This window comes from Pomacea canaliculata, linkage group LG8, assembly GCF_003073045.1.
Source record: "Pomacea canaliculata isolate SZHN2017 linkage group LG8, ASM307304v1, whole genome shotgun sequence".
Lineage (NCBI taxonomy): Eukaryota > Metazoa > Mollusca > Gastropoda > Architaenioglossa > Ampullariidae > Pomacea > Pomacea canaliculata.
Genome location: NC_037597.1, coordinates 22973810 through 23218222, shown reverse-complemented (window position 1 = coordinate 23218222; position 244413 = coordinate 22973810). Strand labels below are relative to the sequence as shown.

The 244413-nt window shown below is 41.4% G+C and overlaps 11 protein-coding genes and 1 long non-coding RNA gene across 17 annotated transcripts in view; 5 read left to right on the top strand and 7 right to left on the bottom strand.

Moving 5' to 3' along the window:
- Window positions 1-8471: 8471 nt before the first annotated feature.
- LOC112570446 lies at window positions 8472-69147 on the bottom strand. The gene is made up of 13 exons (XM_025248865.1): window positions 68690-69147; window positions 26925-26996; window positions 24503-24577; window positions 22202-22276; window positions 17769-17858; window positions 17006-17074; window positions 15725-15793; window positions 15324-15398; window positions 14262-14713; window positions 14008-14229; window positions 13584-13731; window positions 12717-12963; window positions 8472-10767 (listed from the first exon to the last, which is right to left on the bottom strand). The coding sequence occupies exons 1-13, from the start codon at window positions 68905-68907 to the stop codon at window positions 9082-9084; spliced, it is 3498 nt and encodes a 1165-aa protein (XP_025104650.1). The 5' UTR covers window positions 68908-69147; the 3' UTR covers window positions 8472-9081.
- A 4978-nt stretch (window positions 69148-74125) lies between these two features.
- LOC112569939 lies at window positions 74126-93080 on the top strand. Its single transcript, XM_025248044.1, has 22 exons — window positions 74126-74321; window positions 74887-74995; window positions 78742-78854; window positions 79473-79596; window positions 80295-80361; window positions 80811-80910; window positions 82000-82097; window positions 82547-82685; window positions 83142-83213; window positions 83593-83745; window positions 84074-84230; window positions 84546-84641; window positions 85148-85227; window positions 85942-86025; window positions 86228-86353; window positions 87338-87424; window positions 87703-87866; window positions 88314-88434; window positions 88966-89109; window positions 89203-89337; window positions 89479-89662; window positions 89824-93080. Exons 1-22 carry the CDS (start codon window positions 74193-74195, stop codon window positions 90048-90050), a joined length of 2709 nt encoding a protein of 902 aa, XP_025103829.1. The 5' UTR covers window positions 74126-74192; the 3' UTR covers window positions 90051-93080.
- A 606-nt stretch (window positions 93081-93686) lies between these two features.
- Window positions 93687-96651, bottom strand: LOC112570445 (RRP15-like protein). Its single transcript, XM_025248863.1, is given in 6 exon segments — window positions 93687-93857; window positions 94412-94491; window positions 94493-94562; window positions 94805-94890; window positions 95790-96131; window positions 96534-96651. Coding segments are annotated over 6 exon segments (774 nt in total). The 5' UTR covers window positions 96576-96651; the 3' UTR covers window positions 93687-93703.
- A 12-nt stretch (window positions 96652-96663) lies between these two features.
- Window positions 96664-136170, top strand: LOC112569938 (ATP-dependent RNA helicase TDRD9-like). Its single transcript, XM_025248043.1, is given in 40 exon segments — window positions 96664-96684; window positions 113090-113291; window positions 113471-113552; window positions 113962-114151; window positions 115109-115330; window positions 115493-115615; window positions 115906-115986; window positions 116194-116352; window positions 116571-116674; window positions 117082-117140; window positions 117921-117978; window positions 118100-118184; window positions 118523-118580; window positions 120331-120435; window positions 120839-120936; window positions 121169-121300; window positions 121928-122090; window positions 122186-122249; window positions 122507-122570; window positions 122744-122845; window positions 123570-123698; window positions 123854-123961; window positions 125799-125811; window positions 125814-125901; window positions 126296-126382; window positions 126738-126857; window positions 127511-127619; window positions 127835-127939; window positions 128743-128889; window positions 129220-129309; window positions 129952-130074; window positions 130443-130577; window positions 131558-131698; window positions 132975-133045; window positions 133270-133476; window positions 133622-133763; window positions 134067-134185; window positions 134377-134443; window positions 134680-134849; window positions 135557-136170. Coding segments are annotated over 39 exon segments (4302 nt in total). The 5' UTR covers window positions 96664-96684; window positions 113090-113242; the 3' UTR covers window positions 135690-136170.
- Window positions 97839-106341, bottom strand: LOC112569941. The gene is given in 5 exon segments (XM_025248049.1): window positions 97839-98461; window positions 99022-101608; window positions 102411-103730; window positions 103733-104201; window positions 105475-106341. Coding segments are annotated over 2 exon segments (741 nt in total). The 5' UTR covers window positions 104132-104201; window positions 105475-106341; the 3' UTR covers window positions 97839-98461; window positions 99022-101608; window positions 102411-103388.
- A 344-nt stretch (window positions 136171-136514) lies between the features above and the next one.
- On the top strand, window positions 136515-143370 carry LOC112569940 (blastula protease 10-like). 3 transcript variants are annotated; one of them, XM_025248046.1, is made up of 12 exons: window positions 136525-137453; window positions 137722-137776; window positions 137863-138033; window positions 138501-138606; window positions 139199-139337; window positions 139935-140004; window positions 140206-140406; window positions 140568-140697; window positions 141467-141586; window positions 141813-141910; window positions 142311-142435; window positions 142762-143370. In XM_025248046.1, exons 3-12 carry the CDS (start codon window positions 137974-137976, stop codon window positions 142889-142891), a joined length of 1179 nt encoding a protein of 392 aa, XP_025103831.1. In that variant the 5' UTR covers window positions 136525-137453; window positions 137722-137776; window positions 137863-137973; the 3' UTR covers window positions 142892-143370. The 3 variants fall into 3 exon arrangements, with proteins under 3 accessions (XP_025103832.1, XP_025103830.1, XP_025103831.1); XM_025248045.1 differs by lacking the exon at window positions 137722-137776 and having other exon boundaries at window positions 136523-137453; XM_025248047.1 differs by lacking the exons at window positions 137722-137776; window positions 142311-142435 and having other exon boundaries at window positions 136515-137453.
- Window positions 143371-146457: 3087 nt separating this feature from the next.
- Window positions 146458-156329, top strand: LOC112571212. 3 transcript variants are annotated; one of them, XM_025250065.1, is made up of 7 exons: window positions 146458-146746; window positions 147167-147535; window positions 149206-149691; window positions 150851-151400; window positions 151948-152203; window positions 153228-153353; window positions 155101-156329. In XM_025250065.1, exons 2-7 carry the CDS (start codon window positions 147528-147530, stop codon window positions 155319-155321), a joined length of 1647 nt encoding a protein of 548 aa, XP_025105850.1. In that variant the 5' UTR covers window positions 146458-146746; window positions 147167-147527; the 3' UTR covers window positions 155322-156329. The 3 variants fall into 3 exon arrangements, with proteins under 3 accessions (XP_025105850.1, XP_025105852.1, XP_025105851.1); XM_025250067.1 differs by lacking the exon at window positions 147167-147535 and having other exon boundaries at window positions 155101-156328; XM_025250066.1 differs by lacking the exon at window positions 146458-146746 and having other exon boundaries at window positions 147051-147341; window positions 155101-156328.
- A 4589-nt stretch (window positions 156330-160918) lies between these two features.
- On the bottom strand, window positions 160919-163741 carry LOC112571214. The gene is made up of 2 exons (XR_003100775.1): window positions 163592-163741; window positions 160919-162854 (listed from the first exon to the last, which is right to left on the bottom strand). It is a non-coding gene; the product is annotated as an uncharacterized LOC112571214 (long non-coding RNA).
- A 156-nt stretch (window positions 163742-163897) lies between these two features.
- Window positions 163898-168214, top strand: LOC112571213 (putative D-tyrosyl-tRNA(Tyr) deacylase 2). Its single transcript, XM_025250069.1, has 4 exons — window positions 163898-163939; window positions 164315-164494; window positions 164730-164799; window positions 165741-168214. Exons 2-4 carry the CDS (start codon window positions 164318-164320, stop codon window positions 166064-166066), a joined length of 573 nt encoding a protein of 190 aa, XP_025105854.1. The 5' UTR covers window positions 163898-163939; window positions 164315-164317; the 3' UTR covers window positions 166067-168214.
- A 325-nt stretch (window positions 168215-168539) lies between these two features.
- Window positions 168540-173786, bottom strand: LOC112571210 (target of Nesh-SH3-like). Of its 2 annotated transcripts, none has more exons than XM_025250063.1 (2): window positions 173053-173786; window positions 168540-170419 (listed from the first exon to the last, which is right to left on the bottom strand). In XM_025250063.1, exon 2 carries the CDS (start codon window positions 170390-170392, stop codon window positions 168587-168589), a length of 1806 nt encoding a protein of 601 aa, XP_025105848.1. In that variant the 5' UTR covers window positions 170393-170419; window positions 173053-173786; the 3' UTR covers window positions 168540-168586. The 2 variants fall into 2 exon arrangements, with proteins under 2 accessions (XP_025105848.1, XP_025105849.1); XM_025250064.1 differs by lacking the exon at window positions 173053-173786 and adding an exon at window positions 172926-173022.
- Window positions 173787-173924: 138 nt separating this feature from the next.
- On the bottom strand, window positions 173925-236275 carry LOC112570444. The gene is made up of 13 exons (XM_025248862.1): window positions 236204-236275; window positions 229843-229899; window positions 229227-229289; window positions 228478-228662; window positions 227282-227480; window positions 219592-219674; window positions 206340-206533; window positions 183895-184073; window positions 178310-178358; window positions 176235-176431; window positions 175521-175683; window positions 175071-175162; window positions 173925-174951 (listed from the first exon to the last, which is right to left on the bottom strand). The coding sequence occupies exons 1-13, from the start codon at window positions 236273-236275 to the stop codon at window positions 174829-174831; spliced, it is 1656 nt and encodes a 551-aa protein (XP_025104647.1). The 3' UTR covers window positions 173925-174828.
- Window positions 236276-239191: 2916 nt separating this feature from the next.
- LOC112571209 (multidrug resistance-associated protein 7-like) overlaps window positions 239192-244413 on the bottom strand; it is a 15627-nt gene continuing 10405 nt past the window's right edge. Inside the window, 3 exon segments of the mRNA XM_025250062.1 lie at window positions 239192-243269; window positions 243517-243767; window positions 244081-244324. Coding sequence (XP_025105847.1) covers window positions 243522-243767; window positions 244081-244324 — 490 coding nt within the window. The 3' untranslated portion in view covers window positions 239192-243269; window positions 243517-243521.

The window sequence follows — 244413 nt, the reverse complement described above, 5'->3', positions numbered from 1 at the left end:
AAACTTTCTGAAGTAGAAATTCTTCGTTTTTTTTGGGACCTACATAAGGTAAAACTTTGATACCCTTAACGAACTCTCTGCACGAAGCCTAATGACGACAGGAGTGTGGCCTCAGTGGCCGCGTTGTCTGTGACCCTGGCATTCCGACTGCTGTGACCCGCCCGCAGTGTGGCTGCAGGACCTTCCTCCCCACCATCCCTACTTTCTTCGTGACTGCGTGCCACTCACATCTTCAACCCATCACGTGCCTGCGGACCTGCAGGAACTGCCAGTCAGCATGGTGCCGCTCCCTCGACCTGCTTGCTCGCCCACCAGCAGCTTCAGGAGCCTGGAGACAACACCCTCCTCACCTCTTCCCCCATCTCTCTCTCTCACACACAAGTACAAACTTTCGCCGTCTCAGTATGTTCACAGATTTTTTCTCCTCCACACCCCTTTCTGCTGTAATGCAACTTCGTGGTCGCTCAGGTTTTGGGGGTAGGGTCACCGCACGTCGCCCGCAGCGCAGACAACCAAATGGCATACCCTGGCCTTTGCATGGCAGCCACGTTACCAGAAGCTTCGTTGGCAGAAACGACCCCGTCACTGGATGCTCGGCACTGGTGACATTATTTTTTTTTTGCCTCCAGGAACTTCCCCTTTCTTCAAGAAAGTCATGCCATTTGGCCTCATTGGAGGGTTCTCGCTGCCGGAAGGAATTTAGAAAAAGACGAAAGGAACAATTTCTCGTTGTACGCCGACGCTACAGAATGTGGATAATCACGATTCGCCTCCAGGGCGCGGAAGATTTTTTACCCTTATTTTTTTTTCTCAAAGAAGTAAGAAGTCCCTTCCCCCCATATCATTAAAAGAAAACAGTTGAGAACAATCTGGCCTGGATGGAATATTTATTTTATTTACATAAGATTGATTACAGTTCATTAGTATCTTTTGACCACTCGCATCCACACGGGCGATAACTGAAAGATCTGAGTAGTCTTTTGACACCAAGGGGGCAGCAGAAAGAGAAAAGACTATGGTTAAAAAAATTGCAGGCAACAGACTTGCAGTGTATTGAAATAAACAACAACAACAACACAATAAAACAAAACAATACAGTGTTTTACTACAAATCACCGCGTTAACGAAGTACTGGGAGAACAATGTTGAAGGGGTGAGATGAACATCTCATAATTTTTGTAATTACAACAACATAACAAAGGCGTAAAAACTTTGCTTCAACTGTTTCTCCCTTTTCAAACATAGCTGCTTGAAAATTTCCTCGACCCTAGAGTGTGTAAATGGTTTGAAAACAAAAGGACGGGTGGACGGCAAAGAACAAGGTGAGAACACAGCCATACATTTCACGATCACGAACTTTCCAGGAGACTCATGGCAGACTAATCTTTTATATCAGACTAATCTTTTATACAATACCTCTTTGAAATTATAAGCCAGCATTTAAATAGTTAATCCACGATAGTACATAGCATGTCGATCTCGAACATTCGAAATGCCAAAACAAACGGTGTCCACACCTGTCTCGAGTGTTTGAGAGGCCATGTACGATCCACAGTGTCAAACAATTGGGATCCAAGCATTTTGCTCAGAAATGAGAATTCGCGGATTAATGGACCACGGCTTAATAAACCTACACTGTACTCCTTAACTTCTATTAAAAGTCGATTTGAGACTAATTCGTTATGTAGGAAGACAGAAAAGTAGACCGTGACTCCAGTGTTTTTATCACTAAGACAACATTAAAGTCGGCGCTCCTTGCCTGTACCGGAAGTCAGTAGCCATTTGCCATGGCGGTTATAGACCTTAGTGCTCAATACGCGGTTGGTGGAAGTCTGTGGGGGATGCTACTGTCACCAAGGTTTCTGGCTGGGGGATAAGGGACGGGGTGAGTGACGGGACTCACTATAGTTGCTTGCGACCATTGAAATCGCCAGAAAGTTGCTCTAGGCGTCTATTACCTCAATTGTGAGGTTTTGGGAGTCCTGGGAGACAGACATTATTTTCTCCTGTCAGTTGAGAGAGAATGTGTGTGCGCACGTTGAACGTATTCATATGGACAGGGGATTGATTGATTATGTGAGTGAGAACTAACCAATAATGGAAATATTTTCTGCTGGATTTCCTGATGGCCATCTGTCGGGAACTTCTCTTTGAATATTTACAATTTCTAAAAGGTACTCCCACAGCCATTGTCTTGCACAGAAGGCACATTTTGACAGCACTAAGAAAATATACGAGGTTAAAACACCTGCAGTGTGTTATATAATAATATGAAATGCAGCAGATCTTATTATGGATAACAGGAGTCATCAAGTGTAGGCCGTATACGTTCAGCCAGAACCCTGTGAACATTGTCTGTCTTACTTTTTCTAATGTCTTGTAGCCTATAACTGCCTGTCACACCAGTCTTCTTATTTCGAGCTTGTAATAGGGGTTGCGGGGGTGTTGTCTAGAAACGGGTATTCTAGAGTGACGTCATGGTTTATGAGGTTGGGGAGGGGGATTGATGTCCAGCTCTCGTCTGAAGACACACATCTAGTTAAAGACCTCGTCTGAAGACATATTTCTGCCAGGATGTGGCCCATCTTTTACAAGGCTGGTTGTCTATTCATAGTGCAAAATCACCGTTAGGTGAAAGCCCTCACTTTCCTGTTACATAAATCAAGCAGTCGGGTCACCAGGGAGAGAGCGAACTGTAGTTGCTTCTGGGAAGTGTTAAGAAAGAGAGTACCCCCATAGTCAAGTACAAGAAAGGATAGAAAAATAACGCTAGAGGATAGTGGAAACCTAATAATAGTGTATATAGATAGAAGGAGAGAGAACGAACACTTATTTTTTTTGTTAAAATCTTTTTCAGTCTTCATTCCTCAAAAAAAAAAACAAAAACAAAAACAACAAAAAACAACAAAATTCAGATGACATCTTCACTACATTTTATGCTTTTTCCATGTCTAACTGCCAGCATCTAACTTTAATTGTTACTATAGGTGTAGTAATAAATCTTACATTATCCTGACAATTTAGAGTTTCGTAATCCTAGAGTTTAATAGTCTTCGCATATTTGCTTTATCTTGGAGCGTAGTCGTGTAGATCGTCAAAACGTTTTTGACTAACAACGCGCCACGTAGCACCTCCACCTCAAGATATCATTCAAACGAATGGACATAAGTAAGTGGTTTGACCCCTGGCAAGCAATAAAGTTGACACGGGAATAAAAAAAATCCAAACATCTTTTTTCTAGTTCTAGCTTTCTGGACACTTCTATAATCGAATAAAAGAAGAGGGAAACATCGTACCTCTTACGATGGAGGCAGGTGGGGGCTGGTGTAGAGGACAACTTATTATGGGTCGACCAGGACTGGGATAGAAAATCCTGCTACAGGTCAGACGGATGCCAGTCCAGAGAAGGAAGATTATGTGCGAGATATTGTCATGGAGGTAAAATTTATGTCAAGCCTGTATTTTCCCTACGAACGCGGTGGTCCCGTTGCTGCTCTTCCCTACCGTTCGCCGCCGCCAGCAAACACCCAGAAAAGAATACCCCGTTAGGGGCATGACAGAGTGTACAAAATCAACCTGTTAAGGGATTGAATGGGTCTGAAAAAACAGCATTATATTCTAAGGGCCTGACGGAGTATCAACATAACAAGAGCTACCAAGAAAAAGGGACACTCCGCGTTTCGTGCTGTGGGCAAAAACATTGGTTCCCACCTTCAGGATTTACTTTGTCCTTTATACCTTCTTTCCTCAGTCCCTCCACTTCGCTTCTTTAAATCCATTTATCTGCATGAACGCCATCGCTGTTTGGTTTGTGACATGCTTTTATCGTCCGCACTTTCCCTGTCCTCCTCAAGACCTGTCCCCCGACTTCCCCAGTCCTGAAATATTTTTCCAGATGAAAGAACACCAGCGCCCTCTTCCGGGCGCGAAACAGGGGAAAGTAATTTTGGTCGCCGGGTCCTCCCTGTGCAAGATGGAGGCGATATGTTCGTCCACGTCGCGGTATTATTCCCGCTCGAGCTTGGAGGCGCGGTCCTGAGGGATGTGTCACATTATCGAGATTAATCTTCTCTTGTCAGACTGGAGTCTGGCCACAGGCTTCTCGCAATGGCTTACGGCTTGTGAAGCCGGAGAAAATGGCTGTTTGAATTCGCGATTATATGATGTATGTGTGTGTGTGGGTTGGGATGGCGAGGGTGAGAGAATATGACATATATCTGTTACATACTGCGCTCCAGTGTGAGTCAGGGGTGTGAAAACGACTATATATATATACCTAAGACGACTGCCTTACATTACTTGGGGTTGGATGTAAGTTCACACGTGTAAAAAATACAGGTACACATGTACACCTGGTTACAGGAATGATGTATACGTACTTAAAGCGAAACACTTATTCCACATTTAATCACTGGACTTTCCTTTGGTATTTACTTACCTGTGGGGGTTGTCACTATTTGAGTTTCCTCTGCAGCAGTCATTCATGTCTCTAGCGTATCTATTGAACTCTGCAGAGGTGACTGCTTCAGAAGTAACAAGAGGAAGGAACTACTTTAAATGCAAGTAAATAATAACTACAGTAGAGGCAAGTGATGACTGTTGTAGATGTACCTAAACAGCGACAGCCCGCACAGGTAAGTAAATACCGAAGTGAAGTCCAATGACGAGACATTTCAGTAGGATGTGCACCCTACGGCTTCCCAGGGAAATGAAATGCTGAGAGAGAGAGAAGGCGGGGAAGGTGGTGGTGTGTTACTGTCCAAGGGAGGATGCAAGAGCAGAAGCTGAAGTTTCCTGTAGCTGTCTAGACGCAGGAGGAAGGCACTCGTTGGTCCAGCGGTAGTCGCCACAGAGTAGGTTTGAGGAACAGCGAAGCTGAGGGATGCCTGGAGATGGTCAGGTAGTATTTCTGTTTAAGGTGGACTGATGCTTGTAACCCTTTTAGACCAGACTTCAAGTGTTTGCCTTTGACATAGGAATAGTAGATATTTCCAACAACAACAATAAGAACAACAACGGGTTTTCAGTGAGATTTCCATCTGACTGTTTACACTGTTCTCTGACAATGATATTTTCTCGCTCTTACTCCGCAAATGGCCTGCTGCAACAAAACAAAACAAAACAAAACAAAACATTTGGCTCTTGTCTTCTGTTGTCGTCAATGCAGCAACACGGGGACGACAATGTTGCTGCAGCAGGAGCAGCAACGATTATGTTGCTCCTCGCATTGAATCTTGTGGACTAACCAAAGCTTATTCGCGGATGAACATTGCTCGCGTTCGCACTTTTTCTCGCGCGATTTCTTATCTCGCAGACAACCTATTCATGAGGGCTTAAACAGACAGCCCTCAATTTCACCCCTTTCCTCCCAATATTATCCGCGAATGCTGCTAGACGAACGGAGCATCGAGAAAGGGCGAGAACCAATGCACATTGTTTGTGTCGTCATAGGGGAAACAATTTTCCCCCATTGTCCAGGAGATAGACCAGGGGCAGAGCAGTCTACAAAAAAAAAAAAAAAAAAAAAAAGGGATTCCAAATTCCCCAAAGTCCAATTCAACAGTTTTAACATTCTTGTCTAACTCGCTGTCATGTTTGGTAGATTTTTTGTTTACACAACAGCCGTGGAAGAGATGAAGCCAGTAAAAGCTGTGTGGATCAAAATGGAGTCCGATATGTGTGTGAGTGTCCCCTGTAAGGTTACTACAGTCTGAAGCCTGTCCAACACTAAATGGTGTCACCCGGGATGGGGAAACTCTTGAAAGTCGTGTGGGAACCATGGTCCCTATCAGTCGCATCATTGTCAGGCGCTTAGCTACTTGCAGGCTGGCACCGGGCTTGACAAATCTGCTGATGGCACGAAGCACAACAGTCGCACGGTGTATCATAGGATCACGTGACCCCAATAAATCAAGCAACGGTCTTCCTGACATCATTGTGGTGGCACATTTACGCTGCTTGGAGTGAGTAGGGTAGGGTCTTGGAGAGAAGTCGCTTATGAACTGCATCGTGAGAACCCACAAAACAGCTTTTCATTTCATTTATTGAGCCACAGGCAGGAATATTGGAAGAAAAGGATGCGAACCCACTTTTCATACTACATAGCACGTGCTGGGTGGAGAATCACACACACAAACACGACCAGACCGTCAACGCACGTTACAAAAACAAACCTAACCAAAAAAACAAAAAACAAAAACAAAAACAAACAAAAAAACAAACAAACAAACAAAAACAACAAACAAACAAAAAAAAAACAAAAACAAAAAAAAAAAACAAAAACAAAAACAAAAACAACAAAAAACAAAACAAAAAAAAAAAAAACCAAACCAAAACAAAAAACAAAAACAAAACTCCCAAATGCTGACGCTATATTGAGACAAGACCATTTTGACTCCCTTGACAACCTATCAACTGCCAGGCACACGATGGAGTGCTGTGATAGAGAGATGGCCGTAAAAGGACATTTGATCCCTCCAATTTTCAGTGGGGACCACAGGTCGCGCATTTTAACCAAGAAAATGTGATTTCGCGCCATTACTTTGTTTCCCCTTGGGGGCAAGGCCATCCACCACCATTGCACACGGAGTTAATATAAACAACCTGAGAGACGAAGCACCGGTCCCCTACACATCTTCAAATCACTATAGCAACGCCATTACATGAATCAGAATAATAAGCAAATGCGTCTTTGTCGAAACGGAATATTATTCCATGCTACAGCGCACGTGTCTAGGTGCCCATGTGCTTGAAATGTTTCTTGATGCTTCTGTGATGCAGAAGAGACAATCGTGTCAGAACAATATGCAACCCGCAAAACAATTTGTCATTAAAAAATGTAAAGTGAATACACTTACAGGTTGGCAATCAGGGTAGGTGTTAAAGGCTAACCCAAGCTCAAAAGTATTTATAAATGAGTGGGTTTCATTCATTAAAAGATTCTTTCCCTCCACTTCCGCCTCAGTCTGAGAGAAGCATTGTGTTTCGTTCAGGAAATACAAGTCACCTGCAAAGATGTCACAAGTATCGGGTAGCTGACTGAGCAACGCCCCAATCATTAATATAATTATGCTCAAAGTCCTGGCTGCAACCTTTAGTATCCGAACTTTTGGTCCATCCACGTGTTCTTTTGTAAAGTAATTAAAAAAAAAATTCACTAGAACATTTTTTTTAAGGACCTAAGAACAGTTTGTGTTAGCTAGCAACATTGCACTTGATTTCCTGTTCGACTCGGGTCATCCTTTAACTGCGGACCGCTGGAACACAGGACTGCGCGCGCACCGGCCCAAAGTTCCAGCGCGAGGAACGCTGGTCTGGTCGCACCCTAGACGAAACCGTACAAAACGCAATGAGCCCTTGTCAGGGAAACGGGCTTAAAGCCTGCCAAGTACTCATAAATTAACGGGGCCTGCCGACAGTTCTTTCAGGTTGTGATTCGCTGTGATTGGCAAGTGTGCTAATGGTTCTCATTTCCGGCACTATGCTCCGATATCCGGTCTGAGTATAGCGAGGGGTGCGCTGGGGGGTGAGGGACATTGTGGGAGAGTGAAGGAAGGGGTAGGTAAGTGTAACGAGGAGAAGAAGCTGAGAACGCATCAGTGAGAAGTTAACAAAATATTCAACGTGTAAATGAAAGCAAACCCTGAGATCGGACAGGTGGGGAAGTTGTTGGAATGGTGGTGGTAGTGCTGGGGGCGGGGCGACAGATGGAGGGTCCCCACCGACTTAAGCTGAGATCAGGGTTTAAATGTTCTCTATAAGCCTACACTTGTTCGTTCAAGAGAAGAAGCGAGAGAGAGAGATAAAGAAAGGAGAGAGGAGATATATATATCTTCAGTATCAACAGAGATCTTAGAATAATATCAACAACATAGTGAAGCAGGTGGGACACAAGGATAATTTGAGGCACGTCGGTCTTGGCGTGAACTTGGTTCAGACAAAGCCTGTGGTCTGACCAGAGATAAAACATTTCTGCGTGTTTCCAATGTTGACACCTGGTAAGCCCCCCACGGTAGGAGTGGGGCTGGGGAGGGGAATCTCCTGTCCGGAATGTAGTTGCACCACACGAAAGTCCGTCTGGATGACACGTGACCTACCGATGACGTCACTGGGGTCGACGCTCTCGTGTTTTCAGTTAAAAGAAAAGAATAAATGCAGAACAAAACTTAATAAAGGGGTGGTGGAGGGGAGATACTGAGGAAAGGGAAGAAAGGAGGAAGTGGGATCAGGAATGCAAGATGAACAGTTGGAAACGGAACCGGATGAAGTGGGTAAAGGGAGGCAACAGGAACTGGTGGATATGACATGAAAGCTGCACTGTGAAGGGCGGAGTGGGACAGTGACAGTGGTCTGCGAGTGTGGTGAGGGCTGCTCACTCGTGCGCATGCCTGCGTGTGTGTGTGTGTACGTGTGATGAGTAGTAACTTTTGGGACTGGCAGAGCTGTGTGTGTGTGTGAATGAAAGAGTATGTGTTAGGGGAATTGATGTGTGCTTGTGTGTGTTGGGTAGTGTTTATGTGACTGGCATGTGTGTGTGTGACAGAGAGAAATGTAATGGGGACAGATTTGACCGTATGTGTGTTTGGGACTGGCAGGTGTGTATGTCTGTTTGTACCAGCGTGCATGAATAGCTCTTGCCATCCATGGTCGCAACAGCACCATCGTATTGAAAAAAAAACAAACAAAACAAGCGTTCGACCTCAGCAACCCTCAACCCTCAACCATCTATGCATCCTTCAGCACTGACAATGGGGTTCTTCTTTCATCAGGGCGGACTACAGCAATTGTGGAGGTGAGAAAGTGGAGCTACACGCATGCGCAGATGAGAATTATCCACTTGTAATGCTGGGACCACAAGAAGAGTCACCGACAGCAACACACACACACTTACAGAACTTACATTACAGAGCCTTCGTCACAGTGTCGCTTTCGAAAAAAGCTCAGACCTCTCAATACCGTTTTTTTTTTAAAGTCGGGTAGGTTAGTAGGGGATGAGAAGAACTGGAGAGACCCAAGACCTCCGAAGGGTAAGTAGTATTCAATGTTCGTGTCCCTGGTGAGCCCCTGGGATCCGCACTGACCCTACAGTAGCGACTGTTTGACCTTACTCTCATCGTCCAAGTAGTCTTCATCGGTGCCGGACGAGCAGTTGTCGTCTTGCAAGATGGTGGAGCCGTGCGTGATGCGCACCAGCTGGTAGTGGGGCAAGGGGCGGGTGGGGCTGTCGCCGTCGGAGGCCAGGCGCTGACGAGCGGCCGCCGTGACGTCACTACTACGAGTGCGGATGCGCGCACAGGCCAAGGAGGGGCTGCCTACCCGCTCGCCGCAACCGCTCTCCATGGACGTCTTGCGGGAGGTGGCCACCGCCCGGGCAGTTCCCGGCCACTCCCCCTCCTGCCCAGAGCCGAAGCTGTCCATCCGCGTCCAGGAGGAGTCGCTGATGTAGGAGGTCTCAGTGTTGCTGCTGATGCTGGTGTCCAGTGACGGCTGCTTGTCCAGCAAGTATCGGGAGGAGCGGCGCCGGCCTTCGCGACCAAGATCTCGGTCCTTGGCGGCGGCGGCGGCTGCGGCAGCAGGGGGGTACAGCACAACGTACTCGCTGGCGCTCCGCACGCGGCCCAGCGGTTTGCCGTCGAAAAGATCGCGGAGCGAGTCACGTGCCTCGAGCACGCGCTCCTCGTGTGTGCCGCTGCCGCCATCATCAGACACCTGGCTCGACTCCGGTACAACGCTGAGCCTCCGCTCCTTGCCAGCGCCGTGCTTGACACCGCCGCCTCCGCTATTGGGCGTCTCCGGTGCCGAGCTGCTGCCGTTGAGCGCCGCTCCGCCTCCTCCTCCGCCACCGCCACCGCTCGCCGCAGCAGAAACTGCCGCCGCCGCCGCCTGAGACACCAGCGAGGAGGCGGCCTGAAGAAAGCCCAGCCGCTTGAACGCCTCGCGCGGTGACTGGCGCGGCGAGGCGTGCGGCGTGCCTTGTGGGGAGTGCTTTGGTGTGTTGCCGTTGAGGGAGCAGCGCGAACTCTTGGTGCTGACGTGCGACAGGAAGGTGAGATCCGAGTGGTGGTGCGGCACGCTCTGCAGCACCAGACCGTTGTGGCGCGAGGTGGTGACGGACTTGCGGGTCAGGGTGCCCTTGTACTGGTTGGCGCGCTGCGTGCACACCCCGTAGCGGCCCAACAGGATGAAGACGTCCTTGCGGAACTGCTTGGTGAGGATGACGTAGAGAAACGGGTTGGCACAGGAGTTGAGCGGGTAAAAGAAGACCAACAGGATCTTAGAGTTGCTGATGTCGATCATGGGGAAGCCGAAGGAAGCGGTGAGCCCGAAGAAGGCGATGGGCGCCCAGCAGATAAAGTTGGTCAACACCAGGATTGACATCCTCTTGGCGATGGTGGCGTCGTTGCTGCGAGCCATGGTGTCGCTGGCCCGCACCTTCATGAACATGCTGATGTAGCAGCCGCAGATGACGGTGAAGGCCAGGCCGTTGAGCAGGAGGATGGCGACGATGTAGAGCTTGTCCCAGATGTCCTTGGCCTCCATGGGCAAGCACATGCTGACGGCCCCGTACCCCGAAACACCCACCAAGGGTAGAAGCGCCATGGTGCTGGCGTACAGCCACCCCGTGAGCATCAGCCCCCAGGCCTGCTTGATGCGGAGTCGCTTGGTCAGGTGGATGGCGTAGCTGATGGCGTACCAGCGCTCCACCGTGATGACCATCAGCACAAACACCGATAACTCGCTGGAGAAGACCGTCAGGAACCCAGCCACCTGCATAATAACAACAACAACATCAACATAGAGAACATGGCGACGACCTGTACAGTAGGCATACGGCAAGAGCCCGACTAGAAGTGGCTGGGTGCATGGACGTGCTAGCCTAGCAATCAACTAAAAGGCTTACTATTTAATTAGAACTTTTAGTAGATTGCTAAGCATGGTCCTCTTTTACAGACACAGCCCACAGGGCAAAATGAGGACAGCGAGGAGAAGCATCTTGTTTCCGAAGTTGTAAAACGATGTCCAGACCCCGAGGACACTACTTCATGTTTCTGTATCCTTGGGTACTTTTGTCACCACTTTATGACTCCAAAGATAAAACATCTGTGGGATCTGAACACCGGTTTAAAATTTTGGAAACAAGATGCTTGTCCTTGAGTTTCCCCCATGATGCCCCAGGGCAACGGCTTACCCTGGCTACCGTCCCTGATGAGCTGCCATCACTAGTCCATACTGTTAGGAGCTGATGTTTGATACGTTAACTATAAAGTTGCACAGTCAAATGTAGTTAGTTTATTCTGTCATTGTAAAATAAAGTATAATTACACAGACAGGTCTCCTAGTGTGAATAATAAACAGGTATACTTCACCTAGAATAAACAATATAATAAACAAAAACGTATATAGACTGTTTGAGCAGTGGTTCTCTTTTTTTTTCCCTTTTTATAACTGCAGACAGCAAGAAATATTATCCTCAACTACCCTACGAGTTTTAAAAATCTCCAAGGATAGAAGTATTGAAGTATTTTTACCCATATTTTCAGTAGAAAAGAATGTAATAATGAGCTGCTTCTGTCAAATGTTTCATTGTGAACCATTTTGGTTCGATCTCTTGTTCTTATTTCTTCTTCAGCAATCTTCACAGCTTCATCAGATCCTCCTTCGACAGTTCTTCTGGAATTTCCGAAGCTTAATCAACCCCTCATTCCACAGTTCTTCTTCAGACCAAATCAGCTCCTCCACATCGGTCTCGTCCACTTCTAGCTCCAGTTCTTGTGGTAATTGTACATTCTTGTTGCTCACTTCAAACGTTTTATCTTTTGTCAAATCCAAGAAAATTGGAACAAACTGCATGCTCACTCCTGTCCCCACAAGCTCTCTGCCTTCATATTTCTTCTACATCTGTCTCCCCTAAGCAATATTCTGGAGTGGATAGTAAATATTATTGGACTTCCAGAAATCTCTCGGTGTATTATCTGCATCTAGAGCTCCATTGAGTTGTCAGAAATAGCGTGTAAATGTGTAAATAATACGCCTTGAACATTGCACTCTCTCCCTGATCCATAGGTTGTCATAATGACGAAGTGTTATGGGGAAGGTGGATAATTTTTACATTATCGTTAAAATCACCAAGGAGGGTGGCCTGGGGTATTAACCAAAATAAGTAGGATCTTGAAACAATTTTGGATTTTTAACATTTTTTTTTTAGGTAAAGTGGATTTTGCATAAAGCGAGAATTGTCTGTACATTATATACAAAGTGTGTTTAGCCTAACTCTGAAAATTTGGAACAGATGACCAGACTGAGGTCCCTAGAAACTGTGAAACTAAGTCAGTAAAAACATAATTTCAGATTGAATAATAAATATGTTTCTCTTGAATAATGAAAGGGTGGTTACTAGAAGTCTTTCGATGTATTATGTAACACGACGAACATACGGCGATGATTCTGGGGAGAAAGAGAGGAACAGCACCATGACAAGAAAGAAAGATGGGGAAGGCTGGGTTATAGGGCAGAAAGATTGTGACTAGAGGGCAGGAATGTTGGGGCCAGAGAAGGCTGGAAAGATGTGACAAGAGAAATTAGGAAGGTTAAGGAAAGAAGGTAGGATGGCTGGAACATGAAAGCAGAGGAAAGTTTGACAAGAGGACAGGATGACAAGAGAGTAGTGTGGCGTGGGACCACAGGGTCCAGGAGGCCGTTGGCGGGGCTGTGGGTACCTGACATCCCCCATCGTTCTGCCAGCTGACGGCGTGTGTGAAGTACTCTCCCAGCGAGTGCACGTCGATGGAGGCCAACAGCAGCAGGTACAACCCCATCAGCAGGTCGGCGAAGGACAAGTTGCACATCAGGAACTTGGGCACCGTCATCTTGCCCCGGCCCGTCACCAGCACCACGATGACCACCATGTTGCCGCACAGCGCCGCCAGCAGCACGAACCACACCACGACCCGCAGCCACTCGTACCTGCAAGCAAGGGAGAGAGAGAGAGAAATAGAGAATTGCGAGTGACAAGACACCAATCAGAAGATAGTTTATGACAAAAGTAGTCCACGTCACCGAAATAGCAATGGTAAAACGTGTTAGACTTAAACCCCATCGACTCGATTCCCTGACCCGCTCTACCTCATCACGTTACCACCACATCACTTTACCGTTTTCGTCAAGATGATTTTATCTCGATACCCGTCATCCATCAAGCCGTTCCATTAGGCCTACCCCTACTTCTACTACCCCTAAACAGTTTACTTCCTCTAGTCTAAACCATTCATCCCTCCCCCCTGGTCCACTAATACCTAGTCAGCTGGTGATGTTAGCAACCCATTTCCTCCGCCACCCCCTTCATCTCACCATCTCCCCTTATCTCCTCATCGCGTTAATTTCCTCTTCTCCCGTCCTTCCAGCCAGTCATCGTCCAGCCACCCCAACCCTCATCATCAGTCCTCAACCCCCATCACAGACCACAGTGCATCTCACACCCACCCCTCCACACAAATCACTCCGATCTCTCCAACCCTCGGTCACAACCCATAACTTAACCCCACCCCACCACACACACACTCCTCGTCCCACAGTTTTCGTTTTACCCCATGACATCCTCGCAAGGGTTGAAGGCGTTGGGCTGCGGGGTGCAGATGACGTTGGCGTAGTTCTTGCGGACGGTGAAGGTGGAGCAGGTGTCGTGCTCGACCGTGACGTTAGTGGCCTCCCCCCACCACTCGTCGTTGTGGCCGCCTGACAACATGAGATGGTGGGGTGGTGTGTGAAATTCTTCATGTTAGATAACTAGGTCAAGCTGAAACATTCTGAATTACTCATTACATACGTTTTTTTCATCACACACTCAATCACGCAGTAATAAGAACTTCTGTTGACAGCTAAACACCTACATTTGTCTCTGCATATATTATATAGGCATGCTGTCAACAAGACAAACTACACACAGATGCAGACACACAAGCATACACACACACCACAATCACACACTCACACTCACACACACACACACACCTGTACTGCTGTGCTGTGCATACTGTGGAAACAGCATGAAGTTACCCTCAGGCCCGCCCACCCCGTCCCGAGCAGGCGCATGCGTAGTGGGTTTTCCCATACGAGAAGTGGCGGAACCCGTTGCTAGGCACCCCGCTGCGACTGTGTCCCAGCCACGGAGTCGAACCCGACGATTGGGTTGGATCGCGGCGTGCTGTGCAGCTGCCCTCCGTGGTCCTCGATGTTCTCGTCCTCGAACTCATCATCCCTGCTGCTGCGGCGGCGCCGACGACGCAGCGACACCGCGGGGTGGAAGTCGTGGAACCCCCCTAAGCCGCCGCCGCCGTCGTCTGGAGGTGAGGAGGGAGACAGGTGTGGAGCTGGGGAGGAGGTGACGCACAGGTGCTGCAGCATCATCTTCTGGCGCCGGGCCTCGTGCTCCAGGTATTCCAGAGGGTTCTGCTTCTCCGGGTGCTGGAAGGCGCAGCAGTGGTGCGGGTAGGTCAGTCGCGCCACGTCGATGCGCGAGAACTTGAAGACGGAGGGGAACTGCTTGAGGCTGGGAGTATCCTCCACATTCAGTTCGCTGATGTTGCTCAGACCCTCCGTCGGCAGGTAGGAGATGCGCGTCTTCGACAGGTTCCTAGAAACAGTGAGCCACTCGCTTGACCACCGGAAAAAAATGATACTTATACTCGCAGCCGCTCGTGCACGCGCACATACAGACCTACACGAATAAGAACCCACTGGTGATGACATTTACAAGTGTAATTTATAAATAAATGTTATACTTGGTAAATAATCGCTCTTTTCTTCTCATTCTTGGTCATAACCAGGCAACGATTCCATGATTTTATTTGTGGGGTGGGGATGAAGGCATGAAAAAAATTTAATTAGTTTTTCTTAGGTTTTCTTCAAATTCTTGCACCGTTTGTGAAAAGTGTACCGTCCTTTCTGTCAATGAGTGCTAAAATAGCAATCCTCGTGTTTGCACCACATGGCAAATTATCTTTCTTTCCCAGCACCACTCCGTCGATCGAGTTGGGAGTACAGGTAATTAGAAAGCTTGGAGAAATTTTAATTGTAGAATTAAATACCAGCAGGTGAATTTTCCAATCACAAGAGGGCAGTATGGTGGCGGTGGTGTTGTATGGTGGTGGTGGTGGTGATGTGTGTGTGTGAAGGGTCAAGCTCCCCCATAAGAAGGGTTAGGGTTATGGGGAGGTCTGTCTATGACACAACTACTGTTGTGTGGTTGACTATAGTCTCTCTCATCCAGGGACACTGCATCTCAAGAAGCAATGACACCGACAGAGACAAACGAAAGAAGAACTCACAGACTGTTGAGGTCCGCGATGCCGCTGAAGGCGTTTTCTCCAAGGACCTGCAGGTTTGGGTTGTTTTGGAAATCACTGCAAACAGACCAGAAACACGTGACAGCGGGTCTGGAAAGTCACAAGACCTTTTTCACAACCTTGTCCTGACATTTTTTTTTGGACAAAGTTTAAAAAAGACGATCCTTCATCCTTCAAACAGAAATTTCAAAATTATTAGCCGGTCCGATCGCAAAACTAGCAAACGGAAAATTCCTTTGTTCAAGAAATGTAATTGTCAAGGATATTGAGCAAATGTCGAGGGAACTTCTCTAACTTATGAAACATGTAACTTATGTTTCGTTGTATCAATTACTTGAAAATTACTTGTAAATCACGCAAATGTTTTATGATAAAATACTCACAGGTTAAAGATCTGAGATCCCTTAAACGCGTAGTCTTCAATTTCCTCTATCATGGTGTACTCCAACCGTCTGCGAGAATAAAATAATTTTCTGTAAAGGTTTATGGTAGTGCCAGATATTTGTTTCTAATGATTGTGTAAGCCTCAGTGCAAGAAATAGTGTCCCAAACTGGGTAAATACTCTCCGTCATGTTCTCGATACCCGCCTACAAAACATCTCCCACACACACAAAGAGGTCAACAAAACCGTGACGTCACGTTTGTAAACAGATAACGGTTAATTCACGTATGGTTCCCATTTAGATGAAACCCCAACAATGTAAACATATTCATGGACACGTCCTGACGTCTGTGTTGTTGTCTTTCTCCTGTGCGTGGCGATTGATGGCTGTAATAATGATGACGACAACTAAGATAATAACGACGACGGTGTTTTTAATTATTTAAAGTCTCTAAGATCTTATCGGCAGTTACTGCTTTTGGTCATCTTTATTTATGAAAGTTTTTCAAAGCCTTCTAAATTGTTGTTGTTTTGTTTTTGTTGTTGGCTACGCAATTACCAGAAGAGGAAGCGTAACTCACAGAATCACGTAAACATTCCTCCCCTGCACACGCGCGCGCACACACACACAGCCGTCAGACTTGCCGTTCATTTACTCCGTCTCTCAAATCCTATTTTTCACCCGACAAAAGTCTGTAGCAGCTTTTTGTTGTAATCAAAGCAGACTTCATGAAATTTTTTGGTGAACTTTAAATTACTGCCACCCACGTGACCTCGCACGAGTCTTCCCGTCATCCTCATTAGCTTTCCTTGCTGCATCCTTCTTCCCCGTCCCACTCCACCCCACTATTCGCCCCTTGATGTCAATACATCAAAGCATCAGCGAGTAAACAAAGTTGCATTATGTAAGATCTGCATTCATTTTTTTTTTTGCACTAGAGCTTCGCACACGCAGTTAGAAAAATATGTGAGTCTTTATCGTCGTCATTATTATTATTATTATTGGACATAAAACAGAGGCAGCAGGTCAAGCCCATCGTCAGACAGACAGACCATTAGCTCCACTCCAATAATCTTTCGGCGAGGAGACGTCAAAAGTCAGTAGAGCTATTGAATGCTCTCCCTTGGTCCTCGCTCTCTTTCTCTCTCTTTAATGGGAGATTTTCTGACTTGGTGAAAGATTGGAGTGAGGCTTACGGCTGAAAAAGAAGGTTACACTGAGAAATAGAGAAGGAAAACAAACTAAGAGTTCTTCATTGTCAACAAATGCCGTGGACTTACAGCAGCCATGTCCGGATGTTTCTGAAGGAGCCTTTCGGGATGCGTTTGATCTTGTTGATCGTCAGGTCACTGCCAGAGAGAGACAATTTGAGTCAGTCAGCAAAGGTGAAAGGTCGACACTGTCTATATAATACACACACGGAACAGCAACGCTAGGAACAATGGTATCAGATGAGAGGGACAGACAAACAGTCACACAGAAACACATACATAAATAGACATGCACGCACATATAAAAACACACACACTCAAACACATGCAACACACACACACAGACACAGTTATAGAGACAAAACACAGACACACCCAGATACGCAGACAAAAAGAAAGACTCATTGAGACACACACATAGAGACAGACACACATGTATATAGTCACACATGTTACTCAGAGTGATAAGACCATATATATATATGAGATATAAATCTATCTTTGAAAACGACCAACTTTAATGGCGTCCAGATTAACATGTGAGGTATGTTTATGCGCATGCGCGTGCACACCCAGATGCAACGACCACACTATTTTTTTCCCGAAATATTCCATTACTTAAAAGATGTCTCAGAACTTGACTGATGGAAAGAAAAATGGCAATCTATCAATCGAATGGCTTGAAGGGTTGACATGCTTCATCCAAAAGTCACGCAATTCATTTACTTTTATGCCGCAGAGAAAAATTATTAATAATAATAACTTATAAAAGCGTTTTCCAAAATTTTGCTCAGACTGCTTTATATAATATATTAAATAAATGTCTCCTTACATCTCATACATGCTCTGATTGTGTGACGGCGACATGGTGCTGAACGTGCTGAAGTCCGGGACAGTGGTCAGCCCGCTCTTCCAGATTCTCCTGAAAACATGTCCACCACAAGTGTTTATCATAACCGTGCTTTAACCACAAAAACTAAAGTGCGAATTACATGTCTTTAAAGGACTAGTGGGGTGCAACAGTTTTTCTAATGATTGGCCGAAACGGTCAAAATAATGACGTCACGATTTTAGACAGGTACGACTAATTAACATATCGCCCCAGTCTTTCATTGGCTGAGGCTTTGACAATGTAAACATGTTTATGTGGTGAGTGAGTGAGTGAGTCCTGACGTCCATCTTGTTGATGTCTTTCTGTGTTTGGTGACATATATCTCGAGACGGAAGAGTTCAACCAGTGCTTAACCACTTTTTTTCCCTCGGAGGTCAACTGACTTCAAATTTTATGGATACACGGTAATGACAGGTATGGGGAGGTCCAGACAGGGTAACAACAATGCTCTGTAGCCCGTGGTTAAAGGTAATGGCAGCAACGGATCAACTGTCAACTGAGCGTCCGTTGGTGGCGCATGCGTGGTGCCAGAGCACAAGCTGGCAGAAGAGTGTCATGGAGACGGCCGAGCCTCGTCTGGAACTGACTGCCTATCTGCATGGATGACGAGGATAAGTGCTAGTGTAACAGCGTCAGATTCAGTCCACCCTGCGCGTCACTTCCGGCATGATCCGATGAAGTGAAGGGCGTAGATGCTGCGATTAGATACACAGCACAACAACAGCATAACAAAAGAGTTAATAAATGTGGGCCATGGACCTTGTCTCCCAGACCAGCATTATTGCCAGCCATTTATTCGATACCAAAGCGCGTTTCTAAATGGAATTCAAAGGAGGGGAAATTACTCCAGCTTTTTTATAATGATGAGATGTTATTTGTTGAAACAGTCATATATTACTACTTTGTTTTATTTCTTTTATAAATTAAAAGTCAGAGATTGTTCGGGTAAAGAAAGGGCGATGAAAATATTGACATCAATTGCTTGCCGTTTTGCTGTTCTTTTCTTTTCTTTAAGAAAGTTCGATATAAGCAAATGTTTAAGTGCTCGTTTGACTATTTGAGGTCACTGTCGGCTCATTGATGTCTTTGTATCGGTGAAGGACTTCGTTAGGTTCAGCCAGACACAAATGTACTCATAGATGCGCTTCTCTCTGATCAATATTTTATAATACGATTTGAGGACGCGCGCACACACACACACACAGACAAGCATACTTGTGCTGGCCATAGTTTGCACACAGATAGCTACCCCGATACAGGAGGCCATAACTCTGAGCACGGTCAACTATGAAAGCTGTCCAGACTAATAAACAGCTCTGTTCAGGCGTGGGGATTAATTTACAATTAGCCATTTTGCATGTAAAGCGTCACGTGCAGCCTTATAACAATCGGCAATGGAACGGTCCACAGCGGCTTCTTCAAGAGACAAAGGTTCCCGGATGACGGATGTTTTGCTGCACTGTTATACGGCCATCCTCACGGCGGGACCCTCCTCCTCCCCCTCTTCCTCCTCTTCCTCCTCCTCCTCGCATGGGCAGGTAATATCGACCACTGATTGCGCTGGATGGTCTCCCCTGCAGGGCCCAGGTCTCCGGCTTTCGTTGGGCTTTGTCACTCGCTCCCTTTGAAACGTGAGGCTGTTGTTATCGTTATTACTTCATTATGTCGCTCGTCTAAATATAGATAAATCTCTTTATAATTGCGCAGACGATTGTCATTTTTGTTGACATTCGGTGGGGTGTAGTAAAGCTCCGTCAGAGCATAATATATTGGCTCTCATTTTCTTTAACGAATGGTTGTTCCGCAGTGCGAATCAGCAGGGAATAGATTGGTGGAACAGGAGGTAAAGAAGGGTTGATAAAAAAGAGAGCAAGCGAACGAACAAAACGAATAAACAAACGAGAGAGAGCTAAAATCAATTTACCTGTCTATACATTTCTAACAAAATGTTCATACATTTAGTCCCTAGGATTACTTCTGATTTTTAGAAAAAAAAAACAACAACAACTCAATGAGCAGCAATGATGCCTGGTAGAAGGTATTGGAATACAAGTCATATATATATATATAAAATATTACTGTAACAATGGCTTACACTACAGTGTAAGGCAGAGAAAATGCAAAGAAAAATAAACATATTAAGCCAGAAAATGATTACCCGAGAACAGTGCCTTTCTGTAGCCTAATGTATTGCGTATTGTAGCATAGAACATTAATATCACCAATCTATAGAGTGGGTCTAAATTATCTGAAAATAACTCCGACTGGTCAGACGTTGTAGTGCCTTGTTTGGTGTGAATTCCCCTTTTGTTGGTCCATATTGGAAAGGACCAGTCATCATCTTCACCGGCTGGGCACATCTTGGTGCAAACTTTTCTGAACACATTGCCTAAACAGCAAATTAGGGGCGGCCGTTCAAGGGTTGCTGGATTAGTCCTCCATGGCATTCACGACATCTGAAGGTGTTGGAGCTAATTGCTGTTTGTAGCCCTGTTTGAACAGCCACACTAAGCAGCTTACGAGTCCAAAGAGTTTGTTTCCTAAAAATACAAAAGGCAAACGAAGTGACTTTGTTGCACTGCACCCGATGTACCCACCCAGGACTTCAGTGAGACAACCCAATGGAAGCGATCGAAGAACTTCAGACTAGGCTTTCAAGTAATATTCATGTCCAGCTTCTCAAGGTGTCTAGAATTCTGTAAGCTGTGTTTAGTATTCTAGCAGGCATGGCGGCTGGTTAAATGTTTGGTTTGAAAAAAAGACTGATAAGCAATCTAATTCTAAAAGTCGAAAAATCCGTGTAAATGTCAGAACAATATCAGCAGTGAACAGCTCAAATTCCTGTTTGAACACGCGTTTCTGTCGACCGAATGGTGTTGATAAAACTGAGTGGTACAGACCATTCTGTGGAACAGAAATCTAGAAGATACAGGTCAGAGGAGGCTGTGGAGAAATGGCAAAAGAAGTGAAAGTAGTGCCTGGGGATCAGAACTCTACAGACAAATGTAACATTCCCTTCCCCCCGGTCATTGTTAAAATATTGCGGTAGAATTGTGTCTGCTCCACTAGGAGTTCTCCTCCGATTTCTCTCTGTAGAAAGGTGGCCAGAAGGGATATTTTAAACTTCTATTGTTCGGGAAAGTTACATATTATGGTGCGACCCCCCCCCACGACTTGGAAGTTGAAGCGCTGTCCAATAATTTTGGTCGGAAGCTAGACCAATCTCTCGATGATTTAGCAAAACATTTTTACTACTTAGAAATTGTTCTCAGACTTTTTTTTTCCAAAAACTTGGAACATAATTTTGTGTAGTCTCTTGTGTCTTTTGTAATTCTGATGTTATGTAAATCCTAGACAAAGAAAAAGTATTTACATTTATGTCTTTGACATGTCTACCTCCGAAGAAACATTATGTCTGGATAACGACTCAATGTAAGTTATTTTACTTCGTATTTCAACATTTTATATAAGCATAGATAAGTACATGTCGTTAAAACATTGAGGTAGAATTTTATCTGTTCCAATGAATGTTTCTGTTTATGTCACTCCCTTTAAATCCATGCACAATCATGACCTCTGAAGTCTTGACCTCTTTGTGTGTATGGCGATGATGTTATCTCTGTGAATGATGTTTGTAGGTGTTATGTTTATACAGATGATGTTTGTATGCATTATCTCTGTACATGAGGATGTTTGTAAGCGTTTCCTCGAGAAGGAAATTTCACTCAGATTTTGGAAAATAGAATCTTGCCCTAAGCTTTGCCCCAGTAGACCTTTTAGAAGCATCAGTAGGGACATGGACTTAACAAGACCCCACTAGACCTGTGAGAAGTATTTTGTACCGACTGAACCTGCTTAGCACTCGCTGCCAGATTGTTTTTGTGTTTTACCAAAGTTGTTCATATTCCTAGCCTTTCAGACACCACGTGGAGAAGGCTGTCAGGCGGATTGCTGGTCACGGAAGCAGAAGTCAAAAGTCGCTGTAGGTGCGGCGATGGGGTAGTGGTGGTAATATTAAATCTTCCATTTAAAGGCATGGTCTTTCATCTCCATGCATCATCAGAAAAACGATGAGAACGACGAAAAAGATCAGGCTGTGATGGATCTTTCTTTTTGTCTCTCTGTGCTTATATCCACTGGTCTGAATGTAATTAAATGCACGTTTATAGATTTGTGGTTTTGAAATTTCTTTTTCATGTTTGCGTGTCTGTGTGTATATGCAAGCGCGCGTACAAAATAGCAAGTTCACAAATGCGAAGGAATTAGTAAAAGCATAGACCGGTGGGGCAGTGAACATTTTCAAACGTTGGTAAGAAAAAGATTGCAGAAAAAACAGGGATAACAAGCGGCCAAGCGCCCTCTAGTGCACATACAGCGTGTGAAGGTTCTGGAAGGTGCCAAGAACTCCAGGTCCGATGGTCGTCAGCAGCACGCAGTCTATGATCACGCTGAAAACAGATTAAAAAAGTATAATTGGGATGTAAATATTTCGCTTGACTTCTATCTGCAAAGTGTGTCTACATATCTATGCATTTATGGTGTGTGCGTGCACGCGCGAGCTTGCATTCTCTTCTACGCAAATTTCTACAAAAATCACTGAAATATTTTCAAAGCACTAAATTACAATGCTGACTACTTGGCATGAACTTTGTCCTAGTAACCGAGCTGTTCTTCATCACAGAAATCTACTACATCATCCTGCACGTGGGTCAGACAAGGAGTTCTGCTGTTTCTGCTGCTATTGTTTAGTCAAAGTCGGTACACAGCCAGCAGGACAGCTCTTCACAAAGTTTCGCTGCTTCACCAGGCAAGTCTCCATGTCGATGAGCAGGAAGACAAAACTTGTGCAAGACACTGCAAGCCATCATGTCATGCCCACGAAAAGTGCACGAACTTGTTCGCTGCTCCTTCACGTTCAGCGAGATCTCGCTGCGAGACACCGAATGGCTTTTTCAGGGGACGACTACTCTGTTTTTTCTTCCCCTCTTCTCTCCCCTCCTTCGCCGCATTGGAGGATGCACTCCATTTTTATCCTGTAACCTGTTCACGGAGACTTGTCGAAGATTTAAACACTTCCGACCGTTCACGACCACTCTGCGTCAGTAGGGCAGACGTTATAGCGATCAATGAGTCGCGAGAGACAGAGACAGAGAGAGAGAGAGAAAAGACAGATGGAAAGACAGAAAAAAGAGAGAGGTCGTATATGCATTGTTCATTACATTCGTTTGCCATAATCATACGCATAATAAATTGTTTAAGCTATTGATGCTTATGCAAGGTATTGCAGCACATCTCCATCTCCAGAGAAAATAAAATAATTCAAATCACCGAAACATAATCTGATGATACTAAGGGTGTATGGAAAAACCTGGTCTGACCACGACAAATAATCTATATTAAGAACAGAGCATATGAATAAAAAAAACTGTATAAACAAGGTAACCCTCTCCCCTGCTTTCTATTATGATTGACAAGGTCTTATCTGCTTTCTCTTAGGATATGTCAGGGTGTATATCTATGGATAAGATAGATACTGGAGGTCACTAAGACCACGAATCAGCGTTAATTCATCTGCTTTGATATTGTAGTCCTATTTGCACAGTACTAAAAGTGTTTTGAAAAGAATCATCGCAACAATAATTTATGAAAATATGGCAGTAGGGTAATTTCGTGCATTACCGGATAGCTATCTCAGTATCGTCCTTGTGTCTTTAATAAGTTCAGATATTTCGTTCATACGTCTCTGTCTCTGCAAAACCTTCAAAGCATCAAACAATCCCGCGGACAATAAACTTGTTTCGAGATTTTACGAGGATTACAAGGAGGAGAGAAGGAGGAGAGAAGGGGAGGAGAGAAGGACAGCTCGGTCTAGGCCGATGCGTAACATCCTTTCGTTATGGACTTCATTGCGTAATCTTCTGTCAAGACGAATAGCGTTGGCACATCCGGGTCAGGCGGGGTCACTTCCTTGAATACAACTGTTCACGAAACAGCAAGCAGTCAGCGACGTGATTTGCGAGTTTCCAGCTCGTCGTCGCTTCGTCTCGTTGATGATGATGTCGTCATTGGCAAAAAATTCTTGTTTAGCCATTCTGTGACTTCATTGCTTTACATTTTTGTTTCCTTCAGTTATTCTACCCATCCCACACCCGACGCATGCGCAAACATATGCAGGAAATCACACGTCAACGAACACACAGCCACGTCTGGACGTACACCTATGGTGGCGCGCGTGCATGTTCATATATATATATATGTAAATACCGGTAAAGATAGTTTTGATCATAAGACATGAGGATGGTAACCATGTCCACTTGGACCCATGGCCGTGTCACCACGTGGTGTCACTGAAAGAGTTGGGAAAAGCTGCTCCGGAACTGGTTGCAGCACAATTAACATGCAACATGATATTCTCTTATTCCCCCAGCGAGTATAACAACATCTTTTTTTAAACAACACAGAATTAACTTTGCTTGGCTTTCGAAAGAAACTCCGGAAAAATCATGAAGAGAAAATATTTTACTCGGAAGCCTGTGCTCAGCTTCAGAGATTCTGATTAAGATAAAGAATGAATTGTTGTTTTCATTAACAAACATAAAAAACTATCTGATGCTGAATTGCTTCGTCTGTAGTTTTGTTTTTAAACATCTATACTAGTAATAAAGCCAACTTACAGAATGCGTAGCTGTCGGAGTTCTCTGAAGGCACCCTCCTTTATCTCTCTCAGCAGACTGGAGTTTTTAATGTCTCTGTCAGAAAAAGAAATCATGAAAGTCTAAGGCACTCTGAGGAAGCCCTGGAATGTTCCGAGTCTCATGGCGGCCGTTTTATAGATGGATTCCCAGCGAGGGATGTGGCAACTGTCCAGGTCCATAAGGAGGAAGTCACTGTCCTGGGGAACATGGGGAACCCGAGGACAAGCGGATTGCCTCCATGGTTTCAAAGCAGCAGCCGTATACTAGCTTTACCCCCGAGGTTGTAGTCACAGGGGCAAAGATGCTGAAGGGACTAGCACGAAGCGTGTTTATGAAACGAGGAGAGTATTTTGTGCGTGTGTAAGTGTGGATAAATTTTTCTCACAATCGGATATGTTAGAACCAACGGTTTGTAAAAAAAAAATTCTAATCTCAACTCCCTCTACCCTCCTCCCCACCACCAGAAAGCAGACGCTGACTTCCAGGCAACATTTTTCCTCCATCAGTCAATCCGTCGCGTCGTATGACGTCAGGATGCCATTCATCGTCCAGTCAACAGACCGTCCTGTGACGTCACAGGCACCGTCATGGGCCAGCGACGCAACAAAGGGACATAATCAAACACATTTTTTTCACTCGAGACTTGGGCGACGAGCGGACTCGTCGTTTGATCACGCGTTGGGTTAATTTCCCTTGAGCGGATTCTTCAGACTATTTCACCATCCTTAGCTCGAGTTCGTGAAGACGTAAAAGTTCCTGATTTCTGTGTGGGATTCAAAATTCAACGGCTGATTTCAACCAGACTAAAGTGCGTTTATTTCTAACATGATATGAATTCTCTAAAACTAAGTTGATAGCAACAACCGTTGCAACTTACAGAATGCAGGTTTTCAAATAGCGACATCTAGAGGCTGTATATTATTTTTTACTTAAAGGCCTAGTGGGAGTAAATTTTGTTTCTATTATCTGAGTAGAACTTAGTACAAGTACAAATATTGTTTCTCCTAATCCGTGTCAATAACCATATCCTCTCAACTCGAGAAACATGTTTACAACAATTCAGATTTTGTAATGTGGACCAGAATAAGGAGAAACCGTATCATGCACTGAGATTTAGTCAGTCATCATCAGAAACAAAACAGACTCCAAGAAATTAGTTTTAGTTTTGTTTTACGAATGACGTAAGAATTGTACATGATGGCAGGCACTGTGCGGCATAGATTAGCGATTAGTAGGAATATTTGGTAGGTTTTACTTTCTTGTTGTGAATACAAAATTTTATGAGAATAAAGTTCTTTTGTGGGTGTGTTCTTTACTGGACAAATAAGTATGCAGATGCAAGGGCCGGAGGATTATAATGTCAAATTAATGTTCGAAAATACTTATTAATTCATTTAGAGCCGCCTGCTCGAAATTTAATGGTAGTGTGGATTGAGCAACTGAATATAGCAACCACACCGCGATTCACAATGTATCTTGTGTCTAGTACTTCAATGCTGTTGTCTCTACAAACATTTTAAAACTTCTGCCTCGATTGAACCACTTTTGCTCAGATTTTAGGAATCGTAGCTTACAATGAATTAAACTTGTTCACTTTAAAAGTGTTTTTTTCTCTCTTTTTTATTTTGGCTTTCGGGTTTGCTTTAACAACGAGCGCCAGAATCTTGAAGCACAAGTGGGCTGAGAAATCTCATTCAAATCCGAGGCTAGGCGAGAGTCAGGGTCGGGAAGGGTGCAAGCAATTTCACAGCCGGGAAAGAACCGAATGCGTAGCGGACAGGGGAAGTAATTCCCCCAAAAGCTGGCCCGAGCGGACAGGGGGGAAATAACTCGTGCATCGGGCTCCCGCTGGCGCTCGGCGTTTACAGTGACGACGACACTTTTATGTGGCTTTTGTGGCATAATCTACATCAAACGTCCATTTGTGACTTCGATTGGGGCGCAGGTTAGGAGTCAGCAAACAAACATCTGGCCTCGTTCTAGAGTTGTTTTTCTTTTTTTCTTTTTTTTTTTGTGGACTTGGTGGCGGCTTCTGATGAGTCTGATGCTGACAATGTCGTAATGGCAGCAAAGAGTCTCTTGTGTCATTCAAAATCGGTTTGGTTAGTTTGGGGGTCAGAATAGGGAGAAAAATGTGGAAAAAAGCAGCCATCAAGGGACAGTCTTCGGTTACACAATTTTTTTAAAAGAGTTTTATAGATCGTCAGGTCGGTTCAAAGAGTTGTCTTTGTAGGTTTGTAGGTCTTTGTAGGTCATTTTCAAGATATAACCCATTATAATTTATGTAAAATGTCGAGTTAGACTTTTATACAGCTTAAAAGAAGTAATTGAACATTCGTTTAACACCTTTTTGATATCAGATTTTGGGGATTAATCAATCAAGGTGAAGACATCTACTTACAGTTCTAGTAGGTTTGGATACATCGCAAAAGCATGGGAAGGTATTGTTGTCAGCCTGGTCCCACTGAGGTTTCTGAAAAACAAGCAAAGCAAATGAAAAGAGAATTAAAGACAAGGGTACGTAAAAGAAATCAGCAAGCTGTCCACAGCAACTAATTCACAACCTGAAATAATCCAGAACTCAGGTGCTCCCTCCGCTCTCTGAACACGCTGCACCACTCCCACATGCTCTTCCCTGGCAACCAGTCCCAACAAGAACAAGCTCTCAGCTCTCTGCTACAGATTCTTTTAATATTGATATAAAGTGGACTATGAAATTCTTGTCGGAGTCAATACAGAGGAGACTCGCAGAATGTAAGGGAACACGTGCAGAAGACAAACACGCGCACGCACGCGCCCCAACGCCATCATAATCCAACCATGGACACATCCTCTGCTGATTCTCTTCGATAGTTAATGACAAATAAAAACACAGTTATTATTCTTTATCATATATTGTAACTGTTTCTATAGCTGAAAACATCGTGGGTAGACTGTTTCCAACGAATATCTCTGATACATCTGATACGTTGACTCTTCAAGTATTTGGCTTCAAAAGAAAGTGTGAAACTTTGTGAGAATCAGTAGTGAACAAGGCTCGCTCTCTTTGGAACAGGACAATTATTTCGTTTCCAGGAAGTGTGTATTTTAAAGTTTTCTGTTTTAAAAATACCGGTCGGATTATGGCTGCACCCTCTTTTAAAATAGTTTTTTCCACATTTTTTGTTGTATAGAACTTTCATAAGAAACATGGGGACTGTAACGGTGATTTGTGTAACATTTCAATTACATTTTGGAGAAATTTTTATCTTAATGTTTCTGTAAACGAATCATGAGGAAAGTTGTAATTTGTTTCTCCAGGAAAAATGTTTTGGAGTGAAAGCCACCTAGCCATTAGACAATATTTCTACTCCACAGCCCACAGGTCCTGTAAAGTGGACATGAAATACTCCATAAAAAGCCGCCAAGGGATGCGACATGACACGGAATTGAAATAAGGAGAAAAATCAATCATTTGCTTAGAAAATGTCTACAACGACTACCAAAGTTAGCTCAAATACGTTTATGTATATATATTTATATAAAATCCCAAGGCTCCCTCGACATCCGCGTGCTACAGCTGTTGTGTCCATAAAGATTTGTTTATACCAGCCTAAAACAGAAACAAACCGTTAAACTTTACAAATTAAAAAAACATTCAACTTTAACCAGAAAAAAAACTGGTAATAAAATGTGTGCCGGCAAGTTTTATCGCACTTGTTGAATTTCTACGACTATAAATTCCACAGAACCTACAAGCTCATGTCAAAACTTTCAATTTTGCCATGTATTTGTGTGTTTTTTTTTTTAAAAAGGAGCACACAAATTTGGTTATAAAAGTAAATTAACTTTCGGTTTTGTTACAGCATCAAGCCAGAAAGTTAACGAGCAATATTCTCGGAAGTAGCTGTGTGCATGAAACCGTTTCTTATTTTTTGGCCCCAATGCTAGGGGTCCTTCTGTTAGTGGAAGCCCCTGAGATACTCAGAAAAAAAAAGAGGTGGGGATATTTGCAGCTGCTTTGTGAAAGGGAGCCTATAACTGAAGCAGAAATCGAACCAAAAAGATTTTTTTTTTTTGTAAACTGGAGAATTCTTACAAGTGAAAAGGCCTCCGTTCCCACAGTTTAGTTGACGCGGGGAGAAACCGGATGTGAACAAAATGAATCAATCAAGCATGTGAGGATTCATGTCTGGAATTGTCTGAAACATATAAAGACCGTTGTAAGGCGGAGTCTCCGCGCGGTCTAATTGCTGGGTGTTGTTATGATGCCTGTTAGCATCTCATTAGGCGCCACAAATATCCGGATCGCGGTCGCGTGCACGCCGGCACGACTGCGCATGCGCAGTCCACATGCGGAGTTGACGAAGCACGTGCTATGCTTGGGGACTCTGTTACGAACACCGTAACATGCAGAAACAGGGTAAATGGAATGGTAACATGGAGAGTAAATATTTATAAAGCAATGAAAGTGGCATTGATGAACTTTTCTAAAAGGATAAGAATGTAAAAATAAGAATTTGGATGATCACGTGATTTAAGGAAGTCGATCTCAGGTTTTTGACTGTCATAAAACCGATTTCGTTGATCGGCTTAGCAAAAGATAATAAAGATTTCGTCAATACTATCATCCAAAATAATTTTAGTGCATTCGCTTATCAGTCTTGCTGGAATTTATATTCCTTTTTTGTAACAACGGTCTGTAGATTCAAAGGATTAATTGATAAAATTGTGTCCACGAATTAAATCCAGCGTCTCAAATACATAATATTTGCTTCCAGAAAAGACAGACGAAATAAGGCTGACAGATATCAAACGTGAGGTTTCCTGGTTACAGACGGTTTCACTTTGAACCACGAACGATCGTACAGCGCTGTCGTCAGTGAGTCCTGCTGTCCTACCTCGTCCTCATCCCCCACCAACCCTTCCAAAAGAAACCTTTGTGTGTGAGAGATTCACAGGGTCAAAATAGAGCTCGGGACCTTTTTTCGAGTCTGGAGACAGTTTTCTGTGAGAGGAGGAGCGACACAAAAGCCTGCCATTGCCGAAAATGCACGAGCGGGCACGAAGCCAACATCGGGAATGATCTCACCGACACGGGAGGCGCCGGGGCATGTTGGGGGGGCATCAACTTATCACAATGAATCGCCCGTGCAAGCTAATGGTGAGCCAGGTTCACGCGCATTTGCACGTCGTGAATGTGGGCGGTCATCAGCTTCGCATTACATCATCGATTTTCTTCTTTCTTTTTTTCTGTTTGGTCAGCCACAGTAGGAAAGCTCCAAGACTATCCTCGATAACAGCGAGGCCAGCAATAAGTCTTCACTTTCTGTCACTTGACGGGTGGTTGTCTGGCAGCCGATCGTGTATCTGTACCTATGAAGACTATCTCTGGAGTGTTTGGAACCCACTGAGGACCATTTCTGGACCCTCATGTGAGAACATTGTGTGAGCACCGATGAAAAAAAAAAGAGAATGCGAGAGCAAGGAAGCAAAATGTACTAGAACGGCCAGAAAATTGAAAATAATACATTAGGGAAGTGGTCATCCTCTTACTTTTTCGATCTTTAGGGAGTGAGGGTTGAAGAACTTACTTTTCTCGGAGCCAGCATGTTCTTTTTTTTTGTGTTGTAAAGCGGTACCCGTTTCCTCGCTGCCTTACCTTTTCCAATCCTCTGTGGGGTCAGGTACCCATACCCGACAACTGTGTCGACTATTTCCCCCATTGAATAATAATAATCAAACTCAAAAATAATAATCAAATAATAATAATAATCAAACTGTAAACATAAATCGAACGTGCAATGGAATGGTAACCACAGTCAAAGCAACAAGAAGTTTATGCAATTCCAACTAAAACATTTGCCTGTAAATATTTACAAATGAATGAATGTCTCAGGTGCCCTATCCTCTAACTGAGAGTTATTCCTTCACATAAATTATAAGACCACCTCACCCTAAGAGTTCCTCAACCACCATTCCCACCCATATCACTTTCACGTGTCGTTTCCTGTCAGATGCGAGAACTACCCGAGAGAAACATAAGCAGCGACGTCATACAGCAACTGCTCTGACGTCAGCACATTTCCCAGGGTGCATCGACCTCTGACCTGTGAGACGGGGTACGACATCCACCCTGCAAACTGACCTCGCGAAACACTCAGCGCAAAGAGAACACTTTGTTGACACCATGTACCTCTATCAACACACCACGTGATAGTCTGACCACGGAAGTGGAACGTAACGAGCTTAAACACGATTTTTCTACGAGAAGCTGAACCGGCTCAATGTCGTAAACACTGTCGGAAAAGACCAAAAAAAAAAAAAAAAAAAACTCTTCACGAACAGTTTTCGAATGCAATTTATGTTGTTTCTGTACTTTCGACGAAAGCAAATTAAAATGAAAGAAAAAATAATCACAAGTCATCAAGGCTTCGATAAGCTGCCGGAGTTAAGAACGTGATCACGACGTAGGCTAACGTCCTGCAGCACGAGGTACCACGTGGCACACTTGTGGATCCCGTTTCGTTGCGTGTTGCAGGCTTTTGAAAAGCTCACGCGCCGCTGTGTTAGGCCCTCGCATCCAATTTTGCGCGCGATCCTTGGCTGTAAATTGAATTCCTGTCGTTAGCCGAGGCAGGGGGAGAGGACGGGAGGCCACCTCCTTGCCTCTTGGCATGGCGCTGCAGTTGTTTTGAGACTGAGGCGCTGCGCTTTATGAGAACTCTTAATGGAAACGATGGATTCATAACGTTTTACATCCATTCTACTGCGTGGTGGGATTACAAAATATTAGCGGAAATTGCAAACTTTTAGTTTAAAAAAAGAGTGCTTTGTTGGTAATTGATGAGAGGAGGTCAGACGGGCAACAAGGTTTCGCAAAATGTGTAAATGTATGCTACAGAAGAAAGGTAATATGGCACACACTCTCACACAAACAAATGCACTCAAGCCCGCGAGCAAGAAGTGTATGAGAGAGTGAAAAAGGTTGAGTGAGAGAAAGAGAGAGATGTATCTAAAGAAAGACACAAGTGCGTTCATTATCTTAATTTCAGCCGCCATTTTTGTCCGGGGAAGAAATAAGATTTAGTACTATCGGTTGCAACACAATCCTATAACCAGACGTGTGTTTCCCAATACTTAACCTCTTGAACCCACATCCTTGAGTCTGCCGTTAATTGAACATCTCACTTTAGAAATATACTTCAGATTCTGCGGGTCCTGCATTCATTTTTTTTTTTTTTTATTTATTTTTTTTTTGCATCTGCACAGGGGTGGTCTACCAAGGTAAGTTTGGTCGCAGGAAATCAATTGTGGAGGTACCTAGCTACATTTGTCCACTTGCTCAAAGAGAGTAACAAGTGGCTTAGCCTCTGCTCCACAGCAATTTGTGTGCAATCATGCGTGAAGCACACGTGCCTCCCTCCCAGTACACTTTCCCCACAACACAGTCGTGAAGGGAGGGACAGGTCGTGCTTTTTACTGCCTTGCAGGGAAGGTCAATCTTTTGAACTCTTTCTTCGTAGTTAGGGTACCAAGGTCTTCCAGTCGGAGGTTAGAACTATCTAGCAAAATAGAAACGAACTGGAGGGAAGTTAAAAAAAATTCATGGAGGATGATGGTGATAATACTGATGCTGCTGAAGATGAAGATCATCGTTGTAAGGTTGTTAGATATTGCAAGGTCCATACTCTCCTGATCGACAAGTAAAACACAACTCTACAATCATAATTTTTTTTAATAACAAATAAATAATAAGGATTAAAGGTAGCCATGATGGAGAAGTGCATGTTAGAGCAACGATCATAGCACGAATGTAAATTGATGTTGACAAAGCTAGAAAAATGTTCGGACTTAATGAATTATTTGAATAATTAAATCGTAAATTTAAAAAAAGTAGGCTTCAGATGTTGTTTTGCACGCGTGCTGTGCCATAATAATACAAACGCCCACGTTGCCGGTCACGTGACGCTGAGTGACCAACGATTCGACGGTGGAGAACACGTGACAGCTATGGCGGGAACAATGCCTCAGAATTGCTGAGTAAGATGATGCCGGTGTCTGTGGCGTGAATAACTGGATAACAAGTTTATTCGCTCGATTAACTGCGAGCCAGGAAACTTAAAAAAAAAAAAAAAAAAAAAAAAAAAGAAGAAAGGGAAGGGCGGGTTGACTGGAAAAAAGGAGAAACAAGACTGGATGCGTCAGTGGACGGTGATTCTGAAAGAAATACAAACCTGAGCTTTCCGTTTCATTTGTTGAACGTGGCATTGCATGCCAGCATCGTGCGAGTAGAAAAAGTCCGATCAAGAAAATGTAGTAGCTCCACAGAGAGTGATTTAAAACAGGATTGCCCACTCACAATTAAAGTTCCAAGTGTCCTACGATGATAAGCAAGACCAAAGAAAGGAAACAACAATGGCCCCCACCTCAACAAAAAAGAAAAGAAAAGAAAAGAAAATCTAGAGATGAACACGAATGCAAGGCATATAGGGAGAGAGAGAGGAGAGGGAGTGAGAGAAAGACAAACCGAGAGAAAAAGAGAGATGTAACGAAAAAGAAAACATGAGAGAGTACAGGTGACTTTGAATACATGTCTACAACGGCTTTATGCTCCAGGTAAAACATTCTTGCTTGACAATGACACAAAATAAAATAGAACAAGTATGAGAATACTATCTCAGGTATTCTACCTGCCGACGGCTTGCCACATTGCCACATTGCCACATTGTCACCGCGGCAAAGGTTGCCGAGACAAAAGCATCGCCTTTTAATCAGTTTCTTAGCACAGTCTTTCTTCCTGACAAAATGGAGCCAGAGCTGCAGTATTTTGCTGCAATCCATTAGCCACATCTGCTTCTGTTTTCCTTTTGGAGTTTCGTGCTTTCCAGAAGGGACAACCTCTACAGTCATTATCGATACTCAGGTGTGCATTTGCATTCAGATTTTTCAGTTACCGCGCAGAACAGACAGGAGAAGGCTTTCACACTGTCTTAACTGAAGATAAACAGTCAATTCAAATGTTTTAGTATGTCGGTAGCTCTTCAGAAAAATACAGATACGATAAGGAGAACTGATATTTTATTCATTTGTTAAATGGAATGATTGCTGGATTTCGGGGTGTGTTTTGGTAAGAGGGTGGGCAATGATCAATATTTTTACCTGTGTGACGTTTGATGGACGTGTTGGAGTCAAAAACCTCTCCAAGCACCAGCAGATGGATGAGCTGGCCAGAAAGCCAGCCAACAAACCACCCACTCCCCCGCCTACTTCTGGCATCGTCTGCAAAAACCTCAGCCAGATCGTGAGTTTCCATCAAATGCCAACGATAGGTTGCTCAATCAGCAAACCGAATTTTGTGAAGCCAGGTCATGACCTCTTTCCAAAACCCACGCGAAATTTCGATGTACAAAAGCTTGCATCTTGCTTTTTTTTTTTTTCGCTTTTATCGTGACCATAATGTAATATTTCCCCTTAAAAAGCATTTAATTCAAGGAATACCCTGTATTCTTGATTCATTGTGTTAAATCAGTCACAAATCAAACAAGCGCAAGGTTTTGGGTTTCTTGTAATTAATGAACATATTTGAAAATGTTTACGTTTTGAGAGGAAGGATATCTTAAAAATGTAGCCTACGCGTTTGAAAATAATTCTCTTTGGGTTAGCCTTTCATGTTGTAAGTTTCTTCTCTCTTTCTCTTTCCTCTGCAGGTCAGAAAGTTCGGAGCAAGTTATCAGCTCGCGAACTAGTTAACACCTGCATCCGCACGCGCACTCAAGCTCGTGACCACCCTGCGATGATTTAACCCAGGATTCCTTTCCTCCTCCGATGTTGCCTAGCGAGACAACAGCGAGGTTCCAGAAGCGATGGCAACCGGCATCCGGCGATTTTTTCTGGAGACCTGACACATCCCACAGAACAGCCAGGCGCCGGTGGAGTGTCTTATCAAAAAGACGAGGAATCGGAATTATGGATACTTAACCTTCCTCCACGGGATCCGATAAAGTTGGGGTGGCTTGTTGGCTGGCCGTGCGGCAGCTTGTTCATGAGGGTCTGCGTCAGCTTGCTGGGAGGAGACTTAGGAGAGAGACGAAGTGCCTCATTGTGATAGATCGTCTTCATTTTGGTTCTGGCCACTTTTTAAATTTTTTTTTTTTTTTTTGTTGCTAGCCGCTGATTGTCGAAAGTTCTTTTGGGTGCGAAATCCTGGTATCGAGGTTAAAAGATCCAATGCCGACAGTTCCTAAACGTCTCTGTCTCACTGCGCATGCGTGCTCGCGTGCATTTCTGCGGCAGCACGTGATGACGTGTGCGCGTGACTGCCACCGCCCGTCACTCCTTCGCTGCGGAGCGAGGTAATGGCGGTACAAAGAACGCTGGCATTGTCTTTTAATTAAGAAAAAATCGATTCCTGTTGTTAAGAACAACTGGATGAGCATCAACAATCAAATTAAAACAAAACCGGAAAATACAAAGAATGGGAGAAATGACACAAACAAAACAATTCAAAGCAAATCAAAGGCAAATACAAAAGCCAAGAGAGAGAAAGAAAAGAAAACACCTCATATCAGCAACAATAAAAAAGATCAGAAACAGAATGAAACAAAACCCAACTAAGTAAACTAATACCACCATATCAAAACAAACAAAACAAAGCGAAACAACAAAAATAACAACATCCACAACCAAACAAGCCAGAGTGAAACAAAATGTCGGAAATTCGAGTGACCATGAAACGTTCTCTCATTTCGAGGATGGGAGTAGGGAGGATGGGCACAGTACTGCACTTTTTGTAAATATTGAACTGTTTTGCTTTTCACAAAGAAATCGAACAAAAGTAAGTTAAAAAATAAGATGTGACAATTCCCCTTCTGCAAAAAAAAAAACAAAAAAACAAAAACAACAAAAAAACAACAACAAACAAACAAACAAAAAAAAAAAAAACAAAAAGAAGAAAAACCAACCAAACAAAAAAAAAAAAACCAAAAACAAAAAACAAGAGAAACCAAACAAACAAAAAAAGCGAAAACAAAACAAAGACAAAAAAAAAACAAAAAAAACAACCCAAATAAACTGTATCGCAGCTGCTCCTGAAATTCTATTCCATTATTTCATTCTCTCTCTCCTTGCTCTCGATTCATTTCCTGAAAAACCTCTCCTTACAACTCCCCCTACCCCTTGCAGCCCCTTCGTCAACTTGTCTAGTCTTCTCTGTCAGCCCCATTCTCAAACTCTCCATCCTCATTTATCCTTTTGTCTCACCTCGCCGTCTCTCTTTACTTTCGTCCAACACTTTTTTTTTTTTTGCGTTTAGCGGTTATTGCCCTCTTCAGTTTGACTGATTCCTACTCAGGCTCGGAGGAGGGAGCGGGAGGTGTAGGAATGTTCTGATTTCGAGGACGATGGCTTGAGCCAAAGATCGTTGCCTGCAAGAAGGGTCAGATGAGTCCAAGGAAGACTGAGTTCTGACAATGAAGTTTTTCTCTCTGCAGCCACTAAAGTAGCGAATTTTGGTGAAAATTCTTTGAGCCCAATGTCTGATGCGGAGGAACAGCAACAAACCCACAAGTCCACCCACAGAAAATCTTTCTGTATAAAAGTGGGCGGCATCGTATTTTTCTCAATCCTTGGAGACCATTGATGGAAAACTGTGGTACCATCCACTTTTTGTCTTACGGTTCTGTGTGAAACAACTCGCAGTTGGCATCGTCCTGGATCCGAGACTTTTTTTTTCGCACTGATCTCTGCGACCCATCTCACATTGGTTTTTGTAATTTGTCTTTTAATTGTGTTCAATAAAAATGCACCTTAACCGGTAATTGGCTTTGTCGAAGCTGCTACAGCGGAGTGGTAAAGTGAGTGGTTTATGGTTCAAATATCGCAGATTCTGTCTTTCTGTGGATTTTTATTTTGTAATACACGGCTTTTTGTCTCTCTCTCTCTGTGAACATATGTTATCTGGACATCTATGATTAGGATAGCTTTGGGACTTGGAATCGGCCTAAAATTACGATCAGAGTTAAGGTTTTTGTGTAGGTTTTTATTTTTGAACAGAATGACAACCACGCAGACAAAACGATCGAAGTCAAGGTTTCTTAATTAAGTTGACAATTGCTTGCAACTGTTCACGCATGCGTAGAAGAGGTTAATCCTCTAAGACAGCCCAAAAGAAAGTCGAGTCCCGGACTTTGGCCATCGTATCGCTTCACTCCCTTGATCCCACCCAAAGCCACGTGGCATTGAAGTGGTGCGACCTGTCCGCTCTTACGTGAAGCAGCTTCAGATTGTAGCTGGGGGAATCCCAGGGAAATGGAGTTGTGCTCGTAGAATGCATGAGTACAAATGCATTTTAAATTGGCCATTCTCGAGTACTTTCTGATATATCTTGAAATGGTTTTCTCTTCACGATTTCTTAAGGACAGTAGATTGTGGCCAGACGTTCAATGCAACTTTTTCGTGCGGGAAATTGCAACAGCTCTCAGATATCCGAGGTTTGTGCTTTTCAAAAATATATGGGTCAAATGTGAGCGATGTGTGGGAAAGGTGAGGAAACTGGAGGCAAGGACCTGGGCAAGGTGTGAGCTTACTGCTGGCAGAGAGTTTTAATCAGAGTAAAGACGGGGCTTGACTGCTCTCTAAAGAAACCCATGTCCAGCTTTGCTCACCCTCCCCTTCAGGTGAGCTCACAAGGCCAGGATTCTCATGAAGCCATCTCCAAGCATGTCCAAGGAAGAAAATCTCATTGATGTGTCGGAGAACTAGAGACGAAGTCGATGATTTTTTTTTCTCCCCGAAGCTGTTTACTTGACCTCTGTCTCACCGGTTCTGAGGTGTGTCAGGGAATAAAACTTTGTGACGATTCTGAGCATGATACTTTGTACTAAGAAAGCCCAAAAGGTCTTTTGCAAAATCCTGACATCCAACAACATTGTTATTTCTTAATCGCGTTTCACATTCTTGCACCAAGCCACCAGAGTCAGTTTTTCACAACGGTTTTCTCAACTGAACCAATGCTGTCTTGAGCATATTCCGGACAGGGGCAGAAGGTGAAAGGAAGCTTGATCCAATGAGATAGTTTTCAGCGTGACGGTAGACATGGAGAATTTAGTGTACAATAAAAAGGGAAATTGCGTCAGACGAAGTGGCCGCCGTCCATGTTTAATTTGCAATCAGAGACTTAGTGGCGAGAGTTTTATGGCCGCGTGTGCACAGCATAATGGTGAGTCGAGGCGTGGCGAGAGGTTATTCAGCAAACACGCGACTGGCTCCATGTACTCAACGTCCTGCTGATCCTCACGCCTGATATTTAGCTCCCTAAACATGGAAGCAGCTCGACTTCCGGCTATCCGTCCATCGTCTTGCGCATGCGCTAACCTTCCTCTGCTCGTCTTTTACACCTTTCCGTTCATTCCCACTCACACAGGAGTGTGATCTCTGGGAAGACTCTAATTTTAACTGATGAAAAACAAACAAAAGTATTTCAGTCACCCAGATCATTAAAGGCAGTTCACACGACTTCCGCCCAAGTCTCGTCTGTTCAGTCTGCTCGTCGCCACTCCTCTCTTCTTCAGTGGGATCGTACCTGATAATTTTCTAGTCACGCGTTCATCCAAGTAATACATTTGTCCCCACACAAGATGCCCCGCAAAAAAGAGAATTGCATGTTGAGGAAAGAAGAAAAAGCAAATTCAATTTTCGAAGCAATACCTTAAATCAACTGCTACTACACGTAACCACCCCGTTAAGTGGCCCGCAGCACCAGCGCCCTAAACTAGTTTTATTTCCCAACAACGGGTTACTGAGTAAAGATTGTGTGATGCAATAGCTGCTCCTTCCAGAAGGACGCACACACGCATGCAAGGGCATGAACCCTCATGTTCGCGATTCCCATTCTCTACTGATTAGAAAGACATAATTATAAGACTTCCGCCGACTCGAAAACGACGGAGGAATTATTGTGGAGAGCATGGGTGAGCTACCTCTGGTGCCAGAAATGTCTTGGACCTTTTAGGAGTTGCTCGAGATGGCGATAGCGAGGAGCTGATACAGACCACCTGCTTTGTCGTCAATCTTACTCACAATCTGTCTCACAAATTAGTGTGGAAACACACAAGGCGGCACTTCAGCCGACATCTTCATCTGCTGATAGCAATGTCAACACATGAGGTCTCCTTTCATTTCCTCTTCCACCCCCTTTCCACAACCATTGCCATGAGACGTTTGGCGAAGTAGGGGGTGGATAAGCGGGTGGGTGGGCAGGTGGACACAGTGGGAGGAGGGTGCTGTGAAAAACGTTTGCTAACAGCCGTGTGAATACCTTGATAGCCTAATATCAACACATTGTTCATTACTGGCGGCTTACGACATTTCTAAAGCAAGCCTTCAACTTTACTTTCGCATTTTTATTTTTCGTGCTTTATCGTTCTCTCTTTCATAGCCTTTTCCTTTATATTACGGTGATGAAGCTGGGTAAATGAGGGACTAGGTGACAAATAAAAACGAATGTAGGTCTCTCTCTCTCTCACACATACAACTGAAGCATTTTTTGTGTGTGATGTTTTAATCCTCACTGTGAGAGAAGCTTGACTATCTCCCTTATCAGATCGGAAATGAGTATCTTAAAAAAAGAAGAAATAAAAGCCCTTATCCGACTTTCAAGTCTAACAGTTTGTCGGAAGGCAAGTTCGAATGTGTTGGCCATAAGAATCAATGGTCCCATTTGCCCTTTCCGGTTCATTAATTCACTCTTTGAAGACCCTTGTTAGGAAATTTTGTTTTGATGGCCTGCTACATTACTAGACTGGACATTTAAAAAAAAGAAAGCAAGGAAAGTTTTGTTTTGAAAGGTCATAGAAAAACTGTTTGACTAGAATCCATTACTACAAAAAATAATACTAATAATAAATAAAATAAATAAATAAATAAAAATTTCAAGAACGTACACCAGTAACCAGTAACTTTATAATATTCGTTAGCAGTGTCAATAAAAACATGGAGCTCCTGAAACGCAAACTTTAAAACCTATGCAACTAATCCCACCCAAACTTAAAACTAAGGTTAATACCAGTGCTATTCCAAAATTCAAGAATATAAATTAGTGTGCAGTATGTTTAGATGAGTGCAAACAGATCACGAATAGGAGAGCACTTCCTCCTTGGGAGCCAGGATTTATCAGTAGGAGCGGTGAAGTCGAGCAATGACTCAAGGACCCCCAGTTTCCGGTCGATGGCAATTCTTTCTCAGAGGCACACCCTGTGGTCGACAACACCTGCCTGCTTGCTGAGGCCACAAGGGCTTTTTTTTTCCTTTCTTCTCTTTGTAAAAGTACCAACTCTTCGCAACTTTTGATGGAACACTGGAGTATTTTTGTCAAGCCTTACTTCTGGCGTCTCCTTGATGAGCAAGAATCTTGGAAGCCCACTTTGCTGCAGGGTTTTGCTTCTTTGATGCTGTTCTTTCGGGGTTTCTTTTTGGGCCGGTTTTTTTGTGTTTTCCTAGGTTTTTTGGTGAGTGAGGAAAACTTAGTAGAAAAAGTATATAAGCAGACGTATGAAAAAAGACGAGATCTTATTGGCTGAAAAGGTGATTAGGGTTCATGGTGGTGGTGGAGAGGGGAGGGAAATCGACCAAAATTCCCTACAGGATAAAATCGTTGTGATGCCCTGGAGACCCTAGGAACCGGAGGGCTGAGGTGTGCTAGGGGATTCCGTACTGGCCTGATGTTTACGAAACACACGGTCTGTTAGCTGGTTCATGCTGGTGTGTTTATCTAGAGCTCAGCCTGCTGCACAGTCTTGTGCATGGATACCACTCGTCCAACCTCTGTTCCGTCTGCCGGTGAGTTCAACAGTCTCATTGAACGTGGGAGGCAGAACACCGACAAATTTATCAACACTGGGCTCTGCATATTTCTCCTACTCTTTATGGTAGAGCTGGAACACCAGAAGCGGGAGTTTTCAACACGAAAACATTATGAACTAGACCTACACACTTAAAAAATTCCAGAAGATTCTTTCAATCCCTTTATTGCCATCATCCATCACTGATTCACTATGTTCCACGTCAGAAAAAAAATATTTGAAACGACTAAAGTATTGAGAATGTCAAATGAACAAAAAGAGAGGAGGGGAAGATTTCTAAGATTTTGTTGGTTTTTTTTTCTGCTTTGCCTATAATTTAAAAATCTCATGGTCGAGAGGAGAGAAAGATCTTGAGTCACTTGAGCGCCGAAATTGCATTTAAACGAGTGGTAACGGAAAACCTCGGGTCTGTGCCAGAAAGAGTTTATTTACCCAAAGAACGTCAGACGTGTTCCACGTGCAATATACAAACCGATTGAATGAAGAAGACATCCACCCAGGCTTGTTGCAAACACGACCCAGGTCAAAGACTCATTTTCTTCAATTTCATTTTTGTTGTTTTAACTTTCTTTTCGCGATGTCTGGGAGACTCTTAAGATGATGTACAAACACACTCGCCGTGTGGTAATACCAGACGGAGGACGTGGAATGGAGTTACGGGTGCTGCAGGGAGTCTGTTGATGGCATGACCTAAGTATGACCCAAGAGGAGATGAAAAAGGATGCTTGTAGGTGAAGAACTTGTGCTGCTGAGTTTATTGTACTTGTTTTATTTCTGTAGTGTCACTTCAAGAAAAATAATAAATATTTATAAGGAATTTATTTACAGAGTGCACGCGCACACTCAGCCATGTACCCCACTCATAAAGGATGACGAGTATTCTACTTCCCAGGTACGAACAATATGAAAAAATAGGATGCTGAACACCGCCATATAAAACATATTAGGTTACCATTGTGGGATAAGATTTGTGATAAAAATGGATATAGTATTCTAAATAGTGTTCTATAAAAGCGATTGCATTGCAATTAAAAAACCAAAGTAAACTGTAGAACAACAACAAAGTGTTCAAACTACTATCTCAAGGCATCAACGATGTGGACAACATCCAGCTAGTGAAGGATGTACCACTTGTAGAAATCGATGTGTACCACTTCTACACAGTCAATGAAGCAAGAAGACAGCCCACAGATAAATCCGAAACTCTCTCAAAGGAAAAATAAAAACGAGAGGAACGAAGCAGGGGAGGACAGGCAGGGATTTCCTCTAGGAAATTGGAGGAATTGAGTTTTTCAATAGAAACCAGAAGAGAAGGTACGCGAATCTGCCTAACTTGCAAATGTTTGTTTGTCCTGAATTGCTTCGCGAGTATTGTCAACAAAAAGATGCAAATGACAAAGAAAAAAAAAACATGGGGAAGAAAACTATCCTGTTGTAAAGACTCAAAACTGATTATAGTTTTAGTCAGGTGTTCAGTCTTTGAATCAACGACGATAGGTCACAGCGGTCTCTGACAAGAACATTGATGGTGATGACGACATCGATGATGATAGTACTAGGTGAAATCACGAATTAAAACAAATTCACACAACATACGCACTCAGTGCTCGGGTCAAGGGTCAGTTCCAAGGATATTAATTGCTATTAATACTGCTTATACGAGGGTGGACTGATAAGTTCCACACCCACTGTAATCTTTACACATCTAGATAAAAACCAGATTTTTAAAGAACAGGTTTCCAAAACAAATGGAACTTTGCCGGACATGTTTTGAAGTGTTTGTTCATTTTTTAAAGGAAATTATGTGGCTGTCAAAATAAATCACGTAAGTATATTTATTTTATTTATTATTTTTTACATTTATTACCCGCTCATACGTTTACTTCAAAAATTCGACATGGTTTTGATGACCTATAAAAGTCAGGAAAAGAAGAAAAACTCGATTTCATCGAGAACGAATAAAAATTTAAAATCATTACAGCATGTTTTCAATTTTATTTTTAAACGAGGAGACAAATTTCTGTGTCACACTAAAAACTGATGTTGAGGATTATCTTTTTGACTAAACAAATTTTCCAGAAAGATCTTCAAAGAGGTCCTTAATAAAATTGGTTCAATTTTTGCCAACATGCACAAATGTACATTTTTTTTATTGGCGGCAGTAAAAATGAGAATAATTTGAATGGTACAGGTAACCAACCAATGAAACGGAGGATTGCACTTTGGAAAGATAACGAAGTAAAAACCAAACAAAAACAAAAACATCAAGGAACAGGAAGGATCATTGTCAATTAAAAGCTAATAAATTCTGCGGAAAAGAGGAAAATAAATTTGTGATGACCGTGAAATACAAACTGCGGATCAAATGAACTTTCAAACAGACCTGCCTGTTAGACACGTGGTGCAGAAACCTATCATCAAGACAGACACAAACAACTTATCATCTCCATCAATTGCTTTGATACAAAGTGCAATAACAGGAATGTCTACTCATGTAAATGTGTCAGCTTCTTTGGAGGTTAAGAAAATTGCTCGTTGGAGTAGACGGTCCTATTTTTAATGATGTTGTTATCAGCATCTGCTTCCTTGACTGGGAAGGACAAAGAGAAGGGATTGGACCGTTTGTGACCCAGTTGATGTGGTGCCAAACAACGCCGCCTGTAACATCTGCGTGTTAGAAGGCCCTGAGGTGTGTGTTGGGGGGATGGATGAGGAGGGTAACTGTGGCGAGGACACTCTGAGAACTGGTCGCCACAAATAGGTCGAGCATCCTAGCTTTAGAACAGATGAAGCCTGTTTAAACAAGGAAAAGTAAGGAATTTAGTCCTTTTTGCGCTAGAAAGGACATAGGTATGGCCCATTCAAAAAGCAAAAAAAAAAAAAAAAAAAAAAATCAAAACAAAACAAAACAAAAAAAACCACGCGCACACACACAAAAAAACGAGTGAATCTCGGATAAGGCGCTAATGTCGAGATTTCCTGAATCACGTGACCCGAGCCAGCAGTCCATTGAAAGTGCAAGTTCGTGATCCATCCATGTTGAATAACAAAATTACAGACGAGACCTGAGCGAGAAATGGCCGGCCTCGACATGGCTCAGCGGTGACATCACTCCTCTCAGTGACGTTTGTCTCAATGACGGATCGTTGCGTGATGTCACAACACAAAGCTCACATGTTCTGTGTTGTGACCTTACAGCATCTCAGAGTAAGGTTAATACAAAGAAAGTGGTCTACAAATCCAAACAATTTTAAAATGAGTTTGCTGCTGGATTCACGAAATAAAAAAAAAATTGTAAAGAATTTGGAATTATATCTTTATTATGCTTTTCCAGTTTAGAAAGTCTACAGTGGAATATTTATTTATATACCTAAGTAATTGTTTTGAAGGTGTTGTTTGTATTTTTAGCTCGCTTGTATATGTATATTCGTGTGCTATTGAAAGTAATACTGTATGATCATTGTTATTTGCTCACCTTCTATGTGGCAATGGTCCTCAATCAATCAAAGTTAAATAAATAAAATTTTCTCTCAGACAAAAGCAGCATTACACCTTAAATGGGTGTCATCTTCGATAATTATGGAAATGATATTTTTGTGTTGTGTAACCAATGTAGTTCATTTTGCCATTATTTTAGTTGCATTTTCTTTAATGTCTAATCTGATTAAGAGCACGCTTGCCTAAAAAGGTGATAATGCGTTGTGCAAGCCTTGATGATGATGATGATAATTTTTTTTTTACATATAGCAGATTTTTTTTTTTTTTTGCAAAACACAAAATACTTCGAAACATGCACGGATGAAGAGGATTGTTCTTCCTGAAGTTCCTCGAAACAATACGAGAAGTAAATGGAGTTGTGCTTGAGGACAGATGCAAACAGAGCTGTCAGGAAGTCTTCACACTTCCGTAAGACTGTGCCACTCCGAAAGAAAAAAGTAATTTCATTTTTCACAGGTAAAACAGCAAAAATGTCCTACTTGTTCTTTTACAAAGAGTGACACTAACTGATAATGCGTTTCAAAATCCTGCTAGTAGACTCCCAACAGCACTTCCTAAGGCAGACAAAAAGTTCTCAGTCACAAGAGCTGTGCAATGTCAGGACCCGGATGACTGAGCCATTTCCCACCATCGAGTAGATACGCCGTTCAAATTTATTTGTTTTGCTTTCAGCGGTAATGGGATGCGAATCCCCGTCCATGGCATTACTGTGTCAGTTTTAAACGGGTCGTCAGATGAAGGAATGTATGATTCACACTAAAAGATCAACTGGCCCCGGGGCACTGCAAACTCTTCCTTTCATCGGAATCTCGTGCATTTGTCGCAATCAGTTGTCTTTCATAAGCCTCGCTTTCGGTGAGATGCTTTACAGGCAGTAAGGTGAACACAGTGCGAGTGAACAAGCGTGACCCGGATGTAGCTTTCTGAAGGAATGTTTGGATGGTAAGCCATCATCTGGCAGGACAAAAACCTTTAATAATAATAATAATAATAATAATAATAATAATAATAATAATAATAATAATAATAATGCCCATTTCTTTATTTTATTTTGTGTGAAAAGGAAAATTTGTACAAATTTGGACAGTAGATGAACATTTTCGAATTTTAATTTTTTTTCCTTTTAAAAGTAAATTATCTTTAAGTAAACAGCATCTAAGTCCATAAACTTTAGAAAGATATCGTTTTCATTTTCCACAATTTCTACGAGCAGCTTTCTTTACCCTCTTTGTTTGTTTCATCTCTCTCTCTCCCTCCTTTCCTGCCAGAGAGTTCTTTACAAATTATTTTCAACCATTTGCTGTCAGACCACCTGTCTTTTTGTCTGTCTGTGCCTCATCCAATTAAGTTTCTCTGTGACTGTCTTTGTCAGCATCTTTCGCAGCCGTTAGAAATGTCGTTCCACATCCATGCGCCATCTTATTGGTTGATTGCGTGCGTGAAAGATGGAAGGACAAAGGCAAACGGAAAGCTCCTGGCTCTCTCGCTTCATCATTCACCGGAAGTGGCGACGCTTGTTGAGAAGTAGCTGCGAAAACTATCGCACTCTTTGGATTCTCAGCGGAGCTCGAACTCCTGCCCTGGCACTGCCACCGAGGTGCAGCGACGCCTGGCACTGATCCATTACACAGACCCCCAGCTTCGGGCTTTTGCTTCCTTCCGGTCTGCAGTCAATAGAAGGCACTGTGCACTCTCTTCGATGATTTGATTTCGCACGGAGGAAAATGGGAGGCACCGAAGCAATATTTGTATATTCGGTGTGACATCTGTCAGTGGGTACAGTGGCTTCTGTCGAATAAAGAAAGTGGAAATTAAGGTGAAATGCTTGCAAGCCAACTGCTTGGCGTGTGTAGATGTTGGTCCTGTCTCTGAAGTTTTGAACCCTCATCAATCTTCATTATGATTGCATTTGCAAAGTGGATTTTTTAATATCCGCATTTGATCAGCAAGCGACATCTTAAGCTTTTAATTAACCACTGAAACTCATAGCAATTCGATTCAGAATTCCTGAATTAATCTTTGCTTGTTTGTGTTTATTAATTTTGACTGAAGAAGGGTACTTTAATCTGACATCTATTTCTTAAGTCTGACTTAAGTATGGTACGTTAAACTGACATTTAATTCTTAAGTGTGACTTAAGTATCTAACTCCAGGCATTTGATTCTGGATTTCCACTCTGAAAAAAACTTCCTTAAGTTTGAGTTTTCTTCTTAATTCTGTCCTTTGCTTCAAAAGTACAGCATTTGTTTAAGTCTGACATTTTCTTCTAAAATCCGACATATTTTCTAAAGTCTGCTTTGTTTGATTCCTGTTGGATTACAGTGTCTTCTGTGTGGAGGCCGCCATTCGGCTCATCAGGGGCGAAAAGTTCACCAAGACTTAACACCGCTTACTTAGCTGGAGAGAGACAATCGTCGTCTAAGACTTTGACAAAGTCTAGGAAATAAGGGTCGCAGTCTTCGACAGGGGAGACAAAAAGAGTCATCCCCATTCATTTTCCCGGAAATTGCCTCAGACGTCTTGTGTTGGACTTTTAGCCACCGACTGTGTCAGTATATTAGAATCCCAGGCTACTGGGCTCTATGGTTCGTGAATCCACATTATTGTTTTCTTTGTGGTTCAGGCAGACCGTCTGAACACCACGTACACAGGTCACGTGATTGGTTTTCGGAATGTGCGCATGCAGTCAGGAGAAGCATCTCAGACTATTATGTCCTCGAAGGTTGGACGTCCTTGTCATTGTCATTTGTAAAAATAATCAACAGACTGGACGATGGTCGCATGTCATCGTGGAAATCACTTAGGGATGACTTGCACTGATTTAATTACATTTCGTCAGAAAAATAGTTCCTTTCCTCTTGGAAGCGTTTTTACAGAAATTAAAAATGAACGACAATAAAAACAATTGCTCTTTAAGAGTCTTTTGTTCAACGGCTAACTTTTTGAAACCCATTTAAAGTGGAAATGAAGGTTCCCGATATTTTTTGGGTGATTTTAACTCGAAGTTTTCGGAAGACAAAAACCATTTTTTTTGTGGGTTGTGTAGCTACCACCAATACTTTATAAAATTCAGGTTGTATCAACTGTGGTTATAGCTTTAGTATCCAATTTGCCCTTGTGGAAATAAAAATAGTTTGTCTGTCTGTCTTTCTTTTTCTCTCTCTCTCTCTCTCTCACAAATATACACACACATGCATGTAGGTCTCTCGTGACATTGAGAAAGCCTTTGTCACTTGCGCGATCATGTGCATGCACACTCATTATCATTATTACTGTGCACTCTCGTTATCATCATCAAACATTGTGCGCGGTCATAATCATCATCAAACACCGAGTGCGCCAAATATTATCATCATCAAACACTGTGCACTTTCTTCTATATTCATATTTTCGCAACAAGAAGGACACAGCGTTGTCTGTTGCCCCAAAAGGTGCATTTATCTACGAATTTAATATAAAGAATTTAATATAAATTATCACGTGTAATACGTGGTTACATCTCACAATAAAAACCTACAAGGAGATCACCCAACAGCCTCGATATCAGTTCTGGATCCCATGTATGAACTGGAGGGAGGGGAGGACACGAAGTTCAACATCATCAAATTTTCTATCCTCTTGGACTTTAAAAGGTCGTGCCGAGTCCCTGTTGTCGTTTGGGATCTCGTTCGTGGCCTGGTGCGTTTTGTATCGTCCCAGACTTCAACCATTATCCCATGTAATTCATTATTCCCCAATGGGATTAATCTATGTTTTTCTTTTTTTATAAAAAAAATCTCCAAGCAGAGTCCGAGAATTAAGGTCAGGTCTTCAAAGTCCAAGACTTCGCCAATAATGTCAACACAGTACAGGTCCCACGTTCCGGTGTATGATTACAGACCGAGGGCTTTGCGTACAATCTTTCTGATTGTGCTATTATCCTCCATTCTCTGTCACATTTTTGTTGTTTTCCTCGATTGCCCCGTTCGTGGGCTGGTCGACAGCACGAGTTGCTTGCCCAGCATGTGCACGCCAGGTGGCGCCAAGGGACGACATAATACAATGAAAGCCAAAAATGGAAAACTGCTGTTTTTCTGGCTCAGGAGGCGGACCGTGGAAATGTATCGGGGTAGCGGGTAGGGGGAGAGAGAGAGCGACACAGTTGATGTAATCTGCTGTCATTTTCATTTCCATTTACTCAAGCAACCACTGATTGAACGCAAAAAAATCTCGCAAAAAACCACGAGAAGCAAACAAGAAAATAGTCGATTACAATGTTGTAAAACTGATATATGTTGATTATACTTGACACTTGGCGTGTTCTGTTATTAAAATAATAATAATAAAACAACAGAAAAATGAAGGCACGTGTATATGTGGAGAGAGAGAGAGCGAGCTGCTGATTAGTAATTCTCCAACAATATTTTCCAGTATTGTTTTACCTCTGATAGTCTTTGATGTCATCTACCATGACTGACGCTCACCCTGTATTTTATTAATAATATTATTAGTTGCTGTCTGAGGAGTGGATCTTGGACCACTGATTTAATTTATTGTCTGACGAACAGATGAGTTATTGGTCTGTTAATAACATCTCTTGTTTTGAGTGGACGATTGTTTAGAGAGATATTTATGATGCTTTTATTACTGACGAGGTCAGGTGGCAGACAATTTCCGCGAGGATCAATAAAGTATTGTCATTGGGATTTGAAGACTACAAACTATAAACGAACTTCTCTAGTATTATTCTTTTTTTTTATTTATTTAAATGGATAACTCGTGTATTTTCCAACCTTATGCTCTTATTATAATGAAGTCTGTAGCTTGACCCAACCCCCTTTTTATTTGAGAGATAGATTATGTAAGAGATGAAGATGGGCACATATTTCACACCCTCCCCACCAAAAAAATAAAAAAATAATAAATAAATAAACATAGCCGCGACCTCTCTGCCCAAAAGAATTCTCCCAGAGGCAGACTTTCGCGTCATCTGAGTGGAGAAGGAGGGAATGGCAAGTAAAGGAGGGAGGGAGAGACAGAGGCATGTCGCGGTCAGTCGGGTAGATAACGGCAGTCTTCACTCTGCATCCTCGTTTGTCAGAGAGAGACTCGACAGGACAAGTTAATCAGCTTTAAATAGTCAGAACACTTCAAAGCGCCGAGCGTCACGGCGGCCAATGACTGAGGGCGCAATCGATGGATGGAAGGACTGCGTACGTCACATGCGCCAGGACGTGAGAAGATGTATGGCGCACAAAATGGACATCTGGTAACGAGAAAAGAAAGACAGAAAAAAAGAAAATTGTAATAACTAAAAAATTAACGATGCTGGAATAGTGTGCCTAGAAACAAACACACAAACAGGAGATTATGAACTCGCTAACCCAGGCGCGCACACAGCCAAACACATACGCACACGTAATGGGCCTGGAACACATACCACTCATCACTCACACCTCTACGCATGATCAGGCACAGACATGGTTTGTTACTCGTGTGCGACCTCAGGGTGTCGGGGTACGGCCGGGAGATGCAGGGTGGGGGGACAGGACATTGGAATCCTGGAATTCTGGAACTATACGTAACATGGCTGGCAGTCGGGTGGAGGAGGGTCGGGTAAAGTGTTGTGGGATTGGGAAATCGTCACAGTCGCAATGTTTAGTTTTGCTAATGGGACCAAAACACTTCCATAAATCAATGGATCCCGGTCTGGGACCAATCGCCAGCGTCGACCCGTGACGTCAGAGGCGAGATTGGCACAGACAGACCGAGGTCCCGGAGGAGAAGGCAGTTCGGACGAAAGAAGACACCGTCGGGAGGCGTCAAGCGGAACCACTGGCAAAATCACATGAAACCTTCATAGTTTGTCACACCCATGTCTCGATCTGGTGCACACGACCATCACAAAATACAGTTTCAAACGGTTGTAGAAATGGAATAACGAAATCGCAGGAGTACAAACACACTGAGAGACCATTTTTCTCTCCCTGTTATAATGATGCGATAAGCCGCAGTTAACGAAGTCTTTTTCGTCAGTTAACTACAAAGGTCTGAAGGAAGTTTGCTTTTGTAGCCATGTGATGAAAGGTAGAAGCTTTGCCAGCAATTTGCAGAGCTTGGATAGCGCCCTGTAATTAATGGCCGCTGAAAGTATTTCTTCCTTCGACGATACAAAAGTTTGAAGAAGTTTGGAGAGTAGGTGCGTGCGTGCGTACGTGCCTCTGTGTGTGTGTGTCTGAGTGTTACTATGTGTGTGTGTGTTACTATATGTGTGTGTGTGTGTGTGCCTGCCTATGTGTGTGTTGCACAATTCAAACCCAACAGAAAAAAGCGGACGCGGCTGCCTGGAGTGTTTTGTAAATAATCGTAACTGAGCAAACAATAGGAGAAGCAGCTCTTCCAGAATAGAACTTTCGATCTGAAGGTCTGCTGATGCGGGTTGTGAGCTTGTATCAGCCAAATTTTAACTTGCCCTAAGCAGGAACTAGAAGAAAACCCGTCTGCTATTGCCTCCCACCCTACTCTACCCCTTCCGAAAATTCTGTCGCACATTGCAAGACTACCAGAGACGACGAGGACGAGCTTGTCTGCTTTATTCCAAATCTCATTATCCCTCAGTTTCTTCCCGTATTTGTACTCGGTTTTCATTTGCTAGAGTAAATTAAAACAAAAAGCCTCAAGATATTTTTCTTTTGAATAAATTCCGGACATCAATCCTTGTTTTTTTCCCTTTCTCTATTCTGTATTCTTGCACAGGGTACATGCACGCACACTGTTCTAGCCAGAGTGCACGCATACATACACACTCGCGCCCACGCATAGACAAACGCAAAATTACACAAATACCCACACATGCAATCTCTCTTTCTCTCCTCCCTCCATCCATCCACACACAAACAGCTGGTCAACAAATCAATAGCTGCTATTCAATAATTACAAAACACCTTTGTGCACTCCCAATAAACCGTCTTCGTCGCGTTCAAGGGTTTTAAGTACGAACGACAGAGATTTTTTTTTTTTTTTTTTACTTGGCCACTCCTCTAATAAACGACCTGTCTTCCCTCTCGTTGTGTTGAGCAGGTTTTGATGTTTACTTCTTGTGGTGCGCCGGAGAGTTTGGCAAGAGATGTATCAACCAGAAAAAGTAATTCGCTGAAGCTCTCTTTGTCACAAACAAGGAAAAGGTCTTCCGTCGATCAGCCTTCGTTCATCGTTCCTTCTTAAATTATTGATTAAAAACACAATTTTAGTTTTGTTCCATGGAGGGAAAACAAATTAGCATGGCTTACTTAACAGCCTTTAACGGGGCGACCAAAACCTTCGTGTCATGCAAGCGTTTCGAGGTTTTGTGTTGGCAACGACAGCCAGACATGAAGCAACACGAATGACAAAATATTCACTTATTGACAGCCTTTTGCATAAATATTTTGCAACGATATTATAAGCACGAGAAGCAAAGATTTATGTATTTATTCAGGCAGCTCAAGAGGACGTTAAAGACTTTCTTCTTCCGGAAATATCTCTTGCACTGACTCCATTGAAGTTGCAAGCTGTCCACACTGGATGTCCATAGGTAATATGTGTGTATGCGTGAGAGAGAGAGAGAGAGAAAGAGAGAATGAGAGAGAAACAGACTATTAAATTTACAAAAGTCTTCCCCATCAGCTTCTTTTATCTGTATTATTTAAAGTAATATAAAGGAGAGACCATAGCCACATGCTGTGATTCCACCCTACACAGAAAATATTATTATTAGTAGTATGAAGAGCTTTATTTACAATATGGAGGGCTTATGTCTTTCTTCAAGACGTATTTTCGTCACAATAGCTAATTACCATGTTATGTGATATCATTATCTGATTGTGGGATATCATGATATCATTATCTGAAGTCCATCCTAAATGCGGGCAGAACTCGATTCCTTTCCCCCGTAGAAATAAAACTTCGTGGTCTCCATCAGACCCTTCCTTTTCTAAGAATGTGTTTTGAATTTCTTTCCTTTGCAGGATAAAAAGTTACTGCAGGACCCACTGGAGGCGGCCGGAGAGATAATGCTCCATTATAAGTAGCGGCACGAAACTCATTTGCTATTACTCCACACGGAGCAGATACAAATGGCGCTGGATTTTGGCAGAAACCGACGAAACATCTCAAGCAATATTCATTCGAAAGAATTAAGGCTAGACGGGAATTGAAAACTTTATATATATTCTTTGCAATTGTGAAATCTTGAGACATTTTCTGTCTCCACTCTTAAAAAAAAAACAAAAAACAAAAACAAAAACAAAAAACAAAAAACAAACAAAAAAACTTTTTATTGTGATTCTTAAAGATAACTCTTCCACCTCGCCTTTTTCTCCTTTTTCTGCGATGTTACTCAGGTGAGCATGCAGGAGCAGAGTTAGTCATCGGATAGAGCAGATAGAGGTTCCTCTGAGCAAATGGCACCTATCCACTCCGTAAAATTTGATAGAGGATAGAGGAATATTGAGTTTTTAAAATATTTTATTTCTTCTTCTTCTTAACCCTGTTTGACCCTCCCATGTAACATAAGGCCGCAACCACACTTCTCCAGCCGATCCGGTCCTGAGTGTCCCTCTTCAGTTGGGTCCATGTCATCCCGGCTATCTGCGTCTCGCCATGGACAAAGTCCTCCACGTCTGTCTCGGTCTCCCAACCCTGCCCCTCCCCTGTGGGTTCCAGTCCAGAGCTTGTCTCGTTAAATTGTCGGCCGCCTTTCGCAGGGTTTGACCGATTCAACCCCACTTCCGCTTTTTGATGTCATGGCTGACAGGTTTCTGGTTGGTTCTCTCCATCAGGTCTGTATTGGAGATCTTCTCGGGTCATCTGATATTGAGGACATGGCGCAGACATCTGTTGACAAATGTCCGAGTCCTGCTAATGTTTGTCACAGTGTCTCGGATAAAGGACTGACTTTACATTTGAAGATGAAAATTTTGTTGTGCAGTTTATTTTCTTTAGCGTGTCTGATTTATTACTTTCTGTGGCGATAGACAGGACAGTTTTTTTTTAAGTCATCCTTTGTCATCTCAAGTTGAAATTTTATGCAAAATAATTTATGGACGAGGAAGTGGTGGAGCTCTTTATCTCCATCTTAGCTGGCGACTGTGGTACTTTTTCTATCAGCCTGCTCGCTCTCTGATTTATCCGAGCACCATTATCCTTAAATCTTCAATGATGTTATTCTTTAAGGGGATCTCGTCGCTACCAGCCCTCCTAACATCCGGGCATGTCGATGAGGATTACGAGCGGTACAGGCATGCGCAGTCCAGAAGGAAAGAGAGAGGGGGGGGACGAGAGGGTGATGGAAACATGCAGGGGTGCAGCGACAGGATGTGACGCAGACTTCACCACTGCACGTGCGTGTTGAGACATACGCGTCATCGCATAACAGACTCGATGACCTCTGTGGCACGTGACACTGTGTGCCGGGTGCGTGATGGCTGAACGTTGTCGTGTCTGCGGTGTGTCATTGCCCCTCCAATGTGGACGTCCAGCCTCCAGTGTTGGGAGGCAATTACTCGCGGGGTCCAGCAGATTTTACCACTTTCCCCTTTTACTCTGTTCCGTGGGTGGTCTGCGCCTGGCAATATGCCTCGTCACAGCGACATGCGCAGTGCTTTTTGTAGGCGAGCCTTCCGGCCGCGGAGTGGCGCTGGTGGTCGAGAAGGGTTAGAAATGCGTGCCACGTGTGGCCGACACACAAACATGAGACAGCCATATATTACACACACAATGCACATGTCCACACAGTCGCACATGCATGCGAACGCACTCACACGCGGACTCATACATACACTGCTCAATCTCATACTATACACAAATCGTACACACAGGCACACAGTTCTGTATGCACACGCACGCACACTTATATGCAAGCAAATGAAACGACCAGGTTTAGTATTTCACACATATAGATCACATGAACACACAGTCGGACACACACGCATACACAGACGTGTACACAGAGGCACGCACGCTGCTATGCCATGCTTTCTTGATCATGTCAGTTCGTACGAAGACATTTTAGTCCAGACAGGTCAAGTAGGTAACAAGGTAGAACTTGGAGTAGAGGAAGTGGGCCAGGCAGAGAGAGAGATGAGAGAGAGAGACAGAGAGAAGGGACAAAGAAAAGTAGTAGATTGCAGCAGAAAATAATATGCACAGAGAAAAAGAGTAAGCAAAAGAGAAAGAGAAGGAAAAACACAGATGGAGTGACTGAGAAAGTGTGAAAGAGTTCTGTTTTAAACTTGACTGATCAGCCTGTTGTCTTCATGCATAATGCCTAATACCTGAAAATGTCAAGGTGAAAACAAACTTTTAGGAACAGATACAAAGAAGCATTTAAAACTGAGCCTTCTCCGTCTTCTTTCTCTCGATATTTTATTTATGAAACAAACTCCGGCAACCATCAGCTTCGTACAACATCTTTGGAAATATAAAGACAGAAAATATGATACTGGAGTTGTTCGCAAGATAGTTTGTCACTTGCATACGCATATTATGTATAATATATACAAGAAACATAGATGAAAGAAAAACTAGGGACGTACAAATGATCGACACCTTCATCCGACGATCAATATGTCTGCAGACTCGACCTACCCCAGACCTCCAGCAAAACCTCCGCGAGTAGCAGACGTTAGCAAAGTTCTTGCCTCGCACTTCGGCCATCTTGAACACTCCCCTGGTGATGTCTGAGATCACGACAACGGCCCTGGTCAACGTATAAGGATGAATACAAATGCATCGGAGGGAAATTATCATGTTTTGAGGTTGCCTGAGTGCAGCCTTCGCTCCTATGTATAAACCTGTAAACCTATTTTAAAAAAAAAACCCAAACCGAAATAATTTTTGCTTTTTCCCTTTCATTTTTTTCTTTTGAACTTTATTTATTCTCCTTCTAGATTAATCTGTTTGAATTTTATGCCAATACAAATTTACGAGAAAAGGCAACAAAAATATTTTTTCCTTTTTTTGAAAAAAGTAAACGAGCGATCATTTGCGAAAAAAATGTAGAAATGCAAAGAACGGGTTCTTGAAGATTGATTTTTCATAAAATTATTGTCTGGCAGTGGACAGCCTTTTGGATACTGAGTGTCCTTTGTGTATTATATTTAAATGGTTAATCATGACACATTACTGCCGAATTTATAGCATGCAATAATTAAATATATGCGTTAGTTCTGTTGCTATCCCCAGTAGCATAAATCCAATTTCTACCTTTATCAGAGTTTCCGAAAAAGAAAATAAAAATGAAGACAGAATGAAAGAGGAATAAATGGAGAAAATAGAAAAGAAAGACAAAAAGGCAGACAAACTAAAAAAGACAGAATGAATGAGAAATAATATGACAAAAATAGAGACAAAAGAAAGACAAACAGGCAGACAAACTGAAAAATAAAAAAGAGAGCATTAAAAAAATAGGAATAAAACAGAAAGGGACGAATGAGAAAAACAAGAAAAAGCCAAAGGTAAAAGGAATGAAAGAAAATTAAATAATTAAAGAAAGAATAAAAATGGAAGTTGGGGGTGTGAGGTATGGCAGACCAAAGAAAGAAAGACTGAGATGAGAGAAATAACAACTGTTTTAAAATTTCGGTGTCTTGAGGAGATAAACTACCCAATGTCAGAGGTCTGCTGGTGAACGCGAGGCTTGGGGAAAAACACAGTCGACATTTTAATCAAAATCCTCCATCCATCTAGTCAGAATCAGATGACAAGGCTGTCCTATCGCCATGATGTAGTTGTCTCCCAGAGAGATAGAGAGCTCTAGAGAGGAGGAGGAGGAGGAGGAGGAGACACTGGGGGAGGGAGTGTGCAACATTGTACACGTGTGAAGCAGCTTTGTTTCTTCAATAAGATTCAGCATCAAGAAACCACATTTCTCATCCAGCAACACCCGAGTGAACCCTTTGAGGTTTATCGAGAAAGATAAAGACCGCAGGGCTCCGAGCAGGGCCTGAGGCTGTAGTAGAGGCGGTTGTCAACCTCAGTCTACAGGCTCCTCGGACATCTTCAGGACGTCTTCAAGCTGCAGATGTTGATCCTTCTCTCATTTCATTCTTCATGACCAGCCTTCGGAAGACCGTCCACCCTCAAAGTGCTTCGTGAAAGACTCACCATCGTCATGCCTTGCCTTGACCTCATGTCAACTCGACCGTTAATTAACGACGGTAATTATCATCTGTGACGATGAACTCAAATATTGGATGGACTATGACCCGCATGGAGATATACACGTGCAGCTCTACATCCTGGTATTTAGAGTACCCGGCTGTAGTTCCACTACTATGGTCAGTGACTAGAAGACTCTCTTTACCCAGCCAGCGGCTGCTGGACATAAATAGGTACTTGATTAAATCACGGGAGGTAACAGTGGCGGAAGGAGATGGTTGGGTCTTCCCTGCCCTAGACACGGTAAACCATTAACCTTTGACCCTGTAATTTAACGCTTCGTCTTTGTCTTTACTTTACTACCTGTAATAGTAAAGAGATGTAGAGCCAGCATTGCAGTAAGTGTAGGATCTGGGTTTCATGACTAATTCAATGTACACGAATGAAACTTATTGTCAACTTGCAAGATATAAAAATACTCATAAACCTCAATCAGCTTTCCACAAAGTGCGAGATCTTAGGCCCCGGCTGTAGCTACACACAATAGGAACTTATTAGTCTGGAACCTTCTCCATCCCTGGACCTGATCGATGACAACCACAGACATCTAAAGACACGCTTGGCGCTCAAAAGACAGCTTTAAAAAGCGGGAAGTCTGATAACTAAATCTGTGTTTTGTTTGCTGGATGTTGTTTCTGCAGGAAATTATCTCGCTGTCCTCGCTCCACCATGTTTGAAATTATTACCGTTATCTTTCCTGCTCCGCTGTTTATTCTTAGATACATGCACTCGCCCCATGGTGGGCGAAGCCAATCAATGTTGTTCCATCGTATTTTCGGTCGCAGCCATTCGGTTTCCTTGGAATACGATGGGCAAGGAAGCCAATGACAAACATTGTGCCATATGGCTGTCGGAGATATTGAGTTTCCTCCCAACATGTTGGTTGTCACATAATGTTCTCACATTCAGGGGAGATTTCATAACATTGCAATTACTATTATTTAAAAGCTCTCGTAGAATGTTTGTCGGCTAAGATTTTGTAAACAAGAAAGACAAGATTTACAGCTTGCTTTTAAGGCGAGTGCAATTCCAGAGGTCTCAAGTGAGGCGAGTTAAGCGGACCCCGCGCGTCGGCAGCCGACGATTAGTCCCACGAGGGTCGGAGGATGGATCGCGTCCGGTGCACCCGGGACCTCGAGGGTCCAGCAGACGGGGCAGCTTGATGTTGTCCTGTTTGATGACGTGCCCTCGACTTTCCAGTTGCCTTCCACCGCCGCCGGTACTGTCTTGCTCGCCTGGTGCCATCAGCCGCAACAGCAGCAGCTGCAGGAAGAAGGATGTCGGCAAACATCGGAGAGATCCTGGAGGGAGACAAAGTCTTAAATAATCCAGGTTCCCTTCTCCCGAAGCGAATGTCACATCGTCGCCGACATCAGAATCGATGTTCCAGGGAATTTTGAGGAAAACATCATTTTGGATGCAAGGCGCTTTCTCCTCTCCCACACCCGACCGGCGAGCTATCCATCCATCCACCACACACCCTCAACTCCAAGCTTCACAGTTCTATACTCAAATCCCACAAACGACAAAGAAAAGTTTTGTTTTTCGAAGCTCACCAGTTTTCCCAGGGCTTATTGAACACTTGCTTTCAAACCTGAGAACGAGTGAATTTTGCTAGACATACCACTCACGAGATCGGCACCGGGTAGATGAAAGCGAAATTTATAGAAGAAAATAAGTTTATTGTTCTGCCCTGGCTTGACTCCGTGCCTCAAATATCCCCAACCACTTACACAAATTACTTTTTAAAAAATGTAAAAGAAAACTGTCGAGTGAGAGAAGAGGTGGTGCGGACAGACTGAGATTTTTGCGGTTCCTGGGACTCAAACTGTAAGGCGGGTGTCCAAGCGAGCAGTTTACATGTCCTAGTCACGTCCCCAACCTCTAAAAAGTCTGGCTCCGGCAGCTGGGTATTGTTAGAAAGATTACAGAGAGAAGGTAAGTACAGTGCCTTTTCTATGTCATCCAGTACAGTCATCGTCTTTTTGCTGCACAATAAGTACGACAGTAAAGAACTTTCTATACTTTGCTCACCTAACAAACATAAAAAACATTTTCAAATCACAGATAGGTTAATATGAAAAGACATGAAGTGGCAGTTCCCAGAAAAATACTCTTAAAGGGAGTAACTACATCTCTAATATCATTCGCAAAATTTTTGTTAACTTTAAGAGCTTGTTCGCTAGGTTAGACTTTACAAATTTGTAATATTAGTTAACAATAGGAAACTAATTGACCATTAGCTCTACTCTGGAGGAGATGTCCCATGAGAGACGATTGTAATTCAAGGAAGAGCGCTTTCAGTAGTAATACAAGAGTTAAGAGTTCCTCCGTCAAGCAAGACAGTTTAGGACGCACGTGCATGATCCCGGGTGGTTTGTACCCATGTACCTAGGAAAATGAGTCAACGTCGTCACTTCTGTTGATTCCACAATGTTGTGGTTGTCACCTGCCCCGGCCGTTATTAACTCGGTCTTTCACGAGGCGTCTGCGTCGTCCTTCGGTGACCCCAGCCTGCACCGGCAACATCCGGCGCGTGAGGAGGATGCTGTCAGCCCTGTGTGTGTCTTCATTTCCCCCTTCACCCTTTCCCACCCGTGTGATGTCCCCTCGAGGCTTTCGCTCGTTGTTTGTAAGCGCCGCTGGGAGGTCACGCGTCATCCGAGCAAGTGTATCAGTGCGCCGACGCCTCGAGACCCTGAAAAGGAAGTTCGACCCCGTCTCTAATTACCCGTGTCTAATTACCCGTGCCCTACTACAAGCAGAGTTCACTTTTGTAAAAACCAACATTCACAGGACACTCAGGGCCAATCATAACCTTCTGCTGCGCTTGAAGACAGAATAGCGACAATCATCGGATGGAAGTGAAGGACGCTCACGGTTCAGATTCCTTCTTTCTTCTTTATAATATGAGGCTGATGGCAGATTAAGGGAGTAAAACGATATTTAAAAATATATTTATTTATGGATGTGATTGATTTCATTGGATTGTTTGATTGAAGGCACAAGGCTGGACACTAGAGTGTTTTCAATTTTGATTCTTTCCTCCACTAGAAGGTCGAAAATTTTGTTTTAATATTTTTATGTCTTTTTCGTTTAACCTTCCCCCTTCTCAGACCGTGTTTATCCTTTCACACTTTGTGTTTGGTGTAAGCTTCAAATGTATTTTGAGTCGACGGTAAGATGAATACATCGTATTTGGTTTGTTCTGTCTTAAGGTCTTCGTCCAGGAAACTAATAAAACCTGGACTGTCAAAAATGCAATAGATTGATTCATGTTTAAAAAAATGTACATGTCATGAATTAGTGTGCTTTAGTGGCCACTGCTTGTGTTCAACAAAAGAATGACAAAACATCAAGAACAGATAGCAGTAAGGTCTGGCATCATAGCGAGAAGGAAAGTAAGACGAGTTTTTGTTTGTTTGTTGACCGCAGTGCACACCATTAAAGACGCTCACTGCAGGTGTTAATGTATGTCCTAACGACAACAACGACAAGGTTGGCGACGAGGAACATATTTGTTTATCTCTGAAAGAAACCACGGAGGTCACATCAACACAATGACAGAAATGAGACTCACATATATCCTCAATCGGAACCAGCGAGCAGGGGGCAAACGCAGCAAGGAAATTGGTTCTTAGAGCGGACAGAGTAAACACTTGCAGGGAAATGAAGAGAATTAATCCAGTAAATGAAAACACCAGAATCCGAGATGACACAGATATGTCTTTACAGACCGCTACTCCACATAAAAGGAAACAACCTGGTGCAGAAAAAAAAAAATCAGTCTGGAATGGGCGGCGCGACAAAGGGCTCAGATGGACAGATCAAAATCGAGGAAAATGAACAAGAAACGACAAAAAAGAAATAAAAAAATAAACGCCTACAACAGCTCTACCCTTCCATATTCTCGAGTATGTCCACAGTTATCTATCGGTCTGCTTGTTTCTGAATCTTGTCAGTCTAGTTTATCTGGATGGATTTCCATTGCCTGTCTTGTTTACTGGCTTGGTTTAGTTTGTTTGCTTTCTTATCAAATTTGTCTTTAAATGTTTCTTTGTAAGGAAAGTGAAAACAGAACCTGATAAAAAGAAGAAAACCTTTCCTTGGCGTTTAACGAAAAATTCTAACCCATGTAACATTACATCAACACCCACTCAAAATAATGTAAACCAAACAAACAGAAAACAAAAGACAAAACAACCCGTCAAACAGAAGAAACACCCGATGGATAAAAACACTTGAAAGAACGGCTTTAGCATCTGCTCTCCTCGGCTTAGCTCTCGATCCTGATCACTTGGGTGTGATGGACAGTCGTGGAGAAAAAATGTGATGTAGGTCTTGTTGTTTCTTTGCCATGTCTCGTCCTCGCCGGCTGCTCACATGTTAGCTTGGGGAGGGGGAGATCGAAGTACAACCGACATAAACTGATCATCGTGTTCACATTTCAGTAGTGGGGTGGAGTGTAGAGTAGATGAAACATTCAATTGTATGATTCGCTTCTCGAGGTATTTTTTTTTTTATTGGCGGAGGGAATAAAGAGGGTTGGTAGAATTACCGAAGGCTTGAAACTCGTGGGACTTAACTCGGTCAATCAGGACGGATGACTGGTTGCGTTGATTTCCCCTTTCCCTAAGTTTTTGAAACTCTGGAATTGCACGAACATTGCACTGTATTCATCTCTTCTTTAATAATGATAATAATGTTTGTGTGATGCAATACACTGTAGTGTAAAATATGCAAGTCTTACAATCCCTTCATTTATAAAATCCGATCTGATATTTGAGATCCCTGCGTCCACGTCTGGATTTTTGTCATAACGCGACATATCCCATTACAAGAAGCTTTCCTGACCTTTGACCTTTGTCGAGTCTCCAGTGTCTTATTTTGTCTTTTTGTTGTTTTTTTAATATTCAAGAAGTGTCATCAATTTCATTTTCTATTTCTGCCTTTCCATTGGTTCCCACGGGTAAAGAGACGGGTGGATATCTGTATGCAGCAGATTAGAATGGATCTTGTCACTGCTCACAGCCGCGCATCCCTCTAAGGGCTTAATTTTATTCGTTTTCCAACTCTGATCAAAGAGACGATGATGGGTGGTGGACTAGGCTGTGGACTCTGACGATCGGCCATCGTGAGTATCAAATTATCATCATGATTAATGTCATAGTTTGTAATTACCTTTAGTTCCCACGGACAAGATCGCCGACAGTTGATCTTTTGGTGACTTTCTCCTTGCTGCACTGTTTATTGGTCACTCCCAGAACTTTGCATGTGCCCTTTGCAGATGCTTCTATCATAGAATTGGAACTGAGATTTTTCGTCGTTTTGTTGAAAGAGCCGGATGGAGAGTTCGTGACTGAGCACAACTCAGTCTCCGTTACAAGTGGGAGGCCATGAGTGTTGGAGGACGCACAATGTCCTCACAATGTCTGTGCACTTTAGCTGCCACGTGACAAATTTGTTGAAGATTTCACAATCCATTTTCTCCACCAGGAAAGACGTATTTATGTGGTTTGAATTAATGTTTAGAGCTTGAGAAAAGGCATGAGATTTGCTTTTTGCTACCGTTTGAGGACTGACATTTTTGCCTGGCTGGCAAATGCACAGAAGGGTGGACACAAATCTTTTCTAGACCAGTGGAAAGGTGTGATGGTAGACTCACGAAACATCTGACAGCTTATAGGGAGGTACAGTTCACTAAGAAAAACCGAGATTGAACTCAGGGGTTGGGCGGTGCAGGGGGTCACAGTCAACAAGTCCTCCTCCCCACCACAACTAATCTCTGTGTGAAATAAAATAGATTGCAGACAGCCTCGAGAAATCTGTCAGGAAGACGCAGTGTCTGAACAGCTGGAAACTCCGGCACTGCATTTTGCGGAGTGCTTCCTTGTAAGAGCGTTTCATCAGCTTTTTGACAAAGTGAATAATGGCACCCACCCTCAGTTTTGCGACCAAATATGCTCTGCATTTCTGACACTATCAAGCAGCAATATCGCTTTATTTCTTCCAGTCCTAAAGAATGTCACAGGCAAGACATTGAGGCGTGTAACCAGCTTCTTGTCAGACACGACTTGCATATGGGGCACATCGAATACAATTTTTTTTTAAATACACACCTTTTCCGCAAACAGTAAACAAATGATAAAGTGTCCAAAAACAGTTAAAGGAGAGAGATGGAGAGAAAAGGGAGTGGAGACAGAACAATAGAACTTGAGTATAAAAGTAGTTCAATGGATGTGAGAATTTAGATGATTTGAATTTAGGGAGAGAAACTGTGATGTAGTCATTATCATGAAAACCTTCTGGGTAGACATTATACTGCATTTCACTTGATGGCAAAAGAAATGCTGGTTATTATTCCAGAAATCTTCATTCGTGAAGACGAGGATTGTAGACTAGAACAGGAACTAAAGAACCCTGGAATATTTCAAACATAAAAGAGTATAATTTTCTTTTCAAATGACTGGGAGAGTACAGCACTAAATAACTATTTCCCAAGTCTTCTTAAATCCCTTCTGTCATAGAGATGCAGGCCTGTAAACATCCTCATGCACCATAAAAGGTCAAAAATAAGTATATCCGTAAGATCCATGGTTACGAGTACGTTGCCATGGTTACCGACAATAGGAGAGTTTGTTCCGCATGATAATCAGGCGTATCCATGGATGTATGAGAGGTTACGGGTGTCAACATGAGAACGGAAGAAAGGGAGGATGTGAGGGGTGACTGGTGCAGATTTTAGGAGAAAACATATAATACCGAGTCTTACCCAGTGATTGAAAAAATGATTGAACTATTAGAAACCTCGCCAGGGTAGTCTGGGAAAAAAATTCCGACTGACCCTCCCAACAGATAAAATCAAAGATAAAACTGAAACCTCTGAAGAAAAAGCTTCTGGTAGCTTGAACTCACTGATAATTTTCTTGATTGTTTTAACATTTAACATTGAGGTGTGTGTAGGTAGATTATGTCAGTTATTTTAGACCTCTCTCTCTAAACAGCCTTCAGTAAAGCACTGGAATTAAACCATGTTTAGTCGCCTGCTGTCTCATGGTGGGCTAAAAACAAACAAATAAACAAAAACAAACGCTGAAAAGCTGGACATAAAAAAAGGATGGCAAGAGAACCGGAACCAGTTGTATGAGGTCACGACCCAGAATGGTGACATGAAACTTGCCTCCTGAGGTTGTGAGGTTGTCTGTGCAAATAAGTTGCCATGAAAAAACACGGGGTGTAAACGGTGTGATTCTCTCGCTTCGTTGTCTCACGTTCCGGTCAAGGCTGAAAAGGGCATCCGGGGGTAATCAGAATAAGGTTATTGCCAAGCTGCAGGCTGATGGAAATCTCATGGTCTACAGAACAGCCGGACACCACGCTGCGTCTCGCTTTGATGTGTGACGAAGTCTTAGAGCAGACTAGCCATCAACGCCGTCTGACATGGCGGGGAGAAGGGGATTCTCAGCTCTGGGCTGTCTTACCGATCACGCACGGGTTAGCCGACTGTAATGACCAAACAGCACGTTTTGGAGCCAGCGCCATCTAGGACGGAGTGATGGGTCTTGACAGGACGCGGCGTACGTGGGCACTGCTTGGTGTTAAAGAGGCCGGCGTCGGGGTCCCCATTTGGCTTGACCCCTGGGCTAAAAAAGCGATGAAAACTTGCTCAGATGGCGATGTGCTGCCTGGTGATCGTGCCAGAAATCTGACAGAATGTGTTAGTGACAGGTTGAAACGGTGGTTAGGTAGGTAGGTGTACATATTATTATTGCAGACTAGCTCTCAAGAACCACACACACGCAGAGAGAGAGAGATTGGAGTAAGAGTAGATAGTATAGAAGACTCCATTAGCTAATTAAACCTTTTATATGTGTCTTCCTGTAACCTCCATGATTCTTCCCACAATATTAAGAGTTGCAAAGGAAAAAAAAAATCCTTAAAAAAAAAAAAAAAAAAAAGAAACAGCCCTAGAATGAACACATCGACGACAAAGCACAAGAAGACGGGAATAGATGACAGGGTAGACCTGTCCTGCTCTGCGGTGGACAGAGAGTCCTTCAGAGGTCACCACTGCAGCCGCCATTAACACTCCGAGCTCGCCGTCCCTCGATGCCTGTATGTAGCGCCATGGTAACCCTGGTAACCTTAATAGAGCCAATTTGGGATGGCGAATAATTTTCTTTGCTTTATGCTTTGCCGCGACTTTCATATTAGACAACAGCTCTTGTGTGAGTTGCACTGTCGGTTTGAATGACATTCATGTGCACGTGTGTGTGTGTGTGTGTGTGAGAGACAGAGACAGAGAGAGTGAGACAAGCAGATGTCAATTAATTAGAATCTTTATGACGAAGCTACTCATGAACATTTGCAAATGGAATTATAATCTTAATTACGAAGTCCCTGATAGACATATGCAATAGGAATCGGAATTACCTGGATATTTATTACAAAGTCGCTGACAGATACATAGGCAAAGATAGAAAGCGTGATAAATGAAGGAATTGAGAAAGGTGGAAGAGAAGAAAGAAACAAAAATTCATAGGAGATATGACCACGAACTTGTTTTACTGGACGGCAGACGGTTTTTTTCCAGTTAACTACGAAAACGAGGCAAGTGTGTACAAAGCTTCCGGTTTAGTCACATTCATTGTTTGGGCTCGCCGAGACTAACAAGAGGCTAAGCGGTTGGTCTCGGCAGACAGATAGCAATCCACTTATACACGTCCGTGATATGACCTATGGATATATCGATGCCGCGTGCCGTAATTCCATAGAAGATGGTTGTGCTTTTAGTGAACCTGTAATGTCCCTCTAGCTGCTAGAACTTTGATCTTGTTATTGAGTTTCTACAGATCTTGAAAAGGATGCTCCTCTACTACACTTTCAAGTTCGACTTGTGCAATCCATGTGCTCTAGAATGTTACCATCAGGTCCAGATGAAAAGATTCCTCGAAGAAGAAATTGTGAGGTACATCCTTCAAACATAATTTGAGAGAGTTTTCAATGAGAGAGAGAGAACGCGCGACAGGGAGAGAAAGAAAGGGGAAGCAAGATCGTCGCTGGCAACACAGCTGTTTATCTCCCCATCCTCTTTCTGCATGTGGCATCTGTTTATAGGGCTGGCTGACTTGCCATGATATAGCCATAGTTGTTGGCTCGGAGAAAAACACCAATTTCTCCCGTCCCCTCTTCACTTGTGCCAACTATGAGCTGTCAGTCCGTCACTTTAGAGGATGTCAAAGTACAAGGTACGATGTTTGCACGAGCTGGATTCAAAGCATTTGTTTGAAAGTTGACAAAACCAAAGCTAGAAGAGTAAGCAGAAAGCTCCTCCCTAATAACCGTTGAGAACAGAGGCAATGAGAACCCGTTTCTTCCTTCTTTCTCTCCGAAGCAGCCTTCTAGGGGTTCTAGGAAACCATTTGTCCAAAGGAAGTTCCAGTGGACGCCTATGAAAGTCCTGCCTCGTTTGACTCTATTGAGTCCTTTTCTCCAAAGACAAGAGTCACTCCTTAGTTTTACCCAGAGTGCCATTGGCTCATACATCCCCGTGTCCCCATTCGCAGTGGATTTGTCCGCCGACGTGGGGACTAAGTGATAAGCTAAGTACGGTGGTTTCAGTTTCTTAACAAACTTCTTGCGTGAATGTAAGATCAGACAAACATCAACGAATGTAACATTCCCTCGAACACGAAAGCCGTTAACATGGCCGCTGTTGGGGATTATTGCAATTTCATTTTAATTTTACTAGTTGCTACGAGGGCAAGCGTAGGATAATTGTTGCCGTCTTCATCAGATTTCCTGCAGCTAGATGGATGGAACTTTTGCCCACTTTTCGGCCGCCTCTTTAGATTGCTGTTAGTGATAAGGGCATAAGGAGACGAATTTTGCATTGGAGAAGTACTCGACGATTGATGCTTCACTGCGCTGTGTTAAGCGAGACGGTTCCCGAACGACAGGGAATGGGAGGGAGGAATGGTGGAGTAGATACCTATCTGACTAATCACTTGCCTGAACACAACTCACTGCAGGCACTATCCAGACAGCGCAGTCTATTTGATGCAGACATTGCTGTGTGAAGTGCCTCAAATAAAGATGTGGCTCGCCACCAGAACCAGAAACAAGAGAGTTGTGTAGATGGCAGCTAGCACTTGGCCTTCAAGTTCTCTCGGAGAGGCATGTCATCAAGTTAAAAGTTTAAATAGAAGTAGGTTTAATCATTTATGAACTCGATTCCCATCATCATCATCATCATCATCATCATTCTTTTGCTGTATGAGCCAACGTGGTTGAAGAACGCTAAGCATCAAACCGGAAGTGGTCTGCCCTCAGCTGGGAGCGAAGGTCACATGCAAGCAAACCTTTCTAAAATCGTCCACAGACCGCGGTCAGACCGACGTGAAGCATACGTGTTTGTCCCGTCACGTTCTCGTCTGCGTCCTGTCTATCCCGTAATGGACGCTCCGTGCCTGCTCCTAACATTTACCTCATTCACTTAATATACATTTATGTTGCTATGGTAAAAGCTTATAAATTTACGGAAATCTGTGGATGCCTTGGCGGGGCGGATCAAATGATTTCGTGGCCGCAGGCTGGACGTTTCCCACCCCATGATGTAGTGCAACCAGGAACGTATTATTCCTTAGCAAAATGAAAGGCAAAAACAAAACAAAAACAACATTAAAACAAAGAGAGATAGAGAAAACATCAAATCCCAAAATAACAAAAGTTTGATAAAACAAATTAAACTCTAGAATGTGCTTTAAATAATCCATAGTGCAGGTGAATAAGTAGACCAACTGACCGGTAGTAGTTATATTATCTACTGTAAGCCTTGAGCTTTTTCAACGAACAGCACTGTATAAGATGCTTTGTTATTGTTTCTATTATTGCTGTATATATAACTAAGGACATAGATACGGGGATACGTAACTTGAAGTATTTGTGATGGAATTATGGAAGACACTAAAAGAACCGACCTTTTCAAAGAGTATGCTATCAGAATAACCAACATAAGTCAAATTTTACAAAATTTCTCCTCCCCTTTCTGCTTTAGTTTGTCCTTCTGTCACTCATGCAGTGTTGTGGGACGTATTACCTTTCCTCTAAAGAGCACGCAGTGGAGAGAGCAGCAGGTTCGTGTCGACACTTTCAAGACTTCCTGTCTGAAGAGCGACGTCCTGGCACAAGGATATGGGAGAGGGCTTAACAGTAAGTAGGTAAGACTAACAGTATATGTTGTATTTGCTTGTTGAAAAATTCTAGAATCAAACATCAATTATGATGTGCGTCGTGTTGATAATATTTTATTTTTATATTTTTATCACTACACTTATTGTGGTCAGACCTCCAACTCATATCCTCCCATCCCCGAATGTTCGCCATACAAACACAGCACGATCCTGCTGCTTCAAACTAGTTGCGAGTTTTATGAGCCATCAATTTCCTCAAACGAGCCGGCGCCTTTCAAAACGAAAATGTAATAAAACAGCACGTCAGAAAAAATCTGCCTGGCACTGATGACCTGATCGGTTAAAGGTTCATCCATTACCACCAGGCAGATGGCACGAACATGTGAATGTGGTCATGGAAATTGCAACTGATAATAAAAACTGGCGCAGCATATTCCTTGAAGAAGTGTTTAAACCCTGCAACTTTAGCTCTTTATTTGAAATCAAAGCGTCAGGACTTTGAAAAGGCTTTCTATGCTAAATGAATTTTATTCTGCGCATGACACGGCTTGCAGGTGAACTCACGACACATCCCGCGCGAAAACGGAAGAATTGCAGGTTCTTCATTTTCTTCGACAGGTACTAGCCAGACGGGCAATGCCTTTCTTGAGGATCGCTTATTTTATCGGTCGTCCAGAGGAAAGAGCTGCAGCTGATGTGTAGATGGACAGAAGGTTGGGAGGCTGGCTAGGTTTGGATGGATTAACGAACAGAGGATTCGGTACAGCCGCAGACTGATTGGCTGGTTTGGTTCGTTTGCTTGAGTGGTTGTTTGACTGATTGACATGAATTCATTGGTTGATGGAGCAATCAAGCTATTGTAGGAACAGATTGCTGGATTGTCGTTTCCAGGCGCCGACGTGTGGTATGCGGAGTTCTTAAAAAATGACGGATCAAATAGTCAACGAAGACTGAAATCAGTCTCTCTCTCTGAAATCACAGTCTCTCTCTCTCTCTCTCATACACACACACACCTCTGATGTAGGCAAAAGGTAATATACATAGCTCACAAACGTGATAACATGCTTTTTAACAGGAGTATTCATATATTATACGTAGTATATACACCTGAACAATACGTATATACAATGGACTTATAAGAAACATAAACTATGAAGTTTTACTGGTGTTTAAAGAGTATGATAGAAGTGAAGTTGCTGATATTTATTTTATATTCAATTAATGGACCTCATATTCTGTCGGACATCGTGTAGAAAGAAAATGTTATCTTTTAACTATTATAAATAAAGAAGTACGCGCAGACTGGTCGACCCACCCAGTCTCATAGATAAACAGGTGGGACATAGATATTGTTTCGAGAATGTTGTCTTTGATAACAGAGGAATAGTAGAGATACCTGTAGACTGAATCATTTAGGATGTAATAAGTGTTCGAGGTGAACAAAAAATGGAAGAACTTACAGTTGGGTTATGTTTGGAGGCATGTTGTCAGGTATAGCGGTAACATTGTCCCCTTTGCAAATGTAGCTGGTGGTGGAAGTTGCCGCTGGGAAGCAGGATCCCTCCTCTCGCAGCTTGTCGTTTATGTACGACTGCGACACAACGCCCACGAAGCACGACGACACCATCATCGCCAACAGCAACTGTCCCAGGTGTGCTGCGATGGTCGATGAGAACATCGCCGACTGAAGCAGCCACTCAAAACCAGGCCGGTAAAATGAACGACGGCAGAGGATACCCCTAAAAAAAAAACGAAAACTGATTTTCGGGTTGCACCTTGCAAGACGATGTAAGTGCGTGTGTTCGGAACCGATTCTCGGTAACTTTTCCACCTCGCCTGCTGCCAGCAGCTATAACCCCCAAGAGCAAGTCAGCAAGTCAGCAACGGCGCATGTCCAGCCTAGCCGGCCACTGGTTGGCTCCCCTTGTCACAGACATCATCGGGCACCGGCGACGCTTGGCGCAGAGTTGACTCCCCGTGCGGTTCATCATTGCCATTCACGTGCGCGGAGCCAGCTGCCGCGCGCTCTCCGCGTTGCTGTGCCGAGGTGGTGGTGGGGGGGGATGGTTGCGACGTAGTTAAAGTGCGAGCACAGGCTGGGTGTGGAGTTCCAGGTACAGCGCTTTTCATTACTGGAATCGCAGGTGATAACGCGGCAATGTTCAACGGCAGCGGCGATGGACAAACAACTTCCCAAACCTGACGCTAAGATGGAGTAGCCAGCACTGCCATTTAAGCGTATATTGGGATCGTGAACTATATATCTGTAATCTACTCGAGAGTATGCAGGTTAACGACATGGAGTGACTTGTTACAAGTTGCCTATCCGCATCTTTCGTAATTAGGTGTACCACGTGGTTTGGTACTTCCGGTTTAGGCATTGCTAGGATTGTTAATGGTCAAACGTCGATCGTACACCTAATCTGTGCCTTTTTGAAATTTACAATGCATTCAGAATATTTTGTTTAGAGACATTGAGGAATTTAGTTCCAGTACGTACAGAGGGTCTGTAGGGCGTGATCGTGAGCGTAGATATAGTTATTTCATCTGGAAGTATATTTTCAACATATGGGGTAAATAGACATGTATTCAGGGTGAATGTGAATAGCGTTGGTTTACCTGTTTACTCTGAAATGTGAATAAACCGGAAACTTTGTACAAGCAAGCCTCAGTTTTCGTAGTTAACTGGAAGAAATCGTCTGCCAGCAGTCTAGTAATACAAGTTCGTGTTTAGACTGATGTAGATTGCAATGTCGAAGTTTTTTTTAATTTTTTTTTTTAATATTGTAACAGCCAACTTGGTCGAAGAAAGCGACAAGTATCAACAGTCATCAAAATCCATACAATACGTGGCAGCAAGAGGAAGCCAAGTATCGTGAACAACGAAAGTGCAGAACCGAACATAATTATTTTTAGATTTTATCGAAGACAACTCTTATAGATCACAGACAGTAGCAGTGGGTTACGGTCCTTGATTTGATCGCCCAAAGCTGCTCACTGAAACTTGCCAGTTGGTGATACAAATTTATCTATAACAGATTTTCTTGTCTCCATAATCTTTCATCTGAATATGTAAAGTGAATAAAAAAAATTCTGCAATACATTCTTTCAGAACTGCTAAACTAAAAATGGGAGACCTTCCCTTGATAATCACGAAAACATTATATGCAATTGTTTTCTGAGCAAAGCTGGGCAGCAGTTTTATCTATGCCCCATGCAGCGATATTTCTTATAGACATTTTATTTGATAGAAAAAGAGAAAAATCGCAGAGAGCGAATCTAATTAGCCTAAAGCAAGATTTGCATAATTTTGAAGACTAAGTGTATACAGAAATTAAACCTTGATTTCACAAATACTTGATGATATATATAAAGCGCCTACTCTTCGTGGTGCACGCATTGACTCATACAAGCACTTATGCACACATGCTTGCACAAGCTTACTCCCTCCCTCTAACATACAAACAAACACACAAAAACGCAATTGATGAAGAGACCCAGACCTTTAAAAAAACGGGAGTAAAAGTAGTGAATAGTTTCGTTGTCAGAAAAACCATAGGTAATTAAATTTGAGTGTAAACCAACTGTCAGCGGTGAGCTCCGAAAGTGTTCAGCTATGAATCATCACCATGGGCAAGTTTATCTCTCGCATCCCTTGGGATAAACAGACAGTCTTAGCCTTCGTTTGTACATGAAAGTAAAAACTATGTAGATATATATAGTCGATGATGACAGACTACGCTCTGCGTGTGTGCACGCGCGCACGCACGTGGACAACAACGCTTGCGTTCAGACAAAGAAGAGAGGAAGTAAATATAGAAAGGGAAGATAATTCCGACGATGACCATCTGGTACATTTCCCAACCAGAAACGAAAAGTACTTTGAAGTGCATTTGATTTTTCTTCAAATAACTTTTGACGCCCTCTTTTCTACAGGTCCTGCCAAGAATTAAATGGAATAACTACCTCACTGAGAAGCGCACTTTATTTTTTTGCTATTGAAAACTACATCTTGTATTCCTGTCTGGAGTAAACTATGATGCGAATGATCAAGTTCTGACTGGAGGAATCTGGTTCATCAAGAAAACAGTAAACAAGGGCAAAGGCTGCAGCAATATATATATTATAAAAAAAGTCGTATGGACAGAACCATTCATCGCTGAAGCCTTTTCTTTGGAGTCTTTGCGTAAAGTTTTATTTACTAGCATATAATATAGACTTTTCACTAGTTCAGCTGTACATGACTTTGTTAAGAAATGTGTAGAAGATTTTGATGATTTTTTTTGACGCAGCATTTGGTTTAAAACAGTAGCGCAGAATTTTTCGGCTCATTTTGATGGTTCATTTTTCTTTCTAAGCGATAAGGAGTGCATGCGAACTGACCTTTTTAAGAATGCGTTATACAAACTGACTTTCTCAAAACTGGTTAGAGGGCCATCGGGTCTTTTCCCGCTCTTTAGTGCTGCTGACAGTTGCCTGAGTAAAAATTATGGCAGCCTGTATACACGTAATTTTTACCTTGCTACAGCATAGTTTTTTTAAACTGTAAATCATCTTGTAATCTGTGTGCTTCGTAATAAAAAAACGAATAAGCTTCTGTGTAATTAAGATTTTTTTACTGTAATCTTTTAAATTGCATGCTCTGCAACAGAAACGATTAAGCTTCTGTGTGATTACATACTGAAACCAGCCGTCTTTTGTCTAACTGTCAGATGGATGGCTGAAGTTGGCTGTTATAATCGCGTTTCTCCAATTACTTGTTTTCTCACAAACTTGGACATAAACTAAACAGAAACATAAGATATTTATGCACTTTTATGCAGAGGAAAGGTGTTCTGGATCCGTAAACAGGACGATTTTATGTTATCAGCGGCATCCTCACGCTTATCATACTTGAGTTCTCAAGGTAACAAGGAGTTGTATTGTCTGATGGCACTTAGTGTACTTTAGAGTTCTGCGTACTTTTAGAGTAGCTCGCTCTTTTAACGAATAACTGTTTGCTTTGGATTGACCATAGAAGAACCACAGCCTGTGATCTCGAACCGTCTTCCGCGTGGAAGTTCGAGCGAGGGCCGAGGGTTAACCAAGGAATGCCGGAGTCTCGTCGCATTTCTTTATCACTTGATTCCGTTTGGATATCCAAGATAGGGGCACAACATTGCCATCATGTCAGACCCCTTCCCTCATTCTCATTTTTTACATCTCCGCTCACCCGCACTGGTTTCGAATGGGTCTTGAAGCACAGCAGGCTGTCTGCTGGCACGGTGTCTACACTGGGATTTTTTTTTTCTCCTCGCTGTCTTCTTTTCTTTGACATCAGAGTACTCTCAATCCAAGTGCACAAGATCAAATGTCGGCGAGTTCAAGGGGAAACAAGATTTCGTAGTGAAGCTGCGAAAAGCAAAATGGTGAAAACGTTTTCTTGTCATCCTGCATTGTCCCATTCCAAGCGATGATACTCTGTAAAATCGTGCGTTATCAAACCGTCAAACATAAAAGCAAGCCTATTCGTCCGTTCGATCTTTTCTTCCCTTTCTCATACGTTCAGTGAAGTCACCTATGGCATCAAAACCATTTCCTTAACCCTTGCTACTGCAAGACTATTATTCATCCATCGTATATTTTATTTTCTTTCTTACTTAAGTTTCCTGATTTAGTAATCATAAATGTCGTGCTTCCTTCAGTATAAGCCTCTGTTTCGGGACTGTCAGTGGAAGCATAGAAATGTGCAAATAAGCTGCTTAAAGTGGGATTAGAGATTCCCTGGGTTGTTGCTTTATGACCAGTATAGACCTTTGCTGAAAAAAATGAGACAGTTTGTTAGATAGATCCAGATCCGAAAATTCAAGCAACATTATTCTTGCACGTATTCTGTTTGCTTTATTCAGAATGCAAATTGCAGGACCATAGGCCTAGTCATCCATTTATATGCTTCCAGCTTAGCAAGTATTCTAAAGGTGATCCAAAATCGTCTTAACTTCGTTGATGAGGAGCTTCAGAGTAAGCAAGACTGCAGCTGAACAGCTCAACGGATCCAGGTATTTGAAACCAAGTTCAAGAGAACTGCTCCTATATATAATCTCTAACAAGATACATAACGATTTCATGCGGACCGCTGTCTCCATCCTTGTTAGTTCCCAGAAAGAGATGAAGATCTGGCGTCACAATAGTACTGGGAAATGTCTTATTACTATAATTATGCTCTCATTACTATAATTATGTTCTCTCTCGTTGGCTGAGAGCTAGACAACGTAAAGTATCCATGCAATTGAAGCCTGTGTTGTTGTCCTCGTTCTCGGTTCTGTACATGGTGATGTTTGTAGGCGTGTATCTCGAGAAAAATAATGTCTTCCATTGAGTTTTATCTAGTCATTAAAAAACCCCACACAACCACTCGAGACCATCATGTCGTTAACAATCGCCAAAATAACCTACACAACATGCATGCTCTCCAACCCATCGATAGTGAATTACAACAGATCTCTCGAGCCACAAGATAATCATTCTTTATTATTCAAAGGATAAAAACGAATGCAAATAATGATTTCTGCAAAACGTAGAGACGTTTGCGCTTAAAAATAAATAAGAATTTATTTTTGCATTAAATGCATGAAGGCTAAACCTACTGCGGCTGTCTTTTGTTGCTTCAGCCGTCAGACTTTTGAATGGATTATGAATGTGATGTGCATGCGATCATGTATGACTTTAATCGAGCTGGTATGATTGACTGCAACACGACTGCCTGTGGGTTTAATATATATAATCGAGCTGCAACTAAATTGCCCTCTAGGGATTAATAAAGTATTATCTTATCTATCTTATCTTAAAGACGGGCCAAAGAATTAGTGTAGCAGACGACAGGAACCACGTGATCCTGAAGTAGTCGCGCAGAGTTATCGTTCGCCTTGCTCGGCAGCTGTGGTCGAGGGGCAAACTTTGATTTCGATACGTGCATCTTCGGTCATGGCCCTTTCTTCTTTCTGGCTTTTATACTGTATCAGCTCGTACCTAGTCTGGCCAACAAATGGGCATGTACGCTTTGTCTGTCCGCGGCCTGCCAGCCCTAAATCTGACATAGCTTTTACCAATCAGGTTGGCATTCTATGATTACCATTAATTTATTATAACATTCCTAGGCTAATATATCAGTGTTCAAAGAATGTTCAATGCATTCTTAAGGTTGTGAATCGAATATTCTTCATCCATATAATCTTTAAGATCTTTTTATTAAATGATTTTTTTCCATAGAAATCTGCATGTCATGATGTGCATTGAAGTGTGATTTTAAAATGTTTTAAAACAGCAGTTATCGTTTTAATTTCAGAAGACAAGATATAATAATATGGTATAATAAATGCACTATTGATCAATAGCTTAAAAATGGACAAGTTCTTCATCAGTCGCATTCTCAGTAAAATCTTAAGCCTTTTGTGGTTTACTGAATCCAGACTTAGGGAAACAAATAGCTAACAAGGTCAAGTAATTCTGATTCTGCTATCATACATCATTTAACGAAGTCGTTTGATAAGATTAATTATGCATATAATCACATTTAATTTTCCTCAAAGGCCAGGCTTAGTCTGTGTTTTAATTTGAGTAAAATAAAAAAAACTGCATCACTTAATGTAATATTCTTTTCTTTTGGTGTTTTGAACAGAGCATAGATTACTGTGGCTTGAATATGGACAGTGTGTTTGACACCAACCATATGGAGGTTGAACCAGGCCTCTTTACTCTGCGCTTTGAGGAGACCCACCTACAGAGAAGTGAGAATTAAAATGACAACAAGCATTCATAGTAAAACAGTGTTGGCTGTAATCACAATGCACGAGTTTGCACTATCGCATGCATAGACTATTTCAGTTTGAACTCTTTGATTCCGACATTGGTAAAATTATTAATGGTTAATTAGTGGAGGTGTATTGATCATCCTTAATATTCTATCAGAGTTGTTCACATTTTTGTTAGTCACAACAGACAAGATTGTGCATGGATATGTTAAGGCTTCAGTCAGTAGGGGAGCTAATTAGATGTATCTGTGGACAAATGTGATGTCAGAAATTTGACCTTTATTGTGCGCAGTGGTGTTCACAAGCACATATCTAGTGAATAGAAGAGTGTGGGAGGTACTCACAGGTGCAGGAAGTAGTATTGCGCTCTGAGTTTTAACCATACATTTTTAAAAGAGTCAGCTCCACTAGACCTTTAAACAGTCATAAAGTCCGAGGAGGAAAAAAACTTCAAATTGATTAAAATTCTTACTCAATTTGCAATAGTTACAGTCAGAGGTTTTATTTAACAGTTTAAGAATACTTTTTTTAATGAATCATCAAAGCAGCAGATATCATCATCCCTTAATCATGATTGGTGACGGTTAGCGCCTGTCACCAATACAGTGAAGGTTTGGCTACCCTGGGTTCAGCTTTGCCTTGCTTTGATATAGCCTTAGTTGCTAGCTCTGTGTAAAACCAATTCCCTCCCCCACTCCTATTGCCACCAACTCTCACCATCTTTCTTGCCTGTCTGCCATTCTCTGGAATTGACAAAATGACAGACCAGTCCATTCTTTGATGTTGTCTTCTCATTGCCTCTTTTGTCTGCTTTGTCTTGCACTTTCCTGTGTTGTTCTCTTTAGGATCATCTCTGCAAGTTCTGATGATCTTCAGATGAGTCCACACCACCTCAGCTTCCATCTTTTTACTGCTGCCAGTATGCCCCTTTCTTGAGCTGAATTATTTTTCTGATTTTATTTTATTGTTAATATGTATAACCTCCAGCAACATCTCTACTTCATGGCCTGTATTTCTCTTTGTATCAAGTCTACACACACATACACATTAGTCTGGTTTTGACATAAAGAGAAATAATAATATGTTGATTTGTGTAGTGACATGACTTTTGTCTCTCTTTAGCCTCTTGTCATTATGAACTATACCAGAAACTAGTTTTAAGAAAGACAAGTACAGCAGTCAGGTCAAAGGCCTCAAAAACAAGTCGACTTTTTCAGCATCAGCATCAGTCAAATTAGTCTGAGTGGCATATTTCACCGAGCTTCCTGGAGATACATGATGTCAATAATTGCAGACTGGTCTGTACTCCATACAAAGCTGGCTGTGATAGCTTGACATTCTGAAGCAGCTGGAGGAAGGCAATCAGAGTTTGAAGTCAACACTGCCAATACACAGATCTCAAATCTAGGTAACGGCAAGATGGCGAAGATGTGACAACAGCGTCTGTACCTCCTGCGAAAAGTCTGATCTTTTCTGTCAGCTCCTTAATCCTCACTTGGTTCTATCAGTCCTTCCTTGAAAGTCTTGTCACTTTTTTTCTCATCTCATGGCTTCACAGCCTCTCCCTAGGAAACAGGAACAGTCTTGTCTCCTTTGTCAATATCTGTTCCAAGATCATTGGAACCAGGCAGAAGAATTTGGCAGCCTATGGTCATCAGCAAATCCTCAGAAAGGCATCCCTCATCCTCTCTATTTTGGATCATGCATTGGCATGTGAGTTTTCACTTGTGTGGTCTGGCTGTAGGTATGCAATGCCTGTATGCAGAACCAATCATCACCAGGTGAATTTGATTAGTCAAGATGTCACAGCAAAAGGTACAGCATATAGTGGTTAACACCACTGTGATAAAAGAGATGCAAGGAGAGGCAGGTGGCATGACTGAAATTTAAAAGTGTGAATAAACCGTAGTGACCAAAGAACTAATAAAAAGACTTTCCATCTGTAACCGAGTGGTGGGGGTTGTGGAGTGGCAACAAAAACGTCCAACACTCGAACAAAAGGCAGGAACAGTCAGCAGGTGTGCAACCCTTTATTACACAGGCTAGTACAATGGCAATGGCTGCGTCACATCGTCAGAGGCGCTAGAAGTCAGGCTGTCCCCTGCTGTCACATACCTGTGCTCCCTCTCTGATCCCCTGTTTTGTCTCAGCTCTGCCCTTATATACCTCTGGGAAGGGTAAACTTTGCGATCGTTTTATATGGCCGGGGCAGTTAGGAACTTTAACCCTAGCCAATCACTTCCAAGTATCCTCTCTCATCAGGTCCCACCAAACAACAATCACCCGCCGGCCCCGCCAAAACTAACAACAACAATGCCGGACTACCGGCCCTCTACACATCTTTTTGTAGGAGTCACCAGCAGTAACTCGGTGGTGTTTGTAGCTGAGGAAGCATAATTTTTTATGACTTCTGACAAATCCCTAATATAACATTTTAATTTAAAGAAATAGGCATAATCGACATCAGTAACTTGTGTTAACAGTTGGGAGGATTTCTCCGTTGGGCCTCCACCCTATGGATATTTTTCTTTGCTGCACAATATCCAATTTTGTGCTGTGCCAATATGTAACAATTTGGAGACTGCTGAACCATCTACAGTACGCCTGCATAATTGTCTAATTGCAAAAGTCCAACTGCATATCATTTGGTGCTTGCATTTTTAATGAGTTTTTATCATACCTATGGTGAAATAATATTATGAACTAATATTAACTAGAATTGTAACCCTTTCACCATGATGTAGGAAAAGAGTATTAAACATTACCTGCAGGATGGTGATTTTTTTGAAAAAAAAGTTTTGAAGATGAAATTTCATTGGATTTATTTGAATGCTATAGAGCTCAGTTATATTTTGTGATTATGTTTTATATTCCACTCATGTCTGATCTTTATAAATTTTTTTCCCTGAGGTCATACAAATTTTGTAGCATTTTTGGGCCTGCACACCTCTTCCAATTTATGTTTCAAGAACTGCCCCTGGTGGTCAGTAATGAGCCATTATAACTTTGGGTCAGCTTGGTGGTCTGCCATGAGCCTTCATAACTTTTGTTCGTTATTTCAAAAAAAAGGTTCTGGACATCAATGCTTCAGCAGAAATCATTTTGATCGCATGTTTTGACTAATGGTTTTGTGTTTGCCCAACCAAACAATCACTTGCATAGCTTTAGTCCCAAGAGATCTGCATGCCTCGCACACCCTCCACCTTTTTATGGATTCCTATGCAAAGAAACAGGAATGACTGTTCAATCAGACACTTAATATTTTTAAACAGGTATCACACTGCCAAGTTTTGCATTTCAGATAATGTTTTCATTGTCATCACATTGATTTTCTCTTACTGTGAGAGTGTTCCACGTGTCCCTCAATGCACTTGTTTCTCTTAGCATACTTATTTATATGTGCATGTGTTTTGAACGGATTAGACCAAAAATACATGAGACATTATAATCATCTTTTTTCAGAAAATGTACCTTAATTTCTTTTTCATTTTGTGTTTTTATTTTATTTTTATTTTTATTTTTTGTGAGAGCCTGTGTATGTGTGTCTTTGTGTGTGCTGTGAGTCAGTGTGTGAATGGAGGGGAGGCAAGTGCGTTGAAAACGTTACAGTTTGCAACTTATAATTTTTTTATTTTAGGAAGTATTGCAAATGTATGTGTCAATAAAACTTATATTTCGCAAGGTATGTTTGACCATTGCTATTGTAATATTTTGATGTACAGATTCACCATTCCGAGTAACTTTGCATCAGATTGGAGCCAACGACTCGTGTCTTTTACTTGACCACATACCACACAACAATCATGCTTCGATATCATCTGCTTGTTCCAAAAAGGTGGGTGACATGAAAGCAAGTTTTCAAAATTGTATTACTGACTGGTGGTTTTAATAGAAACATTGTCTCTTGTGAAAAGTAGTCACTTTCCCTTAAACTTTCCTCATACAGGAAATAAATAATAGGGAATTATATTTTTTAGGTTTTCTTTACTGGGAATATAGTCAGACTTCCAAGCTTTGTCGTTACACTTACAGTGTGCTTGACTATGAGGCAGAAGATCTCTGGTTCAAGGCCTTGAGCCTTTGGCTTGATTAACTTCCCCTGCCCACCCATTGGAACAAAGATGTATACCTGATTATGTCAGGGAAGGCAAAGGTGGCAGAAGGAACGGGTTGGGCTTCACCTACTCCAGACACGTTAAACCATTTACCATTTATAACCCCTATGACCTCAATAACTGCACATCACCCAGTGTTTGAAGGCTACAGTCAGGAGTCATGTGAAAACAATAAATGCCTCCACTGTCTTTAAGTGCCATACTTAAAAGAGTTTGCAATCATAGGGTTTAATAATAAAATAGGATGTTTAATAAGCAAGATGGTTTTCGTATTCTTTACCGTATCTAGCAGAGAGTACCTTTTGCTTAATTATTTTCTTCTTTAAATTGTCTTGAAGCATAGTGAATACCCACTGGGCATATGTGAGAGCAGCACCTATTATATCACGGTGAAAATTCCTGATGTCAGGTGTGATCGCTGCTACTTACGCCTTGCCTTCATCCATCTTGATCACACTGCAGGTATATTACCGTTGGTAGCCCCCTCCCCTGAGTGTGTCCAGTATCTTGCTTATTCTGTTTGGATTTTTAGGAATCATCAGTTTCCCTCTCTGAGTATCTGAGTAGAATGGCAGAGACACAACTACTTTGGGTTCATTAAAATATTCCTAAATGATTTTCATCCTTTCATTAATTATTTATGTACAGATGAATATTTTGACATTTTTATTCTTTTCAAAGTCTTTGTTCATGCTTTTAAACTTGGTTTGTTGACCGACCTTTTGTTTGAAATGGGAAAAGGGTCGTATGATCAGCGGCAGGTGACTTATCATGGGAATAACTATTATTGGAGATTATTGTGTCATTTTTCTATAAGTAAATCTGTATGTAGGTTACTTTAGCATTATGTTTGTGCATTTCAAGTAGGATTTAACCACATCCCTTACATGGGAACTTGTCAGCATAAAAAGCGACACTTCAATGACCACACTTTCCATATCACCATAAAACAAGCAAATAAAAATCGCATGTGTTGCTTTTTGAGATATTCTTGTAAAATAGAGCAGGTTCAAAAAGAATAGAAACAGACCGGTCTGTGCACTAGCTGTTAAACCATTTTAATGACTGGATCATAAGACTATGATTAGCGACCTTGACAGCAGTGAAAAGAAGATTTTTTGGTGAAACAATTAGGTGACAGCATTTTCTTTGTGGTTTAGGAGAGACTTGTAATGTTGGTGCTGGAACATGCGAGGGTTATGTGAGCTGTGCAGCCATTAAGATCAGGTATGGGCTGTTTATTTGATTAGATCTTCCTGAGAGGATCTGTGTGTGTGTGTGTGTGTGTGTGTGATGCATAACAAAAGCTACTCTCTGTTATAAGGCACCTGACAAATGTAAATGTTGACTGGTGTAGTTTTCATATTTTCTTGTCTCTTGAGACTCGTTGATTAAGAGGAGAAATAGATGACCACTGCAAAGTCAATAAAAGAATTTAGATGGCATGCAGTTCACATTCATTTGTGACAAATGAGTTATTTACAACATGCAGTCCATTTCAGTAGAGTAATTGCTATGCAGAATGTGGAATAACAATCATTGCTTTAAATCAAAATAATATAACTCTAGGATGGAGTCTGGGGATGAAGCTAGTTTCAAGAATGATTCATTCTGGAAGTATTATGCAGCAGAACCAAATATGTGATTCCTCCACAGCTCTGTAAATATGTCTGCAGAGCATCTCCATCAGGAAAGGAGGGCAATATAAGTGCTTGTGGTCATTATGAAGATAACCTTCCTGGTGACTGGCCTTTCAGACCAATGGACATATACAGTGTTGGTATATTTATACTGTTTCTTGTTACAGTATAGCTTTACAGATAAAATCGCTACACATTGTGGAAAGAAACATTATGTTGCATAGTTTTATTTTTGTTTGGTAAGGTGGACCGAAATAGGGTTTCAGTCAGTATTCCAAGCTGCAGGAAAAAATGGATATCTTTGATCATTTATTCATCTCCCAGTGATAACCAGATATTTCATTGAGCTATTCATATTCTTTTGCCTCCTCCTTTCTATTGCCTTGTAGACAATCTGGTCTATAAGGTCCTGCAGCGGTGTTTTCATTCTGGTTTCAAAATAATGAGTGTAGCATTTGCATTTCTCTTTTTGTCCTTTATCTGGAAGATCTTCTGTGTACATCATTAAATTCAAACATGTGATAGTTTTCTCAGCTAAGAAATAGCACATACCATATGTAAGACCAGAACCAAGAAATATCACCTGACCCAATGTGAGACCATAGACAAAAAATATCACTCGATCTGTGTGAGACTAGGAAGAAATGACAGTTGTGCCTGGGGTCAAGGAAGCCAGACACATCCTTTAACACTCTGCTACCTGCTTGGCACAAATCAATAGTTTGCCATTATGTTTATCAAGGATGGTGGATTGTATGCCCTTTGCTGGGCCTCCAGTGACAAGTATCCTTTGTTTTGTCTGAAGCAAGGAGTTCCCTGGAGGACTTTTTCCCATTTCCTCTTGCTCTAATGAGCACTACTGAAGTGTAGTTTGCCACAGTCTTCTAATTGGGCCTACTTTGCTTTAGGAGATTTACAAGAATGTGAAAAAGTTACAATAATATTCTCATAAAACAGATATTATAGATGATATGCAAAAATCTGTTCAAGGAAATATCTGACAGGAAGCAAAAGTGATTGGAACTGTTCTTAAAATAAAGCTTTGTATGTGTTAAAGTTGAGGATAAGACAAAAAATCCATTCCATCTAAAAAGGCATCTTGATGAAAATTTTGTTTGTTATTTTGATTGCACTCTTTTGTTACTATGTTGTTTGTTCAAAGTAATTTGTGTATTGATGAGCAACATACTTGCATCTTTCTCATGTGATTTTTTTTCTTCACCAGGTGGAGTTACATGTAGGTCTGGGCAAAGTTGACCCTCTTCTTGTGTTTGATCCACTGCATAATGAGCTACACATAGACATTCCTCGGCATGCACTTGTGTGAGTAACAACATTTTCACAAGATTAAATGTATGTAAAGCTGTGTCAAACATTTGATGTAAAAGTAGCTCGAGATTCTTTAAAGTTGAAATTTATATATTGATCCACTTTTTCTTGATTACACATCAATCTTTTAATAATAATAATAACAAAGGCAAAATTTATAAAGCGTGTACTCACACTCTTAAGTAGTATGGTCTTAGCGCATAAGAACAAGAACAACATATAACATATAACATATAACAGTTATAGCGTAATACCCTAGATTCTCTACATTTCTACACTAGCATCTCTTCTTAACTTTATATTTGAATTATCGTTACCAAGAAGCTTGCTTTAACTTAAAAGGTTAACAGTAAAAGAATGACTAAGAGAAAAACAGTGTTGAACTACACAGATCTAACATTCAGTAACAGAGTTAGAAATATTGTTGACTTTTGCTGATGCAGGCATGAGATTGAGGAAGTGCAGCTAGTATTGAACACCACTGTCATATGGAACATCACTGTTCATGAGGAGCACAGGCTTCTGGACACCGTTTCTGTTGTCTGGAATGTGGAGGATGAGGCCTATATAATACATTTAGAAGTATGTATTTGTGTTTAAAGTCATTAGCAGCATGCTAATTGGTTATCAGTTACTTCCAAGCTGAAAAAACTGTTGCAGCCTTGAGTAGCTGTCTTCATTACTTAGCTTTTTTATCTCACTGCACAGTTGAGAAGTATGCAGACAAGTGGGTAGTCATCATAGTTCATATTTTAAGTAATCGTATAAAATGCTATGCAAATGTGCATGTGCAAAAATGAATACATGGCTACATGTGAAAACACACACACATACATTTTACTCCTATGGTACAACACAATAATACCATGTTAAATATGAGCAAGAAATCAAAATTGACATACTTTAGCCTTGTTAGCTATATGTTTTTTGCTTGAATAAGCCTAGCTGAAATCATTTAGCTTAAAATTAAATTGGTTCTAAATAGTTTGCATAAAATTTCTTTGTTTACCACAGTTTATCTCTAAATTTATTTTCTAGGATGGGGATTTGAGTTTGAATGTCAAAAGCACGGAAGAATCTTTTGCTGGAAACATTTCTTTTAGTACACAGGTAAATTAGATACATCAGTATTTTTGAATTTGACCTGGTGTTGTGTGAAAAATTATGCAAATTCTATAGTCCCTTATAAGCCCTCATATGAGGTATGCATTACTTCCCCCAGTGCTTCTGATTTCATATCTGGTGAGGTCCATATTGCTTTAAAAAAAAAATTCAGATTTACCATAAAGTTTGGTCAAACATCACTGTTTATACTAATTATTATTATGCCTTTCTTTCCCTTCGACTCCTAAAATTTTGATGATATTATTTTTGAGCTGAAATTATCTTTAATTTACCCCAACTGCATAATTTTGTGTTAACATAATTGTATTTCTTATTTTATTGCCTTCCTTTTTCAAAAAAAAATTTTTTTCTTTAAATTGACCAGCACAATGTAGTAGGAAACTTCTTGGCAGCAGAGGTCGCAGAGTACACAACTGATGGCTGGCTGGCAGATGAGCGATTTCGAGGTTTGCATGCAGAGAACACAGATGTTATAACTCCATCAGGTCCTTGCACTCCAACTCCAAGAAATTTCATTGTAAGTCTTTGATACAAAGTAGTAAACTAGAAAGTTCTTTATGATTTTTCATTAATTTTCATGTCTAAATTATTAAAATTTAGACTTTCACAAGATCATAAAAAAATCTGCACAACAGAATTTCTTACATATTAAAGCTTGATAGAAGCCCAGTATTCCTTTTGTGTTGGAGTTAAAACAGTTGCACTACTGAAAAAGACATGATAGGCTCATGAATAGAAGATGAGAAAATAATCCAATTTTACATTCTGTATCTGGTAGTTGTTTGGGCTGAATTCTAAGATGTATTGGAGATTGCTACAGATACTCTTGTATCTTAAATGTGCAGGCTTTTCTTCACTCTCTACAAGGATACAATTTCAGCCACGGCCAACATGGAGTATTGGCTGCGTCTTTCCTGGGCGATTATGTGGCCATTACTGTTGCTTTGTTTGGCTTGGATGATCAGGTCACTGATATAACAATTATTGGATCTCACCTTTTAGGTGAGAATAAATGGACTTTCAATTCATTGACCTTCTGTGTGTGCCACTTATAAGTCAGAAATAATTTGATTCTAATAGAGAGCAGGAAAGGATGATGAGGATCTTCAAAACTATAAATAAGAGAGAAAAAAAAAAACAACAAATGTGAATATTTTTCACCCTTTCAGATACGGTCTACCTTCATAAGAAATAGACATGCTTAACTTTAGATCACTGTGAGGTTGTCATTCCTTCAGAAAGTTGCCATAGGGACTTGTTACACCAGAGGATCTCATAACTGCTAGTTGCCTGTTCACTGAGTTAAATGTTTTCCAGGAGCACCAGATTTGAAACTTCCACTTTCTAAAATGAAAAACAACATCCTGCAAGTGTCTTTGGATGCATCAAAACATATTGCATTTATTGATACAGGTGAGCAGAAAGCATATTTATTTTGGCTAATGATGCAACCACAGACACTAATATCTACTGCACTTTCAATTACTATTCTTTCAGGCAGGCACATGTCTTAACAACACTTAAAATGTTACCATTTCATGAATTGTTTCAAAGACCAGGTTTTTTTGCTTTCATTTGTTTAATAAATTTGAAGACTGTTTGCAAATAACAAAGCTACATGCCTTGAAGAATTAATAATAAATGTTTATGGAGCACATTACCCCACCAACAAAGGCTCAAGGCACTTACATGAAGTCACATGAGCACAAAGTAAACATTAAATGCATCTTACAAATTCATTCACCATCTTAACTACTCACTCGGCCTCTCTCTTACACACACACAATCACAATATCCCATTTTGAAATCATTTTTACATATTTGAAGTGTGGGCAGATACTTGTCTGTCAAGGATGTATATTTAAAATGTGAAGTTATTCTTTGATAAAAGTTAATTCATATGATTTGCTTTTTTATAGTCCGCTTTCTGAAAACTGTCAGGGTGGATACATCTAATCCAAGGCTTGGACTGACGGGTGATTTTCAAGAAGGGATGTTTGTAAGCATCTCTTTTTATATATATATATTCTTATTTCTTTGTATATTTCCTGAAGCAAGTTTGGGTGAATACAGTAGTGGAGCTCTTTCATGAGCTTCAAATTCTCCTCCCTCATTCCCTGTTTAAATAGTCAAAATTGTTTGCTGTCTCCTAAGAGTTTAAAAGTGGTTTTTCCAGCAGTAGAGGCTGCTGAATGAATTGTCTAATCTGATTATTATTGTGCATTTGAAAGTAGTAGTAACATAAAGAATAGATAAAGTCATATGAATCACTTGTCCAAAACAGCACTGGGAAGTATTTTTTAATATACTAGCTTGTAATATTCTACAAATGACAAACCCTGCTAATAAAGTTGCTCTCTTCTGACATGTCAGAAAAGTATGCCAACTGGTTCATAGTTAATACATGCATGGCTTGCTCTCTTGACTAATGACAGTCTTCATTCCTACCGATCAATGACAAACATTGATGATGCATAATCCTTCAGTCATTTTTGCATCTCTTGACTCTTTTTAATTACTATTTGACTCTGAAGAGCCTTGAAGTTTTATTTCATTTTCTCTTCTGCTTTTTCTTAGAGTCAGCACATTGACAGTACAGTGAATAAATTTTCCTTGACAAGTGGAGAAATGGGAGAAAGAATACAGTTAAACAGCTGGAAAAGTAGCTTAGTCTGTCTGCTTTTAAATTTAAACAATATTGTTTTTCTTGCAGTCTTTAATCCGAGATGGTGATGAAGTTATAGGTGTTGGAGGATTCCAGTTCACAAAAGGCCAGTGGCTGAAGTATGAAGTACTGGTAAATATTTTATGATACTTTTAGCTTCTTCCCACTCCTTTTTAGATTTCTGAATTCTGTATGATGATCTGCTGAAAAATCATTTTCTGTGGTGGTGTCAACGATGATTATGATATTTGACAGTGGGCTGCAGAAAGCTGCGTGTTTCTATGGCAAAAAAATAGTTCAAAAACCAACGCAAACTGTCTTTGGTCTGCTACAGCTAACTAACCTAAACGTGCCTGTGCGTGAGGTGGTACTTACTGATGGCAGGGACCTTGTGTACAACCTGAGTGAGCACATGTGGCATCTGGATGAAGAATTCTGTCTTGTAGAAGGACTTGTACAGGTTGTGTGGCTTACTTTGTTCTTAGTCTAAACATTTATGTGGCATTTTCCTAAATGTAACGATGGTGATGATATTGATCATCGTATCATCATTTTAATAATGTGCTATTGGTTGTTTCTTAAAGTACACAGTTTTAAAATTCCATAAATCATCCAAAATTGAAGCAAAGTTCCAAAGTCTTATTTAATTTCATTTAACATATACTTTGAAAAATGATGTTCATATGTTCACCTCCACTTTCTCTGCAGGCAGTCATCCAATCGTTGAAATTAACAATAACTCTTTCGCAGATGTCCCTGTTGATTTCGCCGATTACCTGTTGAATTTCTGTCTTCAGTTCAGCAGTCATTTGAGATTTGTGTACTCTTGTGACTTCACATATCCCCATAAAATGAAGTCACAAGGTGTAAGGTTACATAACATTAAAGTCCATTCTTGGTCACTGCTGTGAAGAGAGATCAGTCTCTGCGTAGCACTCCCCGTTTTTGTAATGAGTTTTCACAATAAAAACACATTGCTTGATACTGAACCTCTCCATGGCTACAAAATGGAAAGATGACAAGTGGTCTTCTAATCAGAGTGAAAATAATAAGAAAAGTGTTAACAATCTTCCAAAAACAAAAATCCTGTGAAATTAAAAAACTTTATGAAACACCGTTTAGAACGCTGTAAGATCTCAGCTATCTTTTTTGCCATTTAAAAAACACATCAGTTTTACATACCACTTGTACTGTACATATCCGTTTTATTTCTTATTAATGTCTGTGCCTAACAGTTGCTTATTTTTCAAATTTGACATTAGCATAATTATTCTGCTCACACTATTTGATAAACAGACTCTAAGAGAAAAGACTGATTTAGTTATACTTTTATAGTTTCTTTGAGGCAATTTTATGCCTGTTTTGTTGCATTTCAACTAGACAATGACCGTACTGTCGGAAAATGTGTGAGTGTTTTTTTTTTTTTTTTGGTTTTCACTTTTAGTCTTTAGACAGTCAGTTTCTTCTCAGTCTTTGGCGTGGAAATCTCCATTTTACAGCCACCACCGATGCTCATTCTCTCCAAGGCAAGGTAAACCTTTAAAAACGCCAGTGACATGACACAAAATGTTAATAATTATTAATTTTATTCTTTGATGAGGTATTCTGTGCTCTTTTCAAGTTACCACAAAATAGTTAATAAGGGGAAAAAATGTCATATTTATAGTACATTTGAGAGGTGTAGTTTCATTGGGATATGTGCTGTTGAAATGATAGCAGTAATGTGTTTTTTCTTAGAATATTGTTTGATCACCATTTCCATTGTGATTTGCAATAAATTAATGAGGCATTACAAATTTTCCCCTTCAGATCACAGCTGCAGGTGAAAGCTACTGCAAAGAACTCAATGAAGGCACTTGCTTTGTATTTGATCTCACACCAAATGGTCGCCCTGTCTCCATCTTTCAAGAAAGTGTCCCTCCCCATGGCAAAGCAGCATTTGTGTTGGACAGGGCCGGTGTTTTGTTGTACAGGTACTGTGCACAAGGAGCTACTAAACATTCTTTGATGTCAGAACAGGGAACTTGAACAGGGAACTTTGCAGTTTCCTTGAAAACTTTCATTCCAGAAGTGGCATAACTGCTAGACATTTGTAGACATATATTCACTAGTCAGTGAATGGGGATGTAATTAAATCATAGAAATGAGTTTGTTTGGTTTTTCACATCAAATACAAGGGTACATGGAAATCAAAATACTAGAAAAGTAAGACATGTTAGTTTTTGTGATTAACTTTGAAAAGTAAGAGACCTGATTAAAAACTTCAGCTCATCAACAAGAAGTCACCATGATAATGCAGCTTATGTAATATAATCAGTGAATTCATTAACTAACCCCCTTGGCCACTCTGTTAGACAAACAATCAGTTCAGTCATATTAAATGTTTAACGAAGTTGTCTAAAAGTCTTAATTAAATGCAGCATCGAAGTCCACAACCTTGAGGATCAGAAGTATGAGGCTGAAGTTCGTGGCCAAGAAGGTCTTGTTTTCAATAGTGATCTTGTTCAAGACCCTCTCCAGTACAGGACCTTTGTTGCCAACGTAAGTTTTGTCATTACAGAATCATACCAACTTTCAGAAAAGTGCACCATAACCAAATTCTGCTTCTTTAGATTTCCTTTTGAAACATAGTTATGTGTAAACTGTTCATCAATATGTTTCACATGATTGAACGATAAAATGTCATTAGCATTATTACAATATTTAAGGCCAACATGAGTGCAAGATTTTTTTATGATTTTGCCTGATTGTGAAAGGGAACTTATTTTAATACAGTTTTGATCTTATGTATGTATCCTAAAATACATTTACTGTCAGTTAATTACTTATGGCGTTAGTTGTAAGTCTTAAAAGACCTGAATCATCTCTGAAGCCATTAACTAACGTGTTTTACTGAAATAATTCTATCCAATAAATTTTCTTCAAAATTTTTGAATTTTATCATGTGCCTTCTAGATGATTAGTCTGTACTCTTGTCTAGATTGATTACTGTTTACTTTTATTGGAAAAGATTTTAAAATTTATACACTGCTGGAAAGAAATTATTGACTCCACTTGATAATTGCTGTTCAGGGTCGCATGCCTGTGTCACCAAATCTGTATGAGAAATTGTTGACCGGAGAACTGGCATTAGTCGTCACAAAACTTGTTCCTGGGCCACCAGTCGTTTCAGGGATGATACCACCTCTCACAAAACATGTTTGTGCTCAACAGATGGTAAGAAACTGTTAATCATCATCTGCATAGTTAATGTTTATTTAACCACCCAGTTAAACTGTACTAAAGTGAAAATTGTTTCTTATGTTTCAGGATCATGTTGTAGGTGAAAATGATGGCCTGTGGTCTTCAGAAGCTGCTCCGTTCAAAGAGATATTTGCTTTAAATGGAGACAGATTGGTCTTTATTTACAAAGACAATGTTACTGTGTTTTCTATGGCATCAAAGGTCAGTAATGATGCCCAGGTAGCTGACTTTATTTTTCTCACACTTTACATGCTATGTACACATTTTGTGGATTCATCACTTCTCTAAGCATCCTTGTTAATGTTCTAAATGAATTTTAAAATGTGTTTCTTTACTGTACAGGATGATTATAAAACCTGCAACTTCGATAATGCCACACTCTTCAAGCCAGTGACCGAAGACCTTAAGACAAGGGAGAAACATGTTGTGGTGCAGCTAAACACTCCAGGCATGCAGTACTTTGCAGCAGTTCAGTACTGTAATGATACACCACCTCTCAAGATTGCTGTTAGCGTCACTGTTCCCAGTAAGTCTGCGTGTCCTTGTTTTCATTTGTAATTCCATGTAGTTGGAGCAAGACAATAGTGCAGTTTAGAAATCTTTCATATTAAAGAGAACTTTTGATTTCATCTTTTTATTTTCATTTTATAAACTATTTTGCCTGTATAAATAATATTTTTTTTTCAGGTGGTTCCCCAGGAAGGGATAGGAAAACAGATATGTGTGGAGCTCTTGTATTTTCTGACTGGCGACAAAACTATTTAGATTCATACACTGGTCCCCAGCCAGCATCACCAGCTGTCATTGGTCTTGCAGTGGGCACTGCACTGGCCACCCTCTTCTTCACCTTGGATCGAAGCCTCAGGCAGAGGGGCCAGACTACTTTGCCTGGCAGTCGGTTCCAGAGGTTTTAGTAGATTTAACACTGGCTTCTGTCTTAAGCTGTTTTCAACTTTCTAAATGTGAAGTATAGAAAAAATCTAAACGCTTACTGTTTTTTGGTAGGTTCTGGCATTTAGTCTATGGCAGGGGTGCCCAACCTACAGCCCACAAAGGTGCCTCATCTGGCCTGCTCATATTAACTAGACACAACATAGTTTCATTTCAAACATCATGATTCTGGCAAAACCAGATTTTATATCATATCCAGTGCGGCCCTTGGGCGAGAAAAGGTTGGGCATCACTGGTTTATGGGCACTGATTTAATGCAAAAAAAGAAGATAAAGGTTGATGCCTGCTGCCTAAGATATCTGGAATAACAAAGAGTCCCCTTCCCCACCCCCACACAAAAAATTAAGGTAAAAAACTTTCGCTGGTGCTCTGAATGGTCAATGCTTCATTTGATTCAATGACTGCTCGTGGTCATTATTTATGTGGTCTTCATAATGATTCCCTGAAGGGGACTGTGTGAACGCTAACTTTTCATCTGCTCCACCTGCCTCCAAAGATTATTTTTGTTTGAGGTTTGTTTTGTTTTGTTTTGGTGGGGAGGGATTACAAGTAGGGGAGGAGTGGGTTTTGAACTTACTCCCATTATTTGTCCTCATAAGCTTGATCTCTTGCTCTCACACATGCTTAAAAAGATGAAGACTAAATTCACAGACAGGTGATCTGTATGTTCCATTATCTCATCATATGCTGCAAAATTCTTATCAGAATATCACCCTGATATTAAGCTGACCTGAGAGACTGAAGGGATTCCAGTAAATGTAACTACAATCTCCACTGATTTTCTCACCAATTGTCACTTTGTGTCAGCTCTTATTTCCCTCAGTTACCCATAGTTATACATCAGATACCCTCTTCTGAATCAAACGTGTTTTGGATGGATGGTGGCAAGATAACAAATGGTGACTGCAGTCATATGGCACAAGATACAGGTCAGAATCTTTACATTTACCGTACCTGTGTACTCTTCATTGACAGCAATTTTGTCTTGATGTGTGCTGCAGTTGCAAGATGGTTAACATAAAGAAACAGTTTAACTGACAGTTTCTTCTGAACCATCCAGCTAGCTTCTGACATGTTCTGTATGTGGCATTCATATCATATATGTTGAATTCATGGCCATACAGTATCAAATGTATAATGGTAAAAGTACTTAATTTTAAAACAGCATCGTAATATCTTTGGTAAAATAAATGCTGATTTTATTATATTTCTAATTTTACTGCATTTACCATCTGTTCATTAGAATGTTAGAAGCATTTTTTGTTGTTTTTGAGCTACCTCAACACTATGGGGCTTTTTTTTTGTTGATAAGAGATGTCTTGAAGACCATTGTTCAGGTTTATTGGTGGAAGAAATATTTATTGTATTTTATCATTTGCATTGTGTTAATTTTAACTTAATATATGTTCTGCTCTTTGGTGTGGCAATATCCCAGTCTCTTCCCACCAGGTTATCACCTAGATTTTGGGCAAGATATTTTACAGGGTGGTGCGTAGAAAACTAAACCACTTCTGACTCCAGTATTGGCGTACGTTTCATAGCCCGTACACAAAAGAAAGATGTGCAACTACAAAATTTGGTGCTGGAAATGATTTCCTTGTGCATGAATACTTTTCTTCACTCTGCGCCATGTTGTCATAGATGCTACACAGCTAAGTTGCTTCAATTTTTCCAGTTTCACTCTGAATATTGCCCTTCTAATGTTTTTGGATTATTGGCATACACTTTTGCCTTCAGATTGTCCCACAGGTAAAAAAACAAGTGGGTAGGTCTGGTGATCTTGGTGGCTACAAATTTTTCCTGACAGCTCATTCCTCTTTGAATTCAAGAATGTGATTTGCATGAAGTGTGACATGTTGCTTGTGTTAATCGGGTATCAGTTGCATGCAAAATTCCTTGAAGATTCCCATATATACATGAAAGTGTTGACTGCTGTCTTAAAAAACATGGGACTCACGATCTGTGTAGCAAATACCACACACCAGAAACCATTTTTTGTTTTCATTGTGAAGGGGTTCATGAATTGAACACAATGGCACCTGCCTGCATAATAGCTTGAGCCAGCCGATTGGAAACAATTTTGTTTTTTGTGCACCACCCTGTACCATCTAACCGAACAAACATCTTTTGAATTTGTATGATATTATCAGTTTATCGATCCTCATGATACAATATGTTGTTTAAACTCTTGTACTTGGCAGTAAAGAGAACATGCAGCTAAAACATGCGCAGACTTTATGTGCATTTTACCAGTATGTAATCTTTCTGCATGTGGTAACATTATAATCTGCTGGAAAGATTTTGGGAAAAAGTGGTGTCTACAGCAGCTATGTAAGAACAAGTGATGTATGACTTTTGCCAACTGAAAAGATGGTAATGTTAGTGTCTAGTTTTTGGCAATGAGTATGTGTTAATACTAGAAACAATATATTTTCTTATTGTTTTAGGATGCTAGAGAAGTTTTCCTTTGAATGAAATTTTCTAGAATTACACATATTTAGTGTTCATTTTGATGTAAAGTTAATGCCATTGTTTTGAGAACAGAGGAGAGCCTTGCATATTTGTGCCAGTATGATATTTACATCAAAACTATACTTGTATGCTAGTCACTGATGTGTTGCACAGAATTCATATCAAAAAATTACAAAGTTTTAATTTTTAATATAGACAACTGTTTTGGATGGCTGTGATTTACCACGCCAGGATGAAATCCAAATGCTTGTCAATATATTTTTATACAGAGGATGGATATGGTACTAATTTATATAACATTCCATTTAACAGCAGATGGAGATTGCCCATTTGCTAGGAATCTCAGATTTTTATACAGTGCATGGTGTAATACTAGTGACCTCTGCCAATGTGTTTTAAGTTGGTAGTGATATGCGACACTTGTCTTTGATACACTATTACTTTTTTGGTGGCTATTTTTATTTGCTTATTTATTTCACTTTTGATTTTTGCACTAAGCAGTAAAGATGTGAGTAGACTTAGCATTGTGTTGTGTTTTGTGTGTTGTGTTGATTGATTTAAAAAAAGAATTTCACATTTTAGCGTGAATCACAGGTTATAGCTGTTTGTGTTAAATAATTATCAATATCATCATGTTCATGAATACCTGGATGAAAACTTTTTTTTTCAATTTTACCTGTCAAAATACCCCACCAACCATTGCAATCATGACTGTTCTTGCAGACACAGGTGTACATGATCGCCTACACCAGGGTACCCAACCAACAGTCCACAAGCCACATCCGGCTTGCTCATTTTAACCAGACACATCAACATCATGATTTGGAAAAAAAAACCGCCATATTCTGGCCCACGAAATTTTATATCATGTTCAGTGCGAGAAAATTTTGGGTACTACTGGCCTACACCAACTAGGTTGTGGGACCAGTTACCTCCCCTGTCACTTTTTGATGACTGGCTGAGCTTTCGTATGACACTTGCCGAATACCTTATAACCTTCTCAACATTTGGGAAACAAGACAAAGCGACTTGGCTGTGACATCACATGCAAAATTATACACGTGCATACCCACGCACTTACTTCGTACTTACCAAACTCGCTTTGAAAAAGACTGGAAAGACAAAACCATGCAAGTCAAATGTTTTATCTACTGTCTGATACACGCTGTGTGTCCATGCTCTTGCTTGGTTCATCATCACTATCTGCCTTATCCCAGTCTTTCATTTTTGCACCCATCATGTAATCATCTCGTAAGATATTCCATGTTTCTGAATCTTCTGTACAGGTTCTATCTGTCCTTGAAGTCTGGAGGAAAATAAATACCAGTTTATTAAAAAAATAAAATGCGTTACACATTTTCTCACACACCACCTGTGCCATCTCACAATCATTCACATGCAAACAATTCTATTCCAACCCCACTTTTCCATACATAAAGAGCTGACTGTAAGCAATGAATAAAGTCAACCAGTATAATTACTTCCTACTACAAACCACTTTTCATTCCAAGGTCGAATACAGTAGTACCTCTATATACGAGTTTAATATGTTAACACGACCGAGCTTTAATGTCAAAAACTTGTATATGAAAACTATTTTTCTCATATAAAAATCAAGCTTCTACATCTAATTTCTGCTGAATATTTTGCTCATATCTCGATTTACTCGTATATTAATTTAGTCGTATGGAGAGGTCTTACTCTATCACCAAACATGCTTAAGACAGGTTCTTTATCTAGCATAGTGCATTAAGAAGCAAACTGCTACTGATAAAGGTAAATAAGCATGGGATGATCATGACAAACCTCTCGCTTTGCTCGTTTTGACTTCGAAGTAAGAAGAGAATTTGACTTTGTCTGATCGAGGAGATCAAGGAAGCTCTTCTTGGTCATGGAAGATAGGACTTTATCTCTGCGTCGTTCGGAGGACCCCTGCTTCTCCAAGCTGCTGTTCTAGCTGTTTCTGTCTCTGGTTGACAGCATTGAACACGTGTACGACACCCCTGAGAAGCAGAGTGACTTTTCCGTCAAAGTACTGTGTACAACTATGGCAGATATTTTAAACTGTTTTCAGGTAAAAAAATGATCTGAACATACTGCTCTTTTATCTTAGATTCTTTATAAAATTTGTCAGAAACATAATTGTACAATGTATAGTTTGCATATATGTTTTCTCTAGCCCACCTTCTCTGAATTGCTCTCTTCAATCAAATTTAAAACTGACAGCTAACTAAACACAAATCACCTTGTGGCTATTTTGGTCAGATTTCTTTCTTTTTCCTTGTCCAGTGCATCAGGCTTCTTTCGTGCTATCTCTCCCAATTCTTTTTTCTGTAACAAAAGTTTTAAATATTTTATATGATGGCTTTAGATTTCTTCTAAAACACTGCTTGAATTATAGAGTTCTGTAGGGCTACTTTGATACTTGATAAAATTGATAGGAAAGCATGCAACACAGTTTCACCTGCATCGATAAGTTTCCAATTAAAATGACTGAAAACTACTGAAAGATGTGCATGAGGTGATGTCACAGCTTCAAGTCATGCTATTCCTTTTACAGAATTATTTAAAACAGCAGGTCACACAAGTTCTTCACTTATTCTTTTAGCTACTCAAGTGTAAAGTGTTCTTCCATTTTCTTTCAACTTCAGGAGCAGAGGGTTGAGGTATTCAGAATAGAAAATTAAAAATAAAAAAAAAAGCCAGTTAAAGGTCATTACTCTCAAAGCAAGTTGGCATGACTAAAAAGCAAACAGGAAAACAGCATACCACACTCAATCATGAGCTGTTATGGCCAGCTGTGCATGTTAAAATCAAATGCTACCTTAATACATCTAGTATCACACCAACATTGATGTTTGACTATCATGAGCTCATTAGGTACTCTTAAAACGTATAAGCAGATTGAGTGCAGTGCAAGATTTGAACATCAAAAGTTGCTTTTTCACTTTCTGTCTGCCATATTATTACTACTACTTTTGCTATTATTATTATTATTATTATTATTATTATCATCATCATCATTACACAATGTGCTAATGAAAAGTATGCAGATTTGACAAATTACACATTTTATCACAAGTCACATCATACTTTCCTACAGGGCTGTCACCATGAGATCTCAATTTATGCACAAAATTATTTCGAAATGAAAGCAAAAGTAAAATCTTATTTGTTAGTAACAAATATCTATGGTAAAAGTCAAAAACCACAAACCATTTTTCTCTTCATGGCAGCTTTTTTCCTAGCTTCTGGATCATCACTAAAACTTTCATCAGAATCTGACACATTTGACTTCGGCTGTCTTCATTGCCTTTCGATCGTTTTTTCTTCTGTATTTCTCTGTCTGTTTTACCACGACAAAGAATCACAGACTTCTTCTCTGGTGTTGATTTGCTGAGAATTTTTGCCATGACATTAGCAAGACCACTTTTTTCAGATTGGTCTTCGTCTGCTGCATCGTCATTAAGACTGATTTCAGAACCACTGTCTTCCTTCGTCATTGTGGTCTTCGTCTGCTGCATTGTCCTTAAGACTGGTTTCAGAATCACTGTCTTCCTCGTCATTGCTGCCTGGATTTTTTAATAAGAACATTATTATGGGTAGTTACATGCAATATTTTAATTTAAAAAAAAAATGGAAATGTAAGACGACGTAAAAGTAGCGTTTGGGAAACAGACATTATTTTAAGCTTTGTAGCTATAGTCAACACTGTGTATTGTGCTTGTGTTAACCAGCTACATTGGCTGCTTACCTGCATAATCAAGCAAATAAACTATAGGATATATTCAGTGACATTTTAGGTAACATTACACATTGAATGCTGAAAACAAAAACAAGTTACTTAGAATCAAAATGATGCACGTTCCAAGTTTAACTATGCTGTATATGTCGCCTATCTCGTTCATTTGTTCTAAAACAATTCCTGGGTAGGAGAATTTGTTAAACAGTTCAATTATCAGCAGCTTAATTACCATATTGATCGCTGTCTTCGGTGTTATCCGAGGAACTACCATCCTGCACGTGTACGGTGGCCATGGTTGTTTTAGTAAGGGACACCACTCTAACTCACTCGTGTTTTGGCAGACGAGACTGTTGGGAGGTTCGGGGAAATTCATAGTTTGCGTGAGTTCCTGCTGTTGCAATTGCTTGTAATTTTTATTTTCTGGTCCACACTTATCTGCTATCCCTGCTTTATAGTTGTTACATTTCCGCAATGGTATTTGCAGGGATGGAAGTTTTTTTATTTCTAATTTTTTTCACATGCACGAGTATGTGATTTTCGGGCACCGATCTTTCTTCAAATGTTTTTGTGCATAAGTGTGAACGTTACTGATCTCAGAGCATGATTACAACGGTAGGTGATTTCAACCGTTATCCATTGTTTCAACCAACCTAGCCGTAGACTTGAGATATTGGTGTCTACGTGATAGTTCGTTTGTAACTATAGCAGAGACTCTGATGATATGGGGGAAGGGATGATTATAACTTTCTGATGCTTACGAATCATGTTGCTAGTGTTACTTGTTACTGTCATTGCCAGATATTAACACACACACAGAGATGCTTATGAAGCCCGCTACATATTACTATCATTGCCACCCTTTGTTTTGCTGTGGTACGTGTGCAGAAAGGAAACCGGGAAGGAGGTGTAAACCCAATACTTCCCACATGCCCAACAATAAATACATTCGTCCCACAAATCAAGGTTTTCAAGCATAATTAGTTATCAGATTCCATTATTTTTGGCTACAGAAATTTAAAGACGTTAACCAAATGTCTTTTAAAACTATATGTCTTGTACTGTTTAAAAAAAACCCAAGGAATTTCTTTTTATTACTTGTGATCACTGCAGGTAGGTAGCAGGGTTTTGTGTTTACACTAATACTTACAAGTCAATAATACTTTTTGTAAATCTTTATTATTTATTTATCTATCATTCTAAATATGCTGCAACTTTTCTTGTTCTCTTGTCATTCTCTTTCTCTGCCTCCCGTCCGCATTTGGGTCATGGAGGGGCACTGAACCTAACAACGAAAAAGACCACAGAAGTTGTTAACAAACCAAGTTACTTATCAACCAAGCAGCCATCCGCGGCGTTGGCGGACCTGTCGACTGACTTGATAATTCCTAAACATTTATATACATGACTTTTTAATCATCATTTAATACTGTAGGGCAAAGCTCAGATCGAATGCCTTCAGTACAGAACTCGATACTGTTATATGAAGGTGTTGTTATGTGTGTAAAAGGTGTCAGAAGAAAGACCATGCATTTTGTTCGGTTTAATTTTTTAGTTTCTTTTTCTTGGTAATCCACAATTCATTATATTCTTTTGTATTTAAAAGTAAAACAATTGAATTGATAGCTTGGTTAATTGTTAAAGGATTAGTTGGGTACAAGTTTTTCCGATAATGAATGGATAAAGCGCAGTGCAAGATATTTTTTTTCTTCAAATCTGAGTGAATATGCTTTTCCGTGCTTGAGCTACACAGAAAAAGGTCAACAAAACATATTGTTCTGAGTTTAATCTAACTAATAGAAAGAAAAACTTCACCCTAGTGCTTTAAGTACTTAAAGACAGGACAGGAGATGTAAACATTAACCACTGTGTGGAAAATTTAAGGTGACATGCCTGACAATGATGTGCACAAAACTAGGGGGTAACAAATGGGTTATAAAAAAACCGAAAGTCAGGGATGTTTGAGGTAGTGTAAACAACGTGGTGCAGGATGAGCACAAATCACACACTATTTGGTGTTCTAGGCAGCGATCGATATGTCGGTAGGTTTACTGTTGGATTGAAGGTTGTTCGAGATTCCACTTCCATTTTTGTTTGTGGTCGGCATTTCTACTTGTGTGAGAAAACCTTCATTGCCAAGCTGAACAGAAGTGCTGTCTCCTGAAAACAATGAAATGATAAACGATTTTCAGATTGTTTGTCATGTTAGATTCTGCAGCCATGGTTTTAGTACTGAAGCTTCTTGACCGAAACACTAAACAGGATGTGTACCATGACACCTGAGCAAAAGACGAAACAGAAGTTTTAACTTTTACCATAAGTTTTGAGTCAACGAGTCCCTGTTTAGAGCAGTCGAGACTAAAGACTAGATGTCAGACTATAGAATTTTCTATACGGAGAATACGAACAAGTTTCCAGCAGCAAATTTAACTCTGTGGTGACAAAATTAAGCGATTTCTCTACTGGAATGGCAGCATTGCTAGGAGAAAATATTCACAAGCCGGTACGCCAGCTGTGCCACATTTTTAATTCTTCTTATTTTGTCTGGACAGCGCCATGACTAGGGGAAAAACAATAAATTGTATTACTTTAATAAATCAATATGCGGTTGGTTGTTGTTGATATGATTAATAGGTTTTTGGTAAGTGAGTGGTTGTATGGGAGTTTGTGTGTGTGTGAGAGAGAGACGTTTGCAGAGCAGACTGATCTTTTAGTCTAACCTTGCGTTGTAGCTTTCAAACGCGTAATGGACACAGGATCTTGTGATGTGCGTTGTGGCCAGAAGACGTCGGTCCTGCCTGTGACAAGCTGCTGTGCAGGGCCTACTACCTTGTCTTCTAGAAACTTAATGTTGCTGTTTGTCACGTCCGGTGCACTCAGATCAGCCCCATCATTATCATAATAATAAAAATCATCATCATCAGCATAAGCTATCTGATGAAAGCGATAGGCGACGTCGGCAGTTTCTTGCTGCTGCCTTGCATCAGACGAACGACGGAAACGAGTCAGCTGACCATAATAGTAACATCAGAACGTTCCCCAACTTCTTCTCTCTCGGCATGTAGACTGGGTTCTGCGGACATCCAGTCTTTGTCGGAGATACCGTTTACGTAACTAGCAAAGGATACGGACTGACGGTCATCTCCACCTGCAGGAGAAACCAGGTATGATCTCGTTGAGAAACTCTTGCCTTCTACTGCAGCATCTGTTACCGCGGAGGGTACGTCACTTGCTGTCAAACTGGTCATGCGTTGGGTGTGGGATGATGGAAAGAAGGGGGCGATTTCGTCCTCTGGCCCGAAGTCAGCGGTCGGTGAAACAGCAAGACCCTTTAAAACATTAGGAACTATGTCTTTTGCTTGAGGTACAATATCTTCTTGCTTATTATCACCCTCGACTTTGTTGCTAACAGACGCAGAGGAATGACTTTTGTGGGCATTTTTTGTCTGGAGTGTCTCTGAAGAATCGGAACGAGAGCAGATTTTCCTCGTCATCTACGTGAGTTGCTGAATCTTGCTGCCCAAATGCAGTAGAATCTTTCTGAAGATGCTCCTCGTCCACCTCGACAACCGAGGTAGTAGGCATCGAGGGGCTGTCAAACTTTTCCTTATTAGCGTCTTGCGACACAGGGTCGATCCCAATTACGTCTAGCTCATCAGAAACTGTCGGACTTACTGGATTTGAAGCATCTTCGACAGAGCTTCTCGCAGTATCCGGCACCTTTTCTTCTTGAATCCTCAGATTTTGCTGTCGATCCCCAGGCGAGTCTTCAGGAACTGAAGATGCGGCTAAGTCTTCTGATGGCTGATCGTTGTCAACACACTCTTCAGCTGTCGTCGAACAGTCGAGGTTCTCTTGTTTGCTACTTAGCATATTAGACAGAGATTTCATGGCTTCTTCGCTTTTAATAAGCATACCAATAATTTTCATTAGGCCTTCTCTGTCTGTACCATCGTCAGTCTGAGCTGAATCTAAAGCTCTCGATTCTTTCATCCCATTTTCAGAAGACCTTACATAAGTTTCCTGCCCGGTCGATTTGCTCCTGGTGCTTTTCATCTTATCGCCTGTGTCTTCGGCATTCGTATCATCTATCGCTGTGTTTTCCTCTGCGAATGCTTCAGCGACCTCGTCTGGTGTGTCCTCACTATTATCCTCCGTCGCCTGACTTGACGCATCTGCCCTATCTCGGTTCTGTGCGGATAGTTTCGGCTGACCATCGAGTGAGTTCTCTTGACCTTGCCCGGTCAATGTGTTCCTGCTGCTTTTTACCGCAGTTTCAATCTTGGTGTCAGTGGCTTCGGCATTTTTACCAGCCATCCCTGTGTTTTCCTCTGCGAATGCTTCAGCGCCCTCGTCTGGTGTGTCCTCACTATTATCCTCCGTCGCCTGACTTGACGGGTCTGCCCTATCTCGGTTCTGTGCGGATAGTTTCGGCTGACCATCGATGTACTCGTGATCTTTGTGCGATTGGTAATCACTTTGGTCAGAGGATGGCTGCAGATGACTAGATGGACCTGTTTGCTCACCTGTCTCTTGCTGTGCTGGACCGTACTGTGAGTTCTCATCTCCAGACGTCTGCATATTGTCATGTGTCAGATCATTTTTTGAACCTTGCCAGCTGCCGGAGGGATGACCACTCGCGAAGAACTGCCCACCCTGGTTCATCTTGCCGAGCTTGCTGGCGTGCTTGCTTACAGCATTCCGCGTGTCGTCATGGAGATGCGTTGGCTCGTTCGCATGATTTCCTTCTGCGTGGAAGGCACGGGATGGGTCGGGTTCTCGGAGTCGGCCGTGTGTAGTGTAATATTTACCACTGGAGAGCAGTGGGCGGTGACGTGGGAACGTCGCTCCGTCCGTGAACGGTAGAGACCTCACGTTTAGAAGTCTGCGTTGCGTGACGGGCGGCCGCGGGACTTTCATCGGAACCCAGAAAGCGGGACTTGGCCCCAGCGAACGACTGGAAGTACTTGTGCAAGGGAGAGCTCAAGTGCTCGCTGGCACCAGCGTTACCTGGTAAAGCGGACTTGACCGCATGCTCCGTCGCCTGGTCATCTTCAGGCACGTGCTGCGAGGGAGGGGAGAAGTCCGAGTGATGCTGAACGTCTAGGTCTGCAAAGTATCTGGACGCAGTCGCAGCAGCAGCGGCCTCGTGCTGCAGAAATGCGTTGTAGAGAACAAGTGATAGGAGCAAGACTCGCAAGGATCGTTGCCTTGGAAACGAGACGAACGTTGGCGGAAAGGACTTCATCTTCATTATTTTTTCTTCACATAAGCGTGCTACTTCCTTTCTTTTTAGTAAGTTTATATCTGCAACGAGAATGTTTCGAGGGACCATTTGTCAGTAACACGAAGGGACCTTGCAAGGCTAACCTGTCAAATGTGTACGAGTTAAACTTAACCCGACTTGACATACCTGTGTACGCATGTTTGACAAACCTGAATTGTAACGGACACACATTCAAACCCTGACTAGCGACATGCATTAAGTTAAATTATTACAGCTAATGATTTCGGTATTAAAACTACTCCTCCAGCCTCCCTTCTTCGCATCAGTCTGGGTTAATTCTTTGTATGTGCCGCTAGCTGCATGATTTTTATTGAAAATGTTCGCCTGTTGTCACATAAAAGACATCCTTCAACACATTGTATGTATTATTTATATTATGCGTTCAGTATATATATCCACCATATATACTGCATAGTTATCTTTTCATATTTATCACGTTCTTATTTAAAAATGAATGCTGGAACAAGAAGAAGAAGAATAGAATTTATAAATCCCATTTCTCCATGTGATGGCTAGCTTAATGCTCTGTGCTCACAAAACTACAAACGTGCCGACAGTTTAAAAATTCAGCGAGGCCCACGATTAAAAATGTAAGGAAAGGTGCGCAAGGTAGACAGTGGTGAGCATAACTGATCATGAAAGAGGATTGAAAACTGACTTCTAAAAAAAAGACAAAAAAAGACAGCAATTAACCCTGTGACATTTAATCCTAGCATTTCCTTAAAACTCAAGTGTGCAAACATTGTAATTGACATGGATATAGAGATAAATTTATAAAAAAAGGTAACTGTGTAAATCAAAGAAGAAACAGATGCAACTTACGCAAATGCCATGCGGTGGTTAAATAAATAACCAACGGTTCATGGGTGGCACTGAATCAGCACGTTGTATCGTTAGGATGGTTTGGAAGATGAATAAGACAATGCACAGATAACACAAGATCGCGAGTTTGTGATATTGGAGCAGCGTTACACGTTTGCCTAACAACATTCTAAGAGCTGCCAACAAATAAATGCTAATTAAAATCTGACATTTTGTGTCAGCGACACAGATAAGCATTAACGTCAACACCATATCGCCATCATCACCACCACCATCATCGTCACTAGCAACAATCTTGGGAGCGATAACACACACAAACCATCGACCTAAAAAATATCTTTACAAAATGTAAATTCGGATTATTTCCGCGTCCGTTTAAGCTATTATAAAAATGAACAATAATTGACAAGACAATTTTTCTCTTTTTAAAATTTCTAAAAAAACGCATATTCTTTATGAGGAGAGGAAATAAAATCTTGGCCGGATCTTCAGAGTAGCACGTAATTACCTAAACCATATTCAAAACATGAAGGTGTAGCGGGTAGGGTCAGAAAGACAGAAAGAAGGAGAAAATATTAAAAAATTAACAGACAAAAGAGAGGAAAAATAAAAAAGGAAACATGAAATAAATACAGAAAGAAAAATATTCAAAATGTTTAGGTATTGTCTTTTCAGTGAAGCATGAGACAATAATCTGATAAGACATTCACATGGGACTTGAGCATCTCGTCTTAGGTAAATAAACAGCTGGCAGTCTCTGACGTCAACACTATTTAGACAACGAACACAAAACGTTCAGTTATCTGTTTTCTTATTCCCCCTCGCCCTCCCTTCATCATGATTTACCAAGTCTTCGTTCTTTGGTTAGGGTTAGTCTTCGGTTGACGTCGACCGCGGAATGCGACACACGCAGAGCGGCCAGGTGTTGTAAGATGGGTGGTAACCCCCGCTGCTGGGGGGCGCTGCCAGGTGTCGCAACTAGCGGGCTTGACCCTTGCCCTGCCACCCGCAGAACTGGCGCACGCGCATGTTCAGCGCCTCCACGTGCTCGTGCTCCTTCTGCCGGTAACTTCTCAGCAGGAAGCGGTAGATGGCGCAGCGCTCCTCAATCTCTTCGTCGTCCAGGTAGCGCACTTGCCTGGCGGGTGACCCCAGGTGTCCGGTTCTCAGCTGCAACAACCTCGCTTCCGCTGCACCGGCACCGTTCGTTGCACTGCGAGTGGATCTGGTACCCAGCATCGCCGACCACGCCGTGGATGGCCGCAGGTCGACTTTGGATCGACGGCAGTGTGACAAGCCAGCTACCACTACCTCTTCCTCCTCATCATTATCATCGTCGCCCTCTTCGTAGATATCCGCCATTGTCTGGGGACGGCGTTGGGCTTCCTGGCCAAACAATCGTCGCTGAGAGCGAGATGAGGTCTGGTGGGGAGGCTGGGCGATGTCTGGGGTCGTGTTCCTTGCTGCAAAGGGCTCCTCTTCCGCAGCTGCTTCAAGACGAAGTCTTCCATGTCGCTGGGCGAGTTCCCAGACCTGGTGGCGAGAATCTCGCGTTGTCGCTCTTTGTAGCGTTTGAGGCGTCGCTTGACGTCCAGCTGCGACTTCTTCATGTCCACGGCCACGCAGCGCTTGGCGGACTCGAACCCTGCCATCAGCATCTCGAAGCGCTTCTTCTCCAACAAGTTGGCGCGGACCGAGGTCTTCTTCAGCTCACTGTCCATCGTGACCGCAACAGCGTGTTGCGTCTTCTCACGCCGAGGTCACGGGATGTGGCAGTTTTTATGGCTAAACCTGAAAACAAAACAAAATCACGAAGCGTGAAATTTCTGGCTCATTTTTTGAAAGATGCTTTGCCAACTCGAGGCCGTGCGATCGGCAGTCACCGAAACGGACATTATAACAGCAAAACTTTGTTTATGAATCTTGAATGTTTATCCTTGCCTCAGTGTGAAGGATTTTTTTAATGTGTGTTTTGCTATTTTCTCCCACGAGCGTAAATAGCAATCTCAAATATTATGTTTGATTTGAACTTACTTTCAAAAACTGGCGTAAGAAAATGCAGGCTTAGTGGCTAAATTTTAAAATGTACCAGGGAAGGATAGAAAATAACCACCCGAGTTTCGAGTACTAATGCATCGAAATCAGTCTGGAATGCACCTGCACGTAGATCACCGCAGTGTGATCATTTTCTTTTAACGTCTGAAGGAAAAACAAACAGTGGAGTGTGAAAGAATATCGTATTATTCCTGTCGTTTCGTGTCCATCCGCTTGGAAAAGCGCGCTCTCGTGAAAAGCCTCCGCGAGCGTTCTGTCACGAACAAGGACGTCACGCAGCTTGGCCTTGTGACGTTCCTGGTGCATGTATGGAGTGCAACAGTCCAATCTACAGTATTTTTGCCGGAGGCAATGGTGAAGCCTGGGGATATATTCATAGCCCAATCTCGGATCAATTTCAGTACCAATTCATATTCATGTCTATAATACTTGACATTATTGTCCCCCTCTCTCAAATCATTCCAACGTCTACTGTCAGAGTATAACGATATTCTGTTTGCTAGTGAATTCGCTCTTTTAAAAAGGCGATTATATTTATTCATCGAACGGAAGAGCAAAGTGACAAAAAATAATTTAACAATTGTTGGTAGGTGGCAAAATTTATGGACAAGAACTTAGTTAAGCTGCACTTGAAACTCGTCTGATAATTTTATCCTAAAAGCAGAGCGACATCATTTATCTTTGCTTTCTGGACGCGAAAACCTTTTAATAAACTTGAGGTTTCTGTTCAGTGTAAGCAGATCACACTCAAGTTAAATATAACTGAAATGTTTATTAAGTCATTTTCTTTAGAGTGGGTGAGGATACACATTACTGTGCATTCATTAAAGGGTGTGCTACATAGATATCGATGGAATCTGATAGAACGAAGCAATTATACATTAAAAGTAAGAACAGTGAAAAGAATGAGATCTTATAGCTATAAAGCAAACATCACTCCCTTAAATTAAAAGTCTGCGGCAATCTGTCAGCAAAAATGTCGTTGCTATGTACTTAGACCGCTACTTACGATCGTTGCAGCCTTGATATCCTCATAAGCGGTATGTGAAATCGTCTCCTCCCAGTCCTCCTTAATAAAATAATAATAATAAGCCTTTGAGCAAAAAAAAAAAAAATCCTGAACTCTGGAATACTTCTGTAGAGAGGGTGTCCCTACAGGAGGCAGCACTATCTTGCGTCGATTCGATGTAAAGAAAGTCCAAACATGTCGCTGTTCTTTCCACCCTTGCAGGCCTTACATGCTGTTCTTACAACAGCTAACAAGCTATTAACACATACAACCGAGCTTCAGCCTTGGATCGAGAAGGGTTCGTCGTCATGGATGGGGAATTGGGGTGTAGGGTGGAGCGGTACAAGCCGTTGATGCGGTCATTTTCTGTAATGTGATTCGCGCCTGCCTTGCTGAACATTATGTTGACGGAGCTGTTGATGTGAAGGTTCCACAGAAACACGAGAAACACCCGCGGGGGCAGGAAGTCCGGACCCAACTCTGCCTCGCCATAAGTGTCAGGAGTAGGTTAGAGGCATCATACTTGCAGTCCTTCGACGTTAATTCTTCAGCGAGATCGAGTGGGCTCCCTTCGTGTGTCAAGGGTGTGTCAAGTTGATAAAGTGGTTCCGCAGAGTACACAAGGGGAGTCTTTTATCTTCTTAATCCACGGTTTTTTTCTTTAGAATTTGTTTTTTCTCTTAAGAGGTGTCGCACCGACCAGCTTTTTTATACGAAGGCGCTTCTTAATAATTCTTAGTCACTGCTTCATAATAAAACGCTGGGGATTTTATAATAGGTAACGTCGTTTCCAAATTTTCGATTCGTTTAAGATTTGAAAATACTGATAGCAATAACTGACAGGCTTTATGATGATAGTCACATGACGTTTTCTTGTTTTCAAAAAGCAAGAAAAACTACTGTCTAATTTGCTTACGCTACAAACTGTAACCCCTGATCACTTTGTGTCCAGTCCAATGCTGGTGTTGATGACGACGACGACGACGATGAACACACCCCGATTTTGTGAGCTCCACCTTAAGGCACCAGAATTTTTGTTCCCGTGCAGTGCAGTCCCTGCTACTTGATTTACAAGTGATGTGTCTACAAGAGGCCTTTGATGACTTTCTTAATACGATGGCTTTTCCTGCTCGTGTGGGTGGGGGAGGAGAGGGGCTACGGTGGTGGTGGTGGTGGTGGTTGGAGTGGAGGGGGGAGTTAATTACCACAAACACATGAGGCTAGCCTGGTGCTCAGCTCTCCACGTGTAAATCGCACACGTTAATCGACCTGCGCACTTTTTCGTCCAGAGCTGGGTCACTCGATGACACCGACGTCATCGAGAACGATCGGGGCGCCACCTACCGCCTCCGCTCGGAGTAATAGCGGTATTTCGAGCTTTATGTTTATTTACTAATTAATTTAGTCTAAATTTGTCAACTGGTACTTACGAATGGGTTGATTATCATCGAGTGGGACAATATGAATGACAAGCAAATTACAAAAATACTGTCAAAAATAATGCAAGGAATCTCCATTGGAGCATGATTGATAGTATTCAAAGGGGTAGATTGTATTTTTGTCCGACTCAAGAGAAAATTTATTTGTGAATTATTTATGTGAGCTTTCTTCATCATAGTTTTGCTAACCTTATTAGACAAAGTTAGAATTAACCAGAATATTAGTCAGAATTATTTTAGGCGCATGGTGTACGCTGTTTGAGCATTGTATCTCTACATAAAGAGAGCTGTAATAAAACTGGCATTACTAAAATTGTTCCATAATATTCCAAGATAGCACCCCCTCTCTCTGTCAAGCCAGATTACCGATCAAATATCGGTCACCTTAAAATGTACGTGCACATGTGTGTTTGCGTGCGTGTGTATGTGTATGTGTGTGTGTACGTGCTTGTCTATCTACATGCATAGGCTCGCGAAGGTGAATGGAGACTAAGAGAGTGTTGGGAGGAGTTAACGATCGCACGATCTTCGAACCACTGCACCGGCGAACAACAGTTCCTGATCTCCACACCACCACCACCGACCACTCTTTCCACCTCTACCCCCAATACCGATAGACTGAGTCATTTGTGCTGCCACCCGCTGACCTGCAGAATAGGTTACCTTGCGCCGAACGGTGCGAGCACTGTACACCGTGTCCTACCCGTATATCGTACCCCACGCCACGGCATTGGGAAGCGACTATAATGGCAATCTTCACGCCATCTCTCTCAATTTAAATAGAGTGGGACACGCTTGGCTTCCACAGCAAACAGCCCTTGAAAATTGAGTCCATTGAAAACCCGTGGACCACTGCAGTAATGCAATAATGTTCTGGAAGAATTTCACATGTTCTATCACTGGCAGGTGCCGGGAGGTGGTGAAGGGGACTCTCGGATATCGGCATAGGGGGTGATATTAAGATGGCACATTGCGGTGTGGGTTCGATCCTTATCATCCGCCAGACAACTGCTGAAAGCTTAACGTTGTCAGCCTTTGAAAGTGACCCATTCATAATTTTGTTTGTGGAGAATATGTTTTAGCATGTTTTCGAGAGCAGGTGATGTCTCTCACTAAAGTCTATCTCTTTATTTATCAGCCATCCCTATCTGTATGCTACATAAATATTTCTTCCTACAACTGTTCTTTCTTCTTTTTTCAAACATAAACATATTTTCTTGATATTTTGTGCCACTGCGTCTCTCTCTCTCTTGTACAACATACTCTTCCTTGCTTTTGTTGTCAAAAGACACCATAGTTGCCTTATTATTATTATTTGTAGATTCAACATTCTTGTTTATTCCTTTCGCACCTTTCACTGTCATACTTTTCCTTTAATGAAAAAGTAACTGGTCAAACATCCGTAATCATTATTATAATGTAAAACCTTTGCCAGACTTGGTCAAACATCTATTATCATTCATGACGAAACTTTGCCAAACTTGCTCAGGTGTTCTTCCATATAGGTCCAGTGAAGAAAAGCCTGTAGTAAACCAGTTTTGTTTGTCCAGTCTATTTTCAGAACACGGATAAAGTAGTTTAAATGCGGATCCTTTATTTTTTTTGTTTAGTTTAGTGTGGCAGTTCTCTTCACTTTCATTATGCCCAATGTTTAGGGTCAGACTGCTCTTATGTCAAAAGCACTTGACACAGAATTTGTGTGTGTGGATAAAACAAAGTTTTCCTCTAAAGATTCTTCTATCAAATAAATAACTAGGTCTCTGAAAATAATTAGATCGGTCTTTCGAGTCTCTCAACACGGTACTTGTACTAGTTCGAATCTTATGGTTGGAGAAATAGCCCCACTCATCGCCCAGCAATAATGAGCTCCCGATTTGTCACGGAAAGTAAAAGGCGGCAGAAAGAAAGGGCAGGGCTCCACCTTCCAAATGCCTCTGCCATTGACAGGATAAACCACTTACACTTTGCTGACTCATCTTTTGGTTATAAGAGTTTTTAACCGTCTTTTAAACTATCTTTAACAATCACTGGATTTGTGCTGTGTTACGGTTGAATAGTATTGACTTAATAGGGTTGATCTTTATGAGTTTGAAGCGTTTTCAAGTACTTAGTCTATTGACTCCGGCACCACTTATGGTTGAGACAGGATTTCCTTTCTCATTGAAAAGAGCGACATTTTCTCTATCTAAAAATAAAAAAGAGCTAAAGCTTGGCATAAGTTGTGGAACATTTGACTGAGAACATTATATGTGGAGCGTCTTTGTGAAGCTATCAGAAAAAAGTGCCACGCCAGGCAAAGATCGAGAATATTCTTGGACTACGAGTTGTGTTGGGCAATCTTTGGACCACCTCCACCAGTTTCTTTTGATGAGTGGCATGAACTTTGAGGGTGTTTTCAAAGCAACATGCATTTTGACGACCCCGATCCTGCGTCGAGCTGCTGCTGCTATATATTTTTTTTCAATTTCACAGTTTAGTTCTTTGACCTGTACTGGTCGTCGGGAAGAGTGGGCGGATAAGTATTTGCAAGGAGTGAAACAAACGCTGGCAAACGAAGAAACAAAAACAAATAAACTAACGATCAAACAGATATATGATCTACTGAAATATAAAATAAGCAAACGAATAACAAACAAAAAACAAACAACGAAAAAAGAAATAACATAAGTGAACGCAATGAACACCAATGGGTTGGAATAACTGGAAAGAAGAGGACAAAAGGAGTTCTGTCATATAAGCATTGGTGGACGAAGTGAAATTGTTAGTACCTCCGCAGTTCAAATGTCATTGCTCAAGAACTTGCAGAATGGCAGTGCATGCAACGCTAAACTCGTTGCCATTGTCAGAAAATCTTTGATTAAAGTCACGTTGATCGCATGGACGGACTTCCCTGACACCTGTACTCAATGTCCTCGGAGAGCAGACGATAATGAAGTCTTCAGCCAGGCAACGATGGACAACGAACTTGAACGGTTCGTCCCAATCGATTTTTTAATTTGTTTTTTAACTCATCGTATCTTTTGCTTGAGGATTAGGTATATGAAAAACGAATGCCAACAGCAAAAAAGATTATCTAAAGAGTTCTAAGTGATTTAGTTATTGGTGGGTTTGGAGAGATGATAGACTCAGAAGAGAGAATTGGTATTTTATGCCGTCAGCATCTGTAAACAGCTGCTATATGCTGCGTGCCCGAAACGAGACCTGAACCCAGAGGAGTCCTAGTGGTTGAGCCGGGTTCACGGAACTCATATTACTGCTGGGTAAGCCTAACAGTGGTTAATGAATTATTAGTTACAAAACACACACACACCCACTTTAGTGACGAAAAAAGGACAAGGGAAAGAATAACGGCTTTAGACAATAGGAAACGAAAAGGGAGAAAACCCTGAAAGATCTAGGGGGCGGTAACAGGTCAGGAATTCCACCTCTCGGTAGTAAAGTTAGATTTTTGAGTAGTACGGGTGCGCTTATGTTTAACTGTCAGTAACTAGTAAAAGAATTAATAAAATATGGCTATATGGAGCACTTGGGTGTGGGTATTGTCATTCGGTGATTATCCGTGTTCATCTCTTCCCCTTCCTTCTCCATTCAATGACCTTTTTACTATAGTCTACTCCGTCCTTCCAGTAACCGAGACACGCGGCTTCTAATATATCTTGTAGGGGGCACCTGTTTGTCTGGTGCTCTGATACCATTTTTAATCGAGGCGCGTCTTTCCGGTGCGATAGATCGAGCGGTTCCCAGGTATTCAGCGGGGTGGATATCGAGGGAACCAATCCCGCTACCAAGAGCAGTCTCGTTAAGTGTCTTAGAGATAAACCTTGCACCTGGGCTCCACGATCGTAGCTGGGCTGACAAGCACACCAAAGACAGCTTTTTGTGGATGCAGAAGTATAACTGAAGACAGCATTCAACCTTTTATTTTACTTAGAATTCAGACTTCTTCCCTCAAACACGTCTAACGGTGGTATGTTAACTGTGCTCAAATACACATCAGCCGTTCATCGCTTTCGCTTGTCGTTCTTTCACTTAGTGTTAGTAAGATGCGTTTGTATTAAAGGAGTATGAAAAACTTTTCTTTCACCAGCTTTGACAGGGAAAAATATTAGCATTTATTCTTCAATGAAACGCCACACCCAGGATGTTGCGGGCCGGGTACCACAAAAAAAAAAAAAAAAAAAAAAAAAAGAAAAAAACAAAAAAAAACTACACATGCAATCGTGATTTATAACACTCATGTCCTTCCTGTAATCATCTTGAGGGATGTATGGCGTGGAGTGCATTAACAAACTTGCTTCAGTTACTGACCAACAGACACCACGTTCTGAAGAGCCACAATGTGACCATTATATATCACACAGGATTATTTACGAGAAACCGAGACTTTCGTGAGAAGAGTCAGCGCCCAAATAATGCCCAAACGTAACCCTTTTTTATGAAAACAATTATTTTGTTGTGATGACAGGCCACTTAATGTATTTATTTGCTGAATGCTCCGACCTCATCCTAATTATGGCATAAAACTTGCGTAATGAAAAAGCAAACGTCTCCGAGAGTGTCGATGTCGTCTGTCGTTTTACGACACTTGCTACATGTAAGGAGAACGATGATGGAAAACTGCATTGCAAATAAAATATTGCACTGGCAAACAGTAAAAACATTGCAGTGTAAGAACACGGACGTGTATGACAATTGTTCGTGGTGCGAACAGCCCTGTACTGCTGTCTCTACAGTCTTTACGGTAAACGGTTTTCACTTCCGGCACGCTCAGGATTAACCCATGCAATCCCAAATCCCTTCAGGAATAGGAATTTTATCTGAGAAACCTAGGTGAATTAACCTCGATCACTGGCTGGTAATATTATTTCAAACGCTTCAATCAACGATAATGATTTTAGATTCACATGCAAGTCTTTATACAATTAATACACAAGTTTTACTCGCAATGCAGTTCATGTTTTGTAAACTGTTTAACTCATTACATGCCACACGTTGCATGCCTTCATAAGAAGTGCAAGTAAATTTTTTGTTGAAACTACTACATCACTGCTACTTAGTGCATTTTGTTATTGTAGCTTAGCGGTTTGAACATCTCATTATTGATACCTTTTCTTATTTTGAAATAAAGGAAAGATTTCGAGACAGTGAAAACAGATCTTCCTGTAAGTCCGCGGTAAACGCGCGTAACAAATGCTCAGCTGTGTGGGGAAGTCGGACAGAAAGTTAATTAAAATCTCCGCTATCTGGCAAACTAAGGCAAGGTGTTCAATACTGTAACTTTGTAAGCGCTTTATTCCCATGTTTTTGCATCTGATGTTGAGTTTATGTTTAGACTCTGGAACGACCCCTTTATGGTAGTCTGTTGTTGTTAAGTTAAAAAAACTGGATTTATATTTTCGTGTTCCATTAGGAAACAATTTTGAAAAAACGAATAATAAGCGTACAAATTTTAAATCTTGTTGCATATGACTTAGCTGGCATTTTTTTTTGGCAGTGTTGTGTACAGTGTTATATGTGATTTGCATGAAAAAATAGTTCACACGCACATACACAATTACAGAGATATGACACTTCAACAGAAATGATAGCAAACATTTATGTAAAATCTAATATTAGTAAAAGGAAAAACAATATTGATGGCAGTATGAAATAATATAAACCTGATATTTTATTTTTTAATGAACATGATCCTAAGCTATTGAAACTGGTCAAAGAATAATATCATCATAAGACAAAAGTGTGTCCCCAGGGACAAAATAAGAATGACATACTATGCCATAAAATCACATAAAATGAAACAATCCATAAGAACAATGGAAAATGTATAATACTTGATCTGTATACAAATAGTTTACATGAATAGTTTCATATATATCAGGGCTCTCTGTATTATCCTTATTGTAAATCCTAAAAATTCGACGAAAAGCTATAGACATTTGTAAAAGTAGATTGTATTCTTACAAAATTTTTGTCTTAGCAGTCACAATCTAAATCACTGCTATAGAGTTTTATTTTTATAGTTAGCAGTGTCATGGTTCACCAGTCATAGATTCATTATGCATGAAGTTCCCAACTATTCATACAGCAGGATATGATATTACCATAGTCCATATTTGAATCTTAATGCTAATGATGATGACATAAGTAAATTCTTGCCTATCCAAACTTTTGTGTAGGTCAGTTAAAGATGAGCAGGTTAACAGCAGAGTTGACGCTTGACCAAATTGATGAGTGGTTCAGCATTGGAAAGTCAAAGGCAATAAAGCTTGCATCCATTCCAGCTGGGACATTGCAGGGTCGGCTGCTTGACCCACAAACCGGAAAGGCCTATGTGCCAGAGAAACCTAATTTTGACCGCTACTATCCAGCATACAAAAGGTTGTTGTGAATGTTTGCATTTCAACAAAAAAAATTATTTGTGTGTCATTGCTTTCATGCATAGCTTGGAAGTTTTCTGTTTATTTGCAATAACTGAATAAATAAATAGAAAAATTTTCACAGTTGACTTCAGCTCAGACATGAAAATCTATGCATTTTGTATATGACTTCATATGCAGGGATGGAACACACCAGCCCTTTCCTGATGACTATATTCAGCAGCTGCGAAGGCAAGAGGAGACCCTTGAGAGACTTCCAGGGGTGTGCTTTTTTGCTTTTCTTTTATTGAAAAGTTTTTTTTTCCTTATAGTGTCTAAATGTTAAAATGTAGCATAATCATAGATCATATAAAAATATTGATGTGTTATGCATCATAAGATATTTCCTGACTTGTACTTGGTATGAGATTTTATGCAGTCTGATGGCCCAGCAATTAAGCACAATACAGTGACAGCGGGCTGCCTGGATTTAAATCTGTTTACAGAGCCAATTACTTGGCCTTGATACAGCTTTTATGCTGGCTTAGTCATTTCTTTTGCCTTATACCTGATATTAGTGTGTTGAATCACTAGACAATAGCAGATCTAAATTGTACTGTACAGGGGCATACAGAATGATTTCTAGGTTGTATCTAGACAAGTTTATCCCCCTTTATTGGTCATGTCAGCAGATGTCTCAACCATCATTCCTCTGGGAAACTTAACAACAGCATGGAGCAACTTGACATTGACAGCACTTTTGATGGCAGCATTCAAGTTTCCGGTAACACTGTGCCACACAATGCAACACATGTCTACGATTCATATAATTTCCAGCATCAATATGACCCAAAATTACCCATCACCCATCACCGGGAAGAGGTGAGAGTCTTTGTTTCTTGTGATGTTGTAGATGATGACTCAGTAGTACCTGAAGAAAAAAAGCAAACTTAAAAACCTTTTGAGACATTGGCCATATCTGCAGCAGATTGCCAAGTTGTACAGCCTTGAGTTGATAGAACAATGTAGGTAAAGGAAATCGGCAAATTGGAACTATGACTTTGTGGAAAAGATTGACTCTGAGGACTGTGAGTGGGTGTTGGGGGATGACCATGGGTTGGGCAAGGCTACTTCTCCACCTGTCTTCTCCTTGAGGGGCGGGTTGGCATAGGGGTGGGCTGAGTTTGGAAAGTACAGTTAAACTTTCTGTGGACTGCCTCAGCTAAGTGGCAGGTCTTCTGGCCTGTCTGCATCGGCTGAAATTCAACAGTCAGTTCAGAGCTGGCATGGACCAGGGACTGTTTAATTAAAACAAAGCATTGCAATGACTGTCACTCAGTATTGATGCAGTGCGATTTTGCCCAGTCCACTGAATGTCAAAGGGAAGAAATTCAAGTGCAGGTAAACAACAGGAGTAATTATGACTCTCTTAAGGTCAAAGGAAAGAAATGTTGAGCTGAACATCAGAAGTTAATTTTCACTGGCCTTTTCACATAGGATCAACTGACATAGGACGACAGAATAACAAAAAGTGCACAGAAACTGTGCAGAATAAGACATTTTATTCTTATGCTGTATAATTGTTGATATGTTTAAATTATCTCATTTTGAAAAACCAGCATGACTGATTGAGACTCAACAAACATTGTTGGCAACAGTAGTAAATAATAAACCTTTTATAGTCACCAATAATCGGAAACTGCTGTGATCAAAGAAAATCAGTGGAAACAACTATCACTGATACCAGCTATCACTGAAAGATCACAAAGAAGTACGAAGTGGAATTTCCCAAAGTATGATTTGTTCTTTGGCAGTAATACCATCTTTTCTGTGTCCTAGGTTGTTGCAAATATTGAAAGCAACCAGGTGACAATCATTCAAGGTTCAACAGGGTCAGGGAAAACAACCCAAGTGCCTCAGTTTATTTTGGATCACTATGCTCAAGAACAGCGCTACTGCAACATCGTAGTCACGCAGCCAAGGCGCATTGCTGCTGTTAGTATTGCCAGGCGTGTCTGCAAAGAAAGAAACTGGGCTTTAGGCACAGTTTGCGGATATCAGGTACAGAGATGCATAGTTGCTATGTGTTGTAGAAAATCCATTGAAAAGTCTGTTTATAGCTTTTATTTCTCAGTTTTCTTTAATTGTCTTAAATGATGCAATATTTAAGTGAAATGAAACCATTTATGATTCTGTGTAATCATTGTTTCATTTTCGGCATAGATTGGCATGGAGAGACAAGCATCAGAAGATACTCGACTGCTTTATTGCACCACTGGTGTTCTGAGAGAAAAATTTCTTGGCAAGAAGAATATGCATGAATACACCCATGTCATACTTGATGAGGTAAGGAATAGGCAATGTCTTTGCATCTAGCACTATTATTATTCTTCACTTCGTATGTGAAGTCTGAAATAGCAGTGTTTGTCAGAAGGCTACCACTTTTAATGAAATGTGAGGCGCTTGTGTATCATTTCTTACGGAAAACTGACAATTTTGCAGTTTAAAAAAATGTACTGCTTAGGAAGAGAGGAGATATATAAGATCTCAGTAAAACAATGTCTTGAACTTGATGGTTTCAGTATACAGCATTTTTAAAAAGTTGAAATAATTTACCTGTACATTTTTTTTAAAAGGTTCATGAACGAGATCAGGATTCAGATTTTTTGTTGCTGATTGTCAAGAAACTGCTGCGTACAAACTCACGGCATGTAAAGGTAACAAAAAAGCCATCTTAGATTTTATTTTATTCTGTGGAACAGAAAACTGTTTGTTTTGATTTTTTCTTTGAAGTTAAAGCATTATACACAAATAATTGTGCATCATTTTGCCGCATGCTGAACACCCACCTAATAGTAGACAAAACTGCAATGTAGGTATATTTCCTGCTACAATGACATGAAAAATGTGCTTTTTGTACCCAGGTTGTGCTAATGTCAGCCACCATGAATTCAGATGAGTTTGCCAGCTATTTCTCCCTTCCTGTGCGGGATGTACTGGAACCTGCCCCTGTGGTCAATGTGGAAGGACATGTCTTTACAGTTTCACAGTTCTTTATTGATAACCTCACGAAATTGGGACCGGTAAACAAGAAATTTATATTATGCTTTCAACATATTTTTTAGAGCTATTATAATACATTCTTTGTGGTATAATTTTGTACGGCAGTAGTATTGTAGCCTGCTTTTTAGGATAAATGAAAGCTGTTGTCAGACATAAGGGCATTTTTTGCATCTTTTCTTTGCTATGATTAATGATTTTCACAAAGTAATTTACCATACTTTGTCACTTGTGTATTCAGCTTCCACATTTTGAAGAATGCTACCCTCAGTTATATCCAGAGGTAGTGGAGATAGCAAAGTGTCTTGTACAGCAACTGGATAAGCTAGAGGAGAAAGAACAGGGGTAAGTGTGACAGTGGGTAATCAGTATGAGCACATGATTTAGTTTATTGATATAAAAGACTGCTGTTGCCTCTTAACAGTTTGTGTAAAACTACCAATATGCTAAGCAGTTTACTGGAAATATTTTGATGGGTGAAATAGAGGAAAGGATCTTATCCTGTGATATTTTGATGAGTAACCTAGAAGGAAGGCTGTTTATCCTGTTTTTTTTTTTTTGATAGGTAAAGTAGGGGGAAAGATAAGTATCCTATGATCAGCTGCTACTCTGTTTACCATTGTTCTCTCTCTCTTTAACAGCTGAATGGTATGAATTGTGATCAAAGTTTAAATATTAAATTTGTATGTTGCTTAAATATTTATATAAAATGAACAAATATTTATGATGTATGATGTTTTTTGGGTATACAGCATAGATCCGTCAACTGGGTTTGCTCCTGTCAGGGGATCGGTTCTGGTCTTTATTCCAGGTAAAAAATTAAAATTTGATGTTTGGAAAAGATATGACTATTTCTGTATTATGAATTCACCTTTTCAAAATTACAAATGGTTTGTACAAATATATAAGATTTATTGAACAGAAAATTGAGACCTTTTTTCTGCTTGCAAGAACTAGTAATTTTTAAAATGTATTTTATGTCGTTATGGACACAAAATTTCCATTTGAAGGTTGACTCAGCATAGCTGTCATAGTTTTCCTGGTGTACAAGTTCCTGTCAGACCTGCCTTGAAGTACTGTAGACTGTATATCTATCAGATATGATCAATGATTATTCCACAGAGTCTTGTTTTGAGGACACCAAAGTTTAGCAAACACCAAGCTTTAAGCAATCTCGACTTATTTGTATTTGCTTACAAATTGGTCAGGTGTAAGTGAGAGTGGTTACTTGTATTACAAAAAACTTTTTTACAGAAACTAAACTAAATTTTAATGTTTTATTAGATTCAATATAAAACACTCTTATTTAATGTCAGTGATTATGGCTACCCTACTCTATAGCAGGAAAAAAATGGTTTGACGCAGGGGAGAGAGATGAGGATACTTGTCAGGCCAGATGAAAGTGATTAACATTTGCTGACCTCCCTCCACGGAGTCAAACAGTTCGTTTCTCAACACAGAGTAGAAATTTGACCTTTAAGATGAAGTAAGAAATACTAGATATGCATAAATGATTAAAATTTTAGAGAAATAAATTGGTTATAGTTAATAAAGTTTCAGTTGTTATATCCCTTTTCAAATATCATTTTAGGATATCAGGAGATAGCAACGATGTTTGAAACCCTCCAAACCATCACAGATAAGCACAGGTTAGTATCTTGAAAATTGTTTTATATCTTAGTCCAATGTTATTGAAAATAAAACTAAGCATATTGACTAGGAAACAGAAGCTGATAGCTTGCATTATGCAATGTCTTCTCATTGTTACAGACTGACTGTGATTCCCCTTCACTCTACAATCACACTTGATGAGCAGAGCAGAGTGTTTTTACCACCAGCCAAAGGATACAGAAAAGTAAGCATATCTACAGTTGGCTCAGATTTGTAGAATTTGATTTAGTGATGGTCTTAAGCAAAGGGCCATCATGTGTTGCATGCAGGTGTGTTACTAGTGTGTAAGCTGGCATGTTCTGTTCCATGCACCGTAGGATCAACAGATTTACTGTTTAAACAACAGGCCTAAATCTTTTTTATGAAATGTCCGTAAAGTTTCTTATTTTGGTAATTTTTTTTTTTGCTGGTATGTGAAATGTTTTTTTCAAGGAGTGCTTTATTCTTTATACTGTAGCACTGCACTAGAAATAAGGGTAACTGAAAGAGAAAGCAGATGTTTATGCATGTGAAATGTTGCAGGTTATTCTGTCTACAAACATTGCAGAGAGTTCAATTACTGTGCCTGACATTAAATATGGTAGGATTTACTTATTCTTAATATGTTTTCTTTCTTTCGTTCATTTATTCTTGGTGCTGTACCAAATGTAACTAGATGTAGATGTCGCTCTCAAGCTACTCACTTCCTGCTGTCCACTCCCAATTAGCTAGGAATTGACCAGTAAAGAGAGAAACACAAAATCAACCAACTACAACTCTCTTCTTGCCTGGCAGGAGAGTACACGTGACATGAAAGATCCTTTGCTTGCCATGGGGCTATTATCCTCTCTTGCTCTCTCTCTTTTGCCTGTCATGATCTTTGCACTTGCGATGTGATGTTTGCTGCTCCTGGTCTGAGGGCAAGGCAGTTGGGTGCAGGTTGTAAAAGACAAACAGCATTAGGAGAGGATGCCATGTCCTGCTAAAACATATGTTACGATAAAGTTAAAGGTAGGGCTAGATAGCGAGGAACACTTCATTCCATGCTGGCTGGCTAAAGCTGGCTGCTACATTGCTACTTCTGGATGAAGGTTGGGCATGTCTGTGACAGCTCACCTTTTAGAAATATGCTTCAAACATTCGACCAACTGACGGCTCACCATTTTGTTCTCTTGTGATTTTTTTTTTTTAAAAACGCTGGGGCTGTAAACTTCATCCTAAATAGACAACAACTCCTTCCACCTTTTATTTATTCTCCATATAGTTATCTGTCACAGTACAAAGAAGAAATACCATTTTTGGTAGCAAAATTTATTACTTACTAAAAGATGTAATTGCTAGTTCCCTTCCACATCCTTGCTGTGGGTCACTATTCAGTTCCTGCTAAAATTTGGAGAGTTGCACTTTTCAGCCAGGCAGAAAGGAATGGGGGTGAGTGGGTTGATTTTGTGTTGTCTCTATTTATTGTTCATCCCTGGCCAATCAGGAGTGGACAGCTGGAATTGAGTAGCTAGAGGGTGATATCTGCATACATTTATCTGGTAATTGCTCTGGGGGTGGGGGGTAAGTGTTTACTACCTTTCTTAACATTTTTCATAGACAAAGAGTTTGTTAGTTTGCTTCTACAGAAATGTACATGGGAAAGATATTTGCCAGATGACAAAGTCATACATTTTTTTATGGGAACAAGATTATAAAAAATGTATTAGTTTCATTGTTTTAACTCTGATGTTCTGTGATGTTTAAATGCTTTGGTTTGGTATTTTGGATGTCAGACATCTCTTGTTAATAACTTGTCGAATTGAGAAACCTGATAATACAAGTGGAATGTCCTCCACTTTGGTATCACTGAGTAAAGGTTGGTTGTTATTTTTCCATACTCATAAGTGGGTGGGTGAAGGGGAACATTTTATTAGCAGGAAGGAATCAGTATGTGTGATATTACCAACTTAAGTAGTGTTTGTTTTCTTGATTGCATGATCCTTCATGAATAGTCAAATTCTGAAATATGTTGACACTTCTATTGAGCACTGTCCTTTTGCATACTATAAAACTATTTCAACACTACAGCGTATCTGCATATTAAATAGAAAATAGAAAAGATAAAAAAAAAAAAGAAAATAAATTGCAATTCATGTTTTTATATATATATAAATAATCAGAGAAATGAAAACTCAAATTTAGCTCAAATTAAGGCAGGGTTCCTAAAGTAAATGCGTAATACTTACACTTAAGTGATGCAGTATATTCCGATTAAGCTCTTGTAAATTATGTAATTTTCTTTTTGAATTGTTTGTATAAGCTGGATTTAGTAGGGAATTTATATTACATTTTACATGTTCTTTCTGCAGTGATTGATTTCTGCCTGACAAAAAACATGATTTGTGACCGCAATACCAATTTTACTCACCTGCAGGTTGAGTGGGCATCTCACTCTAACTGTACACAAAGAAAAGGTACATTTTTAGCTTTAAAAATGTTGGCTTTGTTTTGTAAGATGATAAATTTACTGATTAGTTTGTTGATCTATGATCATTGTAAAGGTACCACTACAGTTAGACTAAATTAAAGACATTTCTTGAGGGAAAAGAGAGTTGGGTGTTGGCAGGAATAAGAGACAATGCTCATGTGTTAGTAAAATAGCTGTATAGATAGTCCTCAGATTAATATATGCCATTGTGTCAAAGAGAAACAGAATTTTGCCTGTTAAATATTTCCAGTTTAAAATGACCTTTAAATTCACAACCAGGTTTTTGGTAAAAGTTTGTGGTTCATACTCCTTTAAAAAGGCTATAAATAATGTCAAATGTTGGGTATAAATTGGTGCTTAGAGGTACAAACCTGGTGATCTCTTTGCAGGACGTGCTGGGCGTGTGTCACATGGCCGCGTGTATTTCATGGTGCCTCGTGACTTCTATGATAACTGTCTGCCATCTTTGAGCATCCCAGAAATGCAGGTGAAGATGTGCTTTGTTTAGCTTACTTTAGTCCTGTTAGTTAAGTATTGTAGCCTTGCAGTTAAGCAGGAGGAATATTATTATTGCTATTCAGAGTAATAAACTGTTGGAAAATTAAATATTTCTATGATGGCCTTTTACTGAGTTCAACTGTGTTCTAAATAAGCACAGCAGAGAATGCTTAGTATAGAGGTCTCAGATATTTAAAGTTTTGATAACTGTTGGTTGACAGAGGTGTCCCCTGGATTTGCTGGTGCTGAAGTCAAAGTTACTGGAGATGGGAGAGCCAATTGCTGTCCTCAGTCAGGCTCTCTCACCCCCAGACCTCAATGACATTGAATGTACTATTCTCAGTCTCAAAGAGGTGAGTGGAATGAAAATCGTCATCTGGTCAGCTTGATTTTGGTTTTTTTTTTGGTTGAAATTTTGAAATGATCTTGCTGTCTGTGGAATTGGCATTTCTGCAATGATAAGACCAATTTTCTGCCTTAGTGTCTTTAGGAAAAAATGGTGGCATTCTCTTAAAAGTAATTTAGTGTTGTTTACTGCTTTCAATGGTGGTCATTTTATTTTGGAAGAGAATGTGCATGCTGCATCTAAGTGCATCCAGGGTGTTTACAGCTTAATGCCAACTGCTAATGTGTCACTGGGAAGTGATCAAAGTTGCATGTCAACTTTAGTTAATATTGTGTTAATATTAACATCGTGTTAAGACTGTCCAGTGTACTCATGCAGTCGTGATATAAGAAGTACCTCGTGAATCCAGACAGTTATCATAACTCACAGCATGAACTCCTGGTTTCTTATTTTATGGTATGGTAAATCTTGATTATGAATTGATTAATTTTGTATGGAATCTTGACGAAATTCTGCACTGAAGAACCATATAGAATATAGCATAAACAAATAAAAAAAAAAGTAATTGGATTAATACATTTATGATAAGGTAGTTGTCACCAACTATCTTTCACTTGGTTTCTAATTCCTTTAGGTCGGGGCCCTTTGCATTCAGTCTGAGGGTACCATAAATCGCTATGATGGAGACCTTACCTTTATTGGCCGTGTCTTGGCAGACTTGCCTGTGGATATTCGTGTGGGCAAACTGATGATCCTTGGCTATGTGTTTGGCCTTCTGGAGGAATGCATTATCATTGGTAAGAATATTAGTTTTGGTGTACTTTTACAAGAATTGGAGCTTGCCAGTTTTGAAAACAATATGTTAAGACTGAGGAATCATTTTTATTTTCAGGAGCTGCTCTTTCACTAAAAAGCTTGTTTTCCAGTCCTTTCCAGAGAAAGTTGGATGCCTTCAAGTAAGTATCAAAATGCACAAATTTAGGGGGCAAACAATTTTGCTACTTGCAACTAAGGGGTCTCATAATTGCAATGGATATTAGAATGGCTGATACCAAAACTGTTAGAGTTATCTAGGTGTTTCTTCTTGCGTTAAACGTGTTCTTGGATGACACAGTACTAGGAGCTTTCTCTGTAGTTAGACTGCATTTTGTTTGTGAGTCAAGTATGAATGTGGTGTGATTATATATGAGGGACTTGCTTTCTTATGTTACAGGCACAAGCTGAGTTGGTCTGACAACTCCCTGAGTGACTGTCTTGCTATATTGAATGCATACAGAGTGCGTACAATCTCCAAATAGATATTCTCACATAAACTGATGTACTTAATGGTTCCTAAAGTAAGTTAAGGTGTAATATTTTCATGTAAAGGAAATAATTTTTCGTTTTACTAGCATACCACTGAATGTTTGTGCTGTATCTTGCATGGCTATATCTACTTCTTGGTGCCTAGGTATGGGAGAAAAAGAAACAGCTGAGGGAGTTCCAGCGCACAGGACAAACGGAAAAGGACTGGGGACTGAGCAACTTTATTCAGATCAGGAGCATCAAAGAGGTGGGTGACCTGGCTGTGACTTTCCTTTTCCTACTGAGTTGGATGACTAACTGATAACTGTATAATGACAATACAAATACAACTATGCATAAAACATGACAAACTTTGTAGAGAGAATTAATTTTTTTCATCCATTCAGTTGCTCAAACTCTTAAGAAGAATGCTAGCATTGCCAGTGTTATGAGTTTAGGGTATGGAGTTGAGATGGGTCTGCAGTTGTTGCTATTTCACACTCAGGTCTTCATTGGGCTTATTGCGTTATTGCTCTGTAATTGCGATGCCACCAGTCTCATCATGGAAATTGTTTTTACAAAATAGTTTTTTTTTAATCTGTTTGTTCTGGACATCATTTTGGTTTCTTTTTATTTTTTATTTTTTATTTTTTATTTTTTAACTCAGTAGATCAAGAAGTGTACATCTAGGATTACTGCATAAGTAGGCACCGACATTTGGGTTAAATCATTCCTTACAGACAAAAACAAAGCAATCTATCGCTTAGAAGTGGAGTGACGGCATAAAGTACAATGTGTTCCAATATTTACACCTATTAACCTACAATAAAGACAACTATGATTGGTACACCATTTTTAAGACAAATTTTAAACGGGATTTGCAAGAAATATAGCTTTTGTTTTCTTATACTAAATGCAAACAAAAGATGGTAAGTGCATGAACGTGTCATTAGTAGGTTATGAAGCAGAAATTTAAAAAAAAATTGCTTTAGGTGAGCGAGCTGGTGAAAGAACTGGAGCAGCGACTTGAGAAGTTTAACCTGCTAAAGGTGCGACCTTATTCACAACACGAAGCTCATGCCCAGGAGTCCACTGACAGCCAGAACTTACTGTTGCTGAAGGTAAAAAAAATTGATAGTTTTTCCATTTTCTTTCTACTCATGATTTTAATTTGGAGGTATATTTTTTTGTGGGGAGATGACTATTGTAATAATACTAGTCGTCTTACAATTAACGTCTTCGACAGTGTAATTTTTCATTTTGAAATTGTCTGCAGATAGTCTTGTGTGGTGCTTTTTATCCCAACTATTTCCTAAAAAAGACAGTAGAAGAAGATGAGGCAGTCAAGTGCCTTTCCAACCATGACCCACTGAACACAGTCATGGTAAGTTATGAGTACTTATGGATGTTATTAGGATCAGTTGAGGGTTTTATAGTTTCTTGCAATAAACTGAAAATTCCTAATTCATTTTCATTGAGATGTTGTACAGTCTTTATTCATCAATCAAGGATTGTCTCATAATAGAGTTACACACCCAACAGGATTGAAAATGATTTGCTGGTGGTGGTTAGAGTGCTGGGAATAGTAAAAGAGGGTGGGTCACGCCAGTTGTTGGGGAACAAAGTTTAGTTTTACTGTGTTAAATCTGGAAGTAAATGTCATTTAGAAAGAAGATATACAGCAGGAGTGAAATAATAATACAAGATTTGTATAGCACATACTTGCACTCATAAGGATCATGCTCTTAGCGCTTAAGAACAAGAATGAGACATGGACAACATATGAGGGACAGAAGAACAAACAACATATAAACAGTGAAATGATAAACAGCAGTACTGATGAGTAAATGAAAAAAATGCAAAGAGGAACCAAGTAACAATGACAGAGTATTGGGATCTTGCAAAGGAAAGCGACCAGGGAAGCGGAAAAGAGGGGAAGGATGTGACAAAGGACTAAGCATTGTGTGGACTGTTGTCAGGAAAATGCATAAGGAAGAGGTGCATTTTCAGTGCACTTTTAAAGGATTCAATTATGGGTAGGTGGCGAATATGGAAAGTGAGAGAGTTCCATTGTTTTGCTCCACAATAACTAAAAATCCTTTGAACATATGTTGTTATGCTGGTAACTGGGATAGTTAGGAGACAGTGTTCAGAAGAAGAGTATAGTTTTCTGGCTGGGACATAAGGGAAAAGACGTTCAGAGAAATAATCAGGGCAGGAGCCTGCAAAGAAATTAAAACAGCATGCCCAGTTTGTACAGGATGAGAGCAGATAAGTAGCCAGTACAGAAATTGAAGAAGAGTGACATGGTCACGCTTCCTAGCAATTAAATTCAGTACTTTCTGGAGTTTATGAAGAAGGTATGCAGGGCTGCCAGCAAGCAAGGAGTTGCAATAATTAAACGGAGAAAGAACAAAAGCACAGACAAGAGTGTTGAGAGAATGTGACAACTCATAATAGACAGACAGACAGCTGTAACTTGTTTATCAAGAGTCATGTCTGCAGTGACAACGAATTCCTGACGGATGATTCAAAGGTGATGTTGGTTTTGTACACCTTAATGTGATTTGGCAGACAAATGAGTAAAGGGTGATTTCTTCTTCTCGAGCATAGGAGAGCTTCCGTTTTATCATTGTTGAGTTTAAGTATGTTTGTTACAATCCAGTCTTTGACATCACTAATGCAGGCTATGAATGGGCTAGTAGCAGAGTTAAACTCAGCTGGTAGAGTGGAGGAGTGCAGTTGTGTGTCTCAGCATTTAATTCATGAGAAACCTGGTGAGACTAGATGAAAGTGGTTTTGTGAGCAAAGTGAACAGAACTAGGCTGAGTACTGTCTTGAGGAGACCCCACAGGAAAGTGAAGCACGGTGAGATGTTTGACCATCAACGAACACAGTCTGCATCCTATTAGGGAGATAGGAGTTCGACCATGCCAGTGCAGGTCCAGTAATTCCATAGAGGATGTGGAGTCTATGAAGGAGCAGAGGAGTCATTAGTGTTGAATGCAGAAGACAGAACCAGTAGAGTTAAGGCAGAAACATCACCACTGTCAAGGGCAGATAATGTGATAATACTTTTCAGACTTGAATTATCCTCATGAGAATCTGAGAGAGGGTCTTGTGCTTTTATCTTTCCATAACTAAGCTTTGCATAAAGAGAAGTAAAGAGTGCCACTCCTGATTTGATATGAGAAAACAAAAATTTGATTGCATTTTACAAGGTACGAGGGCTACCACAAATCAAGGTTTGCTGTACAAGGATCGTCTGGTTCAAATATTTTCTGACTGTGGCAAGAACCCATCAGTTACTGTTGAAGAGTCTCGGTAAGACTATTTTTGGCTAGACTTGTTGATGTTTTTGTTAGTCATTGTCCTTCTAAAGAGCTTTTATGGACTAGTGTGACTTAAGCATAAGCAGTAGCTAAAAACTGTGCTTGTTTGTTGCTCCGATTTCCAACACAAAGTGTTTTGATAAGTTTATAAATCTGTAGCAAAAGATTAACAAATAGGTCAACAGGTAACGACAAATGAAACTGTTGGAGTAATATAAAAATGATAAGCTTGGTATGTAGAAATTATTTTTTATTGCTGTTGAGTAACTCTAGACTTTTTAGAAAAGCACTAGTACTGCATTATTATAAGCTTATGGTACAGAGATATGATGGGTCTGATATGATGGGTCTGTAGTTATCTCTACTGCATGCAATTGTATTTTAAGGGCCTACATCAGTTTCCCATGGACAAACACCTCCTGGAAAAAACAAAATGGTGTGCATCCTGCAGTATACACAGCTATTAAGAAAAGGTATGAGGATTTGTTATTTCAGAACTTACTTGAATGATTAAAAGTTCTGATTTCCTGTTCTGATTCTCAGTCTTGCTCTCTGTTGAGGTAAAATCTGAGCATTCATCAGAAATGGTTGCTCCTGCAATTTCTATGTTATAACCCGTTTATGTAATAAAATATTCTAAAAATGCAGACATTTGCAATGCATGAATGCACACCATAAGTGTTGAGAAGTCACAATGCCAGGCTAAACACAAAATGTAAAGTGCAAGTATGGCTGCATGCAACTTTATAAAGTTAGACTGCTAGAAATCTCTAACCAGAAATTACTGTTGTAGATTACAGCATTGTGTTTATTTGTTTCATTGTGGAGACATCTTCGAATACCTATGGTACTAGACAGTTATGATGCAGTGGAAGTGAACAAAATGATGAAAGTTTTGGTTGAGGCACAAGAACAAGCAGCTTCCCAAGGCCTGCTTCGTACCAACAGGTTTGTTTAACATGTGCGCGTATATATATATTGTGTGTACATGTATTTGTGTGTATATAGAGTAAAAGAGTGTATGTGTGATACAGTTTTCTATATGTGCACATTAACATGAGCATCTGGCATTGCCTGAATGGGTCTCTCTCTCACATACACATGCACGATATCCTGTGACATGATGTTGATGTGAGGGACATAAAGACTGCTAGCTCTGTTTGCAGAGACAAGATTAAAGGGCAACAGGGAAGTCAGGAAGTTGTGGGAGAGGTCGGGGTATTGTGGCTTTTTATGTAATCAAGCTTTGCTGTATTGGTATAAATATTTTGGAGCCACAGGTAATATAATGTGTAACATAACTATTAAAATGTTGAGGACCATAGTATACAAACCTCCCATAGATGAGAGGACAATTCCTGTAAAATTTGAGTTTTAGAATTAGGCTTACATTTTAACCAAAGGCTGGATGTTGATGCCTATCGGTCAGTTAAAATATTTATGAAATATTAGTAGCTTAGCTTAATGATAGCCCTAAAGCCAGCCCAGATTGCCATACTCTACCTTTTATAAGATGCAGTAAGAAAGTTTGCTTGTCTGAATGTATGATTGAATTTGTGTTGTGCTTGCGAACTCCATGCTCTGGTGCATTCTGTGTATAGGATGGCAGCTGCAGATTCTGTCTTGCCATCAGAGAACATCGCTGTGATTCCCCACCCAATAGCTGTGCCAGAACCATCAATGAGTGTCCTAGAGATTTTGATCACTGAGGTATATCACAAAATTATATTCAAGTTTCTTTAAGTTTTGCTTTGTATGATTCTTTGTCAGCAGTCATCATGTGTTTGTCTATATCTACATCACTTTTTTTTTTTTTTTTTGTGACATGCACATGTGGTGGGTGTATTTGACTGCTGATGCTTCTTGAAATGCTCGAAAATTGAAAAATTGAAGTAATGTAAGAGGTTTTTTTTGTGTGTGTGCAGGTTGTGGAATTTGGACATTTCTTTGCCCAGTGCATGGAAACCAACAGTGTACAAAACTTGAAGATGCTGTTGGAGATGCTGAATAGCCCAGGCAGTCAGTTACAGGTGAAGACCTTAAGAATTCTATGTCAAAACTACACTTCACCTTAAATCCTCCTAGCTGGTGGCTATAATGGCAGTGAACTGGAAGTTCACCTTGTGTGATATCTAAGTCATGTGGAAAGTAGCCATACCCTCATCATCGACCTATTTTATTTTCTTTTTTTTAACCTTTGCTGTGAAAATGAGCTCAGATTTGAAGGAGTGAGCTGCCACAGGTGAGTTTGTGGTTTTGGGAGGGGGTTGGCATTACTAGGTAAGATAAATTTTTCTGTTTTTCCAGTGCATTCCTGGCCCTCTGCTGTAGCCTGGAAGCATTTGCTGGTCCCTCAAATTTTTAAAGACCCTCTGGGGACAGCTTAATGTCTCTTGAGTTTGTCATCCCTCTCTTGTAGACCCTTCCCTGTGGGATAATTTTTCCCCCTTGGGTAGGAGGGTGGGCCACCCTTGCTGTTTGCATGCTGCACACGTCCAGCCTAGTTTGTGCTACTCAGGGGTCCTTGACATGACTGGCCACTGCTGTTTGCAAGCTCATCTCACCTTCACTGCTGCTTTTGTCGTGATACTGTTGCTTCCTCTCCTTGATCCCTTTTTGTTTAGCAGCCGCACATGTGTAACATTTGCAGGGCCACTAATCCCACTGACCATAGGCAATAATTTTTCTGATTAAAGAGCATTTGTAGCCTTGAAACGTCTAATAGTTGGGTCATCTGGTAAGAGTTATAGAAAGATAATTTACAAGGAAAATTCCATGTTTACCTTTGCATTTGAATAATGTGCACCTGTGTGTGCATGTGTGCACACACTAGAATCTGCAGCAAAGACCATTTTTGGGCATGCTGTGTGCTGCCCCTTACTTGGATGAGGAAGAGTTATTTTACCGTGCACGTGTGGAGGAGCTGGTGGATGATTTGGTTCAGACCAGGAATGGCAGTCGCAGAATGACTTGCGCAAAGGTAAATTCTATCCACTTCCTTTAAACTGTCGAATGTCTTGCATCTTGCATGCTTATTTCATAGGAAAAACAGCTTAACAGCCGTTGCTCCAAACGTTTTTTGGAGGGGAAGAAAGTGGATGGGAGAAGACTTTATGATTACTGGGAGGATTGTTGTAGGTTACATTGGTATCTTGATTTTGTTTAAAAAAAAACCAATAGGATTCGCTGTGTTATAGCCTTAGATGTAGGTACAGCATAAAACACAAAACAATATGACCTATTTGTATGTACCTTTATTTCTTTTTTTTGGCAAATTAACATAACTGCTGCACGCATTTTTATTTGGCAGGTTTTCTTTGTGGACTTTGGAAATACAGAAAAGATCCCCCTTGACAGACTATGCCGTTTGCCTCCTGAAGCAATGAACATACCAGCTGTGGTAGGCATCTACTTTTCTTAAAGACCTACCTGATCGATATGAGATATAAACAGATTCTGGTAAAGTAGAGGTACTATGTATTCTGTACATTTCAGCGCCTGAAACACAATGGTTTATTTATTTTTTGCACTTGTGCTTTGATTGGTATCCACAGCCAAGTGCAACTGTATGAGGGCACACAACTGTCAGTGCTGACAGGGAGAAATGAAAAAGAGTTTACTCAGGACCTATTTGAAAAAAAAAAAGACAAACTGAACGACAACCAGTTTCATTGAAAGAAATAATTGAATGAACTGTTGTTGTTCATACTAATACTTATATATTGCTCTTTGGGTAATGAGCATAATTCTATAAAATAATGCTGTCTTATATATTATGGCATGTGACAACAGCAGTTCTTATAAAAAAAAAGTCTACTTAGTTTTTACTTACTCTTTGGTGTTCACATATATTGCTACATCTGGCAGCCAAAACTTGAGACTACTCTGTGCCGTGGTAAAATTTTAGTCTTAATGTGTGCTCAGATTTTACATTGTGTTGTCATTTATTCACTTTTAGCATGTATTTTCATATCTCACTATGTTTGCATGAAGCTAGGTTGAAAATGTCAAAATACTCAATCTTGCTTCAAAATGTCTACAGGCTTTTGAGTGTGAGCTGATAGAAATCCGACCATCTATTATCAGATGTACAGAAGGGAAGTGGTCTCATGAGGCCAATCTAGCATTTCGCAGCATGGTGATCAACAAAAAATTCCTTGTGCAGGTGTGTGAATTTCTGTAGAAATTTTTTTTTTTTTTAAATGTTAGCACATACATGTGACCCAGTTGAAGAAATGTTATGAAGAGGACGAGAGCAAAGTTTTGCTTGGTAAGAGATGACTTGCACATTGCAATAAACCATGTTTTGTGGGATTTGCAGACCTTGGAGCAAGGTTTGCAAGGAAAGATCTATTTTGTTCAAGGGCTTGCCTGGCATGACCCAGATTGCATGGTATATAGCCAGTTCTTCATGTCTTCCTCTTGCCTAGTTTTCATTTCTAGATTAGTAGTGTAACCAAATAATGGAATATGTTTTTCGTTTTAAAACTCAGTGCTGTCAGTAGAAACCAAATTTTCACTTTTTTTTTAAAGGTTTATTCTGTTGTGGCCAATGTGGTTCGTTTGAAGATGTTTGAGCGACTGCCAAATGGAAGGGAAATTGTTGTCAATGAACAGTTGGTCAACCTTCAGTTTGCTGACAAAGCTGAGGAACCATACCTGTCAAAGGTAGGAAAATTATTATTGGTGAGGCAGATGAGTGTGAATGGTGCCATGTTTATAAAGAATGATGAGAAAGATGATAAAGAAAGATGAGAGTTTTGTGCTGAATGGATTCAGTGCTAGAGACACTGGTGGTGTTATACTCACACAAACAATCACTCGCATGTTATACCACAAAGCACAAACAGTTGCTTGTAGGCTGTCTAAACACATACATTAAGTTTTGGGCCCAAGACAAATAGTAACACACGCACACACATGCACTACTCAAAGTCCTAGGGGTCACCACCGCCTAAATAACACAAAACACAAATTTATCAGCACATGAACACATGAGATATTAATATATACACCCAATTGAAAAGTTGCACAGCCACATTGTATAGAAAGTTAAAAACAGCACACAGTAGTCTGATTTCCAAAGGAATCCAGTCACTTCACACTGCAGATAAATAAGAGGCCGGCAAAAACTACAGTCACTTCTATGCTGGAGAAAGTGAAATCAGTGCACAACTGTTAAAACACATCAGGCAAACACCACACAGTCGCTTAATACAGTGGTTAAGAGTTAACAAAACAAATAAAAAAAGCAAAACAAACAAAAAATCCACAGTGTTCCCAGGCCTGGAAGATTGATTAAAAATATAGCATATAGCAGATAAATTTCATGCAAAATCCAAACAGTCACTTTTACTTTTCCTGCATGCCCACTCTCTTCTCTTTTTTCTTATCTACCCCTTTTCTGTCATTTCTGTTTTTCCCCCTTTAACCTCAGATTTACTTTTCAACTCCTCCTTTACTTTGATGATGACATAATCATAAGGGAAGAAAACTACAGTCTATTTACATTAGCTACTTTCATTTTTATGTCGCCGTACACATGTCCCTTACATTCAGTCTTTTTTTTTTTTCCTGTGGGTGTATTAAAAGATGTGAGATAGAGATGAAATTTATTGTTTTATATCTGCTGTCTTATTCACTAACAGAAAGACCATGAGTGGCGAGAGATGCAGCTTTCAGAAGCCAGGAAGACCACAAGTCCAATGTCTTCTACCATGGCCACACAGCCGATGTTGCGCTTGGAGGTGAAACAGCCCCCATCGAATGCCTGTCGCAAAGGCAGAAAGGTAATTTAATGACATTAATATTGGTGGAGAAAATGTTCTGCAGTTCTCTGACTTGGAACACTTTGGAACAGATAGTTGCAGGTTCAGAACTTACTGAAGCAGAAAATGAGAGAGGCTGGGTGACTGAGCTAGCCCACCTTTGTCTCTTTGGTCCTGTGTCAATGGGATGGAAAACCGTTTGTATGTGTCCCATTAAAGTAACACCACACTGATCCCTCAGCTCTTCAAAGGGGGTCCCTGGCCTTGCTGGGAGGTCAGAGGTCAACATCAAGTCAGAAAGTCTCTCTTTTTATTCCTTCAACTTTGCGCTGCTTTAACTGTCAGAATTATGGTCAGAGGCTAGCTTCTGCAAGTTTCAATCCCACTGTTTTTGCTATAGCAGAACTGGCCACATGGCATCTGATTGTTCCTTAAGCACCAAATGTTCCAGTTGTGACAGTTCCCAAGTTGCTTCTTGTAAAGACTGTCCAAAATGGAAGGAAGAAGCAACCATTCAGTGTGCACCACCATATTTGTATTTGGCAGTGTTTATTAACTTCTGAGAATGTTACTTGAGCTTAAAATTTTATATAACCATGAACATCGCTCACTGTAACGTGATTTGACTTCAGATGCAGCATTAAGCCTTAAGAACATTCTGACATAAAATTTCAAGTCTGAGAAACTAAGGTTAACACCAAGAAAGTTAAAGAAATAAGCAAAATAAATAAAAAAAAAAAAAAAAAAAAAATGGCCTGTAAAATTTGAATGAAACTTTAGGATGACTGATTTATGCCTTCATGCTTATGTGGATGATCTGTGTCCTTCCAACATGCAGAGGAGTGGGAGATAATCCTTCTTCATTAGATGACATGACTGTCAGAGTTTGCTACTACTTGTACTTTTTATTCCTCAGCTGCAGACTAGAAAGGTCTTTTGAAGGAAAAAAACCTGATTGGGTACTGGGTAATTATGGGTACTTAAGGGAGAGAACTTTGTATAGTGTTCTGAGTTAACATCCTTGGCTGATGTTTCTTTCCTGTTGTGGCGGTAGATGCTACTCATTACAACCACCTTTTTGTTTTTATTTCACTGATTCCTGTAAGCGATTCTGCAGAATGAAGGCATTGTTCAATCAATTTTGATCTACAGCTGGTTTAGACAGCAAAAATTATAGGGCTTGCAGTTCACAGATGTCAAGTAGTAAAACCTAAAATCATCCCACATTTCACATTGCTCACAATTTGGTTTTTAAATGTTACTGTATTTGATAACAAATTTCACATCTGATGACAGATTTCATCTTTCTGGCCCAATGAATCCTTTGGAAATGGAGTTCTACAGCATGACTCAGACTGGTGGATTTAGGTATGGCCTGCATACATCTGTTGAAAATCTCAGTAGCGCCACACACACACACATGCAAATATATACATACAAGGTTATTGTCCTATCGGAAAACAGGGATGCACAGATGATAATTTTTTTTATTTATTGTTTACTTTGTGTGTGTGTTTCTTTGTAAATATATTTAATCTGCTTAATGAAGATTGCTTCACAGTTACTCTTTCCTGTGAATTTGACAACTTCAGATCTGTGAGGGTGGACCCAGAGAGTGTGAACTCTGCAGCTGTTGACAATGAGCCGCAGAACCGACACAGTCGCTTGATGGTGGCAGCTTTTGTAGGTCTAAATCCTGATGGAGATGTGCTGGTGGCAAGGGACACAACCATAATGCCACAGATTCCTGGGCTGCCAGCTTTAGTCTGCCTACTCTTCACACCTACTGCAGAACTAAGGTCTGCTGTATTGTCATAATCATATATTGCATGCAGAGTCTTAAAACTGTTTTTCTTGAAGCAGTTTACTAACAATAAGATGCACATTTTGAAATAAGACTTCAAAAAAGCTGTTTGCATTCACATTTAGCTTGTAAATTTTCAGGACTGACAGAAAGAAGCAGTACTATATTGGTGCACTTTGTGGCTTGGGCTTCAACCCTGAGGACAGAAACCTTCCATTGCTTCCAGACACAGACATAGAAGTTACTTTTGATGTCAGAATTGATGATGATGATATACAATTGGTGCGTTTGTAGTCACTTCTTATTTCTCTTGGGATACTGTGCATGTTTGTCCTACATTTTTTTTTTCTTGTAGCTGTAGAGAATAATTCGGAATGGATGTCTGGGTGTTATATAATTCAAGAACTCATGAAATGTTTGGTGCTGATTGTGGAAGATTAACTCCTTGAGTTTAGATCACCTATGAGTCTTTTAATGTATATGATTATGTGATACCATAATCTGCTGCTGGAAGTTACAGAGCCTTCACTACAAGGAAGATACCTCAGGGTTAAACAGATTTCTGCTGGCATGTTCTGTTTTTAGATCAACCATGTGCGGCATGTGATAAATATGGCACTAGGATCTCGAAGCAAGACAGCTGAGTGGGGGTCTGAAGCAGTGGCTTCCCTCATACAGCTGCCATCTAGAGAAAAGCTACTGAGGTGTGTCAGCCTTTGTGTGTCCCATTAAATTCTGGATGTTTATTTCTTCATTTAGTTATTAGAGAGTACGATCTATCTTGGTTGTGATGCTGTGTGTCATAAGTTCACATTATTATTAGTCCATGTAGCTGTGCCATCAAGACAGCATGTTTTTATGATTATTCTTTGAGCTTTTTGAATTTTTTTTTAAGACTCCTACAACGCCGGCGAGAACCCTTGGAGCCACATTATTTCCATAAATCACACATATGGAATCAGGTAAGTGCTGTAAAATCATGTTTTAGTCACATTTTATGTGTCCTAAACTCTAAAGCTTGATTGGCATCAATATGCTTAGTATGAAAAAAAGTTCCTGAAACATGTTAGCTTAACAGTAGTTTCTGCATTCTGTGTAATTAAAAGTGGAATTTGGTCTTACGAGTTTGTGCACAATTATAATATGTACACGCCTTTTAACATCTTTAAAACGCCTGTTTTTAATCCCATCATGACAGATCCATTCAGACGACATGATATACATGGAGGAGAATCCAGATTCTGATTTCTTGACACTGCTGCAGCTTCACTCAATGATAGAGTTGCAGCAACCTGAAGCCCAAATACCAGCTGATTTTTGGAATCACATTCAACAGCACATCAGATACCTGCATAGGGTGGCCAAAAGGTTTGATGCTTCTTTCTCCCTGCTGTACTTTCTGTCCTATTTGGAAGAATAATTCTGCTTGCACCTCATCTGCAGACTATCTAGATGTGAACATGTATCACCCGTCATTTGCTCTCTTCACTTGCTGCCAATTGTGAATTGCATAGCTTACAAACTTTCCACTTGACTTACTTAGCTGTTTCTGGCACTGGTCCTTCGTACCTCTCTGAACTTGCTCCCTTCTACACACCAGTTCGACTTCTTTGCTCATCTTCCGACACCGAGCTTCTTCAAGCCTGACTAGCTAAGGCAATGATGTATAAACAGAGGTCTTTTTTCCTGCCAGTCCCATCAACTTGGAACTGATAACCTGTCAGCTTCATCACACTGATTCTTTTACCACCCTTAAGTCCAAACTTAAGACGCATCTTTTCAGAACAACGACTTTACTGTGACTGTCTAGACCAAAATGACTAGAAGTGAGAGTGTCTGTTACATACAAATATTGGTGCATGGTTGTTAGTGATTCAGTCTGCATATCATTCCTGTAAAGTGCTCTGGGAAAATCATTGGAAAAGCGCTATATATTCATTATTATTATTATGGTTGGATAGAGTATGGGGCAATTTTCTGAATACAGTGTGTGTGCTACCACATTCATGTGTGAGTGTGTGAGGGATTGGGAGGAAGAGAAATATGTTTTCAATATGTTTTAAAAATATTTTCAGAGAAGTAGTTGTGAGGGATTCAGTCAAGTGTGAGCTCTGTAACATGGTGATCGACACACCACACCTGCTGGAGGTCCACCTTCAAACCCAGAGACACATCAAAAGGGAGGAGAGAGTCAAACAAGCTTTGTGATAGCTTTAATATGGATGTTCTTCGCCATTCTTGGACCGTTATTTGAAAGTGTAGAGACAACTAAGACAGCATCTTCCTCTAACTGTTGTAGACAGCAGTGTCAAACAGTGTGGAGTCGTCCCACGTGGAAATTGCAGCGTCAGCATTTGTAGGGACAAGAAAACTGAAGCCTTAGTTTTGAGGAAGTTAATCTCACTTTATTTTTGTGTTTTTCAAATCTGGAAAGTGAACAGCAAGAATAATAAATTTGGAAATCTTTTTAAGCATTTGTGTTATGTCACAAGTTTGATCCTTTCTGCATAAGTACTGCACAGTCGTCCCTACAGACATGGTGGTGGACAGCTTGTTCGCGTGCCAAGGAATGGCTGACTGCAAGTGGAGGACTTTGAGCAGAAGCCATAGGTGTCGGTCATTTGTCTTTTGCGATCAGTCGACACGCGACGATGCGGCAGGAGCTAACAATAAAGATGTTACTTTTTAAGTGTCGAATTGTTTCTTTTCCGAGTGCGCATAATTGAGTGGATGTGGTTAGTGTTTATGTGCATGTGGTTGCGGTTGTGGGAGGAGACTGTACGACATAAATGTTATGGGCGTTTATGAGTGATCGTTGTCACATCTTCAACAAATAAAAAGGGATATAGAAATGTTTTGGAAATAAGAACGAATGTAGAAAAAAGAAAACTACCACGAAACAAAACATTCATTTGTGAGAAAAGGTAGATATTTTATAATCTGAAAAAAATTGAGGGGAAAAAAGGAATCGTACAACACAATGTTTCTGCCTTCTCAATATTTCGTACGGTAGGGCAAAGTTGCAAAAAAAGGAAACTAGCATAAAACTGGTTTGCCTTTCTTGCACGATACCTCAAGGTCCTATTTAAACTGGCAACCAGTCCCCTTCAGTGAAATTTGAAAATAAATGTATGCTGCAGTCGGTCAGTTTTGACGAACCATGTAAAGTCCGCCTCGTGAGCAGTTTTTTTTTTTCTCCCATGAATTATCGTGATTGACACATCATAACCAGTTGAAGCATGCCGCCTGACCACACTCACAGCTTACGAACGGCTGAGGATGTGCTGTGAGCCCCATTTCCCGAACTACTACAGTCATGTCCTTCCTTCAGAGCGGACAGCTTCCGGGTGACGAGTGTCGTAAATCCCAAGCTCGGACCCGAGGCACGTTTCGAACTCTTGTCGTCCAACGTCGTAGTCTCCTCGACACAAGCTTTCCCCACATTATCGAGAACCGCACCAGCTTTATATATATGTGTGTGTACACACAAGCGAGAAGGAAGTGAACAAAAGCATATATTGTCCTATGATTAAGAAAGCCAAGCTCAAATTCAGCAAAGGAGAGGGGATCGCTAATACAGTGTGGTTTAGCGTTTTACTATGATTTTTTTTTTTTCGAACAGTGAAATGTCGGAAAATTTGTTTCTGGCGATGAATAGACGAGGAGGAGGGTTCGTTGTGATGATTAGTGAGTGGTGAGAGAAGGAGAAGGGAGGAGGGCTTTGGTACCTGATGTTCGCCGCCGACCTTGTCCACCTCATCGCCGCCGCGTCTGCTGATGACGAGGCTATCAGCATCACACACATTCACACGCCAAGCCCTGCTGCAACAAACAATTGTTGTCACCACCCGCTTCTCCAGCAGCGTGGCTTCTACTTTTGCCGTTGCCAAGGTTTCGGTGGGCTAGGATATGTTGGTGGCTCTGTTTCTCGGACTGATTGTTTCCCCTTGTTTGGAATCGACACCGATGACAGTAGGTACCCATGTTGTCGTCACTCACTTCCTCTTGTTCATCGTTAACGATGCAAGTTCTTGGTTTTATCGACAGCCTATATGTCTTAAATGCAAAGAATGTTTCTTGTTTGTGGGAGCCGTTGATAAGTAACTTCCGTTTATTTAAATTTTGGTGTTAACTCTTAACATTTCATGAATAGGGATTTGTGGGTTTGCAAAGAGTTTGATATTTATATTTGCATTTATGACTGTTGGGTGATTTAAAAAAAATATTTTAACTATTTTAGAGAAGAAATATGCTGTAGAGAAGAGAAATATGTCAAGCCCAGATCTCACTTGCACGTGCGTACACAACCATCGAAACACCATTGGGCAGACGATCTGCAAAAGTTATTCAACTCACTGACCACCATTCTTCTGCCTTGCAGCACTCGTCGCGGCTGGACACGAGAGTGCTACGGGTGCTGGCGGGCAAACCTCTGGCCACTCCCCGGAGACCGTCGGAGGAGCGAGGTGTGGAAGGGGCGTTCGAGTCCGACATGCGCCTCACCCGCCTGCAGCTCCTGGAGATTGTCCACCAGCAGCTGCAGATGAAACAGGTTTGCAGGAGATTGGGAAACGCTATTTGCTGTTAAGGGTTGTGTGAGACTGAGACACTGTACATGGCTTTGTGTATATATTATGAAATGTGTAGTGATTTTTTTTTTATTGTTTTTTTTTTTTTGTTGTTGTTGTTTTGGTGTTTTTTTATTTTTTTGGTGCTTTTCAACATCCGGTTTAAGTGGACCTGAGAAAACTGTACAACGCGTTTTGATTGGTTCATTTTTCTTTCCGGATGTAAAAACGAAAAGAAATGCGCGTGCGCAGTACTATTTGGAGTGAATGCAATCTACTGGTGTTCACGATGGAAATATGACGAATTCACACAAAGCTATCCTATCAAACAGACTCGCCTGACATTTGGATTTATCTTTGACATTTGGAGGATTACTTATTAAGGGTATGGAGTGAGTGAGTGAAGCAGACGACATTTCAAGAAATCTTTTGTATTTGATCTGGTTGGCAGGAGGCGAGGGGCGTGGCCAGTAGTCGCACGAGGCGGAAGGCAGTGGCCAGCAACACGTATCTGTGGCCCAGCAAGATCGTGCCCTACGTCTTTGACAACGACTTCCGTACGTAGCCAACCGGCCAGAACGAGCGGCCACATGTAGCTGAACTGCTAGCGACTAAAGGTGTCCCCGCCGGAATTTTGGCGCATGCGTACAGAGAAATGACATTTCCGGGCCACAACAGATCTTTTAACGATGCATCTTGTTATTAACAGATGAATTTTTTTCTTCAAGTGTCATCTCTATGAGAAGTGTATAGTCGCTCTTTTAGCTGTATTGTTTCTTAATCTGATTTCGTATCTTTCAAATTATCATCCCTAAAAGATGCATTTATTAGATGTATCGTCTTTTCTTTGTCGATTCTTTTACGGCTTGTTGTATCTTTTATACCTATCGTCTTTCGAGACAAATTGTCTCTTTTAGAAGTATTGTATCGCAGGGTATCCACACTTGTAAGCAGATGACAAGCCACCTTTCGACTTCATGAAGAAGGCTAACTGGCTTTTTGTCTTTTTTCTCCCGTGTCTTTGTGAACAGTGGCATCAGAAGAGTAGCAAGCACAAAGTTGGTGAATAGAATATGTGTTTCCTTGTGTTTCCTTTAAAGCTGTGGAAGTAGTTGCCGACGATTTTAGTTTCGTCTGTTTTCCTCTCAGCTGAGCACTTCCGGTCCACGGCGATGGAGGCCATGCGCTTCTGGCAGCGGAACACTTGTCTGCAGTTTGTTCCCTTCTCTGACGGCCTGGTTCAGCACCTGGGGCATGACGACCACGTGGTTTTCAAAGTGGGCAAGGGGTACGTGTCTTGGTGGGCCTACACCTTTGGAATAAATAATAATTTATATAAAATATTTCTATATAAATATATATTATAAAAATATTTCTATCATTATCATAACAACAATTGCCTGTCTCAGACTGCATGCCCATTTCCTTGTTTAATATCAACCATTTGAAAACGGGAACTATCAAAATACTTTCATTATTTTGGTTTGTTATAGTCTGTCTGGTTGCATTTTCGTTATGTGCTTGTTTTTTTATATTTGATGTATTTTTCTTTGATTTAGAATTCGATATAATACTAAATGAGTGTAATAATGCAGCAAAAGTAAACACCTTATTGTCTTAAAGCGAAAAAAAAAACAGTTTTTCATAGTTTACATATGATAGTTACATCCTTTCCTCGCAGAGGGTGTCGGAGCATCTTTGAAGTAATTTGAAAGATTGGAAACGTCAAATTATTATGATTGAGAGTTTGACCTTTAACCTCACTTCTTTTGCCAAGATACAGTTTGCTTGGCTACTTGAGACTGTGTGGGCAGAAGTTATTGTTTTAAGGAAGCTGTACATCCATCTGTAGAGACAATAGACCCTACTGTGCTTTTGTCATCAGCTGCCAGTCGTCCATCGGCCGAGTGAGGATGGGGAAACAGACAACAGAGATCGGCGATAACTGTAACGAGGTAATGCTCGTCTTGTTCCTTCAACGCTTCTTTGTCGTCAGCGCCTGCTCACCGACGTAGACAAGCAGCTGCATAGTGCCAACAGTCGTAGTCGTGTGTTTGTGTGTTTGTGTGTGTGTCTCAGACCGGAATCTCTGCTTGTCAGTGCGTTCACACTGCTAATGATACGTTCAGTGTGTGACGTCTGTCTGTTCTCGTCAGTTTGGCAGCGTGGCGCACGAGCTGGGTCACGTGCTGGGCTTCTATCACGAACACTCGCGGCCGGACCGCGACAACTACGTCACCGTGCTGCGCTTCAACATCCGCAGCGATCGGCAGTACAACTTCCTCAAGTACTCCAACACCGAGATCCTCACCAGCGAACCCTACGACATCGGCTCCGTCATGCACTACGGACCTACTGTAAGTGAGACGTAACACTAAGGTCGAGTGGAAGTGGGACGTAACAGTACGTGAGGTGTAACACATAGGTCCTATAAGCGGTATTTTATTTTCAGTAGTAGTAGTGGGTGTATATGTGTCGTCTGCTCACTGGCTGATCTGATGTCATTGATTGTGGCCAGTACTTCAGCAAGGACGGTGAGTCACGCACCATCGACACGGAGGACGAGTCCCTTCGAGCGGTGATGGGACAGCGTCACGTGCCCAGCTTCATCGACGTCAAGACAGCCAACGACCTCTACAGCTGTGCGCGTGAGTACTGTGTGTGACGTCAAGGAGGTGACGTTCGTGATTGTATGGCTTGTTTCTCATGATACAATATGTGGGTGTGTGTGGGTGTGTGTGCGCGCGCAGTTATCACCGTCGCTCTTGGTCTGCTGGTCTAGGTTCAGCAGTACAACAGGTGGTAGAGAGCGTGACTGATGTAAGGGTTGGTATACATGTATGATTGACATGGGAATCATATCATGTTACCATGTTAAAGCGCCCCCACAAATGCACGTGTTGGCAGCATAGGTGTCGGAAACCGATAGCTTGGTGGTTAGAGCGTTGGCGTCGAATCTGAAAGCGCATCGGTTCGATACCCATGTGCCGCAGCGAACTTAAATGACCCCCTTCTCCCCTCATGCATCTCCCGACACATTCGACCTGACTGTCGGTAGTGGGTACGTGACCCCATAGAGGGTTGCAGAAGGTAAGGAAGAGAGACGGGGAGACAGGCACTGCCCTTAAGTAAAGCTGGCCCCGAGAAACGCGAGGTCTCTAACACCTCCTCAACGACCGAAAGGACTACATATGTTTCTTCGAGTTCTTCGCTAGACTGCCACCACAATTACCACAACATCGTCACAGCATTCACTTCACCCACAACCATCATATCCACCAGCAACAAGAACATGTTGCTGTACCTACTACTGTCGTCACGGCTACCTCTGCCGATATTTTTCACAGATTTTCTGCTGTTGTTTGTGAAGGTTTGTCTACCTGACAGGTTGTGTTGTTTGTTGTCTGTGCGACCCAGAGGACTGCCGGGTGTGGCCTGAATGTGACAACACAGGGTACGTGGGGCCGGACTGCACGTGTGTGTGCCCCACCGGACTGGGGGGCTGGAACTGCCGCGAAGTCAAGCCGTCGACTGCAGGTGAGCTTGGAACTGAAGGATTGATTGTATCAATGCAGGAGTTTCCGGACATGCGCAACTTCTGAAATAACCAGCCGCTCACACGTCGCCGACATTTTGTTCACGTGATTCATCTGTCGAAAAGAAACCCTCGACCACACGCGTTCATATTTAATTTCCAGCTTCATTGTTCTTTTAAATGTAGTTGCAGCTGGTTATAAGAATAGGATTTCTGGTTCTCACGCAGACTGCGGGGGCGTCCTGAACGACTCCTATGGCGTTATAGAAAGTCCAGGCTATGGCACTGGCTACACCAACGGCGTCGACTGCCTCTGGCTCATACAGGTATGTAGATGCTTATACAGGTGTGTACAGGCTTATACAAGTATGAACAGGCTTATACAAGTATTACAGGCTTCTGCAGGTATGTACAGGTTTCTACAGGTATTACAGGCTTCTACAGGTATGTACAGGCTTATACAGGTATTACAGGCTTCTGCAGGTATGTACAGGCTTATACAGGTATGTAGAGGCTTATACAGGTATGTACAGCTTTATACAAGTATGTCTTCTTTGCCTGACGTGGCTGCTGGAGTTCTAACCACTATTACAGACCCTTACCACGGGCTCTCAAAATGCTCCAGAAAGGACCCCGAGGACTTAGCAGAGATTGTTGAGATAAACTGCCACAAAGTTTAAAAAAAAGTTGTATTGTGAAAGACACGATGCTCTGTCTGACATCCAGGGCCCAGGGGATGCTTCTGTGGTGCTGACGTTTCATTACTTCGAGTTAGAGGACGATCGCGTGCAACCGTGCGCCTTTGACTGGTTGGAGGTCAGGACACTGGGACCTCACCTCAACGGTCAGAGGTTGGTGTTGTCGCCGAAAGAAATAATAATAATAAAACTCCACGTCATCAACGTAAAGGGATAAAAGAAATAAACACGTCTTCTACTTTAACGGATAGTTGAAAGTAGTTTCACATCGTGACAGGGTGATATGTCCTGTCTCCTGCATTTCATATTTGATATTTCATGCAGAGTTATTAAGAGAATGGCGGACTCAAGGTACATTCCTTATTTTATTGAAATCGTGTGATGATGTTGAAATTCCTAGAGCTGTTATGACAACCTTGACAAGACTTTCCCGTGGAGAAATTTGGATCGCAGCTGCCCAGTCTGCTTTGTACTTGCAGATTTTGTGGAAAGGGACCATCAGAAGACATCCGTTACCCAGGCAACGCGTTGGTTCTACACTTCCACTCGGATGAATCATACCAGTTTGATGGCTTCCAGCTGTCTTACACTGTTGTTGAGAGACCTTAGGATGGGTGCAAGTCGCTCCCTCCTCAACCCAAGTCTAGTGCTTTATGTCTAAGGTGTGTTGAGGAGGTTCTGGTGACAAAGACACGAGTGTTTCTGCTGATAAGTGTGGTAAGACGATTGACCATGAACATGGCCAGTCAGGGTATCTCCAAAACGTTCATCTGTTTTAAATAACAAAGTTTTAAACTTGCCATAATACTGACTTTTGAAAAATTTAGGACAGAATACACACACATATATATATAGTATACACACATATATATCATCATTAAAACATGTATATACATATAAAGGTTTTCATGAAATGAAATTTTAAAACTATTGTAAATCCTTATAATGGATTGAACACTTAAATACTGTGTAAAGATGTTTGTACTAAATAAACTGTTGGAAAAATGACCTTTACGATGGAATGGTTTAATGTATAATTTACTCTTTTAACCATGGAATCGAGTAATCATTAAAATTATGCACTTTCAGGGTTACCTTACCAAGTTTGATATGAAACGGTTGTGTTGCAGGCACTGACATTTACAGAATATATTTAAATTCTCTCTACCTACAAGAATCTTGTATAAATCGGGTCACTTTGTTTAACCTAATAGGCAAAGACACGTGACATACAAGAGTCAATCCACCTGCTACATCTTTTGTCGAGTAGATATGGGGCACGAAAAAAACACCACTGCAGATGTCGGAAGCATTGGCTGAAAACAAACACTAACAATAGCAATGCCACTGAAAGTGGTGCCGACTTTCCATTTAGGAATCAATGGACGACGACAACAACAACAACAACAACAACAACAACAACAACAACAACAACAAGAAGCAACCAAGCAACCAAGCAAAAACTTCAAAAGTAATGGACAGTTACACCACACAACTAAGAAACACAAGCAATAGCAAAGGAGCCAAATGTCGGACGAAGAGTAGGAACTAAGGTGTGAGCAATAGTTTTCCGGATTATGAACGATATTTCTTAAAAAGATGGGTTTGATGATTCAAACCTGGACACAATTTGAAAAGAAAGGGGCAGAGAATTCCGAACGGTGGGGTCCCGAGAAAAATGGAATTTGAACTTACGTCCTCCACTGCTTTTCTAGTTCTCAAACAAATAAGTCGGAAAGGTGAGCATGAATTGATATTAGAAAGATAAAACTGTGAATCGTTCTGATGTCGAACCAGCCAGTCAGGTCATGTTTTTCTAGAGTAAACAGCAGTAAGCCATGGCAGTTACTCAGTAAGAGGACAGAGACCTCATTTCTAAAGCGCCCGCCATCTGGGGATTTACTCTTCTCCCGGCTGTTGGTGTCCTGTGTTTGTCTTTAGATAACAGGTGAGGTTCATGTGTCATTGTACTATTATGCTGACATGTTTGTGATAGAATCTTACTTTGTAGTCATCCTTTCTCTATTCATTCATTTTTTTCCTTTCCTCGCTTGAACTATAGGCATCACCACACGTAGAAAGTCACATGAGATCATGTCTGTACACATCTTTCACGGATTAACATGAAAATCATGGTCCCAGTTCCCCGCAGGCTGGTGTCTTCCCACAATAAAGAGAGCCATGTACAAACCTGTCGACGAGGTTGCCGACCTTTTTACGCATGGTGAGATTTGTAAGAGTTTATTTTGAGAATTAAAAGGTCTGTTCACTTAAATTGTGGGAAGATAAGTGTCTTGCATTGAATTTTACCCAATAATGAGAAAAAATTGCACTCCCCAGACATTTTAAGAACGGTTTCTTAAAAATGCATTACACAACACCCACATGTTATTAGCTCATGGAAATGCTCATGGCTCTGACAATTTTTTGCTATAGCATTTCCATAGATGCAGTAGAGTGCGTGTCCAATGGCACGTAGAACAAGTTTTGCAGAATCTGTGAGCGGAGTTGAGAGCACAGTAACGAATGAATGCGAAGGAATGCTGAATAGCAATCAGTAGTTACTTTATCATTGTCCACACCATGTGTGAATCAGGCAACAGCAGCCGTGGAGGATGTCAAATCACGGACCTTCATGAAGGTTCGTGTGTCAAATGACTGTTTGGTGCATATGGGATGACATGTAGACCTGTTGTTGCTGTGCAATGCAGGATACAGATTTTAGATATCCTGTATCTCACGCAGATATCAGAAGATCACTCTCAATGATTCCAATCTTCAGAACCAGTGTTTGATCATTTAATGGATATGTAAATTATCTCATGGTTGACATGGTTGTTTGTCAACCAGTGCCTGCGCAGGATCCTCAGAATTCACTGGCCAGAGAGGATAAGCAACACCGACCTGTGGCAGAGAACGAAACAACAGCCCATAGAAGAGGAAATCCTGCGGAGAAGATGGGGTTGGCTAGGACACACCCTAAGGAAACCAACATCCAACGTCACAGGACAGTCGCTGACGTGGAACCCCCAGGGAAAGAGAAAGCGAGGAAGGCCGAGAAACACCTGGAGACGGGACCTCGCCGCCGACACCAAGCTCACCGGATCTGGATGGGGTCAGCTGGTGACGGTAGCCCAGGACAGGAGGCGTTGGAGGGCGGTCGTCGATGGCCTATGCACCAGGAGGGGCGAAGGGCATAACTGAACTGAAATTATCTCATGGTTGATTAAATGATTGGAATATGTCATCATATTATCATTGGACAATTGAGAATGCATAGAGATGTGCTCACCCACGCAAACATACAGCATGTACACTCCATCCTGCAAGTTTGTGTGCACAGATTTCTATAATCTCTGGTCTTTGCTCTTGTGCATCCTGCTGACGAGAGTTCTTTAGTCTGAGGTCTGAAGAGCGATGCTTTCTAAGCAGTCTGGCAATAATTCATGCTGTCCTTGCCATGTGCGATACTGCGCCACCAACACAGACTGATTTCTTTTGATAAATTACCTGGTTAGCACACAACTAGGATCATCTGAAAAAAACCCTATTCTTAGCTATCACACAGAAATGTTGCTGATGTAGTATTTTCTTCTCGAGAAGTGTAATCTACACTACTCTAGCCCCACACCCCACCCCACCCCATGTCCCCGGATTGGCCCAAAAAATTCTGGTCACCTTAAAATATATATATGTGGTTTTGTTAATTATGTCTTAATTCATTTCTGGTTGATTGGCACTTCTTACTTCTATCTAAGGACTTTATTAACGAACAATACCAACAATAATTTAAAGAATCTACATTTACCGGTGAGCTCAAAAAGATATACTGCTTCTGGGTAGGTGATCAGCGTTTTCCAACGAAGAACCATTACCGGTTATATAGCCTTATAGCCGGCTGTGTGTCCATGACAAAGGAAACTGGAGAAGACTATAGCGAATACCTGGTGATTGAGCCTGATGCACATCCTGATACACACACAACGAGGATTGAAAATCTCTCCCCTACCCTTCCCAGACAATGACGAGTGCAAAGCTCTAGTTGCCCACACAAATGACCGTGAAGCTCCACATACTCACAGGGTTGTGTACACAGTGGCAGCTTTAATTAAAGCTCTGATACACACACAAGGACTGTTGTGGTGTTGGTCGATGTCCTGCCACCTGTTTCTACACTTATAGTGTTTGTTAATGTGAAGAAACAATTAAGATATAACACTGTCGACAGAACACATGGAGGCACTGCTGTCAACACGCTCCACTTCTTTATATCTAACGTGAATCGATCAGAGTTTTCTTTTTTATGTTTTTCATATGGCTGCTACTGCACATAACAGCACACGCACAGCTGTCATTTCTCTTTTTTTTCTTTATCTGGAGGTCATGAAGCCTGAACATCCTTTGTGAGGCACTCTTTTGTGAGCGGTGGTCGTGTCTCTTGTGTGATCGAGTGCAATGTACAAGGTCAGTTTTGCTGCAATAATAATAAATAATAAGCATCATCATCACAAAACAAAATTCACCAACGTTTAATGCGCGTCAAACAAAAATTGTATTTGTTTCAAGAGCATAACATTGCATGCTCTCTTGGCGCTCTCTGAAAACTCGGGGCATGTGACATCAACATGCAGAGAAATTTTTTTTCCCCCATTGCACAGCAGTAAACCCACCGGTTTTTTTTTTTTTTTTTTTTTTTGTTTCGTTTTTGCACACATGAGCAATCTAAACAGCCCAAACGCCATATATCTGAATGCCGAAAGTGGGGAAAAAAAACCCAGCCAGGTGCCGTCAACGTGGACAGGTGTCATCACTGTCACCACCGTTCTGTGGTAGCTTCAGGTAAGCAAGCGAAGCGTCCACTGCGATAATTGGTAATTGCTGCAGATGTACCTGGTGGTGGCCACAGATGGTGCTTGTAAATGTGAGCTCCAGCGGACTTGTGAAGGTTTGTCGCGGGAGAGACACCTGACGTGGGAGAGATATACATAGGTATATACACCGTGCTGTGTCCTATCGTCTGCGGTCGAGCTTTGGAGACGCTGTTGTCGTCGTGAGCCAGGTGAGTCGTGACTCGAAATGTTTGATGGCCGTCTGGACATTCTTCTAACCGTGACGCCTTGTCATCTGGAAAAGCAGTTGTTACGTCAACTGTTGATTCCATACTTGGCTGCTGGAAGACTGTTAGTGACACCTGAGGATGAACTGATGTAAGAGAGTTTGTCTCTTGAACCACCACAGTCTGCCCATGCGTCAGTAAGTCGGTTTCTTTGAACGTAATTCTGTGTGTCCTTGCTTACATGTGAGTGTATGTTTGACCTTGTTTTTAGAAGGAGCTCTATGGGGACATCAATTTTCCTCTGTGTTTAGAAAGATAGGCAGAAGGCTGATATTGAACATGCACATTTCTCAATCTGTACTTTTCTCGGTCATTTCATCGCCATCCGACTACAGTCGCTATTAAGTGCAGGTTTGTTTTTTCTTTAACCACATTATATAGCAGTCTATTTTCCACGAAAGGTATAGTTACAGATATTGCCTATATTCCAAAATCATGAAACAAAGAATACTTTTTTTTACACACCTTTATATCCCTATCCTTGTCTTGACGGGCGTCTGTCCATCGAATTTTGTAATCGATTTTTCACCTACTTTCCATCGTTCCAGAAATATGAAATTTCACCAATTACTTATTTCCAGTGACAGTGCTCTATTAAATAATTTCCAGCAGTCCACAAGTAATAAAATAATATTTTTTGTTTAGTACGAGCTAGAACGTACATGCTGAATAAGGGGAGATAGGTAACTGTTACTTTCAAACTAGTAAATTATAGTTATTTCCCCTACTTCGTCATAAAACAATTTAATTGGGAATAAAGTCACACAGAGACGTTAAAGCATATAACGTCTCTGAGTCACAAATGTAAAACCACGAACTATAATATCCTATCTACGTCCATGGTAAAACGAGTAGGTCGATAACAAAATTCAAACATGCAATGATTGTATGATTATATTTAAACAAACAAACACTTTCCCCTTAGAGCTATAACGACAAAACCCATGGGAAACGTAAAAAACTCTTGCGTGCAGAACCGTGCATGCGTGTCACGTTGTCCAAAAGTGTTGGTCAGCTTAGAAAAATAATCTAAGATCAATTAAGCGATCATGTTAAATTAAAAAGTATTGTGCAGAAAGTTTCTTTCAGCTTTTTTGTTCACACTATGATTTTCTCAGATGAGGACTTATATATAGGCCGAATTAGAACTAAAATGTTTAAAATAAAATAAGTAAAGGGTATATTTTTAGAAACACACTGTAAGTTATTTAAAATGCACTAAAAAGAGTAAAATATTTTTTCCTTAGGTCTCGGGATTTTCTTTGATACATACAACTTAAAAAGTGAGTGGCACTCTCTCAAGCAATTGAAAATCTGATCGTCACAATTAATTAATTATAAAATATTTCTGAGAGTACCACTCACTCATATATATTTTAAGTTATATGTACTAATGAAAGTCTCGAGACCTAAGGAACAAAATTAATTTACCCTTTGAGTTGGTTTAAAAAATATATATGTTTCTAAAAATATTTTTTAAAACTTGTTTGGGGGTCTTATTTTGTTGTCATGATGCACACGGACATTAATTATGTATTTCGTTATATTTCTTTATACGTGGAAACTGGAATGTGCCGTCAAAGCCCTTAAAGTTAATAAAACATAATGGTGACAATCATCCAAGTGCTTTGTAAGCCCCTGTGGTCGAAATGTCCTACACACACACGGACGTGGTCGCTAGCAGACGACCGGATGTACATTGTCACGTGACAAAATGTAAAATGGTTGATATGATCTTGTAACACATGTCTATGTGCTAGTGTGTCATAAAAGGAAGAATTTGTCATGAAATCGAACACTTTTTCAGTTTCAGAATGAGGACAACTTTCCTAGGATCATTTTTCTGTCTTCTGTTTGGATTCCCTTTTGTGAACACTCTTCGCTTACAAGGGACATGGAGCTCCAAGGATTTCTTCCTGTTCTTAGCGAAATTTGGCTTCCAAAAGACAAATCCTCAGAGATTAGAAGAAACACAAGGATTTATTTATGGCAGTATAACAGCTAAGGATTTAAGCGTACATCGTGAAGAGTTAACTCTGGTAGTCGTTGACAGTGAATATTTTATGGATTTTTATGGGAACAGAACTCGATCACTCGACAAAGTGTGTCCAATGGTGTTCAAGAAGATTGACCAGATTGCTTTTGATTACGTGTGTAATAAAGACGGTGTCGAAGATTTTTTACGGGCTATCCCATGCCCAAGAAATCAGTTGTGCTCAGATGAAGATAATCCAGCAAATGTTATACCAGGCTACCAGTTTACTTACAAAGTGAGAGATACCCAGCAACCTAGGTAGGACTTTATTCGTGGTAACTAGTTACGAGTGTTATGACTAGCTGTGTATTATGTTGCAATGTTAACTTTCGCCAAAATTAATATTGGAAAAAGATGATATGCTGTATCTCACTTAGAAATTCATTAGACTCGATTAATTACAATAGTTTCTATGCATTACTTTGACACATATTAAGAGAGTGGTATTCTGGTGCACGAAGTTCGTTTCATATCTTCAAGGACTAATTGAGGTGCACATTTTTTTCAAATGATTGGGTAAAGATCAGAAGATACGATTTCTTAAAATTTGGGTGAATACCTTCTGTTCACGAGATATACGCCTTACAAAAAACCGCCATGTACAGGAATCAGGAAGAGGTCAAAATCATGACATAACATTTGTCCACAGATGCACCTAATTAACATATGGTCCCACCTCTCGCATTGGCTGAAACCTTCACAACGTAAACATAACCACGCACTATCTAGTGCGTTGTTGACTTTCTGTGTATGGGGATGTTTATAAGAGCATAATCTGAAAATAGAAGTGGGGTATTAACATATATTTGGGGAAATAGTATTTGGGCTGATCCTAAGCCAATCACTAGGACAAAATTGCATTCACTAATTTTTTTAAACAGTTTCATATTGGATAAAAAGCAGTGTAGAGGAATGCTTAAAGGTATTAAAATAATAGTAGGTAATAACTAGTATTTATTTTTTAGATGTTTGTAGAGGCATATTGTAAGATGAAACAGGGAAAGAACAGCAAACATTACAGAGACAAAAACAAAACAAAAACATTCTTTACTGCTACTTAATCTTCAAAGTTTTATCACATGAAAAAAATGATATGGTCAGGTTATATTTTTTGGCTTACATAAATCAGTTTTAAAAAATGGAGGAGAACTTTCTCATGTAGTAAATGGTAATGTAAAAAATAAAAAAAGCTGGTTTGCTTTTATATATATATAATGTTGAAATTTTTAGGGACTGTCTTGAATTAGTGGCCACGTAGCTGACAGATTCACTTATGTGTATTGTCATATGTGTATGTGCATGCGCATGTATAGGATTGTATTTGTTATTATCTGTGGACTTGGGCAGGTATGCATCCTTTGGGGTTTTTTGGTCCTTGTATATTTTTGTAACTCTTAAATTGGTTTATGATTTTCAGATTTTGGTACATAAGCATTGCATCATGCTGGCGAAATCGTACCAACAATGTGTGCAAGTGGGTACCACAGGCAATGAAAGAAGAGATTTTGATTGAATATGACATTTGGCTTGTCAATGGAAATCCTTCAAGTAGAGGTCTTAATCCATTTGAACACCAGTTCTCCTTCGAGTTTCATGATGTTTTTGAAATTCACCTTGTGGCCTTTTTACTGTGTTTGCTTCTAACGTTGTTGTGGTCATATGCCTTCTTCAAGCAAAGGCACCTGATCACCAAACTATTGACGGTGATCATTGGTGGTGAGTTGCTGAGCACATTGTTGAACTTGATCCATGTGACAGTCTTTGCCTTCAATGGGCAAGGTGTGGGGTGGATGAGTAAAGTGGGGACTCTTGCAGATATTGTGGTGCAGTGTCTGTTCATGATGTTCCTCCTTCTGCTGGCAAAAGGATGGGCCATCACCACAAATGAACTGAAGTGGAAGTTTGTTCTCCTTGGGATCTGTGGTGCCTACACTGTGTTGAACCTGTTTCTTTACATATGGAACCTGGTAAGCATAAGATTGGCACTAGTTTAAAGGCACATATAAGACAGATTTTCATGATGTAATTTTTAAAATTGCTTGGGCTTAGGTTAATATTTAGTTATTTTATAATCCTTATTGATGTCTGACACAGTAATATACAGTAAGACGAACATCATTTTCTTTTATTTAACTCTCTGTTTATTTACTATTAGTAACTGTTTCATTCTTTGTTCTAGAAAATAATCTGTCTAGCATAATTTATGAGTTAATAAAATATAGTGCAAAATTAATTTTGTTCGTGAACATTGTTTTGTGTGCTATTGCTGCATTATTGCTGTTAACATTTAATATTAATACATCATGTCATCATGCTTAGGCATTTATTTCTTTGCTTGCTTTCCTATAGTTCTTATATAATGTAACCCTTGGTTGTATACTACATTTCACAAAGTATTTATATGTGTGGGTGTGTGTAGTATGTGTGCAGCCTTCTGTGCATTAGTTGTGTATTTAAAATAATAATGCAGTTTTATAGATAGTTTTGACAAATGATGAACATTCATGTGTGTAGGTGGAGATTGATAACATCATTTCCAACACTGATGAATGGCAAACATGGCCTGGATATGCCACACTAGCTTTCCGACTGCTGGTGATGGTGTGGTTTTTTGTGGAATTGAGGTGGACATACCACATGACTAACAACGACGATCTGAACTTCATCCAACACTTCGGGGCATTCTTTCTAGTCTGGTTCATCTACCTACCAGTTCTTGTGGCAATTAGTACACAGATTTCTGCTCTGTGGCGATACAAGACTGTTCTTAGTGAGTCTAGGGATGTACTCAAATAGCGCAGAATAGCATATATAGTACTGATAGTATGTTTTATGAATTAATATAGTTAGGTGTGTCTTACGTTGAAATAACATAATACTGTTAATTATATTATTATTAACAATTTATCACCATTAATTTATATTACAATTATATTAAAAATATTACAATTGACTGACTGGGGCAAAAGCATGGTTAAAATTAACAGTGATAGCAAACCAAAGCTCTGGCTAAAAAATAGGAACAAAACAGCAATGGCCAGGGCTGAACAGGATTTGGCACAACAGTGACCGGGTTTGCTATACCAGGCACCAACTGTTTGAGTCTCTCATGGTTCTTATCACAAGAGCTTTAGACTCTGCTTGTTGACATAGAAAGAAAACTCCAAGAATGCTAAACCAAGTAGCAAAGGAAACTGCTTCAGATCTACATGGAACATAAGATCCACAGATATGTACAGAGCATAGTCACCATCTAAGGAATCACTTTTAGGAAGAAGCACAAGCTTAAACTGGTTGACAATGATGCAGACATTAAAAAAAAAAAAATCTGGCTGGCACACATAAAGGAATAGCCTGGCCATACCATGAGCACTCAACATAGAGCCTTGTCAGCTACTGCCTTTGTTTAGTTCCCCCACAACTACTGGAACAGGCCAATCACCAGAATAAAGGGATGAATGTAGATATATCATTATTTAAAAAAATCATCTCACAATTTTCTTGAAAGTATACAAGTTAGAAATAATAGTTTAACCGCTTTATTTTGATGCTTGGATATTAATGTAATTTATCATAAGGAAAGATAAGTAAAATAAAGATGATTTACACTATACTGTACTATATACACTGCTGGATAAAAAGCAATGTGTTGTTCCTCATTTCACTCTGCTTTTCCTGCTGTTCAGTGATGCCATTGATAGTCATTCTTAAACATGCAGTGTGACATGGCAATATATTTGTATTTCTGTACTATGAGTTATTACTCTGATATATAGAGCGAGTATTTGTCACAGGTATTAACTATGCTGTGGACATTCTGGCCTATGCTGTAATCATCCACCTCTTTTGGCCATCACGTTCGGTTCTCTTCATGGTTAATGGAGAACGTCCTTTACCTGTGTATGACCTTGAAATCACAGGTAAGTGACATTTTGCTGTTGAAGCCAGTGGTATGCTTTGTCTTGGTGTGTTAATATAAGCATTCAGTGTTGAAACATTGTAGCAGCAGCCAAGCTATAAGGAAGTGTTTGAATAGGTTATTTGTCCGTGTAAAGCCTGTTACGCTAGCTATTATGCAAGTCCTCGAAGTAGACTTTACATCGAAAATAAATGAACTGTTTATTTCATGGGTCAATGACCTTTTCAAACTGAGGGGAAATTGAAAGTAGATTCACCACAAATGTTCAGGATCATGAGAGATCAAAACCTAAACATTAGTGTGCCAGTCAACAGGAATAATAAATACATTCACATCACCAAGGTCACTCTCCACATGCACACTCACTCTCCCTTGCATATACCCAGCGCTTTGGGGAGGAATGGGAGCAGTGTTTACCCTAGCAGTAAATCATGGTATTTTTTTTTTGTAAAGTAGGAATCTCTAGATAATGCTTGAGTGTTTTCTATTATGTCATATTAAATAAAATTGAGGGGTATGTTTTTCAAGTAGTCGCATTTTCTTGTTTAGCCTGGATGCAATTGATTTTTTAGTAAGTCACAAAATCAAATTTTAGTTTTTTTTTTGTAGTCTTTAAAGACCAATACCGACAGCACTCTGACTCCAATGCTGAACAAAAGATATATTTTTATAGAAATATTCTTGAGAAACAGGAAAATAATAGGCTAGGCATTTGAAGTGGAAAATGCTTTAAGATTGTTCAGTAGTAACCATTCAGTCTACTTCCATTCAGGCCACATTCAAGTTTTAAGGTTTAGTTGGTTTTTGTCTACAGTTGAACTTCTATAAGTTGAAGCTTCAAGGGACCAATGAAAAAAAAAAAAATCGAGTTACGGAAGGTTTGAATGAAGGAAGTTCGTCAAAGAAAGAAAATTTTTTCTCTGTGGATAATTAATTTCAACCAAATGTTCATTTCTTGTCATTCTTTTAAAGATACTCCGCCACCCTGCAGAGTCAGAGCCACGCTTATTGCACAGGGCTTCTGCTTACGCAAAAAATTGCGTACAGTATGCATTAAAAGTTCGGAGGACCCCTTCAATTTTCGTCAATGGGGTCCCCTTCAAATCTGGGCGAAAAAAAATCTGAAGAAGGGGTCCCTGGGACCCCAAAGAATTTAGCCTTAGCAGAAGCCCTGATTGCACATGTTTTCTATACAGAAAGGAGAATATGGGAGCGCAGGGTCAGTGGGAGAGGAGTACACGATTTTACACTTTCCGACTTATTTTCATATTGTTTCAACATGATGACCAGCTTAAAATTATTTGAGTTGTGGAAGTTTTTGGCTAGGCCAGTTCAAGCTACGGAAGTTGAATATGCATAGCTATAATGGGAAACCAACCAATTGATGTTTAAAATTCGAGAGAATTTTGACTTATGGAAGGTCAAATTACAGAAGTTCGACTGTATTTTAAAAATAAAAGACTAAAGGAAAGTAAGTTTTTTGTGACATTGATAAGAAAGTTTGTATGTCAGTGTCAGAGAATTGAAAAAAAAAAGGGTTATCTATTTTGTCTGGGACACTTACATAACTGGTCAAAGTTGACTCATATGCTTAAAAGTTATAGGACTGGACATGAGTGTATTGTTTTTATAAATAAAGTTCAATATGAACGATCTTTGATAATGCTCCTCAAACCTCTGAAGGCTAGGATCACAAGTATGTCTTCAATTTCATCCTATTTCGTTACCTGTTTGTTATTGCTGCACAGGACTACTTGAAGATATCCAAGAGACAACACTTTTTTTAAGAGAAAAGGGCAAGAAGCCAGAGGATACAGAAAGTGAAAGTGGAGTCCACATGAATGGAGACACTCTCAAAGATAAAGCTGAAAGCAACAATAGTACAAGGAACAGTGCAACAGTTTCAAGCAATGGCGTGCTTAATACAGGTTACAGAAATAAGTTTTCCAGTGATGATGATAGCGATTAGCTGTTTGTCCCTGTTTCCCTCCCCTACCTTGTAAAATTCTTGTCAGAGCTCACCGTCATCTTTTTCTTTTAAAAGTATGATTGCGATAATTTTAGTGAAAAGTATTATAATTTTGCATTAGTACTATGCTCAAAGTTATAGTCTTGTGGAGTGTTCAAAGTCTTCCTGCAAAAGTAAAGATGAATGAAGATACCAATAACATTTGTCGTTTCCAATTTCATTACAACGTGATCGTTGGAGATGTTATTGAGAAATGATCAAATTGAACAAAATACCCCCACCGGCTGACCTATTATTTTTACAATGTAAGCATAACTGGTTAAGGAATTTTAATTTTGATAATGTGTAAATACTTTACATAAAAAGAACTTTAAAGAAATTTGATTTTCTTACCATGATAGGTGCAAAGTTTGTCATGGTCACTTTTCAGTTCACTATTTGAGATGACTGGGTAGATTTCTTGTGTGAATTAGTTCTTGCAGGATGATGATGATGATGTCTATTTGTAATGCGCAGGTATCCATTCAGAAGAATGCTCATTGCGCAGCAAAAACAAAAAATGTAGATAACAAAAACAAAAAAGATAAAGTTTCAGGATTCATGTGTATAATGTTAGCAGTGGTTATTAGCTTACAGACTGAAATGAATACATGTTGTCTGTGTTAATGTGAGGGAAGGAGATCCTATATGTTTTAAATCTTGTTTTAAAAGTGCATTGATCAGAAGGAAAATTTATCGCCCAGTACTTGATCTGTCCAGATTTTTGTTTTACTTTTTATTTATTTATTTTGACAGGAGTTCATTGATTACTGCTTGTATGATTATTATTGTTCACACAGATGATTACACTTTAACATCAAAATTTAAAGAGCTGCAACAGAATGTGTTGAAATGGTGTCCGGTCACTTAATCCCCAGACACTTCATCCCCGACACTTCATCCCCGACACTTCATCCCCGAGACATTTAATCCCCAGACACTTCATCCCAGACACTTCATCCCCGACACTTCATCCCCGACACTTCATCCCCGAGACACTTCATCCCCGAGACATTTAATCCCCGACACTTCCTCTTCAGGACAAATCAAGAGCAACCTATAATAGATTGTTGGGTGCAGTTAGAGAGCTAGTGCCTAATGCAGCTCCAGAGACAATAGTAACAGACTTTGAGAAAGCTGCGATGACCGCTTTTAGAGAGAAGTTTCAGTCATGTAAAGTAACGGGCTGTTACTTTCACTTAAGTCAAGCGGTATTACGCAAAGTCTCTGAACTGGGGATGAGAAGTGACTATGACGAAGACGACGAGTTACGTGGAATGGTCAGATGTCTCCCAGCACTGGCCTATGTATGTGAGGAAGACATCGTCGATTCCTTCGAATTCCTTGATGGTCTACGTAAGGATTGTCAGCTACACAAGGCGTCTGTTCTACAATCATGCGCCGGCACAGAGAAACGTGCAAAGAAGAAATACGCTGAGTTAGCCAGGAGAATTAGCAACATTGTTGAGAGATATGAGTCAACGGATCGTCTTCTGTACCTCCGATCATTAGCTTACCTTTCATATTGATTAACAGCAATTACCTCGCGAACACTCAAGAACAATTTTCATATCATATTGTTGAAGAACATTACATTTACTTGCTTATATGAATTTTAACTAATGTTGTAGATGTTCAAATGACGTTGAAGTTAATAGCATGATTTGAATTTGAATTATTTGAATTTCAATTAAGTATGATTAATTAATAAATTTCAATAAAATTTTTCGCTGACTTCATAATTTTTATAGTTAAGAATTTAGTTTAGGGATGAAGTGTCTGGGGATGAAGTGCTTAGGGATTAAATGTCTCGGGGATGAAGTGTCGGGGATGAAGTGTCGGGGATGAAGTGTCTGGGGATTAAGTGACTGGGAACCTGTTGAAATACTGACTGATTTTTACATTGTTGAAATGTTAAGATTTTGAGATCTGGCTGAAAACTGACTCGTCAAATATTAAATATGGAGATACAAATATATATTAAGTGGATCTAAAAGACAAACCTAGTGAGTTGAAAATAAAGCGTTCAAAATCTAAAGCTCCTTTTGTGAAAAATTCTAACATATTATAAATAGTGTTGAGTTTGGTTAAATCTTTAGCATACAATAATATGGTAGTTCACAAACAAAAATGCAAATCAAAAATGTCAAGCAAGCACTATCGTTGTGTGTGGGCTTTGTGAAAATTTGTATGTGATAACCCTTACTGGTGATTTATCCTAGATATTTGTTTTGAAGGTGGTTGTAGATCTCACTTAACTTACCAGGTTTTCAGGCATGTATCTAGTGTGACAAACATCTATTAAGAAACAATTTAAAATGCATTGTTAGCAGGTTTAGTATATGCTAGCTTTCCTGGCAAAGTAACAGAATACCAGCAGTCAAAAAGTTAACTGTTCTTGTTTCGGTGTTATTGATTTTGTCAGGAATTAGAATAATGGCCATTCTTCATGCTTTTAAATATTTTAAAGCAAAATTGTTATAATGATCTCGAGACCCCTGGCATTGTCAGTTAATAATAATATGAAGAAGAATGCATATTTTTGCATTGCATCTCCCTGCTATACCGGATGTTCAATGTTATAATTATTATGAAGAAATTTGAACACTGATGGTATTTTTGGACCATGTTGGTTTTGATATCAGCTGTTATTCTTTGATGAATTTCTCAGATACTATATTTCAGCAAAGAACAATTTAACACTGAGATTTCAGACATTTCATTGATTGTCAGTGTTAACTGAAAACTGTGATGATTGTTGTAAATAGCCAAAAGTTGTTCTTCTTTTTCTCCTGAAAGAACAAAGCAGTTTGTAATATAGAGCTCTGCTGCTACAACTGAGTATTTCAGTTTGAGTCTTAATGTGGTGGAGATGGACAGTTTATGTCACTGTGATAAAGTTATGTTCTTCATAATCTCATTGGTTTATTTCAGCATATTTTAGCTTCAATAGGCTTTGGGAGCACAATGTGTTCACTTAAAATGATAGCTGTGTTTAGTGTGGGAAGGCTACATATGATTAATATCAAAAAGATTGTTGTCATTTATGTATTGCAAGCATAGGCAATGCCTTGCTTAGTAGAAGATTGTTTATATTTTTCTGTCCCTGTCATATTTTGATTTGTGTTTATATTTGATTTTAAACAGTCATGTTGTTATCATAGGATGTTCAGTCACATAAATAGCTAATAGTCTTCATTACTTCTGAGAATCTTAATGCGTCTCATCTAAAGCATAAAGCGGTTGTTTCGTGTCACATGATTTTGGAATGATTTGAGTATGGTAGCTAAGATGGTTAGGATTTTAGACATTTTTCAAATGATATCACTCCAGTCTTGTCAGTGGAAAAAAAAAATCAAACTATGTGCATGATGTTTGCCAGTTAATGGGTTAGTCTTTTTGCCTTGGGTTTACTGGAATATCTATTATATACATATATATTTGTGTATGTGAAAGTCCAAAATTGTTGATAATTTTTGTATGTACTTTAAACAGTTTGATTCATTACATTCCGGTTGCTTTGCGGTTGTGCTTTTATGCCATATTTTGGGATCATGGGTAAGCAAGCTATAAATTGTAACAAAACTTTTAAAGTCTTTGTGTGTAGATCTCATACTTGATAGTGTGCACAGCATTGGATATATGCTTGCAGCATGCAGAAAATAATGCAGAATTATAGACTATTTCATTAAGAATATTTCTGTTTCTTCACTGATATTTCATTACGTAATTCGATCATGCTTTTTACTTATCTCAGTGTATCTGGCATGATTTAACAGCATTTTCTCAAGATTTGTGATGTATAATTTGCCACATTGGCATGTGTTCCCTAATGTTGCATAATAATGAATGAAGTAATTAAAAATGTTCAAGTATTAAAATTCTTGTAGCAAAGTGGTCTGTCCTTGCAGAGGATTTGCCAAGCTTATCAATGGCAGAACAGCTTGACCAGTCTGATGAAAAGTGATGAAAATGGGATGAAAGTGAATATAGCTCGTGTATAGCTTATTCGCATACTCTTGTCTATAGCTGAGAGTTATTCAGATACTCTTTTTAAAGATTGTGGAAAAAATCTTGGGTGGGAAGAATATCAATACTTCACAAAAATTGTCCAATCATGAGGATGGCGGTATGATGAAATGCACTTCTGAGAACAGGACCATGGCTGTTTATAAAGGATGCATTTATACTGGGTGCTATCAGTGTTTGCCTTGTTGTGCTTGATTATCTTTGTTTACTGATGAGGGAAATCCATCATGGAGCAGAACACCTTATTTAGGGCTGAAATGTGTGTACTCTTAACTTGTTGAGTCATTGACAGCTTTTTGAGTATGCAAGAACATAAAAGGCTGAAAGATGCTGGCATAAAGGCAGATAATAAACTTCATATTTATTGACAAGTAAAATTAAGTAATGATAAAAGTATTATACACTGTGTACTACACTATATAGCGCCAATGAAAATAATGTATTGAGAGCAGGTGTGGTGTATCTCTCTTTGTCATTTGAGTTTTGATGTAAGTTTAAGCAGTCACAGGACCAAATCAAATCTGCTTCATCCATGCCATATTTTGGGCACAGCAACAATTTTTAACCTCTGTGTAGCCAAACAAAGCATGATGAGCAACACACTATGTTAGCTGCTTATTATTATGTTATCAATTATATGAAAAAAATTCTGGAACAAGTATAATTTAAATTACCATCTACATTGTTACAACCATTTTTTTTAATTTCCAAATGTTGAGAAAAAATTTTAATGCCTTATGTACAAATGTTTGTAGTTGGTCATAGTCTAAGGCACACTGTGTTGAAAATGAAGCCTGAATTCTTTATTCTACTGTCCTTAGCCTTCCTGAATTCATTCACTGATGACTGCATTGTTTTCCTGTGATTGACCCAAACCCCTGGTCCATGTTTATAAAGAGTCCCATAGGTATGTTGGGTTTTCATTTCTGCTGTATAATTAGAGGGAGGCCCGAGTAGGACTTAAAACAGCAACTTTCCAACATCACTGAGCTTCCACAACCAGTGGATAAGGAACCTATATTCTGAAATGATATGTAGATCTTACAATTTTCTGTAAATAAGCTTGCAAGCCAAAAATGGCGTGTAGAAATTCAGACTGTTCCTGAAACTTTGGCATAGTAGAAAGAAGCAGAAGATTTTGTGGAGCTGGAATAACTGGGTTTTGTGGTATGCACAAATTTGTAATGTTTGAAATATACAATATGATTATAGCACAATATATTTAATGTCTCATCTCATTTAGGAAAGGGAAAGCGCTTTACAAGTGTGTAAATTACCTCATTGGATTTGTGTGATACATTTCTTGTGGTGCTTAAAAAGATATGCATTAGCTGAGTAAAAGGGACATTACACAGTTTCCTGTTACTGCAAACTGTCTACTGTTAAAACAGAGGATGCAATGAAAGTTAAAACCTTATTCACAATACTTTTTTAACATTTGGTTTCCTGTTCATCTGAGCAGTTTGAAAATGTTTTCCTGTCAGTTGCTTGGGACATAATTTGGCCTCAGAATGATGCTAGTGTTTCTCTTTTGGTTTGTTTTTAAATTCCTTTTTATGTTGTAACACTTTTAACAGACAAAACATTTATCATCAGTTTCATTGTAGATGAAAAACTTGTAAAAATTGATATGTATATTTGCTGCTATTGCAATATCTTGCATGCTACAGAAGAATAAAGCACAGACAAACTGTTGATACTTGCATGAGATTGCTTAAAGAGTTAAAATTAATATTTGTATGTTTACTGGTAGCAGGAGAAATTCACCCTTAGTTCTACTTTGCAGAAAATACTGTAAGAACAAGCAAGAATGCTATAAGGAACCTATTATACAATACAAAGAAATCTTTAGTGATCAATTTTACTGATATCAAATCTAAAGATTCTGAAAGGTGCTTTTCTGTCGAATTACTCTTGCACACTAGTTTATATTTCTAGACTTGTGTGCCAAACCTAAAAAGCACAGTGAGTTACAAATGTTGCATCATTACTTTGAAGCTATAAAAAAATCTTGAGTTATGACATACAAAGAGAATGAAAATGGGCATAATTATATAAATGATAAGACACTAATACAGTGAGCCACATGTTACACAATGGGCTTCAAAAATACCTTTTAAAAAATTCAGAAAAGCTTTAACACAATCATGACATGACTTGTCAACTCCTTGGTAATGCCGTTTTTTTAGGATATTAAAAAAAGATTAAAAAGCCACGATGTTGTCAAAAATTTATAATGCATTTTAAACCTGAATTTATGATAAATGAAATATCTTCATTCTAGTTCATCATATTGTTATACTATATTTTGTGGTTATTCTGTATATGGGTCTTGAACAGAGTTTTGGACCTGTGCATAGGTGGGAACCAACCAATCATATATTAAGAGACTATTGTAAGCATCAAGTCAGTTTAGAGGCAAAAGTGAAAAGGGAGGTAAGTGATTTACTGTGTTGAGCACAGCAGAGGGTGAAAGAATTTCACATTCTTTGACAAGTACCAATCCGCCGGGTGGACAGAGAGAGTTTTCTGATCACGATCTTGGATAAGTCTAGAACTAGGAAACCACCAGCCAAACAATATAAAATTACACTTTAATATCCCAGAGGGTAATTTCGGGCAACTTGATATAAAAGCACAAAACAATACCACAACATACCCATATCAGATTTATACTTTCATGGTTCAGACAACTGCATGCATTCACACAAAGTAACAGAAGTCACATGGCCAAAACAACGAAGGACAGCATGAATCTTTTTGTCCTACGTACAGGTACACAGCATGGCTTGATGAGAGGTGGAAAAATTCTCCTCACGGGATATGCCTGTCATCATGAAGGACTTTAGATATTTTCAGAAGTGTCTGTATAACAAGTCAGAAGAGCACTCAGGGCTGTTTCCATGACTTGTCTAATACACGTTTTAAAAGTTATGACAATGTGACACCAAAAGTCTGAATGTATTTTACATGCAAAAGTTCAGTTTTTTTGGGTCATGGTTATGTCAATCATAATTACAAGATGTAATCAGACTGCAGTGATAACAATTCAATATATAGATAGATAACAATAAAAACAAAATAATCTGAAGCATCTTTTAGAGTAAGATACAGCATGTGATAACAATCGGCATAGTATTTTGATTGTGTAAAATTAACTGCATCTTAATATTAAGATCCTTGATTTTGCTTACTGCTATAGTGTTTGTACTTTAAGAAGGAAGATGACTTTTGTCCACATCTGTAATCAACATACAATATTACAAGTTCAACCTGTTTCTGACAAAACAAAATGGGATCATAAGACTTAAGTAAATTTATGCTTAAAGTGTTTAAGATAATTCAAGTGAGATGTTTTAACAGTTGTCAAGAGGCTGGCTTTCTTCTGCTCTCTTCTATACATTTCTTAAAAGCTGCCACGTGATCTTGACACTTGCGCCAGTCTTTGTGCTCGGCCATACATTCCTAGACAGTAAAGACACAAATATTTACAAAGTTAACATAATCATACAAATAGCCACAGCCATATTTGAGTCCTTTAACTAGTTAGCACATTGGATTAAAAGCATCTAATGCAAGGGGTATGATAGCACCAATGTTTTATGTTACACAAATGTGTGGTATTATATAATTTTTTTTCTGAATGAAAGAAATATATTTCTCTAGAAGAAAATAAAAAGCTCTTCTATAAATATGGCACCAACAGATTTCTGTAATGCACAGTACATGATCAATTAAAAATGAAGATGCAGATAAAAGGAAAGAGAGTGAGGAGAAAAGGGAAAAAACAGCTTATTTTATCTATTCACCTTAAAAAAAAACAATAACAAAAACAAAAACGAACAACTCATCGGGTAAACCCATTAGCCAATGTGCTGATAGGTAACTAATAGCAGTCGTTTTTAGCCTTTTTACCTTCAGCTCTAGATGGAAGGGAGAGAGAGAGCGAGAGATTACGCTCGATCTGGGACTGTGATATTTCATATATGTTCAAATAAGTCCAGACAGAGATCCCAGTTATTATTTAGATGTTTTGGTTTTTTTTTCTTAAAAGGCGGAATTCGTACAGTTTCTATCGTAAAATAGCAGACGACATATCTGAGGGAGAACGGATTTTTTTTTTTTTTTTTTTTTTTTTTTTTATAGAAGCAGGGTTTGAAGTATCAAATTGATAGAGTTTACTAAAAAAAAATGCACAAGACCTGAACTGTGTGGTGTTGCTTAAGGCAGCCTGTCTTGTTTATCATACTTTCCACTGGATCATCTTCGTCACTGGATGCCGTAGTCTGTCTTTTTCGATCGTGTCCTATGGTCGCCGCCATTATTTGCAACTTCATCAAATGAAGGTAGCGTGCGGGTATCCATAACAGTTTAATATTACGAATAACCACGAAAAATATCGAAGCACAGAATTAAAGTTAATGGTTACTGTTAATTTATAAGAAATCTTAGACATTTCGAAAGACAAAATATTTTAGCATGATACAAGCGGGTATTTCATAGTAGCTTCCCTTGGAATTGCAGACGCTAGTTTCTTTCAACTGATTTTGGTAAAAACAATAACCTATTATCAGACTTCGATTATGTAAAACAGAACAATTGTTTTTCAATATTTTTTCAGTCTGTTTTACTTCCAGCCATTTCTATTACATTTCTTACTTTGAATTGCATTACTTATATAGCGACAATAAATAAGAAGTACTGTAGATCGGTAGCTGCTGTTTGTGTGCGCGCGCGCTTACATCAGCATCTGTTTGGCTGATTAAATACTTAGTCTTACATTAGTCAGATAACATAAGGAAACAAAAAAGTGTGACATTAATTAATTGTATTAATCGTTAATCAATCACGCACTCTTACTGTTACTGCATCTACAAATAAGCTTTTGTTCGTGGTTTTGTGGGGTGGTGGTGGATGTCCTACAGGTCATGGAAGCCACAGCACAGACAGACAGCCTTGTGGAGCAGGGTGTATCTGCAACTAAAGTAATGGTTATGGAACAGCCTGGTGAGGGACCAAGAGTACGTATGGTGTTACAACAGTGTATGGGAGCTCAGTTAATGGTACAGCCACCAGATGAGGGATCACCACCGCAGTTCGTAGAGGTAATATAGCGATATCATTGTACTCAGAATAAGACTTTCTCATTTTTCTTTTTCTTGTGATGAATAAGGAACTGTTAAAATTAACAGTGCTTTATTTACTCACAGAGAGATAGGATTAAAAAAAGTACCAGGAAGCCCCAAGAGAATGATGAAAGGAAAGAAAATAAAGAAAAGGTTAGCTGTTTTAATCACTGATAATTTAAAGAGATACTTCTTTTTATTTTTGTTTGCACAGATACGCAGAGGGTTGATAATTTATATTTGTTTCCTGCGAGGAGCCACAAAGACTCTCACAGAAAAAATGGGTGAGTGCTTGCAAGGTACCTTATTCTTTCAAATTTAATAGTAAGATTTATGTGCATGTACATTGGATGATTAGGATATTATTTATGTTTATGAAAAAGGTGATTTAGTATTAACTGTGTTTTAGATTAGGTAATATAAGCAAGAACAGCACACCTAGGTTTTTGATTATATTGCTAAGTTTCTGGGGAGACCATTTTATACACTTTTGGTTCTTCATATCATCTTGTTAACTTATGCAGTTGTATTGGAGGTAGTTGGCTGTTACATTTTTCAGGCTGACTGTGTGCAAGCTCCTTTTTGAAAAACTGGATTAAAGATTTGAAGCATAAAGAGTTCATGTAATATATGGATATGAGGATGAAGGTTTAGAGGCTAAGACTTTTTTGCTACAAAACTATCCATGACTATCAATAATAAGAGATGAGATCAAACTATTATGCCCAATTTGTCATAAAGATAAAGAGTGATTGGTGAAAATTCAGTGTTGTCCTGGGTCAGAAATTGTACATGGCATATTTAGTTTATTCCTTGTTACTCCTCGAGGAGCATAGGGCTGCAACAACACCTCGCCAGTGGACAATTTTGAGCAGCCCCCCCTCAGTACATAGCACACACATATATATATAATACTTTTGGCAAAGGTATGGGCATTGTATAATGAAACACTATAAATCTGACATTTTCTAAGATAATTAAGTGTTAATGGGTTTTACCTGTTGAATGCTATGCCTTATAGTGTTGAAAAATAGTTATTTTTAGCTTTCCTTTAACAATGTGCTAGACTTTGTTTTGTCCACAGTAAAGATAACAGAACTTCTGCAGTACAAAGCAATGTGAGTGCCCCTCAACACTGTTAATTTTTGGAAGATAAGGTGTTTAAGGGAGTTTCTTTATTTCTGAATAAAATGAAATAACTGGGTTTTTTTTTCAATTGTTGCAGCACGAACAGCCCTGACAGTGCGCCTGAGCGAAAGTGATGATGGCAAGTTGGTGTCTGTACTGGATCTTCCAGGTGACGTTCTCATCATCCCACAGGCAACTTTGGGTGGCACAATCAAGGGAAAGGTCATGCAGTACCACAAGAACATAGCTAAAGAGGAAGGCTTACAGTTGTACTCAGAGTTTGTGTCGATCTTCAGAAAAACCTACGAGAGAAATGACAAATGTCAGACAACAGGAACGGTAGTAAGGTATGGGACCTATGGTAACCGCCAGGTGTTCAGTTGTCAAACTAATGGACCATACACTCACCTGATTGAAATGTAGTGGAGTTTGTAGTGATGCTGCTTCACCATGGATGCAAGTCTGTGTCATGAGCACAAGGAGAGAAAGATGTACATTTATATCCTGTGGTGCTTGAGGTGATTTTAGTGTGGTTTGTCTCGTGATGACCGCAAATGCTAGTAGTACTCATTTTTCCTGTTTCATTGTCTGCGTGGTGACAGTCCTATACAAAGATACTTGATATTTGCTTGACTTTGTGTGCAGAAAGAGAAGTATTTATAGCAACTGTTAGAATATGTTTTTTGTGGTTTTGGTGGTGATAAATTGTCTTCATAGTCATACTTGATTTGTGCAAATAGTTTTGTTTATGTTGATTTGTATGGTATTCAAATAAGCAGTAATTTTTTTTATGTTAAATTTAAGTGGTTTTATGAAGTTATTGTCAAAATGTGCTTAAGTAATGTGCCATGTTTTAATGGGATTTCACTTTAAAAAAGTATTTTTTAAGTGAAAGATTTTTTTTATTGATGTTTTTTAAACCTAAGCTTTAGTATGATGAATGTCTTTTTAAATGCAAAATTGGAGTTGAGTTACACAAGGAATGAAACTTGCAGGGTACTAATGAGGTCAATCTCATTTGCAGAGCTACCTTGTACATAACTTCTATATTGTCTAAATTTACATCAGTCCCATTGTTCTATGCATTTTAAAGAATTTTTCACATTAGTATTTATGGCACCAAGAAAATTGTGGATTTTTGTTTTTGCTTTTTCTGTAAAACATTAAGATATTAATACTAACATATCCTTTTGTTTGAAAGTTGTTTTTTTTTGTAAATTTAGTAAGGAATTGTAAACAACATTTGATGTCATGTTGAAAGAAAGGATTTGACTAAAGTGTAAAGAGATTTAATGTTTAGAAGTATTTTTTTTTTTTGTTAAATTGTTTGCTTATATTTATGGACTTATCTGTAGGTCACATCTATGAAATCCTTATCTACACACTATTTTTAATTTGTTTCTATAACTTTAATTTTAATATTTATTTATTTATTCTTAACTGTGAAAAAGTGCTTATTGTTGAATATAGTAAATGTTTTAATCATTAAATACCTTGTAGGCTACATTTTTTTTTTTAAGTCATGATATATTTACTTGTGTGAAAAATAGATAAGGAATTTGGTACTTACAAGGCATTTAGGAGCAGCCATTATAGCTGAAGTGTACATGATTCACTATGTTCACTGAACCTTTATGTACATGTAGCTTTAAATTGGTTGAAGTAGGTTTGTAGCAAAAAGAAACAAAATACCGTATGTAGCTGTATACCTGTTTAAATCTTATCCATAAAATGACAGAAGAAATCTTAAAAAGTCAGCAAAGTTTCATGTTTTATTAGGTTTTGGTTGTGAAAGCATGAGTACAAAACCCTTTTGAACACTTCTGAAGCAAGATGTTATCTAAAATGATAGACACTACATATGATTGAACACTTTGCTTCACTTTTGTTATCAATACTTCACCAAGGGAGTGGAGGTAGCAAAGACTTGAAAGACATAGAGGGGAACATAACAGAAAATGTTAATAACAGTTTGATTGTAACTGTAGCTAGGATCTTCATGATCAGTCAGCTGATTAGTCTATTTCCACCAGTCGGCATCTTCAGGTTTATTGATACGATGAGCATGATAAAAGAATATTTATTCTGATGATTGTTTTTACTGGTGATGCATTATTTTTATGTGTAGTGAATGAAATCTAAATGACAATGGTCACTCAATTTATTTATGTGTCTTCTTGAGGACAGATGTTTGAGCACTGGAGGGTGGGGTGATAGTGTGCTTGTGATGACAGTGGTCTCTGTGTTCATGTTACTCTCATTTATGAGAGGTTTATGAGAGCTGTGGGAATATTTGGCTGATGTGGCTGTGTTGACAATATTTTATGCAAGAGATTTTTTTGAATTTTTGAAATTTGTGATTTGTGACATTTGTCATATTTTTTGGATATAAGTTGATAGAAGTTATAAGTTGTGGAAGGATTAATGAATGCCAGAGATTTATATGAAGACACAAAGTATTATTTTTAATAAACCCAGTGTTTCACAGAGGTCTTGGATATGATTTGTGTAGTTGGTTAACATTTTATAATTGCCTCCCATGAGTTTCTGCAATTAAAAAAAAAAGCATAATCGAGTTACTCCTCTTGATCACAGTATGAAAGTATGAAGTATAAAATATTCTGAAAATGTGACCATAAGTTGCCATATGAAGCAAAGTTTTCGAGAAAGATGCTAAGTGGTGATTTTCAGAACTTAATTGTGTAGCTCATGGAAATAACTTTGACTTCTTTGTATTAGGGAAAACAATAAAATTCAACAATGCACTCTAAGTTTGTGATATAATGTATTGATGTGAGGATTTCTTAAACAGAGTATTAAAAGTACTTTTTAGAATCTGTTTAAATATGTGTTCCATTACAGATGTGATTCCATCCACAGAAAACATTGTGTCCTAAATGTCTGACAAAATCAGCCATGTAAGAAGTACTGTCCTGGAGCTCTCTAGTCACAGGGCACCAGGCTTTTCACCACATCCTGTAGCTCTTTGCTCATCTTCAGCTTGGCTCTTATCTCGGCCCTGCGATTCTCAATTTGTGCCAATATTCCAATAACCGTCTGTCTGGGGGCTGGCAAGGACCGGTGACTGAGTTCATATTTGGTTGGAGCTGATTTTGGCCGGTCTCTAGAATTTTCTTTTACACCCAAAGAAAGCAGCCTGGAGACTAGTTGCCTTGTTGTGGTCATGTGACTGAGGGTGGCAAGTGGTGCGAAGGTCCTAGGTGCAATTTTGCTAGTGCTGACTGCCAAGACAGTGGAATGCTTTTGGTTTGGGTTAGTGACGTGGGCAGGAGATACACACTGTCCGTGAGGTGGCTGGGCCTGAGCCATGGGAGTGAAGGGGATGTGAGCCTGTTGAGTGTCAGCTTGACTTTCAATGCCCACCGCACTGAGTCTTGACTGTGGTAGGGTGTTGGTGGAAATACTGGTAGGGTCGATGGAAGCCTGAACCTGTGGATTGGTGTGAGGTGGGGAGAGGGCATCTGAAGTTGATGGAGATGTGAGAGGCATGTCTGGAGGGACGTGAGGTGTAGAGGTTTCTTCTGGAGAAATGTGCGATGCAGTGGGTGTGTCTATAGAGTTTTGAAATGTGGGAGGTACAGTTTCCGGGGTGGGAGATACTCCTGTACGATCCTGATATTCTGGAAGGACGAGTTTGGTTACGGACGAAGGTCTTGTGATGTTGACAGTCTTAACTCTTTGTCGCAAGGTAGGGTAAGCGCTCTGTACGCGTTTAGTGGAACTGTGGGGGACTGCAGCCACGTGTTGGGGGAGAGGCTTGGTACAGCTGGACATAATACCAGCTGTGTGTGGCCGTGGAGCTGCATTGCACACACGCGTTAGACCAGCTGTCTGTGGGCGGAGAGGCTTGCTAGAAGACGGGGCGACAACTACGTCTTGAATGTGTTGTGTTACCTCGGATGGTGATGCATCCTCCAGGTCAGTCTCAGGGCTGTGTGTCCGCGGACCAAAAATAACTTCGAACTGCCCAATTATTCTGTTTCTCAGCAAGTGCTCGCACTCTGTGTACGCATCTTTGCCGTACCTGCATCCCGTCTGGCCGACCCACGGAGGTCGCTCGCTGGTTACCTGCCCTTGCAGGAGTTTGAAGCTGCTGCTGCTGCTTGGCCGCACGTGCGCCGAGTATCGCACCCTGGGTGCCACTGCATGCGTGGTCAAAACACCGGTCTTTTCGTTGATAGAATCAAACCCACTTGCAGACCTGCTTTTTTCCACAGCTGGAATTACCTCTCTTGCACCATCTACCGAGTGAGGAATATTGGCTGGATTGTCTACCCTGCCTATGCTTGCGTTCTTTTCCACAATATCGTCGTCTTCGTCGTCTGGACGACCGGCCTCGCTGTCGACGGAGAACGGAACAGCATCAGGCAGCAGGTCGTGTGGCAGATGAACACGCTGCGTGTCTCTAGAAGTATGGCGACGGAGTCTGGATACGAGGTGATGGGAGTCCCAGGTCTGACCACACTTACTGGACAAGGACTGGCGGCGCTCCCTCAACAAGGTGTTGGTCCTCATGGCGCGGGTGTCGGGTGGACAGTAGGCCTGGAGTCCCGGCGCAGTTCGGTGCAGTCGCTGCAGGAAGTAGCCGCAGTCACGCTGGCAGCTGGCGATGACCTCCCTTGTCTGGCGGTACTCCTCCCTCAAAATCTGCATCCTCACCTCCAGCTGCTTCTCCAGACTCACGTTGCGCTTTTGTACTAAACGGTTCTTGGGTAGCAGGTTCGCCATTTTGAGAAACAAGATCAGAAGACTTACCTGGAAAAAAAATTGTGGAAAATGTAAGAAAAAATTGACTTGAAAATGTAATAATTACTTGTGAATATCATAAACCTTAGACACTGATAGTGAGAAAGAGAAAGCCACACATGGTCAGTGCACATCGTCTGGTCTGAAATATTAAAGTCTATGGCTGTGCTACGGAAAGCCAGATAACTTAATGTATTTTACATCTACAGAAACACACAACAACATGCACTGATTATTTATGGTTACTAGTCTTATTACTTTGATACTGTCAATAACAGTAGTGACCAAGGTGTCAAGGCCAGGATTCAGAATTTGAGTCAGCAGTACACCTGAGCATGTTATCTGCGGACACTTTGCACGTGAAAACTGAGAAGCGTGAGTTGTTTGGAAAGTTCAGGAAGGACGAGTATGATGTTCAAACTTTACGGGTGGCCAGTATTTCACTTCCCGTGGAGACATGCTGGCTATCGGCTACTGGGTTGATTGTGCTCGCCTAACCTGAATATTTTAACACTTTGTATCGGTTACAAGTCTATTTGGAACTTTCCTGACAATACTGTAACTTTGTATTGACAATTATTATAATTATGACCACGTTAAGCATAGTTTTGGGAGGCGGAGAGACAGTGTAGGCCTTTCATACAAGTGTTGGTCCCTCCCTTGTCTTGAGTTATGGGCATCTTATCTGATACCTTGCTTTGCACCCTGGTTACCTCAGGCACTACTGCGTTCCGTTGGAATACGTGTTTCTAAGGATGTTAACGGTGCAAGCGACCATTTATGAAGTATTGCTGGATTACAGTTGATTGCTGTGACAACCGAGGAACACCATTCTCTGGATGTCTTTTCAAGAGACCACTCACCAACAACGAACTGTGGCAAGTACACCCCCAGAAAATTGTGAGTATCTAAAGTACCTGGCTGTACCTGGTCAACCGAAGGCAACTACGAACATGTAGTTTATGGTTTTGTTTACCCGACAGAACTCAGACCGGGAGGGGGAAATGTGTCGGTGTAACAAAGGTTAATGTGTAACAAAGGTTAATGAAGTGTGTGCCAAGGCAGGAACTTCCCTCCCTCACAATTATATTTAGCAGTTGCTGCATGTTCCGAAGTATTTCAGAATGAGTGAGAGCGGGATGAAGTGTTTAACTTTCTGTCCGACAAATTTACGCCCAGGTGGGCCCTAATGACTGGATTGAGAGGATAAGTGTGTGCATACAATTAGGCAGTTGTTTTAGAATTATTATTATTTTTTTTTTTAGCTTAGCCCGGTAAATCACGCAGTCGTTTTTGTATTCGTCAGACTCTCATAAAACTGCTTAAATTTTGCTTATTCTGTTACCATGGTTAATAAAGATTTATTCTTTGCCGTATCAGCAGCTGGGTGATCTAATCCACTGCCTTCAAACTTAGCCAACTTCCATTGAAGATCGTTTTTCACTTGATCGAACACTAAAATCGTCTTTCTGTGCTCATACCCTGTTCAACTCATACGGGTATGTGATGCCATCGTTTGTTTTTGGCTCTTCTCGAGCCTCATTGAGTTTTGTTAACTCTAGTGACTAAGTCAGCTTTCTGTCATGCTCCTTTTTGTACAGGTATTGCAGAATCGGAGTTCCATTTTATGTTTTACTGTGCAAGGTTCAGTTATTGAAGAAGCATTCTCTTAGAAAAAATTGGTGGGGATGAGTGTTTGTGCGTGTGTGTGGGTGTGTGGGGTGTGTGGGGTGGGTGGGTGGATGGATGAAAAGCAAAGGTATTGAAGGGTAGTAACCCTAAGGGTAGTTCTTAACCACTCAAACAAAGAGAAACGTTTGATCAAATCTGGCAGTGTTTATATTTGTGGTTAAGAACAACCTTTAGGGTCACTGCCCTTTGATGACGTCCCCCTACTTCCTCCCTCTCTCTCTCTCACACACACACACTTGACCAAATTTGGCGAAGAGTTTATATAATCGTCATGTAACAACTGTGCCAGACTTGGTCAGACCTCAGTCCGTATGTGTCCAATTAATATAAGTCTTTAACGAGGTCGTTATTAGATGCTTAACTATGTACACGTTACACTGAGAAAATTAGGTTTGCGATTGCACTGAACTGTTTCGTCGAAAAATTGTGGAAGTGCCAACGACTGAAATATTGCTAATAAAGACTGACCTAGACAGAAAGGGAAATAATGATCTCGATTTCCCAGGAATAAGAGAAATATTAATAAAACTCACAATGGCATTGCTTCCCATACATTTCCGACATTTCACATTATGTTCAGTGATTGTTTTAAAGTCTTCATTCAGCCGGTAAAATGTGTTCATGAAATGGAAACATAAAACTATCATTATTCGTCTGCGCAGCGAGTGCCATCTTAGTCTCGGTGCATTACAAATAACCATTATTATTATTAAACAACTTTGAGGGGATAGCTATACAAACAAAAATATCGTGATTTTGATGATTTTAGAAATAACATTTGGGTAAACAAATCTGAGGGCTAGTTTCAGAACATTTTACTCACCCGTTGGTATTTTCAAGCTGTTCTTTTCTGTTCACTATCCAGTGCAACACCAGGATACAACTGCCTACTTCCTTTTTAAATCTTTTGCTATTACTGAGTTTTGTTTAGAAGCACAACAAGTTTTTACCTGTATATTCGAGAAAGCATCACAGGTGGACACCGATGTTTGTGGAGGGCTGGGAAGCTTTTGCCAAACCCAGGGGACTGACTTGGCTCGACTGTGTAGGAACAGGACCTGGGCCCTTCAGTGGTCTAGTGCAAACCTCTCTGTGGTTGAGGGGCAGTCGCTGAATGTATCAATGATTTCCTTCTCGGGACGTCATGCGGACAATCGGTGCTCGGGAGGGAGGGAAGGAGGGAAAGAAAAACACTTTGTGGTACAAACTGAAGCTGTATAGGTCCTACCTGGTTTTTCTGGTGTGACAGACCGTTCTAATCTGTCAACCTTTCATCTCCGCTTTACCGGAGTGGCCTTCGAGAGATGGTCATTTCCAACCAAGGAATTGCAATGAGGCAATTTCCTTTTTAAAATAAGTGCGCTCCATTTTAGTGAGAAAACTGATTCAATTTAGTTTGAACACACACACCATTCTATTTCTAAGCTGTAGGTTAGGTGACGTGAGGAAGAATGAAATAAACCTTTGTTCTGCAGGTGCGAAGACTGGAGTAGGCGACTGCAAGGTGGAGTGTCCTTCTGGTGAAGAGCGAATATCTGCAGGACAGAGTTCGATATCCTGCGGGGGAATGAAGCTGCTTAGGTGTGACAGGTGCCTAGCAGAGAAACAACAGAGTTAAGAAGGGTTTGTGTGGTGTGTTGAGTAGCTTGTTCCTCTACCTTACTAAGACCTTTGCACTGTCTAGCCACGCAGTGTCCTTGTTGCCAGGCAGCGAAGAGCGCTACTCAAATAAGGTTGATGAGGACGTATGCAATAATATGGAACAGCGAGTGTTTGAAAAAAAAAATGACATTCTCAAAATGAACAGACACAAAGCAACACAGAGGCTATATATTTTTTATTTTGTTACAAAAATAAGTTACAGTGCAGACAACACATCTTACATGCAATAACATCGCTTGTCAATAGGTTACTGACCTCTTGGATATGACTATCAACCGGTTTTGGTGAAAGGAGCCTCGTACACCTGCAATGGAATTCCATAATGGTATTTTTACACATGAAACGGCGATTTTTGGCATGTGTGAGTAACAACGCCGCGGGTATGTCTGCTCTAACCAGTACCTACTACTTCCAGATGCTGCTGCTGCTGATGTCATGGAGGGTCAACGAAACACTAGCCTGTCCGTCGGATACGGAAATTTACAACATGGAGACGTTTTGAAGTATGTACATCTTTGTTCGCAACGCCGGTAGTCTAGGAATGATGCTAATGCAAAAATGGACACGTCAGGTATGCCGGACTGGGCTGAGCGCACCTTTATGAAACCAGATGAACGACAAGCAACCCTAACTTTTTTGAGATCCCGGCTCAATAAAAAATCGTGGGTGAACAAGCCAGTCACAAAAAAAAAAACAAAAAAAAACGTTAACTTCCCTCCTTGTCCCGGACTGGGAGGAAAACATAGACCCTACCAATCTGTCACACACAAAATTAATATTCACAGCACAACAACCACTGAAGCACGGACGAGTTGGTAGGTGGCTGTCAGCAGATGGACTTGTCGGGCGGGGGAGGAGGACACTTGTCAGCTCACCTGGCGGCGCTACACCGTTTGGCAGACTACCGACAGGACGCGGGTCTGAGAGCGAAGGCAGCACGATGAAGACAGTCGTACATGGAATGAGACGACTACCGAGCAAGATGGCGGTGCGATGACGTCACATGTCTCGGATGGCGCGAGATGACAGGAGCCTGTACAGTCGCGTGTGTGCCCTCGACGCCGCTAATGGTCGCGTTCGCCTTGGATCAGGTTCTCGGAGCTGGGAGTGCGGCTGATCTCCTGAACCAGCTCCGCGTGTTCGTCCAGCAGCTTCTCGAACTCTCGCTGTCTCATCTCCGCCTCTTCCTGCAGACAGTACACAATGGTGATAGTGGTGAAGCCGTGTTACACAGTGGGGAAGCCATATTGAGGATCTTGATGAATAAAAGAACATCAACGAATTTGGGTCTTTTGAAGTGACGTACCTTGATCAATGCCGCCATAGCTTCCGATGCCTTGGATTTGATGACCTTTTCTGTGATGGACGCCTTTCTCACGCGACCTTTTGGAACTTCAGCTGTCAAAGAAAAGAAAACTACTCAGGCTGTGTGCAATCTCCTAACCCGCTATACATCATCATCTTGTGTACCCATCATTCTCGAATCTGACATTCAACCTTCCAGTAGGTAAAAACATTTTAGATGGTTGTTGCTTAACATCGTATGAGGAACGAAAGTTATCTATATGGTAAGAGTTGCTTTACAAACTAAAAAGGATAGTTCATGACTATGATTGACTTCAAACTTCTTATTGACTTCTTATTGACTTCAAACATCGTAAACCAGTAAAGCAAATAAAGTGAATGCAGGTAAAGGTGGGGCAGAAAAAAAGGGAGGGACATGATTCAGTTAGCGCCCTTGTTAAGTGTCCCCCACCTTCTGGCATGAGTTCCTCCTGGTCAGCTGTGTCAATCTCCACCTCTGCGCTCTGGCCCTCCTCCGTCTCCAGTCCCAACATGATGTCCGCCCCGCTGTTGGATGCGGTCAACTTCGGCCGCGGCCGCTGGTTCTCCGTGGTGCTCGGCCCCTCCGATTCCTGCTGAACATCGCATACACTCTTCACAGCCACCTGGTACATGAGTCAATCCTCACCCCGACTCTCATTTCCTCATTATCCAATCAGCCATTACTCTGGGTAAAAACCTCCCTGATCTGAAACTAATGGATCGACCCTGGGTGGTTCGGCTTGAAGACGATTAGCTATCATTGTGGAGCTCCCAAGGGGATACTACCCTCCTGCCACTGTACTTTCGTAAACTCCCAACGTTTTATGAGACTGTTTTAGTTCTCACCCTGTTCAATATATATATATAAAGGTTCTCTTTAAGGTCCATATTGGTTTGGAGGACATTGGGAGTGGTAGGACAGTTTCAGTAAGTTCAACTACAACGCGTGCAGGGTCTATGCACTAGTTTGAGATCAGTAGTAAAACCTAATCTGACTTCCACCCACCCTATAAACCCCACCCATCCATCCATTTAACATTCAGACCACGAAAACTACTTTCATGTAAACAGATTCAAAGTTGCATTCTGCGTTCAAAAGCTTTCATCACAATGTCGGAGCACTCGTCACTACCGATGGAGTCACCTCGACTTCCGTGACAGGAATGTCCACGCTGCTTTCGTTGTTGTTATCCATTAGTATGTGGATGGCGTCGCTGTCGTCGATCTCCTCGCTGTTGTTGGGTGACGTCTGACGAATGCTGTCGTTGTCCTCGTCTTCGGCGATCCCCGCCACCGTCACGCGAACGTCACCCGCAAGTCGCTGGCGCGTCGACGTCGAGTCTGAAACCAAGTCCACAGGGTTAGAGATGTCCCTGGGAACAGCTTCTTCTCACACTAATTATAACCTACTTCCCCAAGAAAACAAAAAGCTTATCGTCTCTTTCTCGATATACCTTTGCCTTTCACCAATATTCTTCCCCCATAAATCTTCCTTTGACACAACACATACCGACAGCCACGTGCCGTGAGCAAGAGGCCACTGAAGTACCCGGATGTCAAGAAGATTTACAGCAAAACTAACGACAGTTCAGCGCCTCACACGTCATCCAATTGTTGAGACGTGATCCTGACTTGGCGACCACTTCAGATACCCGCCAATCTCGACCACTGACGCAACCACTCGCTAAAATTATATCTACCCGACTCTTGCTATCATCACGCACGCACGCAAATACGTGTACCTTGTTGTACTAAATATACTGCCGAATAAAAATTTTTGTCCAGTTTGTGTGCCAAGGATCGTGACGTGGGTGATCCCGGACAGGTATAAACAGCTCTCGCCAAAGGTTCCGCGAAACCTTATTCCCCTCACCCCACATGTAATTAAAGACGACAAACAAGAAAATCAACAGTCATATGATCACCACAGCTTTTTGATACAGAAGCAAAAATTTCTCAGCATTTTGAGTAATTGGGGTGAACAGATACAAAGCCACTAGAGGTCAGGCTGGGTGATAGAACATCTGGCTAGTCAGTCTGACAGAACCACTTGTGATCTGGCTGACTACCCGATTGTCATAACCGCTACTAGTGAGACCACGAGTGGTTCTGTCACTCTGCTAACAAATGACGGATTTCTATTTCGGTAGCAGCTGTCGTCACCCTGCCATCATTCATGGCGCTGCGGCCGCCGCCTACGACAGTTTCTCCATCACCAACATCCACCTCCACTCCGGCGGTGCTGTGCAGCAGTCATTAAAAAAATGATGGAGAGAGGAGAGAAGTGACAGGCCAGCCTGGACGCCAAAATACCTTTGCGAAAGGAGCGAAGGAAACTTTTATCGCGCTCTTCATCGAGTCGGAGGAAGGTCGATGACGCTATCTCCTCCTCACTAGCAGCAGACGATAACGAAGCTGTTAAACGTTCCTGCGTTTTCTCCTCAACCGCCAACATAGCCCCGGGGCACTGGGCACGAGGGTGACAGTTATGGTGTAACCTTTACCACCCGGGTTAGCATGAACCTGCAGGGTACACGTCATGTACCAGGGTCACACGTCAGTCGTATAAAAACTTTCCACAGGTTAGCGAACCCCTCTACCCCACCCCACACCCTTGGTATGGCGGTTTGGTGGCACAACGGTTAGCATCTTCCACCAATACAGTGAGGATTGGATGTCCTGGGTTCAACTCTCGTCTCGGGCACGCTGTTCAGTAAGTGGCATCTGTTTACAGGGCTGGCTGCATTGGTTGATGGCTCGGCGTAAAACACCAATTCCATCCTCATCCCCACTTTTCCCCGAACAACAAATTTAAGGGCGTGCGAAGGAAAGAATTTAATAACATACAAGTGTCGCCAACTGCGAAAAAAATTTCAGTTAATGTTTCTCCCCATTCTAAAACAGTTCAGTCAACCACACCACTAGACTGCCTCGATCACCGCGCCTCGTATTTACTGGTTTGTACATGTGTTAACATCGCAACTAAACACCGTTTAGTTAATATGTTTTATTAATTTATCAGTCCACCTTTTGAAGCTGTGCCGCGTCTTAAATATTCCCCACCTTTGGTGAATGTTTTTGGGGGTTGTTGTTTTTTTAAAGTTTGAAAATTCCCGCGAATACCCACTCTGCACACGCAAAACTAAAACCTACACGCGGCGATGTTACACCTTTTGTTACAGACAGGTGATTAATTATGACTGAATTATTTTCTCTTACCTGCACCAATCTGGTCTGCCTGCGTGGGACTGTCTTCGGACCACAAACTCTGCAAAACAAAAATCACAGGTGTGCTTCGTCATGTTCTATAAATTCTACACTAATGAGGGTTCATTGTCTTCACACAGACACCTTGTCTTTACAGATGACAACTACAAAACTGTGAACACCTACCCCAGGTCTGCCCCTCCCAGCATCATTCTCCACTCTGTCGATGATGAGCTACTTATTAGGACTCTCTGTGATGTTTGGATTTTAAAACTTCTTGAGTTACCCAGGGTGGGTCTGATACCTACATTGCATTGTCCTGCGACTCAATGGCCTGCAGGACATTTCTGGTTATTGGGGGACAGACATTCTTCACATCCCCCCGAACTCTTTTAACTCTACAACAAGTAACGTGAGCGGGTAAGTACAAGATTCTGTTAGACAAGTCCACATCTGAAATTCTTGTATCTACCCAAATTTTCTCCCTTACTCCCCCTCCCCACACCATCACGTGCTTCCAGATCACATGACCTGCTCATTCACTCACGCTGCATGTCCGAAATATCAGCAAGGCTCGTGCTTATCAAGGTTCATCCTTAAAATATTGTCCGTAGACCGAATATACATGTTATATGTAAAATGACAAGAAGACGAGTAAAACAAAAGTCTGACACATTTGCATGAGGGATGTATCAAAGGGAGTCCAGCACTCCCTTACAGAGCTGATGTCAGAATCCCGGCTAACACTCAAGTATCCACTCAACGGCAGCCCAATCCCAGCAATGAATTGCCAAGGACTGTGTCTCTGTCGATAAACGCTCGGCCATGGCATGACTGAAAGGAGGGCGGGTAGATGGGTGAGAGGCAGCCGCTCATACGTCATGCATTTGTGCGCATGCGTCATTGAGTGAGAAAGGAGAGAGAGAGAGAAGGGGAGGGTAAATAAAGAAAAGCAGAAAGGATGAAGAAGATGGAATTAACAGTGACGTCAAGATCAGAAAATAGAAGAAAAAAAAACCCAGTCAAGAATTTTTTTAAAACGATGTTTTAGCAACAGTAATTTGATTACATTGGCCGCTACATCCACGATGTCCAAATAAAGACGGCGGCTAGTCTTGCACCAACAGCTAAAGTCTATAAAACGGAAAATCGAAGGACTACCCCCCGTTACACACACATTCCCCCCTGCCAGACCGGCCTGGAGTCTCGACCAATCTACCCACAGATCGATGGTCTTCACGGCAGGTCTCTTACTCCACTGCCATGGAGAATGGCGGCCGATGCCCCAACTTATCGTCCACGCAATCGACGTTTGACAGAAACGAACACGAAAAAATGTACAGACCTCGATTACACATACATGAACTCTCAAAGGTGGTATACTCTTGGGTAGATATAGATACCACAGACATAGGAAGGTAAGGAATAGAAACTACTGAAGTCTTCGTCAGGACAGAACGAAACACCAAGAGGCCTACCATGAGTGGTACAGTTGTAGCAGCTTGAGATTACTCTTCAGCAACCGTACACGAGGACTAACACTGCAATAAATTGTTGACAAGCACTTTCGTTTTGGGCTCTGGTCATACTTAGACCATGACCGTGACAAACATCAGACAGCATCGTTGTTCCATTCTCACCTTTGACCACAAGACCTACCCTGGCAGCTCCGGTAGTCCCGAGTCCAAGAGTTGCAAAATCCATTCAGGATCTCTCAGCGAACAAATGAAGGGAACCCACAGACAACTTCTGACCAATGTAATGAAGGAGGTATGGCTCAGCGGCTCTAACGACCCACTGGCGACTTCAAGTTACGAAGTTATAGCCCCTCGACAACACGTGACTTCGCCGTTGCTGCTATGTTCCGAGGATCTGACGCTTAACCAGCACAATAAACTTATCGAAAAAAATCGAATAACCGAAACGATTCTTTTACAGAGCTAAATTAACCACTTGTATTCTCATGAACACTATCGTGCAATGCAATTAAAACCTCCACTTAAGATAGCGCGGGTAACGGTGCAGGTCGTGAAGTCCTCTTCGGAAAATCGCTCTGCGGTCCAATCCAGCTTTTTTCCCAGTAAATTTATTACAGCTCAGCATCCTTCAACTACCTCTTCGCTTCAACAAACAAGAAAAAAAAGACATCACGTGGCCTTGCTGAGCTGGTGGGCACGATGGCCATAACTGATATTCCTCATCTACACACCGCTGCCCAATGCCTCGCAAGGTTTTGGGCAAAATGGCGACTTGATGGCAGCCTTCGACCGTATTTATATTTCCTGCGAGCTAATAGCGGGGCTGTGGGCCATTAAAGGAGAGGGAAATCATCTATCACTGAGGTAATTATGTTGTGCACTGGTTCTACGGCAAGAAGCAATAAATGTTGTGGCCCACTGCAGGTCTGACGATGCTGCGATTACTGATACTGATTAAAAAAGAAAGTTAGTCTACTTCCCGCTGTGGTTCTCACATGGATGAATTTCAGAAAATTTCCAGTTTCTTTTATAATATTTAACATGGCTGATTGAATACAGGAAATGAGGCACTGCAAAACAGATATGCTTTTATAAAACGGATCTCACATTTTCCTTTTGTGAAGATTTAAAAAATTACAGTTATTATATACACCGAAATCTTAATCGAGAAGACAATGTAAGTTCTCTTTTAGCTCCATTTCACAGAATAATTCGTCTTATTGTTCAAGTGGGAGATTTTCAAGAGGCTACTGAAGCAAATTTAAATTATAAGAGCCGTTTCCGACGAAGTGTTAATGAAACACTTACACCCAACAGACCTGTGAGGTTGAACAGTTTGTTTCCCAGTGCAAGTCTGCACAACAAACCCAAACAAGCTCCTGAGTGTCGTAAACCCACACTTCAAAACTTTTTCGGATATTTTTATTACTTAATGTCATAAACTTCCACTTCAAAACTTTCTCGGATTCCTTTATTGTTAAAAGTCCGCATGGATACACCTTCAGTTATTGTCAAATCATCTTGTGGCGGAAGGTCAGAGTGTGACCAACCCTAAAATTATCCACAGAATGATGATAAAAAAAAACTAGGCTCGAACTTTCGCTGACCTTCCTGCCAGACCTGCAAAAAGGGAAACAATTAGGTCCATAATTCTCAAAACGGAGACAGCGACCATTCGTTTACCGTCATTAGTTTTACTTTGTAATGATTATCGTTACTGTAACCTTTGGTAACATTTGAACGAGACCTCCTCGAGACCAACTGCATCGTGGTTATCGGTCTTCAGGAAAATACCACGATGATGTCAGCAAGCCTTTAACACAAAATATCAAAATGGCGGCACTCGTCATCCGCCCAGCCGTCGATGACACAAACAGCGGCAACCAATCAGAAGGCACGCTCCGTGGCTGACGTCAGCGGTGGGCTTCAGATGACAGTTACCACCAAGTCATCGACTTGTCCAAAAAGACATTTCAAAGACGAGACAATTTGGATCCAAAGATGGAAACAAAGATCTTAGAAGAACATGGTCAAAGATCCACCCTAGGGTTTCTAACTACGGGTATTACATCTCTGACCTCCACCTACCTGTGCTGCGAGAGAAAAGCACAGTACTTACGCTTTCAAAGAACTAGAATGTCGGGTAATGAGAAGACTGTATCACAGTTGTCTTCGCAACGATCTGCGGTCCATAACTGCAGGCTGTCTCGCTGCAGCGGAACTGAGTTCTTCTTGCAAATGGCCCGGTCTTCGACTAAGCAGCATCCACGGCGACTGATCGGCAGCTAACGGGACACGCACCGACCATAAATGCAGGTAATTTTCGTCAATCCTGTCATTACACTAAGTCCTTGACAGACAGGTGGGGTGTACCCGTGACGTTAATAACGGCCTAATTAATCTGACCATGCGTACATCAGACGTTGAGGCTGCAACTCTTTTCACTCAACGTCGCCTACAACGCCAAAAAAAAAAAAAAAAAAAAAATACCCAACGAAAACCCGAAACCGGTCGTTACCCATTATAACAAAGCTGACGTCATCGGACACACAATGGTGCTTTGAATGAAAGAATACAAAGGTCCCTGTTCTTTTTTTTTATTCGCTCAATAGGAAGTTCGAAAAGCAAACTAAATACATAAATAATAATTTTAAAAATATCTCCGGACTTGAAAGTAAGCCACAGGAGGAGAAAGCTCGGCTGACGTTCACTTGATGGGTTCGACGTGAAAACCTGACGTTGCCATGGTCACTTGCAAACACAATTTCCTTCTGGCGATCGGGATGTTCTCGGTGTCAGGATTTGATAGCCCATAAATGAATTGTGCGTCTACTACCAACTAGTCTCCAGGCTTTCATCTCGCGTAGTAGACACGTGATACGTCCAGCCAATCAAACGTATTGCTGTCTCCTCGTCTCTTCTGGTCAGAGACGGACACACACAAGCCAGTGACCGCGCACTGCAAGGTCATTTCAGAACATTGTTTTCCAAACAAGAGCAAAACCACAACATCTAGTAACGGTTAGGTATACTGGGAACTCAGAGCAGTAACTCACTAAGACAGCATCGAGTGAGGCCGATACCAATGAAGACGATGGTTGCAGCCGCTCGGCAAATGTCACAACGGAGAACCCGGTTGCTATCCTCAAGATCCAGGCAGGTGAAGAGACTTAAAGACACAGTGTAGGTCCAAAGCTCACGGACATCACAGCTGCTGTAGAGTCCAACACAGCTGCGCTCCAGGGTCGCCAACCTCATCTGTTGACCAACCAGCTGTGTGCCTTCAGCAATGATAGCAGCGAGCATCATCTCCCCACAGCCCCAAGTGCCGTTGCAAGTTTTCGGTACGACTCAGTCTGAAGCGTTTCTTTCGTTACAGCTGGTTCTGCCTGTCTGGTTACAGCTAGCACTAAAACAAGGCGGCATTGCGCCTTACCCTTGCTTTCTGCACGACTGACCGTATTCAATGGCTGCCTTTATCTACCGAACACCAAAGATTACACGATGTGTGCTCCACAAGCACGCTCAGTAATAAATATTCTGTAGGTATTCTACTCAATCTACACTCGCTGACATGTACAGCAATGAATCCGTCCAGCAACCCCATAACACATTTAGAACTAGATCTTCTGACTTCACCGCCGACAAGAAGCAGATGTGCAGGTTGTAAATCGTTTAAGCACTGCATCGAAAGAGAATAATGTCCCAGTTAACTTTCTGTCTTTACAACAAAACACTTTAAGGTGCAAAGGAATCGCTGCACTCCCCTTACAAAAAATTGTTCTTGCGTATGCATACGTTGCGTGCGCGCTCGTTTATGCGTACCTAAAACATGAGACGCTTACTTGGGGTGGAGTCTGCTTCATCATCTCCTCAATAAAAACTTCCACGACGAGAACAAAGCTACATCCGTAAAAGAATTAATTGTCTTCTCCTGATTTATTTATAGTATCATCGTCAGTTGAACCTCTCTCTCTCGCTCCCTCCTCCACTTTTAACCTCTTGTCGACATCTACACATCTACCACATTCAAGCCTTATATTTTCTACGTTTAAACTAAGTTTCGTCACGATTCGTCATGATGTACGTCACCATTTGCGTCACGCCAGCCTTACGCACCTTGACTTCGTCAGCCGTGACGTCGAGTTTCCCCGACAGCGCAGTGGATGAGCGCTTGGCGTAGAGGGCGAGAGGGAGGCGAACGGGAGACTGCAGGCGCTGCTGCAGAGGGCGCGAGATGGAGCCAGCCCCTGGTGCAGCTACGATCTTCGATGGACTGTGGAAGTAGCTGGCTGATTCTGAAACACACACACACCCCGAGTTTTAAACGTAATATAATCAAAATTGTAGAGTTCAAAGTTCAAACCAACACGATCACTAATCAATGTGTCAAGTCTGCATGTACATTTATTTTCGATAGCCCTCGGTATACTTGCTGTATTCTAGAAACCAAGGTGATGTATTCTACATACCAAGACAAGTTTACAACTAAGCCCTTTATCCGATACCTCCGCTCGCCCTCCCTTTTGTATGTGTACGTGCCGCTGTTTGTCAGCGTGTTTGCGCGCAACCATTAGCGCAATATTATAAACAACACGAATAACCCACTGAAGGGTATTATACACAAATTACTGACTTTATGAAACCCTACGATTTTACAGACACGTGGTAACAAAGGGAAAAAAAGACTTTGTAAACGTTGTCGAGAGATCTTTCGGTCCTTAGGGAGTGCGGTGTTCGAAACCACTCGTATCTCGGGGCAAGTTTTCTGTCAGGACGGTACCCATATCCTCTCCTCCTCTGCCTTATTTTTCCTCCAGTCCTCTTAAGAGTCACACCTGTATGACACCGGGAGGCGTGCCCTGCGTCACACAGGTAGTGTTCACACCTTTTGGATACTTCTTTGTTCTAACCGTTAGGTTATCCGTCCTCCTCGTGACAAAGAAACAGAACAGTAGCACACATACATAAACTTCCGACCAAACACAAACAACATGATCCAGTGTTCAGCAGCACCCCACGGTCCGAGGACCGAGACTACTACAGCTGTGGTCAACAACAACAATGAAACAACTAAACATCAAATGATACACACCTCAAGGCGTAACAACCGGTTGCACACGTCTGCTGGTATCTCCCGAGGCTTGACCAGTCTCCACACCACTCACCCAACCTTCACTCTCGAAAATAATGGCACTCAGGAAGTATATATATCTCCTATAGTCTGACCCTCGAGAAAGGTGATTACGAGTCACAACAAGAAGTCAGACCACCGGCAAAGTCCCGAGGGCCGATGCTCACACCGGCTGGCTGTCACGTGACTAGATGAACATTAAACGTGTGGTGAGGTTGGTGGGGAGGGGGCGTACTCAACATGCCATGTCCACACATGAGCCAAGACGTGACCCCACCGACCTGTCCCCGATCTGTCCCACAAGATTTATTATGCTCCAGAGAACACGAGCTTTATGAGCAGAAGAAACTCGACATGAACGCCAATGGGTATGACGTCATGGCGGGGGGGGGGTGTCTTTTTTTTAGGAGGGGTAAAAGTGAACATAAATCTTCTGTGTCTGCGGAGGTCATCGACACACAGTGCGTCTCTTTATAGACTTGTCATGGGAACAAGCTGGAGAAGCACATAATGTTCAAGTCAAAAAGATTTGCCTAACCAATTGTCTGTCATTTCCCCGCGAACCCAGATGACCCCCAGCTGGGCCACTACGTCCACGTCAGACGAGACTGCAGGAAATGTCTGCCTCCACAAAGGACACTGGGTAATCAGCCTAACTGAACAAAAGGTAAAGAAATATATGTTTGAAACCTTAACAACTGCAACATACTGCACAGGAAGTGGTCGGTACCTCTCATCATGCAACCGCCTCAACTTTCGAGTAAAACCTGGAAGATTGCTGACAATATACAGGTTATAATTTTTAGAGTTATGTTCACAGGAACTTCCACATAAAATTAGCTGCTGTGGAAGAATTGTTTACTAAGAATTCTGTAGACAGATGGCAATATTTACTCTCTCCGCCGATGTACACTGTCAATAGTTTGACACGCCCACTCTCTCATTAACTCATTAATTAAAACACCAACACGTGCACAAAATCCTTCAGCCTCCCAGTGTTAAACTCTGATACTAAGCCACAGACTACAAACCATTTCTCGACCCCAGTGTTTGTCTCTCACTCCCTCCACTGCACTCAAGCTCCGGGAGGATGAGTGCAGCTCAGCGTGAAAGCAGCGCCATCATGATCCCTACCCGTGCTGGGGACAATAACAAATTATTTCCACTTGCCTCACTTTATGATCTTATCAAATGTTCGTTTCGCTGCTGCCTTAATCAAACCTTGCCTGTGACCTCACATCTGTTTTCATCTGTTTCAAAACAAAACAATAAAAACAAAAATATATCCTAAATCTTCAGACATCGCGTGTAGCAAGTCTCCATACCCCGATCTCTCCCCACCCGGACTCCTCCGTTTTGTACTCGGTGCTACCGACTGACTACCCGTCTCTACAAGCCTATATTTAGCAACTCACTGCCCATAAAACTTCTCGCACTTATGTAAGAATCGAAAAGCTGTCATGGCCGACGGGTGTTTCGCGATAGCTTAATGGGTAAAATACTGCAGGCGTTGGGAGCGGGTAATTTACAGTGTCGAATATTGTCGTCGTGAGTCAACAAACCGGCTCCTGCTGTGCCCCAGCTCTATTCATAGCCACCACATAGCCGGGTGGCGTCAGCAGCCTGCCAGTCTTCTACTAGCATCGCGTTTGCTGACGTGACTGCACGTGAGGGCGCGAGATTAAGGACAGCCCCGCCAAACAGCTGTCACCTTCGTGACTCTCGTCTCTCTAACACTCGTCCTTCCTGTTCTATCTGATGCTAACTCTCTCTCTCACATTATTTCACATACACTCTTATTTTTTTTCTTTCTTTCACACGCTCTCCCGTGAAACAGCTCAGGAACTTGCAACTCTGTGAACATATCCAGTCAGGCTGCAAGGGTGAGCAGTTCATCACACCAGTAATACAGTCTACCAATTAGGATATTTAAAGACTTAAAATATTTCTTACATTTTCGGCAAGCCCGACGATGTCCCTAGGGACCTCGTGAAAGCAAGGCTGCTTTCCGCATTATAAAAACGACATCACACGGACTGCATTAACTTTCCGCATTTAAATGAGACATAATTCAGCTTTGAGAAGAAGAAGAAGAAGAAAAAAAAACTCCAAAAAGGTATTGGATTTTTTTTAAAACTTCAAAGTCAACCGCCTTCAAAAGCAACGTGACATTTCCTAGAGGCGCTCTCTCCTTAAGCCAGGCAGGTGAATGAGCTCGGACTTGCTCTACCTTCAGACCAGCCGTAAATTCAGTTCTAAGAACAGAAGGTAGGGTCACAGAACAAAATCCCAAACTTCTTTATGAATATGTGTCACACGTGAAAACATTCGTCTAGCTTGCACAGAAATATTACTAAATACTCAAAAATTACAAATCAGATGCTAACATTTCTTTTCTTAGCTAAAGAGTGATTTATCGTGCAGACTGGCATCAAATGAAGCTCTGGTGCTCATCTCAATCGTCACACCGAGTCTCATCGGTTGGCACAGTTATCACCCGCGTGCTAACATCACGTGATCGCAAAATTGTCGGAATGATTGTTCTGGTGTTGTCGAACTCACTTTGGATTGCATGATATATTTTCCTTGACTAGGATGTAAGTTCTTAGGGAGAAGTATTTGGAGGCCAGTTGACAGGTGTGCTTTATTACACCTCTCATCTCCAAGTGGCAACACACAGTCTCACGGACGTGTACAGGTGGACTGCTGTCGTCTGCCGAGACCAACATTTAGCCTCTTGCTCGTCTCGGCGAGCCTAAACATTGAATGTAACTAAACAGTAAGCTTTGTATATACCAGCCTCACTTTAGTAATTAATTGGAAAAAAAATCGTCTGCAAGCAGTCCAGTAATACAAGTTCGTGGTCTCAGCGTCCTGTCTCTCGAACCTGGTTTCTGAGTGAAGTCCAGCTGCCATCACATCAAGTGGTTTGTTAAAAAATAACAAAATGAGGCTCCTTGCACTCAATAATCCGCATGACTGATTTGGTACAGAAGACTGTATTTTAACAATTTGTCACAGGGGGAGATAAACATATTATTAAAGCAGAATATTCAAAAGACATATCACCATGAATGTGTTTATTTCTGTCGGACACAAAGAATATTCCTATGACCATCAGGTTCCAGCGGCCCCATGCTCCTCAAGGGAGCGACAAGGAATAAACTAAAACATCAGATTCCAAACTGTATGTATGATCCTCGTGCATTAATACAGAAGTTTTTTTCTCTCATAAAAATGCAAACATATAAGCTCACACGGAACAATCACCTATTTGTTCTTTTTTTTTCTCTCTCATCAATAATACCCTAAGCTAATGCACTACCTTGCGAAATCACATTTTTCAGCTTGTGTTGGCTGATACTGTTTTTAACTTGCTTTGGCAAAGTAATTTGCTACAGAGATAATAAAGAGAGAGGAAGATAATTTTCGCTCCCCTGCAGATAAACCGCATTCGGTGAAAAACAAAATCAACAAACCAACAGTGGGATTTGTTGACCGTTAGCGCCGTCTTTGAAGAAACATTCAATGTAACATAAGTCCTTTGGTTTTTTGGTTTTTGTTTTGTTTGTTTTCTGTTGATTTTTTGTTTTATTTTTGTTTTTGTTTGTTTGTTTGTTTGTTTTTTGTTTATGGCTTTTTTTTGTCTGTGAGGACTATGCCATTCTTCCAACATTGGCCAACCAGTGTCAGCCGCCGGCAGTGTAATTACAACGAGGTTGTGCTTCACTGTGCTGCGTATATACAATTCGGAATATTTTGCGGACAGTGTAAAAGCAGTATCGAGTCGTCAATACATCAAGCAAATATTGTCAAAGTCAAGACAATTACAAGGGGGATGATTACGTCCTCACTGCTTTCATCCAAATAAAAAAGCACCCTGTCACAAAACATTCACTCACACACACACACACGCACGACATATTCAAGCAAATGTTTGTTTGTTCGGCGTGTGACTGGCAAGCGGCGCTGTTGTCGCACACTGTCAACTCACTACATCACATCACACCTTTTCAAGAGACGGCGCCGCGCCAGAAGCAGACGAGTGCTGACGTCACCGGGTGACTACGGCTGTCGCGCGCGTGTCGTTGTCTGCCCGCCAGGTCCTTGGAGTCGAACTACCAACATGCTCATCGATCTGGCCACCCGACGCGCAAACAGCTGCCGCTACCCGTCTTTAAAAAAAACTAGCAAAGACAGTTGCCACTGAAATGCCAGGATGTAACTTTGTCGTTAGGTGACTCAACACGCAGCGGGTCACGACAGTCACGAACAGATGAAGGTCGTCAACGTGTAGGCGCCTTCCTCCTCCACCATAGTGTACATACACAAGCACGCTTACACACACACACACATGCATACGAATACATGCACAAATAATAATAATAAAAGTTGACTCATACAGCGCTCCCCTTCCCCCATCAAAGAAAATCTTTAAAAAACGAAAACACAAATAATAACATTAATAATGGGAGCTAGTGGTGAATAATGTGGGTAAATTACTCAAAAATGTCAATAAACTAGATAAACAGGAATATTATGGAAAATGTCAATCAACGTTCATATAGGAATTTATTTCTGACAACCATTTTTATTTTGTTTATCCTTTTTCAGCTGGAGTCATTAAAAGAGATTCACATGTAAATACACAACTGCAAGCTCAAATACTTTCTTTCTCTCTCTCACACACACACTCCTTTTTGTAGATTTCTTCCTCCTTTTTGTTGTTTCTCCAGGCGTAGACCCCGCGCTTTAACTTTTCACTCGACAGCACAGGAAAAAAATTATCTCGAAAATTTCTGTCGTTTTGTTAACTGTTCCGTTCCAGGAATAACCCAGAGGCAGGGAAGGGGTAAAGGCTGCACATTGATTAAACCTTTCTCACCTTTCTCTCCCCCCTGCAACCCTCACCCTCCATATCGCCGACACTTGTGCAGGGAGATAATCGATCTGCACGGCTACGATACATCACCTCCCCTCTAAAGCCGCCCAATTAGCTGGCGCCGAGCTCCATCCCCTCCTCGCCCCGCACCAAGAAATATCCTCACACCCCGGCAATAAGCCTCCCCTGTGTCTGCCGGGTATGATGATGGCGATTGAAAGGCGCGGAGGGACACACGAGCCATTGCAGGCGGGGTGAGAGGTGGGGTGGGGTGGTGGGTCAGAGAGTCAAGAATCAGAAATTAATTGCAGGCCCAGAAAAAACCACAGCAAACGATGTCCTGTAAGCACACTGTCGGTTATACTAATAATAAGACCTCATAATAAAGAGACTACAATAACTTTTTGTACACTGGAATATGTCTCGGCCTCACTTTCTTCGTCACTGACGAAACCAATATCTTCAAAAGGTGAATTAATAAATAAGTAAACAAAAATGCAGCTAAAAGAGCAGGTAATAATCTTACAACAATAAGATCCTATATTGGCTCCTCTACCATCACAGCCTAAACGCATACTTCGTATCCAAGGCAACCTCACTTCCTATCTATTTCCTTCTTCGACTGTTTCTATGGTAACGCGTTCAAAGCCAGGGCTGGTGTCGAGCAGTTGTAGTACGCACGTCCCTAGAAGACACGCGAAAGATGACAGGTGTAGGTAGTGTGTCTTTGCAAAGGTGTCGGACCTTCAAGGGTTGGTCTGATTTTTTTTTTTAACAGCTGGAGTACTACAGGGGCTCAGTGGCATCCCTCGTTCACACCTCCTTCTCTCATTCAAATACTTGGACGCGCCCAGAAATTCCAGTGGCTTAACGGGCCCGCACGGCATTTCCATTCCCTCACCTCACTACTCAGTTCCTGCACTCACAGCCTCCATCTCCAGCGCATGCGCACTCATCCGCCGCTACAGAGGCTCGGTTTCGGGCTTTCCATCATCTACACAACATGGCTAGGCACCCCCGAGGTTGTCACCAGCGTGCTTACTAACAAGCTCCCAACACGAACCTGTATTACTGGACTACTGGCAGACGATTTATTTTTCCAGTTAACTACTAAAACGAGGCTTGATACTACAAAGCTTCCGGTTTATTCACATTTCAGATTAACTTCTAAAAACCACACAGTAGACAAACATTTATGCAAAATATTTAATTATCAAAAAGCTGTTAATATTTTCATCCTCGTTTCAACCTCAGAAGATATTTATAAACCAATTAAAAATAAATGCATTTCTCATACATCCGCGTGAAATCAGAAACCCACACACACGAGGCAGGCAAAGCATTGCATTAGTTTATTCGCCTCCCGAGGTCGTCCATAACTCACAGTTATTTATATCGCCCATACATATATAATATATACGACACGCATGCACCAAATGATCAAGATTGAGGACTTCACAAAATAATGACGACCCCAGAGTGATAAATCCACATTTAAAGCGACATCGCCAGCAAGCTCTCCGCAATCAAGCAGCCTGCTCTGTCTGTAAAGACTGATGAACCTTCATCGTGTCAGAGAGAACGAAGACAGTAATGGCCGCTAAACTGCATCAAATCCTGCTTCAAAACCAGTAGTCACTCTCGGAGTTCACAAGCCGCCTTTAAACTGAAGTCACGTGACCTTCCATCGCCATGTTTTTTTGTGCTCACTTAAACCAACCCGTCAAGCATGAACGGCGGTCCTGATGCACGAGAAACGATTTACAATTTACGGTGTACTTAAAGTTTATGCCTACTTAAAACTTTGATCTACTCTGGAATATTTTTACTCGCTACTCTGAACTCAGTAATCATCCATTATTGCTACGAAATGCACTAAAACAGTTTGCAAATTGAGGCTAAAACTTCTTCTACCTTTCCTAGTCTCTAAAATCCCGCACAAAAAAAAAAGAAAAAAAAAGGAAAGAACAAAAAATAAGACTGAACATGGACGTGCGTTGACTAGATTCTGAGAGAATGCAGAGCAGTTTTAAAGAGCTTGAGAAAGCCTTCTTCCAAAACCAAACAAACTTTTACACCTCTAAACTATTTCATACCAATAAATATAATTCCTGACATTATCAAGTCAGAAAAACAAAACAAATAAAATTATAGACTACAGCTGCCTTGATGTTATCTAACATCTGGAGTGCTTTTTTGTTTCTTTTAACACTAAACATATGAAAGCTGCGAGGTTTAAAAAAACAAATTCAGAAGTGTTCAGTTTAGGCTATGGAGCCGAGAGGCAGACACAACATCGTAAGCATCTCCATAAACCGGAAGTGCCTGCTCCTGATCTCGCAGCCGTTAAGTCATATAAAATAAATTGTTTTCGCAGGGAAAAAATAAGGAAACCCTGCCTCATCCGTTTACAAGTGGCCAACAGGATAGGCTCAACATCAAACAATTTCACACACACTCGTTACACACCAAAGAGACCTGCAGCATATCTTGCAAGACTTCAAACACATTTTCTTCTAAGAGTCAGGGTTAGTCACCCTAAGAAGACCTAGCGGTGGGTGGGTAGGGGAATCGCAGCAGACATGAACATTTTTTGGGGAAAAAAATTGTTTTTAACAGCTGATCTTGATGTTCCCCATCTCCTATCATCAAAAAAGCGGTAATGAATAAAATTTTCTTTCTTTGTGTTCTTGATATTTCGCGAGGCTCCCTTTAAATTTCTCCAGGTTGTTTCGCTGTCTGCACACACCGGGGAGGAATAATTACAATGTGTGTGTGTGATTTGGATGCTGATTACTGTCTTCAGCTCCTAATGAACAAAAACTGCAGAAATGAACACGAACAAAGCTTCGGTCAATACATCGATTCAACAGGATGAATCCAAACAAGACTACTTGGCTCTGTAGACAAATAAAAAAAAGGCAACAGGGGAGCTAATGCTCGCTCACTTTCCCCTTTCCCCCTCCTCCCCACACTCTTCCTTGCTTACCTCGGCAGACGCGACTACGTCACACGTGGCCATGGCAACACGTTCACTCCGATTAACTCGCGTTACGTACGCTTGCTTCTGCGAGAAGCGAGTCTCGTCACCATCAGCTACTCGCCTCTTCCACCCCCAAACCCTCGCAGCATCCAACAACAGCAACAGCAGCAGCAGCAACAGTCGAAACGCGGCCAGCAAACAAAGTCAAAACAAACAGCAACAAGTCAAAACAACAACCGACAACGAAGCAAAGCACGGCCACGCCCACACGCGCACACACATCTACTGAAGTAGAACAACAACAATCAACATCATCCTTGATATGCTTCATTGGAAATACTTCCACAACCAAAAGTAACCACTAGAAATTAAAAAAAAAAATTCGGAACAAAACAAAACAAAACAAAAACATCAAACCTGAATGCAATGCTTCAACGCAACTCCAAAAAACATGAAACATATTTCCGTTTCATTTCTACTAAATATCACCCAATCATTTATTTTTTTTTTTTGCGTTTGTAATCCAATTACTGAAGTCCAATGCTCCAGGTCGGATGAAAAGATGGTTTCCGTGGGGTCTGGAATCAAAGGCGGATCGTCCAAGTCTCGCGACTGACGCAAGAAGCTGGGCGAGACACACGAGATGTCTGACAGCTCTGCCACCTCAGCGCCTCGAGAGATTAGAACCCTGCACTGTCGCTGCTGGAGACCCGCAAAGCCAGTAACAAGAGAGTCAGAGACCTCTCCAGTCACTGCTGTCTGAGATGAAGAAAGACATCTCTCTCTCACTCTCTACGAGGTCTGTAACAGATCAATGCCGATGTCGATAAAGCTCCATCGACGATGATGCCGAACACAAATCATCTTTTTTTGTCTATTACGTCACAGGTTTCATCTCCTTCCCACCATCCCACCCACCTACATCTGTTGCTGAGTGTGTGGGCGGCCGACAACCCACGTCTGAAACTTGAGAGAGAGGTAAGAGGAGGCGAGGAGGAGTGGTTGGGTGGGTTAGTTAGCCAAGCGAAAGCGTTTTGATAACGAAATACTCTGGCCACGTGATCCAATTCTCAGACTGCAGATAACAATTCCTATCATATGACATCCTGTCACAATTTGTTTATTTTATTTTTATATCTCAAATTCAAACAAATATTTACTGAGGTCAAACAAGAAAAAATAAATAATTTCTAATTTAATGACACTTCACTAGCTTTTAGTATCGCACGGTTTCAAAGGGACCGAACTTTCAGAATAATTTTCCACCCAATACAGCCACTCCGCTGATAAGACTGCCCGCAAGCCCGCCAATTTCTGGAACCAGGTAGACCCTTCGACACTAAGTAGCATCCTGCCAAGACGCGAAATGACAGCATCCGAGGGAGAAAACGCGAAAGGCTGTTAGTAACCATAGTAACAAGCCTTTCTTGACACAATCCAAAGCTTCTATGGAAGCGGCTATTGGCTGATGAAGCTGGTAGGGAAGCGAGACCTACGGCTGGACGCGTGGCTGGCCTTGTCTCCCATTTGATCCCCCGGCTTCTGATGGCACTCTTGCCTCCACGACCCCTCCTGGAATCAATAAGGCGGCGATGCCAGGCAACAAGCGTGACCTATTGCCGGTGGCAACATCTTAGCACGCGCCCAGCAAAGCAAGACTTTGCACAAATAACATCCACACACTTGCAACAGTGTCGGCATGCCACTCTCAGCAACAAGAAACTTTTATTCCATTCCGGTTTTTTTTTTCAACCCCTCTCCTCTCAAATAACTTGTCAATGACAGGCGTTACCGGGTTAACCAGACATCAAGCCCTCGTCAAAGGAAACAAAGTAATGAGGATCATATTACTCATAAATAAAATGCAGGGAGAGTTTTTCTCAAGTCCAGGTTAAAGAGTAAATAAAAACAAACAGTGCACGGCGGATAATTTTTGTAACAAATTGTCAACAGTCACTTCAAAACATTTTGTCGGTGTGAGCCTCGGTGTGAGAGGCAGGGTGGATGCCGTGGCGTCCAAGACAAACAGACACTGGCTGCCCGCTGCGTCTCCTCCACAACCTCATCAGTGTCACAGGTCTGGGACTGCCAAGTCTCACCTGCTCAGCGCCCTCTCTCACGTCCTCAGCTAAGACGCAATCTTCACCACGCGTCTGGGTCACGGAGGATGCAGCGGGTCACCGGAGAGGTCATGTGGTCTTCATCCCCGCTTCCACAGACCACGTGACACGCGCCATCTCCACGCCGTAAGCACGTCGATCTCACGGAATGTTGGATTGGCTGTATTACACGCACGCACGCACACATACACTCAAACAAACCTTCCCAGACATTAAAACACTCATTACTTTAAAACAAAAGCAAAAACAAAATTCGACAGCATCTTCATCCGATTTCTGGTATGAATGTCACCCTGCGCCTCACGCGCCGACTCGACCTCGTGTAGCAACGTGACAGCTCGATGCACGTGCTGAGGATGATTATCATCGAGATGGTGGGAGGCAAGTCTCAAGTAATGTCTTAACGATGACCAGTGACAATCTACTTGTACCAAGTCCTTCCCCAACCGACACCGTGGCGTCTGCTCGGACCATCTGCCTCCAAAGATCGAATCCCACACTTGAGCAAACATCTGCCACACTTCGGGATCCATCTAAAGAAAACTTTGCAAGTCACTACAATCGTTAGAAATCAGTCCCTGTCAGTCTTTCTTCGATTATTCAGATGTAGATTCCCTTTTGAATCGAATAAAATAATTGAAGGAACGGATAAGAGGGACACCTGTTGAGTTTCTTTGCAGACACATGAAAGTAGATTATAAGACGCCGCTTACCTGGATATTTCTAGTCCCTCATGGTTTCGCTTCGTAACACAGAGGCAAAGGAGAAAGAGGAGAGAAAGAGAAATTGATAGAGGCAGACAAAAAGAGAGGGACTGAGAGAAATAGAGAGGAGAGAATGAATAAAAGTGGGATAGAAGGAGAGAGAATGAGCATTACTTAGAACGTGCTGTAGTGTCATCCACTCTCATCTTTCTATCAACACGATGCTATGTCATCCTAACTCCCCCCAGCACATGGCACTATTGTCATCCCCATCCCCACACAGGCCCCCGAGGAATGTGCAGGTGACCTCAGGGGACAATCTCGGCAACTGATCTTTAACGTCCATTTTTTTTATCGAGCGCTGCTAACAGTCATTTATTTTTTTGTTATCAAGCATTATTAAAAGTCAAAAACATTTTGTTTCGTCTGAGATGCAATCGGAGCTGCTTGGGGGAAAAAAGTAAAGAGAGAATCCAGAATGGTTTTGACCTTTTATTCTTGGGGAAGCTGAGAGATCAGGAAAGGGCAGGCGATAAAGGCTACTGCCATAGCAACAGGCACAGTAGCCACGGTGCTGGCAGGTATAGCACGGTAGCCACGACACTAGCAGTACGGTAGCCACGACACTAGCAGCATGGTAGCCACGACACTAGCAGTATGGTAGCCACACTACTAGCAGCCTGCTATACCCTAGCTCGGTAGCCACAGACTACAGTGAAGCCAGTAAGGGTGGAAAGGGAGATAAATGAAAGACTGTGCTGAGGACCAAATCGCTTTTTCCGAATCCTCGATACAAATCTTGGTTTTGCGGAGTCTTTGGTCAGAAAGAAGAGGCCGACTGGTCAGGTGTCCAATCTTCTCGTCCCAGTCAAGCCCGGAAGACATAAGGGGCAGACAAACACCGGACAACAACGCTCGCAGTGGTCTCCCTTTACCCGCCATTTTTCTGGAGACTTTACAGTAAACCCACACAACGGAAAATAAAAGTAACCCACTTCTGACACCAGTCTAATCTCTCCACCTCCCTAACAATTTCACAACTCCTCCCTACCCCAGGTTAACTAGAAAACTGGTAATTAGCTTTCCTCCTGATATATATTATATCCTCCAATGTCGTTAGTTAATGCACGTTTAGACATGGCGTCGACAAACAACGCACATCTGCTCCACCCGACCCTTTCTTTCCTTCCGTCCTTCCATGCCTTTCGATATGGGTACGTGCTACCCTTATCTTTCCGCCTCGCAAATATCACGAATCCAGGTTTGGGATCCTCTCTTTTTAGAAACGAGGGGCCGTGCATAGGGCAAAGCAGGCCACGTGGCTGGGGCTGCAGTGTTTCTAGGGAGGGAAAGTAGATAAACATCGATATTTGTGTGACATTTTGTGTTCTCACACACACACACACAGAACTAGTTTCTCTGATCAATTACTTTGCTCTTGGAAAATGGAAACTATTTTTAGCTGCATGACCTGCAGGTTCGTTTGTCTTTGTGTACGCGCGTCATACGTGACATCGCGCGTCAATACTTTGACTACCGCCTTGACTCATCAGTCGAGGGCTGCACACAGGTTGTTACTGGGCAGTCAATGGAGACAAGAATAAAGATCGACTGTCAAGAAGACAAGATTTACACACGACATGATTTGTCCTCCTCAAAAAGGCCAGTCCCCTGATTTGTTGTCCACGCTGGGCATGCCCCTAGGGGCAATTTCAGATCAGCAAGTGGCTTTCCCTGGCTACACCCAGATAAAAGCATTGCATTATCATGCATTTATAATTGGTTGTAGTTTTGGATGAAAACTCGCTTTTTTACTGTTTCACGTGTCAATACCCGGCGCAGTGGGAACCAGCAGGGATGGGGTGGGCTGAGGGCAACACAGGAAGATCTATGGGGCCACATGCAGGTTCTCGCAGAAGGTTCATTTTTCAACCAGTAATTTCTGTCAACAAGAAAGTGTGGATGTTAAAAAAAATCACGTTTATCTAAAATTATTGATAATATATTGGTATTTGTTTCAAAGGCAATTTCAACAAAATGGCTGAAGCAAAAAAATACCCGCATGCTTCAGTCAACAATAAATACACCCGAGTACAGCACTCGGGTAGATAACCACGGCCGTGTTCGGGATGCCCGTCAACATCCTCTCAGAGAACTCAACCACCCCAAATGTCAGTCTAAATCAAGAGTTGAAAGAAAACAAACCTTTTTATTTTAAGAGGGCGGTCAGGACATCTGACAAGTTTCAGTTAGGAGAGTTTACAAGATGGAGGAATATTCGTTATCATGTTAGCTGCAGTCTCCTAATCCCAGAAGCACATCTCCTGACAGCTTGCGTCCAGACCTCTGCGACCCACAGCTCAAAAATAAACTCGAAATGAAGATGCTTTCTCAAGTGATGCGGCAAAGACCTCGGCACGCATCTCTAGGAGCGATACGGCCATGGTGAAGAAACAAACTTTTAAGATGTAAAGATGGTTTTTCTTTTATGTGTCTGGCAGACGACAGAATCCACCTGCGGCTGATCAGGGAAGGAGATTTACAAGACAACTATAAAGCGGCTGCGGGGTTTCTTCCACTCTTTTTCTCTCAATCATCTTTTTTAACATTTCTTTTCCTTTCTTAATACAAACTTCACAACACATCATGTATGTCTGTGTGTGTGCATGCAGAAGGGCGTTTTTTTATGCATGCACCACATGGTACACGGAGACCTCACTCTCAGTTATTGAACTCTTACAAAAAATATTTTAAAACAATCTGATGAAGGTAATCTAATTTCTAAGAAATTTAAGACTAAACAAAAATATCAGAAAAACATTTGACTCACTTTTTTTGAACACATTCTTAAACAATGTCCTATTTAATGGTTAGTGTAATTAACCCAGATATTGGGGAAAAGTGAGTGGTTAGTGGTTACAACAAGCGCTGAGAATTAAAATTAAAAAAAAAAATAACATTCCGCTCTGAAAACATTTACTGCGATATTCTGGTAACAACACTAACAAACCTTTATATTATTATATTCCTCTGACCGAAAAAAAAACCCCCAAAACAAAACAAAACAAAACAAAACAAAAAAACAAAGCAAAACAAAAAAAAACCCCAAGCAAACAAAACAAAAATAAAAAATAAAAAATTAAAGAACAAAAACAAACAAAGCAAAACAAAATAAAAAAATGAAGAAAAAAGAAAAAACAAAAACAAATAAACAAAATTCGGCGCAGCTGCCGATAAGCCTCGTTCTGGTTTCTCCGTGTCTCCCAGCAGGCCATTTGTAGCAGGAGACAGCCCTTTAGGAACCGATCACCCCGTGCCTATTTGCCATTTGTCTCCGCACTAGCGACTAGGCAAATGCCAAAGGTCAGAGTCTATATTCTAGACACATTCTTTACTCCTTGTCTCCAAAAAAAAAAAATAAAAAATCCCGACAGAACCAGAGTTTTTGCACCCAATGATTCCCCATTATGTGACTACAACTCCTCGACTCGCATTTTTTTCCCATTAGTGCTCCGTCTTAAAACTCGCATCTTATCGAACTTTCAAAAATAAAAGGCACTTATCCCCGGTTCGTGTTCTCCGTCCCTCCCCCTACCCCCTGAACAGCTAAACACAATTTTATTCCCAACAGTATTTTTTTTATTATCAATAACATTTTATACATTTTTTGTGGCAAGGATACCCGCGTGTCACCCATAATCTCAAGCAGAAACAGTTCATGCACCGAGGACCCGTCGAGGTCTCGGCAGGATTATTAAGCGGCCATTCTTCCGGTCCGCTAAACCGCAGAAATTGGACGGCCTGACGAGCTGCTGCAGCGCCGCATCCATGCCTGCAGCAGCAGCAGCAGCAGCAGCAGCAGGAGGGTGGGCTGCGGTGACGCAGACAGCTAACAAGGCAGGCTGGCGGCCGGAGACGCACCGCCGTCCAATTAGGCGACAATTATCGGAACACCTTTTCATCGGCCGCCTCGCCGTGGCAGGACAAGGAGTCCTTGGCGAGCCTCCGCCATCCAGACCTGCCTGCCTCTGTGTTAGTGATCTACTTCTCTTCCCCATCCCCGTCTCAACTCAGGGAGAAGCTACTCACAAGGAATGCGTTTTCATTTTTTTTTTTTTAAGGCGGGGAGGGGCTTGCAGTGATAGAGGAGCGGAAGAGAAAAATGCCCGGATGAAGGCGAAGCTAAGAGATCTTTGAAATGAACAATAATTATGGCCATGGTGATGGGTAGTGTTATCAACAGGCCAGAGGCTGCAGTTGCTACGCACCTTGTACTCTAACCTGCGTGAGAGTTGTCCCCCAGCTTTCCTTTAAATATGTCCTTGACCTCAGCTTGACACCAGCCTGTCCGCACGTGAGCATCGACGCTGCACGAGGCGTTGATGACGGACTGGCAAACTGCCTGCATGGCCTTGCTGGCATCTTGTACTGTTCTCTTTCAGACAAAGCGACACTGTCCTGACCCCTTCTTTATTCTGGGGTTTCTCAAATATTTATATTCTGCGTGTCAAGTATTTATTTTGGAATGTTACTTTCTAATTTTTTTTTCCACGGACACACAACCGTGAGCATCATTTCAAGCCAGACTAGGTTGATGTCGTCGCCACCCGAGTTTCCTCAGGAACAAAAATGTGTCCACGCCATCCTTTGAATCCACCCCGCAGTACTTCAGAGACCTTCTGTTCTGAGATGTCGACGCGTTTGCCAATTATCCTCCCCTTCCCCCTACCCCCTCCCCACCATTAGTGAGACTATTCAAAGGTTGCTACACCCAGAACTCCATTGTTCAGCAGGCAAGGCAAAGACCTACTTCACCATTCTGTTGTTCATTTTGTTCGTCTTCGGCACTAACGGCCTAACGATCGCTCCCCTCTGCCGCCTGACGAACACGAAGGGAGGTAAGTCAATGCACGTATTAGGAGTATTTGCTCCTGATGACTAATCGACCCCCGAGTAACAAGAGACGAAAGACGGCAATCGGAAGAGTCTCCTCCTCCCCTTTCCCTCCCAGTGGTCGAAAGGAAATGTTCGACTCCGAGGACAGACTGTCGACACACAACACTTGCAGCAAACCTGACACCGAGTATGGCCGGTGACATGTGATCCAGGACCAAAACAAAACAAACTCACCTCTGATTGCAAAACGATACCTTTTCCCTCTTCTGTCACCCTTAGCAACTGAATATACAATACAAAATGACATATTAATAAAATAAAAGTTATCAAATGCTATAGTGGGGTTCATATACAGTCTCCCTGCAGTCCTCAAGAGTCAAGATGTTCAAACTCATGGACAGGTAGAAAAAAAGGTGAACTCGACTGAAGACTACGTGTTCTATTTTATAACCGACTTGTAAACACTTTGCCAAACTTGGTCAAACATTTGTTTATGCTGTGCACACAGAGATGACAGCATCACCCCTCCAGTGCGCACGACACGTCACTAGACACCAATTAGTTAACGCCTAGCAATTAATAAACAGACGATTAATAAAAACGATAAAAATTTTAGCTTCGCAACGACTTGAGAGGGTAATTAACTAAACTCTTAATAAACACGTGAGTCACGAAGGGAGAACACTCCTAACCCTTCCCTTGCTTCGTGACGTGACGTTCGTCATACACTCTCTCTCTCACACATTCGCTAAGACGTCACATCCTTCGCCATACTCTCGCCAGCTTTCTGTTTCTCCGTGATGTCACACACACTTCCTTTATGCCTCTCAGTCTCTCTCCTCGCGACAAACCACAATCACTGCCGCCGACAATCAACCCTCGACGACATCGTCGACAAGTGACGTCGCTTCCTCCATCCGCGTCGCTGCAACAAACAGATTTTCTACCAACACATGGCAAAGACGACTGCTTGGGTAGCGGACGTGTTTGCCGCCGCAAGATCCGCTTCCTCGCCGCGGTCATAGAAGTTGCCGCGCGGCGGACAGATCGCGCTCCTTCTCAGCTGCAAGCGGCGCGGCAAGGCGCGGCGCGGAAGTCAGATATCGCGCGGAGAGATTAGCGGCATCCTTTAAAGACTGCCGAGGGCTGGGTGATCGATGGGCTCAGCAGCGCGCCACTAGCCAGCCATCCACCCAGGTGCCTGCCAACACGCGCACAGACTCCGGCACGACCTGAAGCTACGTCAATGCGACACTGCAGCAAGGTACAGCACGACACCCGGGTAGACCTACCGCCACCAAAAAAATAGAACAAAGCTTCGTTTACCTGGGAATACCTGCTGGACGCATACCCTGGCTTCCACAAACAAAATCAAATCGAGTAATAATATTTTTTTGAAAAAAAAAAGGCTAAGGGTTAAATGGCTGGGATGTGAAGGTGAAAGGGCACGGGTGATGGAGAGACTCAAGATAAGGGGCACGGGTGGTATGAGAGGCTCGTGAACTGCAGACGTAGGAGAGCGCAAAAAAAGCCAGTCGCCGGGTATGCGGAAGATGTACACCCGACACGTTGTGACATAACCCGGGTGCCGACATAACAAGAATTCTTTCAGATTCCGGTGTCTGAAAGGTTCTGTTGCTGCCTTTCTCCATGTTCTAACGCACGATCAAACCGTTCCCAAGGCACCTGAACCCAAGACAAATTATTGAGACGAGGCAGCATGTCATGTTTGTGTCCCACCCCACCACCATCACCACCACCATCACCACCTTGTACAACATCAACTATTTACACGTAGGTGTTAGCGTGTTAGCATGACAACAACCCTAGGCAAGAATAAATGTCGAAAGTACATCTACCCCGATTAACCCGGATTAAAATAAATATTTGCAACTCACCAGAACAGACCACTGTGCTTGTCTTCAACGTCGGCAGGATTCTTGAGAAATTTTCGAAGCTTTAAAAAAAAAAAAAAAAGGCAGACCTCCTTCCACGAAGCGCTCGAGACAACTCCAACACTAAGCACCGGGCGAGAAAAATGCTGGGCTTCCTTCCTTCTTCTATGGCGGGGATTTTTTTTCCTTCCTTCCACTGACGAGAGAAAAAAACCTTTCTTCCCGAAGCTTGGTGCCCCCCCGAAACTTTTGCACCTCCGGGTGGCTTAGCTAGCTCCCGCTTTTGTCAACCGTTGGGACTGCGAAGAAAAGAACGGTGCCAGAGGAAGACACAGTGCAGCTGTGACTGACAGGCTCGTCGGCGAAGTCTGAAGACCCAACCGTCTTCCTCTCTCTCTCTCGCGCCGCTCGTCTCCTCTCTGTGCCGGCAGGCGAGACAAGAAGCACGAGGGGTCCAGAGCTTGGATACACCGCGAGCTGTGGCGGCACACACCGCGCACTCTCACCCACACACGGAGAGGAAGAGAGAGAGAGGAAGAGAGAGAAAGAGAGAGGATGGATTGGAGAGTAAAAAAAAAAAAAGAAAACCGGGAGAGTGGGGTTTTGGGCTAAGGGGAAAGCGGGAGGGGAGTGAGGGATGATGATGCTGCAGGAGAAAGCGGCTGAAGTAGCTCGCCGAGTCGATGGGGCGACATGCGCGCAGTTCCCCCCGTTTTGCGCGTGCGCAAATGTTGTGCGCGTGCCGCGATGTCGCCCACAGGATCGCGGCACGCGCCTCACTTGTGTCGCGCGATCAGGCGCCGAGGACAAGCTTTTGTGCATCGACACCCACCCGCTTTACTACTACCTCCACCTCCTCCCCAACAAACCTCCTCCCCAAGAAATAGTTGAGCATCGGCATGCCACTCACCACACTTTGTAACGGTAAACTCTCTCTCTCTACCCTCCTCCCCACTACCTCAGCAACCCACCTACTTGCTACACTATCACTTCCAGCCTCCGGGTACTTTCAGACGGATCGAGGCTGCAGAGATCCTGCAAGACATTTTGACGGCATCGACCAATAAAAATCTTTACGTGACGCCTACGTTGTTCAGTAGGACTGCTTTCTCCAGCGCCGCCATTTTTGTTCTTACCTCGTGCAGGTGGGTAGGTAGGTGACACCTTGTAACCGCCACTAGAAAGCACCGGAAAGACCGAGGTCTCAATGAAAGAGTTTTTATCCGATGAATGAGAGATGGAGGCGATGAAACCAGAGAGAAAATACTTCCGGTTACCAGAGGAAAAGTAGGTCAGTGTGGTGGAGACCGAGTTGCAAGAAATGTCTCACTTTCCAACACACTGTAAACTTTGTTACTGTGTTCTGAACATTAAACATAGCGAAAAATAATATTGTTTCTGTCAAATGGTGTGGTTTATTTTATGATATATCAATAGAAAAAATGGGTTTGAAGCAACACAAGCGCTGTTCTCTAGCCTAGAAGGTGTTAACCCTGACATATTTGAAATTGAAGATGGTTAAGGTTCAAAACCCCAAACACAATATATTCAGGTAGAAGATGAAAAAAGAATTCACAATACCACATGGCAAGGATCGTTGACTTTTGTCAATTTTTGCAGCAGGTGACTATTACAATATATGTTTGTGGGCTTACATACAAAAGCCTCGTGTTACCACTGGGGTTGATTTTCGCGTTTATTTGGGAATATTTGCTTATACGATTGTCGGTGCAAATAACAATAAGAAAAAAAAAGAGACCTTCCTCAGCACAAACTCACAAACACCCCCCTCAAAAAACAAAAACAAAACAAAAAAAAAAAACAACCAAACAAACAAAAAACTAAACAAAACAAAAAACAAACAAACAAACAAACAAACAAAAAAAACAAACAAAAACAAAAAACAACAACCAAGAAAGAAAAGAACAAAACACCAACTGGAGATATATTTTCGGGAACGATAATTTTCATTACCACGTTACTAACAACACACTGAGTCGCCAGTCACAGCCATAACAGCGGTTTAAAAAGATGAATTTGAAATACATTTATCAAGATACCTGTTCCTAAAAAATATAGAGCAGTTTATTGGGGTAGGCAGTACTAGATGATGTTTTCTAACTGGTTATTGTTGGTTGTGCTAAGCGTTCAAAATCATGTTCAGTTTCGAGAATTAAATTATTTAAAAATTTTGAATTAAAAAAAAAAATATTAAAACTATAGGAAAAAAACTTTGTGTCATTGAAATCAAGAAAAAATATATTGGTCTACCTACATTTCCTTTTGCTTATTATTGGTTTAAAAATCCGTTTGGAGTACCTACTGTCAGTGATTTGCGAACGAAAGTCAACAATTTGACCGTTGTACAATAGATAAGAAACAAACGTTTCTTGAGCTTGAAGAGAAGAAAAATCAGATGCCATAATGAACAAAGAGAGACTAATTTTATGTCTGGAGCAGTAACACCAGCGATTAACATTCGACCACACCGTCTGTCATCAAACAGGTATTCTTACTGACCTACAGGGGCTACTAGAAGTTACTGAACAGTTCTTCCCATCGTGAGAAAAAAATTGTTGTGACTCACTAGTCTTTAAGAAGATTTTACCATCTTGAGCCAAAAAATAAAACCACATATATATATATAAACACTACAGGCAAGAATTATCTAGTTATCCATTGACAGGAAATAAAAGAAAATAAAAAGAAGATAAGAAATACAAAGACAGGTTTCATACTGAACCATCTGCAGTCCAGCCATAACAATGCGCAGGGGCATGAAGGTGATGTTATAAACCAGTGGATATTTGTTAGATTGAAGAAATAAATATATCTTGTATCTTGAATCTTGTTGCACACAGACGAGTCCTGTCTCCCTGTGGCGATGTCTGGGCAAAGACTGGCTACCCACCCCACAGAAAAATTGCCTACTCATACCCAATTCTACCTTCCCACATTAGATAATCACACCAAATATTACCTACTCATACCAATGATTGTCTACCCACACCAAATAAAGACTGTCTGCTCACACCAGACAAAACTGTTTCCGGTTTGTATGCTCCACACCCTGTGCCAGTCCAGCTCTTTCGCCATTTCCCTCCCAAACCCGCCATTTGAATACAAGGTATAATCGCGTTTGCAAGTGTATCCAACACTGTGGTCACACAAAGTCGACACCGCCATCGGTTTTCCATGTCTGAAGATTTCCACTTCCTTTTTGCTGGTACAAAAATACCAACAATCCAATCGCCCGCAGCCACTGAAGCTGCTCCGCCCACGGGTGAGAGGCGTCACGTGACTGGCGGCTGGCGGTACCCGAGCAAACACACTTAATAAAGCTTTTATGCTTTTCCACAGCAAAGCTGATCGAAGCTCATTCTCGGTCCAGCTTCTGTGGACACTCGCCTGCATGATGGTCATTCCTTCGGCATCCAGCCTCCATGTCCCGCGTCATCTGTGGTGACTCCGACACATCTGTCCAGATTAACTCTGATACATCTCTCCTGATTAACTCCAGGTAGATATTTACTAATTAACTCGGGTACATCTGTCCTTATTAACTCCACACTTCATATACACAAGAGAAAAAGGTATGAGTCCCTTAGGTTGTGATTTGTAAGTGGTTCACTGTACCTACACGTCGCTTGGAAATAAATCATGTAGCATTTTCTGTGTGTGTTTTTAGCCTCCGGGCCGAGAGAGTTCTAATCAATGCATGAACTCACTTCCATGCATTTATACACACACACATTCATCGTCTGCCAAGTTCTCTACTTGTTTTTGAGTGTTTAATGCACTGTGACTGTTAAAAACGGCGTAAAAGGATTTAAAATTTAAGTGGTTCATGATCGGGTTGGGAGGGAGAGAAATCGCTGAGGCCAAATCACCGGGTGAGTAGTTGTATAGAAGGAGTGAAGACTGGCCAGGGTGATGCTGGTGGGACTCACCTCCACTCGGGTGTCGTTGGAGTTGGGTGGCGAGGGAGGCAGCCCCGGGGTGGGTGACGTAGTGCCGGAAGAAGTATGGCTGCGGCACCAGAGGTCGATGCAGAGGAACGGTCTTTGGGCGGCTGTGGTTGTGGCTGTGGCTGTGGCTGGGGAACTCAGCTAGGATCTCGGCCTGGTTGGGGTTGCGGTAACTTCTGGAACAAGACAGAAAACTGAAGTGAACACTACTCAAAGCCAAAGCACATTGTATTCGAGACTAAAGCCCTCTAATGAACAGGCAGAGAAAGACAATTAATGAATAGACATCACAGAAGAAGTGGTTGGACCTTCAGATACTACGATGCTCCTGGTGCTAGAGGTAAAACTTAAGCAAATAATTCTCGACTTGACAATAACTGACATACTTCCATGATTATTGTCACCACCACTAAAGGAAAAGCTTTTTTTAAAAAATAGTCAACCAGCTATACTAATCATCTATCTTCATCATTACATCTCAAAAAAGTCAGCAAAGAAAAGCAGAAATGATCAGGCATGAGCTAGAATAGTTGAAAATATATAGTTAAGGCTTTACATATGAAATCGCTAACAAAAGATAAATAAAAGTATGGAGATAAAGACAACATGCACAAGCGGGAAGCTTGGTGTATTTTCTTAGTTTTATAATATATCACGTGATTCATTGTTACTATAACGCTGTAAGAGAAGTTAGGCATCATGTCAGGAAACAAACAAGAAACAGGCAAACAAAGAACAGAATCAAACAAACAAACAAACAAACAAACAAACAAACAAACAAACAAACAAACGAACAAGAAACCAAAAACCACAAAAACAGAACACTATCACTAATTCCTAACACAAACCCAGAAAACCTCCTTCCCAGTTCTTACAACAAAATACAAACAACCACTTAGGACTGCCCATCAAGACGAGCTCTCACGAGTCTCCAACAAGATACAGACAAGAGTTTATGATAGAACATGGTCGAGACAAACAACTCTGACTGTTCAACAGTAAACTGTTCTGGCAGTCCCACAAAATATTGACAAGATACAAATGAGAATTATTTACAAGCAATCTGCGACTGTCTACCAAAATAGCATCAAGATATAACATACAGGACTTTTCCAACAATGTCCATGCTCTCTTCCGACTGTCTAACAACAAACACAAGCTTAACGACTTCTCAACAAGATTCGTTGAAAGACTGGGAACGAGCTTATTGCTCACAGTTAACAGACCACCATCACACGACAAAGAAAAGCGATGAAAACATTTCAGTTTAACACTTTCTCAAACACACAAAAACCAAAATGGAACTTGGAAAGTAGACAAAACAAAAAAGCTTTCCATCGCCGGCCCTTGAAATGTCAGACATGATTGGAAACACTACGAGAAAGTGAGGCATTGAAAGTCTGAAGAAAGGAATGGACGATTCTCTCACTAAAACAATTTTTCTTTCGGAGCTCAGATTTAAAAAAAAAACTCCCGACATTTTTGTTGTGTGGCCGGCCAAATCAAGGGGTAGTGGAGGCAGGGCTGGGTGCACTTCGATGTGCATGTGGATGCTGCACGGTTAACGGGCTGCACGTCCCCATTTCCTGTCTCTTAATGTTGCTGGAGGGAGGTATGTGGTATCTGTCTGCCATTTTATTGCCCACTCCAGAACAGCATTCCTCTTCACCGTTGCTGCTAGACCTGGATACACAACTCGGTGGGTAGGTGGAGGTAGGAAGGTGAAGGGGCGGAAACAGGATGGAAAAATCGCGGCTTTGTAACAGTCCATGATTCTGTTAATTTTCGAATACAATATTAACTTTTCTTGAAATTTTATTTTAACTTTGTCTTAACGAACAGACAGCCACTGTTTTACGAAAAGAAACAGTAGAGAATTTTGCTGTTCGACCAGTTCAAGGGTTATCTGTTTTCTGACAAAACAATTGATCTTACGAGGCTCTGAAAAAGAAGTTTCAGTTCATAATTTAAAAACAAACCTTGAATGCTTTATCTCAGTAACAACTGCTTTGTTATAAATAGGTTCGATTCCACTGTACACCACAACAAATATGAGTAAATATCGCTTTTTAAAATGTTTTTTTTTCACATCGAGTGGAAGTAACCCGACTTGACCAATGGATCGTCTATGAAGTCTCATGCGACTGAAGGGCCAAAACCATTTTGTTTTCCCTTCGCCTTTTAAGAAACAATTCGAGAGACGATGGGAGTTTAGGTGGCGAGAAATGTCAGATAATTTATTTACCAGCATCATCGTAAAGCATACAGACAGCCTGCTAGAGTTGATAACCGAGGTTTGCTGGAGGCCGCAGGGACCGTGTCTTGCCGCTGGTTTCTTGAAGACCAGACAATAATAGAGTGAAGGCGATGTTGCTCTTCATTCATTACACAATGGAGCTCTCGTAACTGCGCAGGTTATTACAGAACCGAGAAAATAATAGGAAAAATTTGGTTTCGGAATTTTCTCCAAGGACGGTTTTATCTCCACTTCCTCTTTTATATCGGGACTCGTCTCGATTCCCCTAACCCCTCCTAACCCCCCGTAACCCCCCGGGGTCTACCGTTCGCACCTTTCCTTCTCCATTTTATCCCCATCGCCTCAGATTAATGCCAGTTCTGTGCTTCAGATTTTATGAATTAAAAACCATTCACCAAACGTTCAAGAAAAGGCCTTTCATTCTGAGAGATAAAGTCACAATGCCCGTATGTACTATACCGACAGAGGAGTCTTTATGGAAATGTTTTATTATTGGTTGTTCGGTTTTCGTATCACAATATTCTTCTACAAAGGTGATATACTGCTAGTCCTCTCTAACCCAGCACGCACTCGTACATGCACTTAATTAGGTTGTCACGTGACTGATTATCCATCTTTTTTCTCTTTCTGTAAATCTTCTATCCACGAAAATAGTCATACGACTAGACAGCTCGCATTAAGCAGCGACTTAACTTTACCACGCAGCCACCCAGTCATCCAGCCACCCAGCCACCCAGTCATCCAGCAATCCACCCACCGAGCCACCGAGCCACCCAGTCATCCAGCCACCAGTCACCCAGCCACCCAGCCATCCTGCCACCCAGCCACCCAGCCATCCTGCCACCCAGCCACCCAGCTACCCAGTCATCCAGCCACCCAGCTACCCAGTCATCCAGCCACCCTGCCACCCAGCCACCCAGCTACCCAGTCATCCAGCCACCCAGCCACCCAGCCACCCACTCTTGTCATCATACAGAGATGCGTCTGGAGCAATCATCCTCAACTACAAGAAATACCAAACAACCGCCTTTAAAAACAACATGGCGCCGACTATCTGAAAGGTCAGACGTGACGTAATCAGAACACACGCACACGATGAACGCGCCAATCAGCGGAGAAGAAAGTGGACGTCATAGCAACGTGATCTCGACGAGAATCTCGCGTGGCGCTGATCGCCAGACATTTTGCGCTGATTTAAAGTGCAATGAAACGCAAGAAAAAAGTCCATCATTTCATGAGCGTAAACAGTTACACAAAGAATGGAAAATAGAAGATAGGTGGCTACATTTCCTGCAGACGGAGAAAATTAATTCATCCGTTCGTCCCTTGACTGGTAGAGGTCGCTGGGGAGAGGAGAGAACTTGGATAGATGCGGCAGCAGACGAAACTCGCCACTGAGGTCTGTCTTGGGCGATGATGGTGATTAGGTCCTGCAAGGGATGACCAGTCTTTCACGTTCATGATTCAGTTCCTCCTTTGACCCCCGTGGGGTCGACCTCCCTCCACTTGACTGTTGCAAGAAAGGATTCCTGGCATCTTACGAGTGAGGTCATTATTTCGTACAAAGTCTGTGCGAGATCCGAACCAGCCTCCCTGTTATTGAAAGCCTGGATTCTCCTCTCCACTAGCAAAGTCCACGACTTACATCCGTAAAGAAACATCAGTACTTCGAGGGTCTTGGACCTTGTACTTATATACTTCTACTGATGTTATGGCTGCGCCAGACCCTGTCCAGCCTACCCATTGTTGTTGTTGCACTCGAAAAATAAGGGACACTGGAGCAATGACGTCCACAGCACTACCCACTACCCATACCCACATACCCCTCCCTGTATTTTACGAAGCCCTAACAGCTAAAACGAGGTTATCATTTTGTCGGTTACGATGTTAAAGGTTCCTTAAAAGCCTCTCAGTGTGAAAAGTGCTGATGTCAAAAACAATTTTTGGATCCTTGTGGCTATCAAACTCAATTTACATGCGCGCACGTGTGTGTGGGGTGTGTGTGTGTGTGCACGTGAGCGCATGTATCTGAGCCCCATCTCTCTCTCTCTGAGCGCGTAAATTATAAACGAGTGAATGAATATAGACTACAATAAATGGGTGCTACTTTATTGTGTGAAACATAAAAGGAATGAAATAAGAACTCTTGTTAATTAAAAAGACACGACGAGGTTGCCATATGAGTGTGTGGTGGAATAGGTGGTTTACACTGAGCCAGCGACTAAGGCAGCCAGCCCTGTAAACAGAGAAAGAAAAGAGTGCCCGAGACGAGATCTGAACCCAGGACAGCCAACCCTCACTGTCTCGGTGACAGGCGCTCACCGTTCAGCCAACGGACCGTCCACACAGCACAGGAAACATTGCATGAACAAAGATATTACAAAATGGTAGAAACATACTAGTTTTTTCAGCCACAACATTTCTGTTAGTACAGGATTATCAAACTACATGTAGAGGTTTTCCTTTCTTCTCGGTCAAACCAAGGCGGCGTTTTCCATTCAGATGAATAACATGTGCCGTTTATTGCAGAGAGGTGGGGAAGGGGAAAAAAACCGGGAAGAAAAAAAACACACCTCAAATAATATTCAAGTTTGCCTATCATAATTAGTCGACGATTTAGTCGATTGTGTCAGACCCCACCTATTTAAAATAGTCTCGTGAACTGTTTCAAGTGATGACAATCGTGTTATTCAATGTTTACAATGATGACAGAGAGTCGAGTTATGACAGGCGATTGGCAAACTACAGGTCCGATAAATGTACACGGTCGATTGCAGCGGTAGATGCCGTATCCATGACAACAGTCACATAAACCTGCCTCATAAAAGGGGATTAAACGTGTCAAACAGCAGCCGCCCAAGCCTGGATACGACGGACCCATCCTCGTCTACCTCCGTCACCCCGTTATAAAATCCATATACCCGAAGACGGGGGAGATTTGAAACTCCTCCCACCCCACCCCAACCTGGTTCACCATCCTCCTTGAACAACAAACTGTTGGTAGAAACATGTTGGACATCCAGGTCAACGCCAAGATTGTCGAGAAATCGAAGGACTCGGGGCCAGGAGCGAAACACAGTTCGAATTTTAAATACATTTAGGTTTTACATGTAGTTAAGAAAATTTTTACAGAATGCTTCTAAACTCGGTGCACAAAACAGGTTTAGAACATTTGAAACTAAAATTGTTTAAAATAAGATAAATTCGCTTCCACAAAATAGTTCTAAAGTTTAGACATGTTGTGCAACTGATCGTCAAAAAGTCAACAACTCCCGATGGATGATGGTCCTGGCTGTGAAGATGTCAGACCCTCCCAGCAGACACCTTGCTCACTGAGGGCGGCAAACGTTTCTGTGATGAGAACTTGCGGACTCCTGTCTTCCTACTCCCCACTCACTCACTTGCCAGATGTTCCTCTCGCCATCATTAGCTGTTCGTCGCAAAGGTCGTTTCAACAGGAGTCACGCGCAAAGCAACAGATGGCTGCGATGTAATCCCTTCTCCCCCACTCTCCATCATCGCTTATTTTTTTAAGGATTGAAAAAAAAAAACTTTCTCCCCACTTCATCCCCGGTTACAAGCGATAAAACATCGGTCGTTAAGCAGTCACGTGTTCTAGATTCTCCCGCACGGGGATTAGGATCAGGTATTGAAGTTCGCCTGGGTTCGATCCTTGATGATGTAGGGAGTGTTTATTTCCAAGCTTTTATAAAGATACAAGGTAGGAGGCTGAGGTGCTTTGGAGGATGCAGGAAAGGACCGCAAACCTTTGTTCTAATGACTGGATAAATCGAGGTGATCGCTCTTTCCATTCTCAAGACGGACACCTGTAAACATTGTTATGCGCAGGTCAAGATCAGCAACACTGACGTCACGATTGTACATGGATACGGTTACTTTGTGAAAGTACCAGCCAATGGGAGAACTGGGAATGTGGTGAACGGTGCACCAACGTGACGTAGTACATCTATCAGCGCTCGTTGATAGAATCGAGTGCTTTGCTAGCGGATAATTAATTAACGAATCAGTTTTGGAAGCTGAAATTTACAGGTTAGGTTTATATCACCTGTATCTACCGATATCTGCAAAAAGCGCGAACCATTCAGGTTGGTCTTTCAGGTGAGGTCCTGCCAGCCCAAGTCTTTCGGCTCAGTTTCCCCGGTGCTGGCTGGTGTTCATGTGAAGACTTGACAATGAAATATCCGGTCTCATGCAACCGACTTAATGAACTGTATGAACTATATGAACTTTACTTAACTAAGCCGACTTGCTAATTAAGACCAGTGATCTAAGACTTGTTTTTAAGACTTCAAGCCTCAGGAGACTTAAGTCAGAAGAAGACACAGGCAGGAAAAAGAAAGAAATGAAGTAATGAAAACAGAAATGAAAGATGAAAGGAAGAAAAAAAGAAAGAAATGAGATCATGAAAGAAAGGCATCAAAAGACAAATAGGAAAGAAAGACAAAAGGAATGAAGGAAGAAAAGAACAAAACAAAGGACAGATTAACAAACTGAAAAAATGAAGGACAGACACAAAGAAAATGAGAGAAAGTTAAAAAAAATAAAGAACTGAAAGAATGATGGACAGAAAAAAGAAAGGAATGAAGAAAAGAGAAATAGAAAGAAAAAGTAGCGGATTTTGCTGGCATCATCACCCTGTCACCAGACCCAGTTTGCCCTCTGCAGGCGAAAATGAAGAAAATTAATGAGCGAGTGGCTGTCAATGGCAGGCCCTGACGACACGCTATGAGGGCCGCACGCGCACCAGCTGTACGCCGCACGAGCGGGCCGCGAGTGACGTTTGTGTACTGGCTACATGAGGGTAGAGGTAGGTGGGGTAGGGGCAGGCTGGGGTCGGGGTAGAGTGGGGTAGGGTGGAGTAGGTGGGGGGTGCTACGTTATTTCCTCAAGGCGTCAGCTGTTGCAGTCGCGTGCTCTCGTGTCGTGCTGTGGAGGGTGCGACTACGTCACGGCAAATCAAAGATGACTGCAGAGGTTGTAAACAAAAGCTGGCTTCACACGGTACGACATGATGCTAGCATCACACGGTGCGAGTATGTATGTGAGATCGTCCACTGAGCCGATCGTCTGCATCTAAAGATTTCTCTTCAGTTTCAGTTGACATAATTATTCCATCTTTTCTCCTCGTGGACGTTGGGAAAGGTTGTCAAGAAAAGCTCAGAATGCAACAACCATTGAATGGAAAATGAAGTCAAACATTTTTTTTTGCAGTCAGTTTATATATTTTTTTCTTACCATCGCTATCGTTTCAAGAGTAAAGCACTCTGAAAACGAGCATCAATGCATAGTTCTGCCCTTGAAAACACTTTACCTATGCACCGTGTGACCAGACCTCACGAAATGACCCCCGCTCACACCTTCCCCTCTCAGCAAAGGAAACGCAGTGCTTTGGCAAGCCAAGCGGCGTCACAAGTGTAGACAACTGCTCTCTGACCTCACCAACGGCCTTCCCTTTCCTGACATTTCAGTGACGTCATCCGGCTCCAACGACGAGGCCTCTTGAGCCGCCGCCTGCTCCTGGGCACAAGACCAGACCCATGCAAGACACATGCAAGGCCTTTGATTCCCACAGTCATTTCAAAGGTCGCTGACGACAACACTCCGCCAGCGACCTTGTACGACCCCTCACGTGACTATTAGCACGGCAGTTCCAAGAGAAGCTTTCTTTAGCATCACGGACACATTCCGGAGGAATCAGATCAACCCTCCACACCCACCAACCGAGCCCCTGGCTCCACCACGCGGCCGGCGTTCGCTCTCTCGCTGACGTCAGTCAAAGAAGTTTCACGGACTGACCAGTCGCTGAAGCTTGTCCTCCGGCAGACCTTGGGTACAGAAACAATAATTAATTATCAAACCGAAAACACTATCGGAATACTTGGGTCATTTTCACATAGCCTCGTTCTGGTTTGGGGAATCAAGTTTCTTTGAACCGCCGATACCGTACGTGGGTCAGGTCAAGAGAAAGAATAAAATCCGTTTTCTGTCCATCTGCTCCTTCAGTGACTGCTCAAGCGTGTACGGTTGTTATGCTTCATCGGTCTGTTACTTCTGTTGCTGCAGATGCTGGTGGTTGTTATATCGCTGTTTTGTGTTCGTTTAAAAGTGCACGAAGGATAATATCTCACACACACACACGAACTGTCAGAGTGTAGGAGCGCTCTGTTTAATTTTAATTTATAACTGAACAGGTGGAAGTTAAAAATAGGACGAAGGATGAAATTTCGCCCAACAAATCGTTAATGATACAGGAGATAGAAAGATGGAATAAAGACTCAATGATGATTTGTACCGAGAGTTAGCCGATATTAGGAGGGTAGAGTGGGTGTGGGTGTGTGTGTGAGTGGGGACAAGTGTGGGAATGAAGCAAGGATCAGGCTGCTATGACAGAATCACTGTCTTCTCCGCTCCTGCCTGCCACGCGCCACACAGCACCGCGCGATGCTCCACAACGCTGCTGCACAATGCGGTGGACGAAAGGCCCGGATGTTCAGGCAGCCGACAGAGCACAAGCAACCCCAGCGGCTGTCCTCCAGACCTAAAAACTCGCACGAAGCACCAGCAGCTGCCTGGGCTCTGCCAAATTAATGACAGCATTCAAGACGTGTTAAACAGTATTACGCTCGCCAGCGCGACCCACAGTGCACCGCGCTCCACAGATTGTGATGACGTCATAAGGAAAGAGAAACAACGCGAGGGGAGAGAGCCCCCGAAGCGTTTTTATTTTTTTTTTCTCTCAGCAGCACGCTGCCAGCGTATTTGTGATGAGGTAAGGGGGCCATGATGAATGCAATGCCTTCTGCCATAAACACTGGAAACCGCCGTCGTCAACTTGTCGTCGCTGCAACGCAAAAATCTTCGTCAGCGATGTACTGTCGCTTGGAGTGGTCCCCCTTGATTTGCGCTGGTGGGCAGTGATGGGTAGTCACGTGTGGTTGTCGCTGTATTATGTTTTAGGAGGGTGAACGAGTGTGAGTTTTATGTGAGGTGAGGGGCTCTGTAGGCGGAGAATTTTCTACAAGGATCGATGAGGCGTTGTCATTGTCTTTGTCACTGTAAGTAATGGTTCTCCTGCAGGCTGTTACCTGTGTCGACACCGGGTCACAAAGAAAAAAAAAATAAAACAACCTGAGTAGCGGAAACATCATTAAACTAAAAGTACAAAAGAAACAGATAGCAGGGCGGTTAGAGCATTGGCATCTTGATTTGTAGGCGAGCCAGTTCGATAACTGTGATGCGCCAAGAACTTTTTTTCTCCAGTCAACTCACCTGTTGAAAATAAAAGCCTGATTTCTTAAAGAGTTCGGGGAGGTCAGGCAGCGACACCCAGCGTCTACACATGTTCTCAGGGTACATGGAGCAAAGGTAAGTCTGTATACAGTGCGGACAACACTGACTGTGGGGTGCGCCCTTGCGAGGAGGAGAGCCAGGTAAAGTCCTCCTCCCGGCACGTGCGCTGTTGCTAAGCCATCGATGACGTCAGCAGCGCCTTGCAGCCACTTCTTATGCGTCAATGGGCGCATGCATCTCTCTCACCTGACACCTGTGAGCGCACGTGCAGGCGCATGAAGGGAGGGAGAGGGAAGGGGATGGTGGGGTCGAGAACAACTAATCGTGGTTTTACAAGCCAAAGAACACCGTTGACCTAAAATAAATAAATTTTTAAAACCTATCTAAGGCTGTTGTTGTTTGTCGTCACCAGAAGACCAATACGATGTTGTTATTGTCGATGCAGTTTTCATTGCTGCTGCATATGATGGGATAATATATTTTTGTTATTGTTGCTAGTAGGACTCTCTGTTGGTATTTCAAATACGTTTTCCATCACAAGGGTAATAAAGGCGGTTGCTATGGTTGGTAAGGTTGTCGAGGTTGTAGCGAGTGTTGTTACATCAAGGCCGCTGCTTCTGTTTCTCAAGATGTGAGAAGTGCAGACTCCACAGCTTGGGACAAGAACAACATGTGAGGATGTCGTGAGATCGATCAGGACTCGATAGGAGAGAGGGGGAGATGGGGGAGGGCAGTCGCTGGCAGGTAAAGTGAAGGACAGTGGCTGACAGGTAAATGAAGGGCAGTTATCTCCTTGTTAAAGATCAATCTACGTGTCTTGTTGCCTCATGAATACTTTGAGTAAACTGAGATTTGTCATTTGTCAGAACATACCGTCAGTGATATTGTCTGTGTGTGTCTGTGTGGGCTGTGTTTGTATGTCCTGCCACCCAAGCTACCCTCACCCTCGACAACCTCACGGCCCTCACGCCCACCTGTATTTGTTTCTCATACTGTCCTTCTGTTCAAGCTCTCACTGCCAAACATTCAAATGTGAATGATAATAATAATAATAATAATAATAATAATAATAATAATAATTAATAGCTGTTGTTGTTGTGGTAGCATCACGCGTCTAACTTGTATGTATACCCCCTTAATCTTACACTTGCCCACGCCTTGTCCATTGCTGACCCCCTTTGCCAACCTACTTCCACACTATAACCCAGCCCACGCGTTGTCCTTCACCATCACCCGTTCTACCAACCCATTCCCACCCAGCTGTTGATCTCAACCCACCCGTTGTCCTCTGCTCACCCCCTTCTTACCTCCTCTTCAGATTCCAACTCAGACTTGACCAACACGTGCGGTCAAGAAATGGCCTCAACCTCAACACGACAACCACTACCGACGGTTTTAGCGACGACGCCCACACAATCATCAGCATCAGGTGTTGGACAAAATAACCACAGGGGAGGAAAAAAAAAAGTAGAGTAGCCAGGCAAGGGGAAGCAGCTCCCCGCCACCCCACCACCCCCACCCCACTACCCCACCATCACCCACATCCTCAGGCACTTGCTGCCTACCTCCAGCCGTGTTTGCTGGTCAAAAGCAACCGAAGAATCTTTTTTAATCACCTGAGAGGAGGGAAGGAGCGATAAGCTGTGTGGGTGTTGCAGCTCGCATTGCGGCAGACGTCTGCAAAGAAGCGGAAGCTCAGGTTACCTGTGATGCTGCTCTCGCCAAGTCTCGCTCTGTGCCAGTCTCTCTCCTCTCTCCCCCTGACTCCCAAACCCCACGAGGCCAATTCTCCATTACTATAGCAGCGGAAAAGTGCGTCCCTGCCCACAGACTGACCCACAGAATGGGTGACAGTAGCAGTTCAATCAATTTGCGGACAAACAAACATCAGCCCTCGCCTCCACCAAAGGGATGTCAGGAGAAGACGCTGCAGCAACTGATACTGATGGCGCTGACCTTTCGCACAGGGAGGGAGCGGAATGTTTGCAGCTGTATATGATCACAAGATTTGTTCAAACAAAATATATATATATTTTTTCATCCCAGCGCCAGCACATCGTGTTCATGGGATGAGTTAGGGTTTGACAGATAAATCTCGACTTCACTGGCTTCGTGGACATGGTGACAAGAACTCGAAGATAAAATTAAGACTTGTTAATGCCGTCTCAAATAAAAACATCTCCAAAGTGGTGTGTGTGTGTGTGAAAGAGAGAAAAGAGAGCCAAATGTCAGTGTGGCAACAGATTGTAAATCAAAGACAAAAACTTGAGATGATAGATATTATCAATAAGATAAACTATCCGCCCATACACGTCATGGTTTTTGTTTTTTGTTTTTTGGTTGTTGTTTTTTTAAATCTAGAAATACTTTATATTATACTTTGCTGTGAATTCATTCACGACCTGGGCGATCAGTAAACAACTAAGACACTTCTTAATGTCCATTAGCAATTATCTTCATCAGCGAGAATAACAAGCGATGGCATTTTTAAAATACACAGAACTCACAACAATATTTTTGTTAAAGCAAGAAATACGGAAGAAATAAATTTAAAATAAAACAATGAACAGTTAAAAAAGATGATTAGTTGTCAGAGAGGGACTGCATGGTTCTGTGCATTAAGAACCCCAATGTATGACTGACCACTAAAGTTCAACTATAATCATTATTCTTTTCAGTTAACTCAACGTTTACTCAGTCAATGAGGCGAAGTGTCTACAAGATGACCTGGGGACTGCTTTTACACCACTGCACCCGCGACTCCATCAAACAAAATGAAATGCCTCATACTAGAATTTTTGTTCTAAATGAATGAAGTAAGTTGTTACAAGATACTATTCATCTCAGTTCGAAGGAGTTAAAACTTTCCGTTGTCGGGATAGTCGACTGGTAGGAGAAGACTGAAACCAGAAGCGAGGTGATCGTGAATCAGTGGCGTGGCGAGCTTTCCCCAGTCGCTACAGGTGTTGAATGAGTATTTTACACCTCACTATGCAAGTGGCTGACACCTCACCGTGTAACTTACTCCTCCTCTCCACCTCATTCACTCTTACACCACACTCGCTCCCCCAAGTCACCCACACTTAACACCTCACTTTGCAACTCACACCTAACGCCTCACCTCCCAACTCTGACTCACACTACCACCTTACTACCCAACTGTTCGGTCACGTGAGGAAATCTCGTTCTCCTCTCGACATACGAGACAAGAACATGGCCACGCACAGTAAGACCGAATCTGTGACGTCACGAGTCCCCTCAACCATGGACATTCGCGATCCTCGACTTCACAGTCCTTTCATTTTGTGTCGGAAATGACATTTATAGCCTATATCGAGCACAGACAGAAGGTAGATGTCTACTCACTGTCCAGTCATCTAATAAAGACTGGCTCTGGTAAGTAAGTCTTTATATAAAGGACAAGCGTAGGAGAGACAGAGATCATGAAAAAATATAAGAACAATAATGATCATCATCATCCTCAACAACACACCAGCAGCAACAACAACAACAACAACAACAGCAGCAACAACAACAATAAAAACAACAACAATAACAACAAAACCACAACAACAACAAATCGACTAAAAATACAACAAAAGACAGCTCGGCACGAGATATTTCGAGAACACAGAAGCTAACGCTAACTGACAGCTGTTCACTCACCTCACAGTGAAGCCTGTGTGCTCACGTTTCACAGTCTGTGGTTTCCGGGCGGGAAGAAGACTGTGCAATGCTTCCAGATTCCCCTGAAACAGCAAGAGAGAGAGAAGGGAAGGAAAAAAATACCAACAATTAATATCTCCCGTGTTTTTTTTTTCTCCCCACACACACAGGGACGCGCACATGCAGCGGCTTACTCAAGGCGCCTGCAGTTAACTGGAGGCACCTACAGTCGTAAATATATCTGGAGTTAAAGAGGGAGCGATACGCCGCTATTTCGGTGCGCGCCGAGGGCGTCGCTGGTGTGGGAACGCCGCGATAACTGGATGGCGGACTGGCACGACTGCTGCAGCATCCTTGCTGCGTCTGCCGCTCCGGCTGCTAATGAGCTGCGGGCCGAGACCCGCGTGCGCCCTTCCATTCGTTAACCCTTTACACAGTGTAAAGACACTTCACGTGCCGTCAGTCTCGTCGCCACACAAACAAACATTTTTAATCGTAGCTTTTGTATCGAGGCGCCCTCGTCTGTGAAGCATGAAAGTCGCGTTTGTAAGAGTTGTTAAAAGCTGTTTTTGATCAGATAAATGTGGACGGACCTTTTGACAAGTTTTTACAAGGTAGTCGGATAAAAACTTTGCCAAACTTCGGTCAAATGTTCATCAACACAGATTGTGAACAGCTGTGAGGTTAGTCACTAGTAGCGAGGACACTTTCCCCTGTTTAGTGAGGGGTACTCGACATCCGATGGAATTCATCCAAGATAGGGAAATTCAGAGCAACACCTTCCTTTTCTCTGATAAACGATCTTCTTTATTATGTCTGTGCATATTACTTTGTCTCCCCTTGTTAGATATGCTGATGCTGACCTTTGTCTCCCCTTGTTAGAAATATTAGACTTTATTAATTAACCCTTGGTTTGTCTCCGTTTGATAGAAATAGGACTTTCTTAACCCTGATTTATCTTCCATTTTACGTTGTTTTTTGTTTTGTTTTGTTTTTGCTAGGGCGTGGAGCTGTAGATGTAAACCCTTCCCTAAGGAAATAGCAAAAAAAAAAAAAATAAATAAATAAATAAATTTTTTTTAATGTGTTCTTCATCTATCAGGGAAGACAGAAGTTGGCTGAAGGTCAGGGTTTCCTCATTCCATATTTCGTACCCTAGATACGTTGAACCATTTGCTACCCCACCCCTTCCATAGTTTACCTTTCTGTCACCCGTTAGACCCCTTACGCACACCGTGAGGTTAAAGGTCAGATAAAGTCGCCCCCTGACCTCACTGAGGTCGCTTGGGAAAAGGTGTGCCAGGTTTTTTGTCAAGGCGGTGCTCTCCTTCTCTTCCTCTCTCTGCTTTACATTAAATCCTCGATTCATTTTTATTTGTGAAGAAAGTCCAGGTAAATGTAAACATCTAAACAAATAATATATAGTCGTGATCACGATGTAGATACAAACTCGCCGCTGACCCTTGACCTACTGATCATTCATATAAAAGTTGATGAGTTGATGAGAAAAAAAAATTGTATGTGCAAAATAATTATTCATCGGTTTAAAAAAATTAAATCTGGCAACAGAGCAAACAAACGTGAAAACGAATTAAATTTCTGTGTTAGCAAGCAAACTTTCGAGCAGAATATTTGAGAATATTTGAATCGGACCCGAGCTCTGTCGCGGAATGAGTGCCACTCACCATGGTACTCACGTCTGTGTTTAACAACATTGCTTGTCTGCCCCTGTCAGAGGTTTGACGGTTTGAAGGTTTGAAGGAGATATAGACGAGTAGAATGTACAATATCGATACATCGCTCCGCTACTTGTAATTACCTCCTCTTGCACAGCGCGTGTAAAGCTCCGTGAAATTCTAATCGAAAAATGGGGAGGCAATGCGGCCTGCAGTTGTCTCCCCGCGTTGTCTCTCCTTACCTCCAGAGACACGGCGACACGCAAGCAGGTCATCAGCTAGAGGCATAGAGGGAGGTCATGGGAGGCACTTTATCTGAGGCACAGGGGTAGGTAATCATCAGATGCTCGCTGCCTGCTACACGGCAGCCTCTGGAGACAAACACCGTATTGGGACAAAAACCGAACACGGACGAAAGATGCGATGAAAAAAAAAAAAATAAAAAAAAAAAAAATAAAACTGTAGTGTGACCCTAAACTCTGACGTCATCACTTTGCTTATGACCCCGTGCTACCTGTCTGTACCTGTTTACAGTTAGACGAAAGCAATCAGGCAGACCACACGAACTTGTATTACTGGACTGCTGGCTGATGATTTTTTTTTTCTTAGTTAACTACTAAAACGAGGCAGGAGTGTACAAAGCTTCCGGTTTAGTCACATTCATTGTTTAGGCTCGCCGAGACTAGCAGCAGAGAACTTCGCAAGAAGCTAAGCGTTGGTCTCGGCAGACAGACAGCAGTCCACCTGTATGAGCAAAGCATATGTCCGACATGAGAGATAAGGACGGGTAGGTACAGCATCAATGTACAACCCATTGTACGGGTAGCGGCACAGACGGAGGACGGGAAGCGACGCCTTGCTGCAAGTGTCAATGGGGTCAAGGCAGTGAAAAGGCCAGCGCTGAAGATTTCGGTGCCAGCGCGCAAGAAAGTAGTCTGGCACTGCCCTAATCTTCCTCGCCAGCCAGGAGAGGGTTGGATCAATACAGAGGTCCATAAAATAAACAATAAAAATCTATTGATTCGTTTCAACGAGGTATTTGAGAAACTGGAGCTACAGGCTGAAAAGTAGTTTCAATGTCATATTCTAACCCAGCAAGACTCAACCTTACCACATGGGTTGCCGGGTGTATACATGGCGCCGAAGGAGGTCTGTGAAACTCCAGACCAGCAGACCACGTGACAGGTGGAATTTACTGTCGCGATATAATCGAATGGGCGGCTGCACGAGAGCGGCTGTGAAAGTCTTCAGATATTAATTTTATTTCCTGCTGTCTCTTTGAAGATGGGGTCCTGCTGTCACTCGCAGACTGGTCGGAGAGACTATGGTCTGAGGGTTTGTGTCTACTCAGTTTTGTAGTTAGAAGCCAGCATAACAAAATGGCTACATACCTCAGATGTATCTACTCAGTTCTGCGGTTAGAAGCCAACATAATAACAAAATGGATAAACACATCTGGAAACTGAAGACCTTTCTTGTAGATGAAGGCAAGGAAAAGTTACTCGCCCAACAGATGATATTCTTGAGGGTTAAAATAAAGGCTCCTTTCAAAAAGCTGTCTGGAGTTCCGTGAGCAATAAAAACATCTTTATGTCTCCCATATCTGCTTCAATTTGTGACCTGATGACCCTTGCGAGGGAATGGGAGGAGAAGGTGGATAATGCGTCTCGCTGACACTTCCATCATCACAACAAATTTCTTTCCTTTTCTCCTCCTGAATGTGAAGCTGCCTGACGACTAGTGATTCTACAGTAGATTATCTGACTACCCGCTGACTTGTTTATCACATGACAGCGTATTAACGACTGACCGGTGATGTAACGTATCTAATACGTATCTCACGGTGACTAATAAAAAAAATGCATCAGGAATAGTCTACTTTGCGAGAGCTAATCCAATATGGTTTATGGAGCCTTATAAAATAAAATTCAGCAAACAGAACAAAAAAAGTAAATAATGACAGTTTGGTGTGTTTATCTTTATCACCGAAGTTCACCGTCCTAAAGACTTGTTTACCTCTCTCGGCAACTTGTTCAGCTACATCACAGAAACTTGTCAAAGACACTTGTCAAGGACCGCCTGCCGACGAATTCATCTCCTCCACGACAGATTATTGACGGCCGCAGCAGATTCAATATTTACTCTCAGCGGGTAACACGCGGATGATCACAAAATAAACAGTCAACAAAGTGCGGCCGACCCACTGCTCGTCACAGATGACACTCCTGACCCTGTAGGTCAAGTCCCTCAGTGCTTTGCTTTATCTACTGAGACACTGGGATTTCTCTGGCTCCTAGGAATTATTGGAAATGTCTTAATAATCACATCGTGACTTTCTGTTCAAGCCTGTTTACCTGACATTTTTCGTCTGTAACTTTGCTGTTTAAAGGTCGTGACAAAAGAACCCACCCGTGAAAAAAAGAAAAGAAAAAAACTACAGTGCGTGATCCATGTTTATATCACCAACCTACTGAAAATAGCATCAGATTAGACATTTTGTATACATAATTAATCGACCAATGTCCTATATACGGAAACGAAAACTATATTTTAAGAATCTCAAAATAATATAATTATTCTCCCACATATCTCCTGCCCTCTCTCCGCCTCAACCCCTACGCGCGCGCGCGCGTGTGTGTGTGTGTGTTGGGTGTGTGAGGGGAATCTCACAAGTATTCTCAATATTTATCATCTCCATTGGTTTCAACTCCACCTGCTGGCGATTTTACAGAACATCAGGTGATCCAGGGTATGTCATGATATACTTGCAAAGACAGAGTGTATCAACACACACACCACATGGACAAGACTACACGACGATCGAAGCTCCAGACGAAAAGCGAGTTGTCCTGTTCGACCACTCCCTTCCCCCTCCTCCCCACTGTCATTAGATTTCTTCCCGTCTTCTCCTCGTGGACCTCCCATTTCAACTACCCTGCCTTTCTTGAAGGAAATACAGTGGAACCTCGGTTAACGAACTTAATCCGTTCTGGAAAGCTGTTCGTTATCCGAAATGTTCGTTATCCGAAACAATTTTTTCCATAAGAAATAAAGGAAATAGATTTAATTGGTTCCCAGCCCTGTTGACTCGCTAATATTTTGAAAGTTACAGGCTATATATGTATTTGTTTTAATGAGAACAGTTTATAATGCAATATAAATGGAGTTAAATAAACATAAAAACATTAACGAAAGCATTTAAACATCAGAAAACTCGCCGTTTTGACGGCGTGGATGGAAGCAAGTGTGGGGAGGAAGGGGTGGAATTACTGATTTGATTCCCCCTCCATGAGCACACGTGACATTGTAAAATCGGGGGAGACTTCCTTTTTCTGTAGCTTTGAGGCTAAAGGAAAAAACTTGTCCAGTGTCTGTTGCTTCTGACTTTTTGTAAAACTCTTCGGTAATACGACATCACATTACGACAGACGCATGCCACCTTCATACTTTGAAATCATTTCCTTTTACAATTCATTTGTTGGCCGCTTCCTTGTCATTACCTCACTACTATTAATTGCTCTTAATCTTCTTTGGAGCCATGATTGAGGATTATCTTATTAAAATAAAGCACAAAAATCACTAAATAAGAAGGATGCGCATAGATAAGGAACGACCGATCGTAACTGTGTCTCGAGCGCGAATAATTGTCGGTCACGTGTGGTTCACGTGGCTGTTCGTTATCCGAAATTTTGTTCGCTATCCGAGACAAACTTTTAACGAAATTTTTGTTCGTTAACCGAAATATTCGCTATCCGAGGCGTTCGCTAACCGAGGTTCCACTGTACACCATTACGGGTACCCAAGATGGCGGCTTCACGAGGTGGCCGTGGCGGTGTCACGATCGGAAATTTCGCACGAGTACATTTTCACTAGAACCGTACTTAAAAATACATCCAATCATGATTAGTTCCGTTTGATAAAATCAGGACACTCAACAACTACTTTCTGGTGAATAAAGTGCAGGACAAAATGAGAGAAATGAAAGGCTCTGTCGACTCTGTAACTAAGGATGAAGTGGACGAATTTCATTAAATATTCATCTGTAAAAACATTATTTACTGACCAGCGTAGACAAAAATTATCACCTTATTATACTCACAATCTGCCTGTAGGTTTTATTATTTATTAACATCAAAGATTATTAAAGAAAATAAAAAGACACCGACTAGATGAGCTTAATTTGTTATTGCTTATGACTGTGACGTAGAATAATTAACAGAATATGTGTGTGTGTGTGTGTGTGTGTGTGTCCTCCTGTATTTCTCTGTGTGTAGAGTAAGGAAGGAAAGTTGCATTCAGCGTGAAGATTAGCCGCCTGTCCGTGTGAACTTTATCGAAGACTGTCCTTCTGGGTGTCTTCGAGGTCGACACCGCGGTGAACAGAAGAAGAACTGGTTTACAAACGTGAATGAGTGGACTGGTCATCCTGTGCTCAACCTACTCACCATCGCCAAAGACCAGTGTGAGTATGGGGCCTTGTGACCCTCCGTATCTATCCACGTGCCCCACCCACCCGCTTGACCCCGCTCGGTCCTCCTTCATTCATCTGGAGTTAGCGAGCTTTCATTAGTGTCTGTCATCAACAGAGCGAGAGAGGCTTGTCGGCGTGTTATGCTTCACACGAGACACCGAACATATGTGCTTGCCGCCAGCACCTTACTTTACAGCACTTCACGCTTGAGTGGACAGTAATCAGTCTTTGCTTACAGGGCAGCTCCGTCGGCTCTCCAAGGCAACGCCAGGAAGTTTCATTCTGTTCCCGGTCTGTGCCACCAATATCATTTAGTTCCAGCAGCAGAACACTAGATTCGCTCGGCTTACGAAAATTCTGACAGACAAAAACGAAAATCTGAAACCAAAATAAACCAAAGGAACATAATTTGTCTCGCTGGACAATAACGGGATCGGTTGCTGACAGAAAGTCGCAGGGTGTGAAGAGAGCATCACCGCAAATTCAATAAAAATAAAATGTGGAACTGTCCGGTTCATATCTTCACGATTATCGGACAGTGACACGGGATTTGTGTCAAATCCTACATTTTCATCACTGTCTCCGCTTCATACGGATGGATTATAGAGATCCTTGATTAGACCCCTTGCTGATGAGGGGAGGATAATACACTTCGCGGTCTTCAAACGTAAAGCTGAGATTAGCTCCCTTGCGTGATCAGCCGCTTAGCTTTGGACTTTGGCTATAATTTCACAGAGTTTTAACCCTGTGTTCGTGGTCATTAGAGTATTTCGTATTCACAACTAATTTTTGTAGATGAGGTCATGATGTTCTGCTCGGAGTTAGACAAGGTCAGGGTTATGCACTCGTTTACCAGGGTCACCTTTCCGCGTGAGATCAGCCATGACTGGGAAGATGTCTATCATTTCTGACAACTAATCTGTTTCAAACACAATATATTATAGGATCGGAGTAAGTCTTAAGTAGCCATTTCTAATTATAATTTTTATGTTTTTATTTTGAGACCAGCGCGTGCGTGTATATATATATCGACATCTACACATTTACGCGTGCGGGCGTGTAAGAATAAAAATCTCAATAAACAATATGGTTTAAATTATAAAATAATCTTTACTGCTTCAGCATCAGCTTATTCGTTGTTAGCTAACGTACGGTCCACTGCGGATCAAACGCCTTCTCAAGTTACGCACCTGTACCTCCGCCGGCAAACGCACCTGTTGTGTGACGTCACAGCCAGCATGCGTGTGGTCTCGCTACTGCACGTGCGTCTTTTTTTTCAAAGCTGCGGGAAATCCCCTCTTACACAGTTCAGTGGGATTTAAAATCAACGGTCCGAAAACTAACCCGAGCCCTACCTGCAGCCATCATTTCGTCCAACTTTCCAAGAAAATTTTCCGCATGGCTGACGATTTCACCTGCGCCTTGACAGAGTGAAATACGGAGAGAATCCACGTCTGCACGGAAGGAGGAGGAGGAAGTAAAAGAAGAAAAGAAAAGAGCGATGACAATGTGGTGATTTTACCACACATTCGTCTTCACTTACCTTGCAGACCCTGCGGAAGCACTCCTCCAGACCCGACATGTCCTCGCAGCTCATGCGGTCGATCTCGCGAGCCACTCCGACCTCTGACCTCAGCTCCTCTTCGCGCGCCGCGTGTGACCTTTGCCCCAGCCAAGCGGTCAGCTTCTCCGAGCGGGTCACGCCGCTGTTGGAGACCGTGGTGAAGTTGCGCGAGTTGGGTCTGGAACAGCACCACAACCTTCCAGTCCTCTTTGCAAGAACATCGTGCTAGGTCCGTTAGTTTATATATATATAACAAAAACTTTGTGGCGTGCGGAGTGAACACGTTAAAAAAAATTTTTTTTTTAAAATCGGCGATTGGGGCCGTGTGCACAACACATTTCTAAATTAAAACAGTATTAGACCTTAAAATCGTTTTAGAGAGGTTAATTAGCGGTGCACAGACGGAGTTAAGAACAGTTTTTATGAAAGCCACGTTGATCAAGACTTCTATCGTTCCTGTCAACACACGGTATCGTAGAATGGAAGTCATGTCGAATAAGCAGCGAAAGAGAAAACATCGGGAGGAGAGGTAAACTGTTTGATGACTGGTTTAAGGAATAAAGCTGTATGCGTAGGTGGATGTGGCGAGCACATTAAATGCTTTATTAAACGCCCGATGCGCCATTACACAATGTGAAGAGAAAGTAAAGACTGAAAAAAACCTGTCGCTGCTAGCCAACAGAATACCTTGGTGATATACCCCTGCAAATTAATTAGTCTACAATTTAAAAATGAACCCAAAAGACCCTTTGTCAATGGTCACATTTTACATCCACGATGGTTTCAACAATGATGAAGAGGTCATTGACCTCATTGAAAACTAAATCACTCAATTTACTGTCATCTTTTTCATCGTGGGGTCTCTTCTTTGCTTTCAGTCTATTTGTGCGCTTAATTCTGATAACACCGTTGTGTGTTTAAAATTTAAATAAGAAAGCCCCATTTAAAAAAAGAGATAATAATAATCAATCATCAATCAATAATAATCAATCAACCAATCAATCAATCATCCATCATCACCATCATCATCATCCATTGCGACAAATGAGTTGATTAGGCCCATCTGTGCCTTAATGTATATATACCTATACATGTGTCGTCATGATTGTCCCCCCACTGTGATGAACACGAAAGGAACAAGACGATGAGAAAGAAGAAGCAAGGCTGTCACCCACCTGATCAGTTCATCCAGGTTGGCAGGGTCGATGCGCTTGCCTGGTCCCCAGCGGCGCGAGGCCGACGAGCCAACCGTCACACCGGAACTGCAGCGTCCCACGGCCGAGTGGTTCAGAGAGGTGACCTCCCCTTGTCCCCGACCCCCGGGGTACGCGAGGTCATCCGCAGGAGGCTGAGGGTGACGCTACAAACACGGCAGACACAGAAATCACGGACAGTACAGTCTGTTCAATGCTCTCCACAATCTTACTCTCAATGAACACATTTTTTTTAAACTTTACTTTTTATAGCAGAACTTATTAGGTAACGGTAACACGTCACAGGTCTGTGCTCCTACCCAACAGGTAAGCGAGGCTGGGAACGAGCCATTGTGCCGTTAATGAACTGCCTTTGATGAACCAGGTGATAAGGATTCTTCTTTTCGCGTCGGTTTATGATAAAGGAGGGGGGAGTCGTGTGCCTTTAATGAACTGCCTTTAATGACCAGGGTAATAGGGATATTTTAATTATTTTTTTTTGTTTGGTTTGTTGTGAGTGTCCAGCTAAGGTTTCCAGAGGACGAGCGGAATAAAATTACATTTATTTATTTGCACAGCTCCTGAGGCTGGTACACCATCCTTTGTAATGGCCGTACACTGTTAATAAGAAAAAATCTTTCAAGAAAAAAAAGAGACAAGTATTCGACCATTTGCTTTTGCAATAAAAAAACAAAATAATGTTCTCCCTTTAAGTATAAAGAGCTACGTACCTTAACTGGATTCCCCGTAAAACCTCTTTTTTCCTCTTTGATTCGTAGCAGCTCAACTTTTCTCTGGTTAAAGGAAGAGACAACAGCAGAGTTTTGTTACAGGACAGGAACATTACATTAGAATTGTAGGTATTAAGCGTTCATATATACAGTATATATTTACATGCCACTTTATATTTACTTTACATGCCACAGAGTTACACTGAAAAATCTACCGTGCCACCTATAGTTGGCGGTGATAGTGTGACCAGGGTACACTTTACCCCACACAATGTGACTTTAGCGTGAGTATGACTCAGTAGCTTTAATAAAGACACTGTGACTAGGTGCCCTTTACTATGCCTATGTGACTATGCCTATGTGCTCATCTCCTCTCTCTCGCTGCCGTACCTTGCCGCTACCTTGGTATCGAACCAGCGCGCCTCTCAGTTTGAACGCCAGCGTTCTAGCCACTCGACTATCTGCTTCCCTAGCTTTGTACTAAAGTCGGTGCAAGCTAGATGGCTTTTAACGGTGATAGTGAGACCTAGGTGTCCTCATCTGTACTAAAAACAGTGTGATCTAGGTGCTTTTGTGATTTAAGTGCCTTAGTACCGCAGACAGTGTAAGTGCTAACCTGTTGGCGTCTTGCTCTGATGAGCAGCTGTCTCGTGGCCACGTGCTGGACAGAACTCTATTGATTGCAGCTGCTGTTGACGTGCCGTGCAGCACCTCCATCTTGCTCTATTTGCTGGAGAAAGTGATTTGTTTCTAATTCCGTCCGCTCACATGAACCGGAAACAATTTTATTTGTTATCGGCACTAGTCTTCATCTTTTGTCTTCTTTTGCGTGAAGAGACTAACGCCAGGGAAACGGAGAAGTGTTTGTTGTTGTAACTATATCCTGACATCTGAACTTCCATAAACCAAACTAACAGGATTCTGTGATTACAGGTATGACAAATGGCAAACAGGTATTAAAGCACAGAATATGTTTACGTAAAAGCTGTAGTCGTTACCAGTGGTATACATGTATCTGCTATCATATACCATACCTACCTGGATCTTGCGCACCTTCCACCAGGTGCGACAGTGGGCGGTAAACACAAGGAAGACAAAATAAAGAAAGGTTCTAGGAAAGACAGGAGAGAAAAACAACTGAACATATCTGTAGTAAACAAACAAGATTTTTGAAGAAAGAAAACAATAAGGAAACAAGACAAAGAATGTCGTTGCTAGTGAAAACGTATGTAGATCGACACGATGTATTACATCGAGCAGAACACAACCACCAACATTGTAACCTAGCTGAACTGAGAAAAGCATTTTCTGAACGATACCTAATTATTGTGTTTGTTTTCTTACACGAATGCCTGTGCAACCCCCACATCATCAGTTGTTATTACTTCAGTCGACAGACTTTATTCTTAAAAAAGCACAATGACCATGTGGACAATTCTGGACCAGAGGGATCGTATTTCCTGAGGACAGCTGAGCGATTTAGGTTCTATGAGGTCTTTGATTCTGAGACATCTAAATATTCAGAGAACTTCACACTCTACTGGAAATCCTTCTAAACAACCAGAAGCGAAGCGGTCTGCATCCTCTGATTTCAAAACTCGCATTTGCAGACATTTTGTGCAAATCGATGCACGTTTCAATCATCTCCCATAGCAACGGCATGGACAGCAATCTGTCTAAGCTTTATTTCTGTCTGTAGCTGTAAAAGCATAAAAATAAAACCAGATTCTCCAGATTCCCACCAGTAAGACATCCCGCCAGGTCGTTTAGTTCCTGTTGAAATGAGCAGATGGCAACTGGAAGACTAGGTAGTCGTGTTACACTTACACTGACACTCTGTAAACACTAATAACTGACTGTACACTGACTGTCATACCTCGCCTCCTGGTGATGCCAGTCTGAAGAGAGAACATTTTAGCCACATGTACAAAGGTTTGAGACACTAGGCAGGACTGTAAATAACAACATAAACTGAGCTGTAAACAATAAATCGTCTATCGTGCCATGAAGTAATCAACTTAAAGAAGGTTTACCGTCCATGAAATGCTAGAGATTTTTCAGACCCACCTTAAACTGTTGGGAGGAGGAGGATGGTCAGACCCCAGTTTAGAGCAGCTGGTGGCTTGTAGACCTCGGTATAAACATACGAGCTCGTATGTGTTTATAATGTGAAAAAGTCGTTAAAAAATCATCGACAGAACAGACATAGTGCATGAGATACTGTCTCTAGATTATTAAAGAAAACGGAGACATTATGTTTCTCTGGGCTCCGTCCCATATTGAAATATAAGAGAATGAAGAAGCTGATAAACTATCTCGACTGGCAGTAAAGCAGAATACCGAATCCTTAAGTCATCAGTCTAAACCTTGCTATTTCTCCAGCAAAGAATAGAATAGAGAAGAATAGTCATAAATACAGCAATAAAAATAAGGAGACAAGAGAAATACAGAAGTGAAAGTAAATGAACTAGGAGACTGTTTGATGACCAACTTAGTAATACTCTGCTTTTCTTCAAACCAAATAGGTCACACAAATCAAAGTATCTAGAATGAGAATAATTAACTAGAATTAAAGACCCCCTTACATGCACATGTGGTGACAGACAGCATCTCACACAATCTGTTTGTGTAGAGTGAAGACAAACAAGAAAGAGAAGAACTCAGGCTCAGATAACTATACACTGACATTAAACATTAAAGGCGGCTTTAGCCCATCCAAAGAGTTATGGCATACTAGACTGTCATTAGTAGTAACAATGGTGGCAAGTCATCAAAAATTTAGATTCATGTAAACGGACAAAGAATACAAACTGGATAACATCAACTGAACAGCGAGAAAGAAAAAAAAACCAGCAACAAACATTGCCATAAACGAATCAATAAGATTGCTAGCCCACATATTATAACCATATAATAAATTTAAAATATTTTCGAAACAAACTATAACCAAACATAAGGTAGGGTAGCTTAATAAATAAAATAAAAATGGACGTCCATTCTAAAACAAATTATATGCAAACTGTAAAGATGGCGGCAAACCACATAAAAAGCAGATTTATAAAGACAAAAAATATTAAACAATATTAATCAAAATTCAGAGAAATTACAAGACGTGGTAAAACAACTGGCTTATAATAAACTTATATAAAAACTTAATAACAACTTAATGGGAAACCAGTACAGCACACCACCACTGCGGACTTAAAATGCCTTTTGGTCACCAAGACCAAGAGACAACAAGAAAAAAAGACCATTAGCAACAGTAAACAACATCTGCGACTTCACTACTTCCCAAAACCTCATCCATCCTCCACTCCTAATGCTCCCCAGATTCCCCCTCCAGGTAAAAATTGCCTTAAGGTAGAAGCACTTTTCCGATCAACAACAAACAAAAACAACAAAACAACACCATGACGGACATGCAGGACTTAGAGGGAAGGGCAGATTCAAGTCCAGCACAACATGCTACAACAAGCTGTCTACCTTTACGCTGTACAGGTCTTCGCTAGCATCAGGACTCTCCTGCCAAGAAGAGTAAGAAAAAATTACAAAATAAGAATAATAAATCATGTTTTCAATTGGCAGCCGCAGGAGAAAAGCTGAACGAATATTTTCGCTACCCATGAGTGATGAAGCGAGTTTATTCCCTGAGTTTTTGCTAGTAAGTGATGTTTACGCAACATTGACTGAAAAGCACCTTGGAAACCAGTCTCGGCAATTTGAAACGATAGCATAAGCACACACACACACACACACACACACACACACACACACACACACACACACACACACACACACAGGCAATGTGGGGAAGAACCTGGTACCATTTGCAGACTGGCGGACGAATATCTGGCATCAACAAGCATCAACAGACTACAGCAGGACTCCGATGTCCCTGTACACAGTTCTACCCCTCAAGACATTGTTTGTACAGTAAAGTGACCATAAACTTCTCCTGTCATAAAATCTCAAACTCATTTGCCGACAAACAACTGTCAGCTTTATCTTCGCCTGTTTTCAGCTCATCGATCTGATAGAAACTCCGACAGCGCGATCCCTGGACACTAATCATCTGCAACGGCCTATTTTTTTTTTAAAAAAAAAAGATCAAATGCGAGGCCTTATTAAAAAGTAATTTATTTGTCACAATTTGCAGGGAAACAACTTAGTCCCATCGCGGAAAACACTGCACTTCAGAAAAAACATTTTCTCTCAAATTACACACTGGAAAAAAAAAAATCGCTCTGTGTTCAGATATCAGGTAAGAGAAGGAACCAGATCCTCGGGTATCACAGAGCTGGTTCCAAGATAAATACTTTAGTAAGTGTACTGTGCTCTGGCACCATCGCCCATAAAAACAGGAATTTTATTGGCGTGTGTGAAAGATCGCGTATTAACTGATAATGACATTATAATGACCAGAGAGCTTCAAAAGTCTCGATTTCGTTTTGATGACTAAGAGACGATCGAAGTTTGAGAAACCTTCGGCTTCAGCAAGTCCTCTCCTCTCTCTCTCTTTCTCTTTCTTTCTCTCTGTTGTACTTACAAATCGTTTGCTCTTCCGTTGGAGTTCGAATCTTGGAAGGTCCACGATTCCGTGCCATCGGGGGTATGGAAGACTTGGGCCTGGGAGGATTTAAGTTTCCTGCCTGAAGACATAGTTCGAAATATTTCAACAGACGTGGAGGGAGACCTAAAAAGATGCTTTATTCACACCTCTCTCCTCGTTACAAGATAAATGTTACTTTAAGCAAAGCAAACATTCCCTTTTTTTAAGATACAAACTGCTGATAATTTGACATGGTATCGATATTTGTATACATTCGGCTTATACAAGACATAGTCTAAATTACGATAATTCGGGATAGTTCTGTTCAATTACATCATCCAGAGGACCATTTCTGAGGATTTACCGCGGTCATTGCCCCGCAGGTATCCCAGGTGTTCCCCCGAGTACCCGGACGCCTGGCGCGAGGCATGAACGAGGTTTCGGATGTCTGTGGTGGTCTTCCATGATGTCGTTGTGCTTCGTACGATCTGCCATCGGCCATGTCGTCACCACAAACTGCAGATGATTTCCACCCTCCACTTCAACCGGAAACACTCATCTGCCAGCGTCTGTCGCGAGCGAAATGATGACCGTCAGCACAGTAAGTTACCTGAGGTTATCTACTTGTCGGCAATGGATGAAAGTTCACCTGCCAGGTGAGAGACAGGTGTCGAAGATAATGCCGTGCGGTGCTCGGCTACATTATTTAGGAATTGTAAAAGAACAACGGTCCTAGTCCGTCTTTCGATGGCTGTTGCCAATGTGTGGCCAGGGACAGCCAGGCTCCGTGCGGTCGATGATGCTCGGCGTCCTGCAAAGAACGTGCAGTGATGGCGCACTGTCCTGCCACCCAGACCCTGCACACTCCTCGTCATCGCGCGTGCGCATCATCTCAAGATCAGCTGTTTTATCATAATTATCAAGACTGGACAAAAAATGCTTTTAAAAACCTCCGAGGGACTGAAAAGTGGAGTCCAACAACGATTTCACAAAGAAATGCTTCCAGAAAGGAAGACGCAGCATTTGCGTTTTCTTGTAAAGCATCATCATCACTCCTCTTTCTCTCTCTCTCTCTCACGGACAGCGCTCATCCTTAATAACGACTATCTACCCATTCAACAGCCTGTGTCCTAGACAAAAAGAACTATGGTGTCTCTCCTACTCCGACAGACATAAGACAAAATAAAAGACATTTTATCTGCACCAAGTCGATATCGCTGTGTACACATAGTCGACGATAATATGCGAGAATCAAATCACCGTTGAAGAAAACAAGTAGGCCAAGGCCTCATTAACAAGACTGTACTTGTCTAACAAACAGTTTTCGGTCCTGCGTCGTGGGTATTCCAAATGCTTTCAGGTGGCTGGTAGGTAGAATGTGACAATCTATTTCAAATGTAATTCAACAGGTGTAACACCACACGGAGTTGTCACGGGGTAGCTTCCTGACGCTCAGTATCTCGACACCGCACCCTGTTGTTGCTATCCATGATTATAATTACATCAATGTACCCTCTTTTTAATTAAAAGACATGACCCTAAGTTGGAGTGTAACTCTAATTACAGATATGATTACTGATCACATGGCTACTAAAGCCTGTATGTGCACGCACCTGTCAGATACGTGTGAGGTGTGTGCGCGCGCGCATTTGAGTGAAGAGATAAAGCTCGAACTCATTTATCAATTAAACCTTTAAATTCTCCTTTGTCGTTTAATAAATCTCTATGTCTGCTTCAAGCTGTGGAGTATGTGTGAAAAAGAGAGAGAGAAAGTGGTAGAGAGAAAAAAAGCTGTAATAAAGAATCAGAAGCTGTCTTCACCACTGTCTCCAACCGAATTTCTACTAAGAGCAGCCCCATATGCTGAAATACTTCTGGTTGTGCGCGCGTGGGACAGAGCAAGGTGACCTAACATTCTTATACGTTTAGTAAGCTTCATCTTTATTATTATAGATTTTTTTCCAAGACGACCAGCTGCTGAATCCCTGGGAACACTTCGGATCCGTTCCTGGCAAGCTGCCCAATCCAGCCTTGCCCAGTGGAGTGCACTGCCTGAGCACACCATTAGACTCTTCAGGGGATGAGGACTGACACGTGCTGATCGCCCCTCTAATCACTGGCCTTCACATCCCCGCGAGTGCGATGGGGTGCGGGTGCGAGGGGGTGAGGAGAAGAGACAAGTTCTGTACAACAAGGGTAGACAGCTTTAGAAGCGCCAGAAGTTCTGACTTTATATGACTCACCACCTACTCATCCTGTCAGTTGTAAGTCTGACCATCGAATACTCACCAACCAATCAAGTGTAGGTCTGACAAGCGTTATCCGCCAGTCCAGATAGAATCCCTGTCAAATGTAAGGGTTTATAGTAAACTCACCAGTCCCAGCTAGAATCCCTGTCAAATGTAAGGGTCTGAGAAGCGGTACTCACCAGTCCCAGGTATATCCCTGTCATATTGCGGGGTAGAGCCTGGTTGGGAAAGCTGGCAGTCGTGTAGGGCATATTGCGAGTGACCGGTAAGCCTGCACTGCGGGTGTGTGGTGCACCTGTACTTGCATCCTGAATAGCGATGATGTGTAGCAGAAGAAAGATCCACCAAGTGGCTACTGACCACTTGACACCAACCACACAGTCTCACTGTCTGCCCAAACCTGACACTGGCTCCACTCGATTGTCTATGATGATGGCACTGACACATAGCTGACAGTCTGGACAGTGTCTGTCACTTCTCAGTCACCATCTGCAATTTGCACCCCGCAAATTGAAAAATAACAAATCAGATGATGAACAAAGATTTCTTGCAGGATTGTAACGAGTGAAAAGATCGGAAAGAATTGTTTCTCCAATTGAGATGTGATAGGGAGAAAAAAGTTTTAAGTCAATGCAAGCCAGTGAGTATACAGGCTTCTATACTCTAGGATAAGATATGCTGCTGAATTTTGCACCATCTAAGGTTTACATTTAGGGTAACCTAGAAGAGTGAATAGTAAAAATCAAATAATGTCAGATTCATTCAGCCTAACCAGGTACACCACCATCATGCCCCTTAAAATGGATAAGACAAACAGCACATCAACTTAATCCACCCTAAAACAAATTCAGTTAACAGAATTCTCTAAGCATTCTCCTGCATCCACAGTTGTAAACAACTTTAAACTTTTGGTAAAACTAGAACATTTGATCAGTGTTAATGTGAATGCAGCAGCAGCTGTAAAGATATAAATCACAAAATGTCACCGCCGCCACCACCACCTACCCACTTCCCCACCCCTAGTGTAGTGCTTCTGTCTAAAAATATGACACTAACACAAGACTCGAGTAGAAATTACAGTGTTTACAGTAACAATGTCTGTGTTCCCAGTCAATTACACCTCAACTTGACTGCCTTGCCTTGATTATTTGAGTTATGACCAAGAATGCAACAGAGATACTGTTTTCATTGGATCCGCTCTTCATCAAGCCTGAGGCTGCTGAAGAGAATTTATTTACAAGTGTTGAGCACTGTGCACAGTATGTAGTACTGAGTATTGCTACCTATTACTGCCATCCAGATCTGCCGTTACGTTAAATGTTTCAACTGCAACCACTAGAAATATTCCTGACACTGCTAGAAGAAACTCCATCTCAAACTACACTTTTTCATGACATATGACAATTTAATTTCTACACTTCCTGATAATATGATATTGTTATTTAAGAATATTTTGATGTAATAGCAATATTCTATTTAAACAGATGAATAATAATCATGTGTGATTTCTGGATTCTTTCCTCTGTTCTGTTTATGTGTCTTAAGTGCAGATTCTGTTAGTTACCCATCAATCACTTCTTTGTCCTTCTCAATGTTAACAATTTCTCTATCTTCTAATCAGTTATACCCATTTATATTTGTCTGATATTAACAACACTTCAGAGGACTGTGGGGCTTTCATTTACACTTAAATGAAGCACTTCCAACTTGGCCAGTGCAACATTAATGTCCGTGGAGGACATCTGTTCTGGCCTTGCATGGCTTGAAATAACAAACAGGCATGGCCCCATGACCCTCTTTGTACCTTCTGTACAAGTGTTTGGGGAAGTGACAGAAAAAAATGGCTGCATGCTGGTGTGGATGAACTATAATCATCAACATTATTGCAACGCAGACTAATGATAGAGGATCCCATGTTCACAATTAGCTACAGCCAGTTAAAGGGCTAGCCTGAATCTCATGTTTGCAGTTTGCTGCAACTATGGATAGGTAGCCTCGCAATTTCAAGATGCACCAAACCCTTCTCGTTAGTGAACGTGTTTCGTGATGTTTATTGACAACCATCACAATTCAAAGGTGCAAGAAGGGAAAAATCTCTATATATAGCAGTCTTGTTTGTCACCTTGTGCTGTTGTTTACAAGATGAGGCGTGTACACAGGGTGCTCTCTCTCAACTCCACTACAGCACACACATGTAAGCTACACGTTTCGCGGTACCCACCCTTGAAGTTCAATTCGCTTTGGCAACAGCGAAAATTAACAGTTCAAGAAAGTCTTGTCATTGTAATCTGTCCTACCTGTCAGCCACGTTCCTGCAAGTGAATAAAAAAACCGAAGTCACACTGAGGTCGGTTCACAACAGTCAATGCACAGTAACGTCAACCGAAAAAAAAAAGCTTTTAGGCTCGCTGATGACGTCAGATAGCAACTGCTGTAACTATGGACGCCTACTGGGTGTGCTGGGTGGGGCCGGGGTGGTGGAGAAGGAATATTGCAGGCAGAGTTTGTCTTTGACAGTTTGACAGAATTTTGTGGTAAGGCTACAGAGGATCGACAAGTACATTTCGCTGTTCTGTTAAATATAAATTACAGGCTCAGCACGTGCAGGTTCATGACTGAAGGTATATATATATAGAGGGTAGATAGGTATGTACCCGACAAATAATGCATACTGTATCGTTTTAATGTAAGTCTTCTTTTGATGGGATGGTGAGGTGAGGCGGAGGCCTGTAATTTTTTTTTCAATGTGAGGTGAACGAAATTTTAATAAGCCATTCAGCACAGTGTTCTGCAGACTTCGGTAACAGGGTAAGGATTAAGTTAGTCACATATGAAGCATACACCACCTGCAGGTGGCAATTGTAAAATGCTCTAAAACAACTACCTCATAACTGCCGGTGTAATTTCTGCAGGCCAAAAATGAAAACATCTATATATGGTGCTTTATATTTCAAGCCAAATGGTCTTAATTAATAATAATAATGTGCACTTCTAGAATAGCTCATATGTTAAAAACATTAATCTAATTATCATGTACTAATGTTTTACTTCTTTATATCAGTATGTAATAAAAAATTTATAAAGTAAAAATTAAAAGATGCCAAAGCTGATGAATAACTTTGTTTAGAGATGTCTCAAATAAGGCTAACCAATTTTGACAAGCAAAATAAAAGTACAATGTTTATTGCAGTAAAACAAGAGGCCAGTGAAAATGGAAAAAATCAGCCACACAAGCAAAAATACTAATAAAACAGCGATACCATGAACAGGACAATAAGATATGTCTTGACTTCACCTGAACTGTATAAATAAAGAGCCAAAAACATATTAGCATTCTCATTAATGTGTTTTCAGTGACAGGAAGAGCCCATATAATGAGCAAATAAAAGGATAACAGACAGATCACATGGTCACTGATGAAGACAACAATTGAACATTTGATATTACCATGATCTTGCATACTGAGAGAAAATAATCAGAAGAACAAAGTATCGAAAGATAGAAAAAAAAAAAGAGACATAAAATAGCTCTGAATACTATATCATTGTCATACTTTTGCTTGTTGATTGCATTGATCACAGTTTATCCTGATCTTCTGCATTTTACTTCATTCCTTTGTTTTTTTTATCTTACAAACTATATATAGTGCTCTAAACAACAATAATCTTTGTTCATTTCAATTATTGCACAAATATAAAAAAATATATTCTATTTAGGCATGGCCATTTGTGTATGTGTGTGTACACATCCGTGTTCTGAATCTTTCATCTTGTAAACAACTTTCCTTGGCAATGTGCACTAAAAGAAACAAAAATTAAGGTCAACTGCAAAAATGCGATATTATTAGAAAACAGTTACCTCATAACTGTAGGTGCACATTTTAAGGTCAAAGATAAAGTGTCAAAGAATATAGAATGCAACATCTGCCTTTTCCATGAAAATTACATGATTAGAACATCACATGTCTGTCTTTCTGCTATTGCTGACCCTGCTTTAGACCTTTCATGAAGCTAAAATTAGGTCAAGAATAAATGAAAGCCAACTTCCTTCAAGTTCCATAAAATACAAAATGACCAATATGGTATTTTGGCCCTTCATGCAAAGTACATTCTGCTGTAAAGCATACCACTTGCATTCCGAAGATTAAGAAAATGATCTTCAACTTTGGCCACGATTGTTATTTTTTCCTTATCTCTGTACACCATTCTAGTTACTGATTCTCAAATATTTTCCTTTTACTTTGGTACTTATCAAGACTCTGCTATAAAACAGCATTAATATTATGAAATGTTCAGTTTGATACATCTGGCATACAGCTCCACACAAATATACGATCTTAAACAAGTGACATTATAAAAAGGTAAGCTAACAGAGCTAAAGCGTTATCAAAAGTAATCAAACCCTGTAGGCCTCTATGCCTACAGCTTGTAAAGTTGTATAATAAGCTGGGCTTAGATGTTTATAGTAACTGATCTCACATCTAGGTTTAATAACTATAATTCATAAAAATTTGATAATAAATAAAATAATTTATAATAATTTGATGAAATAATTAATAAATAATTAGCAATATGCACTTCTTGACTAGATTAAATGTTAAAAATAGAAAAAAATACCTACATGTCAGCCATTACCAACACATTCTTTGAAACCTTCGTAACTCCTACACATAATAATCTTGATAGAATTTGCTGAAGAACAACAGTTTTTAAAGACAGCATTTTTGTATCATTCTCACTGGTATGTATGATCAAGAATTATGACAGACATCAAATTACACAATTAAAAAACAACAAAAAAATGAGCTAAATGTTTATAAGTCAATTACCATACCTAACAATCTATGATTTCCATCAGGGACTTTAGTTCCAGTTTTGTAAATAGATGAAGCAATGCTGCTTTTCAGGACAGAGTTCTTCAAGCTGTTAAGTGGATGTTTGAGTTCTTTTACTTTAAAAAAGCATCTGTACAATCTTCAATAAATTAGAAGAAACAGCAAGAGACCTTGATTGCTTTTTTTGTTCCTTTTGTTCTGGAAAATGAGAAACGGTGATGTTAGTGCTTATGATGCCATAGCTGACAATAACAAACAATAATTTGAGGTATTTCTCTAAAAATCACACAAGCAAAAATGCTTTAATATGTACACTCCTTCATTTATCATCTCTCAAGCCAATCTCAAATGAATATACAAAAAATTTATCCTCAAATATTAAAATAAAATCATGACTCTTCAAACTCATACATACGTGGGACACCAAATAACAAAAGTTACACCACTTCATGTGCCATTAGAGCCATAAATATTAACTAGTAAAGCACTTTTGCAAAATGAGAATTGACTGATCTTCATCATACCACAAGAATACCAGATCCTTTACCTTAAAAGATAACATGAAATTAAGTTCAAAGTGACTGATAGGTTAATGGCCAAATCCTCTGACAAGAAATGATGGATTCGATCCAGTGGAGGGAGCTGAAGTACCAGTTAGGTCAAATGGAAGCAATGGGCGAAGGTTGATCACCAGGGTTGCCAGCTTTGAACTTTTACTAATGAGGTGTCTACTTTGTGACATGTCTTTCCAAAAACCAGGTGAGAATTGCAGTGTTCAATGGCTTGTATTTTTTGACTGGAAAAGTTATTGGATATCGGAAAGTTATTGGTAGTCATTTGATCTATAAGAGTAGTAGTTTCTGATAAACCAGTTCAGTCCTTGAAAAAATATTCTACTCAGGTCAGTCTTAGGAAATGCTTTTTTCACTGCTGACCAGTTATTCCCCACCCCCCATGGTACTTTTAAGAAAAAAAATTATATTCAAACACATCTATCCATCTTATCAGCCCAAACATTCACAATGCACAACAAATGGAAAAAAAAAAACCCCAAACCTTCAAAGAAATAACAATAATAAAGTTCGCTTGTATACTTATCCCTGCTCTATGGGCAAGCACAAGGCACTTCACATACACACACAAATTTAAAGCAACATAATTCACTTCATATTTTTTCAGGACTGACTGGTCTCAATTGAATACAGTGTTGTAAGAGCAAATGTTCCAGAAACACAAATATAATACATGTACAATGAAAATCAACTCTTAAAGAAGGAAATCTACAGGCTCTAGGACAGTTGAGCTTGAAGGAGAGTCTGGATTAGAAACTGTCTGCAATGGCTGTGAGAAGCCGGTAGCTGTGCGTTGTTTACAGGGTGCTCAGCATTATCGATAGCTTATGAATAAAATGCACACATCCTCGCCTCAAACAAAAAAGACCAGCAACACAGCAACCAATACTTCTGCCAATTGCTCCAACAGCAGAACCCAGACTGCCTGAATCTTTCCCTCTGTTGTCAGATGGAAGTGATGAGACTTGATTAGAGAAAACTCCTTGATATCCAGATTTGCAACCCTCAACAGTCTCCTGTTGCACATTGTTCCCTCAGAACAGTTGTCACATGTTGCAGTTGAGGCCAAATGATCCTCTATTGCAAGCTTCTTTTAAAAAAAAGGTAATGATATTCTGCAGCACACCTTGTCTCACACTGCCATCATAGATGTTAGAAGGACTGTTTTCTGTACAGTTGTAACGTGTGTCATTAGAACTCAAGCCATGTGTACACAGGTAACAGATCTGAAGGAATCATTACAATAATTTCCTGTATAACTAGGCTTGCAGCCCATTGGACAGTCTTCTGTTATGATGTTGCATGTTGTTGACTCATGCTGCTACTGTTTGGACCATGTGAAAAATTGCTGAAAACGTCTTTACACATGGGTAGCTTGTATCCTGCAGCACATCCTTTGTCACTGATGCAAAAATAGAGGTATTACACGAACAATTTTCTGTACAGTTCCCCCATAATTCTTTGCAGCCTGCCGCATACAAGCATTGCAGTTCAATGCAAGATGGCATCTGATATCCAGCACTGGATGATCATAAACAGTCTCCTGAGAAGGAATCACAAGTCCTTTTGGAACAGCTACTACACCTGTTGCTCCAGCCTACATCAATCTTTGTTCTGTTCATCTGTCATTTTTCAACATTTCTCTTATTCCCAGAGCAATGTCCAATAAAGGACTTGAGTGTAGATTAAATCAATCAAAGTGCTCAGCTCCCCATTTTTTGGCAGTCTCATGTAAAACACATCAAACACCACTTGGGTATCACTATATGAGGCAGAGCTCTCGTGTTGTAGGTAAACTTTCTTGTACCAACACTGTCCTCAGTCCTCCATAAACTTGAGCTGTTAGACACACAAAAAGTCATTGTTGTAGAAGTATGTGAACAAGTACAAGAAGTATATGATACTCTTGAATCTAAAACAACTACTACAATGGTTATATTTCACTGTGATATATGTTTTGTTGTTAGAAGAATAAGGCAGATACCACACCTGTGTCAGTATTTGTATTTAATCTTGTTTTAGCCCTGTTTTATCCTCTTTAAATATCAGTTTTCATTTGAAAAGAATTTTCAAGATTAAGCCTTACCTTGTTTAATGCTGGCTATGAATCAATCGAGAAAACAGAGAATCAGGGTTCTGTAGCAGTTCAGATGGTGGTGCCAGCTCTGCCACAGCACCATCTTTCATGACCAGGATACGATGGGAATCAAGAACAGTATTGATACGGTGTGCAATGGTGAGCACAGTACTCGAGGCAAACTCATGCCGTATGGTGGTCTGCACCAGAGCATCAGTCTCCTGGTCTACGCTGGCTGTGGCCTCATCAATGCACAACACCTGTGGTTTGAATTCCAACCCTTAGTTACAATAATAAAATAATGATATAAATAATTTTATCACATATCTGCAATATGTCCAATTTTTCAGCTTCAGGATACAAATTTCATCTCCATTTAGCAATACAAGTACATGATGTTAATCATGTTCAAATATCTTATCTGTTTAAACAAGGGATGTGTCCTAATAGAGCATTTTCTTTTTCATTAATTTTTTTAATTACCCTCAAACACTGAATAGGACTGGTCTTGTCTGAAAGAAATATACAGAAAAAGGCAAGTTCTGATTTTGATTTTAACAATGTTCAATGTACCTTGGCCTTAGTCAACAGAGCTCTGGCTAAACAAAGGAGCTGCCTCTGGCCTACTGAAAAGAGCTGACCCCTTTCTCCCACATCTGACTCCAAGCCACCCAGTCGTTGAACGACGACATCCAGGTGACAGCGCTCAAGCACAGCAAGAAGTTGGGTATCTGTATGTGAGCCTGTTGGATCAAGATTAAGCCTCACAGAGCCACTGAACAAGAATGGATCTTGTGGAATGATGGCAAATCTTGACCTGAAATATTAACAAACTGCTGTTCAGAGCCAAATTCATTGTTTTATAGGTTGGTTGGTTGGTTTATTTAGTATGAAAGTGCATTTCTC

Excerpts from the sequence above, each read along its gene's own strand:
- LOC112570446 (XM_025248865.1), bottom strand. The coding sequence starts at position 68,907 with ATGTTCTCATCGACCATCGCAGCACACCTGGGACAGTTGCTGTTGGCG. Across the intron at positions 26,997-68,689 it reads CCTCCAAACATAACCCAACT|AAACCTCAGTGGGACCAGGC; the intron begins GTAAGTTCTTCC and ends CTTGTTTTTCAG. Across the intron at positions 10,768-12,716 it reads AGAACGATGGGGGATGTCAG|GTGGCTGGGTTCCTGACGGT; the intron begins GTACCCACAGCC and ends GTTATTATGCAG.
- LOC112569939 (XM_025248044.1), top strand. The coding sequence starts at position 74,193 with ATGGCCCTTTCTTCTTTCTGGCTTTTATACTGTATCAGCTCGTACCTA. Across the intron at positions 82,686-83,141 it reads CCTATATAATACATTTAGAA|GATGGGGATTTGAGTTTGAA; the intron begins GTATGTATTTGT and ends TTTATTTTCTAG. Across the intron at positions 86,354-87,337 it reads TTGTAGAAGGACTTGTACAG|TCTTTAGACAGTCAGTTTCT; the intron begins GTTGTGTGGCTT and ends TTTCACTTTTAG.
- LOC112569940 (XM_025248045.1), top strand. The coding sequence starts at position 137,391 with ATGTTGGTGGCTCTGTTTCTCGGACTGATTGTTTCCCCTTGTTTGGAA. Across the intron at positions 140,005-140,205 it reads TCGGCGATAACTGTAACGAG|TTTGGCAGCGTGGCGCACGA; the intron begins GTAATGCTCGTC and ends TGTTCTCGTCAG. Across the intron at positions 140,698-141,466 it reads CGACCTCTACAGCTGTGCGC|AGGACTGCCGGGTGTGGCCT; the intron begins GTGAGTACTGTG and ends TGTGCGACCCAG.
- LOC112571212 (XM_025250065.1), top strand. Across the intron at positions 151,401-151,947 it reads TTCTTTACATATGGAACCTG|GTGGAGATTGATAACATCAT; the intron begins GTAAGCATAAGA and ends TCATGTGTGTAG. Across the intron at positions 153,354-155,100 it reads GTATGACCTTGAAATCACAG|GACTACTTGAAGATATCCAA; the intron begins GTAAGTGACATT and ends ATTGCTGCACAG.
- LOC112571213 (XM_025250069.1), top strand. The coding sequence starts at position 164,318 with ATGGAAGCCACAGCACAGACAGACAGCCTTGTGGAGCAGGGTGTATCT. Across the intron at positions 164,495-164,729 it reads CACCACCGCAGTTCGTAGAG|ATACGCAGAGGGTTGATAAT; the intron begins GTAATATAGCGA and ends TTGTTTGCACAG. Across the intron at positions 164,800-165,740 it reads GACTCTCACAGAAAAAATGG|CACGAACAGCCCTGACAGTG; the intron begins GTGAGTGCTTGC and ends CAATTGTTGCAG.
- LOC112571210 (XM_025250063.1), bottom strand. The coding sequence starts at position 170,392 with ATGGCGAACCTGCTACCCAAGAACCGTTTAGTACAAAAGCGCAACGTG.
- LOC112570444 (XM_025248862.1), bottom strand. The coding sequence starts at position 236,275 with ATGCCCTACACGACTGCCAGCTTTCCCAACCAGGCTCTACCCCGCAAT. Across the intron at positions 206,534-219,591 it reads CACACAGGCTTCACTGTGAG|AAGTTACCGCAACCCCAACC; the intron begins GTGAGTGAACAG and ends GTCTTGTTCCAG. Across the intron at positions 174,952-175,070 it reads CTATGGCGGCATTGATCAAG|GAAGAGGCGGAGATGAGACA; the intron begins GTACGTCACTTC and ends TACTGTCTGCAG.